Here is a 286,829-nt window from a genome sequence, read left to right on the forward strand (position 1 = left end):
TTCCGTTCACTTGATGTTTTCCCGAGCTCACAAAGTCGATAAATATGTATACACATGTACACACACACACACACACACTTGTGGCCTTATATGTATGTGTATGTATATATGTATAGAGATGGGTGGACTTGGGTCCTGCTTTCCCCCACTTTCCCCCCCCGCCGCAAACTCGCTGCGAATTTGCTTTCCTGCTCCACAGCTGCACATGTCAGAGACTCGAACTTTTAGCAAAAGACTGTTTCGTCTGCTTCCGCTGTGGGTCCCTCCTCTCTCCTCTCACCGCCCTCCTCCCTCGTCCTTTACCCCGCGAAATATTCAAGGGGTCCTCAGGTTTTCAGTCACTATCCGCTGTTTCGCCTAACGACCCATTCCCATACCCATTTCCATACCCATTCCCATTCCCATTCCCATTGCCGTAGCAAACCATCTACCTCCAACTCGCAGGTCCTTTAACAGTCACCGATTTCTCTGCTACCAATAACAATGTGTTCTCGTTTCTCTCCCCGCCAGTTTCCTCTGCTGATTCCACATCTACTACTTCTATGGTCGAGTTAACATCTATGCAGCACATCCAAAGGATAGCAGCGATTTCTGTAATATCACATTATTCACCATCAAAAAGTATTCAAATTATTCAATTTACAATTTTTTAAAGCGCAATAAAGTGCACTTAATTGAATCAAAAAAGAAAAAAAGTATACTTAATATAATCAAAATGCCAAAATATACTTAATAAAATCAAAATACCAAAAACCTGGCTTGACACACATTCAAATGATATTGCCAAAACGAAAGTACAGTAAAACGTATAAGTAATTAACTTGAAAGCGTAATACCAACGCATACCAAGAGCCTTTTGAAATAATTCCCAATAAATTGGGACTTGGGCTTTCCATTTAAGCATCAGTTTGATGGATGATAACCTATCTACTAAAAACCAAATGAAAACGGCTAAAAAGCGCTAAAAACAAAGGACACAAAACGCTTTGAGCAAATACGATGCAATGGGAAAGTCATCAAAGAAGCACAAAAACAGAGAAACAGAGAAACTCAAAGGCATAATAAGACATTTTGGAAATTGTGGAAATTTACAAGTTAGTTAGAAATCTCCTCCGACTTCCGTTTCTTCACTCAGCAGCACACAATTTGAATGTATGCAAAGCAGTTACTACAACATACATACATACGAGTGGAAAAGTGGGAGTTGAATGGGTGTGATGAGGTGGGCTCGAAAAGGATTTTAGATCCTATTTTCCCATGGAGTGTAAGAACGTCAGTCAGTCGGTTTGCCACCGCACAAATTTCGAAACTTTTCCCAGACACACGCAAAAAACACACACACACAATCGCAGAAATTTTCATTTGTGTGTGCGCATGTGTGTGTCTTTGTGATTTGAATTAAACTTTGCAACTCACTCACTGACACACACACACACACATGCACCACGCGCAGAAACACATCCTGTGTGTACACACACGTATGGAGAATTTTCCTGCAGACAACAAAAGGTTCCAAAAAAGGGGGGGAAAGCAGCAGATGATGAGGAAGTGGGTGGCTGGCGGTGGTAAAGGACATAGACTTGGATGGACGGCGCAATGGAACTTTTCTGGTGGCTCCTTTATATATGCGGTCGTGGGGTTTTTTAGCGGGCTGCGGGGTAACATTTTCCACTTATGTCCCATGTCCTTTGTGCCACTCCCCCTTCCCCCTTCCCACTCCGCGTTCAACCCTTTTTTTTTTTTTGGGAAGTTTTGCTTCAAAGCTTTGTTGTCTTCGAGAAAAGCAAAGTACATACAATCACACACATATGTATGTTCGTATGTATGTATGTACGAGTATGTATTTGGGCATGCAAGTAAAACTCGAAGATATCCTGGAAAAGAGCCCTGTGACAGCTCTTGTGGTCTGCCAGCGACATTTGAACATTCATTTTATTTATTTGGGCACATGCTTCACTGTACTGCAAGTCGAGCAAGCTAACGATGGCCCAACCCCACAAAACAGCCCTAAATACCAGTAGCACAGCCCTCCATTTCAATGTTTTCCACTTTACAGTTTCCCCAATAAAATTTAAAAGGTTCCTAGATTATATCCACCTATTTATCTACCTTTATAGCACTAAAATCTGTGGTCAACTGCAGTCATTACTTTGAAAAAAGTTCACTACAAACAGGGAACAACATTTTTAAATAACTACAAAAATCCTTTTAAACAACTGACTGCCTTTTCTTGTTATATTTAGAAAAGCTTTTTAAGCAACCTTAAAATCGAGCGAATTATTGCTAAGACCCCAGCTGTTTGTACACATAGCATCCAAGACATCGCCATCGCCATCGCCATCGCCCTTTTGATGAAATCAATAATCCAGACGCACCTGACTCCCGGCGGCCAACAAAAGCCCGGCGATGGTCATTTTGGCCATAACTGTACATTAACCCCCATCAGCAGAGGGTTTCATTGGGGGTAGCACCGAGCTGGAGTCCGGAAACGAAGCGAACCAGGGACCAAACCAGACGCATAAACAACTTTAGACTCTAGAGCAGGAAATCAGTGGACTATTTTGGAGGTTTTTGGAAACAGTGAAAGGATACTTGCCGTCCACATTTCACCCTTACCGATTTCAATTGGGGAGTGGCAAGTGGGGAGCATGGGGACATCGATGGACTGTCGACGGGAAAGTGGCGAGCGGGAGATAAGTAATAAATATATTTCACGTCAGTCCGCACGGAAGAAGACCAGGACGAGTTTGTGCCCCCAAGGACCCAAAGTCCTGGCGTCCATTCCACCAACTCTCCTGCTCCCGATAAACAAAGTTCGGCGTGTCCAAGTTTTCGTGTGACGCGACCGCGAAAAGCGGTAACAATAAATACACGCCCTGTCATCCTTTGCCATCCCCCCCCCCTCTATTCCCCCTCTATCGAAACTCTTCCTGTTGTGTCCTTCAGTCCCTTGGTCCTTGGTCCTTGGCCCTTGCTCCTTGGTCCTTGGTCCCTTTTTAGAGGCAATGTCCTGCGCATGGACGGCAGACACTGGCCGCGAGTTAGCCCATGGACTTGCCTCCAAAAATAGCAAGGGAGCTTCATGCAGATTACCAAATACACTGGGGGAAAACCCAAAGCTCCAAAAGACTTCAAATCTTTGAATTTCTTCTTATTATTCAAGTATTATTTGTAATTTCAAACTATAATGAAGGAATGATTGGAAATCTTATGAGTTTATTTGGAAAAACCAAGGCGGCTGTTAGAGGAAATTGCGCTCAGTGTTGGGCAGCCAAGATGAGTCGCCCCATCTCGCGACGCGAACTCGCCCTTGAATCATTTCAATTTGAAGTAAATTGACATTACATTGCCGTGGGTGGCACTGGGCGCCCTGTCGCAGGAATTTCATACCGGGGTGCGTTGAAAAACTCAATAACTATCGGCGTCGGAAGGATGGAACCGAAGGGAAACTGAAGGGAAGCTGAAGGAAAACTGATGGGAAACTGGGAGGCAAATAGAAAGCGAATCGAAGGCGATGACTCTGCTCCCTGGCCACGGGGCAGCCACGCGTTGACTGACAGCCCCCATGGTAACAGTTCAGGGATCTGGGCTCTGGGATCTGTTTTCTAGGATTTGGTCAGGGGAAAATCAAGAGCTTGGGAAGGTGGAAAATGAGGGGGGGAGGGCAGGAGAGGCCAGACAGCGGCAAGCAGCAAACAAAACCAAACACAGACAGCAGCGCCATGCAACTTCAGTCCAGACTTTCGACCACCATTATACATACATCTAAATATATATATATATATATATATATATATATATATATATATACTTATATATATGTACATACATATAAAAGCGGGTGGGAAATCCAAAATGGCCGTTTCGACTAGACCTTTGTCCAGCAGGAAAATCAAATTGAAAGTGAAAACTTTCCACCCACCAAAGCCGGAAAAATGTCGAAAAACTCGCAAGTATTCAACCAAACATATAAAGACAATAAAAATTGAAGTAAAATGTTGTGCCCCAAGGTCTTATAAGTACTTTTTTAGCGAGAAATATACCCAAAACCGAATTATGTAAATTCAAATTCCACATTATTTGATTGGTGTTTAGCATCTGGTTATTGACCTTTGGGAAATACAAGCCACAAAAGAGGGGAACTATAACTACAAATATTGGCATGGTCTCCATAATTATAGCTTGGCAAATATTTTCTAATGGTCTCTATAATTATAGCTTAGCAAATTAGAGAGCAACAATGATTAGCAATGGGCTATTTATACTTTGAATAGCCAATAAATCCCCATTGGAATCGAAATCCAGTTAATAATGTTGCCCAAACAAAGTAATTAATATATCTTATTTATAGTTGAGCCCATTCTTAGGTTCTCTCCAGTTAGTCACAATGCCCCAGTGGGCTAACAAAGTGGTTACAGTAATACGAAATCCTTGTTCCGTTGTTAGTCAGGACATCCCCCCCGTACCCCCTGATCCCCCGAATCACCGAAGCCCCCATGATATTTCCCTTCTGTGAAAATTTCAAAAAGGGTTGCCAGCACACAGCGGCAATCTTTGGTTTCTTGATTAAAAAAGTAATTAGAAAACTAAATGAAAGTTTTACGCAATGAGCAAGGAGCGTGTGCGCGCGGGGGAGTGTGAAATGGGGGGGGAGGGGGCAGGAAAGAAAGTTTTTCGGGTAAAATGGGTAAATAATGTAAACCGAAATGACTGTACATGCGAGCAGTAGTTATTCACACCCCCACATCCACACACGCATGCCTTTTGTTCTCGAGGATGTGGCAAAGGATGCGAGTGGCATGGATGCGCTCACCCCTTTGGGTGACGCCGTTTTGGGTGAGGAATGAGTCCTGTTGGGTTCACTACATAGCCAAATGAACACATACGAGCACATATGTATGCACGTATGTATGTATGTATGCCGAGGGAGGGGGTGGTGGTTGGTTGGTCACATGGTGGGTGGTTGGGCGGTTGGGCGGTTGGGTGGTTGTGTGGTTGAGTGTTTTTTGGGTAGTTGGGTGTTTTTTGGGTGGTTCTTGCCCCGGCACATACGCTCGCGCAATAAATGTTTTCGAATGTCATTTGCTGCAAAGATGGCGACCATTAATATGGAACGAAAGGATTTGTTTTAATTTTGTTGCCCGTAGCAAAGTTGCGCTATATGTGTGGCGTTTTTCAAGGGGGGGAGGCGGGGGGCGGCGTACTCCCCACCGTCGCCACACATGCGAAAATTACGAAACTCACAACAATATACACACACACATAGAGATCTATGTATGTGTGCGTGTGTGTGGAGCTTACATATGTAAGTAGGTGGAGTCGCTGCGCCTTAGATTGAGTAATTAAATGGCAAAAATGTTGAATTGCATTCACTTTATGGGGATTGGTAATAGGTCCCTTCTCCTGCTGAATGCTGCTGCGGAATTCTGGTACATTAGGCGTGGCTTATTTTAATCTAAGCTATTACCAAATTGAAAGCATAGAATTAATCATGAATTAAACACATAGCAAATGCTTTGCAGCATATTATGAAAATCGTATGCTTCTGCGCAAAACGCTCTTCACGATTTTTCGATTATAATTTGCTTATTTTCCGCGTAGCAAGGACCAATGACCAATTAATTTCAGGATACTCCGCAGTAGATATCATGTGTAATATATATGTACATACATATGTATGAAATATAGTATATGTACATATGTATGAATGTATGAATCCACTCATTAATTTCCCCGTCAGCGGTGGGGATGTTTGCTTTTCCGTCAAGGATAAGGACGCATTATGTATGGCTATGTGGACGTTACCCCGGCAACATTTAAGCACCCACCACCCCTGCCCCCCGCCCCCCTTCCGGCGCTATAAAGACGGTGCGTGCCTGTTGTTGTCCCATAACGGATATTTGCGTTGTCATATCAAACGTCCCATATGGCCCGTAAACGGCGGCGCAAAGTGTCATCAAAGCCTAGAGGCGAATCGCATACAAGCAGCGGTCCAAATACACACACACAGATGTATGTACATATACACATACATATATAGTACATACATATATATGTACATATGTATTGAAAGGCGAATGGACATATGGAGTGCTGGGGTACAAGCGAGATGTGATAATAAAATACAAAACCAATAAAGGAAAAAGCTCTTTACACTTCACTTGCTCACCAAGAGTCGTTTGGGTTACCGATTTTCCGAGTTCCCTGGGATCCTGAGATCCTGATGGTGAGGATGGAGGATGAGGGTGGAGTTTTCCCCCGGCCATATAATACCATGCTTTGGATGGGTGCCGCGACTTCCGCCGCACGTCAAAAAACGAGAAAGGCCTACGGTTATTCCAATGAATTCGCAGGCCTGGCCAAAAAGAAGTAACCCCCTTCTCTTATAGCCAACGGTGCGTTACTTTCCTCTTTGCTGGGCGGCTGCGGGGGCGGGGGGTTTATTGCCAGGGGACGGGGAAGGCGAGGGGAGTTGACTCATCTGGATCATCATTTTTTATTTTCCGCCTGAGCCCCGGCAGGCGAATGTGGAAAAGTACCCAACTCGACCAAATGCCAATGATGGCTGGCCCTTGCCGCCAAACATCCTTAAAAAGTGTATGCGTGTATGCGTGTGTATGTGCCACTTTTATATTCGCCATCAGCCATTTAGCCGCACTCACACTCGCACACAGCAAATAAAATGCACTGAGAGAATGGAGCAATCCAAATTGAACGCATTGTAAAAGTGACTTATACATTCTAACGAATTTAAAAATAATAAAACTTATAAATTGGAATAATATGAAATAGATTAAGGTGTATGTTTCAATACCAACATATTTCTCGCAGTGCACCCACCCACAGCCGGCTTCCTACCCCGCTTCCCCCCTCATCGCTGACAGTACACATTCATATGTCACCTCCGAACGAAACTCCACCGCCTCCGTCCGTTTTTTACGGCCGTACTTTCGTCCTTTGGCTCGTCCGCCCACATCACTCCACCCCGCCCCTCACCGCCCAGCCCCGCCATCAACTGTCAAGTTTAGTGATGCCTGGCTGGCTGTCAAGGATATACACACACACACACACATACATATACGCTTCAGGATAATATAATGCACGGCATCTGTTTTGGAAAAGGGGGAATGGGTAATGGGGGCAACCATGCCCAACCCGCCCCCCGCCTTCCGCCCTTTTCGGATGGCCTGCCAACCGATAACAATAGAATATATCGAAAATCAATACCAACCAACAGCGATCAGTTTATCTCGTGGCGCAAAACTTTTTCCCCCAACAACAACAATGGCAGCCCACGAAATGCAAGCAAGCGATGAGAAAAAGGGAGACAGCAAACAAGTTGTATTTTTGTGTGTATACTTGTGTATTTAGCGAAGAAGCGATCACTTGCGATATTCGCGGCGCACTAATTGCCGCCATTTATTGAGAAACTGCAGCAAGCTTAAATCGTAATGCTCTCTCTTGAGTACAGAGAGAAGAAGAATGTGAAGAAGTAGGAGAAGGAGAGCGAACAAGTTGATAACGGTAAACTCGCTCTGAAAGAGATCATTTTATGCTATTCTCTTTTCTTAATCTCATTTGCTCTCGAAACAGCGCAAAGTTATGCAAAAATATATTTACAGCGCAATTTATTAAAATATCGATGGATTAATATTAAATTTAACGATTATCCTCACTATTAAAGTCGTAATATTCTTACATATGTATAAGATGTTCCTCTTTTTTGTTTTATATACTTACATATATGTTTGTGTGTACACAGAAACTTGATTACCTGAAAAGTACTTACCAACCTGCTTACCCCACTTACCGCCACCCATCTAGCCAACCAGCCACCCCCCTGTCCCCCCTCGCAAAAGAAACCCCGTAAGCGTTTGTCAGTTGCCATTTGACCTGCGTTTTTGCACCGCCTCTTCACCTCCCCACAACACCCCCCACCGCCCACGAATCCGAAAAGGAAACCACTCACCTCTGCAACCCCCTGTAAAATTTTATCTGAAAGGGTGTTTACCTTTAACGCGTGGTATGCGCGATATGGTCGCTTGTGGGTGGATTCGATGAATGGCGGAGTGGTGAGGAGGGAGGGGGAAGGGTCCTGGACAGCTACTGGGTGAATTTTTGAATATATTATATATGCAAAGTATTCGTGAATTGGTTTTTTCGCTTATCCAACTGCCAATTTTCTATATAGAATGTGAGAGTGAGCCGCCTGTCGCAGTTATCTTATGGCAATTTCGCAAAGAGGGCTCACGGCCCATTTTGCACACAGAGAACCAAAAAAAAAAAAAAAAAAACGAAAACAACAACAACACACAAAATAAAACACCCACCCACCCAGCACACCACCCATCAACTCTTAACCCCCCCAAGGTCTCAGCTTTTGACGTCAATATCGCCTGTTATTTAAAATGGGTTTCGTTGCTGTTGCTGCTGTTGTTGTTGTTGCTGTTGTTTGGGCTGTTATTGTTACGCTTACGCTTTGCAAAAAAAAAGAAAAGAAAAAAATTTAAACGACAAAGGGGAGGGGCTGTAAATCCCAAAAAAAAAAAAACTGACTGAACTGAAGAAGACTTGGTGCGGAAGCCAAAGATAACATTTTTGCACAATTCTCTGGTGTCATTTCCATGCACATGCCAATTGATGTGTTTTTACTTTCACCGTTTTCCACACCCCCCCCTAAAGTACAACCCCCCCGCAAATTGTCACCCTTGGCAACTGCCAAACGGAAGAAGAAGCAGCAGCAATTCGGAAGCTTAAGCTATTGCTCAATGTATTTATGGAATAACAAATGCCCTGAGGTACAAGCAGATATTTTTAAAATACTTTCCTCTTCACAAGATGTCAAAATAATATTAAGGCTTTTAGCAGCAGAAAAAGGGTCAGTGCTTAAGGGAATCAAATAACTACTTTCGTATTTAATTAATTAACTACAGATATGTTGGAAAATATGTACATACATAACTATAGATATGTTAGATTATACGTATATAACTATAAATATATTAGATCATATGTATATATGTAACTATAGATATATTAGATCTTATGTATATAACTATAGATATATTAGATCTTATGTATATAACTATAAATATATTAGATCTTATGTATATAATTACCTTATGAATCTGCCACCCTAAAAATGTGTATCTTTGCTCTTTACCAAATCTCTGCAATAAACTTTATCACGTCGAAATGCCCGCGTAACTGAAACTCCCAATCGCAATCACAATTACCAATCCAAATCACATTTGAGCGTCCATTGCGGATTGCTTAAGTTCGATAAGAAGGTGTGACGGGGCAGGAAAATGCATAAGCCAAGCACTTGATAAGCCATGGATGATGGGGTCAAAGGTTGCGGCAAATAACGCAGTTCCAATTGGTTCATAGGCGCCAAGTGGCACTCCACATGTCCCACGAACTCAGCGCGTAAAGTAAATGAAAACTCAATTGATTTATGATACATTTTCCAACAACTCACTTCTTCTTGTTTATTTTCCCCCTTTCCTTTCTTTTCTTTTATTTTCTTTTCTTTTCTTTGGTTTTCTTTTCTTTTGTTTTCTTTGGTTTTCTTTTCTTTGGTTTTATTTTTTTTGGCCACTTGCGAGTCACGTTTAGATTTATTACCTTTAACGTTGCTCGGCGCTAACAAGTTTATCCCGCCGATGAGGGGTTAAGGAAAGGGGTGGGTGGGTTGGGTGTTGGGGCTTGGGGATTGGGGGTGGTGTGCATACAAAGCGAGTGCATAAATGCTAACGAACTAACTAACCCACGACGACTCTCCATGACTGACTATCCATGTATCCATGTATCTGGGGGATTCATGTGTGTGCCGGTCCTCAAAGGTGGACCCAGTTGCTCAGGAAAACTAAGCTTACTTTAAAGGATGTACAAATAAGTGGATTTTATTACTAAACAAAATGTATAACGATTATGTTTAAGCAAGTAATTAATAATGGAAAATATTGCCATTAATGCAGGTATTAAATGTAAAACGAACTTTAAGTTCTTTATCTTATTCAAAATCAATTGTAGATTGATTCACTTGGAAATGCTTAAGAATTAAAAGAATATTCAAATGGAAAAAATATGATTGCAGGTCCACCCTAGCGTAGATTTGCGCGAGTGTGTGTGTGTGTGTATCCACTATAAACGTCGTCCTCAATCACATGTCAGGCAACACGCTTTGCGGTGTTTCATTTTTGTGCGAGGACCTCGACGGGCAGAGGCGTGCTGAGAGGGGGGTGAGTGGGTGGGGAGGGGGTGGGGCGACCTCAGGGGATACTGTCGTGGGGACAGTCAAATACATATGAGATAGAGATAGAGACAGAGACAGAGAGTGAAGAGTAAAGAGGGAGAGCGAGCACCAACGCGAGCGAGAGGGAGCGAGGAAAGGAGTAGTATGCATGTATATGTATGTATGTATATGTATGTATGTATGTGATGGCAATCCTTATGTGCCGCGCCTGCTATGTATGCCCCATGTGTGTGTGCGCGTGTGTGTGTCTGTGTGAGTGTGTGTCGGAATAGTATTGCTCTTTTGTCCTAGTTGGGTCCTTGCTAACCGCAACCACCTCCCACCTCCACCGAGCACCCGACCTCCAGACCACCAGACCACCGCCCATGTCCTGTTCTAGCCAGGACTTTCGAACTGAGGACAGCGCTGAGCATTCCTGTCGCTTCCACTCATGTAAGCAAAATAAGTGAAGGAGCAGAAACAACAAAAACAAAAAAAGCAAATGAAAAACGAGCAAAAACAAAGCAAAAATGTAAAGGTAAAAGGTAAAAAAAAGAAAGCAGTGAAAGAAAGGGAAAAAGGCGAATGGAGACCGCGGGCAAGGACCAGACACAGATGCCAGGCACCTGGACGGACTAACTGCCATTTCTTGCAAATAACCGAAGGATCCCCGCTCCTTCCACTTCGATGTGCACTGCAAGGAAATGCATGCTTTTCAACTGAAGCGGAATAGTTGTATATACTTTTAATTTAGCGAATAGTTCATTACCAAACAGCAAATGACGCTGGAAAGTGGGCAATGATTTTTTGAAAACTGCATTTTCTTTTTCTTTTCTTCGAGTGTGGCGAGTTTCGTGCCCTGGCCATCGAACACGAGCTCTGTCCTCTAACTGTCCTACCAGCGTACACCCCCCCACCCCCTTTCCTTTATATATATATATATATATATGTACATATATGTATGGGTATATGTATATGCAGATGGAGTCGCCTGCATGTGGGGACAACTTTTGAGTGCCAGACAGCGACCGGCAGAGCAACAATAAATGGAGGAGGTCCTGGTGCGGATTGGGAGCGGGGGGGGTTGGGATCGGTGGTTGGGGGTTGGGGGGAGGGTGAGCAAATTGAGTGGGCGAGGAATTAAAATTTCAACATGACTGCCGCCATGATGCTTCGCTGGCCACACACATACACACACACACATGGGCGAAAAGAAAAGGGATGGAGAAAGCAGCAGCACACATGTGCGCCTGGATTTAGCTTATACTATACGTATGTATGTATGTATGTGTATTTGTGGGGGTGGACAGGACATTTGCAGGAGGCGGAGGTTTGACAGTTGCTGGCGGGTGGGTTTTGGCATTTGCTGTCACACACACACACACTAACGCACATAATCCCCACGTATGACGGTGTGTGTGTGGGTGAGCTTGAATGGGTCTACTTTCACAGTAAGTATCCAGTGAAGCGTTAGGACTCGGCAGCCATGATGTCTTTTGTGGCCATCCGGCAGCGACATCCGCAACGGGGATGTTTCATGCGGGTGTGTGCCTGTGTGTGTGTGTGTGCTTGTGTGTTTGTGTGAGAGGGCTCCACATCACCCACACTCACACTCACACACACTGCCTGCTGGCTGCTGGCCGTGCTCCTTTGGGGAAGCTGCTACCAATGATGCTACCCACGTCAATAGGTGGCTGAATCTGGAGAACACGGCGCGAAATACTTGAGATTTGTTTACTTTTACTTATATATTTATTCATATTTATTTATTCATTTGTATGCATTTTAAAATTAACACTACGAAATTATTAATAAAGATTAACAAAATTATTTCTTTTTCACATTTTTTGCAATTTTTTATTATTATTTTTGAATTTATGCCGAAAATTGTTTTTCTGTTTTTTGTGACTATAAATATCAGTGTTTTGATCAGAACTTTCGAAATATTGGTCCGAATATGGAATGTGATACCTCGTTGAGTTCGTAATTAAATTTAGAATCAAACTGTGTTTTCAGAAAAAAATTAAATTTTTTTCACATTTTTTGCAATTTTTGATGATGATTTTTGCCGAAAATCGTTTTTCTGTTTTTTGCGACTATAAATATCAGTATTTTGATCAGAACTTTTGAAATATTGGTCCGAATATGGAATGTGATACCTCGTTGAGTTTGTAATTAAATTTCGAATCAAACTGTGTTTTCAGAAAAAATAAAATTTTTTTTCACATTTTTTGCAATTTTTGTTGATGATTTTTGAATTTTTGGCGAAAATCGTTAAAAACTGAAAGTTGAATTTAAAAATTTCTTGCAATCACGTATATTAATGTATGTATTATATTTTCTCTCAGTGTTTGTATGTGTTGGCCTACCCATCGTTGCCATTTTACTAACTCTCCCGTGGGTAAAGTGGTATGCGAGTGTGCGAGTGTGTGTGTGTGTAAGCCTCGATATGCCAAAAATGTAACTTTAAATTGATTGCATTTCTTTGTAGCTACTGCTCGTGGTGGGCTTCATCTTCGCATCTGACGAATCCAAAGATAATGCTGACGATGACGATGACGATGATGATGATGATGATGATGATGATGATGCGTGGCCAAGTTCATTTTATTTATTACCGCCGGGCCTCAACTGAGCCAAACATTTTCCGAATGCCTCCCCAAAGGATAGCAACATCCACATTTTCACATTGCAACCATGTATCCTTATGAAAACCAAACTATTCGCACGCTTTGTGTTGGATCAAACACATTCCAAATTCAAGAATTTTCCACTCCTCTGATGTGTTAAACTATGGAACTTTACTTTTAGGGTAGCAAGTTATGCCTTCTTTGGTCCAAAATCTATTTAAACTAAAGCTTACCTCTTGCTGTTAAAAATGTGAACAGGTTTCTGATAAATAAATGCATTATCAGCCATATGTAATTCCAAGTTTACTCGATAGGCAAATTAAGCAGAGACACCTTTTTCGCCCGGCTCTTCACTTCAATATCCATGCCATATTATATCTGAAATCTGTTTTGCCAGACAGGCAAATCAATCATTAGCAGGCAGAAAGCAACAAAAATAAAAAAAAATAGAAGGGTTGGCCAATCCACCGCAAATGAAGAGGATCTCGCTCGTTAGGATGCACCGTATGGAAAGTGCAGCCTGTGACCCTCGACCCTCGAGCATCCTGCGTAACCCCGATGCACGAAATCCTCCCTCCAACCATACAACCATCCAACTATCCATCCAGATGAACCACAACCGAGTGATGAGACCCTCAGCGCGTTGTGTTTGTTGTTTGCATATTAATGTTGGCTTTTGTATCTGTTCCACGGCAACCGGCAGCTCTCGAATTTTGATTGCGAATCTGCGGATTAAGGTATTTGCGCACGTATAATTAATTGGATGGCACGGATGCCACGGATGGCTACCGGTGCACGTGTCACAGCCATAGGCAGTTACATCCGGCGACATGCAGATATACGAGTACATGTACTATGCCAAACTATATAGATGTATAGATGCATCGTGGATGGTGGATGGGCGGGGGGGTCCTTTGTGGCATCGCAGCGGGATATGCGGCCGCAAATGCAAACGGAATTTGCATTGCGACCGAATCCTTATCGGATTACTCGGCGGTCCTTTGGCAAGGATATCCTGCTGGATTTCTTGCTGGGCCTCCAACAAATGAATGTCCTGTTTCAAAGAGTTTGTGTAGGAATAAATGAATGTCCTGTTTGCAAGAGATTGTGCAGGAATAACTGAATGTCCTGTTTGCAAGAGATTGTGCAGGAATAACTGAATGTCCTGTTTGCCAAAAATTGTGTAGAAATAAATGAATGTCCTGTTTGCAAAATATTGTGTAGGAATCAATGAATGTCCTGTTTTAATAAGTTTGTGTAGGAATCAATGAATGTCCTGTTTTAAAAAGTTTGTGTAGGAATCAATGAATGTCCTGTTTTAAAAAGATTGTGTAGGAATCAATGAATGTCCTGTTTGCAATAGATTGTGTAGGAAATCAACTGAGTGAATTTGCATATTTCTAGGCATCTTTCTACCCATATGCAACATACAATTCCAAACTATATTATTATAATATTTATTTTAATATATACTGTATTATCATAACTATAATATTATAATATTTATAATATATAATATATATATTATTATATTTCTTCGCCCAACAATTCTGCACGCTTTCAGATTTTCAGAATGTAAATTGCGCGCAGAGACAGTGACATATTTGCAAATGCAGAAACAGAAAGGGATTCCAGATATGCCGATATTCGGATACACATATATACAGATACACAGATATACAGATACACAGATATACAGATATACAGATATACAGATACACAGATATACAGATATACAGATACATGTGCGGATAACAAAGTGTGCAGAGCCAATTTCGATACGCAATCAATAATTCTAATCAAGTGCGATTGGCAATAGAGGCGGCTGGCTGATGCATAAAAATCGCTTGCCAGCTTCCTTTTGTTGCCGCTGACTTTTTTGTCTATGCTCCGTTTTTAGTTTTTTAGGTGCCCATAAATATCTATCACCTAACTCGAACTCGCGGCAATTTTTATCTCAGGCGAGGCGACATGACCGTAAAAACACGATAGCAGCTCGTTTGTCCATGGGGGTGCCCCCTTTAGTGCACTGAAAAAAAATGTATAATATTTAAAACTTCAATCATGTTTACAAATGGAAATAATGCTGCTTTAAAAATGTCTCATTCTGTGTCTAGATTCTGTTAACTGCTAAAGTTGCGCCTCTTTATTAAACTTCCTGCACTTTAGTGGGCCACTTTTCTCGCAGTGCAGCGCTCACTATCTCTGCGTGTCACACGGCGGAAAAAAAGGGTACGAACAACATTGAACTGCCATCGTTTCGGTATGTAAATCAACTTTCATTGTTCGACAGCCAGCCGCGACAGAATCACATTTGAATGCTTACAAAATAATAAATTATCGAACACAAAAAAAAAAAACGAAAAGGAAAACAAAAAATTCGCAGCATAAGGGCAGCGAAATTGCACTGGCAAAAAGGGATATTGTATTACCCCCGTAACCCTATAGGGTTATACAGCCCATGGGTGGTGCAGGCACCCCAAAACCTTAACCCATTGCCATCCAAAATTTCATCTTCATTTTTTTTGCATTCACCCGGTGGCAATCAGCATTTGCATGCTGCGGCAAGGAAAGGGGTGGTGAGGTGAGGTGAGGTGGGGTGAGGTGAGGGGAGGGGAGGAAAGGGGTGGCTAATGGAAATTTGACACACAAATCTCATATAAAACAAAAAAAGATGCAAAATGCGCATTTGTATCTATTGTGCTCTATTGTATCTCCATGCATCTGCGAGTCCCTCCATCCATTCATCCATCCATCTATCCATCTATCTATCTATCTATGTATCTATGTATCTATAGGATTGCTGTGCGATCCGCCCGTTTGACGTTGTGCGCAAATTTTCTCGGTGCGAGCATTGAGCATAAATCGCAGTGTTGCCAAAATGGGATAACAACCTCGGATAAACATGACACCCAACTGTCAATAGATATTTCGCGGTTGTTTCCATTATGTTGCACACGACTCTTTCACTCTTTCACTCTTTCGCTCATTCATTCGCTTACTCTTTCACTCTGTGGCAGACTCAAAGGATAAATTCAAATGTGAATGAATGGATGAGCATGCAGCTATTTGATTTATGTCAAAATTCAAACGACCCAACGCACTCCAACCCTTTTACGACTTTTATTTTTATCTCTAATTTTTTTTTTTTTGGTTCTTTTTTTTTTTTTTGTTGGTTTCGATTGGATTTCAGCTTCTTGGTCTGGCTGGCAAGATTCTTATCATTAATCAGGGGCCTCGTCAATAAATGTCAGCATTGTGAAATTTCAATTTCACACCGAAACAACCTCGACATTGGCAATTGTCAGTGTTATCGTTATCACTTGGCTTCCATCGCCGTACTGACATCTTTATTAGGCCAAAGGAGCAGTCGCTTTGCATACGAAATGCAAGTCAATTTCAAGGGGCTCTTAACTCTTTTTTTATTTATATACTACTGCCGCTTAAAGCTAACTACCATCTTAACACTTTATAGTGCATTTTCTTCTTTTTTTTATTCATTTCTATGCCATAAATCATATGTAATGTATTATTTATTTTAATATTTAATCAATTATGGCTTCTCAACTTAGCCGTTGATAATCGCGTGGTAATTAATCATGGTAAAAAGGCTGCAAATTGACGAGAAACCAGTTGAAAACGGGCCACACCCTTTTGGCCAATACCAATGCACTTGCACACATACATACGTATACATACATACATATGTACATATACGCCACACTTGAAGCTCACATTATTGAACACACGCGAGACAAGGCGAAGCCAACAATTGCCCACCCACCGCCCCCCAAAAACCCCACAACACCCACCTCCCCCCCCCCCCCCCCCCCTTCCATTCGTTGTTAGCCACAATTGCGAAACTGGCGAAACGGGCTGAGGCTTTGCAATTAGGAGGAGCCACGAAGTCCTCGTCGAGCCATCGTCCTCGTCATCGGTCGTCGTCTAAACAGAGAAAAGAGAACAGCATCGAGAATACACTGACAGAAATTGCCAATCAAAAGTGCTGAAATATGCATGCGTAGATAGCTTGCAAAGTGAACTAACTAACTAACTTATTACAGTGAAATTGTTATAGTTTATGTGTGCAAATATTTGTAATTTTAAAATATAGTTCTGCACTAGTTCTGCACTAGTTTTTTGTTGCAGTGTATGTGGGGCAGTGAGTTTGGGGAATCTGAAAAGTGGGAACATGGCCATCGCCGGCGCTATATACTCGTACTTAGCCATAAACTTTGCTTGCTTGCAGTTAAATTACCACACATGCCACGCCCACCACTCACACACACACAGCCGCCCACCAATATACGTAAATACATACGTGCACGTGCTGGTATCTATGTATGTGTGTGTGTGTGTGTGTGAGTGTGTGTGTGGGGCCGCCAATTAAAAGCGGCATTAGAGCAGCGGCAGGCGTAGCAGGAAAATGCCCAAGAAGATTTGCCGAAAATTCACATCAAAAGTGGGCTGGGCAATGGAAAAGGGTTTGCAGCTATGGTGTTATGGTGTTATGGTGCATATGCGAAATCTTCTAACCATAAATTGCCGAACCGAAAACTTGAACAACACAAAAGTTGGGCAAAGCCACAGGAGGCGACGTGAGGAGCAGGAGCACATGGATTTGGGTGGCAATCCACATCCGGCACAGCCACAAGATGCGACATGCGCTAATGAATCCCAAGACCAGGAGCAGGAGCATGGGGAGGGGGGTAAGGGGGGTGGTGGAGCCAGGTGGTCTGCCTAAACTAGTATTTGAAGCCATAACCCCACTTGGCAGCCATAACAATGCGTCCAATCGAAGGCGAGTTGTGAGCACGCCCCCAAAAATTATGGGTAACAAAGGGTTAAGGATATACTCGCATGCTAGAAAGCAAGAAAGTTATGGCAGAATGTACACATAACTGGGCTAATTTAGAAAGAAACATGTAATTTCATTTCACATATCTAAAAGCAAAGATCTAATGATTAGATCTAATGTTTAGATCTAATGGTTAGATCTAATGTTTAGATCAAATGTTTAGATCTAATGTTTAGATTAAATGTTTAGATCAAATGCTTAGATCAAATGTTTAGATCTAATGTTTAGATCTAATGTTTAGATCTAATGTTTAGATCTAATGTTTAGATCAAATGTTTAGATCTAATGTTTAGATCAAATGTTTAGATCTAATGTTTAGATCTAATGTTTAGATCAAATGCTTAGATCTAATGTTTAGATATTTAAAATGTAATAGATTTCAATGTTTTCACCCAAAAAATAAATGCCATTAATTTAATGGAAAAACCGCGAAGTGTAAATCTTGGGGGGCTATTCGTTACCGTTTTCAAATCCCCAGTGATTTTGGCTGTCAAAGGCAGCATTCCACATTCAACAATGAATTATTTATAAGCATGTGTGTGTGTGGTATACACATATATGTTATATATGTATATGTATAATGTTAGCTGTATATGTACAACGTGATTGATATGGCCAGTGTCCGATTCGCGGAGCAGCGAAACAGAAGCCAGTAGATAAATAACCTGCAGGAGCAGCAGGACCAACCCTAATCCAACTGCACACACATACATTAGCCCACATACACACACAAACACACACAGACACACACACACACACACGTATATGAGGGGGGGAGGCACACACATGTGGCACTCCAACCCCAAAAAGCACGAAATTGAAAAGATAAACTTTTGCAGCCCAAAAACAACTGAGAGAACCCCAAAAAAGGGGAGCTCACCTGCCACACACCACCCCCTCACTCTCCTCACTCCCCTCACTTGTATATATGTATGTATACATATGTGTGTGTGTTTGTGTATTGGCAATCGGTTCGAGTTGCGCGTGTGTTCCACTTGGTTTTGCAATGCCACTGATAACAATTCCCACCCACGCACACAGCTACAATCACGTATGCAAGCATGTGTGTATGTATATATGTATGTGTGCATGTACAGCGCATGATAAATGACAATGTGAGGGGGGGTGGCTTTGGAAGGACGAAGGATATGTCGGCCCCAACTACGAGTTAGCTAAAGCAACAGCGATGCGAGAGCAACCCCAGCCAGCAGAGCCAAAAGCATTAATAAAACTTTGGCTGCCAGCGTCCAAGTTTTGCTACTGCCGTACGTACTCTACACTGCGAGAAAAGTCAGCACATCACGGAGTAATTCAAAGATGCAGCAATTACCCATTGCTTGTCCATAAATAAAAATGTTTTAAATAATACAGCTTGAATATATTTAAATTGGTATATATATTGTAAACGAACTTGCATCTAATTTTGGCCAGTGTAGGGCAGACACTAAACTGATACTCAATTATCCACACCCACACATGCAAACAGAGCGAGCGAGCGAGATGGCAAGCGCACGTCATATGTACTTACGTATGTATGTATTGTCTCCTCCCCTGCATGTTCTCCAGTGTATGTGTGTGTGTGTGTGGGTGTGTGTGTGTGCGAGGGTGTTTTGCGGGTGTGCGTGTGTATCCTGGCAGCCATTGCCATTGCCATCGGTTGTCCTTAGGCTTCGTTGCCCGCTGCTCAGTGGCCAAAACCGCCGTGCTAAACAATCTGAGCCACGTTCGGCGCTGATTTTTGAGCGTTGGCCCACTTAAAAGTCCACCCACCCACACACACACTCACACACACACACACACACACACACACACACACACACACACACACACATATGAGAATCCTTCGAATCCTGTGAATGCCTGCGCATGTTCGCCGCCTTTGAAGACACGTGACCAATGGAGTTATTCGCTCCCAGGACATCCGCCCAAGTAGCCAAGTTTATTTGAGTCCTAGTGAAATTGATTAAGTGCTCTGGATGCCTTTGAAGCGATTTTATCACAAGGCTTGCTTGCTCGGCAAACTTGGCTAAAAGGGGGAAAAATAAAGGCTAATGGAAACACCGCTTTGTGCAGCCTATGACCTTAGCAAACTTTTTTGTTTGATGTTTTGGCGAACTAATTTGTTTTGCTAATTTTGCATATTTTTTGTAAGAAATTACATGATTTTTTTTAAAGAGTTTTTAGCTGTAAATATCGCTTAATAGGAAATTTATAGAAAGCTATGGCATTTAAATATTAATTTAATTTAAACGTTAATTAACATTATTTTATGACTAAAATACTTTTATTTATTTTAGCAAAAATCGGTATAAAATCTTCTAAAATGTTGCCGTTGATTTTTGTAGGTTTTTGTTTGTAATTTTATTAAATTAAGACGCGCATTTAAAATTGCTACTGTTTGGAGCATTTAAACATTATTTAAACATCATCATTTAGGTGATTTTATTTGAATTTTATTTATTTTTAATTTTTTATGTCATAATGTAATATATAACAAGCTGCAAATTAAGCTTTTCAAGTTGGAAAAATGCCTTGTGATTGGGAATTCAACTACTTAATGCAATGAATTCAACGAGTTAAGACAACTCAAATTCAAAGCGGCATTTGCAATATTTAAAAAAAACAATATCTGAATTTTTATGAAAGAAGTATCAAGGAGTATTTTAAGCCTAGGATCTGAAAATACTTTCTTTGAAATGTATTATAGCTAAGGATATGCGAATGAATGCGTTATATCTGCTCCTTGTTCTTAGTTCTTAACTCTTAACCCTTGCCTCGTTGCCAATTATGCAATGCAGACAAACACACACACACACACACTGGCAGGCTGTCCGTTTTGGCTCGAAAAGGACCTCGGCATTAGATGTCCTGGGGTCGCCTAAACCCGAGGTCCTTCGGTCTGGGGGTTATGGGTTTGCCGCCTTTGCCGGGTTAACGCCGCTCGCGGCGTGAGCGAAAACATCTGCCCCGGTTTTTCCTGCTGCTGTTGCTGTTTCAATTTTTGGTTTCGGTTGCCTGCCCGCTACAGAAAATAAAAATAAAAAAAAAAAATGAGAAAAAAAAAAGAAACGAACAGGAGCGTTTTATAGAGTGGGAAAATCGGTGCGCTCGTCGCTGGCTATATGCAAATGAGATGGGCGCGCTTATATTTATGAAAAGTAAAATATGATGCGTACAATCAGTTGTGTTTCGTACGTATACAAAATATATACATACATATATATATATGTATATGTATGTAGCCCTCGTAATTGCGGCCAAAAATTGTATGTAGAGCGAAGCTAGAGCGACTTGAGCTTAAGGAGCTGCAGGATATGCCAAGGATACCGGCACAAGGAGGCACATGAGCCGCTTTCGGATCAACTCACAAGCCGAGAAACGTTATTCCACGCAAACTGCAAACAATAACAATCATGCATAAAATATAAAATATGCAAAACAAAAAATGTATAGCCATGGCAAAGGCAAGGACTTCAATTTTTGGGGGGGGGGGGACTAAAAGGACCCAGAGAGACGAACAGATTGCCATCGCGCATACGCTGCGTTGCCTGGAAATTGAAAAGTGCTCGCTGATAGACTGAGGCACGCACCTGCTTACCAACGTATAGAAAGATAGCTTGACTGGATATATTTATTTATTTATTTTCTCTTCTTTCTTTTTTTTTTGCAGCGATGAGTGCGTGACACGTTCGGCAAAAGGAGAAGTAACTCAGCAAGGACCTCTCACGCAGGACTTAAGGCAAAAAGCCATGTGCAACATTATTTGCTCTTCAAATGTAAACACTTTCATCCTGATTTGGCAAACTTTTTTCATACACAACTAAAGTAATTATGAGAGTGCACTTTTTTTAGCAGTCACGATGCTCAGCTACTTTCCATCGCTAGATGCTTGAGTATATATAAACATAAATATAAATATATATATGTATGTATTGGCACACAAACAAACACTATTATCTGGAGCCATTATGCCCAGATTGATGTGCCATCGAAGGGAATCGCAGATTGGATGCCCAAAAACCCCGTTTTTGGTTTTGTATCTTTGGTGGAAAATATGAAGTACACTGCATGCTTCGCTGACCCGATAAAGCAGAAAAAATACAAAGAAAGCCCTTTTTGCCATACCTTTGATTGGATTCACCATCCAGCTGGAACAACAACAACAGCAACAACAGCAACAACAGCAACAAATAACAAGCCGGTAATAAATGCAAATCATAATCAAGAAGCAATCCGCCAGAAGAAGAAATGCCTCCGCAGGCCATGCAAATCCCGTTTTGGCCAAATTAATTAACCAAAGTATTGACCTGTGTCTGCCGACTTCAGAAACGCCACAGTTCACACAGTTCAACCCTTCTTCATTTGTTCCATCTTCAACCCAAAAAACGCCTCAATGAAAAGTGCTGGGCGTGACAACAACGTTCTGTCCTGTCCCAAAACCCGATTTCGAAACGATTTCCAAACTTTATATCCGCGCAGATCTGTAAATTTGTATATAAATCAAGCTGGAAATTGCGCAGCGCGAGCGGCGACCCTCTTCAAAATATTTAATACCGCAAGTGACCCCTGTCCACCATTTCATCAAAGTCCAATTCTCTGATTATATTTTTTCCTCTTCGGGGAGGAATGTCCATGCCCAGCACATGGGCGTAGATTTAAGGGGTTTCGGGATATTATTATTGCCAGAATTATACATACAAAGTAGTAGCTTTCCTATGTATGCAGAGTTTAATTTACAACATTTTCTAAATCGCTTTATAATAATTACAATTTTAACCTTAATGTTTTGTGATCTTTAGTTTGCATTGAAGCACCCTGCAAATACTTTCCGCCGCCGCCACTGCTGCGAAATAAGCCGGAAAATCGGGTTGACAGCGTTTCCGGATGTCGACAAACGAATTTACATACCCTATTTCGAGTTTCGCCAGTGACCAGTGACCAGTGACCAGTGGCCATTCGGAGACCTTTTGGGCGGGGTGCAAAGGTTACGCGTGCGCTGCGTTCGTGCCCATTCGAATACAAATCCACATCCAGGACACACTAACACACTCACACAGACAGACAGATCCATGGTGAAACCACAGGATCGGAGTGGTGCAAACCACTCGCCGTGGCTCAAAGCTGTCGGCGCGCCCAAAATCTCACAATTTGCCCATGATTTATGAACTAATGGCCAGTGGTCAGTGGTCAGTGGTCAGCTGGAAATGATTAATCGGTGCCAACAAGTATTTATTTACGAGGGCTGGGCCACAAAATCAACACATTTGCGGAATTGAGGGAACTATTAAATGGGGAAATATCAATTAGAAAAAATCATTATAAAGTAAGTTAATCCATTAAAATGGGGAAATACCAATGAAAAAATATTAATCATAAAAAGTAAATTAACCCAATAAAATGGATAAATGCCAATGAAAATATAATCATTATAAAGTCAGTTAACGCAATAAAATAGAGAAATACTAATGAAAAAATAATAATCATCATAAAGTAAGTTAATCCAATAAAATGGAGAAATACCAATGAAAAAAATCTTTATAAAGTAAGTTAACCCAATAAAATTGGAAAATACTAATTTTAAAAAAATCATTATAAACTAAGTTAACACAACAAAATGGGGAAATACCAATGAAAAGAAAATCATTATAAAGTAAATTAACCCAATAAAATGGGGAAATACTAATGAAAAAATAATAATTATTATAAAGTAAGTAAGCCCAATAAAATGGCGAAGTACTAATGAAAAAACTAATAATCATTATAAAGTAAGTTAACCCAACAAATGGAATATTCTTATGAATGCTTGAGATACATATGTAGCTATAAACTACCGACGGCAATTAATAATATGCCAAAATTGCAGCAAAAGTGCTTCATTAAACTTGTAACATAGTAAAGAAATATATATGTAAATAAATTTATAAATATATAATTTTGCAAATTAAGCACCATAAATCCTTACCAAATGTGCGAGGTAAAGGCGCAAAATCAGGAGTAAAATCTTAAAGCGATTAAAAAACACAGAAGGCCGTGAAATGCAGTAATGCAGTTGGGTTTTCTCGGTTTTCCCGCTGTTGTTTTGCCCACACCTTGAATGAAAAGCCAGATGAAAAGCGCGAAAAAAGGGAAAACAGATGTGACAAGTGCAAGGCAAAAGTGTAAGCATGTACAGCGGGTATACATATATGCTATACATACACTTTGTACATACATACATATATCTGCTGTATGTGCGGGTATATGTATATTTAATATATGTATATGGCGACCTGGTAGCAACGACCTTTGCACAAAAACCCACACAGGACTTTTTTGGTCGTGTCCTTTGCAAGGATATTCACACATCTACATGTATATGTACATATGTATCTAGTTTTGTTTCATTGTTATATGATTCGATTGTAATGCAATGCATACATACGAGTGTATATGAATGTACATTCCAATTGTTGTGACCGGTTTTTCGGGGCAATTTCATTAACGAGTTGATTGAAATTTCCATTGTCCATTGCCCATTTCCAAACCGAAATGAACCCGTTTTCACATAATCCTTGGGAAAATGCTTCCCATCTTGGGAAAAACTGCATGCAACAGTTAGCGAAGGCTTTATGTAAAAATCCGGCTTTTATGTATCCTTGGCAGGTGCAAAATGCAGCGGCGGCAAGTGCAAATGAGGCAAATTTCAAAGTCAAGTTTACACGCAGCAAATGCTTTTGTGCATCAACGCGCTCCTAGTTTTTCCCACCGACTTTTCCTCGCCAGCCACCGCTTTTCCGCTGACTTTTCCTCTGGCTGAGGTCCTCGGCCAGGGTTTTTCGCACACCTACCTTTCCACGGTGTTCCCCTCCCCATTTTCCATTCCCCCCCCTCCCCAACCACTGGCAGCAGTTGCAAGTGCATAAGGAATGCCACACTTTTGCCACACCAAAAGGCAATTCTATATGTAAATGAAATGTATGCAAGTTCATTTAAGGCTAAAGTTACTTTAAGTTTCTTTAAAGTTAGTTTCTGCAGCTTTTAATTGCTTAAATACTTTTTACAATCCAGAGATCAACTTTTGCGTAGGGAAACCTCTTTTGTTGAACAACCTTTTTTATAGAGAAACCTTCTTTTCCTAGAGAAACCTTTTTCATAGAGAAACCTTTTTTGTAGAGCCATCTTTTTCATAGAGAAACCTTTTTTGTAGAGCAACCTCTTTCATAGATAAACCTTTTTTTTTCGCAGAGAAACCCTTTTCTTTGAATTTTAGTCAGCGCAATAAAATTTTAAAAATCTTATAGATAATAAATAGTTTTGTAGTTTTTCAAGCCGGCCAGTTATCTTTAGCTACATAATTACACCGCTGCTATTAAGCTGGCCAGCACTGTGCTGGATGCGCCTTGATTCTTTTTTCGACTGCGACTTCTCTGGGGCCTTTTATTACACCTCCCGCTGCAGGCGTTGTATATACATATATATGTAGCTGAATACATACATATGTATATAAAGTACATGGATGCTGGAGTAGGAAAATGCACTTTATTTAAGAACGAGCCGCAGTGAAAAGAAGCGTGAAATAAAAATGCACGAATTGTTCTAAATCCGCGAAGGAAAAGTGAAAGTGCCGCCCTGTTAAAAGAAAAAAGTTGGAGATTGTTAGGAGAAAGGTAAGTGGGAATACTTCAGCGCATCGGATTGCGAGTATTTTGTTTGAGGACTTGAGGACATATGATACTTGAATGGCATGCCGGGATTTCGCATATCCTTTGATCATCCTTTGGGCTAGCTGCTAAATTGATGTAAAGTTGAAAACTTTCATTTGGCTTTCGTAATTAGTTGGCAGTGGGAAAAAAAGTCACCAGCTACATATACGTTCATACATACATACATATGTACATTCATATGTGCATGCATACATACATACATACGTGCATATCCTTTCCACATATGTGTATGTGTTTCTACATCTGCGCGTGTGCGTGAAGCAACAACAAATTCGCACTAACACACACACACACACTCACACAGCATAGGAGTCGTGCAAAACACATAAACGTTCAGCCGCTGTCTCTTTCTCGCCAGCTCGCTGCATCTCTTTCGCACACATGTGCGTATTTGTCACGTCCCATACATAAAAGTGGCATGTTACGTGTTTTTGCCAAAGGGGGTTGAAATACATGGGCGTGGCCTCTGCTCGCCATGTGTGTGCGAAAGAGAGGCTAAGCGGTAGTTAAAGCGAGACGGCAAAACGGACGAAAGACCAAAATGCAGAAATAGCAATCCGCTGTTCGTCCCACAATTGCTATTAATTTTGTTTCGAAATATTAAGCTGCAGCTACTTTTGGGTGTAAAATATAATTAATTTAGTGTTATCGCGCTATTGTTTTATATTATTTATAATTGTTAGTAAATTGCTTTAGTTTTTTTCCGGCATATTTCGTTTTGTTTTTATATCTCAAAAAAAGTGTAGCATTTGAAAAAAGCTCACATACTTGGAAAGCGCGCCCCCTAAAGCTCTTTTCTTCAAAAGCACTTTTAGAACTTGTAAAATATATTATTGTAACAATTGTAAGCAGAAATTCTAAATCTTAAACGTAATATACCACAATTTTGCAAAATTCCCTACTTGTAAAACTCTGATAGCCAAACACACACTTTAACTACATTTCTAGCATTTTTGTTCATTTTTGTATAATTATGTTGTTATTACACTTACCGTTTTTATTATTTAGACAAATTTATTTTTAAAAAGTGCGCCTTGCAAAACTACAATGGTGCTTACACAAAATTCCGCCAGAGGGCGCTATTTGATCTGAAAGTATTTAGTGACTTGTTGATATCGATAGCAGATCCGCTGAGGAAATGCAATCGATACGAGGTAACGTGAGTAAGAGCCATCTCCAGCGCAGAGTGACCAGTTGACGTTGAATTTTACCTAAAAAAAAAACAAAATAAAATATATAAACGTTCCATGTTAATACCAATTAGATTAGAATATATTCGCTAAGTTGTCAAACTGACGCCGTCATTCGGTTAAGCACAAGCAATCAAATACACTTTTGGTTCGGTGAGAAGTGTAAAAGTTTCGATGGTTTCCTAGATCGTTTTCGGGTTAATCCCTAAAGAAAAACCCGTTTATCGACATTGATCAGCGGGGGGGAGGCGGTGTGAGGTGGTGAAAGGGGAGTGGTTGGGGTAGGAGAACGAGGTGGGGAAAGAGGAGAAGCGATAACAAGAACGACGCCGAAAAAAAAGGTAGTTAACGAGTTGACAAGCCAAAAGCAACAATAACAAGCTGCAAAGAAGGAGAGCTGGAAATTGCTGGAACGAGTGCGAGGGTGCAAAAGAGAGGGCGAGAGTGAGCGAGTGAGATAGGGCGAGCAGCTGGAACAGGTTACCCCTTCCAGCGTTCCACGGAAGAACGCAGAATCTGCATAAAGTTTGGATTCTTTGGGAAGAAAAGAGGGAACCCTGCGCCAAGAAAACCCCAAGATTGGATCGGATTTTTTTTGTTTCCACCTCTGGATGCCCTGGAGAAACTGGAATAGGAATCCCCAGTGAAGAAACGTATCCAGTTGGGATTCTTCATAACGAGAGCACAGAGAAATCCCCTGAAGACAGTAACCCAGCCGAAATGAAGCCACCCAGCATATTAGGTCTCCTAGTGGTGATGATCCTGCATCCACGCATCGCCAAATCCTCAACGAGTGGTAACCCCAGCGCCATCGCCAGTGCCAGTTCCAGTTCTCCGCCCGAGATCCCCGCATTCCGGCAATGCGAAACGATTCGCATCGAGATGTGCCGCAAGATCGGCTACAATGAGACCTCCATGCCCAACCTGGTGGGCCATGAAATGCAAGCGGATGTGGAGTACACTCTGCAGACATTTGCTCCACTCATCGAGTACGATTGCAGTTCGCAGTTGAAACTGTTCCTGTGCGCCGCCTATGTGCCCATGTGCACGCCCAAAGCGCCCGTCCATGCCATCGGTCCCTGCCGGAGTCTTTGTGAGTCCGTGCGGATACGCTGTCATCCGGTTTTGCAGGGATTCGGTTTCCCATGGCCCACGGCGCTCGATTGCAATAAGTTTCCGCGTGAGAACAACCACGAGACCATGTGCATGGAGGGACCGGGTGAAATGCATCAGCCGCAGCACGATCAGGATCTGTATGGGCTACCCGGGCAGGGCATGTCCGGTGGATTGGGCGATAAACTGCCAATGGATTGCTCCGGACTGGCCAAATCGCATCTATATGTGAGGCTACCGCGATCTGGACGCTGTGCACCACTTTGCGAGGCGGACATACTATTCACGCCGGCGGAAAAGCATCTCGCGGAGATCTGGGTATCCACGTGGGCCTACGCGGCTTTGGGTTTGGCCCTGGTGGCCACCGTCTGCCTTTTGGCCAGCGATGGCAGTCGCTTGGCCAGCGCCAAGTGGTCCAGATTGTTGTCACCGCTGATTTGGTGCCACAACATGGTCACCTTGGGTTGGGCAGTGCGCTTTATGGTGGGACGAACGGGCACAGCGTGCGGTACGGATCCCCAGGCGCCAAATGAATCACTACTCACCGTGGACGGACTGTCCAATGCCTCCTGCGCCAGTGTCTTCCTTATGCGCTACTACTTTGGAATGGCCGCCTGCGCTTGGTATAACACTATAACTATACTAAATATTATCGAAATTAATTCAATTTCTTTGCTGTTTGTAGGTGGGCTGTGCTCTGTTTGGGCTGGCACCGCGACATACGTCGGCACAGTCCGGATTCAAAGGGCCATGTGGCCATTCCCTCGAATTTTGGCGGCAGTCCGGCGAAGAGGAGCAGTGCCAAGACGGCACAGCAGGATCTTACACAGAACAACTTTGTGTGCTTCGTGGCGTGGGGATTGCCCGCCTTCCAAACGGCAGCAGTGATCGTGGCCCGTTTCGTGGATGCTGACGAGTTGCTAGGTGAGATGTGCTATAAAAACACCAGAGAACTTGACGAGTAACGCAATCAATTACGCGCTTCTAGGCGCCTGTTTCGTAGGCAATCAGTCGGATAAGGCGCTGCAGATATTGGTGGCCACACCGGTCTTTTGCTACTGGATCTTTGGCTCCATGAATCTGATATCCGGCTATCTGGTGCACTGTCGCACCAAGGAGATCCTGCGGAACAGCAATGCCCTCAGCTTGCAACAGCAACTGCAACAGCTAAGCGCTCACAGCAGTTCCGGCATTGGCATATTCCTATTCATCTATGGACTCGCATGTGCTCTGCTTCTATTGGCTGTCATCTACGAGTTTGCCAACATCGATGTCTGGCTGGGATCGGGTGATACCAATACCCCGCTGTGGCCGTTTTTGCTGCGCGCCTTCATGGAACTAATGTTGGGCATATGCTGTTTTGCCTGGGTGCTTGGACCGAGCATTTCCACGCTCTACAAGCGACAAGTTAGCAATGGCAAGATGGTAAAGCACACAGCCGCTGGAGCAGCAGCTGGACATCTGGACGGTCATAGTAGCTCGCGTGGATCGCATGCGGCTTGCAATAGCACGGTGGTCTCCTATCATTCGGTGCGCCCCTCCATGGCCAGTGCTCCATTGCCGCCGAGTCCGTACAAACTGAAGACTTCACCTGGTGCCGGTTCCATTTCGCTCAATCAAATGTCCAACTATTCGCTGGGCAGAAGCGTGCATCACCAGCAGCGTCATTCGCCGCATCATCATCATCACCAGCAGCATCAGCAGCACCACCATCACCACTCCCAACACCATCAGCATCATCACTCCACATCCTCGCATCGCCTGTATTATCCGCCAGGTAGCTATGTCTCGCAAAAGTACAGCCAGCACGGCAGCTACTATCCCCATTTGCAGCACTACGGCGATGAGACGCTGCTTTAGTGTTCTCGTGCTCTAGGCGGGATTAGGTCCAATTTGAGGGCAATGTTTGCCCTGCTTCCAGTCAATGTTCCTGCGGCAGCTGCTGTGCCAAAGTCAGTACTGTACTATAACTTAATGCGGTGGAGTTTGCTTAGGTTAAGGTTTATCTTAAAGGCAAAGCAACTCGAATTCCGATTTTAGTTGCTTTGCCTGCCTGCCCATGGAACACGATGGCAACCTATCTATGTACTGTGTATATAACCCAGGAAATGTGCTCTTATTTAGTTTAGGCCTTAATCACGAGGTCATAGGTCATCTAGCCAACCCCCCCCCACAATGTATTGTAATTGCCCTAGATGGGCTTCATATCCTATTTTACGTGTGTACTTAATGTTGCTCCTAATTAGTTGCCCTTTTGCCGTTTTGGTGTAACCGAATTCAATAATCGCTCTTGCCTTTTAGACATTAAGACTTAATGTCGCCTTTGCGTACATATATACATAGCATATATAGCATTTTTATATAACTTTTTTTTTTTTGAGATAGAGAGAGAGAAAAGCGCAGCAACCAAATACTGTGATACGCATGTTCATGTCTTCAAAAAAAATATATAAATGGCCCAAAAACCGAGGTGCCAACTATGCTGTCTTCTCCCGATGCCGAAACAAGTGTACTTAACAATCGAAAAACGCAATTGCAATCCTAGCCGTAATGCCTAATTGTATTCAGTGTGCCATTAGCTTTAGGAACTAGACCGACACACAAGTCAGCCACACAAAATCGCCTTAAGCTCTTAAGCCCTCTTCCAAAACGAACTTTGTGCGGAATTTGCTGAGCGATTTTCCTGAACGCCTGCAGAATTTCCCAAAGATTTACTTGGTTTGGTTTTGGAAACAGGGCCTCTTCCTAAATGTCCAACTAACGAACTAACTTAACCTGTTTACATTTAGGGGCTATACGACGTTTCGTATGGATGCCAACTAACAGTATATGTATTGTATTTTGTATTTTATATGTGTATTTTTTTTATTATTATCATATATAACTTATTTGCTAGCGAATAAAGTGTCGAAAAGTTAAGATCTGCTTTGATTTGATTTGATTCGTTTTGTAGGGGTTTTACCACGTAAAAAGAGTCTCCAAGTGTCGCCATTACTCCATGAGCATTTCGTTTCGTCTTCCTGCCAAGAAAGTCGCCACCTCTCCAGCCACCTCTATTGCCGAGTGGGTGGCAAGGTCGCCTCGCTGCGTGTTGGTCCGCAGAGAACGATGGTCTCGTTTCGATTGTTGTTGCCACTGCTGTTGTTGTTGCTGCTCGACATGGCGCGCGGCTGCCAATTGTCAAGGTCCTCGTCGCCGTTTTCCTTGGCCCTCTGGTAGTTCTCCATTTCGCTGGCATACTTGCTGCTGGTGATTCCCAGCAGATGGGCCAGCCCACCGCCCACATAGTCGATTCCGGCCAGGAATTTATTGCCCATCCTGCTGGCCTTGTAACGCAGGCGTGGTCCCAGCGGCATTTCGCTCTAGAAAACGAAAAGTGCAAAGAGTTAAATGAGTCACAATGAGTAATGGTCAGTGGAGGAAGCTTCTTATCGCCTAATGCCCAGGGTCCTAGTTGTTTACATTGCAAGCTCACAGCCATGCACTATAATTGCAAGATATACATTATCATAATTCGCTTAAAAGCACTAGCTACGTTTATAGCCCAAAATGAATAGTTATTAGCGGGAAAACTGAGGAATCGGGCTAATCTTCGGCAAATTTATGTATAATAATCATATAAATGCTCTTATCATGATACTTCTTCTATCAAAACAATGGAGCTACATGGAAAGCCGGAAATACATCACTCCACGGGCACAGAAGTTACCCTTTTTTAGTAGTCTATGGTGGATGTACCTCGTTCAAATGGACGTCGTAGCACTTGTCACCGATTTCCGCGTCCGCTTCGTCCTCGCTGCCGGAGGACAACTCCTCCATGACGCCGTCGCTGAAGTACAGCACGCGCTTGTTGGACTGCAGCTCAAGGGCGGTCACATTGTCCGTCTCGGATGCACTTGCTCCAGTTGCAGACGCCAGCTCCGATCCTCCAGCTGCGCCTTGTGTGCCGCCGCCGCTGCCGCCGCTCATGTTCCTCGCCACCGACATGGCAATGTTGCATCAACAGTTGATGAAGTGTACCGCCTCGATTGATTGACGCTGCGCGAATGTTTTTTGCGGTTGAGCTTCGTTTGAATCGCAGCCGCCGTTTTGGTCATGAAAACGCGGGCGCGGGTCAAACGCCAAATACAAAATACAAATGCGACCGGCGAGGGGGGGCCAAAATGTCCTTGGGTTGGGGGCCACCGGCGAAACCGAGTCACAATCGCCGCGAATCGCGTGCCATGGGGCGCTTTGCGCAGTCAGGTGCAAATCAAATCGATAAACGAAAAGCCGCCTTCAAACTGGAAAAAAAAAACAGACAAACAAAACAAAGGTGCGGCAGTGTGACCAGCTGCTGCGGGGTTTCACAAGCTAGCCAGGCGATAGTATCGTTTGTGATTACTGCACTTATTTTAAAATATATACAAACTAAAATCCAGTCGTTTATATCTTAAAGGTTTTTGTTTTTAAATAAAATTAAAATATAATACAAATTAAACCAATTTGTGCATAAGTTTTATGTGCCAATGATATAAATGCACTTCTTTTATTTTAATAATATAACTAAGATGCATGGTACAAGTGTTAACAGCCATTAGCAATTGACAAAACAATATATTAAAAACTTAAACCATTATTTATTCACCTAATCCCATAACTATCTATCGCTTGCAATGCATCGTCTGATTTAGCTCTGGTCACACCAAACAGCTGTTCCATTTGCGTCGTTTAAATTGTTTTTTTGTTTTACAACAAATTGCATCCGAATCTTCCAAACCGGGGTGCCAAAAATGGAGTCGCCCACCTCGCACCTGGTGGCCAAAGGTGAGTCGACAACGCGGCAGCTTTTGGCGCCATCGGGGTCATCAATTCCCGATTAGATTTCCAGGTGACGGGCGTTTCGCGCAGTGGACGCGTACGCAAAAAGTCGTCGAAACTGTTGGATTTTGAATCGCCGGAGGAGATCGAGAAGCGCACAAGGCGCCAAAGTGGCGGCAGGCAGCCAGCCAGATACTCGGGTCGCGGCAGGCCATCGAATGCACTGCGTGATTTGGATCTCGACCAGGAGATGCTCGTGGATGATCCAAATATCTCGGATAGCGAGGAATTTCATCCGGAAACGGCGACTACGGCCGTGACCATTCTGAATTCCGACGATGAACTGGACAATCTGGTGCAGGATCTTGTCGATGGCGTGCAAGCGGAGGCCACCAGCCAGGAGTCATCCGTGCGCCAGAGTCTCTACATGCGCGAGAAGGCCAACAAGCGTCAGGTGCTCAAGGACGGCAAGGTGGTGAATGCCAAGGTGCAGCGCAAGGACAAGGGCAAGCAGCGCTACACCGCCTACAGCCTGTGGGCCAGGGAGGCGCGCAAGAAAGATCTCCAGGATCTGGGTAGGATTTCTTACCATATCCTTCTTATTAATATTCCATCGGTTATTTGTGTGCTATCCTTCTCTTATTGACCAATTCGAATGCTTGCAGACTTCACCAGCGCCACCAGACGCCTCAGCGAGATGTGGGCGAACGTTTCCAATCGGGACAAGAACGCCTGGCGGCGCAAGGCCAAAATCCAGGCGTCCAGGGCCAGAACACGCGACAAAACCGGCCCGAATGGTGCGCCCCAACTGGCCAGCAATGGCAGCACGGCACTGGCCGATCCTGCGCAGCATGAGACCATCTTTCAAAACCGAGCGACGACCAGTCGCACTCGCAAACTGGCCGCCGATCGACAGCAATCCTCGATAGAAGCGGCGGCTGCGGCAGCAGCGGCGGGCAGCTCCACGCAGCGGCGCAGCATCAACACACGCAGTGCCAGGTCGCAGGCCACAACGAGCATGTCAAAACAGCATACGCTGTCGCACACGGATGCGGATGTGGGCGGCCGGACGAGCGGCGGTCAGCAGAAACATGAGGAGCTGCAGAAGACCAGCATCGAGGTGATCGATGCGGCGGCGCACCTGAAGCTGCTGGGCGAGAGCCTGACGGTGATTGGCGAGCGCCTCAAGAAGCACAATGGATACGTGGCGCTGTCGGGCAGTTTGTCCGTGCTCCTGGACAGCTTGCTCTGCGCCATGGGTCCGCTGCTGTGCATGACCACGCAGATACCCGGCATGGAGAACAAAGTGCAACTGAGCAAAAACCTAGCCGACACGCTCGATAATATTGCGTACGTAATGCCCGGCCTATGAACGCAATTTCCGGATATCCCAATGATATATATATATATAGTATACCATACCAGGCAGCTGAGCTTCCGGCGGGGGCTAGAGTCGCCATTGGAGATGTATCTGTATGCTAGTTAGGAGTTGGCGTGAGTCAACACCTGAACACAAATAACCACTTAGATATCCCTAGTTAATAAGCAGAAGCATCTCGATCTTCGTTAAGTGAAACTATCTAAAGGTCTCCCTCGAACTTTTGTGTTTCATATTTTTTTTTAGATTGAAAGCTAAGTAGTATTGCTTTTATTTATTCCCTTTTATTGTGCTAAATAAATTATAAATAAGCGAAAACGTACTAGAAATTATGAAGAATTATGAAACATGGAATATCCTATAATACATAAGTCCAATAAATGTGCAGCACACAATCACTTAGTTGCTTATTTCAATTTTAAATGGTAGCCTATTAAGCAAGCGCAATATAAATTCCTTTTTATAACAAACTAAATAATAAATAAACATCTAGACTAGTTTATAAACTTGAAATGATTTCCTTCTCACACCAAAAATCTTTATACAAATGAAATAGCTTAAAAAGTCTTAGAATTGCTCTGAAATAAGCGATAAACTCATGCACTACCAGCAATGCTAACAATTTTAAATATTTATAAATACGTTAATTATTTCCTCACTTGCTAGAGATGGCACATCGCTGGTGCGCCATCGATGCCTTGGGCCCAGCATTACAACGGCAAGGTATCGATGTTACATCGCCGCGCTGCCACCACTATCGAGTCCGCGGAAAGTAAATAAAAAAAACGGACGCCAAATCGAATCTCCCCAGTTCCCCGGATGCAGTGCAGCGAGCTCTGGGTCCCTGAGAATCCGGCGTGGGCCTGGGATTCCGAATCCGCTTCCGCCCAGGATCCTGGGCACCTGACCTCCACAAGCGCTTCCAACTTCTGCCGCGCACAGCATCCGCATCCGCATCCGCGGCACCAAATTAACGGTGAGTTTCCCTTCGCAAGTTTGGGCTTTTCCAGCCATTTCCAGGGTGGGGAAGGGGGGTGGCAGAAGATGTGATCGGGACAGGTGGACAGGTGGAAAGGGCGAATTGCGTGACGGCAGCGCTACAAATTGGATTAGTACGGCGATTGATTCTGAATGGCAGATGTAAACAATCTTCCTGTGCACTGAGCAAAATACCCTAGGATATTAGGAAAATGGCAAAATTATACATAAAAAATTAAATCAAATTAGTTTAATTCTAAACTGAACAATTTGTTTAGGAAATATATTCGCACCAGAAAAATGTAAATTTCCAAATTTCGCTTGGTGCGCAAGGCATTTTCTCGCAGTGCACTGGCTCCCCCGCCCGCTGCTATGTAATTGGCAATATAAGGAATGCCCGAGGCATCTATTTTTATAACGATTAGCATAGTCGTTATGGTGATAGATGCCGAATGGTGAGGGGGGAGGAGGGGCGAGTATTATGTATTTGTTATGCTTTTCCACCCCCCGACCGCCCACTGCGCCCAATGGGGCATACTTTTGGGGGCGCCACGGGCACCACCCACCCACCCAGCCAGTCAGCCAGCCACCCAACATCGTTGGTTCACCTGAAAAGTTGTCATAATTCAAGGAGAAGCACCGCGGCAGACAAGCCACCAAAAGTTTCAAGTCCTCGCAGGTGCGTTTAAATATAGGCATATTTCCAAAAGTTATAATGTTTATAATTTACGGTTGATTAGCTCCTATTACCGCGTCATTGAATCGAAAATCGTGATTTCTTAGTGCTAACCATCTGGATATATACATAAATTGAAAGAAAACTCAAGGTTTGCATGTAAATTGAGCGCGTGGTTTTTCTAGCAGCGCATATTATCATTCGAATTTGACTTTGAGATGGCTTTAGCACTAGACTTTCGCATTCATTTGCCAAATAATTGCCAGACATTGGATTCATTTCCTTGTGTACGAACAAAGTGCTTTGAATATAAGCATATTACTACTTGGGCACTTTACCACATTGAAGACCACTTTCGACTGCAAATGCAATCGGATTGCGTGAGCTTCATAATCGTCGTGGGTCCGCGGATGGGCATGTTCGTATCTCATCCGAAACGGACTTTGAGCCATGTTCTCGGCACGCGAGATAAGCGGCCGCCAATCGGAGAACTGGTTTCAATTGCGGATCGGGTCAAAATCGCCAACCTTGGGCCATTGTATGCAAGTTGTCTGTGCGCAACTAAATGAGCATAAATTAGCTCAATGCAGGAATGTCTCAAGTAGCCATTGTCCATCCATTGCCAGTGGCCAGTGCTTATCACTCGCGGCCCAAAAGCCGCAGCTAAAGATAAAGATAAAGACGGGTGATAATCAATTGGCCATAAAAAGGGGAAGTGTGGGTGGATGGCTGGGTTAGCCGGGTTAGTCGGCAATCAATCAATTTGGCGAGTCGGACAACCAATTCACAATCTAATCCACAGTCTATACACGATGAGCACCAGCGAAGCAAGCGGCCACGGAAGTGGAATCCGGAATCTGAATCGCAATGGGAATGGAAACGCTACTGGAAATGGGAATGGAAATCTCAGTCTGATGCAGGACCTGCAGCAGAAGTACGCCTTCCTCGAGAATCTATTCAGCAAGTTCTGGAAGTCCATCATCCAGACGAATTCCAATCTCAAGCTGCAGCTGCGCAATGTCAAGTGGAAGAATGCCAAGGCGAAGCCCGGTTGTGCCTACCAGCCAACTGAGGTGAGTTCTATCTATAATATATACACATATGCACACCTGTCCACTAAAACGCACACTAATTTGTTTGTTTTGCACCCAAAAAAAACAGATCGAGCAGGTGGCCAATGTGATTACCCACGGCATTTGGATACTGCCCGCCGTGTTTGCGGCCATCAAGCTGTTCGAGCGCTCATCCAGCGCCGGGCAGTATCTGGTTTCCTGGGTCTACGGCGGCGCCCTGTGCATGCTCTTCACGGTGTCCACCTTCTTCCACTGCTCCTGCTACTGCGCCGAGCACAAGTGAGTAGTGCGCTAGTGCTGAAGTGACACTACGCAGGCTGATTTATTCACTGATTCTACCTCCCTTCCCAGACCACCGAGGAATGTGAAGGCGTGGCCCTGTCTCGGCTGGCAGACGTACCAGGGTCTGAAGAACGTGCTGCATCGCTGCGATAGGGCCATGATCTATGTGTTCATTGCCGGGTCATATTTTCCCTGGCTAACGCTGGAGAACACCGACCACTCGGCCATACTCTTCTGCATGGAATGGGTCATCTGGCTGATGGCAGGCATAGGAATTGCCTACCAGCAGGTTGGTTCATACAAAGCACTCTAGTGGTTTTCCTTTAATGTGATTTTTATATGATCTTCCACGATTTTTAGGTCTTCCACGAGCGCTACAAGTGTCTGGAGACATTCTTCTACCTGGTGATGGGCTTGGGACCCGCTCTAGTTGTTGTATTCACTGGCCACCACTTCCATGGGATGATGCAGCTAAAGTTCGGCGGCGGCTTCTACATACTGGGCATTGTGTTCTTCAAGGCGGACGGTACGATACCCATGGCCCATGCCATTTGGCATCTGTTTGTGGTGCTGGCCGCCGGATGTCACTACTATGCCATCCTGGTTAACCTTTATCCCAGCGATGTTGTCACAGCACCGTGAGCGAATGCGATAAAGCAAATGTTGGGGAAAAAGCAGCGAATTTAGAGCTTAGAGTACTTAACGACAGGGATTCGATGTTGTCAGCCATGTGTAACGTATTCCTATGATGTACCCAATGTACCCGAGTCTCTGCTCCACAATTAGCCAAATTTTATTCGAGCGAGGACGCCTAGCCTAGTTGTAGCCATTAGCATTACGAACTAAAACTAAATCGAAACGATTCTTGTGATCAGTATCTGCGGTCTTGCCAAAGATTCAAATTGTGCGAGTGCTCATGTCTCTCCCTCCCTCTCTCTCTCTCCCACCCTTCGATTTTACTTGATATTATTAGCTATATTCAAATATTTACTAACCATAACAGCTCCCGTTGTGGCCATGTGTTGCTCAAAAGACTTTGATACGTACTCAAAAGGCAAAGGTCACGAATAATATTGAACTTGTACAAATATCCGACAGAGTTTTGCGATCTGAATTTCCTCGCGCCTTTTGAACACTAGAAGCCCGCCTAGCCCCGCATAACATTATACATGTTTATACAGATTATACAGATTATACTATATACGATATATATATACCATATACCATATACACATCTAGATAGAATTAAGAGGGCGTGCCGATCCGCGAGCCCAGCCCCTTTGGCCAGTTTCATTGGCGAGCTCAGGGACAAAATCGATGTGTTCGCAGATGCTGAAGAAGGTGATTTACAAATTTACACATACGCTTGATATTTTGGGGCCTGGCTCGCTCGATCGGCGGATATTGCTTGTGTGTACTACTCGTATTTATGGTGCAGATCTATTAGTTGTAATGGCGTTAATTCTAGAGCTGATGGCCTCTAATAAATTGTTTATTTCCAAATGGTGGCAAAATACTTGGATGTTTGTGGGGTGCTCAAAAATAATTGTTTACTTTCAAATGTTGTTCATGTACATCTTGTTTAGCTTTAAATATATATACATTTACTTTTGTTTGGTTGCAAATACATATATAATTTTATTGACATTTTACTTTGTTTGTGTTAAATAACATTTTAATAATTTAAATAAAGGAAACCTAACGAAAAAATCAGGCTAAGCACATTTCCGCTTTTTCATTTTTAATTCAATTTCCAATTGTTTAACTGAAACTTTGATTTGAATTCTCACATTTGAAATTGATTTGACCGTTACGACTGCAGCAAAGGTGTGCAACTTCGCTGAATTGATTGGTGTACACACTAATTGGTTGGTGTCCTAGCTAAATTGCAGTGTGTGAATGACCACTGTGACCAGACCAGTGAGCAGTAAAATTACCAAAAACGCGTTAGGCACACCCTAACGCCAACCAAAACCGATATCATAAATGGGTCGACACACGCGAAACGTGCACACTGCTTTGTTGTTGCCCAAGGAGGAAAGTCGCGCAGTGAATTTTTTTCTGGTAATTTTTCTTTGCTCCTCCTGTCACTCGCCACGTAAATCAGCCACACGAACCAAGTGAATAAGTTTAAATGTTTTAATAAACACGACAAAGACGATGTTTTGTGTGCGTGTATGTGCAATGTGCAAAGTGTAGCTACAGAATAAGTGTGAGAAGACAAACGCTCAGCGAAAAAACAATACACACACAGAAACACTGCAGCATGTACATATGTATATACATACATGCATACATACACTGGGTTTCTAGCGTGACGTGAAGTGTATATAACGAAGCGAAATGAAATGAACAAACGCAAAAAAGAGAAAAGTGGAGAGAAAATTATAGTGGAAAACACGCAGACATTGTGAAAATGCGCATAGATCATAACGCAATTGTAGTAGTACAATTACCAAAAAGCAAGCATTTTTGGAGTTTTTCTTTTCTTTTTTCAAGTTATACATGTTATTTTTTTTTGTTGGCCTCGAATACATACATATGTACATCTGAGTAGAGCGAGTACAGAGCAGTATACAGATACTCGCTGTTTTTGTTACTTATTTTTTTGCTGTATATGATTTTTTTTCGAAGTTATTGAGCTGAAAGTAGAGTGCAAAAACGATTAACGAGCCGAAAACATGTTGTAAAATTCCATTCAGCATTTCCCACCACTAGCAACAACAGCAAAAGCAAAAACAAAGCCGTTTTCGCTCGCTCTCTCTCTCCCATCCACTCGTTGCTGTTGTTGTTACTTCATGTACTATTTTTTTTCCTGTGTTTGCGGCTTCGTCATTCGCATGTATATATATGTGTGTGTGTGCGTTGCGCCTACGTGAGAGAGCGTGCGTGTATATACCCGCAACGCACAAAAACACACACACAGACGCAAGGCGATTCATGCGCTTGGCTTACACTTTGTTTTTTCTTTTTTTTTTTCGGTTTCCGTTACAGTTGTGTAGTACATAGCAACATAGAAACATCGCCCAAAAATCATATACATACATTGTATAAACAGTAAGTTGTTGGGATATGTACATATGTTTGTGTACATACAGCAGCGTGTGTGTGAGTGTTTAATTCTTTTGTTTCCCCTGCTAGTCTCTAACTAAATAATAATAACTAAGACTCTGGGTAAGTTTTTTGTTCGCATACAAACAGCTTTTTGACCAAAGAAACAACAAGAGAAACGCAAGGGCAGTTAAAGATATAACGAAAAGTGGGCGAAAAAGACAACAATACACATGCATACAGTCGCGTCCAGTTGAAGAGGACCGAAAATACAGGAATATATTTCGCTTTACCTGAGTTTTATTGCGTCTCCTTTTTCCACTTCCTTTAGTTCCGCTGCAACTCGGCTACCTACATTTATGCGTATCCTGTATACATATTACTTCCTGTTTCGCCAAATGTGCCATGTGTTTTCTGCTGCGCATTTAGTGGAGTTTTTCAATTTTAACTAGAAACATTTATAACGTCATTTAACGAAAATCCAATAGATGTATAAGGGGAAAAAACAAATTATATTTAACAGCGTTAAATTATCTGAATTCAATGTTATTTAATATGTTTTCAGCTTGAATCGCTTCTTAGAAACAATTTAAAATGTCGCATTTTATGATTCACTAGAGAGCTTTGGAATTACTTTTCAATTACTTTACTATTTTCGATAAATAGACCTATTTTTTGGTGGTCGACTGTAGCGACTGGCCCTACGTAGACGGCATTGCCAGCTGTTACCGTTGAAGACAACGTGTTCTTTGAGTTTCTCGTGTTTTGGCTTACAAGATAAGATATGGCATATTTTGGAGTTCCCCAGAGCATCTGCAATTAAAATAATTGTTGATAGTTCGTTCAGTGTTTATATAGCTTTAGTTAACGGCACATTATTTGAAAGATCCTCATTAGCGACACGCGCCTTTTAGTTTTATGGCTCTCCTTGTTCCATTGAAGATCAGGGATCCAGGACATTTCCAGGCAGGTAGAGAGCGCAAGGGATAGACATTCGCTTTGCTGACTGCTTTGGTCTCTCTCGCACGCTCAGCTGCTGTAGTTTTTGTTTCCCAAGTTGCAGCTGGCTAATGGGAGAGGAGTGGTGCGGAGAGGAGAGGGCAGCTGCATTTATCTTCTCCTCATCTCAGCCTCTCCGTGGGTCATTCCCCTTCTTGCTGTTGGCAATGACGTCGCGTCGCAACGATCGTTCGATTAAAACGTATTGGAATACTGGAATGGTGGTAGCAAGTACCCCAACTTCCCCCCAACACTCTTAATTCACCTTTCTGCATTCCACTGAGGTCATTCCCTTGCGCAAATTGCACGTTACACAATTAACATGATCATTGCACCCCCGTTTTAAGCCTTATTTGGTATTGAATCAATAAAAGCTTCCCTACAGTTGTCTCTAGATAATGCAGCTGCTGAGTATCACATTAAAAGAGTGTATTTTGATATGTAAGTTGTCTTTTTTTTTTATATCAGAAGGGCAAATCTGTAGCTTTGTATATTCGTATTTCAATGTATTTAAATAAAATAATATAATTATGAGCAGAAGTCCATAAAAATTATGTTTTCGTTCCTCAATATCAAGTGTCCACTGTACTTGTTAAGCTCGCTCAATGTTTTGAAAAACACACACATACTTACGCTTTTGGATACACTTGAAGTAGCAATAACAACAATATATGTATATAACAACAATCCAAGCTGACGATCAGCTGGAATGTTCGATGGATCGTTGATTGTGGCTGGCAATGCCGTTGTGATTTTGTTTCCAGACCGAGATCCATTCATGCATGCGGGTACATGACTCACTTTCCCAGCTGAGCGAATGTTAGACGCGGAGATGTGTACATGCATATATCTTTAGATATATGTATGTGTGTATGTATAAAAACAAGCTAATGTACTTAAATGGCCTTTTATCAGCTGTTTCGCACACACGCTCACGCGAGCAGTGCATAATAGTGCTGCTCTATTTACACAACTGTGCTCCAAATTAGCCTAGCCGACTACTGTTATCAAACTGTAAAGTTTTTCTGGCATTTTGTTATTGCTTTACAATTCGCTGGCGCTTTCCCCATCTCTTTCCCTCGTACACTGGTGAAAAATGCCTGCTAAATGGTGTCAATGAAAGGCTACATTTTTTGTTTATTACTATAAGTACACTATTGTTTGTTTAATTATTCACTGAACTTGTGTGTCATTGCGTTATTATTTGCTGTTTCGAATCACTTAACAGTTGCAAAACTCATATGTTTAAATTGTTTTGAAACTAGTTATTTTTTAGTTTTAATATGATACCACCCTTGGATATGATATTACCAAAAAGTTTTGTGCGTTCGTGCTGGACTTTCTTTTATTTTGGTTTTCGATTTCATAGTGATTTAGCTTTCACCCATCTGCATATGGAAAGTCTATGGGATTGTGGTACTCGATTACTTCTGTTTGGATTTTCTTTCATTTCTGGGCTCTCCCATTTTATTTTGGAGAGACCGACCTTCAGGTTACCCTGTTGTATTTTCCCCCCAACCTTTTGCTTTTTCCAAATTCACAGCCTGTGACGCTTTTCGTTTCTCTATTTCCGCATTTTCCGTTTTCACGCTGGAAAGGCGAGGTACACACTCTGTTTTATATATTTCTGTACATATTTTCATTTTCCTTCCCTGGGCTTCTGTTTTTCTTTCCTCTTTTTTTTCGGCATTTGCTGCTGTATGTTGTACATGGGAAAAGAGCAGCCCTCGAATTTGGTGACCATACCACCACCCCATTCCACCCGGCTTTTATTCTGGTTTTTGTGTTTCTGAGCCACCCAATGTGATTTAGGCCGCCCCACCCACTTTTGCGCCTTCGTTTGGCTGCCCTCGTTTTCTCTGGCTCCTCTTCTCCCCCTTCTCTTCTCTCCGTTGCTCGTTCTCTTTGCAGCTTCGTATTTTCCATTCTCCTTTTCCTCTGTTTGCCCAAAGTTTTGGCTTCCCATTCGCTTCCTTGAAATAAGAAAAGTTGCCCCTTCTTTCTTTATTTTCATCTGGGGGATCCCAAAGTGTAGGCGAAATACATATGTATATAGATATAGTATCCAATGGATTTGCTTCCTGCTAGAGCTTATTGGAAAGGTTATTTGATAAGTTTCGCTTCCAGTGAATTCAGAGACATTCTGCCTAGCTGGATTTAATGTAATTATTTGGTGCACTCACTTGTAAGGCATGATTATTAAAATATAAATTTCTAAAAAATTTATAGTACAACTGAATGACCACATTTACTTACTTACTTTACCTTCACCGAGTTAGCAATCAATTAAACATTGTTTTTCTTGCACTATATTCCGTATTTTGTTCGATTAGAGTAAAGCAAACGTTCGATTAGAGTGAACCAAACACCTTGACTGCCTTAAAGTTTCTGATGAAAATCGGCAAAGAATTTTCCTGCTCAGCAATCTCTGTTCTTGGTATTTTGTTCTTTGGGCAGCACGATTTTTTCCACCCGGCATTTTTATAAGCGGGAGGTAAATCTGCATTTTCACCTGCCCCTGTCACAAAATCCTAGCAAAGAGGCAGCTGCAATTGGCCTGCTGGAAAATAGGATCTATAATGGGTTATTTATGGTGGGGATTATGTTTATGTTAATATGGACTTAAAGTTAATAGCGATATGACACTTCTCACGATTTATATTAAATAAATCAAATGCTTGATTCGAATTTGAGTAGAGTGCAAAAACAGAATTTTAATTAATGACATATTAAGATAACGAAGAGGCAATAGACATCTAATGATGATTGATAAGATATGGAAATAGTATTGTGTTGGAATGGGTTCAGAATCGTTTTGATTGCTCATTAGTGATTAATTTAATTTGATTTGCCGTCATGAAGTGTAAGTTTAATACTTTCTAGGAATCTCTGTACCTAAGAACTAAAAGAATTTTTAAGTCGGGTAGCGATACAAAATGCAGCTTGCTTCCAAGTAATTAACTTGCAGCTTGCCGCTTGCAGTTTGCAGCTTGCCACGTTCCACCTTTCGGCGTTTTCCACCCAACGGCCCAAAAATAAAAAGTAGGGCTATCACCTTGCCGGCATCCAGCTTCCGAGAATGCGGAACATCTGCCTGCCTGCTAAGATCCGCGATCCGGGAATCGGGAATCGGGGATCCGCGAGATGCAGCCGGCCACCCAAGAAAGTACGCCTGGCACACTTCCTAGCGGGATCAATTCGCGGGATCTTAGGTAGCCCACGCGACTGGCACGCGCACCTTGCCTCCTTCGATCTTCTACCTGCCGCCCAACCACCCAGCCACCGCCCACTCGTACGGAACCCCTCCGCCGATCCTTAAATAGATCGTTGGCCCGCAGGACCTCTTCAGTCGAGTTCCACTCGTGACAAGTCCAACTTGTGTCCTGATCTAGTGATCTTGTGATTTCTTGTGTGTCTTACATTCAATTTGTTGAAAAACGTAACTTTGTGATTATCCCATTATGGATTTCAATTTCGATACTGTGACTCCCTGTTCGACCATGTCGTCTTACTATAACTTTAAGATGGCCAGGTATGTGGTGTTCTATTTAGTCACTTTGATTGCTAGTCAAAATATTGTATAAATGCGCAGCTTATTTACTAGTGACTTGTATTAAGAAATCGTTTGCTTTAACTTGTGGTATGGCAACCCTGGATCAGCGACTGTATGCAAAGTGTTAAGAATTTAAGTCTTTGTTAAGTGTATTTTTAAGTTATACAAAGTTTTACAAACTTATTATATTCTTTGGGGATCTGCTTGTAAACAATAGCTACAAGAAGGGTATTCAAATGAATACCTTGATTTTAACTTAACGCCTGACAACTCTAGTTTTAAACACTCACACACACACATAAATTCAGCTCAATGCGTGATACTATTAACGGAGATTCTCTCTACTTATTTGTTAGTTATTCATTGTATTTCGTTCATTAAATCGCGCAGCACACAACTCACGTCTTTGTCATGTTTTTATTGCCATCGTGTATAAGTAGAACCGCCCACCCATTCCACCCCCTCCCAACCCCAAGATAAGGGAAATTCAATTGAATCTAAACTAAATCGAATCAATCAACTCCTAGTACCAACAACAACAACAACTCTATCAACTCTTCAACTACTACAACAACTACAACAGCGCGCCTACAAGAACAGCAATAATAAGCACACACAAAGAGAAAACCCCATAGGACTTAAGAGAGGAAAGCACAGTGTGCGTGCACACATGTAAAAAGAGAAAGAGAGCAACAGCAATATTAGTACAACACAAGAAAGTTGAACAGAGGCAGAAGAGAAGCAGCAGGAAAACAACAACAACGACAGCAGCAGGCCAGCTGAGAGCGCTGAGCGCCAAAACAATTGAAAGTCGAGGAAGAGATCGATCGAATCGATCATTGTTCTTAGCCTCAACTCAATTCAACTGAAACTCCAATTCACCTCATCATCCTTTTCCCTTAAAACCGAAACTCACCTTCGATCGAGGGTGTAACTTTTGTTGATTCGAAAAACACACACTCGCAACTCTCAGGATATGTACGGCAACAATAATCCGGGTAGTAACAATAATAACGGTGGTTATCCCCCATATGGCTACAACAACAAGTCGAGGTAAATTTTTAAAACTTGAGTTCTTACGTTTCGTCGCCAGCCACATCCATAACTTTTGTGTTTGATCTTCCCATTCGATTCCCATTCGAATTTCAAACTCAAACATTCAGTCGAACTTCTCTTGAAAGTTTTGAAACAATACTATTTATCGGTTTTTTATTTTTGATTAACTGTGACCAATGTAGTAAATATGTAATAATCGTTTTGATAACTAATAATTGTAGGCTAGAGAATTTCGACTGTAGTACCCTAGTCCCTATCCCCATCCCCTCTTCCCTTCCGCCCATTCTTTACCACACATAAAACACACAAAACGTAAAGATGATACAGTGTTTACCTAATTTTTTTGCTACCCAGATCTATTTGGCGAACGAACAAAAGACCAACCCAACCTTTTTTTGAATAGTTTGTACGAAGAAGAAAATTCCCTGTTGCTGGAAAATAGTTTACAGTCAACGTTAATATTTGGTTTAGATTTAGATTTATTGGTTATGAAAGATCAATTTTTTTTACTTGTTCGAAAATCTCTTTTACTAGCAAAACTTGTCGGCATATGTGCATTGGTATTTGTGCAGGGAAGGATGTCGATTGCCAGTCGATAAGATCTTGAGATTGTTATCGATTTGCTGTCGATGTCGCTGGCAAAGACAACAAAAACCAGAAGAAAAGGAAATCATATTGAGTGGTGTTATAACCCCCTATTCATTTCACATTCACACACCCACACATTGTTTGGTTTTTAGTTCACTTGATTCTTTGTTTTATTTTTGCACTCTGATATTATCAGAGAATGAAAAGAAAAACAACGAGAACAGCCACAGGAATGGATAACAATAACCGCAGCAACAACAAGGAGCATTCATATAAGTATAATTAAATGTTACATGTGCTAGATGGTGCAATCAATGATAACAGAAAACCAATAATCGATTAAATGCAAAGGGCAATCAACACAAACGAACACACAAACACATTGATAGCGAAACAGTGCAGCAAAAAACAGTCAATCGTTTTAAGAGGGGGTGGTGAACCCCCTTATGAGTAACAAGCCCGCCCCTGAAAAGCTCCGCTCCCAATTGCAAATTAATTGTATGTTTTTTTTTCCTAGAAAATGTTCATTTCGTTCCAAGCAAACCCCTATGAAAAGATCTTACTTTTTTCCATTGCATAGGAATCCCCTCATTAGCTGTATCTACCATATAAATCGTTCGATCTAGTTGTTACGTTTGCGTTGTGCCATTTTTCATAGCATACATTCATGCGCTCGCATTTATCCCACACTCGCACACACTTTCACTTTGAATCAGATGATCGTCGTCTGCGTGTTTTCGTAATCGCGACATGCTTTATTTTTGTCCTATATTTACAGTTGTATGTGATAAAAGATAAGCAATATGCTAAAATGTTAACCGATCAACGTGAAACAACGTATAGTAACGCAATCTTCCATATTTATATATAAATATATATATATATTTACACATGAACCATTTATGAGATCGAACTGCATTTACAAAGACCGAACGCGCGCCATGTTTGGGCCAACAGAAGCGTTTTGATTCCGCTGGGAATCGAAACTTGATATATCTCTTACATATACATATACACGCGTAGAACAAGGCAGATACATGTATCCGTATCTGGGCAATTCGTTTGTGGCAAGAGGATTATAGAAACGGCCTAAAAACGTTCTCATCGTGCGGATTGTGCAACCTAAACAGTCTCACAATGTACCGGTAAATGTTCTTAAAACTGTTCCTCTCTCTTTTATCTCTTGTTTTTTTTTGTTTTTTGTCTCTGTTTCACACTTACTGCTTGGCGTAACTGTACCAAAAAATAATTACTTTGTTGCCTTAAATGCCTTTTATTTCGTTTTTGTGTTTTTTTTTTTTTGTCAATTTTTCTTTACTCGCCTCGCATTGTCCATATATCTTTCATCGCCAGATCTTCATTAGAACGTAAGCCTTAAGTTTTGCCTAAGAAATGACAAATTGACTGTTTTTTGCTGCCAAAAAAAAATGAATATATAAATGAAAAGCGGGGTCAAGAAGTGGTCTGATTTCTATAATGATATTCCTAGGGCATAAACTAAATGGAGAAAATGCAGAAGCAGCGTCATTCGTGACATTTTTATGAGCTACTTCTTCTTTCCCCCCTTTCTTTTTTTTTTTTGGGGTCGTATAATTTATGGCACATTATTCAGCAGTCGATGAAATGTAAACAGAGGCAGCCACAGAGGGCGCCCTCTCCAAATTTAGTGCATCACGTGCTGTGCGAAAATTGTGTCAGGACCTTGACATGCAGTAGCCTTAGGTTATGTACGGTTATGTATGGTTGTCCCTTTTCCACGCATGTGTTGGGAGATTCTACAGTTTATAACTAGCCTTAAGCACCGGTTGTTGTTGTGGTTATTGCGTCGCCATCTGACTCTCACTCACACTCTCACTCTCAGCCCCCAAAACCAAAGCCAAATCAAAACCCTAAGGCCCCAACATATCCCAATGCATATAGCCGACAAATTGCCTTTGCCCCCAAAGTTCTCTCACTCTCTGAATCCCTGTGCTGACCATCTCACTTCCTCTTGCGAGAGTAGTATCAGCAGCAAATGAATAAAAGCCAAAAGGCAAATGCAAATGCAAATGCAACATTTGCTCAAGGTCATAAAATGCCGAGCACACAACAACAAATACTAAAACATCAAACCGCAAGCAGAGCAGCAGCAGCAGCAGCATCAGTATCGCATCAATCAACAATGTCAACAATCAACACCAGCGCAGAGTGACCTTGCCAACGCATATTTCAGATATTTTTTTGCCTTTTTTTTTACTGTGCAATATTCATTAAAAACGAAAGCAAAATGCCAAAAAAGAAAAACCAACAGCGTGACTTTTCCAAGGAGTAATTGAGACTTATCTGTCTCACCTTTTTTTTTTTTTGCATATTTTTTTATTGTGCAAAATGAAAACAAGCTCATGAATATAGTGTGACCTTGCCAGCGAGTATTTGAGATTTCTGAGTCTCACTTTTTTTTTTTTTCGTACATATAGTGAAATTAAAAACTTCCTGCCCACACAAACACACACACACATATACCCCAGAAACAAAAAAAACACCCAACTCATAAACAAGAACCAAAAAAAAAAAACCCCTTCCAGCAAAAATTATGTAACGCCCATCATCGACGTTGTACCGCAGCTGAATTTAATCGTGTGTAGACATTTTTTTCCACAGCCCAGAAAGAAGCAGCCACCATTATCACCGAAAAGACAAGCGAAAGACACTCACTGACTCTTTAGATAGTATGTAGTTTTAATTTGCACGGGGGGGCAAACGCGCCAGCTCCGCCCCCCATGGTCTCCTCGCCAACGAAACGCAATGTTTTTGAATCGAGGACACCTCCAAAGCCCTGTAAGTAACAAGACTCTAAGACTATACTAAAGCCAAAGGCAAAAACCAAATATATAATAATACTATCGCGAATTATTGGGGAAACACAGCTTGTTAAATACTATAAACATCAATATATGTAAGCCCTAACTTAGATGTAAATGTATGATCTAAACTGATCTGCAGCCAAAATTCGACGTGGGAAGAAATCCGAGTTCCTAATCATTTTTTTTTGTTAATGTGATAAAAAGAAGTGCAAAAAGTGATTATTTTTTTAAATTTTTTTCAAGTGAAAATGTGCTCCAACACAAAGTGTCCGATATTGGAAATAAACAATGGGTGACTAGCCTAGTCCCATGATTATTTTTTTTCTTTTTTTTCGGTGATTCGAAAGTACAAAAAAAATACATCATGCTTTTCTTAAGTGCCAAAAAATAAAGTGAAAACTATTGGTTTTCATCTTATGGCAAATGGGGGTTTTGCAGTATTTGCGGTTGAATATAACTGAGGGATCGTTTAAAGGGTCAGGCTGTGTTATATTCTCCAAGAAACTGCAAAATCTTTACATTCATATTTCTCCTTTTTTTTTTTACAAACCAATAATGGTTTTCTCCTTAAAATTAAACCTAAGTCTTATGATAATTTGCAAACGAGACAGTTTACTGTACTCTGCAGCAAGTTCTCAGAACACATTAGTCGTAAGCCTAAGTTAGTGGTAAGAAAAGAATCGTCAAATCATCCAGCGCCAAAACATTTCTTAATCATTTTTAAGATATTTTCAAAATAGCTTAATAATCTATAGTAAATTGCGCTTTATACATATAATTTTGATAATTTTAAATGGTATTTTACCTAAACCAATAACAACATCATCATTTCTGTGAATGCTAATCGATATTTTCTCTTCCCCAACGAAATGGAATCGATTCATCGAACAGCGGAGGGCGTGGATTTGGCATGTCCCATTCTCTGCCATCCGGAATGGTTAGTATTCAACACATTTATATACACATTCTAACGCCTGAAATTTATAATTATTGTTAGCGATAAATTTCCATTTTCAATTGCATGAAAGCAATTAAGTAAAGTACGATGAGACAAAAGCTATTCATTTGAAACCAAATTCAAGGCAATGCATTTGATATTGACTGACTTTTGTATTTTGTTTTTTGTTCGGTTTCGTTTTTGTTTTCGTTTTTTTGATAATCATAACAATAATAATAATAATATAAATTTTATGCCTTTTACTATTTAATAGTTGTATGTTATTGAGTTTGTCTCATGAACGCTCTGGGGACACACGCTTTTGAATAACAAACAAATACTAAAAATAACATAACTGAATTATTTTATGGATGCTGAACAATTTCATTTTGGTTTATTGATAATGATGCAAATCAACTTAACAACTTAAAGTTTGCAAATTAAACTAAACAACAAAACCTAAACAAACAGAAACAAAATAAACAAGCAACGACAACACAAACAACTTATAAATATATGTATACAAAACCCTTTAAATAGAATAATCTAAACAATGAACACACAGAAATACAAATGCCAAGCAAAAATACCCAACTCACCTGCATGAGCCATGAAAAGCTAAGACAGTTTTTAATAGAAAAACCTTTAGGTATCGCCCTGCCACATTGTCCGTTTCCGTTTCCCTTTCCGTGTTCATTTCCGTTTCCGCCTCGGCTTTGGCTTCCGTTTACCGTTCTGCGCAGTCTGTACCACACTGACTAGCAAAAATATTGGACACACCTTGATGCCATCGCATTAGATGACACCAAAAAGTGCAAATTGATACGAAAAGAACCCATTACCATTACCACTACCATTATATGCATAAAAAATGCACTTCATGTTCATTCTAACTGTATTGAAAGCATAAATATCAAGGGAAAAGAAAACTAACTTGATTGACTTCTGACTCATTGTCATTATATTTTTGCCTCGCACTGTATTTCGCCTACCTCAATGACACAGACCCTCAGCAAGAAAAAAACACACCTTCAGTGAAATACTTAAACAGACTTAACACAACACACTAAAGAAAAAGCTCAAGAAAACTAAGAAAAGGGAAAAAACATTTTATGCATTTCTTGAAATTCCATGTTATTTTCTTTGGTTTTTGCAACCCTGTGAATGCCGTTTAGCTCACACAAAACAAATACACACACACAGTACGGATACAGTACAGTGAAGCAAGAGAATGTTTCGATTTAATGCTTAAATCAAATATCAACAATCAAATACAATTCAAAATCGCTGCACTCGAGTTTCAAGCACGCCCTTAAATCTAACCAATGAAATTCAAAGAATTAACGATTTTTCGGGAGATTTGCATTTGGAATATTGTTACCGTTAGCGTTTTTGTCGTAGATTTCTACGTTTTAAGCCACTCCGAACCTTCGTCACCTCATCCACTAACCAAGTTGTGTGTTGTTGTTGTTGCTGACCCGAAAGCAACGATCGATATATGCAATATATATCGATCTCGAGAACTTGAGAGCTCGTCAAAATAAAACAACCAAGCAGCAGCAAGTCAAACCGAACCCAACCGAAACGAACCACCATCCAATCCAATCAATCAATCAATCTATCTACTAATAATCAACCCCAAGACAAGCGATATGAGGCCTTCTCACAACACTAGAATATCTTTGTATGGTTAATCTGATTACAGTCACGTTATGCGTTCTCGCCACAGGATACAGAATTTTCATTTCCAAGTTCCTCGTCGCGTCGCGGTTACAATGATTTCCCCGGCTGCGGCGGCAGCGGCGGAAATGGTGGGAGTGCCAACAATCTGGGGGGCGGCAACATGTGCCACCTGCCGCCGATGGCCAGCAACAATTCGCTGAATAACCTCTGCGGACTGTCGCTGGGCAGCGGCGGTAGCGATGATCTCATGAACGATCCCCGGGCAAGCAACACCAACCTGATTGTCAACTACTTGCCCCAGGACATGACCGATCGCGAGCTGTACGCCCTATTCAGAGCCATTGGACCCATCAACACGTGCCGAATCATGCGAGACTATAAGGTAAGTGTCCTCCACCAAATATATATAAATCAGTTAACTAAAATATTCCCAATTAAATACAAACCCAATTAAATAACAATTTTCACCAACATCATCCAACAGACTGGCTACAGTTTTGGTTATGCTTTCGTGGACTTCACATCGGAAATGGACTCGCAGCGTGCGATTAAAGTACTGAATGGCATCACAGTGCGCAACAAGCGGCTCAAGGTAAGCTCTTTGATAACATCTCAAGTCGGCTAAAAGAGTGTGATAACTAATTCATTTTTATGTATAATTCAAACAGGTTTCCTACGCTCGTCCCGGCGGAGAATCGATCAAGGACACCAATCTGTATGTGACCAATCTGCCGCGTACCATAACCGACGATCAGCTGGACACGATCTTCGGCAAGTACGGTTCCATTGTGCAGAAGAACATCTTGCGTGACAAGCTCACAGGTCGTCCTCGTGGTGTGGCCTTTGTACGGTAAGTGCCCGATAAAGTTTATTATGCTTAAGATGTGCACTAAATCAGCAGACTTAAAGGTTCGAGGTTCTCTGAGTCCAATGTTTTATTTTGGTGATTATAACTCAAAGTTAGAGGTTGGAAGTATAGAATTTATCGACTCGAAGAACCTTTGAATGTAATGTATATAACCTTTGGCCAATTGTATTATTAGGTTTTCCGCTTATTATTTCAACACCCGGCTCATTATGTGTTTTCTTTCTTTTCTTTCATTTTTATAAACCATCGCTCATTTGCCATCATCCACGGTGTGTGTTATTTCGATCGATAAATCAAACTATACAGGTACAACAAGCGTGAGGAGGCCCAGGAGGCCATATCGGCGCTGAACAACGTAATACCCGAGGGCGGATCGCAGCCGCTGTCCGTCCGGTTGGCCGAGGAGCACGGCAAGGCGAAGGCTGCCCACTTTATGTCGCAGATGGGCGTGGCTGCGCCGAATGTCCCACCGCCGCCACCACCACCGCCACCACATATGGCCGCTGGATTCAACAACATGGTGCACAGAGGTAGATCAATAAAATCACAGCAACGCTTCCAAAACTCGCATCCCTATTTCGATGCCAAAAAGTTTATCTGAAATACAAAAGCCCAAAAACGAATACAAGATGAAACACACAAGCAAGCCACACACACAGATATAATCAAGAGCTATCTGCTGGGTATATAGTACATATATACCACTTAATCTTGAGGGTGTTTTCATCTGAACCTCTTGATTCATTTTGTTTTCATTTTTTTTTGGTATTACAAACAACAACAACAAAACAGCAGGCTACGAAAAACAATCCAACCAACAACAACAAACAAAACACTAACCAACAACCAACAACAAAATGAATGCATAATTAGTTATATTATTTGCTCTTAACTCGGTAATTCGTAATTGATTCAATTTATTGTTGCAATTTCGCAGTGCATATATATTATACTAATATATATGTCGTATATTTGGATAAAAAAAAAACAAACAAAAATTGAATTGTATTTTAATTTATTAGTGTAATTGGAAAATAATACAAAACTCTTAAAAAAAAATTAAAAATAATTATTTGGAAATCTTAAAAAAAAAGTAATTTTTAGATACTAACCTACAACTAAATAGAAAAACGGAAACTCAACGTTTTTTGTTTAGGCTTAAATCTTAAGCTTTTCTTTCACAACTTTGATAACAGAACACACAAATACACACACGTACACACACACACACACACAACCAGGCAAAAAACGGTAAAGTAGCACTTGAAGAAAAGTTCGCGTAGAAGTGTTCGTCAAAAAAACATTTTTTAAAACATTTTTTTTATGTGTGTGTGTTCCGAAGTGGAAAAAAAAACGTTTTTTTTTCCCCAGAAACAGCACAATAATAAAACAAAAAGCTGCAATTTTTTTTTAATAACAATAATACACCGAAATGCACATAATGAAAAATATATATTAACAACAAAGAGATAAACCAACCAAGGACTGAATCGATACCTAATTAAAAAAGCAAGAGAAGCATAACCCACTAAAAATATGATATATATTCTTACTTAAACGAAGAAAAGAGTGTGCAATTTTTTTTTTGGATCCTGAAGTTTTTTTTTGGTAAATTTTTTTCCTGTTTACACAAAAGACTGGTGCGAGACAACAGATGATGAAATAAATATTGCAATCAAGCAATCAGAACTGAATTATAAAAGTAAAACAAATCACGATATAAAATACAAATCTAAAGGAGTAAAAATTACTAAAGCGTTGCCGAGCATTAACCTGTAACCCCTTTTAGATCCACTTACCTCTTCAGCATCTTCAGATCGCATCAATAATATTGAAATCGAATCACGCCCTTTTTTTTTTGGTTTTAATTTGCCCATCTCTACCAGCGACAACAACAACTACAATCTACTGCAAGATAAACAACATGAAAAAAAAAAACAAGAAAACTCTAGTATTTCTGTTTTTCCAACTGCTATCTTCTATCATCAAGTTTATCCCATATATCGACAAAAATGAAAAACACAAATAATTAACAAAACAAACAAAAAAAAGAAAGAAAGAAACCTATTTAGATATACTTATAATATACATATATATTTCACTATATGAAACCTATTCTATAAAATAGCGTTAAATTTTAATAATTATTTAGTTTGTAGTGCGTTAAAAGCATTTCAAAACAAAAATCAAGTATATAAAACAAGATCCCGAAAGTGTGACCAGAGAAACTGAATATAATAAAAGGCGAAAAGCAAAACAAACGTAAAACCAAAAACCAAAATTGCAAATTTTTTTTATTTTTTTTCAAGTTCAAGCTAATTTGAAAAAATGCAGTGTTGGAAAATGCCAGTTGCATCTGGATGTCATATACTTTACAACGGGAAGTTTTTCTCCCAGACTCCTTTCACAATTGTTTTTTTTGTTTTTTGTTTTTCTTTTTTATTTTTGATCTTGCTTATCTGCCTTGTGTGAGTGCGTGTGTATGTGTGTGCGAGTGTGCGTGTGTTGTGGGAGCGAGAGAATGAGACGGCAAGTGAGTGTTGGCAGGATATATCACCATTCCCCATCAACCACGCGTCCGTGCAAGAGGGTACGAACGAGAGCGCGAGTGCAGATTTCCCGTTACAGTTACAGTACCCAGGCACAAGAGACAGAGAGAGGCGGACGACTGTGTGACAGACAGAGACACAGAGAGAGACACTGTGAAAGTGATTAGAAAGAAGTGAAAGGCGCATGGTAAGTATGCGCGCACTCAACCGAAACGATAACGGGGTGCTGCCAAAAGTCACACAACCACCCCCCTCAAAAAGAGAACCTCTCAGAACCCCCCTCTCATAAACCCCCATCTTTTTTTTCTATTTTTTTAATGTGATTTTTTTTTATGAATGGATCGAAATATCAACGATAAAATAGACACGAAACCATCAACATATTGTTGTCTCTCTCTATGAACCCATACACCCCTTTATCGGTTCCAGTGCAAAAATAAAAGAAAACACTTTTTTTTAAACTTTTTTTGCCAGTGTAATTCATAATAACATTTTCTTCAAGTGAAAACTGTGTGCTAAGCTATGTTTTTTTTTTTTTTTGTTACTCATCTCTGCCTAGTGCTCTAAAAAAAAAAAAACAAAATCAAAAAAATCGCATAACCAAATTTATTTTGTATATTTTTTTCCGTGTCAGTGTTTTCAGTGTGGATATTTAAGGAAACAATTTTATATATTTACATAATTGCATTTACAATAATTTCTACCAAAACCAAGCAACAAATGTGCAAAACTATCCGAACTTATTTGTAGTTATAGCTTAATCCTCCATTTATTTTAGTTGGATCCTTAGCTTATATTTTTTAATGGCTTTTTGTTGTTGTTGTTTTCCATTTTATCAAAATATCATTTGCATTGTTTTACTTTGAGTGATTTATGAAATAGCTAAAAAACGATTTCATTTTATCTTGACCTTTATACAAAAATTCAGTTTTTGGGAAAAAAATCGCATTTAATTAAAACCAAAAAAAGGGAAAAGGTTGAAAAAGATTTATAAGTTGTTCACAAAACCAATCATGTGCCGAAATTATTTTATTTATTTATATCAGACAGAACGCTACCTTTTGTGTTAAGCTTGTGAAAGTATAATACGATATCCTTGCAATACAATGGTCATCGTGAGAAATATGTAAACGATTCCCCTGATCAATGGCAAGAATATCTTCGAGCTTCGGAAATGTTCGCCGAAGACAGTTTGGATTACAAGTACTCACTTTTAGTTTGGTTTAATTTTTTTTTTAGCTTGACTTTAGTTACTGGACTCCCGTTTTCTAGTTCAACCCGTAGTTTGTGTTTCTTATTGTATTTCGCATTTGTTGTTTCCAAGCCGTAGATACTCTATTGTAATTTTATCTACTCACAGCACTAACCCAGTACCGATCGCTTTTCCTTTTCTCAGACGAAGGAAAATCGATCGACTCATCTCATTTTCATTGATTGTTGTTGACAAAAGATGTGTTAAAAAAAAAAGAAAAACAAAGAAAAGACAAGATCTTAATAATTGAATAATCTCTATAAACCATAAAAAAAAAACAATCTTTTTATTCCCCCATTTCATCCAAAAACCAAGCAACCCCACAAAAAACTCAATATGCGCCGCAACTAATCCAAGTTGTACAATTTTTTTTTCGTTTTGTTCCTTTTTTTTCATTATAGACGGAGCTATGGAAAAATTACGCTCATTATTCGATGCTATATGCGATGCTATCTTTGGTCTCGATAGTAATTATTCCTTTTTTATATACTTATATTTCTAATTAAAACTACTCCTAGTCGTAAACTAGCATAGTTTCTTGCTTTCCTATCGCAGAAAAGCAAATAATTATAGAGCTTTTTTTTTTATTTGTTGAGAGCCCTTAAGACAGATCTAGCCGAGAGATCAAAATCAAAAATCAAATAACCGAGTCTATAATTTATATAAGTAGAGTCTATCAAGAAGAGAGCACACCCCACACAGACACACACGCACACAACACACGCACACTCATGCGCTCCCACATAATTGAGAAGACAGAAAATAAATGTTGAATTTCAGTTTTTAAATTTCTCATCAATCTATATAAAATATATATATTTATAACGAAAAAAAATACTTGAAAAAGAAGCCGAATTTTCTTTTTAAAGCGTGCCATGTTTTTCGTTATTACTTTCTCTCATGTCATCATCCAGCTACTAAAACCATCTCTCTCTCTAAAAAATGGATTTAGTTACAAGGCTAAACTTTTGGCTCCTTGGCATTTGCTCTAACGCTTTTTTTTTCTTTTCGAGCATCTTCCCGGGACGTAGAGCGCTATTTGGAAAAGTTCCAATTGAAAAACTGCCAAAAAAAAAATTGTACTTCTAGATGAAACCCAATTCGAACTTAAATTGAAACGAAAAAAAAGAAGATATAAACTAAAATTGTATTTAAAATTCTAATGCTGGCCTTCCCAAAAGAGTTAAATTGCTAACAAAACCTGTGTTTGCTTGTGCTTAATATTCTTCACCCCTTATGAAAACTAAAACCGAGATCTCTTAGAGCCCCTCGTTTTGAAAGTTTTGTTTAGTGTTTTTCATTAGATTATCGTTTAATCCAAAATCCCCTTAATGGTCTGCTTTGTCTGCTCTGCGAACTCCTTCACCTACTTCATCAAAGTTATCCAGTTCGTAAATGTTTCTCGCTAAAACAAAAAAATTAAACTAAACTAAACCAAATACCTGTTTAAATCTCCAACTAGATATTAATTAACAACTATATAAGACATGTTTTGCTTGCTAATGTTCTTTGAACGCACTTGAATATTTGTATGTGAGTGTTTGACATACGCCCACAGATCAGTCATAACATAAAACACACATAAATAAATAGACCCATCACCAGATCAGTCATCAATTTATTTTGATAACACCAATCCAATTCCCGTCCCATCCCAATAGTTCCACGTAACTGAAATGGATACAGAACAGAAAACATGGCACGTTTGATGAAAATTACGAAAACCCTTTAATCGTGTGTCTTATCGAGTGGGAAAACCTTTGTAATCACAAAAAGAAAAAAACAAATAAATATAACGCAATTACAAAACTTCAGCTTGAATTAAAACTACATGAAAATCCCTAAAGTAAATCAAAAGTAACAAAAATACAAGAAACCAAACAACAATAAACACTAACCAACCCAACACCATCTAAAAACAAGAAGGCAAACAAAACTCTCTAAAAAAAATACTAAACCTAATTAATCTCTCTCACCTAGGCTAGTTAAGTCAGGGCTCTACCAGAATGAAGGGATAAGTTATATATTAAGTTTTTTTTTTTTTAATGTACTTATTTATATAGAGCATGATACCTTAAAACACTATTGAAACATTATACTAATAATTTTTGTTTCTTTTTTTTAACCTTTTCTTCGCTTTTGCACCTTTTATCAATCTAGGCGATAACTTTGCCGATTTGCTTGACGGATTGTACCGCAGGAAGTACCATTATCCTTACTTATAATTGACACCGCAACAGCAGCAGCAACTACTTCAACATCAGCAGCAGGCGTTGGGCTTCACCAGTGGCTCCAATAATAGTATTGGCAATGGTAATGGCAACGAGAACAACATGCTACTTTACCACCAGCAATACCATCAACAACAATCACAACAACAGCGCCTGGGCAATGTTGCTGCTCACAATATAAGTCCGAATGGAAGCAATAATAACATTAACACGACGAACACCAATAACATTAACTTCAATACAATACGTCAGAATGGAGTTGCTGCTCTTCACTATCTGCAGGAGCAATTGCAATTGCAACAGCCGCAGGATCAACAATCACAGCAACAGCAGCCATTGACTATGCCATCTTCGCCGCCGTTTCAACAACAATCACGCCACTCACAGCACAATGGCAGCAGTAGCAGTCTTGGCAATCAGTTGCTTGCCATAAGCAACAACAATAGTTTCAATAATAATTCCAATCACTCCAATAGTTTTACTGGCAATTACACCAACGGTAGCGCTTTCACCAGTAACGGTGCCATTAGCAGTAGCAACTTTACCAACAACCCCACAGGCAGTGGCAACTTCACCAACAACCCCACAAGCAGTGGGAACTTCACCAACAACCCCACAAGCAGTGGAAACTTCAACAATAACCCCACAAGCAGTGGGCACTTCACCAACAATCCCACAAGCAGTGGGCACTTTGCCAATAATTCGGCCGGCAGCAGCAACTTCACCAACCATCTTTCTGGCAGCGGTAATTACACCAACAGCAACGGAAACTTCACCAATAATGCAACTAGCAGCAGCAACTTTGCCAGCAATGCAGCTAGCAGCAGCCATTACAACAAGAACTGCAGCAGCAACGTCGTTGGAAACAGCAATACGGACAGCTGCAGCAAACACACCAACAACACTAATAATCACCACACTTCGCCGCAGCACGACTTCAGTTTTAATATGTCGACGACTGAACAAGAACTGCATCAGCAGACACTTAAGCTGCAACAGCTGCATCTTAGCAACAACTTCAACAACACCACAGCAGCATCAACAACATCAGCGGCAGCATCAACTTCCACATCAACAACGGCAACGGCATCATCCACAAACTCCGCAAATGTCGGATTCTTATGGCGTACATAACCAGAGAGTTGAGAAGCGTATGATGAAGGCAATCTTCAAATTATAAATAATATATAAAAGAAATTTATATATACATAACTATGAATACCTTATATTGATCATCGTAGTATCAGCATCCATCGAAACCATATACAACAACCCAAATTTTTATGTTCTCAAACCACAAGAATTAATTTACTATTTTTTTTTTGTATGTTCCTCACTTTAACCCTTATGTTGTAGTTGGTTTTTTTTGTGCTTTTTTTTGCGAGGAATCTTTTTTTTCTTTTTGTAACTAGCTCTAAGGCAAGACACGTATATGTATACAAATCATAAATAATTATATATATATATATATACATAGAATGAGAAATCGACGAAGAAGGAGATCTTTTTTTGCTTAAACTTAGAGAAAAAAACCTATGAGAAATACATTTTTTTGTCACATATTTATAACGTATAATCATAAAGAAAAACGTCAAAATATATTATACAAACACACACATATATATCTATACTATAAAACATACTTATAGGCGTGATGACATAAGCTCCGATTGTTTTTTTTTTTCTCTGTCTGAAACTGATTTTTTTGGCGCGAACTATGCCGCAACAACGTACACGGCCATCGTGTATGTTTATAGCTGAAGTTAATCCAGATATATGAATACATATAATTTTTTTTTCATAATTTATAAATCCAATTTTTTTGTCTATATTATACGTAACGAAATGGCTAAAATGACTGGACATGCTCAAGTTTTCAGGCTGTTTATTCATACATACATATTAAACGAAAACAAACAACTTAGCTAGAAGTACGCTTGAGTAGGAAAAGGAGAAGGAGAAAGAGAATCAGACAAAATTACAATACAAACCCAATTTTTTTCATAGCTATAATGAATATGTTTTTTTTTTAATACGTATAAATACTTTTTTTGAAATCCATTTTTTTTATTAGTTTATTTTACGAAACAACTTGAGCATGTGACAGCAAGAAAAACAAAAAGTAACATTCAAAAAGCGACTAACAAAGAAACGTGATAAATAGCCCGTCAAAACGAAAATCAGAGGAAACCGAATGGGAAAGATGAAAGAAAGAATAGAGACACAATCGAAAGTAACAAAAAAAAAACACGTAAAATCAATGGAGTGACTTGGTTTGATTGCTTAAACTTAACTTAATTCGAAAAAACGCATGGATAACGTTTTAACTTTGTATTTTATTTTACGTTTATGTTTTCTTTTATTTGTTCGACACAGTTTTCGAAATTCTCAATTGGCCAGTCACTCCATCTGCAGGCAACAAATATTTTTTCGGTGTAGGCACATAAGTCAATGAAAAAGAAACACAATTTGTAAACTACAAACTATGCGATGATCCTTTTTGCAAAATTCTATCAATACTTTTATTAATTACTTATAAACAAACAAAAAATTTGTGGAAAAATTTTAATTTGTTAACAAAAAAAAAAAACGGAAAAAACACAGAATTTCAATTTTATTTTATTATTTTACTACCATGTCTCTGGCTTAAAACAAATTTTACAAGAAACTAAGAAAAACCATTATTTAAGGCAACTTAATAAACATTTTCGACACAAACAACATTACCCCTGAGTTTTCTTTTTATTTATACATATGCTTAAGCCTATAAAATCTCTGTTCCCGAGGATTTTGTATTCCCCCGAGTTAGTGTGACCTATAAGTCAACGAATTAAGAGTAATAAACAATGATTAGATTTAAGCGAAACATGCAGATGGAAAAGTTAAGAGGCAGACTCACAGTAAACACTTACAGCTTGGTTGTGCTGATTACTAAATGTAACGATTCAAAAACAAAGCAAAAATAAATACAAATAAATCCGACAGTGCGTATTAGCGAATGCAAACAATTATACACAAAATCGAAAGCGAATATTGAATCACTATGTAAGCGACATTCATTCTAAAGCCAGCCCCTCCAGTCGGGAAGGCGGCGTCGAACTCACTTAAATCGAATGCAAATAGTCTCAACCACAGTAGCCTTAGTGCGTAAGCGGATATATAGATAACGAATATCGGATATATCGGATATATCGAATTAATCGGAAGCAGAACTCATACATGCATATGCATGCACCTTAGCGTGCATCGATTAGCGTCGATTGTCTCGTGTAATTAGATTAAGCCACGGCAAACCAAAAGTAAATATTAATATTCATTTTTTTCTTGGATAGCGAAATGAGCGAATACTTTTTTTTGTGACTATTTTTTGAGCATGTGACGAAAGGCAAATCATAAACGAACTTGATTTTTTTTTTGATGAAACAAGTTTTTTTTCCTCGTAATTCTTTAGAGAATTTTTTTCTTTACTCATAAGGAGCCAAGCTAATTTTGTTGTAATACCGAGACCGAAATGTAGGCGCAGCAACTGAATAGAATTTTTTTTTTGGTAATTTTAATAACTAACGTTGTAGAACAAGGTAACCTCACTGAAAACCTAATCGCAAATACATTTAAAATGTTGTTCAATAATAACTTAAAGCATGAAACGTGTTAAGTAACGGAATATACATTATACATTTTTTTATATCAAAGTAAATGTGTCTAGAAGGTAATAATCTTTTTTATAAAGAAACAACCAAAATACCAGAAATATGCATACAATTTTTTTTCTAGCATAAGACAAAGCGTTTTTTATATAAACATATATTATACAAGAAAATCCAAAAAAAAAAGAATACAAAACAAAAAAAAAACTAACAAACGACTTGAAAAGAACCTCAACCAAGCGGAGATTATGGAGACAGACCCCAGATATAGGTTCAGATTCAGATAGATATATTCTTTTTCTGCTTCCGTTGAAGAAGTGATCGAAGTTAGGCAGATATAGGCGCTTTATCCTATGAAACTTTTTGGTATTATTTCGTGGTTTCAATTTCGACCATCTATCTGCTCTATTTCCTCTTAGCCTTTAACCCAAACGTAGTGCCCCTTGTAGCGCTCATCTTTCATCTAAAAAATAAGATAAAATATTAACAAAAAAAAAACAAACAAAAAATACAAAAAACGAGAAAATATATACAATTCAAAGAATACAAAAATGAGACATACTTAGATCTAAACAAATGGCAACTACCAGAAGGAGGAGATACGACCGCCCGCAGAGGTGAAGTCATTTTTTTTTTGCATAGTGAGGTTAACACTAGATCGGATGGCGATGATTGTATTTGAAACGTGAACTGCCCTATGAAAGATTTTTTAAATACCGAACACCAACTTAAGCGACAGAAGAAACAACAAAAAAAAAATATATATAAATAAAGAAAACGAAATAAAATACAGATTAGGTAAAGAAGAAAATCGAGAAGAAGGAATACTATAAAATGCCTACAAATAAATGCATACCTAAAAGCAATATACATACATACATTCATACATAGAACAAAAGTTTAGTGGAACAAAACAACAGTTTAAATAGCAAGCAACAAACAAAGGGAATATATTCGACAAAACAATTATATTAACTATACCGTATACAAAACGTACATACATAAATATATATATATATATATATATTATAAATATTAAGCCCCGAGCGGAAATTTTTTTGAAATAACTAAATATTTAAAAGTAATAAACGTAATGTAACGTAATATACCGATTAAACGACACACACACACACACACAGACAGACAAAAGACAGCCGACAGACTCGTAAATGTTCGTAGTCCGTAAAACTACACGAGAAAATGGGAAAACCAATATGAAAAACTTGAATTTTAACTCGTTTATACAACAACACATATATACATATATTAAACTAGCAGCTAATTGTTGTACTTAAGAATGTCACATTACAAGAAGAGCAAATAAACGAAAGAACATTTAAAATTCAAACAGAACGCAAAAGTAACGGCCGTTTTCATAGAGATGGGATCTTTTTCGAGGTAACAGTACGCCTAACAGCATGTGGCAGCTTAACAGCATGTGACAGCTTAACAGCATGTGGCAGCTTAACAGCATGTGACAGCTTAACAGCACTGTGGATTCAATAACAGCGATCGGTTAAGTTTTTCAAATCTTGTTTTTAATTCATTGAGTTTTGTGAAAAATATTTAAAAATTAAATTCCCGACGTCAATCGATTGAGCATTCTGTTTCGTGATCGACAAGGTACGACTTTTGACTAAATCGCATATTTCTGAATGGCTTTTTTCCCATAAATAAATTTCAAACTAAATTACGAGCCTAACGAGGTATTACATATAATTTTTGGCTAATTTTTTGCTTTAAAAAATATGTATTTAATCGTCCTCCAGCCAAAATAAGCCGCATTCTTGAGCAAATCGAACGCCCAGTTCAACTTGGTTGGTACTATCTACGTTTTTGACAAATTGAAGGCTGACACTTGAGAAGTCAGAAGGCGCAACGAAGATGTTTGATTAGAGTTTGACCCCTGCTATAACATTGAAATTGGAATTAAGTGTAATGGCACAGAACTCCTTATCGGTCACACGTAATTGAATGCAACACACTTATCACTCTTGAGTGGCTTGCTGTAACCAGTCACTCGTTTTGTGCCCACCCAAGGAGTTATATCATCGCCGATCTTTATATCTCTCTAGTGGCGAGAGCAAATAAATCAAAAATCCCGCAAAGTGCCAGAGTAATAAGTACAATTTGCTACGAATTACGAAGTGTATCGAACATGCCATAGTATACAAGGTACATATATGTATGTATTTTGATATCATTCCAAGTGGTAAACAAACCGCTCGATGTGATTTCTTTTCCTTTTCCCGGATCGTTGGCTGCTGATAGCCACTACACGTTTGCGCAGCGCCTTCAATTAGTGTTCTGCAATTACGTCAGAGCCCCACTATCTGCTCTTCATATAGTATATATTGTATAAGGTCTACACACTCTCGATCCTTCGCCTCGTGATCCGTCACGAACGTGTCATGATCGTGTCACGAGCGCACACCCACCAGAGATTCGCGTTTAACAATCGATCTATATAGTACTTGTGTGCATATAGTGCTTCAATCGAGTGCCGATAAGCATTAGCATTAACCGACTTGTGGGCCAGTCATTGTTTGGATTCCCATACCCATACCCATACCCATACCCATACCCATACCCATACCCATACCCATACCCATACCCATACCCATACCCATACCCATACCCATACCCATACCCATACCCATACCCATACCCATACCCATACCCATACCCATACCCATACCCATACCCATACCCATACCCATACCCATACCCATACCCATACCATACCCATACCCATACCCATACCCATACCCATACCCATACCCATACCCATACCCATACCCATACCCATACCCATACCCATACCCATACCCATACCCATACCCATACCCATACCCATACCCATACCCATACCCATACCCATACCCATACCCATACCCATACCCATACCTATACCCATTTCCAAACCGAAGGCTGAATCTCTTGAGGGTTGGGCTCTGGACTGCATTGGTAATTGGTAATTGAGGTGCATGATTCGCACCTGGAAAGTGGGCACGTGTCAACTGCTCCGAGGGAATCCACAGTTTGTGTTGGATAAGGGGCAATGAAGTCACCTTGGAAGTGTACTCTTTTCCAAGGTTATTTGTACATTTGTAGCCTTGATCTCATTTGAAGTTTTTAAGTCTTTAAAGTGATTTATTAAACAGTTTTCATTCAAAACAGACGTTTTCAATGTACATGCATTTCAAATGCGTTATCTCTTTCAGACGCTTCAATTGCAAATTCATTTTGCTGATTTATTTTCCCCCTATCAGCATCACAATTTCCGATCATTCGAGGCTTTTCCGAGTGAAAAACAATTACCGCTACAGACCGGAATTAATAGGAAGTATTTCATTTAAGTTCTTATGCATTTCGTAGTTACTCTCCTTTTTATTAATAATAATACAAGGCGTTGAGTTAAAAATCAATCTCAAAAAAACAAAAAAAAAATACAATAAAAATATGTGTATATAGTTGACAGAATACAATACGCACTGCACTTGAATTGAGTTTTGTTTACTTGGTAAAATGGTTTTTATTGATTATCAAATTGCCGCATTCCATGGCTGCCAAGGCTAAGTACTTAACACATCACAGATTGAAAAACCCGACACGATTTCTAAATGGAAATGCGTGTTCCACATGCACATTTCTATTATTTTCATAACATATAACATTTCATTTGCATTGAATGTCATGTCAATTGGAACTGATTACTTTACTTTCTCGTATCTTTTAGCTTAACTTAGAAAATTCCTGATGCCTTCCTACTTCTTGAGGAACACTTCGTGCAGCTCCACATCCTTCAGATTGACGATGGTGAGGCGGCGTGTGAACTTGCCCGTCTGCCAACGCTCCTCCAGCTCCTCGAGTGTCCTGCCCCTCGTCTCCGGGACAAAGGTGCCGATGAAGGCCGCCGCCAGGAAGGATATGCCCGCATAGAAGGCAAACAGATTGGCTGTGCCCAATACGGCCTCCATATTCGGATATATCTTCAGCATTATGAAGGCCAGTATCATGCCGAAAAAGATGGCTATGCCGGACGCACTGCCTCTCGCCCGCTGCGGGAATACCTCGGAGATCATGAAGAAGGGCAGCGTCAGCATGCCCATCGTGGAGAACACAATGTGGGCGACAATACAAGCCACCGGTAGCCAGTGCCAGGTGCCCAGTGTCTCTGGAAACCAATTGCCTCCAGCCAGGAGCAGCATGCATACGCCCATTCCGGTGGCCGAGAATATTCCCGACGGCTTGCGGCCCCACTTCTCAAAGATGCCGCCCATGAAGAGGGTGGTGATTATCCGGGCCACGCCCAGCATTACGGCCACCAGAACGGGATCGATGGTAACGCCCGCCTGCTGGGCAATCTGCACCGCATAGACGATGATCACCACCACGCCGCACGCCTGCTGGAAGCCAAAGAAGGTGGTCATCATCAGGACGGGCTTGTACACCTCCGGACGATGGATCATCTGGCTGAGGGACTCGGCGGCGGCGGTGGTGTTGCTCAGCTCCGCCAGCTCCTTCATGTGCGCCAGCTCCGCCTCGAACTCCGGCACGTAGTCCACCTCTGAAATGTGATTGGAAGTGTATTCAAAATGTGAGTAAAAAGAGTACAAAAAGCAAGGCAATGCTTAAGGTAGGCATAAGGAACTTAATATAGAACATAATTGATCGAATTTCAAATTAAACAGCATTTAGAAACTTAAGTGATATAATCTCAAATTAAACAGCATTTAGAAACATTAAAGATCGTATCTCAAAAAATCAGCATTTAGAAACATAATTGTTAGAATCTCAAATGAATCAGCATTTAGAAACATAATTGTTAGAACCTCGAATTAATCTGCATATTGAAACATAATAGATAAAATCTTAAATTTATCAGCAATAGACCCATAATTGATAAAATCCCAAAATATTCAGAATTTAGAAACATAATTGATCAATTCTCAAATGAAGCAGCAAATATATCAAAAAAGTTATCACATATCAAATTAATCTGCATATAGAAACTTAAGTTATTGAATCTCAAATTAAACAGCATTTAGAAACATAATTGTTAGAATCTCGAATTAATCTGCATATAAAAACATAATAGATTAAATTTCAAATAAATCAGCAGTGTAAACCAAGGCTTTGATTGCTACTCAGATAATTACGTTGAAGCCAATTTCATTTTTGAATATAATTACCATCATTGCCTGGCTGACTATCATTTTGCTGATAGAACCCAAAGGTCCCATTAAAACATTTCGCATGAAATGCTAGCAACTCATTTTTCACTTGGCATGTCATAAAGGTCAATGTTGACATTAGCTCTATAAAGTCGAACTATTCAGCCACCCACTCACTTCATTTAACTCACTAATAGTCGCAAATTGCTGTCCAGATTGTGTGATTATTTTGTATTGTATGAGTCAGCGATTAAGTGTATTCAATTAGATCTTCCATAGCAAACGATATTTCCTGCTAACTCTCTAGTAACGCTTATCTAGTTATCTATCTATTTATTAAGGACTCACCTTTTTTGGGCAGTCCACGGAAGTATCGAAGTGACTTCCTGGCCCGCTCCTCCTGGCCGCGGGTGAGCAGCCAGCTGGGTGACTCCGGCATGGGGAAGACGAGCAGCGTGGCCGCCAGTTGGTAGCAGCAGCTGATGGCGAAGATCAGCTGGATGTTGTGACGTATGAAGTAGCCGAGGCAGTACATCAGCAGTATGCCACTGGCCAGGCCCAGTGAGGTGCCCAGGATGAGGCGACCACGTATCTTGGGTAAACTAATCTCCGCCGAGTAGACGCCCACTGGCGAGACGAACATGCCGATCATGATGCCGCCAAAGCAACGACCCACCAGCATCTGATAGTAGATCATATCGCGTTCGGAGTGCATGAAACTGGTCACCAACAGGATCCAGCCAATCAGTCCTATCACATTCGTCAGCAGTATGGTGTGCTTGCGGCCAATCCTGTCCAGAAAGTAGCTGACCAGCAGTCCGCCCAAGGGACACGCCATGTTCTGGATGGAGGCTGAGCACGTGGACAAATGAATGAAAGGTTAGTGCATTTGTTGTCTAAGTATTCCAGGATCCTAGAGTGTTTTGATGGCTAACTAATTTGATGGGTGACATTTTATGTAGATCATTTCTTTATCTTAGGGAGATTGCTTTTGAATGGTTTGAACAAGTAAGTTTGTTAACTACTTACCAAACCAACTCGATTCGTCCTTGTTGAGCCAAAAGGGCTGCGTCTCGTCGTGCAGCTGGTTGAGAGTGACCGCCGGCATGCTGACCACCATTCCGGAGCCGAGGACACCGCTGTTGCCCAGGAAGACCATCAGCTCCTGTCGCAGCACCGCCAGGCGTCCCTCGCCAAGCGGTTTGGCGTCCTTCGCCTTGGCGTCCTTCGGAGCTCCGTTGTCCTTGGCGACGACTGTGGGTCTGTAGGCTGGCGGCGGCACCAGCTGCTCCTCCTGCTGGCCCTTCATTTTGCGTGTGAGTTTAGCTGCTCTCTCTCTCTCTCTTTTTATATAGTTTTATTGCCCTTTTGTAGGAGGGGGGGAATGGGGGATGCCTTTTTGGAGAATAGACACAGAAAAAAAAAAAAGAAAAGGGGGCGTGTCTGGTCGACGGCGGCGGTGGAGCCGATGGTGCCCGGTTCGCTGGCAATCAATTAATGGCTCACAATTAGCTGCGGTGGCGACGTCGTCGACTAGTGGGGCACCTGTGGGTTTGGCTGGGCCTGTGGCTCTGATAGCTCCGACTGTTCGACAAGTGGAAACTTCCGCGCATTTCAATCAAGGGCTCACGCTCCAGTATCAATTTCACAAGTTGCACTTATCAGTTTCGAATGGCCGAGAGTTTTGTGCTGTCCATGCTCGCCGCACAACGTTTACCAAATTCGCCAAAAATCCATTCCTTAATATTTGCCACATTCGTTTTATATTCGTTTTGTTTTTGTTTTTGTCTTAGTTTTTTGGTGGCAACAGCAAATAAATATAAAACACGTCCGCTGCGTTCGACGTTCGCTGGGCGACTGAAATGGATGCTATGCTGTTGGCTGTTGACTGTTGGCTTTCAGAGCTTTCTGTGCCCCATAATTTGCAAATTAAAAAATTATTGTTTGCATTTAATACGCGAGCACGCGGCGTATACGCGATTAGGCGAATTCGGTGATTACGTATACGCCACCACCACCGCTGTGAGCGGCGTTTTGAACGCAATTAGCTGTCTAATCGATCCGGCGACACCCTCGCTGACCCCTCCTCACACCACCGCCTCATCGCACCCCACTGATGCCCCCCGCACCCCGGCGGAATTCCCACTATCTATGTCTCTGTATCTCTCTCTCGCGTTTTGCTCTCCGAATCAAACGACATTGGCAACGAACTTGACATTGGCACAACGCAAGAAAAGGTTAACGGGGAGCGGGGTAATATATATATATATATGGTGATATAGAAAAAAATCCGAAATGAAGAGCCAAAATTTGTCATTAGTTAGCCAGCGAAATACCCTGTTTTTGAGAATTCCCCGCAGCATGCGAGGGATTTAAAGCGTAAACAATTCCATTTGCTCATTTATGACTCCACTAATCCGATCAAAATAGCCAATCACGTTTCGCACTTTTGCGGAATCGGGGGACTTTTGATATCAACTCGTTGTTCCCTTAGATAAGACTAAGGAAGACTAAGTATTACGTTGCCAAATCAGCACTGCAGATGATCGGTTATGGAATGTACTTTCAATTTATATTCAGTTATTGAATTTACTTTAAATTTATGTTCAGTTATTGAATGTACTCTTAATGAATGTCCTTTCAATTTATGTTCAGTTATTGAATGTACTTTCCATTTATGTTCGGTTATTGAATGTACTTTCAATTTTTGTTCAGTTATTGAATCTACTTTCAATTGATGTTCAGTTATTGAATGTACTTTCAATTTATGTTCAGTTATTGTATGCACTTTAAATTTTTGTCCACTTACTGTATATACTTTAAATTGATGTTCTATATACTTTATATACTTTCTACTCTATATACTTTAAATTAATGTTCAGCTACTGTATTTACTCTAAATTATTGCTCGCTTACTGTATGCACTTTAAATTTACTTAGGTTCCAAAACTATTAAAATTGTTTGATATCCAATTTGTTTTGCCTAACGATATCCTATGCATCATGCTTATTTACGTAAGCGTATTACATTACAAACTTCTTTCTGACTAAGGGCACATTGTTATGAAAACAAAGTATTATATTATATTAAGAAAAAACAAGTTGCATGCACATTAAGGTGGACTCTTTGCTGCGTTAGGGTATGTTAATAAGGTAAACACAAATGTTTCGTTAATGAAATTTCTGTTTTCTTGTTTTGCTCCGTTTACGAAGCACATCGCACTCGTAATCATCGCAATCGCTGCGAATACTGCGGCTGCAGTTGGCCAAAAGCCAAAAGCCAATGGCCAAAACGACACACAGAGAGAGAGAGAGAGAGAGAGAGAGCGCAAGAGAGAGAGAGAGAGAGAGAGCAGCTTATCAGCACTCTCCATTCATTCAGCTGTACACCTGTCTCTGGTTTCCTTGCCACCTTTGCTGCGGAAGAGGTGCATAAATTATGCGATATCGAGCGGAATGTTAATACCTAATACCCGGCGCTCTTGCTACCTTCTACCTTCTACCTTCTAAAATAGCTTCCAACTTTTTGCGGTCGCTTTTTGGACCCCCGGACTTATCAATAGTTCGATGCACGCCGCTGCCACGCGGCCAGATCGTTTTGAATAATGAATAATGAATAATGCCCAGCTACTCGACTACTCGGCTATTTTAATTAACAAAATCGCAGGCCCACAAAATGTGGCAACTGTTTTTATGGCCACAACAAAGCAGGTGAAATCATTATCGCGATAATGTCGGCAAATATTTAAATGCTGATTGCGGGCCAATTGGACAAGTTCAAATATTTATGGCTTAATATTTAGGTAAATCAAGCAATTTAGCCAAAGGCCCTGGGTTTTGGGAACACAAACAATAAAAAAAACTGTTGCCTGTTGACTGTTGCCTGGCCAAGTGAAACGATTTGGTTATTTATGGCCGGCAGGCAGTGAGCAGATAATTTAAATTAAATCTGATTTATGATGGCCGTAGGCAAATTTCTGGTTTCCTGCTAAGTGCCACCTTTCACCGAGGGCATTCCCCATTTTGTGGTTTTTTTTTTTTTGCTCCCTGCCCAACTCAATCAATCAGTTTCAGCTTGTAATTCTGCATCAATTACTCGCCGATGTCTCGGCAAAAGTCGAAATAAAAAAAAAAGAAACAAAAATAACGAAAACAAGACGCAAACACACTAAATCGTTCGATTGTATATATGTATATGTAAATGCCTTGCCAGACGGCTGATAAAACAGTAACAACGAAAACGTGAGATTGCCTGCCCCAAAAACACCTTTAAAGAAACATATACAGTGTGCATCAGATAAGAGTCCCAGACCAGATAATACATATATGTATATATGTATATTCCTAAATCGGATAATGGCGCTACGTAGAGGGGAAATACCCATTTGACCGATAGCCTCCAGCAACGAAATTCTCAAGGTAATTCTGCGTACTTTGTACTTCAATACCCGAGAAACTGATTTACTGTGTGCTTGGAACTTTATTAAACTATTTATTTATTAAACTATATTTGTTTAATGCAATATTTGCTTACGCATGTAAGCACTTACATATAGCACACACAACCAAATGACTAATGATTGTAGTCATATTTCCGCTGAGTAGTTGTTCAGGAATCAATCAACGAAATACCACTGTATACTGATCAAAACTGGTTATCTGAGGACTGTTTCTACGTCAGCATAACTCTAAAGTCGCCGTGCCCGCCTGGCAACTGAAATTTACTTTAGCCAACGTCTTTATTCTTAGCTACAGAACTTAATTTAATATTTATGTATATGGCTGCAATCAACATATTTCGAATATACAGCATATTAGAAAAATTCCTACAAACTTTGTGTAATAAATTATATCTGAAATGAATAAAATATGTCTAACTGCTTAAAAGAATAACATTACTTATGAAACAATAAGCACATTCAAACGAAATTTTATCAGTAGCATTTTTGAATTCTGTTAACAGCATTCGAGCGCGCCAAACTTGAAGATATCGATTACTGCTATCGTTTGGTGCTGCCAACGGACTATTAACAGTGCTGTTATCAGTTGAAAAATCAGTGCTGCCACACTGCTAAAAATAGTTTTATAAAATTTGAAGTACGTTACGCTTAAACTAATCGTTAATGGTTCAATCATCAGCATAAACAAAAAATACAAATGATCTCTTTATGGTTTCAGTGAAATTCAAAGTTTTCATATATTTATGTTAACAATATTATTTTAATATGTTATGTGACATTTCGTTTTCCTTACGCATTTGAAACGAATGAATTTTGGCTCATTGAACGAATTAGCAGGAAACAGAGGCATTAAAAGCTTAACATTATCCGCTCGCTGCACATTTCTCTGTTACGTTGGGTTAACAGTCAAATGTTGCTGTTCTGACCTTTTAATAAATCAAAACCAATAAGAATGAGAAAATAAATTGTAGTGGCTTATAGAACTATATGCACGAAGTAATAACCTGGTCACTATGCAAAGATATTTGACTTAATTATGGACATAATTATTAATGGCAGCATTAAAATATTTATTTTTTGTAATGCGTCACAATGAGTTCGATTTAACGGTTAAGGCCATAATACGAAATGCTAACAGCCGCTGTTGCTGTTATCTGCTGTTGGCCAATTCAAACGGGACTTTTCCCAGCATTGCGAGTTTGGTTCAGTTGGTTTCTGACGCTTGACGAAAGCGCACGTGCGACTGCCCCGCCCCCATTTAGCTGCTCCCCCCAAAAGCGCGAGCGAATTTTTTGGCGCGCATTTTTGTCAACGTTAAATTGCATCAATTATTTGACATTTTTTTTTTTTCAAGTGTCTGTTAGAAGGCTTCTTTGTAGAGGGTACTTTAGTGTGTGTGCGTGCGTGTGTGTGTGTGTGTGCTTACCGAAATAATTATAGTCGTCGATGTAACTTTGCCTGCGAGTGTGTGGCTAATTGTAGGGCGCACTTGCAATATTCATGGGACAAGTGCAGCGGCATCGGGCTGAATAATTCACCAGAAGTAGCAGTTCTTACTTTGCGACCAGGCCGGCAAAACAAAAAGAAGGAAACAAAGGAATCGAAGGGAAAACAAGGAAAAACAAGGAAAAACAAGGAAAAGCGAGGAAAAACAAAGAGGTGCAAGAGAAAAAGCCGGCGATCCGACGAACATGTAAATCGAAGCTCAAATGGCAGCGAGCAACAAGCGCCAATACAGGCACAAATCCCACGGCGCCGCCCTGGAGTGCCTCCTGCACCTCATCCTGTTCAGCAGAGGTGAGTCCTAAGTCCCCAATGTCCTTAGTCCTTAGTACCAATGCCCCAATGTCCCCAGTGCCCCCAGTGCCCCCAGTGCCACAATGCCACTGTGCCCCATTCTACTGCCAAAAAGAGGCATGTTTTTCAACTTAAATTACCGCTGGCAGAAAAACACGCTTAGTGCTGAAATTATTATTTCATTGCTCGAAAATATCTCACAGAGTTCGTGGCAATTATTTTGGGGGGGAAAATCCATCTGCGTTTCTGCATTTGATCTCTGCATCTGCATTTGTTTACACGATGCAAGTCCCATAAACCGTGGATACAATACAAGTTCTCGGAAATAGAATACAAAATGGAAAGCCCATTCAAAACTTATCACTATTCGCAGCCACAAAATGTGAATGTTATTGCTTAAACGCTTTGTAATTAACACAGCTAAAGTAGCCCATTAGCTGTGAGCCGCCACTTCTTGTTCGTGCAATTGCATTTCCCCTGAGGGGGCGCCACAAAAAAAAAACCAAAAAAAAAAAGGGAAAAAAATAAAATGCTGGCCAACGCGGCGTATGCGTAATTTATGGACCTGCTCCCATTGCATTCCACTTGCGGCACGGGCCATAACGGTACTTAATGAAATTAAAACGCGAGCTGCTCTCCATCTCAGGGGCGTACTTGCCACGCCCTTTTTTTGCCGCCCCACCCAGCGCACAGTGGTACAAAGATCTATAAAAAACTATTAATACCATGAAAGGTACATTTTAATCACATTTTCGATGATTTTTCCATAGGTATTTTAACATTTTTGTTATTTTTCTATTTGTGTTTTTTCCCTAAGTTTCTAATGTCATTTTCTTTTTATAATAATATGCATCTTGCTCACCAATTTTATTTCGACCTGTATTTATATGCATTTTGCTCACTGTGCAGCGTTTGCGTTAATGTGCAAAGTGAACATCAAGCAGCAGCAGCCAAAGGAAAACTTTATTATTATCACAGAATACTTGGAAAACTGTTGCCACAGCATTTTTCCCCACCTTCCCATCTCACCATCTTGCCACCGAGTTGCAGCCATGAAAAAGTGCAACACGAAAAGAATGTGGCCAACTAAACTAATCCCAGCAGATTGAAAAGAGAAGAAAATCCAGAATGCAACTTTGTCCAGCCTCGCAGGCAATTTCAATTATCCCACGTTCAAATTATAAGTTGACTTTTGATTGCCCAAAAGTCTGTGATGCCACTTTGGTCAAGAGGAATGCACATCGAAATATGTATATTATTAAAGACTAAAGTGCCTGAAAAGTGGCCCTTAATTGTTGCCCAACTAAAGCCATAAAACTGTTTAGGCCGATTACAACACTTGATGGCCAAACAATCTAAACAACATTATGAGCCATGAGCCTTTGGAACTTTCAATTAGCAAAGCACTTAATAATTGCCGCTTATTGCTTTTTAATAGCGGAAATTGCCGAGCGCTAAAATTTTTGTCTATTTTGTGTGGGAAATTCTCGCATTGATTATCCACAAAATCTAATCAGTTTGCCATATAATTCTCTGGAGGCTCAAGGCGTTCTGTCCGAAAAGGTTTCCCATTTCACTGCCAGCCAGCTGATTCCCCCAGTCGCAACTTCAGTCGGGTCTATCCGGGATGGGATTTAACCCGGGGACAGGTTCACCCCATCCTCATCCTCATCAGCATCAGCAGTAGCAGCATCTACATCAGCATCCCTTGTCTTGGCAGTCCAAAAATAGGCTAAAATCGCAGTTAAGAAATCTCATCACTCTGGCCTAAGCGTGCCACAATGAAAATTAAGGCATCTGAACCCAAAACCGATACTAGACAACAGGCAGACTTCGCTTCAGGCGTTTTGGGGCAGCACTGTGAGAAAATTTCGGGGTCTATGTGTAATATATATAAATTGTTTCAGCTTGGGTGGCTATATAAGCAGATTATGGGTTTTATATCGTTTCCTGGGATTGCAAGAGTTTTCAGCATCGAATTAACCCTTTTGTTTTGTCTTTTTTTCTTTGAGTGCATTGACGGATTGGTTACAGCCCACCTGGCGCGCTTACTGCGGCTATGAACTGCCCCATGGGCTCGGTACCTGTCTTAACTGGCTTACGGACGTGCCACTGCCACTGCCACAGGATACAGATACAGCTACAGATACAGATACAGACACAGACATAGACATAGACACACCGCAAATTCAGTTCGACGCAATATGGCGACACTAATCTGCCCATTTCTACCCCCTCCTAAACTCACCTCATGTTTGCGTTTGCAGCTGATTAGACGGCGGCGGTGACACTCCATTTAACTGTCAGCGGCAGTGCCTGAACCTGCAACAAAAAGGGGCAACACGAACGCCAGTAGGCACCAGTAACCAGTTACTAGCTTAGCTGCAAACAATGATTCATCAATATGACATAGCACTCGAAAGGCTAATGCTAACATTCTTTCAAAGCCAAAGAAACTCTAGAACACTATTTTATTTAAAACAGCAGGCACTTGTCGTGAACAGATCAATATAGCTATCAAAGAAACTCATAACTCATAATGCAGTAATTGTTGCACATACTTTCGCTTTCGAAATCTGTGTGGTAACGCTTGCAATGTGCAGCTCAAGTAAAAAGGGTTAAAAAGGTCCTGCGTCCTTATTGCGTCAGCGAAAGCTCTCAACCTTGCAACAATTACTCCATCCATCCATGCTCCCCCTCTCTTTTTGCCAACAATTATATAAGCTGCCTTTGGCTTTACACATTAAAAGGAATATTTTTAGCTGCACTTGAGGATGGGCTAAAGTGGGCGGGAGAAAGTTCTCCGACTGGGCGTGGCCTAATGAAGGGTGTCAACGGCAAAGTGAGTAATTCGAAGACATTCATAAAGGACTCGCCGTGTGCTTTGCTGCAAATCGTAATCCTGGCAAATGTTCTGCGGTTTTCATGGCCAACAAGAAAAATGACATAAAAACGTTTTCACGCAGGTGGAACTGAGATAACGCCTGTCACGACTTAATGATGGAAAAAAAAAACTAAAGGAAAGTGGGCGTGGCAGAACTCGTAGTGATCCTTGATCATTAAAGTGCAATGAGTTGTGATGAGAATGGCGGAATGTGCTCAGTTTGGAAGTTTTCACAATGCAGATATCCTGGGGCATCTAAAAGTGCATCAACTTTGGATAACTCATTAAAATTCGATGCTTTTTTGGGTTTTGTGTTTTAAAAACTTGTTTTAGTTTTCAAACATTAACTAAAGATCATAAAAGAGCAATTCGTTTTTGCACAACTTGAAGTCGAAAACTAAATAATGTTCTCGTGCACTTTTAGCCCCTAAAAACTTTTCCACTCGTATTGCTTAAAGTATTCAGAGTTGGCATTCCCTAACCGCAATACGAATTAATTTTCAGCTGGCGAGGAAAAATGAAAAATTAGAAATGAAAAATTATCTGTGAAAGAGGGGGAAAAGTGCGATTGATGGGAGAAAAGGCGGAAAATGTTTACAAACATTGGACGGCGCACAATAACTTTGTTGTGGGAATAAACAATGCGAAAAAAAAGAGAAATGTGAGGTGAATATTGAATACCCTTAAAAGGGGCTTAATCAGACAGCTGGGCTTGAAAATTATATGTGTTGGAAAACAAAAAGTGGTAGGGAAAAAGAGAGTATGTAAATTTCTGTTTAATTTGTTTATAGCTAGTTACATGAAAATTCGTTTATTTTTATAAAATGCTTTATTTCTTCCTGCTTTGCTCTATTTTGCACAATTTTCCCTATTTTTATAGCACTTATATTTGACAATTTTCCTCGACCAAGGCAGCTTATAAAAGAGAATCGTGCGCGGAGGCATCTTCATCAGCAGCGTCAACAATTTGCCACATTATTACTTGCACATATATAAATTTATACACATATATATATATATATTCAATTGTGTGTTGTTCTCTTTTTTTTTTTGTATATATTTTTTTGTTTTGCCTTAAGGCAGCAGCATCTGGCTGCTGTCGCTGTTGCAATTTTTCCAAATTTGTCAACTGCTGTGGTCGACATGTCCCAACCACCGAACCACCCAACCACCGAACCACCCAACCACCGAACCACCCAACCACCGAACCACCCAACCACCAAACCACCCAACCACCCAAACCACCCAACCAACCAGTGAAACGCTTCCATTTTTCCTTTTAACCAAGGACGCGCATATGAAATGTGTCGTCTTTATTTTGTAATCTTTATTTTGTAATCTTTATTTTGTTTAAGGACCGCCGTTTCCCAGCCAGCAGAATATCACAATAGATTTATATATTATGTATACTTTATAGTTCTAACTGAAATACTCACTTAAAAACTTCTCATATGAAATGATGGCTAAAAGTGTGATTGAATGTTTGCAGTTCAAGTGACTTCTGGCTTAATACATTATTCGAATTGATCATTTTGGCTATACGCTGCCTCGAATATGTGTAGACATGACATTTTGTATTTATTTGAATTTACCTAACAAATCTGGCGACATTTCCAAGACGGCTTAACTTCTCGCAAAGAGCTTCCACTTTGTTTGTCGTTTTGGGGCATTTCAAATGTAATACCAGCTTATCCCCTTGCGAGTGACAGACTTGGGCGACTCGCTGATACCCTGTAGATAGCGTTATAGCGATATTCAAGTCCTTTGAGCTTTGGCCAAGTGCTCTTTCCATTTTAGATACAGATACAAATAAGTTGAAAAGTTAACGCGAAAATTCCACCTTTTCCACCAGCTCACAATTATTCTGTACTCTGCGTACAATTTCATCATATCTTTTATATCTTTTGTGTTTGTTTTTTCTCGATTTTTTTTTCTGTTTTGCCGCGAGCGAGGAAATAACAATTTATGTGCCGCCACGCCCACAAACTGCGACTGAGTTTTTTATTTATTTTTGTTGCGTTGCCATTTGTGACAGTTTACAAGCAGTAAATGAAATAAAACGCGTATTAAAACAATTTCCGATGCGATCCCTTTGGTCCTTTGCCATTTGCGTGTGCAACCAGCGGGCGGCGTTCCTCCTTAACCCATTGCATCCGCACCTCAGGCGGGGGAGGGGGGCGCAACCTTAACCCCTAGAAAGCCAGCTCGTGGCCATCAATCGGGTTAAAGGCCACACATGAATAGAAGCACGCAATCGAGTTGGGAATTGCTGTTGCCGCGTTGTAATGACGACGACGACGATGATGATGCCCCAAAAGGTCTCGCCACTCAACGTGCAACATGCAATTACAGTTCGACTCGCCTAAGTGCAACTTGTGCTGATAGTTTCGGCTTACAGTAGTTTAAAGCTCTAGTTCTAAATACCTATACATTTATTATCACTTGAGTTGCTTGCAATACACATTTATTATCACTTGAGTTGGTTGGGATATCCATTTATTATCACTTGAGTTGTTTGGAATATCCTTTGCCTGCCAGTGTCCACTGTAGGTCTTTGGGTTTCATGCTCTCTACTTAGGCAAACATTAACACCCTTTGATTAAAATGAAACATATAATATATACACATTTCATGGAACGTGTGTATTTTGGCAGTAATTTATACGTGGCAACGCGAGTTGATGGTTTCCAATTCATCTTTTTCATCATCAAATATTGCCAAAAACTGGGCGAAATAATCGCTATAAAGCAGATGTTGCTGCTGTGCTGAAGCGAATTTAAGTGAGTTGTTGTGTAATTAGGCTACTCAAATTTCCCAACTTAAATCTCTGTAGCTGCTGTAAATTAAATTAAGCACTGAAAGATCTGCTTGCAGATTTGTGATAATTTAAGAATCCGCTTTGAGTGCTTAATTATTTAAAGTGTTGTCGCTGTGTTTCAGTGCTCGACTCCTTTATGTTTTATTTTTTTGCTGCCACCAATCTCCTGTCGTGTCCTTTTGTAATTTCATTAGTGTTGACAACAATCTTGTTGCTGTTGTTGCTGGCTTTGCTGTTTCTATTATCCTTTATCCTGGCGAAAAATTGAAAGTCAACTTGAGCACTCTCCACCTTGATGGGAATTGTATAGAATGCAAAATGACAGCCACGCCCCCGTCGACCCCACGACCCCACGCCCCCAAAAATCCCCATGGAGCCCGGCATATGTGATGGGTTCAGAAGGTGACGCAGAGAAGAAGGCGGGCAATCAAATACACTGTGCGCAAAGTGCCTGAATTCATTATAGAATTTATAAAATAATATGTGATTAGGCATTTTGCTGATTCACAAGGTATTGTATTAAAGTTAGCTTATTACTTCAGATAATACAGATGATCTATATATATTACAGGATTTATTATGTTACAGGATTCAATTTAGAAGTATGTTAAACTTCTCGCTTTTATTAGTAAAATGTAAAATGTTGTTCACCCTGTTTTTTAAATCGTAATCATATCTTTCACTATTAAAATGTGGCATACATAGTTGATATGATTTTTGAATTATATGCAAAATGAAGTACACTTTATCTCGCCGTGTAGTTGAAGAAGAACAGCAGAAGGCAGCACTTCTGGCAGTTGAGTTTTTGCTTTGAAAGTTAATTAAAAACCCATTGAGCGAAGATGCGCATGTTGGGAAAGTGTGAACTATAAAGTAGGGATTTGCCACGCCCCTCGGGACGCCCCCAGCCCAAACACATCACTCACTCACTCACTCACTCACTTTCCATTTGCATTACCCTTTTCCTTTTCATTTTCCTTACCCTTTTTCCATATCCAACGCCTTTTTGCTCTGATTTTCCCCTTTTTGTAGAACGCCCACTGTGCCAAAGGAAAAGTGCTAAGGAAAATGCATTGCATTTCGCTAATGACCAAAATGCGGTCATGTCCACGGGTCACGGGTCAGCAGTCACAGGTTCTACTGTTCGGTAGCAGATTGCCCACCAGGTAGCCAACTGGCCACCGTAACTAATCACCTGTGTGTGTGTGTGTGTGTGTGTGTGCTCAGTAGTGTGTGTACATGTGTGTACAGGTAAAGAAGTTGCAGTCTAATTGAAAGTGTCCTCGTCGAGGGAGTTTCGCTTGTCGTCTTGGCGACTTTGTCTTGTAAGCGGCTCACTGGGTAATTAGCCAAATGACCGTACTCCAGCCTCTAGTGCCTCCCCAGCACCCAGCATCCATCGCCCATCTCCTCCAATCTCTGAAAGCTTCCAATGGCTGCCATGTGGTGACGCCCCTCAAGTTCTGCCCTCCAGCAGTTGGCATTGTGCTCCTGGAGCTTCGTTTCCTGTCAGCTGGCGGCTGCAGTGCAATGGATATATTTGCATTCCAGCTTTATGACGAGTGTGTGTGTGTGTGCTGTCAGCAGAAACCAAAAACAGGAGGCACAACATACACCACCATGCAACTATAGGTCAACACTGAAATCTGCCAGAGATGCCAGCATTTGTAGTGGCAGGAAAATTACACTGTTTAATTGAAGTCATCAACCTATTCGCTTTATATAATATTATAGTTCTGTTTGCAGAACCCTAACACAAATGGGATTTCTTAATGTTTAATAAAGCAATAACGGCGAGAGGGCTTCTAGACATGACATTGAATGCAGCAAAATTGGCAAACAGCATATGGAAAGCCCCCACCTGTAACTGCCTTCTGCCTTCTGCACCTGTCCAAATCCAATCCTTTCACCTCGCCTAAGCTCTGTGATTTGCAAAAAAAAAGGCTTGCACATTTTCCATCGCTGTGGCTGCAACAGCAAAAAAACAACAAGGGGCAAAAACACACAGCCAACTTGTTCATAGATTTTCCCAAATGAAAAACGCACAATGCAACAGCAAACCAACATATGTACATGTGTGTACAGTAAAAGGGGGGGGAGTGATTTGGGGCAGTGTAGCAACTGAACCAACAAGAGATGCAGATGCAGCACACAGATACACCGATGCAATGCTGCGTATCCAGATACATAGATACATAGATATATAGATACATAGATACATAGATATATAGATACATAGATACATTTTGGCCATCAGCTCCTGTCGACTCTGTTTAATATGAGATAAATTCCAGGCGAATTTGCATTCGTTTTTGTTTTCGTTATTTTGGCCTACAAATTTTGGTTCGCTGACTTCCCCCGTTGCGAAAAGCCCAAAAAAGCATTTGTTGTTGCTGCAGCGGATTTGATTTATAATTAAAATCGCCCCTAGAATATTTTCATTTTGAGTTCGATTTTCTGCCAAAATGTTTATTTGCTCCACTGCTCGACGAATTGAAATTGAAATGTTTGGAAAATTTATTTCCACACGCCGCAAAAAAACAGTGTGCGCAAAATAAATGCGTCCTGATTATCACTGCTATTCACATAATAAATGTCTATTTAAATTGAAGTTCTAGAGGCTGAAATTCTAGAGGCTGAAATTTTAAAGGCTGAAATTTTAAAGGCTGAAATTTTAGAGGCTGAAATTCTAGAGGCTGAAATTTTAGAGGCTGGAATTTTAGAGGCTGCAATTTTGGAGGCTGCAACTTTAGAGGCTGTATTATTTGATGTGTTTAAATTTCGCATTTAATTGTGTGTAAACAAACACCTTTTAATTAAACAGCAATCACTTTGCCTTGGAAAGTCGTGAAATATGGCTTTTAAAAATAATAAAACACGGTGTGTTTAGTCTGATAAATTGAGTTCTCGATAGCCTGTGTGCTCTGGATAAACCAGTAATTAAGTCATAACGAGCAGCTTATTAATATCTTAATTTGTTTATGAAAATCTCAATGGCCGCTTCAAGTTATGGCCGCATTAAATTCCTATACACGCGAAGATAAGTCGTTTTGCACAAGGTAAACAAACAGTTGGCCATCATCATCAATCAGCTGGCAGTTAACTTATGCCCCGCACTGTACTATTGGCCCCATCAATTTGCCTTTAGACAAATCCGAAGGTAGCAAATCAGAGGCAAAGATAGCAGATAGCAGATAGCAGAGTGGGTGGCTGGTTGTTTATTTGAGTTATGCATATCAAGTTGAAAGGTAAACATGCGAAATATGCCGGCCTCAACCCCGCGGACATCTGCTAAACTTGGCCTCTAATTTGCATATTCAAGCCAATTACAAGGCGAAACGCACAAGTTTTTGGGGCCATAATTATGAGGGGGGCTGCCTGTGTGTTTTATTTACATATTTACATGCTTCGAAATCAATTTGGCGGCGCAGATAAGCGGCCAAACAATAAACAATCGCACACAAGCACGCGGGCTAAAAGGTTTGGGGTCAGAGTTGATATTGGGGGTTGTGGTTGGGTCAAGGGGGAGGGAGAGCGAAGGGAAGAGGGAGACAGACAGTCGGAAGCAAAACAAACAGGACCAAACAGGCCAACAAGCCAGACAAAAGAAACCGGGCCAAAAGGATGGCCAACAAAGGTCAGAAAGCAGGCAAGGCCCACCGAACAATATCCAAAACCCAAAACCCAATTTCAAGCCGAGTCCTTTGGAATTTCCCCCCAACAACACGTAAACTCTATTCAAGTTTTGAGGTTTGAATGCCTTTGTCTACGATTTAATTTACTACGATTTGAAGTGGGCCGCATATCTGGCCATCGCTTGTGTTTACTTAATTATTAAGTTGAATACCCAATTGATTCAATCAAGCAAATGGCAGTTAAGTAAATCGAAACACCTTACTTCGTAAGTCATACCTATGCCATCTACAGGGTAGCTGAAATTCGTTGTTTCAGCGGCTGAAAGGCTGACGAGCATAGCTGATGTCCTTGATAAGTTTATCCTGAATTTTGCCCTAATGCTTGTCATCGAAAGTTTGATGTGGCTGGTCCGCAAATCGTTTGACAAAGTTGCTGTGGCCCAAACTGGATTCGCTCAAAGGAAACTGCGGAAACTGTGGAATGTGCGGCTTGTGGCATGGTTGTATCAATCATATGGGGTCTGAATGTGTCACTTGGCCAATCAGGATAATTGGCAACATTCGAAGGACGCGGCACAATCGCTGTTTAATAGTTGCTTTCCTCTCAAATAACCTTTTTTTTTTTGCCAGCCCTTTTTTCCCGAAATTTCTTTTCAGGGGCCTGAAATCGTAAAATTAAATATGCATATTAGGCGGCGTTGAGGAAAATTCCGCTTTTATTCCCTTTTTTGTTTTTTCTTTTTGGGGGCAAGAGAAGCTGTGCAATTGACTTAATATCCTTTGGGCAAACAATCAAAACAAGGCAAGAACTGATGTTGCACGGAAAATGTTTGCTGAGGGGGCGGAAAATGGGGGTGGAAAAAAGAAGGCGGATTTAACCGCTGCAAAAAAAAAAGAAAAAATGGAAAGAAAACGCGGAAAATCGCACCCAGACGCAGAATGGTCGATTTGCAACGCTTTGTTGCACGCAGCCATTGAAATTGTTTCCGCTTCTTTTCCACAATTGTTTTTCTTACGATTTTATGCTCGTCCTTCGTCCTTGCTCCTTCGTTCTTGGTCCTTCGTCCTTGGTCCTTGCTCAAGGGGCTTGCTCTTCTCCATTCGTCTTGCTGCTTGATTTGATGTGTGCAATTATGGCGTCATTTACATTCTTGCCTTCCAAATGGCCAATCCATGACACCCAGCCCCCTTTTCTCTGGACCAAATCTCCTTCCACAAATATTCCCCGAGTGATATTGGGTGCACTGAGAATAAACAATGGCTTCATTTCAAGTGATACATTGTAATTTCTGAAGATGACTTCCTTTCAAATAATACAATGCGATGTAATGTTTGAAGATGGATTCATTTCAAAAAATAGAGTGTAATGTCTGAAGATGGCTTCCTTTCAAATAAAAGAGTGTAATGTTTTAAGATGGCTTCCTTTCAAATAAAAGAGTGTAATGTTTTAAGATGACTTCATTTCAAATATAAGAGTGTAATGTTTTAAGATGACTTCATTTCAAATAATACAATGTAAAGTCTTTAGATTTCTTTTTTTTATAATACAATGTAATGTCTTTAAATTTCTTTAATTCAAATAATACAATGTAAAGTTTGAAGCTAAAGGTAATAAATATCTACATATATATACGAATGCTGCTTAAATAACTAAGAACATTATGTGCTTCCTATTTTTTCTCCACACTGTGGACTTTACTAACTATTGTTTCAATGCCACTACACTCGCTAAGTATGCTATAGAATTTTCCTTAGCTCTTCTTGGACTTTTCCATTTCCATTTTCCCGCACTCAACGTTTTTCTTGCTTTTTAAGGATGTGCTACCATAAATGTGGAGGGTCTATATAGAGATGGATGAGGCTAAATGATGAAAGGAATGGGAGTGCCGGCATTGTTGCGGCCGTTATTGTTGTGAATTTACTCGGAAATAGTGGAGGGGTTACTAAAACAAAAGTTACCAGCAAAAGTTACTTCTTCTTAATAATATTTTTGCCCAAAAAAACGCGCGTTTTGCACACTTTGTTTTTTTGGCAAACGTTTTGCGAAGGTAAACAAGCCGCAAACTTGAAGCGAAGCAAGTGCAAAGTGAAAGTAAATATGAAAGACAAACAGAAGGCGGAAAATAAATATACGTGCTGCAAAAAATCAAGGTAAATATATATGTATTCCTTCAAAAGGCGGCTCAATGCCGAAACTTGAGAACTTTACAACTTGAGCCACAAGATGTATCGAAATTGAGATGATTTCGAGCCAAAATGGGCGGTCAATTAAAATCGAAATGAAGCCAAATTGAAGTGAAGATGTCGAAAAAGTAAATTAATGATGTGAAGGAATCAAATTTCGCCAGAGGAAATGCTGTAACAAATTGAAAAGCAAGCGGAAACTTAATTAAATGTATTTGCAAAAAGTTATTGAGCTTAGAAATTAAAACCAAATGGGAATTTTAAATCATGGAATAAATGGAATAAAATAAACATTGCAAATTTAATTAAAGCTGCAGTGAAAAGAAGAAAAATGAATTAAATATCATAATGCATAGAGCTACAAATAATAAATTAATTACAATTACATGAGAGCTTATTACAAAATGAATTGAACAAATGCCAAACCAACAAACATGCGTATAAACAATAAATGTATAAATATATGTAATGCGTTTATTAAAACAATCAAAGCAAACATAATGCGAAGCAATTAAAAAAGGTTGCGAATATGAAATCCCACATAATTATAAAAAAATACAAATAAACAGAATGATATTCATTCAAACTGGCATATATATATAATGAATATAATTCCAAAAAAGCTGTGCAAATCAGTGTAGATGGAAAATTCGAGCGATGCTGAAGCGGAAATTAGGGGAAATTAAGTGAAAGTGAGGCGGGCATAAATCAAGGCGCAAAGTGAAGGGCGGAAAGCGGGAAAATGGGAAAACGGGAAAGGGAAAAAAGCCCTTGTGAAACTTCATTTTTTCATTGACTTTCTTGCCGCTCTTTTTTTTTGTTGCTTAATTTTCTCGTTCGGCGGCAGTGGTGGTGTCTTTTGCTGGCTTTTTAATTGCCACTTACGCGTTCTGGCTTAAACCAAAAGCCCTTGATGCTGGCTCCTTAGTCCTGCGTCCTGTTTTTCCGCCTAATTTATATATATATATATCTATTTTTTTGTTTGCCTCTTGCCAAACGCTTTTTATCCCTTTGTCATTTCGGTGGGGCGCAGAGGCGGCAGGCGACATAAATTAAACTCAACTAATTGCGTATACGCCGCGTGTGCCTTAAGTGGGCTTTGCCAAGGACAGCGGCAAGGACATCGCTTTCGGCGCTTTCGCCGCTTAGTACTCCATGTTGATCCTGCAGCAGCAATCGCTTTTTATTAGTCCGAAATTCGCGCGTATCCTTTGGGGGATTTGTGACCGTGATTTACTAGTGTGCAGTGTCATTAAAATTTAATTAAACGCGCAGAAAACGCACATGACCTCGAATCCTGGAAAACTAGGAAAAGCAGGAATACCAGGAGAACCAGGAGAACCAGGAGAACCAGGCGAACCAGGAGAACCAGGAACAGCACTCCGATGACGCCACATAGCCAGCAGCCGCGTCCTTATTATTAACATTCCTCGGCAGCCGCATTATTACTATCATTATCACCATTGCCAACATATCCGGCCGAGCGCAGCGACATCAAATGAAATTGGTTTTGTCTCCGAGCTTGTTATAATTTATAACACGATGAACTTGTCGTCCTCTCCACGATTGTGTCCTGCACACACACCCACACCCACTCACACACACAGCGACAAACACTCGCAGACAGTCACGCATATATGCAAATGAACTGTGTGCTACCTTAAACATGTACTGTACTAGGCCATGTACACCATGGCATACAGAGATAGGCTCCATGAAATTTGTAGTCCTTTTGTGTGTTTATAATGCCAAGGCAAGCCTGGAATTTATTAGAAGTTTTGGGGACTGAAAAAAATGCAAAATTATGCTGGCAAAGCGAGCCAACTGCATGCCAAATGAGGTATTTTTAAACTAGGTTCGAAAAATGCTCATTAACTTGTAGCAGCGGAAAAACTGAAATTGAAGTAACATCTCAATCTGAATCTGACTCGAATGTCTTGCTTTCAATTAGGCAACTAACCAAGTGCTGTTTGTCCTCACAGTATGCCCTAGATAAATTGCCTTGTGCCCAGTGGAGGAAAAAAAGAAGTCGTCACATCCAAATCATCATGATTGTCATCGTCATCAGCGAAGCATGATAATGATAACAATAACAATAACAAACAAGCGCAGCGACAACTCTGGCACGCAAAGTGGGTTTTTTTGGGAGGCAAGTGGGTGGTTGGATGGTTGGGTGGTTGGGTGGATGGTTGGGTGGATGGTGTGATATAAAGATTGTTGCCATATTGCTATCATTTGCACACAATCAGCGTCAACGTCAACGGGATGCGAAATGAGTGAATAAAGGCAAAGCGGGGCTGAGGTCAAAGGGCAACGGGCAACGGGCTGGTGGGTGGGTGGGTAATGTATGCAAAAGGCTGAAAGAACCTCCCAAGAAGCACCCAACCACCCAACCAGCCAACCACCCAACCACCTAACCACCCAACCACCCAACCTGCCAGCAATCCGCCTCGAAAGGAAGTGAAACCAGTCGACAGGATGAGTCGAGGATGAGGATGAGGAGATTGCTCGTCGTTCGCCTGCGTTGGCTACGTTTGCGACCAAATTGCAGATAAAGTATAAATAAATTTAAATAAATAGCGTAAAATCAAATTTCCCAGAAGCAAATGCACGAGGGGTATTCAAGGCCTTCAAGTGGCGTTCGCATCTCCATGTGGCTGACAAGGGAGGCAAATTTCCATTTGGTGGCCAAAAGGAATTGACTGGCAATAAAATCATTAGTAGACGAGTGAGCGGCATAGCAAACGAGTGAGCTTCAAATTTACACATAAGGTGTGGTTTATTAAGCTGAAAGTTAGCTAAAAGGTTGTTTAGCTTTATACTAAGATGGCTAACAATGTTTTGAAGTTCTTTTAAGTTCTTGAAGTTGGCTAACAGTGTTTTTAATCTATTTTAAACTAAGCTTACAATGTTTTGAATTTATTATTTATTTTTTTCAAGTTAGCTAACAATGTTTTGCATTTTTTTAAAGGTTTTTAAGCTAGCTAACAATGTTTTGCATTTATTATGCTTGCACTCCTCGCAGTGCCAACAAAGGCAATTTCCAATTCTGTTTGCTCCTTTGGCACACATTTAACCACAAATTTAACGCGTTCTGTAACCGCGACCTTGACTGTCGGTCTACCAAACCCCACCACCCCACCACCAACCAACCACCCAGCACTTTTGTCCAACATTTGCCTATAATTGCCTATTAGTTTTCATTTGTTGATTTGCCTTTGCCCGCACGTGAACTTCTAGGTTCCACTTCTGATTTTCGGTTTCGTTTTAGTTTGGTTCTCGATTCTCGGTTTCTGGTATTGATTTGGTGCAACATATGTACAAACTCGTATATACAAGTCCATAAGTCCATAATGGTCACAATGTTGCCATCCGATCAATGAGGGTTAATGGTCTGGCCTCCAAGTGGGGGTCAGAGTTCATTGGGGAAAGTGTTCCGATAACTTGCGCCACACAAATATGAATTACTTAAATATACATATATTCATTTTAAGTGTTTGCATTTAATTGAACACATTTTCAAGATTCTTTCGCATTCGCATTCGCATTCCCTTCTGCTCTCATTATTTAATGCCAACTCTTTGGCTGCTTTTGGCCTAAAGGCCAGAGGGCAGTGGCCAAATTGAGGCATTAGCATTTGGATGTTGCTGACTTTATGTCGTCTTTGCCCCATTTTTGCTTGCAAAACCATCCATTTCGATTTCTTCATGTCGGCCATTCTGAATTATTTTGGTTTTGTTTTGTTGTTTTGCCAGTTCGTTCAACTTGGCGACGACAGCGCCACAAATATTTCACATATTTTTTGGGGCGCATTGTTAAGGGTTCTTAACTCCCCTTTTCTACTCACTCTCTGCCACATTAATTTGCCGCGAAAATGGTGAAATGGTGAAAGTGCATGGCTGGGAAATCGCAATCAAGTGCGGCATCATTATTCATATGCCGGCAATCTGCAGCGTAGCAAATTGCCTGGCTGAAGATGAAAGTGAGCTGCCAAAAATCACGAAAAATATTTATATATCACGGCTGGCAAAAGTACACAGATAGCACATACACCGAGAGAAACGCAAGAGGCTGTTACGATTTAACTGGTTAATATTTTATATTTTACTATACAATTACTTACAATCAATTTGATCTGAACGTAAATTGGGAATTAAGATTTGATTTTAATTTCATTATTAATTATTTTCGCTCAGTGCAGCCGAGTGGCAAATAAGCGAGAAAATCGGACAAGGCCTCGAAGAGCTTCCCTTGGCACCAGCGCTTTTCCCGCCCCCTCCCCTCTCAGAATCTTCCCACTCTCTCCCCTCTCACAATTTTCCCACCCCCTTCTCCTCCTCAAGTACTTGCACATTTCTCATTTCTGTCTGCTTTTGTCTGTTTTTGCTGCACTTTTTTCATATTTTTGCTTATTTCGGTAGATGGCTTTTGTTATGTGTTAGTTGGCAACTGATTAATTGACCACCCCCCCCTTCTGTGCCACACCCCTGCCGACCCTGCACCCGATTTTGTTTCAGATCGAGAGTTATAACATTATGCGTTCAATATTCGTGCAACTATTTAATTCGCTAAAAATAGTAGGAAAAAATAACGAGCGGCGTTGAAAACTATGCCGCCACTAATTGGCATGGGGAAAAGTGAAAAACCGAAAAACGGAAAATAAGAAAATTGGAAAATATGCCAAGTGGCAAGTGGCAAAATGTTTGCGGTGGCCATCGAAGCACGTTTGCCATTAAAAGTGCACTTTTTTTTCAGATTTAACCTGTTGGTTTTTCTTGTTGGCAAATGAATAATTCGCTAAATTCCGGCACTTAATTGCTGCTTTTTTATTTGGGTTTCACTTAAAGTGCTGCGATTTATCACTGCTTGTGTGGCAACACAATAAACACTTGACTAATTAATATGAAACAAACAATCAATAATAAAGTAGACAACATTTTTGTTCAGTTTGATTTTAATTTCGAATTTTATTCAGGACTTTAGGGCTTACGAGCTATCACAATATTTGCTATCAAAATTATTAAAAATGTCTTATTATTATTTATATACTTTTTTGCAAAACTAAACCTTGACCAAACGCTCGCGACGCTGGGCAAAGTGGAAGCCGCCATAGTAATCCTCCAGATCGCGAAGATCCCGCTGCAGCTGGGCATCCAACTTGGATGCTTCTGCCTTCTGCCGTGCGGATGGGCGGCGCACGGGGGCGTGGCTGCGCAAACTGAGGCGACGGCGAAGTTTCTGGCCACCGCCCACCAAATCGTACAGCGGCGACTCCGGCGAACTGGCGTCCTCCATCGTACTGGCCACCACCAGGCAGCGCTTGGCATCCGTGTGGGAGGGAAAGCCAGGGGGCGTGGTCTGTCCAGTCATGGCCTCGCTGATGTCATGAAGACGCGGCGGCGACTGCATCCTGGCCAGGTGCTCGAAGCTGCACTTCCACTGGGCATAGCGGCGATCCGCCAAGCTGCAGGACTTCTTGGTGGGCGTCAGTAGAGTGCCGCTGGATCCGAAGGACGAGCAGCGGGGCATGGGTCGCAGCAGTTGCTTGGAGTGCTTGCTCAGTCGCCTTTGTTTCCTCGCCGAGATGCTCAGCTTGCGGAGCACCAGTCGCTGGATATTGCTAATGAAGTTGGGCAGTGAGGCCGCCGTGCAGAAGATGCCCGGATTGCCGGGACTGGTTGTGTCCTCCACACTCTTTACCTGCTCCTCAGCGGAATGTGTGCTGCCCATCTTGAGTTTTTGTGAGATATTTTGGTATATAGTATAGTGGCTTCACTGTACGGTGTACGATGTTAGCGGTGTAACTGTTGTTGGACAACTGATGCTGATTGCCACCAAATGGCGGGCATATATACCCTAGTACTTGGCTCCAGGTATATAGATATGCTACAGGTACACACCCTAATAGGGATCAGGTCTTATTCGCTAACCGGCACCTAACCTGCGACCTAAGCTGCGACCTAAACTGCGAGCTAACCTGCGACCTAAACTGCGACCTAACCTGCGACCTTCATAAAGTCCTAACCCTGCTAACCCCTAACCCCTAACCCCTGACCATAATCCCCTTGTTGTGCATCGTTTTATGAGGCATCATTTGGCCACGATTTCGGGGTTTTGCAAGAGTCGCGATTCCGTTTTATTGCCCCTGCAATCCTTGCACGTGCAAGTTAGCTTGGCTTAACTTGGTGCTCATCCTCATCCCTAACCTCATCCTCATCCTCATCCTGGTCGAACAGGCAACGGGCATTTAATGGCCTGTCATTTGCTGTCGCCTGCTGCTCGCTGGCCAGGATATCCAACATCCTCATCCTCGAGACATAATTGCCCGCCGTAAGGAGCTGCTGCACTTTGCTGGACGAGAAGTGGCCATGGAGCAGTGGAGAAGGAGGTGGAGATGCTAGTGGTGGTGCTGCTTGTGGAACAGCCACTTAAGACTTGGCTGTCAGCGCAGGAGGAAATTCGTAATGAATTGCAGCAAAGCCATAAGGGGAGCACAGTGCACAGAGAAAAAAAAACAGACAGTTAATTATGCAACTTGTGGTGTGAGTGATGTTTTTTAACTAATTTCAGAGTGTAAAGCTTGTATTTACATAATAATAAGGTAAATTTCAAGGTAACGAAAACTACTGCAAATTTGGTTACAGCATAGAGCTGCCCTATGATTTCTCCCGGTGCATTTGGAATGGGGGCGTGTCAGATGGCAAAGGGTCGAGGTTCGAGGGCCATGGTTAAGCATCCCAGCAGAATGCTCGCTTTGTGTGTCAATCAGCCTTTGCATGTCGACAGTGCCTTCGTCAATTCTCCCCCCCTTTTTGTTCAAGTGTATATATGTGTGTGTGTATGTAGGTGAGTGTGTGTCTGGTGTGTGTGTGTGTGTGTGCCTGTGTATAAGTAATTGCGTGGGCGAGGACATAAGCGGCTTTGCCTTCATTATAAGTGGACATATGTACCGCGTGCTCTGCAGAAAGCCAGTCGGCGAAAATAATTAAGCCCAATTACAATGCACAGCTACACTGCAAGAAAACCACACTGCTGATATCAATTGATTGATATTGTTACGGGGCCGAACAAGGGATTGCACTTAATATATTCTTGGAGTGCACAAAATCGCCTTTGTAATCGCCGCGCACTCTTGTATTTCCCATTAATTAGGTTTATTGGGGAAACTCCCAAGTTGCAAGGCCCTGAATTCCCACTGAGCTGCCGCTTATTTTGCAGCATCGATGCAACCTCTAATTGTATTCAAATTGAAACGGAAAATACCTTCTGTTGTTCGCTGTTTTTCTCTGGAAAATACGAGGCCAAATGGAGAAAGGTCAATGTTGGGGGGGAAATGGTGAATGGAAAATGGGGAATGGAAAATGGGGAATGGAAAATGGGGAATGGAAAATGGAGAATGCGGCTTGTGGCCAGCAGTGTCTATTTTCCGCTTTTCGGAGGAACAAAGAGCGCTGCAAACGAAACACTGAAAATTCATTTGCAAATTCCCGCTAGTAGTTTAAATAGAATTCGCTTCTTTTTTTGCAGCCAAAATAAACGAATTTGAATATGCTCTACCTTTATTTTTACAACTAGACTTCTATGTATTTTGAATGTGCTGCAACTAGCTTATTTCAAAATTGCTTTAAGTTCAATAATATTTAATTGCATTTCGAATTTTTAGAGTAAAGCAGAGCATATCCAAGTTGTTGTAGCACTAAAAAATCGGAATTCATTTCAGAGCATTTCATTGTCAACTGCAGTCGAAATGGAAATCCATGGGGGTTTCAGGTGGACTGAAAATTGCGGCTTGTGTGGTGCCAAGTGCCCAGGACAGGATTCAGCTTTCCAGAGTAGAATTCCAGAGGAGCATTCGATGCCTCTGGCGCTACAGAAAATGCAATTTATTTGCAGTCATTTGTTAAGTGTCAAATAAAAATGGGAAACGAATTACAACTGCAACACATACACACATTACATTTGTTTATTTTTATATTTTTGAGTAACTGCCACCACAGTGCATTTAATTGCACATTTTGCGGCGTGCAATTAATTAATGTCCTTCGCGCAAATTACATATTTTTAAATATATTATTGATGCGCCATTTTCGGTGTCAATGTCAAAGGCCAGTGACAAATTCAATTTGCATTTTTCAATAAAACGAAGTAATCCCCTTTTTTTTTTGGATTTCGATGGCTCACGCAATTCAATTGATTTCAATTCATTTCAATTCATTTCAATTCCTACCTGGCTGCACTTGGAAATCGCTTTTACGACCTGACCAACACGTTTGCATGCCACCAAAAAAAATCAACAAAAATGGCAGCAAACAATATGAGTAAATGGAAAAAAATGGCATAAAAAACGCTTTTCTATTTAAACCCTTCGAGGGCATAAAAATGCATTTGGGAATATTTCGCTAGCCCTTTCTATTTTCCCATGTTCCCCGCATGCAAATCAGCCGTTTTTCCAAAGGACAATGGCGGTGTGTGTCCTGCAACAACATTTTGCTGTGTGTCACGCACTGAGGTGTCATCGAATTCCCGCAGGGATAGCAAGGAATATACAACACAGGGTTGGGCCAAATGTAAAAAGGGAATGGAAAATGGCAATAAAGGTTGGTCCCCAAGCTGACACAGCGAATTTGGCCAAAGTTTGCCACTCGAAATTGAGATAAAGTAGCGCGAATCAAAGTTCAACTCGCTTCAGGTGTTCAACTTTTTTGGTTCTTTATCTATCGCAAAAGGGCAGCCATTGTGTTGATATATTCTGTAATTAAACTAGTAATACATCCTTCGAATTAGTTGTCTTTAACCGTTTAGTGATGCATTTGCCCATTCAAATAGGTGTCCACACAACTAAGCTCCTCATCTGGCCACAAAATCAATCTTATTCGATCATTCAGAGCACTGGGTGGATTACAAAGTTTACACAAGGCAAGTGTAGGCCAAAGTTAATAAGATTTATACACTCCATCACCCACACACACACACACACTCCCACACACACACACTCATACGATAGACACCATCAACCAGTTAACTTGGTCGGCTGTAATTTAGTGGGCCACAGAAAACCCATTTGGGATGACCACAAATCTCAGTCGAGCGCAGCGCGAAAAAGCAGGACAAAAATGTATAGAGTCAAAAGGATAAGGATAGGGATAGGGATATGGACAAGGACATGGTGCGTGAGGGTTAAGGACAAATCAGGCATCAATAGCAATCAATCAATTTGCGGGCCAACAAACAAATTGACCAAAAAAAAAAAAAGCGAGAAAAAAAAAAGATTGCGAGCCAAACAAACACAGTCACTGACAAAAGTTAACAGCATCTAATGTGATTTTGACACACTCCCCACATGAAAACGTTGGTGGACACTGTTTTGACATTCTTTTGTTTACAATTTTTGCGTTGGCCCTCCCAATTTCCACCCAAACTCATCAGTTATTACAGCACAAGATACCCTGTAGTTAAGCGAAAATGTTTTAGTACTTAAATAGATTGGATGCATGTACTGCGAAGGTTATAGTTTTCTTAATCGACTCTGTGAAATGGGTTTATATTTCTATGCACTATAGCATCATTTTACAATGCTGACAAGTGGAATGCCATCAATCTTTTAATGGGTAACTTGATGGTCACCCAAATTGTAAACATAATTGAGTTTGTTTAAGCGCCAAAATGTAAGGCAAACGAGAAATGTATTTTGTTGTTTGTTTTACTTGGCTTTCAATTTCGTTGGTGGCAACTCGGCTGCCAGCTCCAATCAAGACAACTATCCATCAGCGAACGATGGCCATGTCCATGCCCCCAATTTCCCCAATCTCCAAAGTTCCTCACTTGGAGTTTTGATGCTGGCAGAGTGGCACGCATCAAATTCCCTGCTCCAGTTCCCGAACCTTCGCTGATTTTCCTTACACAACATACACACACACACACACACATGGTGGAAAATCAATAAAAAAAAAATAAAGGAAAGGAAAGCTTGGTTTCGTAGGTCGAATTTGAACTTACTCTAAGGTGAGTCCTTAAAATGAATGTCCTGCATTTTGGCTGCCTCTTAAAAGTAGGCAATGAATTTGCACACATCCTTCCGCTGAACAAAACGCGTTCATTTTTATGCTGCATACTTTTGGGTGTTGCTGCTTAATGAAGCATATTAAATATTGAGTATCCCGTATGCCTTAATAAATAAAATTATTATTATTAAAAAAAAATATTGAGTTGCTGAAAACATCGTTTTGTTATAAGTTAAATGTGCTTAAACTATGATGGTGCTATTTTTTGGAAGCCCTGCAAACTTATTAAACTAAATACCAAAGTCGTACATTTTGGGTACTTTTCACATGCCGCTGGCATCGAAATTATAATACCCCGTGATAAAGTGTATGCTGTGAGCCTAAAAACCGGAGCTCCGAATGTGACACACTCACCGAGTTGGACGGTCCATAAATTCATCAGCGTCGCTAAATGGCTTAAATGTGGCTTAGATGGTCACAGCTGTTTTTGGTGGCTAGCTAGCTGGCTGGTTGGTTGGTTGGTTGGCTGTCTGGCATTAAAACCGCAAGATGTCCTAATCCTGCCGATGGATTTACAAGGACTTAACCACGCCCACCGCCCACTGCCCACTCTCCATCTTCCCCTCCTCCGCGGCATCTCTAATCTGGCCACTTGATCCCTACACACACATATGCACATACGAGTATAGTAAGTATATGCCGTAGACCAAAGAGCAATGATTTTTAGTACTATCTATGTATGTACGAGTATATATATATCCGCGCAGATCCGCGGTAATCTTCGGCCAGATTTCACACCGCAGAGCACGCGACTTGCCGGAATGAGAGGTTGCTTAAGGGGCCGCCGATTAGGCAAATCTTGGGAGGATTTCAATTCCATGGATTCAATGGATTGAATGGATTCAATGGACTAAAGCAGACTAGTAACACAAAACGCGAGCCATCCTCAATTGTGGCCAGTTTGTAATTAGAGCGGCTTCGGATGGCCGATTCTCGGTGGCTTACCCATGTAAAAGGGCCTTAAGATCACAAATCTGGGCCAACGGATCGTGCAGCATTGTGGTCCTTTCACAGGACCAAAAACCACTTCAGTTTCAGCATCGCGCCTTTTGTTTTTTTTTTTTTTGTTTTTGCCACGGACCACTTTGCTTTGTCCGCCACTCGAGGCTCAAGTGCCGCGTTGGAGTCAGCCAAACACTTGCGGCTGTCAAACGGCAGCAAAGTCCCTTGGCTTCCTCGGCACCTCCTTCACATCCTTGCCAGGCACAGGACACACGTAAATGGCTGAACTGCATACATTTTCACTGATAAGTTTCAAAATGCATAGGCAGCTTCCAGATATTCAATTTAATATAATAATAACGTAGACTTCTTTGTTTAGATAATAGTTCTTAACAAATTGCCACTTTATGTATTTAAAAGAAAACTCCCATATGGCTGATTGAAGTAGCAGCCTAAAGTTTTACGGGGAAAACTTTGTGTACCAATATTGACGTGTTTTCCTTCTGCGCCAGTCCATAGTGGCTCTTCAATTATGTATACGCCTGGTCCGGCCCTGAATAGTTTGAATTAACCCGGATAGCCGGATACCCGTATACTTGGATATTTTGCTGGCATGCTAACAGTTTGACACTTTAAAGTTTTTGCCCCCCGGAGTTGGAGAAGTTCAGGGGTGCTGGGGGAGGGGGGATTCCTCAGGAATTGTGCCAGGTTCCAGGGTCAATGTCAGCTTGAATATTTCATGGACTTGGCCAGGACAAAGGTTAAGTCACAATGGCTACGATTTAATGGGTGGTAAAAGGTGTGCACCAGTGACTGCCAAATGGTGACTGGTGGCATGGAGTAGTGCATATTCTGATCAGAACTTTTGAAATATTGGTCCGAATATGGAATGGCATACCTCGTTGAGTTCGTAATTAAATTTAGAATCGAACTGTGTTCAAAAATGGAAGTTGTATTTTTAAAAGTTTTTTTTTCCAATTTTTGACCATGATTTTTGAATGTTTGTCGAAAATCGTGTTTCTGCGACTATTAATATGAGTATTTTGATCAGAACTATTGAAATATTGGTCCAAATATGGAATGTGATACCTCGTTGAGTTCGTAATTTAATTTAGAATCGAACTGTGTTCAAAAATAAAAGTTGAATTTTAAAAAATTATTTTTTCAATTTTTGACTATGATTTTTGAATGTTTGTCAAAAATCGAGTTTCTGCCACTATAAATATCAGTATTTTGATCAGAACTTTCAAAATATTGGTCCAATCATGGAATGTCATACCTCGTTGAGTTCGTAATTAAATTTCCTATTGAACTGTGTTTTCAACAAAAAAATTAAATTATTTTCACTTTTCTTCCAATTTTTGGTGATGATTTTTGCCGAAAATCGCTTTTCTGTTATTTTGCGACTATAATTATCAGTATTTTGATCAGAACTTTCAAAATATTGGTCCAATCATGGAATGTCATACCTCGTTAAATTCGTAATTAAATTTCCTATCAAACTGTGTTTTCAAAAAAAAAAAAATATTTTTTTCCCTTTTCTTCCAATTTTTGGTGATGATTTTTGACGAAAATGGCTTTTCTGTTATTTTGCGACTATAATTATCAGTATTTTGATCATAACTTTCGAAATATTGGTCCAATCATGGAATGGCATACCTCGTTGAGTTCGTAATTAAATTTAGAATCGAACTGTGTTAAAAAATGGAAATTGTATTTTTAAAAATTTATTTTTCAATTTTTGACCATGATTTTTGGATGTTTGTGTATGTATAAATGCATGTATTTAGCCATTGTATATTTTCATTTAACATACTTATTGCCTTTTGTTGAGTCATTTACTTATGATAGTCTCGCTTCAGAGAATTCATAGCAGGGCAAGAATATAATACATTATTTCAATTTCCCGCACTAAAGAACGGCGCTCTCATCTTTATTTGATTTCTTTGCAGTTTCCCGGCGCATAAATTCCCTATAAAATATCGCCATTTACTATTTATTATTCCGCCAGATGGGCGGAGCACCAGAAATCCAGAAATGGGCAAGGGAACAGCCTTTGGGGCAAGGTTCTGTTTCATTTTTTGTTATTTTTTTTTTTTTGGCTTCACTTGTTCTTTATGGCAGCCAGCAGGCGAAGAGGAAAAACTTAATAATTCTACATCATTTTTATGTGCAGCTCATGAAAGTCATGAAAGGCGGCGCAAAAGTTGCTGCATTAAATCAAGAAAATTCCGACACTTCAACGCGACTTTAATTTCGATTCCCGCAACCTGCAGAGCTTTTCCCCATTTTCCCACTCATGTGTGTGAGAATGAGTAAGTGAGTGAGTGAGTGAGTGAGTGATTGAAGAAGTGTTGCAATAATCAACGTGGCACTTTTATTGGCCCACACCCCTTTCACCTTGCAATTAGGTGCAACACCAGTGTGTATACCCCTCTCTTTCCACTGCCCCATATGCCCATCTCTCTCTCTCTCTCTTTGTCGACGCGTAAAATTATTTAGTGCACAGTGGTCGAAGTCATTGATTGATTGAATGATTGAGTGATTGACTGATTGCTGCAACAATTGAGCGTCCACACCAATTATGGCAACTCACCGTTGGCGAAGCCAACTACTTGGGTAACTTGGGTAGACAGCAGTCCGTCTCTCTCACACGCCACTTTGCACATTGCTGCCGTCTCTTTCCAGTGTCAAGGGGCCAAAGGAGCGGGAAAAATGTCAGGAAAATGCGAGGAGCTCAGGTGCGGCGAGCGGAGAGGGGCACTTAAGTGGGCTGCCAGACACTTGACAAGCCACTAAAATCGATACTGCCCACCAATACCCTGTAAACCGGGCAGGGTAGTCGCATTCGCAAGAAATTAACCCAGAAATGTCAATTTAGCGCTTTAATTACGAGCACTTTCAATTGAAATAGATTTCGCAATAGTTGGCATTTATAATTGAATGGCATACATGCTGTACTAAATGAAATAATATATATGTATATATAAATATGGAAACAGTTAAATATTCCCAAAGCCGCATTTTGTAATCCATATTCGCTTATCATTTTCCATTTCAATTTAGATTGGCTTTAGTTTGGATTGGTACATTGGGCTGTACTAATTAATGCACATTTATCCGCGTAATTACGCGCAGCAGGCTGCTAATTCTTTCCATCGATTTGAATATGAAATGAGCCCCAAAACTCCGGCTTTTCGCCATTCTGCGGTTTGTGGCGGCTCTTAAATTTTCAATCATGAAAGCCCAATTAAAACATTTTGTGGCCGGCAATCAGTTAATGGACTGGGATGAAACACAAGTCTTGGGTTAAGAAATATAACTTAAATCCATAATTTTTAGAAATCAAAATGAAACTGTGTGCTGATTTGTGGTATCAAAATATCTGTAATTTACGCTTTTGCTCTCTTTGTGGAATATTGTTTAAACAATGTAAAACTGCCAACCAGCAGTTGAATTGACCCATAACCTTTGACCCGCATTTAATTAGTTTGATTGAAAAGTCAATAGCTTGTAGATTGATTGTAAAATATATTTGCGAGTATAATTTGATTATCCAACAATGTACACATCGTTGATTGTCCTGTCCTTACATCTACGTTGTATATGATATACAGTCGAAAAAAAAAAGTAGTGCATTTTTGTAAAATCATATCAGCCGAATTGCCATTGCTGGGCAATGCAATCGTACAAATTTTTGCCCAACTGTTTGACAGCTGGCACACCTGTTGCCAGTCCTCGCCGGGAATTAGGTTTACGTCCAATCGCCAAACCACTCCGAACCAGGCGGAGATTGGTGCGATTGGATGGGTCGTCGTCGTTCTTCGCTCTTTGCTCTTCGCTCACAGATCTGTGGATATGGTGTGCGTGTGCCCGGCCAGCAGTTGGTAGGTGGTGTACAGTGGCTCCTCCAGTGGTTCCCTCTCGAAATCCACCTTGAACCGCTTGGCCGCGCTCTCCATCTCCTCCAGATCGCTGTAGCCGGGAAAGCTGGTCGGGCAAAAGTGACCGGCAATGGCCTCCGGTATGTGGGTGACATTGTGCAGCATGTGCGCCGGCGTGGATTGCAGATAGTTCCTCCACTTCTGATACGATGAGGCGGGCATGTGGGCATTGTCCCTTCGCTGGCATATCGGCGATGAGGTCTTGGGCATTATGCGCTGCGCCTGCTGCATCATGTACATCTCCCACTCCAGATTGCCTGCCATTTGAGCGGATTGTGTGGACTGTGTGGTGGCGTCTCGGGATGACGCACTCATGTCCTGCGTGCGCATAAGCACTCCCTCCTCCTCATCCTCCTGCTCATCCTCCTGCTCATACTCATCCTTCTGGTGACCCTTTCGCGGCGACGAATTGGCACTGCTGCAGGTGTAGTAGCCGCAGGATCTGTCCAGTTGCGGCTGTTCGGCAAAGTCATCGCAAATGGGCTGGCTGGAACGGCTCCAGATGCTGCGACTGCATGATGATGCGGAGCTGCTATTGGTGCCCACTCCGCTGCTGTTGCGACTGCTGTACAAACGCTTCTGGGAGCGACGTGCTGCTCCTCCGGCTGCCAGATAGATGCTGCTGTTGAGGCCGCTCAGCTCCTTGAGCTTCAGATTGCTCGCACAACAACCCATTGGAATGGAGAATAGTGAATAGTGGACTTAAACTCAACTGAGATGTTGCTCGCTTGACAATTCCTTGTCGACTGCTCTGCATGGCCATAAACCGGCGAACTTTTATACGTCCAGCAGGTAGAGTTGTCCAGCGGGAGGACAGCATGGAGTTCCTGGAATTGCCCGTACTGCATGCGGCTACCTGATTAGTTTTTCAGTTATTTTTCAGATTTCTGGCCTAATCCGCGAACGGGATTTCATGAAAATACGCGATCATTTATGGCCCGGCAATTTGGCCAAAAACACGACGATCGAAAGAGAGAGAGAGAGGGAGAGAGGGAGAAAGTACCTGCGTTGAAACGACCTTGATTCGCGCACTTTCGATCTGGCCAACGAGTTAAGGTTGTGTTGTCGTAATGCAAACTCTTACTATTCCGTATCCCCGTACCTTTCTATTTGAGTTATTTTCCTTGGCCATAACCCTTTTCGGTTTTATCAGCCTTTTTATTGGTGGCTATGACTATGAGTTATGGCTGCAGATATGTTGCGACCATGATGTCAGTCATTTTGGTCGGTGTCCTTGGGCCATTGTGTTGGCCGGATCCTTGGTCCTTGGTCCTTGGTCCTTGGCATGGCCAATTGTTGTGTAAACGCCGTGGCGCAGTCCTCGGAACGCCGTTGACGCCGGCCACAAGTCTCGCATCAGCGGGTCAGGATGGCAGGATGTCCTGGGACAGGACCTTTTCCCAACCGAATCAAAAACCAGAGACCAATAACCAAAAACGTCGTAACCTCGATTATACCACGCAGCTGCACCGACTTCGATCTATTTCGGCAGAAAACTCCTCAATGGAACGGCTCTCCCATTCTTGGACTCTACATAGTATACTGAACTCAAGGCCAAGAGAAATCGAATTTGGCATCTGGATGTAAATGAAAATTAATATGGGCAAAATGGAGAATGAAACTACTTCGCACTTCAATGAAGCGTTGCTGAAGCAATGATGAATGACGATTGCCATTCGAAGTGGAGCTTAACTAAGAGTTTAAAACATTCTCATTTATACAAAGGAATCCCAAAAAAGGTTCTCAAATAAACAAGCTACTTTAGCGTGTTAAAAGTTTATAACCTTTACTATTCATAAACTAGAATGAATAGCAATCCTTGCACTCAAGGCATCAACTTATTGTATTTGTGTTAACTACAGAGATTTGTTCTTAATATAATTTACAATTAAAGACATTTAATGCTGCTTTCTTATGTTTGTGATATTTGTGTAAATTTGAACCCATACAAATGTCCTTAAGACGCTGAACACGTGGGATCTGCAACTGAGATACCCTATCTGATAGCTCGTGCCCCTATGTTGTATCCTTATGTCCTTATATCCTAATGTCCTTGCAACGGAATGCAACTGCAGTGGCACGTGATAATCACTGCCTCCTTTGGGGTCCGCATACCCATGTTACTTTCCACAACCTCCGGGTTCTCCTCTCGGTTTTTAAGGGGAAACAAACTTGGCTTTTGTTTCTGACCAACTGACCAAATGAACAACTGGCCAACCTCAGGCCTCATTTGACTATCGCACATTTGGTGTTTGCTGTTTTGGTTTCTTGTTGCATTTTCACACGCAATCGCTGAAATTCCCGCATTTTTCGGCTGGGAAAACGCTCGGCGGAATTTCCACGCCTTTCCCTTATTTTCCTTAACGGAGTTTCCCGCTCTCCATGTCTGTCCATGGCTTCCACTCGCACCGCTTGTTTGTGATCCGAATGTGATCCGTATTCCTGCATCGAAATATGCATTTGCATTCACAACCATATCCACACTAGCATCCGCATCCGCACTAGTATTCGCACTAGTATTCGCACTCGCATCCGCACTAGCATCCGCACTTGGCAGTCACGTAATTCGGGTATTTGTTCGCTGCACGTGACGGTTCTCCATTTTGGGAGGTCTCCCTGTTCGATGCGAGAGCGGAAACGGAAGTCGAAGAGCTGCAAGTGACCCCCAGCATACAGTGAGCGAAATAATGCTATAAAATGAGGAAGAATATAAATATTTCATACTATTTTATACATATTTCATATATATTTCATACTATTTCGTACATATTTCATATAAATTTCATACATATTTCATACTATTTTATACATATTTCATACTATTTCATACAAATTTCATACTATTTCATACTATTTTATACATATTTCATACTATTTCATACAAATTTCATACTATTTCATACTATTTCATACAAATTTCATACTATTTCTTACTATTTCATACTATTTTATACAAATTTCATACTATTTCTTACTATTTCATACTATTTCATACAAATTTCATACTATTTCACGTAACATACACTCTAAAAATAACATAGACTCTCTCTGCTTGAAGTCACTTCTACTCACCAACTATATTCACCAAATAAGGCTACACTTTTGTCTCAGTGTGTGGCATGTGACTTGCCCTTAGCTTCGACTCAGTGGAGCTTGTGAAAATGGCATCTGTGGAGTTGCTTGTAGCGCCAGGAAGCAGCTGGAGGAGCAAGGAGTTGCTGAAGGATATATGAACCTCGATTGATACAGAGTAACTCGAAATGGGCAAAAGGCACGTATGGGAAATGACCCTTGGCAACTTAGCTAAGTAAGATGCAAAACTAACTTGCGACTTCCTCATTGCTTTTGCATGTGTAGTTAACTCAAGTGCCAACTTTCATTTCTGGTGATGTATTTTCTTTGGACAAAGTATCTGCCTTTAAATGAAATTATAGACTGCCTTGAAATAGACTTTCTTTCAGCACCTCCTTGAGGCAATCGTATGTAAAACTTTAGAGCTCTTTGCCCAAATCTTTTCCAACTGCTTTGGCATTACAATCAAGTCCCGAGGACTTAACCCATCCAATAAAGTGCATCAATCGTGCATGCAGCGTGCGCAGTTTATTTGCTTCAAAGGAGCAATCGTATCGAGGATGGGATTCCAAGCATTTGGACAAAATCGCAAGTTTGTTGCTAATAGCAGAAGCAAAAGGGCCAAGGCAATCCATGTCCTGTCGTCCGCAGGCCCCAGACCCCAAAGTGCAGCTCCATTGAAATCTAGTTCGACTGAATCCAGTTGACTTGCCAACCGAATGCCAACTGACTGGATGCACAGGATTCCGCACGAAGCCCCAAGGAAATGTCCACGAAATTGAAATGCCATTGGCACACAGATTTCGAGAGGGTCGAACCAAAAAAAAAAGTGGGAAAATAACATGGAACAAAGTTAAAGTTTAATCAAGTGCTTTTCCATTTGCTGCTTTATCCACTGCAACGGCAGTTTTCCATTCAAAACATACCGCTGCTCATCTATTTGTTGTTATTCTCCAGGCATCACGGTCCATTTAATTGGCTGTGAAAGTGCCTCAAGGATCCACTTCATTGTTCAGCAGTGCAGCGACGTACCTGTTGCTATAAAATGCAATGTGGCCCCGATTTTTTCCGGCGTACTCGACGCTGTTGAATGCAACGCTTTTGGGACAAGTGCAAGCCAAGCAATTGTCTTGGAAACCGACGCGTATATTTTTTATTGAGCCAGCTGGGCAAAAAGACAAAAAGAAAAAAAAAACGAGAAAAACAACGAAGGATGAGGACCAGGACAATGGCAAGGACATGACCGTTTGCAGGACGCTCGCGGTCGCAGGACATCTGTGATGAGGAGCATCAATGCAATTTCCGTTGTTTTTTTTTTTCAAGCAAACAGCTAAAAAGAAAAACACAACAAATCATGAACGGTTGGTGGGAGGGAGGAAGGGAGGGAGGGAGGTAGGCAGGAAAATTGGGAGGAAAGTGCTGGAATGTGAAAGTGGAAATGCGAATGCGAATGCGAATGGAGGCCGCATTTTGTTTACGAAACGCATTTTCCGTGTATCGGCGGCAACTCCTTGGCCATGGCCATAAAACCATAAACCGTACCGCGTGCTGAGGTCCAGATCGGTCAGGTAGCTAGCACTAAGTTATAGATGCAGATGCAGATACAGATACATATACAGATGCAGCTACAGATAGAGATACAGCTACAGATGCAGCTACAGATAGAGATACAGCTACAGATGCAGATACATATTCAGATGCAGCTACAGATGCAGTTACATATACAGATACAGATATACAGCTCGATGATGATGATGATTCGAGCAGCGCACTTGTTGATGCCGCTTGACGACAGAGGGTCAAGTTAAGTCGCTTTGTACGCAAAAAATTAGAAATGTGGCATCGTCCTGTGTCCTGGTTGGTATTTCCGCATCCTGTTTGGGAATTTCGCGACGCACTGAGCCGGGGGAAATACGGTGCAGAGATCGCACTGCACTCATCCACATCCATCGCAACACCACATCCACCATGTGTGCCGCAAATGGGCGAGGCTACTTAGGCTCTAATTTCGACAATCACCGATCTCACCTGATGCCAACCAACCCAGCTGGGGTGTCCTGGATTTGCCCAGGATAATTTAGCCCAAGGACCAGACCAGGTGCTCGCTCGCTCGCTTGCGAGTCCTTGACCACGCGAAAGTCGACAAGTTCAGAAAGTCGGCGGTGCAGGTGAATTGTACAAGTGAAAATGTACAGTACCGCAACTCAAAGTCATGGTTCACTTACTTGTAGTCACTGCACTTACTTGTAGTTACAAGCTTAAATCTTTGCCATTTCAAAGGCATAGTTACAAACTGAAATCTTTGCCATTTCAAAAGCATAGTTACAAACTAAAAATCTTTACCATTTCCAAGGCATAGTTACAAACTAAAAATCTTTACCATTTCAAAAGCATAGTTACAAACTGAAATCTTTGCCATTTCCAAGGCCAAGTCATAGTTAATCATGAACTTAAATCTCTTTTTTTTTTTTAATAATATATGTACTATATATTCTTGTTCAATTTGAAAGGCATATTTTCCTTATTCTTATTCCCAACTCACAAAGTTCCAAGCAGCTACAAAAACTCTGTATGTAACCACACTCAGCAAAATGATATAGTGCGTTTTATGGGTTCGCAAGTGTTTGCTGTAAGACTCTCCGCTAAAGCATCACTTAAGTACAGTTGTGCTCGAATGGCCAAATGCTTCTCTGACAGAAGAGAGTGCCCCCAACAATTAGGCATTCCCCATTTATCTGCCACGCCCCCTCCTTTTAGCCCCTCGTTTTACGATGGCCACTTTACGTGCCCATCGCAGTTTTGCTTTCTTCTTTGGTTTTTGGCCAGCTTTAAAGTGATTTTGGTGGCAAAGGAAGAAGGACACTCCATTACACTACGAAATCCTGGCCAGTTTGCTCCTGAAATTATTTCTACATTGCGGTTCCCTCAACCCGGTTCGCTTTTGTGGCATGCAACATATTTTCTTCTTAATTTTGAATGGCATTAAAAAAATTATTATTATTGCTAAAAATGCTATAGCTATTGTCTGATTAAGTACTAACTTACAGGAAAGGATTCACTGAATGTCCTGCAAGTTGCAAGCCCATTCCTGGTGAATTGTTTCAACTTGAGCTTGGAAAATGTCCCTGCATGCGTCACATTCAGTTGAGTTTTGTGGCATATTGGTAAGCGGCTTTGGCTGCCACACCTCCTTCTACACTGACGCCCCTTTGATTTCCTTTGATTTGCCGAGAACTGGGGAAAATCGGCAAAACGGTGAACAGGGAAATTCGTTGAATGGGAAAATCGGAAACACGGTAACTTTCGGTGGCGTAGGGTCGTCATCTTGTGTCGCCCGTAATCGTAGAAAATCAATAGCAATCCCCCATTTGTTATTGTGTGTTTGTGTGTGTTATCAACTGTCGTCCTGCGTCATCATAGCCCCCCGTTTCTCGCCGTGCATCCCAGCCATTGTGTCCCTGTCTCTGTGTTTTCTTATGAATTATTGAATGGCTTACGGAGTTTTTCTCCCCATCATGTTTATTTACATTTGTAATCCCGGCTTCGCTTCCGTTTTTCTTGCGCCGCTTTTCACAAAGTTTGTGTGCAAAACTTTGGCTGTCCTGGCTGCGTTTTGCATGTGGAAAAGTCTACGATTTCCATTTAATTTTCCTCGCAATATTTACGTTTTACTTAACACACAGATCAAATGCGCCCTCAAAGGCTGGTCTATAGAATTAAACCCATTTTTCTGTCTGGCTTAAATACATATATATGTACATATATGCAAATGATGTTTTTCTTTGTCTCGTTGGGTTTCATATTTAATTTGGCTGCAGACACATTGCTCATTTGCAACTAAAACCCCACTGAGTTGTGAGTGGTGAGTCACAAATTGCGCAAAAAAAATGCTCTTGTTAATTGCCGGCTGAGTGCCTTCGTTCGTCCTTTTATTGCACATCCTTGATCCTTGTCCCTTGGCTACTGATTATTAAAATTGCATTGCTCCGTTGTCGTTTTTCTGGCTTGTTTGTTTACTCTAATGAGCATTTAATGGCCAATTCCAAACTGCTAACACACACAGAGGAAAAGCGAAAGAAAATCGAGAGAGAGTGAGTGTGAGTGTGAGGAGCATTGATGAAACTGAGAGGAAGAAAAATTCAGATTGGGCTTACCTGCAGCGATTTTCCCTTCCGGTATTGCACTTCACCCTTTTCCCTAATTTGATTTTTATTACACTTTTCCCAGTTCATCACAATGTCCGTTGTTTTTTTCCTTTCCCTCCCTTTTGCGTCTCGCTTTTCATTCATAAATTACGGGGAAATTTGGCAGAAGATAGTAGGGCGGAAAATCCCCTCCTTTTATGGCACATCCTTGCACATCCTTTGTACCTATTCCTGTGGGAATTGCGTATAGTTTGCGCATGTTAATTAGCTCATTTCGTGCATGGATTTGGGCCCATCGGCGAACATGTAACACATGTAATTAAGCAAATTAGGCAAATGAAGCAACTAAATAAATAGTTCATGGGTGGACCAGCTCCTGGCTGCCAGGAGCGGAGGTGGTTGCTCCAAGGGGATTGGCCATTCAAGGTCATTTGCCATTGCTCTGAATTCTTGGATACACTGACAAATAATGTGGCAACTAATTACACTCTCAATGAATTTCATGCAGCTTGCAAAGAGAAATTTCTTTCTTCTTGTAGAAAACTTCCTTGTACTAGCAACTCATGTAATAATTATCTTTGAAAGCCCAACTGTGGAGCATATTTTCCCACGTGTCATTAGCACTTTGACGTGGATTTCGAGTGGTGTTTGCGGCTCCCACCTGTTCGCCAACCAAGTGATGGTCTCTGCGGTTCTTGTGGTCCATGGTCCATGTGGTTTTTGGGCTGCTTCTGGCTTTCATTTCGAGCACAGGCTTCACTTGAAGCATTTATCATTTGGCAAAGCCGAGAACACACGCATCCACGGCAAGGTCCTTCGCATCCAGTCCACTGTTTCCACTGTTGTACGCCAGCTTGCAAGGCAGCAAATAACTGGAGAAAGTTGGGATGTGGATGGGAAACTATAGACCATAGACCCACCTCCTAACCCCACACACATTTGCATATGCTGCCGAGTGCCAAGAAATGCAGTCGCAGCACTTTAGTCAAACTTTCACCGACGTCAGCGTCTGGGCAAACTTTCCATCCTTGACACCACTCACCATCCACTCGGCCCCCAAACCCCCGAACCACGCCCCCTGCTGCCCATGGGGATAAGCAATCAACTGGGGATAAGCATGGCCATATAGGATCCTTTAAGTGCTGCACAATTGCATTATGGAGGGAATGGTGAAGTGCACGACTTGGCATAATTCTCTGGCCATCAAATCAGTTTGCACAGTGTTTATTGCATTTTCTTTGCCGTTGTTGGTTGTGTGTGTCCGCTTTTCCGAGCGTGGCATAATATTTTCCCAGTTGCCACTTGCCACAAGCTCAAGTTGAGCTTATCAAGTTTCTTCGTCTGCGAAGATTTGTGCTTTCAAGTTTGCGAATGGCGAAATCTGTGCAAATGGGAATACTTTTATGGCTCTATTAACGATAATTGAATTAAATCCAAAAAGTTCTGTCATTTATGGGCACCATTTGCTTTCCAATTGCAGTTGTGCGTCTGGAGGTTTTCGCCGAAGAGTTAACCACAGCAGCGGCTCTTTCAGAAGGTGAGTGGACCAGTTTCGATACGGATTTAATGAATAGCTATTGAATCCCCACAGAATGGGGCTCCGGCTGGCGGGGCACCAATTTCCTCGTGGAGGTCGAGCAAACGGCACCCATTTCGCCGCCTTCCTCGTCCTCGGCGTCCTCGAATGGCAGCGAGGATTATTTGGGCGAGCTGGGCAGCCAGGAGGTGGACGATGGATTCACAACAGGTGCCACAACAGGAGCCGCCAATGCCACCACCACCAGCACAGCGGAAACAGGTGCGTCTCACTCATGCACCTTGCCACATTGCCACCTTGCCACCTTGCCACCTTTCCACTTCGCCACTTCGCCACTTCGCCACCTTACCCATTTAAAGCACTCGATTGGACGAGAAGCATTTTTATGCATTAAAATTTAAAGCCTACTCCACATGCGCTCATATGTATATTCAACCCAATAAAAAGTTGTATTAAAGTTGCTTTAAAGTTGTATTAAAGTTGTATTAAAGTTGTATTAAAGTTGCATTAAAGTTGTATTAAAGTTGCATTAAAGTTGTATTAAAGTTGTATTAAAGTTGTATTAAAGTTGTATTAAAGTTGTATTAAAGTTGCATTAAAGTTGTATTAAAGTTGCATTAAAGTTGTATTAAAGTTGTATTAAAGTTGCATTAAAGTTGTATTAAAGTTGTATTAAAGTTGTATTAAAGTTGTATTAAAGTTGTATTAAAGTTGTATTTTGAAAGTTTGAGCAGCCAAAACCAATGCCAAACTTTCATTAACCAAACTTTGATTGAAAAAATAGTTTGGTTTTGCTACCACGTTTTTTTTTGTTTGGCTATCCAGCAATTTGGAGTATTGTATCCTGGCTTCACAGTCATGTGTTATTAGCTAATATGGAGAATCCCAATTTGGTTGCAACCAGTTTCAAATGAGCATAGATTAGGCGCGACTTAGAGGTGTTTCCAGTTGCGGCATAATCATTTTCGCAGGATATGCGACACATGCCACGGATTTATTTTCCCCTCTTAAATGTTGAATTTTTCATGGCACTCATGGCGCAACTTCAAACACCTGGAAATAAATCCCCGTTGCTGGGATTTAGCCAGACTAAAAACGCCGATTTGGTTGCTTAATAAATCCCAATGCCAGTCGCAGTCTCAGTCTCAGTCGCAATCCATTTGTTTATCGCGGTGATTTCACGTCGACGATAATTGAATTCGAGTCCGACTCTTGAGTTATTTACGTGTTACGTGTGCGGTACGTGCGACCAGTTTGCAATTCCCACAAATCCATAATATTTATGGCGAACATACCGCTTACTTTCAAAGTATACAAATCAACAAATATACTTTGTATATATACCAATACAAATGTATACAAATCTACAAATAAACAATAAGCAAAATATGTATGTGCTCTTTCGCAGGACCCAAGATCATCGTGCGCACCGAGGAGGTACTGATTGTGGGCCTGGTCCTGGTGCTCTGGGTGGGCGCCATCATGCTCTTCTTCAATCGTTGGGGCAAGATCCGCATGCTGGAGCCGTATCAGCCGAAGTTCCAGCAGCAGCATCGCAGCTCCTGTCCGCTGGTCGATTTGGATGCAGTTACCACGCACCAGGTGAGTTTCAATGCAAGTAAGCTTGGATTTATACAAAGTGTGCACTGTAGTTAGAGGCCAAAGTAACGCCTTGAGCACACTTTAAATGTATCTGAAAATGTATCTGAAACTTTAGCGCATTAAATGCATTTCATTTTGGACACATCTCTCTTGCAGCGCTCCTCCGTGTCGCGCATGTCGATGGGCATGGTGCACAATCTCAATATGCCGACGTGTCAATTTGCGGCCTATAATCCCAACATTTATGCCAAGGGTATGTACGTCATTTGCTTGCCTTTCATTTGGCATCGCCACCCACCAACCACCCACCAACCACCCATCAACCACCCACAAACCACCCACAAACCACCCACAAACCACCCACCAAGCTCCGTTCAGACCAAGTTGAATGCAATTAAAATCGAACATCCATCCATTGAGTATCCGAGTATCCGCCACTTGTGCTGCATACTTTTGTGCGTCGCACAGTGGTTCAAAATGCGTGCAATTTGTAGAGATTTTAGATAGAAATCTGATAGAAATCTGATAGAAATCTGATAGAAATCTGATAGAAATCTGATAGAAATCTGATAGAAATCTGATAGAAATCTGATAGAAATCTGATAGAAATCTGATAGAAATCTGATAGAAATCTGATAGAAATCTGATAGAAATCTGATAGAAATCTGATGGAAATCTGATAGAAATCTGATAGAAATCTGATAGAAATATGATAGAAATCTGATAGAAATCTGATAGAAATCTGATAGAAATATGATAGAAATCTGATAGAAATCTGATAGAAATCTAATAGAAATCTGATAGAAATTCAAGGGTAAATTACAGAGAATTTTAAACAACTATTAGAGTGTTTTATATATGCAGGAAATCAGCAGCATTTTAAAGTTATTCCCCTGCCATTTCGACTTAAGTCACGACATTAGTCACTAATTTGTACTGTAGCAATGCTCGAGTGCGCCGCTTAGTCGCAGTTTAGTTAAATGAACTGGCTAACATGCCCAATCCCCTCCAGCTTTCCCAGTTGTAATCCATCCAGCGAAGTCAGTGGGAATCGAAATACTTATGCGTAATGTGGCGCACATTCGAGGCGTTCGTTAATGGCAACGCCCCTCGAGGGCCACGCCCCCAATAGCACTAGTAAATACAGCATTTAGTTGTAGTCACTTTCCCGCCCTCTTATCTTGATCCTGGCACTTCTTTTTTTCTCCTTTTTTCTCCTTTTTTTTGCGTTTTTAATGAGTTGCCAGACAATTAAGTTGCGCGTTGGGCGAAGGCAGCGGAGCGCATGTGAAAGCAAATAACAATACAATTTTAATGCCGCTGCTGGTTGGGGATTCTTTTTGAGCTCCACCATCGAGATCCACAACCGCAATTGCTCCACATTCACACATCTACACATCCACGTATCCTGCAGAGCTGAGCAATTAAATCTCGTGGAAATGCAGGAAGGACACGGACAGGAGCACAAGCGGCCCATGATAAGGATACGCACATAAAACATGCCAGATAAAAGTGGAAAATAAGCACACACAGAAAGTTCATTACTCACGTTGATTACTGAAAGTTGATTGCTGAACGTTTATTACTGAACGTTGATTCATGAAAAATGCCCTGGAAATATTGCATAGTGCTGCAATAAAGATCGTGCATTTCTCAGCAGAAGTTTGAATTTATTTCACTTCTCTTGCAGATGTACTAGTAAATTGTTTGCAGTGCACGAAAATGGCTGATAATGTGGGCAAATCTGCGGGGGGCGGGGGTGATGAAAACGCTGAGTTGAGACCTCGATGCCGCGGCGGAAAGTCTATTAAGTTGAGGCGGGACGAGGTGGGTGGGGAAAGGGGAATCCCCCCAATCGCAGAGGGAAAAAAGTAAAGGGCATTGGGGACAAAATATGATAAATAAAACACTTGTTTTCTGGCAATGAAGTTAAAGGGTATACTATATGCTATATAAAAAGGGTATACTAAAGGGTATGTATATTAGATCAGAACTTGATCAGAATCAATAGCCAAGTAGAACAGTTTGTCCGTCCGTTTGACTGTCCGTATAAACGTAGAGATCTCAGGAACTATAAAAGCTAGGAAGTTCCGATTAACTTAATTTTCTAAACATAAACATGTTGCTTAAAGCACCAGGAGCAGGACACTAATTGATCAATTATTCCATGTCCTTGCAGGTTACGCCTCGCATGTTTCGGCGTCGCGTCCCCGCCAGAATTCGGTGTTTGTGGGGGCCAGTACCAGTCACTATCTGATGCCGAGGCCGCCGAGGAAGACCAGATCGGCGATGGACCTGCACTCGATGGTGCTGGACGAGAGTGCCGAACAGGTGTAGGATGCCTAGTTACGGGATGGCGAGTCCTGTGGCCAAGGATCCTTGTGCTAAGCGTGTGCTAAGTCAGTCTGTGAGGTTTTCTTTTACATACTTGTATATTGAGGTGCCTACAATCGAGAGAGAGAGAGAAAGTTCGGTGTGATTAGTTCGCTGGAATAGCACTGTCCAATACTTGCAACTACATATATAGTCATAGTACTTGCCACACACAACTAAACTCTATTCCATTTCCAATTCCCAACTATCTCTGTCGCACACACCTTCATTTCTGTGCTGGCACAGAGTCAATTTGAGTCAATTTTTTTTCGGACCACTTAACACACTAAATTATCGAAATAAAAAATTAAAAAAAGATATGTAGATGTATCTATCTTAGCGTATTCTATTCTATTCTATTCTATTCTATCCCGTGTTACTCAACGTAGTCTGTCAGCTAATACCCGATTTTCCTAGCGTGTTTCTACAACTTGAATTCAAATTATTGGCTAACAGAGCAAATTGTTAAAGTAATAAACATAAACATAAACCCAAAACATATGTATACATACATACAAGTTAAGTAAATAAATGTATAACTGCGAAACTGTTTAGTTCGTAAGCCCAAAGCTCAAAAAATGGATCAGCATACAACTGCAAACTTGACCAAAAACAAAGTACTCGTGTTAATATATTTTCCCAGCACCTCTGTATTGCACCTTAAAATGTATCGTAACTTAAGACAATTTCGACCAAGAAAACCCGGAAAAGTAAGCAGATAGCGAAGAAAACTGAGGCAAGAAAATATATAGAGAGGGGAAACAAAGGAACAACTAACTAACTAACGAAAGCTTTAAATTCCTTGGGTCTCCTGGGGAGCTGCTAAACCAAGAACCCATCCAGATCGAAGTAAACTAAAGAGAAAAAACCAAAAACCAAAAACCAAAAACCAAAGCTGCGAATTATATGTAAGGCCTAAGCTAAACTACTACCAAAAAGTCTAGTGGAAAATATGCGGATCAATGTACACTTTACCAAAACTAAAGCATTAACCTCAACTTACCATTATCAGTTATAACTATAACTATAACTCAACTCAACTCACAACAGTTTTTCCTCACGAATCTGAAAAGTAAACGCATACATACATACATACATTGTTGAATATTAATGTTTAATTAACTTGTTTATAATGCGAGTATTTACAAGGGCCTGAGCAAAACCAATTATATATATACACTCGTGTAATATATCAAAAACTAAACTATGTATACATTAAATATATAGACACGTGTATGTGTTAAACCAAAGAACAATTATATACATTTTGATGAATTCGATTAAAAATTATATTTGAAACGAAGTCGAATTTCTTTTGGCTGCCCACGAATATGTTATATATATATTAACCACTAGTTTAAGCCATTCAATGCGACTAATTCCCATGAAAATGGAGACGAAACTCGACGGGCAGATGTCCTTGTTAATGGGTTGGCTTAAGTGTTTATGGTTTGGTATGGTATGGTATGGTATGGTATGGTATGGTATGGAGTATGTGGGCGTGCAATAAAGTATAAAGCTATTTGCCTTCGACTCCCAATAATCCATAAACGGGCAACATTTCACAGATGTCGTCCTGTCGACTTGGCGGTTCGATTCGATTCCAGCAAGGGCTCTTGGCCATAAACACATTTGACAAGGCGGCCAATACCAAGCGCGTAAATGGCAAAAGGGGGCGTGGCAATGGGGCCAATAAACGGAAGCCATTCAATGTCTGGCCATCTCGGCCATCGCAGCCATCCGGTTCAAGTACAGCTATTTATGATGGCTCAGAGCTGTGCTTTTAGCCATTTGACGGCCACTCTTGGCCAAAGTGAAAGCATTATTTAACGGAAATCAAAAAGCAAGGCAAATGCACTGAATCGCTTGAATCTGCATGGAGCAGCAAAAGAGCACTTTATTTTAATTCAAGTCAAGCAAATTATTGGCTTGGCCATGTTTTATGTGGTCCATTTTTGGCAACACTCTCTGGAACTTTGAGTGCAGCCGCATAGAGGGGGGAAAAGGGGGTAAGGGGGGTAGAGGGGGACGATGGGAAAGAGGGGGGAGCAGAACGACCTTGTCGCCGCCGCGGGCCACAAATCAAACAACCACCCCGCTATTCCTTCATCCACAAAGTTCGCCGCTTGCGAGAGAAGCAAGTGACGCACTTTGCGAGGAGTTTTCCAGATGGGTGGCTGTGGTGGCATGTGGTTCGTGGTACCGAAACATGGGCATCTCCATCCAGCTGCCTAGATGCCAAAAAAATAGGAGAAGAACAGCAAACGACTTCATTGAGCTGCAACAATAGGAAATTGGAGGAGTTATTGCTTTCGAGAATGAACTGAAAGCTGGAGGCTGCATACTGGATACTTTATATTAACGAGATTATCTCGGATAAAATCAATTCAATGTTAGTATAATATTAAAATCGTTAACCTGACCAGCTGCAGATATAGCTTACTTAACGTAGATATTGAAATTCAGCACAGTCAGCTCGTAAAATTAGTAAATAAAGAAATTACTAGAAGAGGAAAATATGCACACATAAAAGTGCCACAAACATTGTGAGCACACTGAAAATTTGGCCAAAAGCATAAATACACTCGGCTCGAGCGTAATGTGCAAAACGTTTAACGATGACAAAGGCGCAGTGGGGAAATGGGAAATCTGCATAACAATGTGAATTAATTTCAGGCACACGACCAGCTCCACTTGGGAGATCCACTTGGGAGATCCCATTTTTGGGGGTCAGCAAACAGGCTGACATGCAAATCTCGGCCAATTGTGTGTCAAAGATTGATTGACATGGCCGTGGAGTGGAGGCCTACAAATTCAGCACAAGTGGCTAATCAAAAACGCTTCGCATAATGGTAATTTTTACGACGGGTTGGGGTTCACTTTAGATTTATGGCACGTAATTGCCTTTGGTATTTTGTAACTTTCAGCTTAAAACATTTACTTACTTTGCAGCCTAGAAACATGGTACATAATTTACAGCTGCTGGATAATAATTTAATTCCATGGCTGGCATTCAATTTTGTCCATTCAGCTGAAAGTTAATAATATTTCGTGGAAAACAGTCTTCTCAGATTTTCTCTGCACTTTTCAATTTGCTCGTTGGCGCTTTTTCGTCGTTATCTTTGATTTGTCCACTGAGGGACATTTAAATGGAATTCCATTCCCAGCATATCCACACACGTCAGCAATTGTTGTTGTTGATATTGTTGTTGTGTGCCCACAGACGCCGGAAGCCATCAACGCCCCCAACTCTTGGCAGCATCTTCGTTTTTGTTGCAAGGACACAGACACACACACACACACACACACACACACACACACACACACACACATACAAAAACAGGACGCACAGCTATTGCGCACTTGCAATTCCTTTCTCCGTTTCCACTGCCAGTGCCACTGCCATTTCCTCACTTTTCCTCTTTCCCTCGGCAGACGCATCAAATTTTCAGCGCAGCACTCGCTTTTCCGACTTTTCCCGCTTTTCCTGCTACTCCCACATGAGCGATCACTTTAATTGCTGCAGCTTTATTCAGCTGCCGGTGGTCGTAAACGTAAATAGGAATTTTAGATGCTCCAAAAAAGTGACGAACGCAGAATATTTGTACTCTGTTGCAGAAAGATATTGTTTCTTTTCCTGCCAAACATTTCTGCAATTTCAATCGAAAACTTCACCCCCATTATTTAGAGTGCATGGCTTGTTCTTTTTTGGGGGCTGCAGCTTAGCTAATCGCTGTCATCAAGATGGCGAATGTAGTTTAGATTTAGCACAGTGGTTGCCCCACTAATAGTGGACCAAGTGCTGTGATGGATGGCCCCCCTCCACCTTCCATGAGTGATGGCCCAGAAGGACGCCAACTAGCTGCCCTGCAAGTGCAAGTAAATAGGAAACTTGATTGCCAAAACACGAGCGTTCGCTTTTCAGCCAGCCAATTTCCTGCGTGGCATGCAACATAATGGATGCCCCCATTTGATTAATCGCTGCTGCATTGCTGCATTTGGCTCGAAAGCCACTAGTTAATCATTTACGTTACTTTGCGTAGATCCTTTACGTAGATCCTAGTTCTTCTAATTATGTAGGCTGTGACTGCGACTGGACATCGCCCACTTCGCCAGCACAATGTGTGTGCTTTCTCACCACTTCGAGCTGTTTTGTTTGCACAGCGAGAAAACTTGAACTCATGGCAGCCCCAAGTTATGTGTATAGTTGAAGCCATAGCATTTTTTCGCCCTGTGCATCTGTGCTGTGGTGACAAATGCAATAAAGAGCAAAAGCGAGAAGCTCTCCTTGACGAGGGTTGCGAAGTGTGGGGGCCTACTGTAGCCAGTTTGATTAATGACGACGATTGCCGCCACTGATGGCCGAGAGGGGGGATTTCCGAGTGGAGTGGAGAGGGATTCCTTTGACAGTGAACCCCGTGCGGACACTTTCATGGTCATGCCACTTGATTATGGCCAGGGAAACTTGGCTGGCTGGCTGCCCAGGCGGCCATAAAGCATCTTCGCAGAGTCATTTTAAATCGGAGAAAACAATGCCACAGGCGCCGGGAATCAATCAGGAAAGGGGGCGGATATGGGGGCGGATAAGGGGGCGTAACCCGAGTGCAGCCAGACCGACCCACTGTCATCAATGTTTACGACTGGCCATAATGACGGAGCACAGCGAAAAGGAGGAGATTGTCATGGCATAATCAAAAGGACACGCAGCCTCATCAAGTTCTTCGCATGTCGCATTTTCGGGGGGCATCCCATTGTTCCCTTTTTTTCGAACGCCATTGTTGTTGCGAACAATGCGTGAAAATAAAATGCCCGATAATGAGTGCGTTACCGAGCCGAAAGCGAGTGGCGCCCGCTGACCCAAGATTTGCCATTCATTTCCATGTGCTGACAGCAAATTGTCCAGAAACTCAGAAAGGCAACAAGCCGTTGAAGCCATAAAACGGTCAGCAAACAGCAGCACCCCAAAAACCCCCCTCTATTAACACTCATAAAGATGGGCAAGAAAATATCAACTAAGAGCCCAAGAAAGGAAAGGCTTACGCTGCAGATGCTGGCCATGCCCATCAAATTGTGGGAAACGTGCCAGATGACAGCGCGAATTGTTTTCAGCACAATCAAATGGATTTAAGCCAATTTGGAATATTTACATTTTTTGGCGGGCAATTTTCAAATATATTGCTGGAGCTGCCAGACTGCGCGTTACTCCTAATGTTAGCTAGCCTCGGATGTTAAGTTTACAGACATGTAAATAACACTAATGTGCAGTTTTACAGTTTCCTATCGATAACACAATTTCAAGCTTATGCTTAACGCGCCACCTGTGATAATGTAAACGTACTATCAAGTAGTTCATATATGTAAATTTGTTAAATTTAAAATTAAAATTGAGATGATTGATATTTAAAGTCTATATTTTTTTTCTCACACTCCAATTCTTTGGCAATGCCTTCCGCACATTTTCTAAAGAACCAAAAATGTGACATTTACAAAACGATTTGCGGTTGTTAGAGTAAGAAACGTATAGGATGGCGATAGATGTTTTGGGTAAATGCGTGGGTGCACATGGACTTGGTCCTGCCCCCGGGGACTACATGAAGTCATCCGACTCGTTACCGGCATCGTAGTTGGTGCGCATGTTCTCCGACTTCTGGAGGGACGCATAGCTGCGTAGCTCCGCCTCCAGCTCCCGCTGCTTGGCGGCCTCCTTCTCCTGCTCGCGGCGCTCGCGCTGCAACTTCTTTTGATCCTGACGCTCGGCGGCATCCCGCGCCTCGCGCAGTCCCCGAAAATCGGGGTGCTCCTCCTCCGTCTTGGTTCTGTTTAGGCGATTGACAATCTCATTGATGCGCTTCTCCAGGCGGATGCGACGCACCGCCTTCTCGTTGTGGTACGCCACCTGGCCGGGCTCCATGTCCGGCGTCTTCTTCAGGTTCTCCCACATGGTGTACACCACCTCCAGGTTGTTCACCTTGTTGCCCTGAATGCTGTTCGCCTTGCACAGCTGAGCGGCGTCCACCAGCACATCGGTGGGTATGTCATCGATTGTCTGGCCCTTCCGGAGCCGCAGGTACACGTGGGCCGAGGACAGATCGTGGACATGGAACCACACGTCCTCCGGCCATCCCCATCTGATCAACTCTTCATTTTCGTGTTTGTCGCGACCCATGTAAAGCATCGCCGGCGGCTGGATCACATTGCTCTTGAAGTAGAACACCATTGCGCCAGATTCCAAAGCACGAACTGCAAATAAAAGGGTTCAACTGGCTGCCACCTTCACCTTTTCCTCTTAATTTCAGCAAGAGCTGTTTGTTTTACCTGATTGCTGGGAACAAAATATGATTTGTTAAAAAGCTTGATTCAAGTCCATCTCTAGTTCAGTGTGACCAGAGCATGCCATGCCCGAAATTGCAAATGCAAATAAACACAGTGGAATTCGCTTAGTAGAGATTTCTGCATAACTTAATATATATTGTACATTCTCCGTATTTAAATTGGCTTTATTAGCTCTTTTTCTTAAAGAATCAGTTATTAGAAATTCTTGTTTTTATACTAAATTATTATTATATCAAAACATAGGAGGTTAGCTTTAAGTAGAGAGCACTGTAGTTGATGTTCTTCTTCTTCCACGAAGCCACTAGCTGTTAGTACTCCGCACAATAAACCTTTTGAATTGCATTTTGTTAACCAGCCGCAAAATGCCCCTAACCCTTACCCGGGAATCCGCTCGAGAACTCTGTCGCACTTGCCTGGTCCAATTGGACAAGGAACCCATCAAGACGGAGCTCCAATCAGAGGAGATTCCAATTAGCCAGGAGCTGCAGCAGCTGCTCAACATAAATCTATCGCAGGATGTGGAGAACCACGACGTGGACCAGCAGTGGCTGCCCAATGAACTGTGCCTGGAATGCCGGAGCGCGGTCCAGAATTTCGAGAGGTTTCGCCGAAAAGCCGAGGAGTGCAGGAAGCAGCTGCTGGAAATGCTGAAGAAAGAGCCACAGGAACCCACTTTTGAAGTGGTCTACGACGGCAGGGAGGATGACCAAGAGTCCCTGCATAGTCTGGAACCACCTGAACCCGCACCCGACCCTGATCCCATCGATGAGCCGGCTATAAAGAGGGAAAAATCCACCCGAAAGTCCTTCAGGGGATCAAGGAACACTCTGAAGTGTTCACTGTGCCGGCACAGCTTTGCCCACCAGATCACCCTAGCAGCGCACATCCGCAAGGTCCACGAGGGCAGCAAACGGCCCTTCCAATGCGATCAGTGCGAGAAGGCCTACAGTTTCATGGGCGGTCTGTATACCCACATTCGAGAGGTGCACGCGCCTAAGGAGCGGCGCCATCCCTGCGACCAACCAGGATGCGAGAGGATCTACACCAGCCGAATAGCCATGCAGAAGCACAAAAGGCTGAAGCACTGTCCGCGTGAACGTGATGCGTTGAAGAAATTCATCTGCGAGCAGTGCGGCGCCAGCTTTAACCAGTCGGCGAATCTTAAGTACCACCTTAAGACAAAGCATCCCACGGAGGACGAGGTGGCCGCCAGGGAAGGCGGCGCCGGCGAGCGCCATTTCTGCGACATTTGTCAAAAGGAGTTCCATTCACGATACACCCTGAAATACCACACTTTGCAGCAGCACGAGGTGCAGGAAGAGCTGCCCCACGAATGCCAGGTCTGTGGCCGCCGGATGGCCAAGAAGTTCATGCTGCTGCAGCACATGCTGATGCACTCGAGCGACAAGTTGCCTTGCGAGCACTGCGGCAGAAGATTTGCCCGGCGATTCGAACTCGAAGCCCACGTGAGAGCGGTCCATTTGAAGCTGAAACCCTTTCCCTGTCGCCACTGTCCGGAGAGCTTTGCGTCGAGGAAAACCCTGCGGCACCATGAGTACATACACACGGGAGAGAAGCCCTACGTTTGCAACACCTGCGGGCAGGCCTTCCGGCAACAGACGTGTCTTAAAAACCACCGAAAGGTGCACGAGAAATAGTCTTAGGTAGCCTTAGTTGAAACGTTTCTTAAATAGACTGATTAAGTGGAAACGTAGTGTCTTTTGAAATTTCTGGAACAGATGGCGCTCATCATAGGACATGAATGTGCTATACCCAACAACCCCTTACTCAACAAACAGCAGAGATTGACTTAAATAGCTTTAGTGGCCAGTAACTTGTCAAGTACACGGTTTTAGGCAGATTCCGGTGGCTTTGCGGTGGGATCCACCTGTGTGCTGTGCTGCTCCCGTTCGATGTAGGTGGGCAAGTCCTCCAGTGGCTTATAGTAGAGGTGTACAGCCTGCGATCCGGCCATCATGGATGCCAGGGCGCAGCCCAGGAACTTCATGTACTGGCCCCAGGACACTCCGGCGGGCATTTTGTTCACTGAGTGCTGTGCGTGGCTTGCGCCTGCAGATGCTGCTGCTCTTCCACGTAATTCTTCGCCTGGCGGCGCTTAAAAGTGCGGTCTGCAAGGAAAAGATTCCGTATTAGTAAGTAAAAGTGAGCCATTTTACGCGTTGCATTCTCACAGAAATTGGTCTCGCCCACTGTCCAATTGATCATGGAGAACTCCAGGCCGGCGCCCAGGAAGAAGAAGAGCGGCAGGAAGCGGTAGACACCGAAGCGCTTCTTTCCTGGCCAACTGTCCAGCAGACGACGCACAGATCCGCTGTACGGACTCATGTGTTTTCAGCCGGCGATTATATAACTCCGTGTTTGTTTCGCCAATTTGAAGGCGAAATTCAAAGGTGTCGTGTTTGCGTATTGCCTCGTCACATGTGTGCGTTAGTTCTGTAAATAGTTTGATTCAAAATGTTTATATTTGTTACTTTGTTTATTTATTATTTGTCAAAAGTAAAGGGAAACTTCACTTGCCACACGTTCAATTTCCATTCGTTCCGTTTCGCAGCAATCAGCTGTTCAATTAGAGATGTGCAAGTGAGCTAGTGATGGGTTTGCGTGATAGTAAGTACTACAATACGACACCAGTGAAGAAATTCTAGTTTACTGTGTCATGTAATTTTTAAGCTTACAAGTTATTCATTATTCATTTATTTTAGCCTGTCTTAATTCCAATTTAATTAAATGATTAAACAGCTTATAAGGCAGCGCCTCGTGAGCGTCGTAATTTAAAACCTTCACGCTGCCATCGCTAATGATTCATCCCTGAAAAAAACAGAGCTTAAATAGTAAACAATTTAGGCCGAATTATGATACACAGTCTGTTTATAGTGAACAGCGGCGGGTAAGCTAAACGCATAAATGCCATGTAATAACGATGTAATACCCATATGCATCCGCACTTTAGCGAGGTCTTCCTGGAAAAGCATTGGCGCTCGGTTGTCTCGAGATCTGTGTGCGAATACTTCCTTGACGCCCAGCGCGCCGCTCCATATGTAAGTCGCCCCTGCCACGTATGGGCTGTATACTAACCATATCTTTCCGTTGCAGGATGTGCCGCCGGTGATAGCCACGCCCCACTACTACCTGATCACGGTGCAGAGGGACACGGTGTCCTTGGTGGCCGCCTGCAAGCAGGAGGTGCCGCCGCTCTTCGTCATCGAGTTCCTGCATCGCGTGGTGGACACCTTCCAGGACTATTTCGGCGACTGTTCCGAGTCCGTGATCAAAGACAACTATGTGGTCGTTTACGAGCTGCTGGACGAGATGCTCGATAATGGCTTCCCGCTGGCCACCGAGAGCAACATCCTCAAGGAGCTGATCAAGCCGCCCAATATCCTGCGCACCATTGCCAACACGGTGACGGGCAAGAGCAAGTATGTTTAATGATGCCTTTGTCTTTGCCTTTCATTTATCTCAATACTCCGATTGTGTCTTTTCCACAGTGTAAGCACCACCTTGCCGTCGGGTCAGCTGTCGGCTGTTCGCTGGCGCAGAGCCGGCGTGAGGTACACCAACAACGAGGCGTACTTCGATGTCATCGAGGAGGTGGACGCCATCATTGATAAATCGGGATCCACGGTCTTTGCTGAGATCCAGGGACACGTAAGTCTAACTTAAGTCCACAAAAAAGCACTTGACTGCATCTGCTATATTCTCTATCAGATCGACTGCTGCATCAAGTTATCCGGCATGCCAGATCTGACGTTATCTTTCATGAATCCTCGCCTCTTCGACGACGTTTCCTTCCATCCTTGCGTGCGCTACAAGCGCTGGGAGGCGGAGCGCCTGCTCTCCTTCATCCCGCCCGACGGCAACTTCCGTCTGATGTCGTATCACATTAGCTCCCAGTCCGTGGTGGCCATACCCATCTACATTCGCCACAACTTCTCGATCAAAACGGGCGAGCAGGGACGTCTGGATCTGACGATTGGCCCAAGGAACACCCTGGGTCGCACCGTGGACAAGGTGAAGCTGGAGCTGACCATGCCGCGGTGTGTGCTCAATTGTCTATTGACGCCGAATCAGGGAAAGTACACCTTCGATTCGGTGACCAAGACGCTGTCCTGGGATGTGGGACGGATCGATGTATCCAAGCTGCCAAATATTAGGGGATCGGTAAGAATATATATTGAGACCTATCATGTATCTAATATCAAACATTTATATTTGTATCCCAATAATTATATGCTGTCCCTAGGTTTCCATTACGCCCGGGACGACCAACATCGATGCCAATCCATCCGTGAATGTCCAGTTCCAGATCTCGCAGCTGGCCGTCTCTGGGCTAAAGGTAAATCGCCTGGACATGTACGGTGAGAAGTACAAGCCATTCAAGGGCGTCAAATACCTGACCAAGGCGGGCAAGTTCCAGGTGCGGATGTAGACGAAATCATAATCCAGATTCCAATTCCAGCTTTAATTAAGTGCTAACGTTAAGTGTATTCCGCTGTATTTTGTCATTCGATGTTTGAGCCCTCGCCTCTCTCCCACTCTATCTCAATTATGTATCTATATCTACCCATAAAAGTTTAACTTCAAGTGTAGTCGCCGTGTCGTTGTTCTTGGACGTCGTCGCCATATTCAAAGAGTTAAGAATGCGAGAATCGATTGGGAATGGAGTCGCAAGTCTTCGAGTGGCGTGGCATGGCAAGGCAATGGCTTCTTTGACTCCACTGCACTCCAAGTCACTCCACTCGAGCGCAGTGCGCCTGGCAACAGCCAACAGCCAGCGAGGAAACCAATAAATTCAAATGAAAATGCAAAACTTGATTTTGCAGCCAGGCCAACGCATTTAGCATACGAATTGTATGTATACATCTTGTTTATAAATGTGTGTGTGAACAATGTGCAACAGTAGAGACTCGCTAATGTACATTTCTAGGCAATTTAAAAGCTATAACATTGCGCTTCACTCAAAAAGTTTCAATTTTTGAAATTCCTATTTAAATGATTATTTAATGCATTTAAGAAGCACACGAGGTTTCACTGTGTTGGCTCGTTATCTCCTTATACAAGCTTAGCTGCATTTTCGCCTCTGGCCGAGACCGGTAACCGGTTTGCCCTGCCACGCCCCCGATGCCTTGGACCGCCCCCCCTTAACCCATTACAGCCACAAGCAGCAACAGCTTCTAGGCTTTTGGGCGCGGCGTGCAACGGTAGCCAACAAGCGCCACTGAAAAGGCGACGTCGACCATGGCTAGACATGTTATACACACACACACACACACACACACACACACAGGGAGTCAGCTCTTGAACGGGCCCAAAATGTTTGGGGCTTGGAGCCCGAAACGGGTCGAGAAAATAACTCAGATTTCTCGAGTCCAGTTCGCGGCGAGTCATTTTTCAAGCGTGGGAAACAATCGTTAAAAGCCAAGCAAGTTCCTTAAGACCGGAATAAAAAGAGAAAAGTGGAAAAGTGGGAAAAGGGGAAAGGGGCAGCACAATTCGCCACACAGCATGCACCAAAATCCAGGGGGGCCAGCAGCTCTATCCCTTATTTACAGCGGGCGACACGAGTTCGTTGCCTCAGTCTTTCGTTTGGCCCTCCTAGGGCTTCCCTATCGCCATCTCTGTCTTCCTCGCCTCAGAATGAAAATCCGCTGGCATTTAGCCGCCGTAATTGATAGCGCATTTCATACGGCTCGATTGTAAATGTTTCCCATCCCATTTGCATTTTCCAACGCCGGCGGCGAACAATTTAAAATCAAGAATTTAAGGGCAGCGTCAGGGAGTCGAACCCATTAATACCCAGTTATATGCTAAATGCAATAGATTCTGTGCTAAGAATAATCAAATCTCATACTTTAGTAAGGTATGTACATATGTAAGTTTACTACGTTTAAAAATAAAAGGCACCTATTTTTCATTTATAAATGCAATACTATTTAAATGTTGAACTGAAACTTAAGTAGAACAAATCAGCGAGGGTATCATAAGTAGCACTTAAGATTCCGTGTTGAAAATGTTAATTGCGCTCGGAACTGTTGCAGTTCATGAACAGATTGTGAATCTGAATGTGATTTCTAATGGGCCGCTTGAGGTGTCGATGAAGCCTCATAAGTTTTCCATTTAATCGAGAATGCACGTGATGTCGTGCCCCCACATTCCAGTTCAATTCGATACGAAGTCCTGTGCACTCAAAAAGCATTAGATGTTTTTTAGCTACTGTTTGGTGGACGTGTTTGCTGCAGTGATGTTTAACCATTAGCGTCTTGCTAAGTGGTTTCTAAATGGCTGCAAGTGCAGAACTGCATTTGATCTACTTTCAAATGGAGGAGCTGTTTGTACAGCTTGAGGTTTAATTTTTAAGTAAATTTGACAATGCTCTTTCATGCTTTACCTTTTAAGTAGTGTGTTTGTATATCGTGCGTTTGCAATAAAATGTTGTGTACTCGCAGTTGCATTTACATAAATCGCAGACCGATTTCTCTTTTGGACAACTATTTAATGAGACTTTCATGGAATATGCATAAGTTTAGGAATATTTATTTCATAAATGTTATGCTGTAGTTCTATGCACAAGTTATGCATAATGTAAGCTATACTTTCTATGTGCACTACGAAACCTCGAAAAGTTCACTAAGGCTAATGGGGCCTTTGGCCCCAAACAAATTCGAGTGAAAGACAAACAACAAGCATTTGTCATTAGCGCAACGAGGTTGCACCCCAACTTCCCCCCCACAAAATAGTCAGTGGAGAAGGGGGAAAGGGGGTTACTGTAGCAGTTCGTGCAATTGCATTCGCCGTTCGATAATAATTTATGCAACTTGTCGCCGGTGCACTAAGCAAATGTTTAAACTCTGCTTGTTCGCAGTGTTTGCCTTGCTTTGTGCTTTTCGCCTTTGTTTGTTTGTTTGTTTGTTTGTCTGCTTTGATTGCTGTTTGCCCAACTTTGCGAAAGGTGTTGAATCGGCCGTGCCAATTGAATCGTCCCACATGGTTTCAAAACTATGGGTAATATACATATATAAACCAGAGCACAAACCACCGCCTCCCCCACAGATTGTCTAATAAGCATTCGCCCGTCTGGCCGGCTAATTAGAAACGCTGATTGTCTCCGCAAGAAAATGCGGGGCAAGTGGCTGGAAAATGGGTGGAAAATGGGGGGTAAATGGTAAACAGATCCAGCGAATGATGCTCACTCCAATGGGCATTGGAATATGGATGTACCTATCAGTAGTTTATTTGAAACAGATTTACTCATAAATGGCATTAAATGTCTTGTCCTATACTTTTATTTTAAATTCAAATTGTTGAAATTTGGGTAAAGAAATGGGTATTATGTGAAAAGCCAGCATAGCCGATGTATTCGAGGGCATTTGCGACATGAAGACGCCTCCACAAACTAGAATTTCTGTGTCAGTGCGATGAGGCTCATTAAAAACGATTGAAACTTCCGCCATTCGATGGCCCTAGTAGAACTGAATCCAGAAACTGAACAGAAACAGAAACAGCAACAGCACCAGAACCATTATCCATATCACAATCACAATCACCACATGAATCGGAAACACATATGCCACAAAGTGTGTTTATGGAACGCAGTGTGAGTATTTTTGAGTGGAGTGCAGATTTAATCACTTCTCTGGCTTTGCAGATAAACAAAAGGAGAAATGACTAACATTTCGATCCCCTGTCCGTTCACACACAATCCTCAATTTGCGATAAACAAAATATACGAAGTACGAATATAAACTGCTTACGCATACTGAAGCAAGGGTATTTTCTTATTCCACCGATATCTGTGATATGCTAATGCCAAAAGTCTTGGCACTCACATTCATTTCATTCGTCGTTTCATTCGAGTTTCTCGTGTGCGGCAACTAATTAGCCAGTGTCACAAATTGTTTTTAATTAATCGATTTATAAGAGGTTAGAGGTCGCTTAGATAATGGAAGATATTACTTTTGCTACTACTACTTGTATGCTTAGTTCATATATGCATCTTGGTTTTGAAGCATTCAATACAATTCCTATAAATAACAGCTTTAGAATGGAGAAATTATTGAAACAGGCCAAACTGGAAGTCTGTTTTCGCCCTGTTCAAGTTAATTTATCGCATTGAGTAAGAAGCACAAGGAATTAAAACAAAAACCAGACACAATTGCCACAAAATAAAGGCAAATAAACAAAATAACAACAAAAGAAAGAAAAACCAGTCATTACAATAAATCAGAGACGACAAAACCGTCAACGATTCACAGACTCGCAGCGAAAGGCGGTCTTTTTATAAATAAATAAATTGTGTCTAAAGCGAAATTTAGGGGTTTGCGTGAAATGGGGCTTACGTAAGCAGTTGTCGCCACCGCCGCCAGAGGCCGCCACTTCGCCACTAAAATTGATAGTATGGGGTGCAAGCACATACATTGTAGGTGTACTTGGTGCCGTAAATCTACGAGCGCGAAATTAATTTGACAATTGCAAGTGCAAGGTCATCAAAAAGGTGTGTGTGGGTGTGTGGCACACCACGGAAATGAACTCAGATACCTGGGGGATGTGCAGCACGAGCTTTGACCAGGAAATACTGGATTATCTCTGAATCGCTTGTGGGGCTGAAATTGGTATTCTTACATATCCAACTAAATATGCATAAAGAAACTCAGTTTTAAAATGTATTGCAAGTGCACTCAATTCACAGCAAAGAACTTTGACACTTTTGCGAAAGAGGGAGTTCCTTGAACCCTGTTTACATTCTTATTAGCATTTGCATTCGCATTCCCATAACGATTTCGCTTTCCGCGGCTCCATGCCGTAATATTTATTTACGTATTTATTGAGGCCAATTGCAGCGTTTAACTCAATTTGATATGCTAATTTGCTCAACATCTCCCCAGCCTTCTTCTATTGCCACACTTTCCACGTAAATTGCTCAAGAGACATGTAGACTTTACTGAGTTACTTGATTACAGAACTACCCGATTCCCCGCGATTGCATCACTTTAGAGTTAGTGACCCACTAATTGTAGCCTGCGGCAAACAATTATAAGCAAAACCTATTAAAAATATTAACAATAAATATACAAAGTTATGATGCGTCTAATATGTAATGTTCAAGACTCAACAGGAACTGCACTTGAGTTCTTTTATTGCATTAGGACCTTTGAACAAGCGGAAAAGTACGTGAGTTCAAAAGTGTAGAAAGCCAATGAATTTGCGGTGATTCTAGACAAATGCCCTGTGTAAAGTCGATTTGGCACGTGCGTAAGTGCGATAGGTGGAATTCCATGTAAACAGGATGGTGAGACACCTGTTGTGCGACAGTCTGGAAAAACTTTGAGTCAGCTTTATTTATTATTTTGTAGAAAAAATAGTGGTAGAACCCTGTCTGATATCGTTATCACAGCCAGTTATTTATCTCTCCTAAAATAATTTAAATTTACGAGTGAGTGATATAATATAATATAATAAGAGTGAGTAAATATTATGCAATCACTTGTCTTCAAAAACTGCACTCCGCTGCAAAGTTGATTTCATCCGAAAGGGAAAATCCAGTGTTAAGCTGCATTTCTCGGGAAAAAACATTCGGAAAAGCGGTTTGGGGTCAAAGAGCAACAGAACTCAACTTAACTCAAAGTTTGCGTTGCGTAAACACGATTTGGAAAAACTCGTCGTAAAAAGACAAATTCACAAGGCGGGTAAACGTAAACACACCCAGAACCTTTCAAGTGTCCACAGAATTTTCCTTGTAATTGTTCTGGACAAACACACAAACATACACATACATAGAGAGTACGATCCCCCGTGAAACTCCCCCGATAAGATAGATTTTCCATGTTTGCTTCGATTTTCCTTGTTTTATTTTCTTGTTTATTTTCGCATGAAATGAAGTTGTTGTTCGGCTCGAGTACAAACAATAAATCATATTAAAGATCATCATGTTTTGGGTGTTTTTATTCTCGTTTAATGTAAGTATTTATAAGTATATGGAATTGAAATTGAAACTTATTTTAGGCTTGGCTCGTTTATCGCTTCGAGGATAAACACACACAGTTTACAAACACTTTTATTTGATTTTCGATTGCTTTTTTTAAATATTGCTTTTGAGTCTTTCATTTTTGTTTGTCTTTTCAATTTTTACGCTTAAAAGCTAAATGTATACTTCTTGCAGTTTCATTTACAAAAATATATACGTCTAGAAATATATATATTTATATATATATATATTATGCATATATATTATGCATATATATATATATATAAATTTAATTGCTCTTCTTTTATGATGAGTTCGGGTGTGTGTGTAAAAAAAAATTGCGCTAAACTAAATAAATGCTACCAAAGATATGCAAAAAAAAAAGGGGCATTACATAATTATAATTATTATTTGCTGGCGAAAATTGCTAAATTAGAAGAGTAAAAATTGAAATAAAATGTGTATTATTATGCTGGCGTTTTTTCTTTACTAAGTGTAAATTATTGTTTTATTTTGTCTTCTTTTTTTTTGTATTTTCGCATTTTTTTTTTTTTAGATGTCTTAATCAATGATCACAACTCTTAGCATAAATGTTACTCGCATGTGGCATTCATAAATATATATATTTTTTGTTTCTGTCCGTCTGTATATTTATATATAAATATATATGTAATTGCTTATTAAAAATATATATGGATGTATATAGATCTATCATATCTCAATTTGTTTGCTGCTCCACAAAAAATGTATATATGTGTATGTAGTTGGAAAATGTCTTTTCTCCTGTCTTTCAAAGGTTTCCAGAATGCTTTTCCGAATGGATTGGCTGTGGGATTTTCGGTCCAGTCGTTAAATTCTTGGTTTTGGCAAATGGGAAATCTGATTGTCTTGGAATCCGGAACCAATCCACTCGTTTAGCTTCCGTTTCTGGCAGCGGCTAGTATCTGTTATTTGTTATATTATTGTTGTTTGTTGCTTTATTGTAATTGTACGTGTATTGTTGTTTTTGTTGTTGCTGCTGATGCAAAACAGTAAACACAAATCGGCTATTGCTTGCGATCTTGTCTTTTACCATGGAATTCGTTGATATGTGTTCATTAGCTCGTCATTAGCTCGAAAGGCCTCATCTACATTGTCGGCTTCCTTTATTCTTATCCTCCCGTCTCCCTCTGTTTTCCGCACTTCGCTTTCCGATTAGTGATTTCCCCATTTTCCGACATCGTCTTATCATCGTCTTAACCCAATTCGGCTGCGTGAAACTGCAAAGAAATGATGAAATCATTTTATCTAATTATACTTTTGTGTTTAATAATACAGGAATGACTGATGTCGTCTTTATATTGCTTAAGATTAAGGTGAGTTTTAGTCGCGATAAGATTTCGGCGAAATTGATGTCTTTAAATAACTTATTACAGCTTATGAATCAGAAATTTGTACTTAGTGCCAAAATGATAATTTAATAACTTTGAATTTAACACGTTTAACCTGACAAATTCCAAGTATCTGTGCTGAATTAATTTCCTGTCGCTACACTAGTTTTTGACCACAAAAACCCATGCCAGCACCTGTCAGAACTTCAAGACTAATCACCTGAGAATTTCCAATCGCTGAGGAAACAATAAATCATCCCTTCATCGCCATTGTCTAACTTCAAACGATGCATTTTCATTTCAATTTCCATTTCAATTTCAATTTCGGAAATGAGTGCGCTCTTCCATTGTGAGTTTTACTTTTGGCCCGATTCGAGTTTGACACTCTCGCTCGCTCTGCGCTAATTGAAAGCAATTAATGCAATTAAAAGCCTGGGAAATGAGTTGCCGACTTAACAAATTAAGTGCGTGTATACGAAAAAAAAAAAAAATAACAAAACAAACAAAATACAAAACCATCATACAGAAAAGGCACATTCAATAGAGAGCAAAAGTTTTCGCGTGTCTGTTTCGCGTTTCATTCAACTTGGCGGCCAAGTGGGCTGCTGGGTTGGTGGGTTGGTGGGTTGGGTTGATGGGTGGTGGGTGGTTTTGGGTGTGACAGAGCGGTCCATTCATTAATTCATTGATACCTCAAATTGGCGGTCAGACAACCACAAGCCACATACAAGCTCAAAATACACATGGATATAGAACAGAGAATAGAGAACAGCGTACAGCGTACAGCGAACTGTGAACTGCGAGCAGCAGGAGCATTTTCAGTGCTTATTTGTTGATTATGATCATCATCAAAAGCTGTGGAGGCCGCTTAAATTGTGTGCCAGCCATTAATTGAAACTACGGATCTACAGGGGCCTGGATCTTGTGATCTCTGATCTTGAGGTGGGGTAAAAAAATGGAAATGAAAACGTGTGCTAATTGCAACACTTTGTCACCAATCAGCGGCAACAGCATCTGTATCTGTATCTGTATCTGTTTCTGTATCGTATCTGTATCTCGCACCGCACCTTATCAAATGGTTCTTTCTGTTCCCCGAGTTTCCCGCCTTCGATTAGATAAGTGCCCATGCCCGAAACTCTTACCGTCACGTATGTACATACATACTAAGAGGTTGCCCAACTTCTAATTGGCATTGCATGTCCCAAGTAAAGTCAAGTTCCCCACAAGAAATGGAAATGTCTGCACATTGGGCAACGCAGCCCCAAGTGAAACTCAACTCTGCGCTGATTACGAGTCGAGTCCGACGAGCGGAGACCCGAATGTCGAGAGCTCTTCTCTTATCGCCGCCACCCGACGAGGTCTCTGTCCCCAAAAAAATGTCCACACCGCGAAAAACTATTGGATGAAAAACAAATACCAAGTATCTATATGAATGAGTGGAAAGGAATCATAAGGAATCAGCCAGATCAGTACCATAACTAAAGTGAAAGAATCCCAAGATATTATTATTATTTGATATCTGTATTATTTTCTTGCAGTGTGGAGATGGCAACTTGGGTCGCCAGAGAGTCAAAATCTTGAGACCCTGGCAATCTAAGAAAATCTGAAGCCATGGAAACGACTTATAAATAATGGGCTTGTTAGCTCGACTGTTCGACCATCAGTAGTGTGATTGAGCTTAAACTATGCGATACCCTATACGCATGCCATACAAATATTTTTGAAGAAAACAAATATTTGTATAGAGCATGTTGTATCAGGAATCTGATGTGATAATTTCTGCGACTTCCTGGTAATATGGCTTACTATAACATTGAATTGATTTGCACAAATGAATAGCTCTAAAGCGTAACGAAACCAGTGTTGCAAAGGGCCGAAATCAGTGTGTTCAAAATGAGAAGAAAAAAGATCCGTCTCTTAATAAAAACTGGAAAGTCTATGCAAAGTGGGTATGAAGGTAAAACTACCCTATCTTCTGGAATTTCAGAGGGCATCGAGTAGAGAAATGCCAAGCCATAAGAAGACAGAAAGAATCTTTTGCCCTGCTGGCAACAATCTTCAACTAACTGGTGGTCAAACTGGTTTGCCCCCTACTTCCCCCTCTCTACCTCTACCTCTCCCGTTCTCTTCCCTTTCCAGTTGACTGTATATATGTGTGTGTGTGAGGGGGATCGAACTATGGGTGGCTGTTGCGCATGCGCAGCTATCCTGCTTGCACCGAAGCCGCTTACGCTTCAAATGAGCGTAAGACCAGAAGAACTCTCTTCTCTCTCACTCCGTGAAAAGTGTGTCTTTGTTGTGTTGGAAAAAAACATCATTTTTATTGTCATTAGTTAGGTCTTCTCTAATAAAGTAGCGTCGAAAAAAATGTAAGTTAACTACCAAAACAAAAATGGTATATCGTATGTATAGTCTTAAGATCTAATCGAGGTTTACATCGAGTGGAAGTGTGTGTGGCTTGGGCTAGAAGCTAACTAAAACTAGTGTCTGAATGATAATGGGGAAGTGTTTGGGATAGTGTGGGATAGTGTGGGATTGGGTTGGTGATATACGAGACTTACTGGCACTCTGGCACACGGCCACGCCCACTGATTAGGCGTCGAAGGGCCGCTTGTGGGCGCTATGCTCATCGCCGCCCATTTCGCGGGACAAGTCCGAGATCACCTCCTTGTAGATGAGCGGATCGATGTTCTTGCCCAGCTGGTAGAGCAGGAACCAATCACCAATGTTGCACTTGTTGGCCACCAGTTCGACCTCCTCGCTTTCGGCCAGACGGGAACGGGCTCGGAGCAGGAGATGGCGCAGCTTGGGACCCGCAACCACGGCGATTCTGTAGATCAGCGATATTCCCGACATGATGCTCAGGATGATGAACCAGAACCACAGGAACACGTAGATCTTCTCGTTGACAATATTCAGGGGCAGCACGCACAGACCATCGTGGGTCTGCACACTGCCGGATGGACCGTATTTGTGGAACGTGCATTTGGTGACCTTCGGAAAGACCCGCGCCATGGGATCCACACGCTCATCGGGCTCCAGCTCGGTGAACTTGAGCACATCGCTGCCGTAGGTGCTGAACTCGCCGTCGAGGAAGAAGTCCACGAAGTAGATCTGTCCAATCACATTCACAAAGTTCAGGGCTTCGCACACGAAGAAGCGGAAGGCGTAGAAATTGTGGCGGTTCAGGTTGCCAATGAAGTAGTCGACAAGGATTTTCTTGCGATCGTTCTTGCACTCATCGTTCACAATGGGGCTGTTGAGGTCCATGACCAGCATCTTGAGGCGTCCGCCCTCCCAGGACTTCCACAGATAGCGCGGCACGTAGAACAGGATGGCCTGGAAGAAGAGGACGAAGCACACCCACTGGTAGTACTTGTGGTACTTCACATCGTCCTCGCCCTCCACATGGGAGCCCACGCCGGGCTGCACCACATCGCGTCCGGTGATGCCCGTCAGCCTCTCCGGCACGGTGAACGTCGAGTAGATCCAGCAGTAGGTGTCCATCACGCCCAGTGGGATCTCGTCCACAATGCAATCGATGGGGTCACCGATGTATTGGCGCGAGGTCACCAGCAATGAGAAGGCGATCAGTATGATCACCGTGGCCTTGTAGTGCATGCGAAAGACATTATTGTCGATGCACACCTGGTCGATCTTCAGCAGGCCCTTGACGGACCCAAAGACATCAAACATCTTGTCGGTTTGCTACTCTATAAATATTTGCGATTTGCGAGGATTCTTTGATCCGGAGGATACTTCTACTCCTTGACACTAACGCTGACTGTGGCGGTTCGTATCGGTTGCCTGGTGACTTTTGCTATGGGGCTTTCGGGTTCCTCACACGTTGGCCACCATTACTCTTCAGTTTCTGTTTCAAGAATGCACACGAAAAAAAAAGATAGTAGTAACTATCGGGGAGAGCAGCGTTACGTGGGATTTGGTTTGGCACTGGATCTTCGGCTTGGATCCCCCAGAGAGCTTCGTTTCTGTTCGGTTCGAGTTCGTTTCGAGTTCGTTTCGCGCTCTCAACACCAACGCGACAACAAAAACAAAACAACTTGAGTTTCGAGGGGGGCGGCGGGGGCGACGGTTACCCAGGTGGAAGTCTAAACGCCGTCGCAGCAGCGGCACAAAGCGCACTCTTCGGATAGAAAATTCAAACTGTTCGGCTTTCCGCTGGGCCAAGTCGCTTGGCTGTGCTAAACGCCGTCGCCGGAGCGGTGAGATTCAGAGAGCGAGAGAGCGTTCTCTTTTTGGGGTGGATCTTGTTAAACAATGGAGTGCTTGCTTGCTTTACTTTTATTTTTGTTTCGTTTTTCAATCCTCTCCCGTGCTCTCTCGCGACTTGGACTTGGAATGGCTGAATCTGGACTGGACTGGCATGGACCAAAAGGGTAACATTTCCCAAAACCCGGAGTGAGGGAGAGGGGGCGAGAGTGACTCAGTGATGCTGCTCGAAACTGAATTGAAACACAAAGAATCGCCTTAATAATTTACCTTAATTTTAAATATGCTTAAAACATGCATAGTATCCCGTTGCACTTTGCGCCTGGGTTGAGCAAAGTGCGGTTTCATCGAACATCTGGCAGCCTTATCCGCTATTAACCCTAGATTAGTTTTATTTCGGCCCTGCACGACTTTTAAAGATAAGACAGAAATGTCTACTATAAAGTTTCATATCAGCAGAATAGCTTAGCACCTTCCACCGCGTGATAAAATTATTTTTAAATAAAATTTAAACTCCCAAAATATTACATTACAAATGCTATTAACTTAATTTTTTTACGTACCATTTTTTTAGCGTCTCGTAACCTATTTTACTTTAATTTTATTAATGGCAATTTAAAATATTTTCGAATTTTTGAACCATCTGTAATGTGTGGCATACCTTCTGGGGTTAAGCTTGTGGATTTTTCACCAGCATAACCGAGATTTATGTTTAAATTTTAATGTCATCTGGCAACGCTGACGCTTACGAGTCTGCCGATGCATTTAACCCCCCGTTGGGGCACCAACCCCCTGCTACCGCGCACTCTCCGCCAACTTTCAACTCTGACTCTGCCATATTGGAGCTGCATCTGCGTTGGTGTTTGTTTGTATGTGTGTAGGCGACAAGTTCTTGGAACCCGTTGTGTTGTTGCTTGTGTACATCGCGATGCTGGAGTGGATTTCATTTTCGAGATGGGAGCTGCTGCACCACCGACAAAAGAACAAGCAAAGCCAAAGGCACAGAGCGGTGAATGAGTGAAAGAGAGAACACAAATGGAGATGGAGTTGGAGATGTGGGAAAACACACTGGAAGTCTCTGCTTTCACTGCATTTGTATACCTGCAGAACTCTTCGTATACCTGCCGATTTCCAACAATTACCGGCGTATGTACAAGAATTTACCCGTGTCTCAGGTATAGCCGAGGAATATTTAGCGGGATTTTTCATGCCCTTTTTTCGTGGAGAGAACAGAGAGCCATGGAAATGGAAACAAAACGAAAACGCGACTACCTGTTACACCACTCTTCTTCTTGAAAGCGCTCTCCCTCTCCGTCTTTCTTCGTTCTTTTTTTTAGGCCCATTCTTCAGGTTGGACATTCTTCTTCTACCTGTTCTCCTTCCGTCAATTCGGAGCTATAGCTATACATACATACAGCTCATACATATAGCTCTCAAGTCCCTCGAAACTATCTCAATTGTAAATTAAACGTTTCAATCCGGACACACGCTGGCTTATCTGGGCTATATACATATGAACATACATAGGTATGTATATAAGGCAATACATAACAGCGAGCCTATGTAACATAGCACCTTGTACTGCTCTCAAGTGCGTGTACTCGATTGTACAAAATAATTAAAGCGGTCTAGATGTGGCAATACACGGCTAGTTCCAGTAGCCCGATAAGAGCTAGAGCATTTGACATGGGAACCGAACTGCCTGCCGTGGGTGTTATAACACCAGATCGTAGATCTGGATGATATGGTCGGACATTGGGGACCTTCAGACGTCCCACTTGCCAGACTTCGCATTTCGAGGCTAAATGAGGGCTCCTCCCATAACACATAAGACTACTGTATTTGGAGGAGTAGGATGTATAAAGTTATAAACTGGAAGGAAATACAACTTTTAGGAACGACAACTTAAGTGTATTCATGAAATACACCTCCCAAGTTGATCGATTATGTGAGTGGGCAACTGAAAATACAGCCGCAGGAGGGATGTAAATTATCTTCGCAAAAAACTCGTAAAAATTGCACCAATGGCATGTCTCAATCAGTAATGATTTGCTACTGACGGGTAAGCAACCTGAGAAGCGGGTGAACGGCAATAAAAATCAGTTATAAAACCATTAAGCCCATATGTCCGAATGTCCGTATGTCCGTATAGCGATCTAAAAGAGTGTACATATGTATAGCGTATATATATCCCTAAATGAGACGACTACTGTCTGGGTTATAAATAGCAGCAGAAAACCGCAGAGAACCACGCCGAGTCCAATAAATCAGATAGGATCAGTTCGGATCGATTGCCATTCCCCTCGGACATATGTATGTATGTATATCTCAAATTTCACAAGCTGGCCAGTTTTGATCGAAATGAAATCTGCGGACACGATAAGACTCCTTGGAGCATAAACATTTGGAAAATGTTTGTTGATCGCTGATTGTTTACAGCTTGTGTTCCTTTCTCACAACTTTCATATTTCTGCCACACTAAAAACAATATTGGATCTTATGCCATTTATGCTCTTTGTATAGTTCAAGGAGTCTATATGAGTGATATAAACATTTATATCACCGATTGTTCTCTGTGCATTCAGGCCGTGGCACACGCTTAAGTGTTTCGCCTTAGTCATCGGCTTCATGCGAAATCGAACATCAACATATCTGAAAATTCCACGAAAATCGTCTGCGTCACGTAAAACCATCTGGCGAAAAGCAGATACATCTCTCGAACTTGTATTCGTCTTACTTATGATTAAACTATTTGGCTTTGTCAAGTATCCTGTGGCTAATTGTATCCCCAGTACATCATAGGTGTTATAGCCATAAGGTCAGAGATTGCAACTGGGTGAACTCTAATGTTCGACGAACAAGTCTTCTAAATCAATCACGTGCGATGTGTTCTGATGTGTTTGGAATTATAATTAACGTGGACAACAACTTTTCACTGTCAACAGACAGACAGCATTTACATGAATATCGCATTGCAATCGGGTTAATTAAAGAAACGCAGAAACTTCTGTAGATTTCAAAACACTTGTCAGACAGTAATTAAGATTTGAATTCGGCGAGACTTGACCCAAAAAGATATATATTTTCATTTTTGGAGGAAAACAACTTTTCACCAATTGAACATTGAACGGACATTAAGCTTGGGTATTTAACGATTAAGAGATCAGCGCGTTCGGCTTAGATACTAACTGGTTTTGGCAATATATTCAAAGTATTTGTACTTTGCAAATAAAAATGGGGAATATAAGAGCGAGAGATACCTAAAATTGCATCATTCGGCGTATGGAATATCACATTTTCAGAGCGCCCATCCATCAACGATTTCATTTGCATTGCGCAACTTTGCAAATTTGTACCGAAAACACTTTCACTTTTCAGCAGAATTTTGTTGCAACGAATGCGAATATATAGTATATCAATATATCGATGTCTGCATTGCACATATAGTATGAAGAGATATATGTATACTGGTATATCGGTATACTGGTATTGCTTATGACTGGTAATTGAATCTGTGGCCGAGGCTAAAACGTGTGGAGCGCCTTGCTTGAATGGTTCGAATTTCGTTTTCATTGCGGTTTGCTTTATTTAAATTTCAATGCAAAATGGCTTAAAATCAACAGACAACAGAACGTGTATGGCCTATCAGTTTATATCGAAATCTGGGCTATGCCAATAAAGCAATGCTTACTGATATTCGAATATGAATCAATGAACTTTCGTCAACTAAAAGTTGAGCAAGAGAAAAAGTTGCAAATAAATACAAAAAATAATGCCCGTAATCAAAGCAATTTCCAGGGAAACCCAAGTAGAGGTAAATTCGAGCAGTCAACCGGCTAAAAATGTTGCAACTACTAATATAGTCAACTGGTCTCCGGTTACGCACGACTTCTATGTACTGTGTACTATATGTACTATATGTACTATACAATATGTACTATGCAAAGGGGCCTTTTTGTCTATCTTATCCGGCAAAGTTTTGTAGCGGCCACTTGGGCGCTTAAGTAATAAGCAGCGAATATTAAATGCCCAGGCGAGCTATTTAGATAAGCAACAGATACAGATACTTATGGGCTGATAGTGCGGATCTCTGATGGCATTCCGTATACGACAAAAAAAAGGTAAATGAAAACAAGCCAGTCAGTCAGTCAGTCAGTCAGTGACTAAAAAATAAATAACTTCTCGTTGTCTTTTCAGGGGATTGAGTGGAAGATAAGATTGTCGGGGCCAAAGAATGAAATACGATAATGCTGCAGGTTGAATATATCCAACTGATTGCCTTGCGTGGAACCTTGCACCGATATCGCCAAAAGGCAAACAGCCGCGCACTAATCCATCCAAAGACGAGTCTATATACAAATGTATATATACATATATATAGCTACCCGTCTGGCACTGATCTGGGTCAATAAGATACCGCCCCACGTCCAAGCAAGCCCCCCATTGCCAAGCTGTCCCAAGTCGGTGCTATCCATCAGAATAGGCAGTATTGGATCACTATTGGGCTGATAGCGGCGCGCTTTAAGACCCGGAGAGCTGCAGATTACGGCGGAATTTCCAATTCCTAATTCCCCATTCAACGATTTCACTGCAAGTCTATGTTTATTCTTAGAACGAAGTTTTTATCACTATTTTGCATCACCAAGGGCTATTTGCTATGTGGCTATCTGGAATTGCAACTACTGTTTGCTGATATCCTGAATCTCTTGAGTCATATATATTTTCCCCCACTGATTCATATTTCTTGTGATTGTTTGCCTGCGTATCTGGGTCTCTATACGCTGGGATCTTTCATTTCGATTGCTGGCAAGTTACTCACCCACCCACAAACCTACGCACCATTGCGAGATTTTGGCCAGCTTATCGATGAGGTAAGCCCTGAGAAAATGGCTTTTATAACTTTCGCTCTTTTGAGAACCCTGGAGAACCTTAGGGGTTCGACCCATTCGGGTTCTTGTGAAGCCACGAGCCGAATTCATGCCGAAGCTCTCAAGTTAGGGCGAAAAGTGAAAAATGACCGAAAAACTGGGAGTTTTCTTGGCTTTCAAGAGAGCTTGTGCACTGCAAGAATTCAATTGCTAACTTTTCACACTGAAACCCAAATGCCAAGAAGTGTGCCCTTTCATCGAGTCAAAAACTAAACATGTATATCTACATATATATGTATTTAGAGCTAAAAGGTAAGTTGGCTATTAGTTTATTAGTGCAATAGTTTGCCCAAATCTTGCGCAGTGTAGCGCACTCTGATAGGTTCTCATATTGCCCTTACTCTTTTCTTGGACAACTGTGAACTAAACTCAATTCAGTTCAATTGCTGATTCGGCATTTCCGTGCATTTCTGCCCGACGAAGTTATCTTATCGGGCCCGGACGGCTCTCCTGGCCAAAAGTGAGCGGTTGATAAGGCGCCAGAAAGCCCTCTCCAACCGAACGCAGAATGGTGATGAAGATCGGAGAACGGAGAACCGGAGACCGAAGGTTCTGAGACCCGGAGACCAGGTGCAGAGTCGCGAGCCTTGCAGTTACGAGGAGCTAGCCGCGGCAAGCGGAGCGCACAAATCCATCCGACTCCAGAAGTTTCCAGCCCGTTTGTAAACGCCACCCAGCCATAGTAATATCGTAATCTTCGTAAGAAAGCCGACGAAGTAGTAGTGGGATCGGAACGCGGGGACAGAACCTAAACCAAAACCAAAACCGAAGATAAGGAAGGCGTTACAATGCTGAACACCTTCAGTTCGGTGAGGCAGTACCTCAAGTTCGATCTCACGCGTGTGGTCATCGATAATATAGTGTTCAAGCTGCACTATCGATGGACCTTCGTGATACTCCTGGTGGCCACGCTCCTCATCACGTCCCGCCAGTACATTGGGGAGCACATCCAGTGCCTGTCCGATGGCGTCGTGTCTCCGGTCATCAACACCTTCTGCTTCTTCACGCCCACCTTCACAGTGGTAAGTGGGCGGGGTCACCAAGGACAAGCTAGTTGGGGTCACCAGGCAATAATCATAGCTATGTTCGGGCAACTGTTATCAATGCTCCATTTGATTGTTGGTGAAACTTAAGTTAAAGTACACGATCATTTCCATTTGTGGCATGATCAATAGATTTCTTTTAAGAACCTTGCTAGTAGAAGATACTAGATCATATTAGATAGTTCATTAACATACCCTGCACCCCACATAGGTACGTGACCAGAACCAGACAGCCTACAAGCCGGGAAGTGAGCCACCGGGCATAGGGGCGTTTGATCCCGAAACGGACAAGATCAAGCGGCATGCCTACTACCAGTGGGTGCCCTTCGTCCTGTTCTTCCAGGCGCTCTGCTTCTACATTCCCCACTTCCTGTGGAAGAGCTGGGAGGGCGGCCGGATCAAGGCCCTGGTCTTTGGCCTACGAATGGTGGGTCTGACCAGGTACCTGAAGAACGACAGTCTGCGCATCGGTAAGCTGAACATACCCTCGATGGCGGAGGCGGAGGAGCGTGTCAAGGACATTCGGCGCACAATGATCGACAGGATGCGGCTGAATCAATCGTGGGGTGCTCACTTGGTCTTCGCGGAGGTGCTTAATCTGGTGAATCTTCTGGTGCAGATTACATGGACCAATCGATTTTTGGGCGGTCAATTCCTTACTCTAGGACCACATGCCCTAAAGAATCGTTGGTCCAATGAGATGAGCGTGCTGGATCTGGTCTTCCCGAAGGTTACCAAGTGCAAGTTCCACAAATTTGGTGACTCTGGCTCCATTCAGGTGCACGATGCCCTCTGTGTGATGGCGCTGAACATCATGAACGAGAAGATCTACACCATTCTGTGGTTCTGGTACGCCTTCCTCTTGGTTGTCACAGTTCTGGGACTCCTCTGGCGAATTTTCACCCTGTGCTTCTACAGAAAGTAAGTGGATCAAACTTAGACGATGTGGTAATCCAATTTAACACCTCTTTATCTAGTGTCACCTTTACCCGCTGGTCTCTCTACTGGGCAAAGCCAGGCCAACTGGATGAGAAGGAAATATCGGCGGTGATTGACAAGTGCAACTTCTCCAACTGGATGTTCCTGTTCTTCCTGCGCACCAACCTCTCGGAGTTCCTGTTCAAGAAGGTCATCTATCATCTGGCCAGTGAGTTCCCCAATCCCGATCACGATAACGATATCAATGCCTATCGCGAGGCACCGCCCACGCCGCCCAAGAACCGTTATCCGGACATCAGTAGCCTGGACACGGTGGACTCGCCCCTCCTGCACCTGCGACACAATGCCACGCCCTCTGCCAGCGGCACAGCGCCGCCCCCTGGAGCCCAAGGGCCAACGACTTCGGATATGGCCAAGTTGCCTGTATAATTTATGCATTTCAATTAACGCTAGGCAATTAATTATTGAAGCTTTGTCTTGTTTACACCTGTTTTTTTTTTTATTGTTTATATATGATCATTTCATTTTAAATATATTTATTATTAAGAGACTCGGCTTTCAGCGCAAAGCAACAGGTTTTTTTCGGGGCACACATAAAGCACAAAGCCGCTCAAAATGGCCGACAGTAAAACAGTTATTTTGTGTGTGGTATTTTGTAAAAAAAAAAAAACTGGGTAAAAAGCAAAAAAAAAAGCTAAAAAAACACAAACCCGACCAGACACCTTTTGAGGGGCGCGGGCGTGGGCGTGGCCGACTGCGGTTGGGTGACCCAGTTCGAGTGATCCGTTGTGGTTTCGAAAGCGTTTGTTTCGGAGCTGCCAGGCCGGACGCAGTACATCCATTTGGCTGCCACCGTTCTGGATGGGTTACACTTGGTGCCCTCTGACTGGGAAGTTTCTATAGATGTGCATGAGATTCAATTCCACAAGGTGAGTGATAGCTACTTAAAGTTTACTATATTTACTATATTTGCTATTTGGTAAGCTTCACTGATCTGCAGTTGAAGATCCTGAGATGGGAGCAACATAACTTCTAAAGTCAAAACTCACAGTTACAGAAGCTACAAAGCATTAAGACATTTACACATGCCGCTCCGTCATAGCCAAGTCCATATCTGGGCCCATTTTCCATTTGACAGATTTTGGCCATTTGACGGCTTCGGTTTCGACTGTCTTTAGCAATCAATTAGTACGAGAAGTTTTTGCACTTACTTTTGGCAAGTGTTGCCAAATCGAAGCCGCAATCTTGCGCCACTTCGCGGCGAGGTGTAATGGCAAGCTAGTTATGACACCTGTGTGCCACCAAAAGCGGCAGTCGCCAGTCGTATGGAGGAATCCACAACCAAATCCGACTCCGACTTCGAATCAGAATCCCCCATTGATTAGCGCTGACAAGATTTCGCTTTGATAGTTTGCGGTCAATGCCAACCGGCTTGGATTGCCTGACAAAAGTTCAACTTTCGAAGCGATATCTTCGAGTAGATTATATGTATTTGCCGGCAGAGGAAGAAGGGGCGATCAGGTTTTTTTTTTTTTTTTTTTTTATTCTTGCGCGTGAGATCTCCGCTTTTATTCTAGTTTTTTTGTGAGACAAACTCGATTTGGGATTGTTCTGTTTTATTTTCGTTGGCTGTGTTCTTTTCAATTCGATTCGATCGCCGCCTGCATATCAAGTGATTTCGTTCGTTTCGTAAAAGCCCCAACAAAGCAGAAAAAGCCCACTCTCGTATATAGAAAAAAAAATAATAAATAATGTGCTAAGCTCGCACCGTGAATGCTCTATACTTTTGAAAGTCTTTCGCTTGTCTGATACTGTTTGATATACACATATATTATATGTATCACATGCATTTTACGTGCAACAATCGGGCATTTGGTTGCTATAGAAACGTTGGCATGTTTAAGCACCATTCTTACCCTCGAAATCAGTATACTCAAGCATTCGACTTGATCACCAAGACATATACAAATATATCTCCCCCATTTTGGGGCTTTGTTTTCATTTGCTAGTGATTGTTGCTGTTGCCATTGTTGTTTTGAGCCCCCCGCCTTGGTGAATGACCGTTAACATTTATGAGATCGAAGTGGACTTTTGGTCATGCCCGTTTCTCGTTTGGGGTTGTCAAGTATACTTGCCCTATTGAGTTGTCCATGCTCCAGAGATTCGGAGATCACTTCAGAGATACAATGGAAAAGGTGTGCATCAAAATGCGTTGAGATTTGTTATGGGGCGATAAATAATCTCAGTTTCCATTTAGGTAACTCTTCTATGTTAACCTAGACTTTGCTGGCATTTAGTAAGTTTGAATTGCAGTCTAGACTGCCGGGCGAATACCTTCAATTAGCCAAATTGATGCGACAATTAACACGTTTGAACTTTTGCAGCTGCCTGCGAATTGCTGACCTGTCGTATGTGGGGTTGATGCTTTGTGCTGCCCATTGGCTTGCCTGGAATTTGTTGCCAATAAATTATATGCAATTGGGACACTTGTTGCATACATTTATTCGCCCATCTCTTGGCATGCAAATTTATTTCAATTGCATTTAATTTGTGTGGATTAGCAGACACCGTCGTAAGCTTTAAGCCGTACAGGAAAGGGGTACCATTCTTGGGGAGATGCTACTGCATCCCCCAATTAAATCAGACAAGTCACAATTTATGGCGATTTATTGGCAATTTAGAGAAGTTAAGCCGTGTATCATTAGCTATTCGAATTTCATAATGCTATTTATCCTTATGGCATCTAAAACAAAAAACAAAAGCCAAACTCCTTTTAAATAGCACGCAAAACCTCAAAACGATGTCCTGTTTGGCTGAAGGAATCCACCCCCGAAAATGAAGTTCACAAGTGAACGACCTTCGTCGTTGGAAAATTCGCTTTCCGCAAAAAGGAAAACTTCCGCCCTTTGTGTCCTTTGTGTCGTCATCTTTTGGAATCCTTTGGCTTCCGCGAATGACGCAAAAAAGTATCAAACGTAGGTCAGTTCGAGTTGAGTTGCGATTTTGAGTGCGGATTCTGAGTCAAAGTTCCTTTGTTGGGCATCAGGAACAGGAACCAGGAAGCAGGAACAAAGGACCTCGCTCTCTCAGACTCTCTATTTACACTGCACTCTCTCCCGCTCGGCTCTCTCTCACTCTCTTGCTCTCTCTCTCTTTGGGTGGGAGAGATCCACCCCCAAAGGATAATGACGCAGCAGCCTGGCGAGAGCGGATTTCCCAGGAAGCAGTTTAAAATTTCAGGGTTGACCAGATTGTTTTGTTACGGGGGTTGTTCCACATTATCCACATTATTCTCTCGTTCTTCTTCGTTCCTTCTTTTCTGTCTGTTCCTCTGCCATTCCTGCTTCCTCCTTCCCTTCCGCTTTTGGGTGCAGCATGTGGCACACGTTTCGAAATTGTTGGGAATTTGCGAGAATTTTCCAAGTGCGTCTGCCTCGTTCACCACTCATTTCGGATTTCGTTTTTTGTTTGGTCTTGCCAATGACCTTGTACATCTAGTATGCAGAGCCATGTAAGATTTTAATCTATATAATTTCAAATCAAATCCCAAAAGAAATCCCAATAAATTACATTGAAAATAGTTTACAGCAATTAAAGTCTCGATCTCAAGGCTAAATAGAAATACGTTTCAATAGGAAATACACAAAACACATTTCACATTTTACATTGCGCAATCGTATTCGAAAGATAACAGTTTGTTTTAAGATTTACTTCCAAAATAAAGAAAACATAAGGTGCAGGTTGATGACTTAAATCAGCCATCACTTTGAATACGCTTTTGATGTCACTCACGTTATTCTATCCCCTTTAACACCATAACACCTCTCAATCAACCTTCGTTCCTATCTATGTTTAAGAAAAAATAGAAAAAAATTACAATTTTTGTGTTCTTTTTTTTCAATCTTTAAATAATGACGGCAGCGACGTAATGAGAGGGGCAAACAAGTGATAGGGACAGGCCAAATGTGACAGTTGAAATGCTGATAAAGAATCGACACGATGCGATTAAGTGCGTTGGATTCAGGCACTAGACACTCTCACTTTGTAAATTAGAAAATTATTTAAAGTGATCACTTCTTGCTTCTGATAATAATGCAAGTAAAGTAATCTCACCTCATTTATTATAACTATTTTCGGCCTCTTTTAAGGGCGTGGTTGTCACCGAGATCGTGGTGGCCAGCTTGAATTAGTGTCGCATGCCCAATGATAGCGCCTCAAGGCGCTTTCAATTTAAGCAATTACGCAACTGTCCGCCTGTCCGTCCGTTTGTCCGTTGAGCTGTCCGTCCGTCTTTTAGCGGGAGTAGTGGTTGTTGTTTCTGCCTCAGGTTGCGCTCTCTTTGAGCTTAATCAATCAGCCGCAAATTGAGCTGGCTTAAATGATCTCGTTCAATTGCCAAATGGAGGAATGTCAAATCCAATTCCGATTGATTGCGTTCGCCGTTCGATCGGAGGTCACCAGATCATCGTCGGCTTTCAAAAAGGCGATCTCCACATCGCCCTGGGAATTCTGCTTAAACCAAACTGTGTCACCGCTCGGACTACTCAAGGTGTTCTTTGTGGGCCTGGTGGAAGAGCACAGGGGGCAGTACCACTTTAGGCGTGTGACCAATTAAAATTTTTACGCATATACTTCGTTTATGGTGTTTTGTTAAATGGCTTCCAAATATTTTAATGGCGCTTTATTTTTTATTGCTACTTCCAGAAATTACAGTCTATATATTATAAAATTAAGAGTGTTATCATTTGCCCTTAAAGTGAAACCTTTTTATTAAGTGTTTTTCAAATTGGATTAAATCAAGCTTTTTTGTAGGGTATGCATGGATTCTTTCTTTAAAATTAAAACCATTTAGGTTCACTCTCTCAAATTGCGCAAGCGTGGCTCAAAGAGAGAAATCGAGAGAGCGAATTTCATCGGTATTCGATTTACCTGCTGTTCCACTGCCAACCGTTCCTCGCTCAGTTGCCGATCCGTTGCCAGCAAATAGAAAAACAAAATATTGGTGATTTTCTCGGTTTTTGTTGATATATTTTTGGTTTTGGTTTTGTTTTTGTGTTTTTACCTATACTACAGTGTCTGTTTTGTGTGTCAGTTACTTTGTTACAACTTATAATTAACGACAAAAAAAATTAAAGTAGTGATGCAGCTCTCTCTCTATCCGCCCGATGCCAATGCTGTCAGTGCCGTAAGAGCCAAGTGAGAGTGAGGAGTGCCGCTGCCACGCCCCATTCCAGTTCCAGCCGTCCAGCCGCATTGCAACCGTCCGTATCACAAGTGTAAATGCAGCTGCGATAGTCCATGCGATCGCCCTTGTTTCGCACATAGTCACAATAGTTGCCCATGTCCTTCGAGCTGCAGAACCTCTTCGCCCCAATTCCACCCTCAAAACGGCCCACGTGCTTCACACAGAACTGGGCGCCATGTACACTGGAGCAATTTTGGGGCTGGATGTCCGGTATGTCGTATCGCTCGAACCACTCTCCGCACTGGAACGGATGCTCCGTATCGCTCGTGTCGCACACATAGCACTCGATCCCCGATACCGTTACCATTTGCAGGCTCATCAGGAGAACGACGAGAGCCAGGCTTAAAAGCCAGCCAAAGTGGGCGTGGATGGGCGGCCACATGATTGATTACGTCACAGCTGCAAGTTTTGAGATTCTCTACTCTAGGTAAATCAAACAGTCAGCGTCGTCAGCAAATGCCAAGTTTATACTGGAACTGAAACGCCGCAGCGACTCCGTTCCCGTTCGTTTCGCTGGCCAACAAGAAAAAGAGCGAGGGAGAGCGAGAGAGGAGGCTTGAGCGGCGAAATATTTTCGGCTATTTTCAAGCCAGGTTTAGCTTCAACAAGATATAGCCAGTTGCAGAGGTCAGCATAGGTCAGCCAATCAATGTTTGGTTATTTTTAAACGTAGGGTAGACCCAAGCAATCAAGCTTAACTATGAAACACTATCAGTCTATCAAACCTAAAATCATTAACACAAATTACAATTTAACTAGATTTCGGTATTTCTAGAGGTCAATATAGGACGTATAGGATGATCGTTAAATATTTGTTAGTTATTGTGAGACTATTTTTGTAAGGTCTTAATTTTCGAATTCCAAATATGTTAGGCTCTGAAATAATGTAAGGCTAGTAAATCCCAAAGGTCTGTACTCAACGGTTGGGCGCCAAGTAATGCTAAGTATATTATTGGGCTTTTCACAAAACAGCTGATAAAGAAAGAACCTATTCAGATATGAGTTAATATATTAAGCACATGGCTTACAGTTTTGTCTGCTTAAAACCTCATTAAAATACTTTTGCCATCACTGACGCTGACTCCGCTCTCTCACCTCGATTGTTTGCTGTTGGCGAAACCGGTTGCCAGGTAACAGGGCTAGAGCCTCTAGGGCTAGATATGTACGTATATATATATCATATATCCTTTTCTGGCGCCCTGGCAATCGCTAATCGGCAATCGCTATCGCCGGGCCCATCGGTTATCGGCATTGAACCCACCTGAAACTTGTTGTGCAGCGAGCAACAGGTAAAAGGCACTTAGTACGTGACGCGCAGAGCATAAAAAGCAAACAAACGGGCTCGCACAGAGTCGCAGTGCTCAGATACAGATACAAAGATACTTTGCCTTTGTTCCTCTGCGCTCTGTCTCCCAAGTTGATGGCTTGTGTTGGCATTTTTGGTATGCTTTCTTAGGTGGTTTCACCATACCCTCACCCAAACGGATACTGCGTTTTTTGTATTAAGCTCGCAGTTTTAAAAGATTAATTACTACAACATTAGTTTGACTGATTTAAAGTAAAGCCTGGGGATTGTACCACTTACAATGTGTTTGCTGAAGCTAAATTTTTTTTTTATCAAACTCCCTAGGGTATTGTAAGCGTCGAGTTCCCTAAGTTCCTCTGCATACTTGTTTCTCTTTCGTGGAGTGGGCAACTCCAAACCAAAACGAGGGCATTCAACTTCTTTCTGCGTTTCTTCCCCTGATTCTTTGGCTCGAGAATCTTCGGGAAGAAAGAGAGCGCGGGGAGCACACTGTCAACCGATCAAGTATACCAGTACCGCCAACCAATTGGCCAGCACAAAAAGCCCAAGACTTGGTAATTGAAAGCCAAGCGGGTTTTCTCATTTTGGACTGATATATTGCTACACCCGTAACTTCATCGAAGAAGCCAAGATTGGAATGTTGCCAGAAGGGAAGCTATTTCACAATATGAACGACCATTCGACATTGAGTCATTCCAAACCGCACTTGTACCCATGTTTCCACCTCATTATAAGTACTCCCTAGTCGAGACTCCGAACATGATCTTCATTGGGCATTAACCACCAGAAAAATACTCGTTCTTACAACGATTTTTACAGAGACACGGAGGCGGGGGAAAAGTCAAGTGCTAGATGAATATGAATATTCTGAAAGATCGCTTAAACACTTGAATGTTTCCCTAGATCGTTTTTTTGGTCGTTACAATAGCTTTATCTTGAGTTTTTTTTGGTTAGAATGCGAGGGAAGGTCACTTGAAAATAAGTCAATGGTCTTATATGTTTGTCAAATTGATCATTTAATGATCATTTTGAATGCAATATAAGGAATACAAAAATGAAGAGGCCGAAAGAAGTATGATCTATGTATAACTAAACACAGGATATTAAACTAATTACACAATCTTTAAGTTATGTTCACAAAGCTTGGGTATAGTTTTCTTGACTACGTACTTCCCAGAATGCTGGTTTATGGCTGTCTTTGAAGGCCTTGTTCTTCGTGCTAATTTTCCACCGAAAGGAGCTCTATTTTTAGCACCTCTATATGATTGTTCTCCAGTCTGCCTGATGAATTCCAGTACCAAAGTACCACGGACATTGACGATCTTCGCTTACTCGAAAACATATGCGCGGTCTCACTCTATATATAGAACCCTTGGGATGTTCCACGGACTCTGGTATTTTCCATACGATTCCTTTTGATCGTCGAGCGTTCTGCAAATTGTTTTTTACTTGCTCGATAATGCACACGAACATATTGCTTACACAACTGCAAAATAAGTATTTAATTCTAGTTATAGATATGTTTTTATAAAAAAGTAACTATATTTATTCAAAAAGGCGAATATGTTGTTCAAGAACACATTATTAATTTGGAGGTGATCCCAAGTATAATACATTTTTACAACCTGATCGTATTTTTCACTGTGTAGTAAAAGCCAGACATAAAAGGAAGCTGCAACCCCCCTCTATCAACCCCCTTTTTCACTCTTTTCTTTCTCTCTCTCACTCTATCCCATCCCCTTTTAAGGAAGCAGACGAAAAAGGAAGTTGCAAAAACAGGAGCAGCTGCTGCAACAAATGAGATTTGCACATTTGAGTGAGCGAATTTCTCTGAGAGGAGCGCTTTTTACCATGAAGCAGAAGAACACACTGAGATAAATATAAATACGATTCCATGCTCGTGCTCCTGCTCACGTACATGAGTCTCCCGATATCGATACCACCGATACCTGGTTCGAGTACTTTTGCGGCTTATGCGGCTGGGAGAGGGGGTGGCGGGGAGTGTGTGGTTAATGGACCGATTGCGACAGACGTGACACTTGGCCAAGTGAAAGGTACCACCAGTGATACCTTTGTCCGCATGTTTTCGGCATTTCGTGTGGGTACAGTATGTGTAAAGAGAATATATATATCTGTTTGCTGGCATTTGATTGCACATGTGCGAGTCGATTTTAACGTAAATATCAAATTGAAGTAATCAAGACATTTAAATAAATGGTTAAATTATGTGACATCTCTCTCTTGAGCGGACAACGGTTTTATCGAGTATTTCGAGTTGTGGGTTTACAGTCGTGTTACAAATATCGCAGGCTTTGGTCGACCCAAAACTTCAAACTTCAATTCGAGTTCAATTTACTCGCTTCTCATGTCCGTGGCAATGACAGCGCACTTAACATTTTTTCCTACCTCTACAATTTTTGTTTCTTTTTTTGGAAAGGGGGTTTTGGGTTTAAGGTTTGATTTCGTTTTTGTATGCCCGAAAGTGCGCAGTTTATTGTGGACCCATAAAAAGGCCATGTCAAGACAAGCGAGCTCGAAAAAAAAAAACCTTAATTTTAAATTAAAAGCAACACGAACTCGCCGCATGATACCATGGAGATGGGAATCGGGGGAGATGGGAACACGACCGATTTCTTTAGGGCCGGAACGTAAGACAAAACCATTAAAAGGGCGGGGGAATCCAGGCCGAAATGCGGTTGCAATGCCAAAAGCACTCCCCACCACACAAACACACACATACACACCCACAGCTGCATATGTGTATCGCATATAGACATAACTGTAACTTGAGATCGGGCCATATATTGAGGGGCACAATGGTAGGGGTAGGGTTTGGCCAATTGACTAACTGACTGACTGACAGGCAGCCCGAAAGTGTGCGCACACGCCGAAAGATTTAGCAAACAATCGGATCCGATATCACTCGCTTTTCGACGCGAAACACGTTCTTATCGAGATCCATCCATCGGCGTCCCGAGAAACCCGTGCTGAGACAGGGAAAATGCCAACTGTAACCTAGGATTATGTAAACAAAACAATTAAAATGGGAGATCGGCGAATATGAATCAAATAGAACACTTGGCATGTTGAGGCAGTGACAGTATCTGTAAATGTTTCATGCCATGTTAAAAAAAAAATTGTTGACAATCAAAGAGATGCTGGCTTATATAGTCAAAATCATTACCAAATGGATGGAATATTGTATATGAATGCCTATCCATCAATCAGTTATAATTGTTCAATGATAACTCATGGGTTATAATCTCGGACGTTTTGGAACGTTTTTACACCCGTTGCTCACGAAGATTTCTCTTTGATTCACAAATGCTTTGTTTAAGCATAATTTGTATTGAAAATCAGGTAACCATAGTTTGTATTCGAAATCAGGTTTATTGGGAACAGTGCATCTATAATTTTTGGGTGAGCTTATCTTTCCAAAAAGCCAGAAATGCTCAATCATTTTCTGGCGCAGGCTAAAATTTCTCGCAGTGCAGATATTAAGAATTTCACGTTTTTCCATACCTTTTCGTAAGCCAAAACAAAAGAAACGCGAAAATAAGTGAACAAAAACGAAATTGGAGTTAGCCAAGCAGGAAAAGAAGCCTAGCAATCAGAAAAAAAGCTACGGGGGCTCAAAGACTTATCGAGGGGGTGGGGGTTGAAAAAAAAAAATATATCTCCTGGACAATTGCTGCTCCAATTTTAGTTCATTGCAAGCGATCAGTTTAATTTAAGGCTTAATTCGTTTAAATAAACAAATGTGGAGAGCGGGAGAGCGGAAGAGCGCAAGAGAGAGTTGAACAAAGAGCGAATTAAAAACAGAAACTCTCTCGGCTCGGCTCTCACCGTTCGCCAGCTGTTTCGCTGCGAGCGTAGCGAGAGAGAGAGAACGGCTTGGAAACGGAGAGCGGAATGGCGCGGAATGGGAAATGGAATGAGAATGGGAATGGGTTTTGAGTTTTGCTGTGAAATTTGAAAACCAAGCGGCAGTCGACGGCGACGGCGACAGCGTGCTACAAAAGCCATTGCGAGCGTCTACGCGGCGCTCGAAAACACAGGAAAATTACAAGAAAAATTCGAAACACAGCGAAAATCGAGGAAAGCCCTCCTTACACGACACACGAAACACGACCGGATTGTTAACAGAAACTAAAGAACACAACTATATATATATTTTTTTTGGAAAATTTCCATTTTGCGTTCGTATTTTTTGCAGTGAGTGTGTGTGCGCGGTTTTTTTCTTTGGACAGTCATATTTCAAAAATATATTGTTTAGCTGCATTCAAGAACCTGTTTCATGCAAATTCTACGGCCACCTGGCAGCTGATTCAAAAAAAAATAAGACACGAAAAAAAATTAACAGAAAAGGAAGCAGTGCCAAAACAAACACACACACGCGCCATGCTGTGACAAAAACTCAAAATTATAAAGAAGAGCAGCAAAACAAAAACCAAGAAGAAGAGCCTGACAAGACAACGGAATTCTGCGTAAGTCTATCCCCACAAACGTAATCAAAAATATGCAAACAGAAATGTGGGGAAAAGAAATGAAATGCGGGGGGCGGGGGGAATGCATTCTTCATCTTGCCAACGAAAGCTGCCAGCCAAATCGAGACAAGAAGCTTTTGAGCCGAGCTTTCGAATAACACCGATGACTTCTGAAGAACGAGAAAGCCCACCTGGGCGACAGGGACAGAGATAGAGACGTTGGGATTAGTTGTATAACTATTTAAAAGACGATCCCCCGAGATTAGACGAAATGAGATGTCAGCCGCGAGGCATCATTTTGATTAAAGCTTATTGGAGCCAATTGGAATTGATCGACAGTCGTCGTGTAATATCAAGGACTTTTGGGGGCTCTCGATGATAAAGTCCGTTCTACCAAAAACCAAAACTATTATGCTATTTTTCGTAATCAGCATTGTTAGTAATAGCTTTACTTAAAGCTGAAACTACTCTCCACGAGCAGATAGATGGGCAAACAATCGTGGGCATTGTCTTAGGAAACTATGTACGTCAGTATTAGTAAGCAATAATTCATCTTGATACAAAGATTTGTTTGCAAATGTAATTTTGCTCAACTGGAAGTTTGCCAGAGTTTGTTGTGATATTTCATATATGAGTTTCTATTGTCATGATTTACGATTGCGTCTACAATGTTTTATCACTTCAACAATGGTCTTGACTCCAAGTTTTTCCCAAATCTCATGAATCTTTTCTTGTCCCCCATCCCTCTCATTTCCTCTTTTGAGGTTTCTCCTATTAGCGTTCCCCTTTTCCACCTTCCCCCCTCACCTGTATCGCCACGCTTCTTTCCTTTTCTTATAATTTCCCATGAATCTTACCGACTTTGGAAGTCCACTTTAGAAGTTCGCCGTCTGACGGGTTCGGCGACATCTATGGCATCTCTGCCATCTCCCAAAGATGCTCCCTACCGACGTTGCCCTTCTCCCCCACCCCTTCACCAACAAATTCCTGCCCCCTGCAAACGGAAATGGTCAATTTAAGTGACGCAGAACAGTGGCGACTCATTGTTTCCAGGCATGTGTCTCCAATCAGGGCATCAAATAGGGGGAGGAGCACGTAGTGTGGGCACTAGTATACCTAAGCCACCTACCTTCGCTCTTTCCCATTCTTGGTATCCCTATTATGAGCACGCTACGTTGCGGTTTCTGCATTCTAACGATCCGAAACCATAGCATACCATACTATACCATACTATACCATAACTATCCCATCCCATCGAAACCCATGCGATACGATACGATCCTAACCGAGCTGCATGCAAGTTACTAGCCACAGAAGTGGATGGCCGAAAAGGTTCGTTCTGGACCAGCTGCCGCGTAAATAGATCGCTAGCGATGGCAGCGTGAGTCGATAGCTATTCGTTAGATACATATTCCGAAAAACCAACCATCCATCATCAAATATAACCAGTTAAAGCCATATTAAATTGCACAACAAATATAGAGTTTTGTGAAACAGCTTGTTTAGCTTTTGCCACTTTCTACAAAGTATTGAATATTGTAATGACTGGCTGTCATTTAAAAGTCTTTTAAAGTATTGTAATACTTTACCTACTTCAGATATGCGGCTGCATTTAGGCACCATACTTTAGAAATATCATAAGGTTAAGCTACATGTAGTTATGTGCGTGAGTAGAGTGTGTGTTTTTTGATGTCACCCCTAGTATCTCTCACACACGCACACCCGAAGGGCAACTTCCGCTCTGGAGACCAGCTGCTAACCAAAGCCGAGCAACAAAAACAACAAAGCCCAGTAAAACAGCAACCAAACCCTAATGAAAATGATTCAACTCCGCTCAACTCAAAAAAAATACAAACTCGCTGTACAGTCGAATGCATTTGAGTTGACGTCACAACTTCAAGAGACAGACTCTCGCAAAAAAAAAAAAAATAGAAAATTAAAACACAAAAAGCGCAGATTCCAAATGCAATTGCCATTGCAGTTCTCGTGTTTGTATTCATGTTAAGGTTAAGCATGTTAAAGCTTTCAAAAGACCCGACAACAAAGTGTGCGGACACTAGAAAAATTAACAATGACAATTGCTAAATAAATTTGCTAAGTGAAATAGTCACTGAAAATGTGAAAAGTGAAACAACGTGTTAGGTACAAGTTTTCCCTTTTTTAATTTGAATTCAAAGTGTTTATATATTACAGGGTATAGGGTATAGCTTCAAGAGCAGATGATTAAGTCAGCATTCCCCTGTTTTTTAATGGGTATTTGGGGGTATCTCAAAACAGATGATTGCCCAGCGACAGCACGTAAATGACATTATTGCAATTGCGACGACGACCTTTTCGCAAAACAATTTGTGGGGCTGACACCTAAAACTAGCGCCCAGCTTTCGTTATTTCCCCCCTTTTTAGAATTTTTAAAAACCGAAACAAATTGCAATTTGCACTGCGAAAATTCCACAATAACCGCGACTATCAACTTCTGGCTGGCAAACACACTTGCAGTCCATGGGCCCCACGGCCTTGGCAATGAAAATGCCGCCTAGGAAAACCAAGGAAAATCAACAACAAGTGGCAGTTGCATGTGTGTGCGAGTGTGGAAACGGGAGGTGATGGGTGGTGGTGGGTTGGTGGGTGGGAGGATGTTGGCCATTGTTTATGTGGCTGCAACTTCAAAAGCTAAATGGCAAAGTCAGCGAAGCGTTGCGGGGGGCAAAAAGGGGGGACGGGCTTTTGGGCCTGAAAAAAGGCATTTTATGTGGGAAATGGCTTAGCACATATGGTTTTTGGGAGCCTACAGCCCATGGAGTTACTTTTGTGCTTACAATGTGGCGGTAAAATGATAAAGAACTAAGCTGAGCTGTACTAAAAAGTAAAATATACTACTTAAATAATGTAGCAAAAGTTTTATAGCAGTGATCAAGAACCAAGCCAAGTGCCGTGCCGCATGACAAAGAAACCGAAACGATTTAACATAATTGAGACGGGGTCTTCCAGTGGCGCTTGGGTCAAATGCGTTGCGCAAAGATCGCGAGAGGAGCCAGAGCCACTGGAGGTGCATTGCCCCCAGTGGGATGCCTTCCCAGGCGGAGAGACACCAAGAGTAGTTACCCAGAGTAACCAAAGCCGATCCGTCTCAGATGGCAGCGGATAGGCCACACAGGCAAGTGGAGCAAATGGCAATTGGTTACTTAAATGGCGCATCAATTTTCCCAGCTGACAAGGGATCTGACTGGCTGCGAAATGTATCTTTAATTGAAATTGAAACCGTCTCAAGATTCTATTAGTTGATGTTGATTTATGCCAAAATACTCACGCTCTGCGCATTTATCAATCAGAAGCTCACAGTTCACCACGAAATTGTACATTGTACACATTTCGGTGAACTTCAATTGCTTGGTGGAGCGCTTGTAGTCTTCCAATCAGCGATATGTACTTCACAGATAGCGAGATAGCAGCATTCTATTTGCTAAGTTCACCTACACAGAAATTAAATCAAGTCTAATGGCATCAATTTGGTTTCATTCAATGTGATGAAGGTGATAGGTAAACCTATATGTATACTACTGCACACTTTTAGGCGCATTTTCAAGATATTTTGTTTTTTCATAGATTTGTATGAATTATTTCTTTGCAGTTGATATGCATCGCAAGCTGAAGGCCAAGAGAATTCGAAACAAGACAAGAACCGGCAAAAGAAAGTTAAGGTCGCGTCTAGCCTAACCACCGTTTTTCGTTCGAAAAGACCAGCTCCACTGCCCGGAAACGGAAAAGGAGAAGCCACCGAGAAGCCAACACCTGACTAGCCCACTGAGATCGAAACTGTGCCAAGATGTATAAGTTGTTGGGTAGCCTGAAGAGCTACCTCAAGTGGCAGGACATTCAGACGGACAACGCCGTCTTCCGGCTGCACAACTCCTTCACCACGGTGCTCCTGCTCACCTGCAGCCTGATCATCACCGCCACCCAGTATGTGGGCCAGCCGATCAGCTGCATCGTCAATGGCGTTCCGCCGCACGTGGTCAACACGTTCTGCTGGATCCACAGCACCTTCACCATGCCGGACGCCTTTCGCAGACAGGTGAGTTTGGATAAGGGGATTCTAAAGGGGAATTGAGGGTTTTCAGATCTCTTGCTATCCTAGCATACTTTTGGACAGCTCTTTAAGTATCTTTTACCCCATGCATACGTTCGTTTTGGAGTGCTTAGTGCTCCATTTCCGCTTCATCCAAGATCCAAGTTCCCATCTACTGCAGATCGCTTTCAATGCCATTCGCTTGTCTCTCTTGGTTTTTATTTTTTTTTCTGGACGCCTGTCAAGTTTTCAGTACGCCGGACACGTCCGACCCTTTGGACTTCATCCAAGGTATTCGTATATACACATGTGATATGTGTAGTACAACGCTCATAATTCATGCCCGGCCTATAAAGCAATTATAAACTGGGCGTTGTCCGCTGCTGCCTCCTTTCTGCTGCGGGCATACGATTTGTACCATCGTTGGTAGTCACAAAAAAAAAAGAGCTAAATCAAGAAGACCAAAAAAAAAACCGAAATTGAATTCCCCACGATTGGAACTCCAATGTCCCCCTAGCACTGAGAAAAATAGAGTGCATTAAAGATCAATTCAATTTATGCGACTTAAAATGCAGTCTTGGTATAGAGGTTAGTAATCTTGTAGTAATATACCCAGAAAACAAGGAATGAAGAATTAGAGAAAGGAAGGCTCGTAGTAATACCAATCATTTTCTTGCTGTGCACAGCTCCTCTGGGGAATGGGCTCATATTTCATACACGGCAAGGCAGGAAACTGTTTTATAACTCTCTAAGCCACGATTTCGTGGAAATATGTTTGGTTTTTGGCAGTTTAGCCGATCAAATTACCAGCCAAGTCGCACTAACTAGTTGAACAGAGCATGTTTTTTGGAGTTTGTGGGCGGATTAAATCAGGAAAACCACGAGGAGAACTCAAGTCTCTTCTTTGTGTGTTTAATTGAGGCTCTGATCTGATGGAGGTGACAGATTGAGTGTAGATAACAAGCGACACGTTGGTACTTTAAATGCTATTTTACCACTTATTAATATAACATTTTCCGCTCTTTTCCCGTTTTCAGGTTGGTCGAGAGGTGGCTCATCCTGGAGTGGCCAATGATTTTGGCGATGAGGATGCCAAGAAGTACTACACCTACTACCAGTGGGTCTGCTTCGTGCTTTTCTTCCAGGTGAGTTTCCTATCTTAAGGCACTTCTGATTCATAAAGACATCACTAGATATCTATTGCATATACAATTATCACATCTCTTTGGTGTGAGTAATCACAAATTTACACCTATCGTTTATTTACCAAGATTAAGATCTCTTGCTATGTCATAGGAAGATTCTAAGTAAACATCTGGTTTTTTTCTGTGCACTATTGTGTTCTCGTGGTCTCGATTCTTTGACGCAGTGGCAATCGCTCCAATTAAGTTCAATTGAGTGCGTGGCATGTGTGGATATATATGGAGATATAGGGGAGTGCTATGCACTGGCAAAAATGTTTGTAGCTTTACTTAGGTTAAAATAAGTAGTAGGCCAGTTTCGAAACACTTTCGATTGACGATTGTCATTGGCAGCCAACTAACTTCTATACTTTTGTTCCGCTTCTAAAAGAAACCTTTGAAGGATGCATATTTTTTTTCCGTGCACTTGGGATGGGTTTGGGTTTGGAATGGGCGGCTATGGGTCAACGTATTGCTCAAGCGATATAAACAAATGAGGAAAGCGCAACAAGTGTGCTCCGAACTTGTGAAATACCAAATATAATTAATGACTTGCTAAATAGTTTGGGAAACATGAAAAACAGCAGCAACATCAGCTGGAACGTGTCAATTGCTTGGACAGAGTTTCATAAAAAACAATTGCTATATGATTTCCCAGTTAAATATGTATGTAAATAAGGTTGAAAAAAATAAAACAGTAAACAATTAGTATACGCAATGTTTTTAATACTACTTCCTTATGCATTTTAGGCCATGGCCTGCTATACGCCCAAATTCCTGTGGAATAAATTCGAGGGCGGCCTGATGCGCATGATTGTGATGGGTCTGAACATCACGATCTGCACTCCCGAGGAGAAGGAGGCCAAACGCGATGCCCTGCTGGACTATCTGATCAAGCACGTGAAGGTGGGTTGGATGACCAGAGCTAACACTTTCGATCCTCAAACTGATTGTATTTCTATTTCTATTTATATTTATATTGTATATTAGCGCCACAAGCTGTACGCCATTCGGTATTGGGCCTGCGAAGCTCTCTGCTGCATCAACATTATCGTGCAGATGTATCTGATGAATCGCTTCTTCGACGGCGAGTTCCTTTCGTATGGAACCAACATCATGAGGCTGTCGGATGTGCCGCAGGAACAGAGGGTGGATCCCATGGTCTATGTGTTCCCCCGTGTGACCAAGTGCACCTTCCACAAGTATGGTCCATCTGGTTCGCTACAAAAGCACGACTCCCTCTGCATCCTGCCGCTGAACATTGTGAACGAGAAGACGTACGTGTTCATCTGGTTCTGGTTCTGGATTTTGCTCGTCCTGCTCATCGGACTGTTAGTGTTCCGGTAAGTTTTGAAATGTTTTACAAATTTCGTATACCTAATTGATTTTTACATTTGCATTGTTTGCAGTGCCTGCATTATCTTTATGCCGAAATTCCGGCCCCGCCTTCTGAACGCCCGCAATCGCATGATTCCGATGGAGATATGTGGCAGGCTGTCCCGCAGACTGGACATTGGGGACTGGTGGCTCATCTATATGCTGGGTCGCAATCTCGATCCGGTCATCTACAAGGACGTGATGAGCGAGTTTGCCAAGCAGGTGGAGCCCTCCAAGAACGATCGTGCCAAGTAGACCACATATATAGATCGTATATGAGATGATGCCCCGATATGCCGTTCGATATATCAATCACCCTGCCTAATTAGTCCCCATCATTTTGTCCGAAACCCGAAATTCCGAATTCTGTTTTGGATTTTTACTTTAATTTTTATTTAGCACAAATCACTACAAATACTACTTAGTTGAAACTCAAGACCAGGACAGGGCCACGCCCCCAACGCCCAACGTTGGTAGTTCTGTGATTAAGCCCTGACCTTTGATCCCCTCCCCAATTGAACCCACTTCCCGTCCCCTGCCCCAAAAGCTATCATAAACATGGATTAATCAATGATCACAACTCGAATCGCTTGGCAGAAAAGACAATCCTTTTATTTTAATTTTTTTTTAATTTTTGATTTTCCATCAATTATAACAAGACAAACAAACAAAAAAAAAACAAAAAAATATTATGAGATTTTCCTTGTTTTTTTCTGCAAACAAAATCTTTTTTTTTCCTAATTGTAAAATCTAATTTAATACTTAGTTCTTATCTATAAATAGGAGACATCGCTAAAAAAAAAGAAAGTGAAACCCCCTGAAAAAATATGAAGAGATACTATTTTTGCATGATATGGAGTAATGTTTAAACGATTCGGAACCAACCGAAAATATAATAACAAATAAATATTGCTTTGAGTCTTTCATAATATAATACTGCTTGCATTACACATAACGTTATTTTTGGGGATAAAACTGAGAATTAAATGCGCTATGTTAAGTTTATTGTGTAGTTTTAGGCGAGAATTGCTAAGGTTTTATATGAAACTAAAATATAATATGAAATAAAAAACTTTTTACAACTGGCAAAAATATGACATGTTTATGTTCGATTTTTCAATATGCTTTGTTCTGCGCATAATGTAATGTACCTATGTATCTTAACAATCTAAACAAAGAGTACGAAAATATTTTCAGTGTTTGAGATAGTTGTCTCCGCTAAATCTGTAGGCTTGTGTCAACACTAATTATCTAGTAGAGTTCCAATCCATCTCGCTGTCGAAGCTGTGACATTTTTTAGGCACATATTCTGCACTTTGGTATGCATCTGGTATATTTCACAGGAGAGAAATAAATAAATAAAAACTTAATTGGCTGGTTAAAGTGTTTTGTTTGCCGCAAAACGCAAGCCCAACGAGGATAGCGGAACACAGATACCGAAAGGAACGAGTGTTGACTCTAAATTAATCATCAGTAGACCCACCCACCTATTAATCAGCCGAAAAACCTTGAATTCCCTAGAGAGAGACGCCTGGCACAATGGGCAATAAACAGATAAAACAACATTTGGAGACGGCCCAGAAGACGGGAATCCTGAAGATATCCTTGCAGCGGCTGCAGGAGTTCCCGCCGCAGCTCAAGGCCTACCCGAATGTCCTGAAAACGCTGGATCTCTCCGAGAATCGCTTCGAACGTATGCCCGACGAACTGGGCAAGTTGACGCTACTCAAGCACCTAAATCTCAGCGGGAATCGATTGGTGGAACTGAACGAGGTGGTGGGCGAACTGACCAAGCTGGAGGTGCTGCTGCTGATGGACAATATGCTGACCAAGCTGCCCAAGACTCTGGCCAATTGCACTCACCTGAAGACCGTGAACCTGAGCAACAACCAGCTGAAGGAGTTCCCCTCCATGCTGTGCGGCCTGAAGCAGCTGGATGTCCTGGATCTGTCCAGGAACAAGATCACCAATGTGCCCGCCGATGTGGGCGGACTGTATGTGACCGAACTGAACCTCAATCAGAACCAAATATCCTCGCTGGCGGAGGACGTGGCCGATTGTCCCAAGCTGAAGACGCTGCGGCTCGAGGAGAACTGCCTGCAGGCAGCGGCCTTCACACCCAAGATCCTCAAGGACTCGAAGATCTGCAACCTGGCCGTCGACGGCAATCTGTTCAACTCGAAACAGTTCACCGATCTCGATGGCTACGATGTCTACATGGAGCGCTATACGGCGGTCAGAAAGAAGATGTTCTAAATTTGATTCCGATCAATTCCCCATTTTTTTTGTGTGTATCCCAGCCTTTATTTATCAGCGTAAACTAATTTAATAGCTTAATTCAATATGCGTAAAGTGTAAAACGTTACGAATAAAACGAAAAAAGACAACTTAAACAAGAGAAAGCTAGTAAGTTCGGAAATGGTAAGTGCAAAAAGATGCAACAATTTGAAAATCTTATTTTCTTTATTAAAAAAAAGTTACGATAGTGTAATCATAAGTGTATAACATGTAGGTAAATAGAAAACAAACTGCCAGCAATAAGATTCCAGATGCTGCTCACAGCTTTCCCCGCATCATGGGCAACAGGTGGTTGTGGAAGGACGAGTTGACGGGCTCCTGGTTGACCGGATTCCTGCGTGCCTCCTCCATTAGCCGCTCGTACACCCGGCCATCGTGACAGCCCAGCGTGGAGCCCAAGACACGATCGTGAAAATCGAAGCCGTCCACCAGAGCCACCGCATTGGGTCGCAGCTTGGCCAGCAGCTCCTCAAAGCGACGCTCCACGAAGCGCAGTTGGGTGCCAGTGATGCCGTTGTTCCATCGCAGCACGCATCCCGACTGGCGCAGGAACGTATCGATCACAAATAGCTCCACCAGTTGGCCCAAGACGAGGGAAACATTTGGGCTAAGATCGTCCTTCTTTCGAAGTGCTTCCAGCTGCTGCAGCGCATTGCGTGTGAAGAATGCGTGAGCATGGGCAATGGCAGCCGAGGTGAGCTGCCTGCCAGCCAGATTGCTGGCCATCTCGGCACTCACCTTGCTGGATTGATGCATCTTCTGGGTCTGCCATGCCTGACGCACCTGCTCCAAGGCGGAAATTTCCAAGGCTCGTGCACAATTCGCAGCCAGATTCTTGCCCCAAACCAAGCGGGCAGTATCCCTCAAATAGGAGACACTGGTGGGCAGCACCTTGCGTTTCAGACTATCCACATACTGGCCGACCAGGAAACGAGCTGTCTGCAGCAGGAGTACCGTGTACTCCCCCTCGTAGGTGTATGCGGCAGTGGCCAGACCATAGATGCTATCGAAATTCGCCGAGGAGAGGAAACCGTGGCCGCCGCAACTCTTTCGCAGCAGATCAACGCCCTCGCTGGCCTCGTCGGTGGCCACCGCCTTGAGGCAGCAGCTCAGGGCGTGCAGCTCCGGCAGCGAGTTGCGTCCTGCCATGCTCTCATCCTCCAGTTGGCGCAGAACCTCCGCGTAGAAGCGCCACAGCCAATCGGCCACCAGGCGATAGGACACACCTCGTGCAATTTGCGGCAGAATCTTTGCCTGCTGTGTGACGTGATCCAAAATGGAGACCTCCGGCTCATCGCTGTTAATCCGGCTCTGGCGACGCACCACGGAATACCTGTGGCGATGATAAAGATATGTGTGTCAACGTAATGATAATGATAAACAGATTGTTATCTTAAGAACCCTGGATGTACTGAATGTGTTTATGGGGTTAAAAACATGTATGATAATCATAGTCTGCAGAAACCATGATCATAATCACCTGGTGGCAATGGTGGCACCCTGCAGCAGTCCAAAGAGCACATCCTTCAGGGTAATGACCCGCACATAGACCATTGTGCCGTAGAGCAGCAGCGGCGGTCTGCCCTGGACGAAGGTGCCATCGGCCAGGACTTGGGCGTTCTTCATCAGCATTTGATTGCGCGGTATTCGCACATCGTGAAGTCCCAGGAAGCCGTTGTTCACGCCATTGCCACCCAAACGAGGTCCTATGTCGCCCACATCGACTCCAGTCAACGGTTCGTGGGTTCTCTCGTCCCTGATCCTCACCACAAATGATTGCAAACCGTAGTGCTTGCCCTTGACATATAACTGGGCCAGCACAATGGCCATATTGGCGGTGTTACCGAGTCCGCCCGGCCACCACTTGTATGAGCTTTGCGTGGGTGTGTTCAGGATGAATTCCTGCGTGAGGGCATCGTAGTCGGCACGGGTTTCCAGGCCGCGGAGGAAGGTGCCGTGGCCCAGCTCCGTTTGGGCATAGGTGCCCAGGACGCCGTCCATGTGCCAGGCTCGATTGAGCCACTGGGCCTGCTGCTCCGCGGTGCCCTGGCTCAATATGGTGGTCATGAACATGGTGAAGTGCATCCGTAGGGGAAAACTCTGCTGGAAGAGACCCGTGCCCAGGGATCCGGAGAGTAGCAGCCGAAAGTCCCTCAGCATATTCACACTAAGCTGGAGTTGTGGCTGCTTCTCCCGCTGCCATTGGCGCAGTTTGGCCAGGAAACGTGTGGTTCGGGCCACGGTCTGCTCGTAGCGCTCCTTGTACGACAAACAGCTTGGATGCACTGTATCCGCGAAGGCGGGATCCTCAAAGAAACGCCTCTCCAGCGAGCGACGCTCCTCCAACTGCCAAGCACCACCCGCCCACCAGCGGGCAAAGTCCTCGCTGTCCAAGGTGGCCGCCGCCCGCTCCCTCTGCAGATCCGCATTCACAGACATGCTCGCTATATCTCTCGATCTCTATCGCCAGAGTTCTCTATTCCCCAGAGTTTTCGCCGCGATCTTCGGGAGCTCGCAACTTCTCGGATCGAGCAACTCGATTACACTGCGCACTTGTGGTGGCTGCAAGAAACATTTCTGCAGCGCGAAACATGGCAGCCAGGTCACCAAAGGCGGAGATACGAGGGGGGCATGCCATTATCAGTAATCCGAAATGCCAGATAAATGACAAACTATAAAGTGATGCAGGATACAGCATATAAGCCATTGCTTTATCAATAAGTATTGTATACTAGCCCCTTTCCCCGTTCCCCCTTTGAATGCTCCATCCTGGCTACGCCTTTGGAGTGCCTCTCTCTCGCACTCTGCTCGTCGTTGCTGTTTTTGCTGTTTTTGCTGCTGCATTGGAGTCACTGAACTGAGAACTGAGCCACTCTCAAAGTGCGTGCGCCTTAGGGTGGACCATATTCCGTTTGCAAAGCAGTGCTATATTGAAAGTTGCTCAAACTGCTTACTTTCTACGAGTTGCACTAATTATATTTTGCTATTTTATTTATTTTTTTATATAATATAAGCGTAAGTAGTTATTTGTGTTGGTCCACCCTAAGCCAAGATGGGACAAAGTGCGTAAAGATCTGATAAGATGTACTAGTTCTTCAGATCAAGTTTTATTTTTAGCACTGATAAGCGATTATAAACATTTCTTGTTTTTGTTTTCCAAAAACGGATTTTTTGTTATCATCATAATATTTCTCACTTGCGTATACAAAATCCAAGATAACCCAATGGGCCATTGTCAAATTGCTTTAAAATGGAAACAAATATCTTCCAAACAGCGGTTAAAATTAGATTTTGCTAAATTAAAGGTATGTACCTATTATATTTATATATTTAAATATATTATTATTATACATATGCATAAAAACAGAACTTATGAAACTAGGACTTTACAACTTCTCAATTTAAATTTCGCGCTCTTCAAAGATGCCGCATAAATTTAAATTAAATAATTATTTATTACCATATAATAATTTGTATTACCATACAACAATTCTTATTACAAAAATATTGCTGTGCTAGTTTTTAAGAAATCGTTACATTTATAATAAAATAAAAGCTTAAGAATACCCTTGTTAAATATGTTTAAGCACAAAAGCTCGTTGGCTGTGTGACCAGCTGGCTGAGTATTTTCGTGGCGCCCGACGAATGGTCACACTGCCGGCCAGCTGATCGCCCGCGTGCAGATTTCTTGGACTTTATTTTCCTTATTTGGCTGTTGTTGTATTGGGCCGCCGGTACCGCTTAGCTTTCTGTCTCCCTCTCTTTCTGTCTTTCTCTCTCGCTCCCACCAACGGCAACGCCATGGGCAAAAACACCAAGCGCAACAAGAAGACAAAACAGCAGCTGCAGCAGCAACAGTCGCCGCCACAACAAAACGGAGTAACTGCATCCGCATCGGGCACAGCCAGCGAAGATTTCGAGGACCAGCAGGCGGCCAGTTCCCTGCCCAGTTTGAACGCCAAAAAGAGAAGCCAACTGAACAAGCTAATTGATGAACTACTGGATTTAGTGGAAAAGCAGCCGGCGAATCCCAACGAGGAATGGAAGCAGTACGAGCAGCTGCAGCAGCTGCTGAAACAAATCATGATCGTGGAAGAGCCACTCAGCCAGGCTGTGTGTCCACAGATCACCGATCACCCCGACGATCAGTCCCGTCTGGCCAAAGTGGAGGCGTTCAGTGCGTGGGCCAAAGATGGCGGCGTCCACAGCGAGGGTCTGGAGATAGCCATCTTTCCGGGCTACCAGCTGGGTCTGCGGGCCAATCGGCCGCTGGCCAAGGAAGAACTGGTGCTGAGCGTGCCCCGCAAGCTCATCTTCTCCGAGGAAAACAACTCCGATTGCCGTCTATTTGGCAAAATGACGCAGGCCACCCACTTGAACCTGGCCTACGATCTGCTCATCGAGAAGATACGCGGCGAGTTCAGCGAATGGCGGCCGTACATTGATGTTCTGCCCGCCAAATACAGCACCGTGCTCTACTTCACCACCAAGCAGATGGAGCGACTCCGCGGCACAGCCGCCTGCTCCCTGGCACTGCGTCAGTGCCGCGTCATTGCCAAGCAGTACGCCTTCCTCTACAGGTACGCCCACACCCTGGCCGAGTCGAGCACCGGGAACAGGAGCCATCCGGGCGAGAGAGGCCTCTTCTTCACGCAGCGCGGACTTTGCTACAAGCTCTACAGGTGAGTTTCATGAATGGGATTGGAATCGCTTAAGATACTGGAAGATAATGGAATGCCGAAGTAAGGTCAGCGGTTTCCGAAGATGTATGCCATAAATTGGTTTCCATAAGCGAAAGAAATATGATTCTGTGCGGTAAATATGGCTTATGGCCAAGTTTCTTCAGTTGGCCTAGAAATAGATTTGATACCTTTCCGGAATTCCATTTTTAAATCCGCTCCCGTGTGTTGTTCTTTCCTTAAGTGTGTGGGTTTTTTTTGTTTGGTTCAGATTGCGGCTACCTTTTGCTCCGAAACTGCCAGTTGTCCCATTGGCCATAAATTACATGTAGACTTACAGCTGGCGCTGTTTGTTTTCGGGCGAGAGTAGATGCACATGGCCAGATTGGCCGACCATTGTTGACCTTCCCGTCTGGCATTGTGATCGTCGAAGATCTATTTGCGGATCCGCTTCCACTTGGGACGGGCGGGTCATGGTGCACTGGGATGTGTCTGGTTCGGGTTCGGGTTCTGGTTGTGGTTCTCCACTCGCTTCTGTATTTATAGTGCCGCGATTTCGACACCAATCTTTGATTGTGGTCAAAAAGTCGAATGAATGCTTTCGAAATGCTTGAAATCTTTGCCACAATTTGTTCTACATTTTATTTCTCAAAAAAATCAAATTGAAACTTATTTACATACATATATTTGAGCGTGCTTAAATATATAATTATATTTATATATATAAATATATATATGTATATATATTTGTATATATATTTGTATATACTGTCGCCAGATGTTCTACTGCCTAGTGAGAGGGGGGGGGGGGGGGGGTGGTAACAGAAATCAAATCAAATATAAAGTGCCTGCACTACGAAAAAATACAGGTGTTTCTTCTATTTTCTCCTTATTGATTCTTGCAGTAAGTTATTAGCGTTTAAACTATTAGTGTTGTTGTTGTGCTAAAGACCACACCCACTTAGCGCCCATTTATGTCTTCCCTCGATTTATTTTCGATTTAATTTTGGTTTTGGTTTTGGTTTTTTTGTTCAGTGCCAGAAAGAAGTTTGCTGCGGTTAAATCGTATCGAACACAGTTTTCCTCGTAATTTTCATTTATTTCTTTTTTCGTTTCGTAATTTCCTCGTTAATATTTATTGTCCTCATAAATGGTTTTATTTCGCTCTCCCGAATTTCAATATTCATTCGATTTGGGGCTTTTCTCTTTTTTTTTTTTGGGAAAGTGGAAAAGTGCCTGAACACAACTGTACTTTATTTGGCTAAGATCCTGTTCTGCTCACCGTATTTAGGTTAGTTTTCGTTTTCGCTTTCATTTTCGTCATCATCTTGTGCTTAAGAAACCCATTTGAATGCCGTGTCCTATGATTTAGTTGATAGAGTCGCTTTTGGTTGATGGATCATACTCTAGGTCTAGATAGTTGGAAACGATAGTTTGCCGGGCTTAGAGACTAGCAACAGTGCGCGCCATAAACGTAGGGCGGATTGAGTTAGGTTTTTGCGGCCTACAACTAAAACAAATTAAGCAGAAAATAAATAAAGTAAAAATAGCTCATAACAAAAATGGAATATACAGTTTAGTTTCCAATCTGGTATGCAAATCACGTAGACAAATTTCGAAAATATTCAAATATTTCAAAAATAAACACAATTTGTTGTAAATCGTTTTCAACCTTGCCTTACAAAGCGCCTTATGGCCATGCCACGCACTGTCTAAATGTGTTTTCTAGGTTTGTTTTTGTTAGTTTTACTTTCTCTCACAGAATGTTCCTCTAATCGAGTTCAAAAAAATTCCACCTCCTACCTGCTTAAACTAATTAATCGACTAACTTTTGCTCCTTCGCGTTAAGTGTGTGTGTGTGTGGTGTGTGTGTGTGTGGTGTGTGTATGTGTGGTGTGTGTGTGTGTGTTAAGTGTACATTTATATAAAACTTGGCCTAAACAACGGTCTATTGTTACTAGAGGAGCCTACTGCCTAATGCCTAATTGTCGAAGGATTTGCGCAGCGTATCGAATAGATATTCCTGCACCTCCGGCGAACTGGGATCCATGGTGTTCAGCTTCTGTTGGGCGCTTCTCAGCGAGATGGCCAGGCCACGCCCACCCATCGAATCCGGTGGAGCAGGTGGCTGCGCCCCCGTTGTAATGTTCGTGTTCGTGGTGCTATTCGTGGTCAGCGACGTGGCGGTGCTCAGCGTGGCGGAACCATCGCGGGCAAAGAGCAGGGAACTCTGACGCTGCAGCTGATGGACGGGCGTGCAACAGGCCACCGATGTGGAGATGCTGGTTATGCCCGTCTTTGAGCCCGAACCTGATCCACTTCCTGATCCTGAACCGGAACCGGAGCCCGAACCGGATCCAATTACCAGCTCTTCCATGTGCTGGCGCATCGAGGGACGACGCGATGGCTGCACCATCTGCGGCAGCTTGCTCTTCATCGCATTGTAGGTGCGCAGGTAGCTGCTCTTCCTTCTGCGCTGCTGTTTCCAACGGCACACGACGAAGATGACCAGGAAGGTGGCCAAGGCGGTGACCACTATCGCCGTGCTGGCCACAATCGCTGACTTGATACCGGATGGCATGCTGGCGTACAAGCTGCTCAAATGTTGCTGCGATACGGCGGATGTGGCTGCCGCTGCAGCCGGACTGCGATGGAATCCCGGTCCGGATAGCTCCAAATCCAAAAGATCGTGCGCACGCGCCACCTCATTCTCGATCTCATCGATCACATCGTTATTCGGCGGCAGGCGGCTGTTGTCCGCCAGCGAGGAGAAGTTGCCGCCATACGGACTCACGCCCAGATCGATGTCAATGCTAGTGGGTTCCGAGTCTGCTGCATTGGAGTCCACCTCCTGGGAACTTCCATCAAGCAGCAGGCGTGGCGGCGGCAGAAAATAGGGATTTCTCTCCTCGGTGGCGGTGGCCAAGGAGGCGAGTGCCAGTGTCTTCCACGATGGGAAGAAACCCAGCGACTTCTCGCCCCGCGAATTGATCGAAATGGTGCCGGTGCCCGCTCCAATGGTCGCCGATGCGGAGGATGTCTGTGCGTAGGCGGGACCTGAAAGGAAAGCATTTGAGCGACAGGAAGCTGAACGAGATTAGGGCAGCGCACACGCGGCGAGAAACGGAGGAAACGGAGGAGCTATTCAGTTCGCTCGTTGGCTAGGTTTGTTAGGGTATAGGGCAGCTGGCAGGCAGGGATCTTACGGGCTATTTAAAACCATTTAACCAACAATTATTTATGCCATACAATAGTATTAAGTTTTTAAAATTGAACTTACGCAAGGTGATTACTTATATTTGATTGCTTTTCAGGCGTTTAAGCCAACTAATTGCAAAATTCGAGGGGTTTTAAGATCTTATTAGCTGCTGTTTCTCTATGTGGAAGCCCGCGAAGGAGCAAAAGACCTCATTATCCTGAACTCTCACCCCTCCTGCCACTGCCCCCTTTCCCGCCCCCTCTTCCTGCCACGCCCCTGGCCTCCGCCATTCGCTGACGTTGCTGGCGCAACCTTGCAGCCGTAATACCTCGACTTCCCATCGGTTTGACCTCGTCATTCGGCTCGATGTCGATGATGGAGGTGAAGTAGCTGGAACCCTGCGAGTCCGTCTTGATCTCATCGGGCTTCACGCTCTTCAGATCCATTAGATTGAAGTGCGGAAAGTTCTCAAAGGCCGTGACAATGTCCATGTTGTCCTGCAGCAGGACCTTTTGGCCGGGATAAAGACGGGAGTGCTCATCGCCGCCGTTCACAATGGTGGCCAGATGCAGTTGGCTGGAGCCGCGTTTCCGATGCTCGATCAGCTCCTCCAGTGTCATGTTGCGCTGCTCCAGTACCTTAAACAGTCGGTTGCCCGATCGCCGATCCTCAATGAGCTCCAGCAGATCGGTGCGATCGTCCACATCGTCGATGACATTCAATTGCGCTGGCTTTGCCGCCGACAAAGAAGGTGGTGGTGCATAGGACGGTGGTGCTGATGGTGCTGCTTCATAGGAGGGAGAAGGAGGTGCTGGTGGTGGTGGTGGTGGTGCTGCTGCAGGAGTGGGTGGCCTTGCTGGTGGTGCAGGTGCAAGTGCTGGTGGTGCTGGCACGCGAGTGTGGTGCGTGTGACTCTCCACTTCGTCGAAGAAGTTCTCCAGCTCATCCTCGCCGTAATTAAGTTCTTCGCTGTTTCTGTTGGAGGGTGTGGCGGATGTGGTTGAACTGGGTGCAGCCTCCACCAGATCCAACTCCTCACTGCTGTCTCCGTTGGTGCCGCCTATAAAGTTGTCCTTCAATCGCTTCTGATTCTCCTTGATGCTCGAGTTTCGCAGACGATAGCGGGGATTTCCGGGTGCAGCGGAGGGACCTGCTGGTGGCTCTGGTGTCTCGGTGGGCGGAAAGCCTTCTCCAGACTCTGCCTCACTGGAATCGGGTTCCACTACCTCCTGGTTCTCCTGATGCTTCTGATTCTCCTGATGCTTCTGATTCTCCTGATGCTCCTGCTTCTCCTGATGCTCCTGATTCTCCTGATGCTCCTGATTCTCCTGATTCTCCTGACTCTGCTTCTGATCCTGCTCATCTTCCCTTTCCTCCGAGTTTTCCCTTTCCTCTTCTCGACTGTCCTCCACATTGCTCACCACCGTGGTGCTGGTGGAGTAAGCGGTGCTGGTCTCCATTTCCTGAGTGGTGGTCACCGCCGTTGCTGTGGTGGTGGTGCTGCTGGCGATCGCCTTGAAGAGTCCCGGTGGCTTTAGGGTGGAGCGCAGATGCTGCCGCTTCTTGTAGAGTGGCAACCGTGTGGTGGTGCTTGGCGTGCTTGCACTTGCACTGGTGCTGGTGGCCATGGTGGTGCTACTGTGCCCATTGATGCCACCCAAAATGCGTCTTGTGGTGCTGCTCTCCCGCGAAGAGCTGCCAAAGAGCTTCAGGCGCTGCAGGGCGTTGGGGAATTTGGCCTTGCTTTTGGCTACCACAGATTCATCCTCATCGTTGCCAGCGCTGCTGGTGGTGGTATACGCAGCTGGCAATCGCCTTACACCCTGTTTATTCTGTTGGTTCGACGACTTCTTTGGTGGATCCACTCGAGTGCCGGCAGACGAGTACGTGGGTGGTGCTGGTGGTGCAACGGCTGTTGTTTGCAACGCCAACAGAGCATTCTGTTTACCCTTGAGCAGATCATCCAACGACAGATTCTTCTGCTGCAGAATTTCACTGAGACTCAGGCCACCAGAATTCTTCAGTATGTTCTTCAAATCCACGGATGTCTTGCTAGGCGCCACAGCGCCAGCCTCGACCATGGGCATGGGCTCCTTCTTGGCCTGTCCATAGGGACGACGATATGCCTTGCTGGGATTACTGCCCTGCGAAGTGGCATCGGTGGGCTCCACCCGCTTGCGCTGGTTCTCCCGTTCGCGATCTCTTTCAAGGGCAGCCATGGGCTCCCTTACCAGCGGTTGATTCCTTCTGCGCAACGCATCTGCATCGTCCTCCACATGACCGCGCCAGTAGGCAGATGTCGGCTCTGGGCCAGAGTCCTCTTCCGTGGCACCCATCGTGGCCAGCGGCAGTTGGGGGCGTCGTTTCCGCTTGCGAGTGGCCAACTGAGCGGTGCGACGACGACTGGATGAGGTACCAATTCCCATTCCACTTCCACTTCCACTGCCGCTGCCATCGCTGGAGCCCTTTGAATCCTCCACAATCAGGGAAACGCCTGTCTGCAGCAGCTGCAAGTGAAGAGAATTTATTTATTAAACAATTTGCTCCGAAACGAAAGCGTTGTATTAGGTATAATATACGAGGGTCGTTTGATAAGTCCGTGACTTTTTGTATTTGCCGCGCACCTGCTCTAAATACAACACTGCTCCTGTCAGCAGTTATCGATTAACAGCTGACTGTAAAATTTTGAGAAAGCTGCGTTTTTTGGTTTGCGTTTTATAGGCATTGAAAGCAGACGATCTCGTGAATTTTAACGAAAATGGAAAAAAGTGAATTTCGTGTGCTAATTAAGCATTATTTTTTGCGTAAAAAATCCATCACCGAAACCAAGGAAAGACTTGATAAATATTATGGGGACTCTGCACCATCAATTTCAATGGTTAAGAAATGGTTTACTGAGTTCCGTTGTGGTCGTACCAGTACAAGTGATGCCGAACGTTCAGGTCGCCCAAAAGAGGTCGTCATGCCAGAAATCGTCGACAAAATCCATGGAATGATATTGGATGATCGGAGAATGAAAGTGCGTGAGGTAGCTGAGGCTGTGGGCATCTCAACTGAACGGGTACATCACATTTTACATGAATATTTGGACATGAAAAAGCTTTCCGCGCGATGGGTGCCGCGATTGCTCACACACGACCATAAGCGCAACCGTGTGACCATTTCAAAGGAGTGTTTGGCGATGTTCAACCGCAATCCAAACGAATTTTTGCGCCGTTTCGTTACCGTAGACGAAACATGGATCCACCACACCACACCAGAGACCAAAGAACAATCAAGACAGTGGGTTTCTCCGGGTGAACGTGCACCAAAGAAGGCCAAGGTGGGTCTGTCGGCCAACAAGGTCATGGCCACAGTTTTTTGGGATGCACAAGGTATCATTCACATCGATTACCTTGAAAAGGGTAAAACGATCACCGGCGAATATTATTCAGAGCTTTTGGACAGATTCGATATTGATTTGAAGCAGAAACGACCGCATTTGGCGAAAAAAAAAGTGCTGTTCCATCAGGACAATGCACGGGTGCACACGTGTGTAGTCAGCATGGCAAAATTTCATAAATTGGGCTACGAACTGCTACCCCATCCAGCATATTCTCCAGATTTAGCCCCCTGTGACTATTTTTTGTTTCCAAACATGAAGAAATGGCTCGGCGGTAAGAGATTCGGGTCAAATGAAGAGGTCATCACAGAAACAAACGACTATTTTGAGGGCCTTGAGAAAACCTATTATTTGGAAGGAATAAAAAAATTGGAAAAACGCTGGACTAAATGTATAGAGCTAAAAGGAGATTATGTTGAGAAATAAAACGCTTCTTTGACGAAAAAAATATATTTTATTCAAAAAGTCACGGACTTATCAAACGACCCTCGTATCTGCAAGTACCCGTATTAGTTCTCTAAGTGTACAAAAACACATTCCCACATTCCGCATAAATGGCGGTGTGATGGATGAGCCCGTGTCATCTGCTTGATGGAATGTATAAATATTTGGATCGCTCTTCATTGACTTCCCACCATAATCAGTTTCCCGAGTTTTTTTTTGGCACGTGAAAACCTACGCTTATTTTGGATTATTGACATTTAATCAAATGTCTGTTGTTTATGGGGAAAAACCAGCTGCTGCGCTCCATTGCCAACTCCATTAGAAAATAAGATACATTTTTCGCAAAAGAAAGTTGTCAATATAAAGGCCTTAACTTGATGTTATACTATAGCTAATAATTATACTATAGCTAATAATTATACTATAGCTAATAATTATACTATAGCTAATTCTGACGTTCCAAAGTCTACATATGTGTGTCATTTAACAAATTCAATTACCAAAATTGTATTCAGTAAATTTGTCGATGAGACATTGTGGCATGTAATTGAATATCAAATAGTTTGATTCAAAAACCTTTGCCCATAATTATGAAAGCGTCTTGAGAAACAGAAGCCTCTAGCCCCTAGGAGATGTCTATGTAATTAATTTTCAATTTTCGACTGGCCAGAGGAGCGGAAGGAAGGCCATGAAAAGATGCATAGCGGATACTGGATTGATTATGAACAGCCGTAATGCATGCATACAAGTATATGTACATATGCTGAGCCATGAATAATATATGTATGTGTTTGTGTGCTTGGTATGTTTGCCTTTGATTAACTGCCGGCAAAGTCGATGGACATCCATGTCATTTAATCAGACTAATGTATTATGGCATGCCCTCCTATGCGGTTTCACCTTTTCGACCCCCTTCAATTGGCCAGACAGACAGACAGACAGATGCCGAAATAATTGACCCAAATGCCAGGAGGCAAACTATTTATGGAAAACTTGTGCGGCAACAACTCATTACAATGCCCAATGCCAAGGAAAATACAAGAAATCCTGCTGGCAAAAGCATGCAAACAATGCACAATGTAAGGGGAAAACTGGGGACACTTTGTTGCATAAGCCCCGGAAAATCGAATCGATGGCATCGATGGCCATGGCATCCAGACTGCAGCCCCCGACCATCACACGCATTTCTCTCACGTCATTTGCTGTGACATCTCTATCGAGTCAGCTTTCTTTGCCATTCTTTTTTTTGTTGTGCCATCCTTGCTGCTCCATTTTCAATTTGCTCCAAGTTTCTGGAAAGAGGAACAGCCGAAAAGGAGTATGCATGCATAATGAAGACACACGAAGGCTGGGAAATGAGAAGACCTCACGTATCGCAAGAGTCTCAACTTGTCCGGCAAACCAATACGTTTGCCAGAATCATAAATCAACATTTTTTTGTGGTTGCCAGCAGATGGAGGGATTATGCAGGAAATTAGGTATTGGAATCTAGGGAATTAAGAGCTGAGTTTCACACGAATCCCAATTACTGGATAAGAATGAATGCAACCTGTCTGCATTTAGCATTTACAATTGGAGAGCGGCATTCAAAGGCTTGTTTTTGACACATATTATTGTGAGACGTAATGGCTGGCCAAAGTTCGAGGACCACAAAAGACGTCGACAATTCGAGTCACTTGAAAATGTCACTGAAAATGCTCGCAGAGTTTATTAAATCCGGATGGCAGGATGCCTGACTGGATGCCTGACTCACTTCCCCTTTTGCAAATGACAGGTGAGAAGCGCACCTGACATCCCTCATTCTTGGTTCTTACCTCCAGACTACTCGTCAGTCGATGAGCGTAGGAAAAAAACGGATGCTGCTCTTGTGAGTCGATTTTCATCGATAAATGTCAGGATACGTTAACAAAGCTCAGAGTTTTCCCTACAAAGCATATACTTACGACTCTAGCAAACAAGTCAATCATAACTAGCTCCGAACATAAATTATACTTCGCCCGTCGTTAGTTGGACACAAATAAATGTTTCGTTGCCACTCCAAGTCGTAATCCTCTTTCCGATACAACATAGCAAACTATTCAATTGCCTTTCCTGCAAATGTACATATGTATGTATGTACGTATGTCGACAAAGGAATAGCTTGCTATGTTAAATAAAATAACTTAATGGCGCATTCAAGTTCAGTTATCCGATTAACTGCAGTAGAGAAGTGGGAAAGTGGCAAAGCAGCAGACTCTTGAATGCTGATTAACTTTTTCCAAGGTACAGTCGCCACAAAGGGCCGCACTCGCTGGGACCTTACCAACACTGGCAGCACTGGCAGCACTGCCACCTGATAACTTATTACTTTTAATAAAAATACTCGGCAGCCTCTGTGCAAACTGGCTAGCTGGCTGGCAAGACATAACAGCCAATACAAAGGCTTCGAGAAAAAGTTTACAACTTCTCCGCTTCTTCTTCTGCTTTTCACTGCCGCCCAGAAATAAATATGGCCAAGAGTGGAGGGGGCGGAAAAAAAAGGTGAAAAACTTACTGCAATGGCTTTTCTAGCTCTTGTCCATGGTGATTTCTAACAAAGTGAGTGGCGACTACCACCCCAAAACCACTTCAAACAAGTTGCTGCTTTTCATAATTAAATTGAAAAATTTATGCACAATTAAATGAAAAACTTTTCTTTGTGGCCGAAGCAGCAGAAACCGCAGCAAAGCGAAAAAAAAACGAAGCTAAAAATAGCCGAAAAACGGGGCAACATAATGTTCTTTAAACCAAGTCGACTTTGCTCTTTAGTTTGATGGATAAACAAATTACACAACCTTTATTATAATATTTTTTTATAACGTCTTTGATTGTATCTTGCAGATGGGCTGTTTCCACGGTGATGACCCGTCAGAATTTGGTGCCCAGCGAAAAGCAAGAGGCGCAGGACAGTCCAAAGTTCATCTCCGCCTTGATTCCCTACTGGGATATGGCGAACCATAGGCCGGGCAAGATCACCTCCTTCTATGCCGCCGTGTCCAGGCAACTGGAGTGCACCGCCCAGGAAGCTGTTGCCGCCGGAGAGCAGTTTTTCATCTACTACGGCGATCGGTCGAATACCGATCTGCTAGTGCACAATGGGTAAGCTTTTTGAAACAGATGGGGAATGTATGATAGAATATTATGTTTATGTTCTTTATTTACTTTATAGTTTCGTGGACGTTAACAACCTCAAGGACTATGTGAATATTCGCGTGGGCCTGAGTCCCACGGACGCTCTGGCTGCGAAGAGGGCCAGCATTCTGGACAAGCTGAATATACGGCACACCGCCGAGCTGCGTGTGCTGCCCGCGCCGGACTTCATCTCCAAGGAGCTGCTGGCATTCGTACGGGTGTTCAAGATGAGTGCCGAGCAGCTGGATCACTGGTGCAGCGACTTGGAGCGGGCTGGTGATCTGTTGCACATCGATTGCGCGCTGGAGACGGATCATGAGACGCGAACCTGGCAGTTCTTGGAGGACAGGTTGAAGCTGCTCCTGGCCGTCTTCGATAAGGAAATGCGTGAGGCCGACGAGGTGAAGGAGCTGTCTCAGCTGCAGCTCAAGGATGGCGCCAGTTTGGGGCAGGAGATCGAGCTCATGCTGCTCCTCTATCGCCGTTTGGAGCGGAGCATTCTCGCCGGAGCTCTACAGTACGCCCAGGAGCATCGCAAGGTCTAGGAATATCGGCAAACCACCAACAAAATTCGAGTGGCCATCGAAAGCGACATCAATAACTCAGTCTAGCATTAGCAAGTAGCTATCTATTTTTTTTTTTTTTTAATTGTACCATTACTTAACTTATTTGAACTGAAAGTTTTAGTCGACTGTTTTTGAAGTTGGATACCAAACTAATTTGTAATTCTACAACGATCGATTTGTTGTACACTGAATATTCTGCACAACAGAATATTGTGCTCGATTTTAAAGTCGTGTTCGTCTAGTGTTGTCCGCGCATTCTAGTTTATAGCGTTTTATTGTTTTATGTTTGTTTATTTTATTAATTATACACATAACAGTGTTAGTATTTTGAAATTAAAACTGAAGTCAAACAGCACAGCGCGCAGTTTTATAATATTTTCAGGAGTTTTTGCGATGACTAAATGCAAGTAAAGTGGAAAAAGGCATTTCAAGTTGCGGTTGCATCTCTTCCGGGCCAACGAAGGTTGGGTAAAATTCCACTTCAATTCATTTAATTGCCCATAACTAATTGACTGCCAGACGTCCATCTGTGACAGCCTCAAAAACCAATCAATTTGCAAAACGAATCCCCCGCGCACCTGCAAACCTGCAAACCTGCAAACCTGCAAACCTCCAAACCATCACGCCCCATCCACACCGGCTACCCTGGACATGAACATGTGTGCTGGATACTGGATACTGGATGCTGTATCCTGGATGCTGTTTTCTGGTTGCTGAATGCCTTCTGGCGTTGTCTGTAGGAGCGAAGTATTTGATTGCGCCCAATGTGCCAACGTGTCTTTTCGGGGGTCAGAGGTCAGTGGTCAGTGGTCAGCGGCCAGTTTCAGAACGCGCGGGGGTATGGAAATTAAATTGTACATTTAAATTTGACAACGTCAAAATGATTAAACGAAATTCCTTTTTATCTTCCCATGAAAACTAAGATTTTGCACAAAAAACCCCGGTTTTATATGCCGAAAATCGCTTTTCTGTTATTCTGCGACTATAAATATCAGTATTTCGATCATAACTTTCGAAATATTGGTCCAATCATGGAATGTCATACCTCGTTGAGCTCGTAATTAAATTTCTAATCGAACTGTGTTTTCAAAAAAATATATATATTTTTTTCACTTTTCTTCCAATTTTTGATGATGATTTTTGCCGAAAATCGCTTTTCTGTTATTTTGCGACTATAAATATCAGTATTTTGATCAGAACTTTTGAAATATTGGTCCGAATATCGAATGCCGTACCTCGTTGAGTTTGTAATTAAATTTCTAATCGAACTGTGTTCAAAAATGAAAGTTGAAATAAAAAAATTTTTTTTTCCAATTTTTGACCATGATTTTTGGATGTTTGTCGAAAATTGTGTTTCTCCGACTATAAATATCAGTATTTTGATCATAACTTTTGAAATATTGGTCCAATCATGGAATGGCATACCTCGTTGAGTTTGTAATTAAATTTCTAATCGAACTGTGTTCAAAAATGAAAGTTGAAATAAAAAAATTTTTTTTTCCAATTTTTGACCATGATTTTTGGATGTTTGTCGAAAATTGTGTTTCTCCGACTATAAATATCAGTCTTTTGATCAGAACTTTTGAAATATTGGTCCAATCATGGAATGTCATACCTCGTTGAGCTCGTAATTAAATTTCTAATCGAACTGTGTTCAAAAATGAAAGTTGAAATAAAAAAATTTTTTTTTCCAATTTTTGACCATGATTTTTGGATGTTTGTCGAAAATTGTGTTTCTCCGACTATAAATATCAGTATTTTGATCATAACTTTTGAAATATTGGTCCAATCATGGAATGGCATACCTCGTTGAGCTCGTAATTAAATTTCTAATCGAACTGTGTTTTCAAAAAAAAAAATATTTTTTTTTCACTTTTCTTCCAATTTTTGATGATGATTTTTGCCGAAAATCGCTTTTCTGTTATTCTGCGACTATAATTATCAGTATTTTGATCATAACTTTTGAAATATTGTTCCGAATATGGAATGGCATACCTCGTTGAGTTTGTAATTAAATTTCTAATCGAACTGTGTTCAAAAATGAAAGTTGAAATAAAAAATTTTTTTTTTCCAATTTTTGACCATGATTTTTGGATGTTTGTCGAAAATTGTGTTTCTCCGACTATAAATATCAGTATTTTGATCATAACTTTTGAAATATTGGTCCAATCATGGAATGGCATACCTCGTTGAGCTCGTAATTAAATTTCTAATCGAACTGTGTTTTCAAAAAAAAAAATATTTTTTTTTTCACTTTTCTTCCAATTTTTGATGATGATTTTTGCCGAAAATCGCTTTTCTGTTATTCTGCGACTATAATTATCAGTATTTTGATCATAACTTTTGAAATATTGTTCCGAATATGGAATGGCATACCTCGTTGAGTTTGTAATTAAATTTCTAATCGAACTGTGTTCAAAAATGAAAGTTGAAATAAAAAAATTTTTTTTTCCAATTTTTGACCATGATTTTTGGATGTTTGTCGAAAATTGTGTTTCTCCGACTATAAATATCAGTATTTTGATCATAACTTTTGAAATATTGGTCCAATCATGGAATGGCATACCTCGTTGAGTTTGTAATTAAATTTCTAATCGAACTGTGTTCAAAAATGAAAGTTGAAATAAAAAAATTTTTTTTTCCAATTTTTGACCATGATTTTTGGATGTTTGTCGAAAATTGTGTTTCTCCGACTATAAATATCAGTCTTTTGATCAGAACTTTTGAAATATTGGTCCAATCATGGAATGTCATACCTCGTTGAGCTCGTAATTAAATTTCTAATCGAACTGTGTTCAAAAATGAAAGTTGAAATAAAAAAATTTTTTTTTCCAATTTTTGACCATGATTTTTGGATGTTTGTCGAAAATTGTGTTTCTCCGACTATAAATATCAGTATTTTGATCATAACTTTTGAAATATTGGTCCAATCATGGAATGGCATACCTCGCTGAGTTTGTAATTAAATTTCTAATCGAACTGTGTTCAAAAATGAAAGTTGAAATAAAAAAATTTTTTTTTCCAATTTTTGACCATGATTTTTGGATGTTTATCGAAAATTGTGTTTCTCCGACTATAAATATCAGTATTTTGATCATAACTTTTGAAATATTGGTCCAATCATGGAATGGCATACCTCGTTGAGCTCGTAATTAAATTTCTAATCGAACTGTGTTTTCAAAAAAAAAAATATTTTTTTTCACTTTTCTTCCAATTTTTGATGATGATTTTTGCCGAAAATCGCTTTTCTGTTATTCTGCGACTATAATTATCAGTATTTTGATCATAACTTTTGAAATATTGTTCCGAATATGGAATGGCATACCTCGTTGAGTTTGTAATTAAATTTCTAATCGAACTGTGTTCAAAAATGAAAGTTGAAATAAAAAAATTTTTTTTTCCAATTTTTGACCATGATTTTTGGATGTTTGTCGAAAATTGTGTTTCTCCGACTATAAATATCAGTATTTTGATCATAACTTTTGAAATATTGGTCCAATCATGGAATGGCATACCTCGTTGAGTTTGTAATTAAATTTCTAATCGAACTGTGTTCAAAAATGAAAGTTGAAATAAAAAAATTTTTTTTTCCAATTTTTGACCATGATTTTTGGATGTTTGTCGAAAATTGTGTTTCTCCGACTATAAATATCAGTCTTTTGATCAGAACTTTTGAAATATTGGTCCAATCATGGAATGTCATACCTCGTTGAGCTCGTAATTAAATTTCTAATCGAACTGTGTTCAAAAATGAAAGTTGAAATAAAAAAATTTTTTTTTCCAATTTTTGACCATGATTTTTGGATGTTTGTCGAAAATTGTGTTTCTCCGACTATAAATATCAGTATTTTGATCATAACTTTTGAAATATTGGTCCAATCATGGAATGGCATACCTCGTTGAGCTCGTAATTAAATTTCTAATCGAACTGTGTTTTCAAAAAAAAAAATATTTTTTTTTCACTTTTCTTCCAATTTTTGATGATGATTTTTGCCGAAAATCGCTTTTCTGTTATTCTGCGACTATAATTATCAGTATTTTGATCATAACTTTTGAAATATTGTTCCGAATATGGAATGGCATACCTCGTTGAGTTTGTAATTAAATTTCTAATCGAACTGTGTTCAAAAATGAAAGTTGAAATAAAAAAATTTTTTTTTCCAATTTTTGACCATGATTTTTGGATGTTTGTCGAAAATTGTGTTTCCCCGACTATAAATATCAGTATTTTGATCATAACTTTTGAAATATTGGTCCAATCATGGAATGGCATACCTCGTTGAGCTCGTAATTAAATTTCTAATCGAACTGTGTTTTCAAAAAAAAAAAATATTTTTTTTTCACTTTTCTTCCAATTTTTGATGATGATTTTTGCCGAAAATCGCTTTTCTGTTATTCTGCGACTATAATTATCAGTATTTTGATCAGAACTTTTGAAATATTGGTCCGAATATCGAATGCCGTACCTCGTTGAGTTTGTAATTAAATTTCTAATCGAACTGTGTTCAAAAATGAAAGTTGAAATAAAAAAATTTTTTTTTCCAATTTTTGACCATGATTTTTGGATGTTTGTCGAAAATTGTGTTTCTCCGACTATAAATATCAGTATTTTGATCATAACTTTTGAAATATTGGTCCAATCATGGAATGGCATACCTCGTTGAGTTTGTAATTAAATTTCTAATCGAACTGTGTTCAAAAATGAAAGTTGAAATAAAAAAATTTTTTTTTCCAATTTTTGACCATGATTTTTGGATGTTTGTCGAAAATTGTGTTTCTCCGACTATAAATATCAGTATTTTGATCATAACTTTTGAAATATTGGTCCGAATATGGAATGGCATACCTCGTTGAGTTTGTAATTAAATTTCTAATCGAACTGTGTTCAAAAATGAAAGTTGAAATAAAAAAATTTTTTTTTCCAATTTTTGACCATGATTTTTGGATGTTTGTCGAAAATTGTGTTTCTCCGACTATAAATATCAGTATTTTGATCATAACTTTTGAAATATTGGTCCAATCATGGAATGGCATACCTCGTTGAGCTCGTAATTAAATTTCTAATCGAACTGTGTTTTCAAAAAAAAAAATATTTTTTTTTCACTTTTCTTCCAATTTTTGATGATGATTTTTGCCGAAAATCGCTTTTCTGTTATTCTGCGACTATAATTATCAGTATTTTGATCATAACTTTTGAAATATTGTTCCGAATATGGAATGGCATACCTCGTTGAGTTTGTAATTAAATTTCTAATCGAACTGTGTTCAAAAATGAAAGTTGAAATAAAAAAATTTTTTTTTCCAATTTTTGACCATGATTTTTGGATGTTTGTCGAAAATTGTGTTTCTCCGACTATAAATATCAGTATTTTGATCATAACTTTTGAAATATTGGTCCAATCATGGAATGGCATACCTCGTTGAGTTTGTAATAAAATTTCTAATCGAACTGTGTTCAAAAATGAAAGTTGAAATAAAAAAATTTTTTTTTCCAATTTTTGACCATGATTTTTGGATGTTTGTCGAAAATTGTGTTTCTCCGACTATAAATATCAGTCTTTTGATCAGAACTTTTGAAATATTGGTCCAATCATGGAATGTCATACCTCGTTGAGCTCGTAATTAAATTTCTAATCGAACTGTGTTCAAAAATGAAAGTTGAAATAAAAAAATTTTTTTTTCCAATTTTTGACCATGATTTTTGGATGTTTGTCGAAAATTGTGTTTCTCCGACTATAAATATCAGTATTTTGATCATAACTTTTGAAATATTGGTCCAATCATGGAATGGCATACCTCGTTGAGCTCGTAATTAAATTTCTAATCGAACTGTGTTTTCAAAAAAAAAAATATTTTTTTTTCACTTTTCTTCCAATTTTTGATGATGATTTTTGCCGAAAATCGCTTTTCTGTTATTCTGCGACTATAATTATCAGTATTTTGATCATAACTTTTGAAATATTGTTCCGAATATGGAATGGCATACCTCGTTGAGTTTGTAATTAAATTTCTAATCGAACTGTGTTCAAAAATGAAAGTTGAAATAAAAAAATTTTTTTTTCCAATTTTTGACCATGATTTTTGGATGTTTGTCGAAAATTGTGTTTCTCCGACTATAAATATCAGTATTTTGATCATAACTTTTGAAATATTGGTCCAATCATGGAATGGCATACCTCGTTGAGTTTGTAATTAAATTTCTAATCGAACTGTGTTCAAAAATGAAAGTTGAAATAAAAAAATTTTTTTTTCCAATTTTTGACCATGATTTTTGGATGTTTGTCGAAAATTGTGTTTCTCCGACTATAAATATCAGTATTTTGATCATAACTTTTGAAATATTGGTCCGAATATGGAATGGCATACCTCGTTGAGTTTGTAATTAAATTTCTAATCGAACTGTGTTCAAAAATGAAAGTTGAAATAAAAAAATTTTTTTTTCCAATTTTTGACCATGATTTTTGGATGTTTGTCGAAAATTGTGTTTCTCCGACTATAAATATCAGTATTTTGATCATAACTTTTGAAATATTGGTCCGAATATGGAATGGCATACCTCGTTGAGTTTGTAATTAAATTTCTAATCGAACTGTGTTCAAAAATGAAAGTTGAAATAAAAAAAAATTTTTTTCCAATTTTTGACCATGATTTTTGGATGTTTGTCGAAAATTGTGTTTCTCCGACTATAAATATCAGTATTTTGATCATAACTTTTGAAATATTGGTCCAATCATGGAATGGCATACCTCGTTGAGCTCATAATTAAATTTCTAATCGAACTGTGTTTTCAAAAAAAAAAATATTTTTTTTTCACTTTTCTTCCAATTTTAGATGATGATTTTTGCCGAAAATCGCTTTTCTGTTATTCTGCGACTATAATTATCAGTATTTTGATCATAACTTTTGAAATATTGTTCCGAATATGGAATGGCATACCTCGTTGAGTTTGTAATCAAATTTCTAATCGAACTGTGTTCAAAAATGAAAGTTGAAATAAAAAAATTTTTTTTTCCAATTTTTGACCATGATTTTTGGATGTTTGTCGAAAATTGTGTTTCTCCGACTATAAATATCAGTATTTTGATCATAACTTTTGAAATATTGGTCCAATCATGGAATGGCATACCTCGTTGAGCTCGTAATTAAATTTCTAATCGAACTGTGTTTTCAAAAAAAAAAATTTTTTTTTTTCACTTTTCTTCCAATTTTTGATGATGATTTTTGCCGAAAATCGCTTTTCTGTTATTCTGCGACTATAATTATCAGTATTTTGATCATAACTTTTGAAATATTGTTCCGAATATGGAATGGCATACCTCGTTGAGTTTGTAATTAAATTTCTAATCGAACTGTGTTCAAAAATGAAAGTTGAAATAAAAAAATTTTTTTTTCCAATTTTTGACCATGATTTTTAGATGTTTGTCGAAAATTGTGTTTCTCCGACTATAAATATCAGTATTTTGATTATAACTTTTGAAATATTGGTCCAATCATGGAATGGCATACCTCGTTGAGTTTGTAATTAAATTTCTAATCGAACTGTGTTCAAAAATGAAAGTTGAAATAAAAAAATGTTTTTTTCCAATTTTTGACCATGATTTTTGGATGTTTGTCGAAAATTGTGTTTCTCCGACTATAAATATCAGTATTTTGATCATAACTTTTGAAATATTGGTCCAATCATGGAATGGCATACCTCGTTGAGCTCGTAATTAAATTTCTAATCGAACTGTGTTTTCAAAAAAAAAAATTTTTTTTTTTCACTTTTCTTCCAATTTTTGATGATGATTTTTGCCGAAAATCGCTTTTCTGTTATTCTGCGACTATAATTATCAGTATTTTGATCATAACTTGGCATGGCATACCTCGTTGAGCTCGTAATTAAATTTCTAATCGAACTGTGTTTTCAAAAAAAAAAATTTTTTTTTTTCACTTTTCTTCCAATTTTTGATGATGATTTTTGCCGAAAATCGCTTTTCTGTTATTCTGCGACTATAATTATCAGTATTTTGATCATAACTTTTGAAATATTGTTCCGAATATGGAATGGCATACCTCGTTGAGTTTGTAATTAAATTTCTAATCGAACTGTGTTCAAAAATGAAAGTTGAAATAAAAAAATTTTTTTTTCCAATTTTTGACCATGATTTTTGGATGTTTGTCGAAAATTGTGTTTCTCCGACTATAAATATCAGTATTTTGATCATAACTTTTGAAATATTGGTCCAATCATGGAATGGCATACCTCGTTGAGTTTGTAATTAAATTTCTAATCGAACTGTGTTTTCAAAAAAAAATATTTTTTTTTTTCACTTTTCTTCCAATTTTTGATGATGATTTTTGCCGAAAATCGCTTTTCTGTTATTCTGCGACTATAATTATCAGTATTTTGATCATAACTTTTGAAATATTGTTCCGAATATGGAATGGCATACCTCGTTGAGTTTGTAATTAAATTTCTAATCGAACTGTGTTCAAAAATGAAAGTTGAAATAAAAAAATTTTTTTTTCCAATTTTTGACCATGATTTTTGGATGTTTGTCGAAAATTGTGTTTCTCCGACTATAAATATCAGTATTTTGATCATAACTTTTGAAATATTGGTCCAATCATGGAATGGCATACCTCGTTGAGCTCGTAATTAAATTTCCTATCAAACTGTGTTTTCAAAAAAGAAATTATATTTTTTTCACTTTTCTTCCAATTTGGAATGAATGATTTATCGAAGAGCCGAACAGAAATTCCAAAACCTGCCACTGATCGCCTGGTAGCAAAAATGCAGAAATTTGTGAGCGAATTGCATACATTTTCAGTGTAGTATTCGGTGAGAAATTCGTAGATTAATTTCGAACTGATCACGCAGTCATCCCAGAATAGAATTGAGCCGTGTTTTGGGGATTGGGAGTTGACGGGCTCATCGAAACTCGGCGAACGACAACAATGCACTGCAAATTGCAATTCCTGGTGGTGTTAATTATGGACCCAATGAGGATGAAGCTCCGATTCCGGCTGCCGATGGCGATGATTACGTGGATGGATGCAGTGACGTTGTTGTGCCACAGGCATATATTCAAAGTGAAAATGGGGGAAATGGGTGGAAATTGATGGAAATGGGGGCGGTGGGGGGAAAACTATGGGCTTTGGGCCAAATTGCACTGGCAAACACTTTGAAAGATGTCATTAAAATGGCTCGACTACCCACAAAAGCCTCGATATTCTTCCGTAACGCGCCCACTCCGCCGCCCACTTACCATTGACATTTGATTTGACACTCGAATAGCTGTTTTCCGTACTCACATTTTGCGACACGCCCCCACCTTCATCACACCGCCGCCCTTTTGCGCCACCCAAACTTGCCACAGTGTTGGCACTCAATTTTCACGCTCGCTGGCAAAGTGATTGAAGAGGGGCGGGCTAAAGGGGGCGGGAATGTTTGGCCAGTTGATTGAAATATTTGAAATATTTGAAATATTCGAATGAGACGACACCGGAAACTGGGTCGCATCGCTGCCATTTATCGTTATCGATTCGCGCCGCTTTTCTGAGCCATTTTCTTCTCTCTCCCTCTCTCTTTTCCTCTTTTTGTTTTCCGTTCGATGCACTTGCTAATTGCTTTGCAACAATTTGGTTTTGTCAGCCAAGCAATTAGCAAATGACAAATGCCACATGCCCCAGCCTCCAACATCCAACATCCAAAATCCAAAATACACAATCCCAATTATGGCCCCCACACTTTCGGTCGCCTGCGATTCAAACTTAAGCTGCTTAAAACGTATGCGCAACATGACCCATGGGTCATAAAAATAATGACCGACCCACCGACCGAAAAAAAAGCGTACCGAATTGTTTACCTTGCCTCTGCCACACACATAAAATACAGGATAACTTTCAAAAAAAAGAAAGAAACAGGGTATTTTAGAACTATTTCTAATTTCATATGACATCGATACCAACAATCGATAAAAACGTTCAGCTAACAAAAATCTTTACTTAATATAATCTTATGGCATTTGAAACATTTAAAAATTTTTATTGAAATTTCGTTTTAGCGAGAACACCCTGTTGCTGCATAAACAAATGCCAGAGTGTGGCTTTGTCTGCCATGTGTCCGCTTTATTTGCCCGGAAACGGTTGCCAACTGTGGGAAATGTTTTTCTTTTTTTGTTGTGCTTGTTGTTGTTTCTGTTGCATTTTGTAGCCATTTTTTGTTGGCCTATAGTCCTGAAATAAATCCACGCATGTTGTCACACACACACGCACACATACACCATCGCAGACGATTGTGCAGACACAGACACATAGACAGACACGCACACAGACAGGGGAAAACAAGGATACGCGCCACACGGACACGTGGTTAGAGCTATGTTTGTTTTAATCCATGCTTTGTTTCAAACCCCCATTACCCCCCTTACCCCCCGCACTTTGTGTGTATGTGTGGGTGTTTAAATGCCCCTCTGTGTGTGTGTGAGTGTGTGTGTGCATGACGCTTAAGCACTTAACCACATTTCCATAGATTTTAAGGCGATTTCATTTTCAACGCCCATTTGCATGGCGACCAATTGGCATCGCATCATTTTATCATTTCATCAGTGTATACATATATGTACGTATATGTATGTATGCAAGTATGTTGCCCATTCAAACACGCATAAATACATGGTGGTATTATTAAGTTGTGCTCTCTGTTGCCGCTTGTCAATTGATTGCGTTTATTTGCTCAACTTAAGCGTTCCACAATTGGCTTAGTTAGCATTTTGACATTTGCGTAAGTCACAACGCCAACCGGAAATGCGAGTTCATCAGGTTGATTTCACTTGTGAACTAACGTAAAAAGGACATACTGTCTATTTCAAATGTAAGCACTTACTTTCTTACTTACTGCTTATTTACTTTATTATTAGCACATCAGTTCTCGTACTCAAAGGTAGTATGCACTGCTAAATATATTACTTAAAGTTCTATATTCTTTTTTGCACAACTCCATGCTGTGCTCTTGAAATGGGATGCTGCACAGTGTTCAAAAGGACCCTGGAAAAGGGGGCGTGGCTGCAGCGCCCAGCAATATGATTAACTGTCGGCAATGGAGCGAAAATTGTTCCGCAGCTGCTGCTTCGTCTGAGTTGTTGCATGTGTTGCATATGTCTTGCTGTTGCAGTTGTTGCACACTATTATTGCCTTGCGGGGGAGGCTGAGGCATGAAGTGGGCGTGGCCATAAAAACAGATGGTAATCTGCGTAAGTGGAAGTGCAAGCAGGTGCGGCACCTTGCGCGCGGAAATGGAAAATCTTAAATTGTTGCCTAGATATTCTGCATTTTCGCTAAATAATTTCCGGCCTAAAAAATCATAGATTCATAAAAATATTTTCAAATTCTCTTACCCTTGAAAGCAATCTAAATATTTGGCAGCTAGCAAAGCTTTAAGTTAACTTACCTAAGAGTGTCTAATATTAGTAGCAGTGTTGCTATTCAGAGCTATTCACTTGCCTCATGCCTCATGCCTCATGCATATTCTCGGAAGAGAGAGTGGGATCCTGGTAGCCTGTCAGTCGCTGCTAACAAGGTTAAGTTGAATGGAAACTAATTTGCATGGCGCGTGACTGTACCCCAGAGCCGTCGCCAGAGTTGCCAGCGTCGTGTTTGTTTGCAATTAACTCGGCCATTGTTGTCAACATTGTTGCAATGCCCACGCAGCGAGCGCTACTTATTTTATTTGCTAATTGCAACACTCAGGACGACAAGACGAAAGTGCTTGACAAGTTTAAGTTTGTTGCAACAGACAACGGCAGCAATTCACAAATATATACATATATACTATATATATATATATACCTGTTACTATTTCTATACACACAGATACATACATAGGGCAAGATAGAAGGCCGAGCTGCCAGCAGAACGGCAAACAAATTAAAAGTGACGCATTCTGCCCACTTCCACTTCACTCAAGTGCTTTCTTCGTCTTATTTTCTCCGCTGCCCAGTAATTCTGTGCCTAATCAAGACGGATTCCTTTGATGCACCTGAATTTTCCAGCAGCTGTGGGAAAATTCACATCTGCTAATCGCTGTAATTGAGTGGGAATGCCCGTGCAAGAAAGATATTTAAATGATTATTGTTGGCCTTGCAATGAATAAAAATATATTAAAAATCTATAATATATACATGTTGCTTGGTTAGCAACCAGTTAATACATTTTGTTTAGAGCTCGGCTAGAAACTTAAGAACAATCGCAACTTTGTAGTCATAAAGGGTAGTTCGTTTTCCACACTTTCCAGCGCACTTGCCCACTTACTCACTTACTTTGTGCCTCTCAGCGCTTTTTACACTTTGCACTTGCTGCAATGCTACCATTGCAGTGGCATCCACATCGGCGTGGCATCATTGGGGATCCAGCTGCATAAGCTGAAAACAAGAGGTCGCCGCCGTGGGCGTGGCATTAACCCAAAAAGCCAGCAAAGCTGACGACGTTTGTTTTCCCACGACCCACGACCCTCGAGTTGAGTTGAGTTGAGTTGCGTTGCGAAAGGAAAAGCGAGGAAAAGCCGCGCGGCTTAAGTGCAGCCAAGAAAGGCGAAGGAAAACTCATTGCTGTGCTTATTATTTTTTTGTATTTTCGCCGGGCTGACGAAAAACTGAAGTTTACTGCTCGAGAATATTATCGTAAGCATTGGCTTACAGATCAAACTTTTGGCTTTCGTAGATCGCCAGAACTGCTGGCATTTGAGTGTTTTAATATCAAATATCAATATCAAAATTTAATTTCGAATTTATTGCAATTGCCCGGCAGCTAGTATGTCAGCGTTTAAGCCAAAGTCGAGACTGATTTATGGCCATCAACTTGAAGTTTTGCAATCCGCTCCGCAGGCCAATTATGCTTGCCAGCAGGCTGTCAAAACTTTCATATTTATCAACACTTTGCGACGTCACTCAGTCGATTTAGTTTGGCAAGCGCTGGCTGCCATCGCTGTTAACCAGGACAACCAGGACTATCAGGACTATCAGGACATGCAGCACTGCCAGGACTTTAAAGGAGCAAAGCATATCCTGCGGCTTGGCATTACGCATTCATGCGCCGTTCGACATATCGATAACAGGCATTTAAGTGCAGGACTTAACGTCATGCATAATAAACTTTTGGCATGGGTGGCAAAAGAATGCGTATACGCATAGGCAACCCTACACACATACTTCTATATACATATATACATATGTATGTATTGTATTTGCCCTCATTTGGGCCCTCAATTAATAATGTCTTAAAGGCCAGATGGCCGTGTGCATAAACACGTCCATAAATTGTTCAGCGCAATTACGTTTGCTGGGCTTTTGCTGGGCGGCCCCCGAGGAGAATTGTGTTTCATTTGCTGTTAAATCTATAATGGGCACATTACGCAATCAAGCGGCAAAGCGGCTACATCCTTTGGGATCCTTACTGGGATCCACTGTAACCACTGTAGCCAAGGAGGCAGAAAAGTGACAGATCTATGGGCCAGTCTTTGGGGAACTTTGTCTGCCAACTCAAACTCATTTGTTCGCCCAGCAGTGCCACTCATGCTGATAAATGAACGAGATTGCCATACGCTTTTTATGCCATGCGACAGGGTCATAAATATGAAATTTTCATTAATTGAATGCCATTATGGAGTTAGCTTTTCGCTGGCGCATGAATCACGCACGAGATTCATTCACTAAGCTCACTTGATTTGAGAGTGTATCAAAGCGTTTCAAAGTTACGTTTTGTGGATTTAATTAGAGCGTAATTATGTGACTAATTGATTAGTTGCTCACTCGACAAATTGTGTGCTTGGTAAATATAATTATATATTATTCCATTTCCTGCTCACGCTTTCATATCTCTCGCAATTGGCCATTGCAAATAATCGTAAATAATCGTAGATAATCGTAGATAATCGTAAATAATCGTAAATAATCGTAGATAATCGTAAATAATCGTAAATAAACATAAATAATTGTAAATAATCGTAGGTAATCGTAAATAATCGTAGATAATCGTAGATAATCGTAAATAATCGTAGATAATCGTAAATAATCGTAAATAATCGTAAATAATCGTAGATAATCGTAAATAATCGTAGATTATCGTAGATAATCGTAAATAATCGTAGATAATCGTAAATAATCAATTGTAAATAATTGTAAATAATCGTGAATAATCGCGAATAAGTGTTGAATGCAAAATGGCGTCAACTGTCATTTCCGCTTGTCAAAGCAGAAAAACCAATATGGCGTCACTCTCATCCGCTGGCATCGAAAAAGCGATGGCAAAAAGGACCTTTGATTAACTGCTGCCAGCCGAAACGCATGCAAAAAGCCACCACACACATACACACACACACGCACATATACACTTACACTTACACGCACTTGCACCCACACCAACACATGCAATGCGTTGTGTGTGTTTGCGGCATTTTAATTCGCTTGCCGCACATTAAATCAATTAATTTATGCGCATAACTTGATAGATTCTATTAAATACGATTAAATGCTTAAACAAAATGCATAATTGATTAATTGCATTTGCCGCCAACGAATGAAATATCTTTCAATATTCCAAATATTTCCGCAGTGCGACAATTTATGGCCACTATTAAAATGAGCGAGTGTCGCACTTGCGATGGATTGAAATTGATACGCTGATGCGGGCTTACTGTGTGCCATCTCGAGGGAATCCTTTTTTTCCCCTCCCCCCCCCCCGTTCTTTTTTTCACCACCACACAAAAGTTGCGGAGCTTAAAGTTTCCTCGGAAATTAAAACAAATGAAACGTTGGCCTACTTTTCGGCGCTTCGCATTTGAATTGCATATGAATGTGAGTGTAAATGTGAATGTGAATGTGAATGTGAATGTGGCGGGGAGGTCAAGCTACATAATTCATATTCATAAGCAGGTCCAAGGATCTCTACTTTCAGTTCGGTGGTGACATAATTTAAAGGCTTTTCAAGTAAAGGAAAATCCACTTTCCAAATTTCTTTAAGTTCCAAGCGCACTTTCAATGAAATGTAAAGCTCTTTCTTTCTTGTATACAACTTTACTGAAATATAAATTCACATTAGGCACGGCGATTGTGAAGTGGCGCAGAAAAAAGTGCTTGGAACGTACATAAATTATAATTTAGAACTGCATTTTGGCCTGTCTGAATTTTGAAAGTCGCATTTGCCTGACCCCAGGTAAATGTCACATTATAAATATTTAATATTTCAATTATGCAGCCGCAAATGATAAATTTCAAATATATTCCACCCCCCGTTTCCGTTTCCGCTGCAGCGAACACAACATCCGCTCACACACACACACACACACACACACACAAACACACGCACACTAAGGGCGAGGGAAGTGCGTACAATGTGGGTCACACGAATATGTCTCAAGCTGCTCGAGCTGTTGACGTTCTCAGCTGGCCCTGAATAATTTAAGCTCAATGGGGCAGCATAAAAACTCAAAATTGACCGCACTTAAAACGGGCGGCACACTAACACTACTGCCACTCAAAAACGCGCACACACACACACACACTCACGTACTTACTGGGGTATATAAAATACAATTTAAATATTTAATTGCGTGCACAATTTAAAATCGTGTTAAAGCAAGAGGCGAAGTAAAAAGCCATAAAAAACGTGCCATAGAGCAAATTGTTACCACAACCATGTTATTATGCTGCCCTACACAGCGCGGGGTATATGCGACTTCTTGTGCATTATAGAATATTATCTAAAGTGTCTAAAGTAACCCCAAATAAATTTTATAAGCAAGTGCCACACTGCGTATGCGTAATAGTCACTATATTCATATTGCTAATACATTAAGCTTAAAAGTTTAATATTTGCTTGAGCAACATTTGCATTTACTACTGCTAAATTTGTAAATTAAAAATTAAAGTTACATTATCAAAATTTAAGTTAAAATTAAGTTAAAATTTAAATAATCAACGGAATATAATGAGCAAACGTTGTAATTAAACAAATAAATATATAAACTAACTAATAAGTCAATGTGTAATTGAAATAAATGGCAAGTTTCAGGCACAATGACCACACAACGTATTAATCTCACTTTCGAGCCGCCCGTATTTTTTGTTTCCCCCTTTTTTCTCTCTGTGTGTTTTCAGTGTTTTGCTTTGTGAGCTGCTGCATGGCCTGCGGGCAAAAAAGAAATTGCATAACAACTGGGGTCGAGTTAATGAGCATTTTTAATGCAAATCATTTCCCGGGGGCCACACACTTTACGGTGACCAGGGGGGGGGGGGAGGGGAGGGGGTGTAGGGTGTGTTAATTGTCTCCTCCAGCTCCACAAAATCCTTTGGGGCGACACAACATAGAACCAGGAAACATGCAGTCAAGCCAAGCCACGTACACAAAACCCAAAACACATAATCAAATGATTGCCAGCTGTTGCTGTTAAAGCGTTCTCACGACAAAAAAGAAAAAAAATGAAAATGTGAAATATGAAATATAAAAGTCTATGGACTCGACTGCTTTGCGTTCCCCTTTTGCCAGCGCATATTCATTTCAATTTCAATTTATACTTGACTCGCGTTATGGAGCAGCCAAGTGTTGGCAGGAGTCGCCGCCATTCCACATCCTTTCAGGACATGCCATGAATGTCTGTAATAAGATATGATAATGCCGCTGCATCTCTTGCCAGTTAATGTTGTGTGCATTTCAGTTGGTTAAGCTAAGTACCGCTCACTCTACTACTATATATATATACTATATATACTATATAGTATGTGTGTGCATAGTATGCTGCCAAGTGAAATGAGATAACTGCTGTCGTTACTGGAGAAGCAGAACATGTTTGCTGGCATTTAAACACACAGCAGTTATACGTAGAAGCAATTAGGGAATCCATAAGATACTTACGTTTATCAAGTGCAGAAAAAGCTACCTATTAAAATGGGATAATCACTGGCAAAACAAAATTCAATTCATTCGTATGCCAGCTAAAGAGAGCATCAAGTTGGCCAAGCAATCTGGCAAATTGTCAGCCAATCGAAGTATACAAGTATATAAAACCCTTTTCACGTTTTCATGGCCGGCAGGTGCTCGATTATGATTCCCACAGCTCCCAGGCAATTATCGTTTGTCGTTTGTCGTTTATCGATAGCCATTTGCCATTTAACAGGATTACAATTTGAAACATTTGTAATGGACAATAAAAACTAATTTCGTTTGACTTTCATCTATTGAATGGATTGTGGGCATTGGAACCACTTCTGATGACCAAACAATATGAAGTCAACAGAATTACCTATCTGTATCTATATATGTATATATACCTATCATGTATACAGGCCCATGCATGTGCTATGCATTTTTCACAGCACAAAGAAAAATCAGTTGGATTTCATCCAGTTTTTTGTGCAGTTTCCATGCCCAAGTCGAAATCCAATTAGTAGACAAAACAAAGTAAACAAATGCAAAAACAGGAACAAAAACAAGAACAAAAACAAGAACAAAAACAAGAACAAGAACAAGAACAAGGACAAGAAGCAGGACAACAGGAGAACAGGACAAGGAGACGAGTGCAAACAGAAACGGATGGACACTTATGGGCCATGATAATAATATTAATTCTCCGGTTCGGGGCACCACAGTGCGTATGAGCAACGTACACAGTGCGTATGAGCAACGTACACAGTGCGTATGAGCAACGTACACAGTGCGTATGAGCAATGCGTTGCGATGTGCTGGAAAACGGAGAGCAGGTGGAAAATAGAAACGACAGAGACAAATTTCAATTAAAGTGTTGCAATAACAACAGTTTTGTGGCAAAGCAAATTAAAGGACAAACACGTGTGCCCGACACATATCCCCAACCCCCTTCCCCCTCTCGCTCGCTGCTCACCCATTCCGTCATGTGTGAGTTAGAGTGAGTGAGTGAGTGAGAGAGTGAGTGTGTGAGTGAGTGTATGAGTGAGTGTGTGAGTGAGTGTGAGTGAGTGAGGGCAACAACAATTGACAGCAACACACATAAAAGCTTTTAAATCTTAATAAATCTTGCATACAATTTAAAAAACACCAAATAAAAACGAAAGCCAAAGGAAATAAAGCAACAGTCGAGGTGGAACTTTTCATGGGGGACTTCTTGTGTCTGCATCTGTATCTGTATCTGTGTATCAGTGTATCAGTGTATCTGTATCTGTGTAGCTGTAGCTGTATCTGTATCTGTATCACTGTATCTGTGTATCTGTGTATCTGTGTATCTGTGTATCTGTGTATCTGTGTACCTGTATCTGCATCTGTGTGTGCGTTTCCGCTCTGCAGGCATTCTTTTTGGCAACTGCCATGGCAGCTGAAGTTGACACGACACCGTGAGGATGGGCATGGAGATGGGGAATGGGAAATGGGAATGGGGATCCTTGCGAGGCTCCTCCGTGTCGTGGCCCGAAAATAGCAGGCAACTCAAAGACATCGCGGTTGCATTCTCGTTCTGTCACAGCTCGGATTGGGATTGTTTGCCGGCACACTGAGCGAAAAACATCCAAGCGCTAACTTCAAGATCTAAACTAAGCTTAAGCCAGCAAACTGCAATGCAAATATGCCATATGGAATACTAAGTATAATAAATAAATAAATTGAAAGTAACTATTTCTGCCACACACACACACTCACATTTTCGCACAGTGCACGTGTATAGAGGCCCCCGGTCATGTGTGTTTGCGTATCGCTCACCTTGGCAACATCTCGTAAATGTTGAACTGTATCTTGGGTATTTTCAGTCGTGACTTTTATCCCCCCCCCCCCCCTACACCCACTACCCCCTCCCCTCCCCGCATCCAGCGAATATTGTGCGCTTGGACTCATCACCGCGAACATAAATATTTGAAATTTTTTGCAATATTTTAAGGTTGAAATCTCAATGAAGAATATTTGTGGGTAATCCCTCGTCATGGGTAAACAACAACTCTTCTTATTTTTGGGGCTGAACTTTCATGGATGGTATGATTGTGTGCGTCTCACTTTGTGTATAAATTTTCCAAACTAACTGCGTCACATTTTGCATAAGTGATGAGATCGATTTCCGTCGATGTGCGTGATGGAGAAGAAGCAGAGCTTCACAAGCAAGTAAGCCCCATGAAAAAGGGGAGCTCTTTCCATCCCATGAAAGCAGCAGACCCCAAAAACTTGCGAAGAGAAGAATCTGAGGCTAACGAAAGTTGCCAAAGATTGTCAACAGTTATTGCACACAAAAAGTGGGGTATTGAGGGTGGGGGTTAATATAGAGGGGAGGGGGGGTTCAGGGGTAAGGGGTAAGGGCTCCCTGAAAAGCGGGATCCCCACAACATTGTCGTCGTGTGTGCAGCAGAAAATAAGCCAAAAGTGCCATAAAATGTTTGCACAGACTTTTCGGGAGTGGAGTTGGTTTTTCCTACCTCCCTTTCCCCCTTCCCCCTTCCTCCCGTTCGCTTTCAGTTTTCCAACGCTTTTCCGCTTTTCCTTTGGCCCGAACGCCCTGCTTATTTACGTTTTCACCGTTTTTATACACGTCTTTTATTTGGTTCTTGGCGGGTCCAAAAACCAAACTAAACCGTAATTTTTCTTCATCTTTTCGTCGTCCTGTTGACTTTTCCCCGACATTGTTTTCCTTGCCGAAAAAGCGAGAAAAAGTGAGAGAAAGAATGCAATTCGAGTGTCTAAAGGGTGCCACAAATATTGGGTAAAAGCCACAAAAAGAAAACTCAATACGTTTCGCAGTGAGCATATAACTTTGACAAGATTTGTGGCATTGATTCGGAAAATAGTCAGTGAAATAGTCAGCCAACCCATTACAATGCGCATTCAAGATGAAGCTTTAAATTAAATTGGGAATATTATATTGAGAGCACACACCACCCAAAACATGACAGCAAAACTCATTAAAAATATAAATAACCACAAAAAAACAAAAAAAAAAACACGGAAAATCAATGTACAACATCAAAAGGTTAACTATTTAAATTGGATTTAAATCATAGCGATATAGACACAAATCGCAGCTTAAGCCGAAATTAAATGTTAATTGAATGCGGAACGAGCATTTTGCATTTTCCCTAACTTCATTACAATGCATAAATGTTTTAATGCCTTAAAACATAACTTACTTCGGAGCAAAGGGAAAGCCAAAAACTTGAGTAATTGAAAAGCATATATTAGCGCTGATTTAAAGTCGAATAACTCAAAACCTCAGTGCTTCTGCACTGAGAAAAAGCTGAGAGTGTTAAGTGTTATTGAAACCGACACGGCGATAATTCATCGCAAGAGTGGGTGGCGAGGGGGGAAAGGGGGGAAGGGGGGGGGGGGGCAAGTTCCTGTGGGGCAAACTGTTGCTCTTGTTTGTTCGGTTTATTGTTTAATTTCAAGTGCGACACTAACAGAAGCTTCCACTTGCGACGCATTCGCTATGTGCTCATAGCCACTGAACCACTGAATCTTGTATGATTAGAGCACTAAACTGCAGCCACAGTGGGGTTAAGGGTGTTGCAGGGCGGCTTCAGCGGGTTAAGGTTGGCTGGGGAGCAGCACACATGACACATAAAAAGCAGCATGGAACTGCCCTTAACGAGCGCATAAATCTTTAACTGCCCCACCCACCATTATCCACCCACAAACACAATCACACACAAAAACACACACAGACGTACACACACACAGAGACACATACACACAAAGACACACACACACAGGGACACAAGTGCATGTGCGCTGTTTGTTTGTCTTGTGCAGTTTACCGCTGTTGTTGGGCGGTGCGGTGGCCCAGTGTTTCGGTGGGCGGTGGTTGGTGGTTGGTTGGAAGGTGGGTGGTTGGAAGGTCGGTGGTTGGAAGGTGGGTGGTGTTAAGGGGGTGGTGCCCCTGGAATTCCGCTACTCAACCAACTCAACTAGAACTTTGCTTTATTTGTATTCTAATGCCAGCGAAACTGGCATTTGATAGAGCAACTAGAACAAAGCAGTTCAGTTCAATTATTTAAAATCATATTCCAAAACATATAACTTTTGCACAAAGAAGCCCAACTAATCCGTAAGATGGTTTCACAATCATCCCAAAGGGAAAATCCAAGGGGGCAGACTAAGTAAAATATGATCCCCTTTTCTTTGAGTATTTTCCAAGTCGTCTACTTGTCTGCAGTGCACAACTTATTTACTTTTTGCAGTAGCACACTTTTTGGCACACCATTAATTTAATATGCAGCGCAGTAATGCATGCCTACCCACACATACACACATGTGTGTGTGTGTGTGTAATTGCGAGTGTGGGAGTGTGCGAATGTGGGAGTGTGCGAGTGTGTGAGTGTGAGCATGCAACTTTAAATGCTTATTTAATTGTGTTAAGTGTCATTTACACTCGTTTTTGCTCCCCTTCGCCAAAGTTTCGCTCCTTTGCTGCGCCATTTTAGCGGCAAAAACTTTTAGCTAACATTTTAATTTATGTTCTACCACGCCACGCCCCCTCGCCGCGCACAATAGAGGGGCGGACGTTGCCTCGGTGTTCAGTTCTCAGAAATTAGTTTTAGTGCCGAAAGTTGGGGAATGTCTTCATTACGCGAAGATAAACGCCGTCATTCATACGCACATATACACAGATATATCTCTGTGAATACATGTACATATGGAATTGTGTGGCTGCGTGTGTCTGTGTGTGTGGTTGAGTGCTTGTATTGGTGTTTTTCCTTTTGCGATTTCCTTGGGTTTTCAGCTTTGGCTTTTAGCTGGCTCATATTTCCCTATGCGATCCTTTTATTGTTTATAATACTTCCACACTCGCTTTTTGTTCTTGCTCATCTTGAATGCTTTTTCTGCACAGAAAGAAACAATTATCAAGAAACAATTGGTTTATATTCAGAAATGAAAGACATTTATTGGAATACCAAATGTTTGAATGTTTGCCGAAAATCGTGTTTCTGCGACTATATCAGTATTTTGATCAGAACTTTTGAAATATTGCTCCAATCCTGGAATGTAATACCTCGTTGAGTTCGTAATTAAATTTCTAATTTATAAATATCAGTATTTTTACTGTTTCCTGTGTCGCTTATCTCGTTAGCCTTTCACACCCAGTTAATGAACTCCCACAGATAGCATATAGATTTCCAAAGTAACTGCTTAGTTTTCGTATTTATCGCATTTCAAACAATGCCAACTTTTCGTATTTAAATCCCCTCGCCCTTCTCTTGCCACCACTTTTGTTTGGATTTTCACCGCCTTTTTGCGATTATCTTGGCAAATGTTTGTGCAGATTTGTTGCGAAGACTGTGCCGTTGTAAATAACAAATAACAAACAGCATTGGGCCAGAACTCTTGGCCCTCTAATTTGTTTCGCACATAAATTAAAAGGGCTAGGTAATAAATAGGGGCTCATTAAACACGCACACACACACACACACACACGCACACACACACAGACACACACACACAGACACACATACATAGGCAAACTTAAACAAACCGGAAGTGACAGCGGCAGAGAGATGGCCATAAAATGAACTTCCGCTGGCGAAACTTTTACGTCGCCACGCCCCCTTGCGGCCACGCCCACTGGCCAATCGCTTATTTGCCTATGCAAATTGTTGTGCATAAAGCACACACACACTCGCACAAGCAAACACACAAACAAACACACACAGACAAAGCTGCCTAATTCGCAAACGCTAATTACAAATCCAGACTTGTTTCATCCTTTTCTCTTTCGCACTTGCACGTTTCTTTTGTGGGTTTTGCATTAATTAGCAATTAAAATGCATAAATTACTAATGCAATTAATTAGAAATGCAGCAATAATATATTTTAAACTTGTTATTCAATGCCCACTTTGCTGGAACTTTCAAACGTAACCCAGGAAACTGAGTTGTATGCTCAAGTTAATCAAGGGTATTATATACTTTGCAAGTTAGTAAAAAGCTTAACTAGTACGCGTATGAAAACGCATTTATTTATAATACCAATTAGGAACTAGTTGTAATGGCACTTTTTCTACATTTATGCTACATTCTTGGATGTTTGTTTATTATTTATTTGTATATATATTCTTTAGTCAGCGAACCTATTAAAAGTTAAGCATTCTTTAAGACATTTTCCACGACACTTTATGAGCACACATTGTGTGCTGAGCAAACTTCAATTTGTACTTCTTAGTTGGCCCAACAATTTGTTGACTGGGTTAAGCCGAAACAATTGTTGACATATGCCGATGACTGTGTCCATGTGTGCTCTTTATTTTCACCTGTATGTGTGTGCGCTCTATGTGTGTGTGTTGGTTGAGGCAAACACCGACTAATGTACACATCACCTGTCAGTGTGTGTGTGTGTGCGCACACACAACACACAATCCATAGATGCTAGCGCACACACACAAACACAAACACACAAATATGCGTTTATATAAATTACAATTAATTGAGTAGATTTCAGTGAGCAGAAGCAAGTCAAACAAGTGAAATGGTGCGAACTAATTTGCTGCAACCAACCGATGCCAAGGAGCTCGAGCTGCTGCTGGATATATCCGCAAGTTGATGATAAGCAAAAACTAATTAAATGTTGTTTATGCAAAATTAAATGCGAAAGCGAATATTGCGCATACGCCCGGTGGGACCGAGTCAAGTCGAGTAGAAGCGAGGAGTGCCAGGCGAATGGCAGAATGCCAGAAGCAGAATGGAAATATACTTTTGTCACGTTCATAATTACATAATGTATTATGCAGATTTTGCATAACAATTTGGCCAGAAGCAGCAGCAGCAACAGCAGCAGCAAAAGCAAGAGCCATTCCAAGGAATTCCCGGAGGTCCTTTCCCCTTTCCCCTTTCCCCTCCCCTTTCCAACTTCCCTTTTGCTCCTTACTCACCATCGCAGATGCAGAGCAAGGGGCAACTGTCGACAGCAACACAGTGCAAAAAAGTGCAAAAGTACGGTGCTAATGGCTGAAGCACTTCCTACTCCATTTTTGTCCTGGTTTTCGCCTTATCTGTGGGCGGAGTTGACTTCAGTGGGGCCAGCAGTGTGCACTGCCACAAAAAGCGGCAACTTAATTAGTGGAAATACAAATTAATATGCCATCTATACGCATATTTATCATACACAGTTTTAGTTAGTTTTGTATCACTTTAAACATGAAACTGAAGTGCCACAACGCGTAATGCCCCAAAATGTATGCTACAGTTTTGAAGCCTTTGCATATTAGTGTATAACTTGAATGTGCGTAAGGATACAACCACTTTAATGCACTGCAGTGCTTTTCAGTGTGAGTTCGCAGTGTAGGGCTGCTCGTAATGGCAGGTCAAGTGGGTTTGGGCCAGAGGGCTGAAAGTCTAAACGAAGTTGCAGCCATCATCGTCATAAGGCGCAACTTAAGGGGGGCTTACGTCACGTAAGGCGATACTCCTGCTGCTCCGTCTTTTAATGCGACTGCAAGTTATGAGTAGTTACGAGTACTGAGTAGTGAGTACTGCGTACTGAGTAGTGAGTGCTGAGTAGTGAGTGCTGCGTACTGAGTAGTGAGTACTGCGTACTGAGTAGTGAGTGCTGAGTGCTGAGTGGAGACACCAGAGTTCTAGGGGAGTTAATAAAGAACCAAAGTACCTTAGTCTGCAATTCAACGCGAAGATGAGCGCGTAAAGTGCGTGGCATTAAGTTGCAGATGGAGTCAAACGAATTGCATACAACCATATTAAATGTACTAGTTTCTCATGATTCGAAACGTACAGGATTGAAATGGACAGCTACTGCATATTTGAAATAGTTTTGCATATGCATAGCAGCGCTAACAATTACATTTGAATACATTTTTAAGGCGTATTTGGCATTTCAAAAAGATGGAAAGTTGTTTGCATGAATAAAAGAAAAGAGGCGGGGAAAACGTAGAGAGCCAAAGGTGTTGCAATTTTAATGCCGGGTAAATGCACAGCTTAAAAATTTCGCATGCTCATTTTCGGAACCCATTTCGTTAACGGCATGCCCTCACGTAAGGGATCAGGGCCAGCGTGACGTAAAGGCAAAACGTGGGCGTGAGCGAAAGGGAGAGCTAGAGAGAGAGGGAAAGAGAGGGAAGAATAGGGGGAATAAAAACGGCAGATTTTCATGCAATTTGCATATTTTTGCAGCCAGCAACTGCAACTGAAACCGAAACTGAAACTGAAACTGCAGCGAGAAAAAACACAGGGCAAATCGAGGCTGCGGCAAGTGTAACGAAAGCAAAGCAACTCACGGCAATTTTGTCGCGTTGCCCAACACTGGTCGAAAAGGCGAAAGGGAGCCCAAAAAATATGCATAAGATATGAGGGGGCGTGGCCGGAAAAAGTGGGCGTTGCATGCATATGCAAAAAGTGCAGCAACAGCAACTGGAATTGCTAGGAAAAAAAAAAAATAAAAAAAAATTGGAACTACAACTACAAGTATGATGATGACGATGCCGCCCACGTCGTGTCTTTGTTTTATTAAGTAGTTCTATTATTTTTCCCTTTTCGCCAACGTTGCCAAGAAGCAAACTTTGTGTTTCGCTGAAATATTTTAGGCGGCAGCAATTTCTTGTTTTTCGTACCCAGCAATCGTTGCATTTAGCGGGTATATACTGCTCCCACTGCTCTTTCAACCAGCTTTTTCAAGATGGATCTATAAAAGATAGATCTATAGATAGATCTAGATAGATCTAGATAGATCTAGATAGATCTAGATAGATATAGACAGATATATAGAACTTATTATGAAACATGTGTGGAGTTACTATAGCTGTGGGTTGAGGTACTTTCAAATCGGCACGCCTACTATTTCTCGCTTTCTGGCTGTTTGTTTTGCTGTTGTTAACACAAAAGACAAAGTAGCACAAATTTCCAGCCAGGGGATTGGGTGGTTAGTGGTGTCAGGGGAACGTCCTTTTCAGGGGGGGGGGGTGTTGCTCGGCTGCATCTTAGACATGCATGCCACTAGGCTGCAAAGTGGAATGGCGCCAAATGAAAGGGTTTTTTGGGGGCGAAGACACAGAGTCAAGAACAAAAGAATCAACGCTTAACACAATTTTTGCCCACCCATTCCCCTTTCTCCCCTTTTCGAGTCTCCGAGCTTTCCATTTTTCCATTTTCTTCGCTGTGTGTGTGTGTGTGTGTGTGTGTGTGTGTGTTGGTGTGTGTTTTTTTGTTTCTCCTTTTCGTGTCACCGCCAGAAATAGTGTTTGTCCCACTTGGGAGGCCTGTTCCACATGTTGGCTAAGGACGAAAAAGGAGGCGACACGAGGATGTCGCTGCTGCCTCTGCTGCTTCTGCTGCTGCTGCTGCTGCTGTTGATAGAATTTATTTAGTTATGCACACCTTCATTTTAAGTCCTTTTACGTGTTACACGAATACACTTTTAAGTGCATGTGTGCCACCATTCCCCTGCATTTTCCCGCGAAGTTTTGCCGCAACTGCTTTTGGTTTCACTGAAATCAGAGCTAAAAACAAGGCGAACAAAACCTTTCGAGGAAACCCCCAAAGTTTATTGACATCTTGGCTGGCAGACGAGACGCAAAAAAAGCAGCTGCATGCAAGTAGAATCCCAGATATGTTACTCCATTTTTAGGTAGCTACTTTAATGGAGTTTGTACCACTACTAACGAACTATAAAATTATAAAATTATAAAAAGAAGAAAATTCAAACAGCACAGCAATCCTACATACATATGTACTTTTGTATATATTACTATATTATATACATTTTTAGGGAGCTACTTTAATGGAGTTTATACCACTACTACGAACTATAAAATTATAAAATTATAAAAAGAAGAAAATTCAAACAGCACAGCTATCCTATTATATACATATGTACTTTTGTATATATTACTATAAATACGAGTATGCACTGGTTTATACTGGCGAAAATACGTGAAAACGAGGAGCTCAGATGAGCGTTCATAATGTGTGCTTAATTATCGCACAGATATAAACATATACCACCCACCAACACACACACACACAATCACACACACACATACTCATACACACATGTATACCACTGACCATGAAGGGGGCGCAGGGGGGCGTGGCTGCAACCTGTGTTCAACTTTGTTTAATGTAAGCAAGTGTTGCATGCAAATATTTGCTCCAGGGGCGACTTTCCACACCCACCCCCACCCCCCCTTCTCCCGCTCCCTGCCACAGCAAATGTTTAATAATTTAGTAGGCCATCTAGCAGCCCGCATGAGATTCGCATTTTCAGTTTTCTTAATTGCTAAAAATCACATATGTGGCATTGCGGTTGAGGTGACATTGCTGTGGCACGTTGTTGGCTGCTCTTTTTCCCTTTGACTTTGATTTTTGCCGGTCACTTTTGGGGCAACCACACACAGACACACTCCATACACACACACACACAGCTACCGTTTGAAAGTTTTCAAAGAAGTTTGTTCAGCTAATATTTGGGAATTAGTTCAAGTGGTGTTCGGGAATTTAAGAAATTGCGGTGGGTGGTGGTGCTGCGTGGTGGATCTTATGAATAATTTATGCCAGAAATGCTTCAATCTGCTTATTGTTTACGGAATCGAGGGTATGAGGCAGAAGGCAGAAGGCAGAAGGCACTGTTTCCTCTTCGGTTCAATGTTTGGCTCAAATATTTGCTCATTAAACATTCAGTGGCCTGTCGGGCAAAAGTTTTTGCCTCCTGACTGCTGCAAAATCAGGGAAAAAGGGGTCAAATGGATGCGGCCTAGCAATAAGGAAATTGCATTCAAGATTTATGGCTTTAAAAGCGTTCAACTAAATGCCACCAGCATTCCCTTACACTACACTTTTTGAAAACCTTAAATATTTTCTAATTTTCTAATTGCATTTAATTAGCTGTGTGCGTAGGAACATACAACCATGTAACAGCAGCCAAAAAACCCAATCAACTGCCTAAACAATCTTGGCCAGATGCTGTCGTTCCGGTTACTAATGTACTGGAAATAATTCTGACATCGAGACGAACTGAAAAGCGAAAAACACAAAAACGAGAAACGAGAAATGAGAAATGAGAAATGCTTATTTATGAGCCAAACTCAGGCGCAGTGTGAGCAGAAAACAATGACAACAACGATTGCATAAGCCGAGGCGATTTTCCACTGACATCCCACTGCTTTTGTAGGCGGTAGGCGGTACAACTGGCTGGCTCAACTTGTGGAAAATGCTGAAAATTCTCTGCTCTTGCTGGCCCCAAAAATTCCACGTGTGTGTGTGTGTGTGCGACATAAACAACAACAATAGCAGAAACAAGAAAGACAGCGGCAAAAACAAGTGACGTCTCTAACCGAACAGAAAATACGATACTGTGGATGCCAAATGCATTATTACCAAAGTTAATAGCCTCATGAGTCTGAATTCAATATAAATATATATATTTCAATATAAATGTAAATATATGTACAGGCTTTCAACTAACTCATATCACTAGGGTTTTGAAAGCTGGCATTAAACTGACTTAAAGTATGCTTGTTTCCATTACTTATTCACTGCATAAATGTATGAGTTTCATTCATTTGATTCACTTGAATGTGGCTTCAAGTACACTGCTGCAGTTGCTTAAGCTTGAAAGAATTAAGAGGCAAATCCTCGATGAATTTTGCGAGTGCTGGCGATGGCGATGGTACCCACTGTACAGTGAAGCAACGAGCGGGTAAACCGCATGCCAAAAGCGGAAGTGGCATTGTTAAGCGGTTTATGTGCCACATGTGCGTCTCTGTCTGCGTCTGTGTGAGGTGTGCATTGGTAGTGGTAATGCTGCACAGCCTCCATGTGTGTGTGTGTCTGTTTCCATGTGTGTTTCCATGTGTGTTTCTCTATGTGTGTGTGTGTCTGTTTCTCTATGGTTGTGTCTGCTCATCCGTCACCCGTTGTTGTTGCTGTGCGTTTTCATGCTAAGCACGTATTTCCGGCATAGTTTTTGCACTCGTTCTAGCCGCTTTTCTCCTTTAGGCCCGGTTTGTGTCTCCATTTGCGTGCGTTATGCCCTCGACCGCACTGATTCGGTATAACCTTTACCAGTTCTCCCAGTTCTCCCAGTTTTCCCAGTTTCGCCACACAGCTTCCTTGGCTGCCATTAGCTTATCCAGTTTGGCCACTTGGCATCGGTGTTGCCATGATTCCAAGTTGTGCCACAACTCTCGCATCAACTCGCATCAACTCGCATCAAGCGTGCATCTATGATGGATGCGGGCATTTTGCCATCGCCAAGTGCATCGAGCTGCTAAATTGCGCAATGATTCCCACTGACTTGGCATGAGTTCATCTCCCATTGCACATAAAACCGACGAAGACATGCACAGCGCTAAGAATTTACCAAAAATGAAATATGCAGTTAAATAAAAGCAGCTAAATTAAATAAGAAGTTAAATAAAAGCAGCTAAATTAAATAAGCAGCTTAATAAAAGCAGCTAAATTAAATAAGCTGTTAAATAAAAGCAGCTAAATTAAATAAGAAGTTAAATAAAAGCAGCTAAATTAAATAAGCAGCTAAATAAAAGCAGCTAAATTAAATAAGAAGTTAAATAAAAGCAGCTAAATTAAATAAGAAGTTAAATAAAAGCAGCTAAATTAAATAAGCAGCTAAATAAAAGCAGCTAAATTAAATAAGAAGTTAAATAAAAGCAGCTAAATTAAATAAGCAGCTAAATAAAAGCAGCTAAATTAAATAAGCAGCTAAATAAAAGCAGCTAAATTAAATAGGCAGTTAAATAAATTCTAGGAAATTAACCCAATAACTTGCTTAAATGAGTATACAACGTACTTTGCATATGTAACTCCATTTCTAGTACAAAAAAAAACACAACAACTATGTATTTCTCTCTGTGCATAAAGCAGTTCTCGAGGCGAGCGTGTCGAAGAAGAAAAGTCCGTCATCAAAGCAATTCTGGCCATCGAGCAGCTGCAATTCATTGCACACCCGAGTTCAAATATAACGCATACGCCACGTTCGCCCGTTGAGAAGATAGTATGATAGTATAGTTTGAAATTCGTAGCAAAAAGGGCATAAACAGCCGCATAACTGACTGGATGAGTGCCGAATGCCATAACAATAAATCGCAGTTGATTCAATTGATGGAGATAGAGATGAAAACAGAGATGGAGATGGAGAGAGTTGAGAAGAAAGGAAAGGAAGCCAGCTGAAAACCCTTTGCACTAACTAAATTCAAACACTTAACGCCTTCTGGCAGATGCCAGCAGATAGCCCCCTTGACCCTTGACCCCACCACCTCCTAACACCCCCCTGACCCTCGAAACAGCGTCCGTTCACTGCTGACAATCCACTGAAAACGAAACAGAGCGGACGAAAAAACGGAGAGGAAATGAAAAAACGCCGAACCGAAAAGAAAAAAAAAGAAAAAAAAAAGAAAAAAAGAAAAAAAAGAAAAAAAAGAAAAAAAAGAAAAAATAAGAAAAAATAAGAAAAAATAAGAAAAAAAGAAAAAAAAAGGAAAAAAAAGTAAAAACCAGAACAGTACAGAAAACAATAGGGAAAAAATCCACTCAATATTGCTTGCAGCTGAAGCCCTGAAGTAGAAAATAAAAAGAAAAACCCGTCCAGACACAAAAGCCAAAACAGAACCGAACAGAAAAGGCCAAGAAAAAGCACAAGAAGCCAACATGTTCCAGCAGCACTATAATGCGCCATATAATGATACACTTTAAATGATAATGATATACATTTAAGTACTATAGATATAAAGCATTCAGAGCGATCTTTCAGTGAAATGAATCTGTGTGCTTTAAATCGTATAATGTAAGTGATTGATATTACAACTATTAATGAGAAGCTGCCGTAGGATCCTTTAATTATCAAATATAATATTATATATTAGAACTATATTAACCACCGCTGCTGTTTCTTTGACTGTGTGCGTGTGTGTGTGTGAGTGTGTGAGAGGTTAAGAGTTTTCATCGCTTTGGCAGGACTCGAGGGAAATACGCATCGCATATCAGCCGAGAGTGGAGCAAATGTTTTGCCTGCCAGCAGAACTTGAAATGAAGTTGATTTTTGGACTACGACGTAGCTGAATTATTCTAAGCTCCCAAACCTCGTTTAAACTCAGCACTCAGGCCAAGTCATTTAGCAGGAAGCCTTATATGCACGGCATAATTAGTCCAAATCTTGATGCTTAGAGTTTGTTTCAAGTTTTTGTATACAATAGCTTGATTTTTGTTTCCTTGTGCAAGTGCACTTTATCTCATTTTTTTGTAATCGCGCACTTTAAATGTGTCATGGCAAGGGGATTGCTTTCGGGGTCACCAATCCGCTGGCGGTCACCAGGAATAGAGGGGCGTGGCAAGGGGGGGCGTGGGAAAGTGTTTCCATGTGTGCATGTCAGCCAGTCACTCGACCAGTCAATTAGCAACGGACGCTTTTCAATTACCGCCCCGCAAATCGAACAGAGGCAAACTTTCCGGAATGGAATGTGGCAAAAGCAGGGCACAGAGAGAGTGAGAGAGAGAGAGAGAGAGCACAGAGTTGGCCAAAATGCGAAATCCGAAATCCAAATTTACATTTGTCACCAGCTATGTATGTGGGCCAACACACACAATATGTGGGCCAGGCCGTTAAGTAATCGCTGGCTGTTGAGCAGGTCATCGGCTAATGTCCTCCCTTTTGTGTCTCTGTATCTGTGCGAATTATGAATCCTTTTGTCCAAACAGCCCCTTCTTCCCCCCCCTCCCCTTTGCTGTGCCCGGAAAATGCGGGGTCGGAAAAAGAGGCCTCTGAGGGCGTGGCTAATGCTGATTGCACACAGATGGCAGGCATCGCAATCGGACTTTTGTGTGGTGGCAACAACAACAACGAACGTTGTCCAATTTTCGTGGAGAAATCCATTGCGAATCCCCTAATGCAACTGCAGCGATCATCTATTTTTCAGTTCAGTTTCATTCGCTTGGCAACTCTGGTCATTTGCAATCACATCTATTAAATTGCTGCAAGGTTTGTGCTTAAAACGGAATAGTTTTTGTAACTGCATTATGATATGAGGTGCTGATAAAGTTTCTTATATTTATATCATTTTGGCTTGTTAATTCAAAGTGTTTGTAATAAAACTCTCTTTTTACACTCACTTTTCAACTCACTTTGGTTGTTTTTTTTGGTAGCTGGGAATCCCTTCAGCGTAATAAACAAGCAATGGGCTTGGCAATTTACTCATTAACCCATTACGACGGCCAATACTTTGTGCGTCATTTTCGATTGGGTTTTTTATTTTGAAATTCTTTCGGGGTAATTCAATTACGGGCGGGGTAAATCCCTTAATCATATGAATATTCATTATGGCTGACCAGGCGTACAAGTGGGGGGGTAGTGGGGCAAGGTGAGGGGGTGGTGGTGGTGTTGCAAAAGTGGGCGATGCAACGATGCAAATGCATTTACCACACAACTTCCCCGCAATGGCGGACCATCGACAAAAAGACGGAAGTGCAGATTTCTGACAGCTCATATGTATGTGTATGTGTGCGTGTGTCTGTGTGTGTGCGTGTGCCTTACGCATGTGTGCGTGCGTTGGCAGGAGGACAACATCCGACATGAGCGTATCTTTGGCATTGTTTGCTGGTGTCAGTGCAAGATACTCCACTCGACATTTTCCCCATTTTTCGTTTCGTTTCGTTTCGCCTTTGCATCTTGGTCTGCAAATTAATTGAAAATTTTCCTACGTGCAGCTGTGTGCGTGTGCCACTGCGGTTGTCTGTCTCTGTGTGTGTGTGTGTGTGCACACGTAGGCTACATTAATGCATGTTTTACAATCGCACACGCCCCGCAATTTCTTGGTGGCGCAACTTTTGGGGACAACTGTACTTAATGACACTCGCCATAATGCATTTAAAGCATTCGCAATTTTATTACGCACCAAATGGGCAGGATAATGCCAGGATAATGCCCCAATGAGTGTGTGGGTGTGTGTGTGTGTGTCTGCCTTATTGAAGGATCTCAGGGGAGCCATTTTAGGCTGGGAAACTAAGAAGCTCCGCCAGCAATTGCAACTATATTTAATGGAATCATACGAACGTGACTGAAAACTTGTATTTGCCATCTTCGCATTTCAGCCATCTGCTTTTGCCTTCAGATCGGATTTCATTTCATCCTGGGAGTTATTCAATATTAAGTAATTATTGTATACTATCTAAATTACTAGCTTTTAGAGACTGGAAGCAGTTCTATTCGGGTTTAAATACAGCACAAATTAATATAAATGCTATGGTTTCCAAGTACAAATGATTGCTGCTGCTCGTTAGTGTGTTTTTTTTTTTCGAAAACTTTTCAACCATTTCGGGCCATTGCAATTTAATGCGGCATTTAAATGTCAATGCGAGTCCTGTTTACTACTTCCGTTATTGTCCTTGCTTCTGCCTGCGTTTGTTTGGCTCTGGTTTCGTTAGTACTTTTCTCGGCCAGATCGTTTGCATGGGCAATAAAAAAGTTTTCGTCTCAAAGCACGTGTCCAATGGGAAGAGGAAGTTTTTACGGCCTGGCCAAAACAGCAAGAGTTCACACAATCCAACGATGGCCATAAGCATACCAGAAGGATAACGAACAACGAACAACGAACAACGTAGAACGAACAACGAACAACGTAGAACGAACAACGTACAAGGAACAACGTAGAACGTAGAACGGTGCTGCAATTGAATTTAAATGAGAAATCCATTTAATTGCTTTAATTAATGGCGCCTCACTCTTGAAATTGGTTCTGTTCAACGGCTTTTTATCTTGTTGAGGAGCATGAAAACAACGTGTGCCCCGTGTAAAGGAAACCACTGAATTTCAATTGAAAATCGATCAGTCAATGTGTGTGTGTGTGAGTGTGTGTGTGTGTGTGTGTGTTGTTGCTTGCCTTAAACTTCCGTTCGGCGCTGGAAATTATGCTATGCATTTTGCATATCTCTTGCTATCTCTTTTGCTCCCCTCAGCTGCCATCTCTCTCTCTCTCTCTTTCACTCTCTCTGATGGCTATCGCCATCGCTCTCACTCATTTTGAGTGGTTTTTGGGTTTTTGTGGTTTTAATTGAGGCAGTGGGTTAAAGTGTTTCTTCCAGCCTTTTTTTCCTCCTTCGGCAGATAAAAGCAATGCGCTGTCTCCGTCCCTTTCCTTCGACATCTACCTGTCTCGCTCTATGTTTCTATTGCATCTTGCATACTGATATTCTGTCTATGTAAGCAATTGTCGCATTTATAGATGAATAATAAGTTTTTAATAATTAAATTAAGGTATTTATATTTCTCGAACTAAAAAAGAGGAATTATTTCTGTTGATTAATTTGCTACTTTTCGCCTGGAATTTAAAATCGGGAATGCGGCCAATTAGCTGTTGGCACAAGACTTGACTATTAAAAATGAGCAAATGCAAGAACAAAAGTTGAACTGCAGTCTAGACCGCACAAGCGAACAATTATTAAGTAATAAGCGATTCGGGTCAGGGCGATCATGTGGCACTCATGAATCATGCAGACACGCTGGCCGCACCCCTGTTCCATTCAATTCGATTCGATTCAATTCGATACGATTCGATTCGATTCGACTTGAGCAATTATTGACAAATTGCGGGCGGAGACAAAAGCCATCAGATGGAGAAGGGGAAGGGGGAAAGGGGAAAGGGGAGTTGAGAATCGGGAATGGGAATCAGAACGGGAATTACGTATTGATGGCCCTAAATGCTGACGGTAACTACAGCGAGCAATCGCTTCATTACACCTCAAATAGCCCCCACACACACACACACACACACACCCATACAAATACACACACAGAGGCAGGGCGAACACAAAGTCATTTTCCCTGTCAATTGGCCAATCCATTCAATAATTCAGTGCGTGGCCCTAACTCAAATAGTTGCCGTTGCCGTCTCGTCTTTCTGTTGGCTTTATAAATCTTGGCTTAACCCACAAGCTTGAACTTTGGCCGCAGCTTGTTGACCTTCTTCTCTTGGTGCGCGGGTAGCGGGGGGTGGGGTGGAAAACTCGCCCACTTTATTTTTACTCAGTGCCGCCGCAACACCTTAAGTCAAGTGAAATCAAGTGTCATGCAGTTTAAAACAGTTTACGGGGCGCATGAGCGATATTTGCCGATGATGCGTTACTTCTCACCGCCTCACAGGCGCAGCGTGTGTGCTTTTTCCCACTCCCCCTTACCTCATACCCCCCCTTCCAGGTCATAGGTCATGGTTGGGGGCTGCCCACTGCGTGCTCCCATGGGCGTAGCGACAGGAAATTTAATTACAAGACAACATGTCGACGATATCACTATATAAATACGAGCTGCCAGCGGACGCACATCGCACTGCTGCACAGAGAGAAAAGAAGTGTGTGTTTTCAGGCATTTAAAAAGAAATACTTTAGTTTGAATTGCAAGAGCATAACATTCTTTCAAACAAAGTACTGCTAAATGTGAAGTGATCTGTGGTAGTACTTGAATTTAGTTACTCTAGCATTTAATCCCGCAAATGCGTTTATAATTTTTCAATAATTTCGGTGCAGATAATAGCTGCACATTAATGCCACATTTTGTGGCAGTTGCAAGTTCTCCGCGGGGCTTTGGTCTTTTGCGATTAACATGTGTGTGTGGAAAATCGAATGATTCGAGCCACGACTTGAGCTGATGTCTCGCTTTTCCGCCACTTTAGAGTCGGAATATTCTATGTTTCATATGCCAAATAGTTTGTCGGTAAATTGTGTTTAAATTGCAAATTGCTACAATGCTGTTTGTAGTTGCCAGTTGACAAAACCGAAATTCAAACTGGCAGCCGCAATGATAACAAAAGTGGAGTGGAAAATGGGGGGGGGGGGGGTGGAAATAGGGGGGTGGTGGAAATTGGTTGAAAGTCCCCGCCTTTTTGCAATGGCAATTTCTGGTCTCGTTCTCATATTTGTAAATATTTGCATTTTTACGCTTGTCGCCCACTCGAGCGTGTGCAATCGAATTGCATTCGCACACACACTCAGACACACACACTCAAGCACACACACACTCGCAGACACACACACTCAAGCACACACACACACACACAAACACACAGAGAGAGATCTGTAGTGTGTAATGGCGTGCGAACAAGATATCCTTCCGCTTCGCCACCCCATTTTCCGCCCAGAAGGAAAGCTGCAGCGGGGTTTTGACCAACATTTAAATGGACGCCTAGCTCGTTGGAGTGAGAGAGGGGGTTGGGTGACTGCAGGGGGTGAGGAAAATGGGAAAACATTCTGGGAAATCGCAAGAGCGGCGCATCCCGTAGGTTCCATTAAAATCGGATGTGCTGCTGTTGCATAGCGAAAAGATCGCCGCGCATGAATATTTCGATTCAAATGAAATTGATATTAAAACAATGTACAATGTTTGAAAATGAGAAAAATATACAATTTTTATTTTTAAACTATTATTTTGTAACATTTTGCTTTATGCCGATTTGTAACTTACGTGCATTGCAAGTGACTGCAATGAAAAGTGTCTGTAAATTGGCATAAACTATTGGAAATTGCAAATTGCACATAGAAACATTAACATTGCACATTTGGCGTAACCAAACTCTTTTTGGCTTACCAACCATTCACTTGTAATTTAATTCATTTTATTCGCTTTTTTCTTTTTTTTTTTTGTTGTACGCAACCAAAAATGTAATCAATTTTAGCCGAGCTAGATGCAGTGAATTTTCATTTGATTAAATATTTGCATTTCATTTTAATTAGTTGCAATAATGTTGCACTTGCCAGCACGCAAATATTCAAATATTCAAACAAATGTCCGTCTGCCAGGATAGTAATAATTCAAAAGGATTCACAACTAATTTTGCGCTAATGAAGCAGTGCCGGAAATGGTATGTGTTACCTATTATGCAGATTTTTCCTAAACTCATTTGCAAGCTACTTTATTTATTTGGGTGTGTTTTTCCAGAGTTGGGGAAATGTCAGCCGAATACAAAGGACCTGTGATTTTTCCGAGTGGATGGAGCAGGCAAACAAACCGCTCAATTGGCGACCATTTTTCCAAGGATACTCCCTACACACACACACATGCTCTCATGTACGTGATTGTGTCAGTGAAAACAATGCAAATACACACCATCACATTTTGTAACCGAATCGAGGGAAATCCATTCAAATGCATTCGAAATGAGCTAATTATGCGGGGATCGCATTGAAAGGCAAATACACCAGCAAAAAATCGGCAGAAAATCATCTGAAAATCATCTGAAAATCATCTGAAAATCATCAGTAGAAAATCAGCAAAAAAAATCAGCAAAAAAATCAGCAAAAAATCAGCAAAAAATCAGCAGAAAATCAGCAGAAAATCAGCAAACAGGCTATGAACAATAGTAGTAGTAATAGTAGTAGTAAATAGACATTAGGATTTCCATTTGACTACGTGTGTACTTCGCAGGGAAAGCTATATTAAAATATTTCCATTAGCTTGAATAATTTTCCATAGATTTTCGTGCTAATTTTTCAGTTCCTTGCGCGTCCTTAAGCCTGAAAGGATAATTAGCTTTAAAGAGCATTATTTAATACTTGTCAGACAGCCGCATTTTGGAGTTTTCCTATCGCATTAGTCGCATTAGTACTGACATATTTTGGCATTTCATCGCAGCTTTCCCCTTTCCCCGCCCCTCATCATCATTCATCGCTTCGCTTCGCCGAGTTGCACTTAATCCTGCTGCCGCTTCTTGTGTTTGTTGCCTACTTTTTGGGGCAGCAAGTTGCTGCTTGCCCCATTGCCGATGTTGCAAGTTGCTGGCTGCTGGCTGCTGGCTGCTGGTTGCCAGTTGCTGGTTGCCGGCTGCTGATGTTGCTGTAATGGCGTAAGCTTATAGGGCTTTAGTGGCGCTTATCACATGCCACCGGCAGCCGCTGCTTTTTGGCCCGGCCCAGTGTTTTCATATGCGAAACTATAAAACAACAAAATCAACTTTTTATTTTATTTTTGCATATTCGTGCTGGCTTCTACTGCCGTTGTTTGCCCAAAAAAAACAACCGCCCCCGCCCTCGCCGCCCCCTTTCAATGCAACAACTTTGGGCAAACAAAGTCAAAGGATTTTTGTTTGTTGTTTTGTGTGTTTTTCTTTTTTTGGTTTATTTTTCAGCATATTTTTTTTTTGTTTTGGTTGCAACTATTTCGCGGTAAGTTTATAGCGAAAACCGCAAATTGGTATGGTTTTTTCCGAATTTTTTATTTTTTAAAGCATTGTGTCGGAAAGTTGCCCTAATTGCTTAAAAATTTGCGCTTTATTGGCCCAGCAGTGCCCTTTTTTTTAGATATTGATTTAAACGAAAAGCAAAAGAAAACCAAAAATTGTCACAAATCAATTTAAATGCATTAATAATTGAATCGCTTAGCTGCTGCGTTTGTAAATAGATTAACCTTCCTCAAAGTGGGAAAACATCAATGGAAATGCGCGTGTTCCGGATGCTGCCCCCTCTGCACCTCCTTCCCCCCCGTGGCAGTTCATTAATATATCAAAGCTGTAATCTCATCCAGCAGTGAAGCCCATTTCCAACACATTTCCCACACCCATTTTCACTGGTTTCGGTTTGCTTTCCCCCTCCCCCCCCTTTTCCGTTTAGCACGTAAAACGCTTGTAAACGGAAACTTATAAGCACAACGCGCTAATTATTTTTCGGCATGCCCCATTCTATGCTGCCATCTCTTTCTGCGGCTAACAGCTATCTCTTTCTGCGGCTTGCGTAACAAAATATTCGCGTTGCGGTTGCAAGCATAGAGTGGGAAAACTGGAAAACTGGAAAACTTATACACCCACCACCGCAGCCCACTAAGTTGTTGTCTAATGCCTCCAGACAGACATTTTCATTTTGGCTTTAGAATTTCCCAATTTCCTCTCCTTTGCTCGAGGTTAAAAATGCTTTCGGGGGGGAGGGGTGAAAATATCACATTCAGGTCTGCGGGTTCGACAGGTAAAATGGCATATAATTTACCATTTAGGGCCGCTTTAATTATAATCGTTGCGAAACGGGCCATGGAATTTCTGATTAAAATATCAAAAAAAGACAGTGTCGAATAACCTTTAATTCTAATTATAACCTATATTATATTCTAATTATAACCTTAATATATATTAAGCTATATTCTTTTATGGTAATTATTTCTAAACTTATTTACTTGAAAGCTATATTCTTTTATGGCAATAATTTGTAAACTTATTTACTTGAAAGCTATATTCTTTTATGGCACTGATTTCTAAACTTATTTACTTGAAAGTTCGGACAAAACTGAACTGAAATACTTGGTAGCCAAATCGATGGGGCAGATTCCCTCTAGGATGTGTGAAAATTCCGAACTTGTCCGCAGTTTATGAAGTGTTTCATTCGGCCCATGAGCCATAACTGGCCAACTTGTTGTTGTCCTCGTTTCGCTGTCTAAGGGGGGAGGGGGGAGGGGTGGATTTGGGGGGGGGAGGGTGGATTAGGGAACGTTTTAGGGGCATTTTGGCGGTTGTGCAACGGCGCTCAGCGGAGACAACGTGCCACACTGACTCAAGACATTAGCGGGGATTCCCCGGGCGAGCGCCTCCTCTAATGCTTCTGCCCACCAACAGAGGGCGTTTCAGTGACGGCACTTGCCATTTCCGTTTCCGCTGCACGTACGTGGCACTTGGCCTAACTACTTGCTACACAGATAGACCCTCGAGGTCACGCCCACGCACACAGCGAGAAAACTAGAGTGCACTACTCGTTGAAAAGTCGTAAATATAATTACGAGTTATGGCAGCAAAAACCTAGCTCATAATAAATCAATTCAATTAAAATTATGCATTCATTTATGTGGCTGTTATAGAAAATAGTTCATTACTGAGCATATTTTTTAATGAATACAAATATATTGAAAATGAAAGCAAACAAACAATTTTAATGCTGATTGATATCATATACATATATTTATGCTTTTTTTCCGTGGCTGCGAATCTTTGTAGTTGCTGTAGTATTTGATGTTGTTGTTGTCAGCTCGTTTTTGGCTGCTTATTGTAGTTAAGTTTTATGCCGCCATTTTCTTCCGCCTTGCGTGTTGCACGTACTTTGGCCCCATCTCTTTCATGTGTGTGTGTGTGTTTCTTTTTTTTTTTGTAGATTTTTCCACTTCCCTGATGCCTGCATCACCACCTCCCCCCTCGCCGACCCACTTGCTCCATCCTCTTGCTGCTGCACTTAATTCCATTTTCACTTTCTTTAATGATGCTCAATTTTTTGCATCATTAATCTTTAGCGATTTTCAGCTTTGCCACTGACTGACACGGCGTCTCAACGGGGTTTTCCCGCAACCTGCTCTTTTTCCATTTTCCACGCCCATTTTCCACCAGCCACCGCCTCCTTTTAGTGGATGTCTCAGCTGCTGGCCCTAATAAGTATGCTACAAAATTTGTAATTACAATTTCAACATAATTTGCCACGAGTGCTGCGAAAATCTTCATAATTCCACCATCATTGTGTTTATGGCTTTTCCTCTCTCTCTCTTTAATATGTGCATGAATTTAAAAGCAAAATTCGAACTATTTTTATGAATTTGTTCAAGGAATTAAACCAGTATATATACCCCATAAATCAATTGTTACACAGCATTAAAATTGTATTGAATTTAAAGAAATTACCACCCCATCACGTGCACCGGCCACTTGCGATAAATCAATCGCTTAAGAATGTGGCAATTTTATTGAATTTTAAGCTGTTTGCTATTTGTGTCAACTCATTCGAAAACCGAATGAAAAATGAAGCCTAGACAGTGGACCTTGATTGATGAACCCATCGATTATTAAATGCCACACATTCAACTGCTCGCTGGCGATTTTGATGCGGTCATGGATGGACTCGATGGACTGGAGTGCAGAATGAAATTGATTTGATTGCCCCCCCCTTTACACCCTTACCCTGCATCTTGGTTTCCTTTGTGGCAAGTGAGTTTCGGCAGTGAGTTTCAAGGATATTCGTGGCAAGTCGGTGGTCCCCGGATCAGTGTACTTGCATTGTTGATGCTGTTTTTTATTTCATACAATATATATCCACTTTGCTCTCGTGCTGCTTTCCCGTCGCTTTGGTTTTTGGGTTTTTTCTTTGGCTCGCTTCTTTTAACAACTTTTTGCCGCTGTTTTTATTTGAAGTTTGCAATAAAATAAAAGCCACATGGAGCTGGGGGATTAGTGGGGCGGAACAGGAGGGGGTGAGGGCAAGGGGGGCATGGTCAGGGGCAGGAGCAGAGAGCAGAGAGCTTGCCCCAAATGGCCATGGCCCTCGGCCACAGACACGGAACGCGCAACTATAAAGCAAAAAACCTCATTCATATAATTTATGTGTGGCTCCCCAGGGATGGCCACGTGACACGTGTGGCAGGACATCGGCGATGTCCTGTGGCAACGCGATAGCCACAAAAAAAATTATTAATATCATTGATTTTAGTTATTGTCCAAGCAGCTTTCTTGTTTGGTCAAATAATTATCAGTTTTATAGATTAGTTTATATAGTTAAATCACACCTATTTATTGTTAGTTTTTCTTACTTCTAAAAATGCAATTGCATCGATTGTATAACGCTGAGTCGATAACCAAGTTTTCGATAGTCATTCTTGATAGCTGCATGGAATGTGCCATCTCTAGGCCATTCGCAATCCAAGCCAAAACTGCTCCTGCTTTTTCTTCTGCTGGTTGCATTTTATTTTACCATTTCGTTTCGTACACGCTTGAATTTATGAATTTCGACTCGTAGCAATTCCTTGCCCCTCCTTGGCCACGCCCTCCGCCCCGCGACCCCCGCCATGTGGCGCATCCATTGTTGGCCCCGCACATATGCGGTTTTATATATTGACACTTAAAATTTATGGGACTTAAAAATCTACAAAACGCTGCCACGTTTTGTCCTGCAAAGTTGGTTTAGAGCTCTGGCTTTCAGTTTCAGCGGAATGACGGAAAAAGAGAGTGGAAGGGGAGCGGAGGGGGGGGTTGGGGTTTCAGGGTTGCGGTGGGATGAAAAGTCGGTGGTCGTGCCCCTCACAAAAGCTTGGCGCGCCTTTTGTCCAAAAAGGGGGCGGTTGTTTGGGTTTTGGGTGGAGGGGCGGCAGTCAAGGCTGTGAGAAGTGAGTTGACAGGAGTGTGGAAAGTGCAAAAACTAAGCAGCAAATCGTGTGTGAAATTAACAGGCTTGCCGCAGCCAGGGTTGTCACCCCCGCAAGCAGTGGACTTTTGCAAAAAAATAAAAAAAAAAACGAAGCACGACAGACACGCCAATTGAAATAGCTGCAAATGTGTGCATAAGTGTCCAAATATTTTGATATTCTGTTGCTCCTTGAAGCTGAAAACTGCACTAACAGAGCTGCCAGACTGTCGTATGATATGATGGGCTGCCACACTGTCTTATGAGCTGACCAAAGATACTTTTAGGTAAGAAATAAAGCTAGTTAGCATTGTGTGTGCTTATCAATTAACTCTTATCCAATGCTAAACTTAATCTGGCCGGACTGTTACACAATCAACCAACTGGGCTGCCAACTCATTCCAAATGCAAGCTTCCTCTGAGGAAAAGTTTCGTTCCTTTTCCTATTCCATTTGCTTGCTTTCTTTCTTTCCTTCCTTGCGCTGCTAATTAAATATAACTTAAAGTCTATCAAAAACAAATTAATCATTTAACAGCCGCAAATTGCCAGAAGTGGTTACGTCTGGGGTGGCAACTTTGGCAACTTTGGTCGACTAGGGGGTATCAGTTGGTTGGCATTGGTTGCCTTGGTGGTTTGACGCAACAAAAGAGGCGAAGCCAAAAAGCTGAAGGCACTTTCTATTTCATTTTCATTGCTGATTTCATTCAGTTAATCAGCTTATTGAACTTGAGGTTCACTACCCCTGGCTGTGGGCCAATCTGCTGGAAAAGCCGGTCTGGGAAAACGAAAAGTTGGCAATTGGGGATTTGGTTTTTAAGCACTTGCAGCTGCTGCTTTCGAAGAAGAACTCAAATCAAATTCAATTTGCCACCAATGCGAAAGGGAGAGAGAGAGATATAGATAGAGAGAGACAGTCAGATGTGCGGCAGCTGTGGCAACTCTGGCTGGCTGGCACTCGAAATTCAATTAATTACTAAATGAGCTGGATGTCGGCTTTACTTTTGCGATCTTAAAACCAAACTGTGCACTTTTCGCCATAATAATTGTTATAAATTGTGATGGCCAGATTATCACTCACCTGAGTTGGTTGAGTGGACAGCAAGTCCATGTGCTCCACCTGCTGTTGTTGCTGCTGTTGTTGCTGCTGCTGTTGCATCTGCTGTTGTTGCTGTTGTTGCTGCTGCTGTTGCATCTGCTGCTGTTGCATCTGTTGCTGCTGCTGCTGCTGCTGAAACTGCTGCTGGTAGTGCTGCTGCTGCTGGTATTCATATTGCTGCTGCATTTGGTATTGCAATTGCTGGTACTTCAAGTGTTGCTGCTGTTGTGGTTGTTGCTGCTGTTGTTGCTGCTGCTGCTGCTGCTGCTGCTGTTGTCCATGCACCATGCAGCAGCAACAGAGAACGATTGCCAGCATTTGGATTGCTTTATTTATTGCTGACGACGGCATTTTGCCGCTACTCTGCGTCTATGGAGTGTGGCGGATATATATCTGTATCTGTATCTGCGTATCTGTGTATCTGTGTATCTACGTATCTTTGTATCTACGTATCTGTAAATCTACGTATCTGTGTATCTACGTATCTGTAAATCTGCGTATCTGTGTATCTACGTATCTGTGTATCTACGTATCTGTGTATCTACGTATAGTCGTATCCTTATCCGTATCCTCGCGCACGCTATTCTATTTGTGCCAAGTATGCAACACTTTGGTTGTCGCTGTGTTTTGCTGTCTCTGGTTGCTGGATTCTGGTTTCTGGGTACGTCTACTCGCCTCCACACCAGTTGCAAATGTTTTGGTCCTGCACCACTGAAAGAAAAACATTTTTGGTACGAGTGAGTGGAGCGCAAATAAATTCAAGTTGTTCTCAAGTGTCAGGACACATGGGGGAACATCTGTATGTGCTTCGAATATGGGGGGAATTTGGCAAATAAATACATAGTTGCTTTATTGCTTGTCACCAAGTCGTTTAGTTTTTCGCCAAAGTAAAGTAGTAGCTACCATAGCTTTAAACTAAACATTTAATAATCATTATATATATTGCAAGTCCTTCAGCTGCTTGTTTCCACTACAAGAGATTCAACTTCAAGACTTTTGCGCAATTTGGTGTACGAATTTGTTGCTGGTGCAAGTTAATGGAATTTTTAAGCACCGAAATGCTCGGCATGAAAATAAAACAAGAGAAAAGCGTAGCATTTCGAGTTGTAGAGGCATGTATCATTTTAATATTCCATGGAAATAATTGTGGCCACAAATGGAAATGGCCACAGCAAACGCACAGCGAACATGAAAACAACAAAAAGCATAAAAGCAAAAAAAATAAAATAAAATAAAATAATAGGAAAAAATCCGAAAGAAATGCGGCAATTAAAACAAAAGAAAATGGCAAATAATGAGTGCAAAGTGTCTGCGTGCAGAAATCAAAAATATGATTTTTACCATAATTGATGCACAAGTCGAAAACGAGAAACAAAACCATTTTCTTTCGCTATCGCCGAAGAAAGCCAATGAAGAAATCAATTTCACTTTTCAATTAAATGCGGATAGCGATGTTAATGATGGAGATGATCTGCCTTTTTGCGGGACGGGTGGTGGGGGGGGGGGGGGGGGTTATTGCATTTTTTAATATCTATGCAATAAAAGTGGCTGCGAAAATTGCACTTTGCTGTGGCTGCTGCCAAAGGGGCGGCCACTCAGGGGGCGTGGCAATAATGGCTGCAAAAAAGCTGGCGGCACTTACATACATTATACTCTCTCCCTCTCTCGCTCTCTCCCTCTCGCTCTCTCCCTATCGCCCCTTCTCGCTCTGGCGCCTCTTCAGCTGCATAATCATAAATTTTACACACACAAAAAAAAAAAACGAATTTGCTGTGCAAATACAGATATATTTCATTGCAGCAAATGCATAAACATGTACGTAAAGATTTTCTTTATTTTTTCTGTAGAAAAGAACAAACAAACGAGATTGGTGGAGCATTAATTGCTACAAAATGTAGCAAAATACACCGGAATGCACTTGTTTATTACAAGAGCTTCACATTTTTCGAATCGAATGCAATATTTTTGGTCATTTTTATATTGACTTTTTCGCCACAATATTTGTGCATTCGCAAAAGACACAAAAGCATACAAACAAAATGCTCTTGAAACCAAAAATAACAAAAAATAATCAAAAAAAAAAAAAAAAAAATAAGAACAATTTAATGCTGGATATGAGATGTATGAATGAATGCAAACTGCATTGCCCAACTCACTGTGTGCGTAAAATAAAATTTATTTTACTGGTCCACGATGCAAAAATAAAAGGGAATCTCAACATTTCGAATGCCAAACAACTTTTGACTGCGTTAACAAACTTGTTTTTACTGCTGCTCCCGTTGCCACAGTGAAGCCCCCCTGCAATGGCATTTCCCATTGCCCACACCACCCCTCTTGTTTGGTGTCAATGATAGCGTGAATGATACTTTGTGTACACACTTCATTTGCACAAGTGTCCGTTCGCCGCAGAGCAATGATCATTCGAGTTGAATGGCAGACATTGCGTATACGCAACGTGCGCGCAGCCCCTTTTTTTTTTTTTGCCCATCCTGTAAAGTGGGCCAATAATCATCGTCATTACGCCAATCAGCTAGTGGGTTGAGGTCGAACCAAGGTGGGCAATCAAAAAAAAGAGAAAAAAAAAGCAAAAATATGGCCAATACAAAGGGACCAACGGCAGTAAGCCGTGCAACGAATAAAATCCATAAATTGCCTACAGCCAAAAGTTGCCAATGGTTGCGGAAGGCTCAGTGTGCACTCAGACATGCAGTGTTTTTTCATTAAACAGTTTTCATTAAACAAACACAAATCAGTCTGCAGTTTGAGGACTTCAATTGTGGCCACTGAAATCGTACAAGGATTAACTAATATTTGCACAAAAAAAAGTGGCTAAAAAATCAGAAACAAAACGATAACTATACAAAATAACTGCCATTGAATATGTATGACTGCTATATTTGTATGACTTTAAAGACGGCATAACTTTAAAACTAAACTGAATAGACTGCCAAAAGAAGGGCGGCAATCTAAAGTAATGACATTGTATATTGTTAGAGAAAATTGCTTGCGATGTTTCGCTTTAAATCACTACAAACCGTGCCGCGTTTATGGCCACCCTCGTAAAATTGATAAACAATAAATGGCGGGGAGAAGGAGGAGGAGGAGCAGCAGCAGCAGTATTACGTAATGTGCCCATAACCTTACCCGCCCCATAAAGTATTTTAATGGGGCACAGAACTCAACAAGAGCCGTTTGAGTCTCCAAATCCAATGGGGTCGTCTGGCGTTTTATGCGCTTACCAAAAAAAGCAAAAAAAAAAAAAAAGTAAAGATTTCGTTGCTGCTGCCCACAAAAAATTGCAAGCGAAGTGTAAAATTTATGATAAAAACGTGCGACGCTGATAAGAATGTCCTGGACAAGCGGAAGTTGCTGCAGGAGCGAACCGGAAGTGTTGTTGCAAGTGGGTGGAGTGGCGCCGGAAGTGGGCAGAAAGCTGGCATTGCTTTGCAAATGAACGGCACTCAAAGCCAGCCAAAAGGGGCTGGGGCTGTTGGTGGGGGGCGTGGCACCTTGTTGCTCGTTAGGGTAATAGTTGCAAATTCCTCTTCTGCTCATCCGTTTTCACCCCTCCGTTGGCTTTGCGCCTATGATACAGGACACACGGGCGGCAAGCAGTTATCCTTCGTGGCACAGCAATGTAAATACTCTTTTTCCAGCATTTACTATGCCAAAGCTAACGGTATTTACTAATTTAATTTAATTAATATAAGCATATGCTATCCATTTCACTGGCAAAAAAGGAGTGAGCACTAAGTCACTTGGCGGATCACAAATGTTTCCTACTCTGCCGGGCAATTAAGCGCAACCAAAGAGTAAGGGAGATGTTAGGGAAGATATAAAGGACGAAGGACGAGGAACAAAGTCGAGACAAGGAATCCGCGACTTGTGAGCGTCAGGTGGCGCCAATTGGTCTTATCCTTTGGTCAATGCAATCAAGCTCGTCGAGAGCTGAAAGGAGAATGCCGCAGAAAGGCGCTGCACAGAGGGCATGAAAAGCGAAAGAAAAGTGGAAAATGCTGCTGTTGCAACAACCGTGTGTCGATTCCATGGGCCTTAGGCCAGCTGCAGCATATTTTCCACTTGCCGATGGCCGTGGGCCAACTGCATTGCTGTTTTGATTAAAAGCATCCGGCCTTTGAGCTCCGCCAGTCGCAGGAATCGCAGGAGTCGCAGGAGTCCTCTGCTGTGTGTCTAATTTGATTTGCATTCCAGCAAATTTCGATCTCACGCCGTTTCTCGCCATTGGCCATTAGCTATTTGGCACAAAGAGCGCCGAGCTCCAATGATTCCCTGCCGAGCACGTGGCTGCACTGAAAACCATTAACTACAACTTCCTAGAAATGATGACTTCATTTCTAATGAAATTGGCTCATTGATACGTGATGCTTTCACGTCCTACAGTTTCCTCTCAGTGCACTCAGTGGAAAGCTCGCTGTTTGCCATCAACCTTAGGATTTGCCTGGCTTTTCCGGGTTCGGTTACGGATGAGCTGCCAGTGAGCCGGAGTTCACCTCAATCGGCGTGAATTTAGACTTTTGGCCAAGTGCCCGAATTGTGTCATCTTCGCTTTTGTCTAGTCCGTGGGTACTATTCGTATTTTTATGGTGTCAGACATTGCGTATACGCAGTGTGGCATAATTTATGCATGAATGCGACTGCAGTCGGTTCGGTTGGGGAAATATGTGAGTTATGGCAGATGCTGGCCAAAAACGAGGCCAAAGCGAGGCCAAAAGCAGGCCCATACCCCATTCAAAATGTTTGACAGCCAAGGCGATGGGAATTCCCAAAACTAATCAGCGGGAAAAACGTGGCCATCTCTCGCTCTATGCTGCAGACTAAGCGGGTTATATTATTTTTTCAGCTCGAATGGAATAGAATCATAGATAGTTTGAGGACTCTGGCTCACTTGGGCACATCGCTCGCCGGCCGCAGCTCGTCAGCTTTGGGGCATTAAATAATAACACGCATTTCCAATGGATCCTCAGTGCTGTAAACTTGTCCCATAAACGAGGCGGCCGGAATGGAGCAGGAAAAGGCACAAAAAACCATTAATCAAATGAGACCCTCTCTTCGTCAGTGTGTGTGTGTGTGTGTGTGAGAGGCAGGAAACGGAAGTGTTACACTAAGCCATTTTGTCTGTAGGGTTGTCAAGCGAACGAAAGTTCCTGACGAAGCACTGGATGCCCTTAGCCTCCTGGGAGCCAGCAGAGAATTATGGGAATCTCGAAGCGAAGAGAGTGGGGGAAATGGAGTTTGGGAAAACGGAGAAAATGGGTAAAAGCCGAAGAGTAATGAGAAGGCTGAAAGAGATGGATCCTGAAAACAGCTGGCCAAATGTTTGCCCAACTTTCACGTAATTTCTATAATTTGCTGAATGTTAACTGCCTTTTTTATATATTCACATTAATAATGGGCAACACAGTGTTTTAAGTGCAATTATCTGAATGCTTGCTCCTATGGCCCCAAGTTATACTTCACACTTGTGTGCTGGCTTTAACTTTTATCTCGACATCCCCCAAATCAGAAATACCCCCCTCCACAACCCCCTCAACCCGTTCCTATCGGCCATCTCGTTATGGCCATAGGCCAAATCCGAAGCCGAATGCAAAAACTAAAGCCAAAACTTTTTGTTTAGCTATTTGCTGCTGTTGTAGTCGCCTGGCTATCCTGGCTATCCTGGCACGCACACTAATAGATGCAAATACATACATTAGAACATCGACAAGCACACAAGTGCACCGAGAGAAATCAGTGTAGATTCCGAAAAAACAAGCGTAAACTCATTTGCACTGCAGCTCTAATTAGGAAGTATATTACGACATAACCACATCTTTTATATATTATTTCTAAGCTCTTTTGCTCTTTTTCATTTGCTAACATATTGGTGCACTTTTTTTATTCCAGTGCACACTCAAACTCGCAACAGAGCTGCCGTGTCGCAAGTGAATGGGGAACATGTGTTTGCGCATTTAGTTTCCTTCTCCTCTGGCTCAACGCAACTTGATGAAGTGCAAAAAAAAAAAAAGAAAATAATAAGGCAAAAACACAGGTGAGACAGGTAAAAAAAAACAAAAAAAAAAAAAAGAGGGGATTATGGGGGCAAAAGTTGAAGCTGACAGCTGTCAAGTGAGCCAGCCAAAACATATTTGGACGCCTTAAAGAGCTGAGCCCCATCTAAGTAATCCCAATGAGTTTGTCGCCAATTTTGTGGAAAATCAAGGCAACGAAATATAAAATACTCTAATATTTTTACTACGTTTTCATAAGGTGGTTTTCCCCAGCCAAAGACGATCTTGAATTGAACTGCGCAGCGAAATTGTAATCAATCAAATTGTAATATTCAAATCGCAAATTTTTAATCACAAAGATATCCTCTTCATACATTTTCATCATTTTTCTGTTCATGCTTAGGCAATTTATGCATTTATGCAGAGTATGTGTTTGTTTCTTTTTTTTTTTTGTATTTGCAGCTTGTGTATCTTTAGTTCGTGATAATTAAAAGGCAATTTTAATGCTCCGCTGCATTTGCTGGCTGGAAAAAAAATAAACAGAAAACAAAAAACAAAAAGAAGAGTGAGACTTTCGATTTTCGGATTGCAATTTTTCCAACAATTTGGCCGCCGAGTCTTGCAACAAAAACGGTAATTCAATTAAACGAAACCCAATATGGGCGATCGATTATTGCAATATTCATTACAAAATGCGCTTCATCAAATATGCATAAATTAGGCCATCCAATTGGCGTTTATACATGCAGATTTACATATCTGCCAGTTTATGTCAAGTGTCAGATACGTCGGAATGTTTGACAATTTCGTTTGTTCGCCCTGCGATTTGTTACCATATTTGATTATTGTTCAATTGAAATGTTTTGTACTGCGAATTATTGCACAATTTGCCAACGCCCTTCTTCTTCTTCTTCCTCCTTCAATCGGTTTACGTTTTAATTACAAAATTAATATCAATTATGCCACCTGAACCCGATGCAAATCTGTAAATCTATTTTGCATAAATGGCCACATGGCAAACTATGCGAATTGTTGGTGCATTTGACTTAGAGTTTGGCCTTTAAATGGAATTGCTTGATGTTTGCCAGCAAATGAAGTCATTAATTGGGTAAACCATCATCGGTAATTATAATCTAGTTTCTTGGTTTCCTGACAGTGTTAATAAAATATTACTAGTTAGAGATAGATGGATATATAGATAGATAGATGGATGGATGGATAGATAGATAGATAGATAGATAGATAGATTGATAGATAGATAGATAGATAGATAGATAGATAGATTGATAGATAGATAGATAGATAGATAGATAGATAGATAGATAGATAGATAGATAGATAGATAGATAGAAAGATAGATAGATAGATAGATAGATAGATAGGGAGATTGATATATAGATAGATAGATAGATAGATAGATAGATAGATAGATAGATAGGGTGATTGATGTATAGATAGATAGATAGAAAGATTATCAGACAGACAGATAAATATATAGATACATAGATAGTTAGATAGAAAGATAGAAAATGATTCAACATTTTGAACATTTGCATGCCAAGCGGTTCTAGTAAGAATGTTAATTTGAATTGCAAATGATCAATTGTTTATATTGGGCAATCAACTTTTAAGTACCAATAAACTTTTCATAAAAAACGTTATTTAATTGCGCTTTGAAATGCATCAGCTAACTTCTTTTGCCACTTTTAAGTGATTTTCAAATGCTCTCTCACTTTTTTTTGGTGGCACTCGAAATTGACATTTCATTTAATTTGGCAGCAGCAAAATTTTATTGTCATTTCATTTGATTAAAAATTTCATAATGTGAGCCAGAGTCGGTTTTTTATTATTATTTTTCTTGCTGCTGCTGTGGGATATTTTGTTCACACACAAACAAAAAAAAAAAATAATAATAAAACAGCAGTCGCGGCTGGAAAAGTGAAAATCTAAAATATTTGGCCCGCAGGCGACGAAGCTTTGAATGTGTGCGTTTTTCTGTGTGTTGGTGTTGGTGTCCTCCGGAAAAGCAGGCAAAAAACGATGAAAATTAATAAAAAATAAGCAAAAAAGTGAGATAACAAAAAGAAAGGAAAAAAAATGAAAATGTGCCGCAGTATTTGCGTTTGGCGGCATTTTTCCGCTGTTGTCCGTCTCTTTGGCGCGTTTTCACATTTTCCCCGCCCACTTTTCCCCCTCCCATTTTCCGCCCTCAACCACCCGCTGCATGTTGTTTTTGTTGGCGCTCCGCTGATGGCTTCATATTCATTTAGTTGCCCAATTCGTTTTGTTTATCTTTGCTGTCTGTTTCAGCATTTTCACTCGCACAGTTTGATTTTTGTTTTCACAATTAGATGGAGTTTTAATTACGAATTTCCATATTAATTTGATTAGCCACATGAAAACCAAGTTAACTGCTACCTTTGTTTTCTCTGTCAGTAGGCATAATTTACCATAGTTAATCACAACTAATATTCCATATATAATTTCCCCTTAATAGTTATTTTTTGAAGCAATCTTATTGCAACTGCCAACTGTCCAAAAGCTCAGGCGATTTTCAATGTAAACAGCCAGTGGGCTATTGTTTCGATATGTTGATGGTTTATTTGTGCATTTTCACAGATTTTCGCATTTTCGCATTTTCGCATTGCAACAGCTTGTTGACGAGATCGCCCGAGAAAAGCAGCCATCGGCATATCGCTCCGTTTGCCAGATGCCTCGGGCAAACATTTTTTGCATATTTCGCCCATATTTTCATGCTCGCATTCAAACGAAATCCTTTTTGATATTGGCCTAGCCAGCAGCAACTCCTTTCTCCTCCTTCTTTATCCTTTCTCCTCTTTTTTCCCACTCCTCGTCAACGTAATCGTCCTGTGAGCGCCATGGCTACGGGTCCTTCGCAAAGCTTAACGATTTCATTAACAAGGACACACAATGGCAGCTGATTGTTGTCGTGCTGCTGTTGCTGTCACAAATTTCACTGGCAATTAGCAGAAAACCGAAAACCGCACAAAAAAACAAAAAGCAAAAAACAAAAAACAACAAAAAAAACAAAAAGCATAAAACAAAAAAAAAAAAAAACACAGAAGCAGCTAAAATTACTAAACAAAAACGAAACGCTTAACCGGTTTAATTAGGGGCGCCCAAACTGGAGATGAAGAAAAGCGGAGGCCGAGCATCCACTGCAAATTGTTTTCATTTCCCCCCCCGCAACAACACCAATAACCAAACAGCAAACTGGCAACTGGTAAACTCGTCACGCCGCCACAAGAAAATCACAAGAAAATCAAACAAAACAGCACCAGAAACTTTCGCTAAAAATAAATAAAAAACAAAAAAAAAAACTACAAAAAAAAATTGAAATCAAAATGCGAAGAAAAGTAAAGCAACACGAACCAGTCCAGTTGTACAAATGTTACAGGTTTTCGACGGCTGCAATAAATATCACCACTTGTTATTAGAAGAAAAGCAATTGGCTTCAGATTTTTACCCAGAATTATTATTGCAACAAATAATGCAATTCTTGGGCAAAAGTGCTTGCAACACGTGAAGCAGCTTGTTGTTGCACGATGAGCAGCTGAATAAATATTGCCAAATATAACGCAACTTGCTTGGCAAGATCTTTCAACAAGATTTTAGAACAATTGCAACCAGCGCTTAATGTAATCAATGCATCAAAAATATTTAGTAATATGTGGAAACTTACCAATCGCAGTTTATGAAGCTGCAGATGCCTTCGGTTGCATTTAATGTTGCAACTTGATGCAACGCTTTTTTTGCAAGTCCATCTAATGTTGCCGCTTTCAAAACCAAATTCGGTTTTCGATTGCAAAGTTCTTTTGGGCGCTGATTTTGTACGCGACACCACACAACACAGCAACAAAAAACAAATAAACAAATGGGCACGTGACAATGCAACACAATCAATTCAATCGAATCAATCGAATCAATTGCATCAATCAAATCAATCGCATCAATCGCTTCAATCGACAATCAAAACAAAACAAAACACTCAACAGTCGGCCGTCAAGAAATTGATTTGAAAAACGCGCGCGGGAAACTCAAAGTTCGAAACTGCTAAACAAAAAAAAAAAACCGCTTGTGGCCCAAAGTCAAAGTCGAAAAAGCACGCAATTTATGCCTGCTACTTGCTGCTGGCTGTGGCACGTTGCACGTTGCACGTTACTGCTGTTGCAAGTTGCTGTTGCGAATGCTGTTACTATTACTGTTGCTGCTGCTGTTGCCGCCCGAGAGACACGAGACACACACGCTGAGCGCTCGCTTGCAACTGAAGTTGCCGTCTGATAATGCCGCCTGTGTTTTCCGACTTCCCGAGCGGCATTTCCCGAAGCCGAGCGCCGCCGCCGAAGCGCCACACTGCCGAACTGCCACACGAGGCGGCACGGCACACTCGTCTTGCCACTTTTCCTCACCTCACTTCTTGCTTCATGCTCTTCTTCTTCGGCAGCGGCGGTGGCGAGTGCAGCGTCTGCATTTTCCACTTTCGGGCGTGTGGTGAAAACTTGCGCCAAAATATGACCAAGCCGGTACCGCCTACCGCCTACCACTCCACCCCACTCCTTACTTTTCCACCCACCACCCACCACCCACTTGTCAAACAGCCTTGCAGCAAAGTGATGTTTTCGCAGCGGCTCAAATGATTGCCGCCATGGCTGCATGCCGCATCTTCTGGGCCCAAAAGTTTGAACTAAAGCCGGCGCGAAATATGGCCAAAACTCAAGAATAAAGACTTCAAATGCTTATGGTTAACAGTGGCTTTTGACCTCTAATGAAATGGTAAAATGTCAAATAAAAAAGGAAAAACATAGAGGCAAGCCACTTGACAGGGCGACACACTTTGCTGAAAGCCGCCCCAAACGGCAGGGTGTGTCAACTTTGGCCAAGATTGCGGCGAGCTGCCAACCTGTCCGATAGCCGGCCAAATCGCTGACAGGGCTGCCAACCTGCTATTGCCCGCAAAGTGCTGACAGGCCGGGCAACAAGGATGGCAAGTTATTATCGGTGAGCAAAGCTGCTGGGTTTCCGCTGGCAAATTCGACAACTTGATCCTCATCCATTCACGGTCAGCTTAGGACGCGCACCTTTTTCGGGATTTCGCTGTTCTTTCCCCGTTGTCGCCGCTTTGCTGTGTGTCCTTTTTTGGGTTCAGCAGGAGATTGAGACTGAAACTGAAAGATTGGGTGACTGAAGAGATTGGGGAGAGATTGGGGAGATTGGAAGATTGTGCGATTGGGTGAGTGGAAGACCCGAGACGCCGCAAAAGCCCGACACCCCCGAAACTCTAAGCCAATTGAAGGACACGCGGACAGAGGACACAGGACACAGGACACAGGACACAAGACACAGGACACAGGACACAGGGCCAAAAAGCCAAAACAGCCATACAGTTATACAGCCAGATGAGGCCAGACACCCACTAAAAACACACAAGGAGAACGTGAATTCACTGACTGGTGGCAAGGAGTCACAAATCCGTTGGACAGATAAGAGTCTCCGACGGCATTCGGTTTGCCCGATTTTTAGGGGTCACTCCGGGTTACGAATGCTGGGTGCACTCTTATCCGTCCAGCCGCTGGATCCTCTTTATTTTCAACCTCGATTTTCATCCATTTTCCTCGGCTTCCTTGCCACACTCAATGGCGTCCACTTGCCCCGTCTTTATTGCAGCCAGCTCTTGGGTGAAAAGTTCTCCCTTTTTACCTTTTTCTCTCCAACGTTCCAAATCCAAATCTTTGACAAATGTAAACAGTCGTCGTCGTGTAGCCGCTGGTTCAGGCAGTGCACTGAAAAAAAAAAACTAGGCTGCATAGGCAGATACTAATCAAAGTAAGTTAAGTAATATGCCACTTAAAGAAGAGTAAAGTGTTTCTTTAGGGTATTAGAAAATTCTTACCATTTGTTATATTTGAAAGTAAAAATTACATTACATTTGCATACCCCAATTTCCCACAGTGCATTTTCGCAGGCAATGCGGGCTGTGCTTTTCCCTGCTGTTTTCCCACTGGCTCACACTCGCTTTTCCTTGATTGTGCTCGTGTGTTCGCTCGTTGTTTTTTTTTTTTTTTGTTTTCCCCCCGGTTGCAACTTTAGATTAGAGTTAATCAGCTTAGCGTATCAGTTTGACTATTAGGTGCTGGGTTGTGCGTTCGTCAAAGGATCTCGCAGGATGGGTTAACTATGGCGGCAGGTGGTGTTAATTATGATTGGCGCCAAAAACACCAACACCAACACTAAACACCAACACTAAATACCAACACTAAACACCAACACTAAACACCAACACTAAACACCAAACAAACAACAAAACAGCAGGAGTATATGCAAAATGCATTGGCGTTGCATGCCACTAAGATAATTAGTACCATTTAAGTGGTAACGAAAACATGGTGGCGAAATGGTTGGCCAAAATGAAATTTCAATGTTGTCATATACATATGTATGTATGTACGAGTATGATTGATTTGCCACATGTGCTGCTGTCAATTTTGGAGCCAGTTTTGTCGAACTGAACTTGATTTCTACTAGAAAGTGAGCTTACGCCTCCGATGCTCCACTAACCATTTTCACCAGAAAAACTTGGCTTTCCACGAACAGGATTTTCGAGTTGAGTTGAGTTGAGTCGCCGGGAAAGCAAACAACAGCAAACAGCTGTTGCAAGTGCAAGTTGCAAGTGCAAGTTGCCCATGTTGCTCATGTTGCTCATGTTGCCTGCATTGATTGCCATTTTGGCATTAGTTTCAATTCATTTCGCTTTGAGTGTGATGGATGTGATGGATGGCACCGGCAACGGCAACGGCGACAGCAAAACGAACGTGGCCCAAAGTGGGGCCATCAATTGCACATTCCGCCGGTTTTTAATGCCAAAACAATTGTTGCTCAAAATAAATATCATTGCAGGCAGACAATGCTGCTGCAAAAAAGAAAATAAAAAACCAACAAAACTCGAATCGAAACGAAACGAATCGACTCGAATCGAATTGAATCGAGGCGAAATTGAATTGCAGTCAAGACGACGGCGAGTCGAGAGTAGAAAGAAGGCCAGAAAATGCGAGCAACTTGAGCCAAATGCTGCAAAATGGCCAAGCAATCAGTTGGCCATTGTATTTGTTGTGAAGTTTGGGGGTTTTTTTTTGGTAAATCGTAGAAGCCTCTCAGTTTCCCCATGACAAATGTGGCGTTCAAATGCTGTGGACGCTATTTAATTGCCAACATTAATTGGCACACTACGTGGAGCCATTGCTCCTCAAACTCCCACACTTTACCCCCACTTTTCCCCCTACTTTTCCCTTACTTTTCCCCCACATTTCCCCACAGTTTTCCCCAGCATTTTCCCGGCGGCCAGCCAAAGCAAAGTGGTCGAACAGATTTTGATGCTTTTATAAATGGCACGTCAAATTGTTGTTCAATGATTTCCAATTGACTTATTGCCGCAAAATTCAATTGAGTCGTAAGTCTCTGCTTTTCCAGCTCTTCACATTTTTCTTTCTGTTTTTTTTTTTTTTTTCCTGGTATTCTATAGCATTTTCGTCTCGTGTTGCAGTTGCGAATATTTAAGCCACACAAGTCGGCATTTTGGGTTGGCCACTGCTGATTGGAGTCATCAAGAGCAAGTGAAAGTCTAAGTGGAAGTAGGAAAAGTAGGAAAAGCCATGGTGACAACAGGTATTCAAATTGTTAGTTAGTAAATGTAAATGTTTGCCTAGCAAGCCAATTACTACTATTGCTGAAATGCTAAAGAATTTAATTGCTAATACGATTGATTTCTCTGTGCATTTAATGCTAAATTCGAGAACCCTTTACTGGAATTTATGTGAATAAAAAGCATGGCGCATATTCAATTAAATCGCTGCAAAACAGTCAGTGCGCAATTACCGCTAACATGCCAAAGGATTAGGCGTGTCCTTTGTATCCTTTTTCATCACCATTAAGCCATTAAGCCATTAAGCCTGTCTGAGCCAGCCACTACAGCGAAACAAGCTGACCAGCTAACCAGCTGTTATACAAATTAAAATACGTGCGATTTACGCACAGTGAATACTGCCTATGACTTCCATGGCCGAACGCACCAAAAATGCGCAACAATGCGGGCCAGGCTGCTAATTAGGTTGTAGCCACGCTAGTGTTCGTGTGTGTGTGCACCGAGAGAAATACTGGTAACATAGATATCATATTCCAAAACGTCTTTAACTTGGTTAACTACGTTTGGAATACTTGGAGTTAGCCATAAGTTAAGTTGTTACTACTACTAGAAAGTCAAAAGTATGAATGATTTCTTGTGACTCAATTATTTCGCTCAGTGCAGCAGCGAGCACAATAGCCGGAGCTTTGGGAGTTACGGGTTAAAAATAAAATTGAATTGGTTAAACAAGCAAAGGTAGCGAAAGGTATATTTATTAAATTTACACAACATCCGTTGCTGCTGTTAACCATTTCCGTGTCCAAACAAAATGGGAGCAAGCACACACGCACGCACACACACGCACACACACACACACACACACACACACACAAACACACACATGCACACACACACACACACACACACACAAATACACACACACTGGGAAAGGGGGCGTGACCCAGGTTGTAGAAGCCCAAAAATATGCAAGCAATAAATTCATGGGCAAAAAAGTGCACAAGAGCAACAACAATTGGGCGCACAGTGCGGCCATGTAACGTGTGGGCGTGGCAAAATAAAATCAAACAAAAATTGCACACAAATGCACGAGTAGTAGTAAGGCAGGACTTTTTGCATTCTTTATTATTTTTACCCCCCCCATTTTTTTCTTTGTGGGCGAGAGGCAGAGAAGATTGGAGCCCCCGAAAAAGTGCAAACATCTGCAAAAGCATATCAATAGCAATGATGATCGTCCAGCTCCACCAGTTCCAGCAGCTCCAACAGCTCCACAATGACCACTCCATGTGGTGCCACTCGAATTGCGAACTGGGGCTATAATCACCCACATATTTGCTGCCATCAAAAATACAATGCGTATCGCACTTTTATATGAGCTACAATGTGATAAATACGTAGGATTTCGCTTTGATTTATTAAAAAGCTTTTATCATTAACTTGAACCACAACTACTTGCACTGCAATGTAAAATTAAAAAGAAAATCATATCCACATCTTGCTGATTGCAATCGCCTTACAGCACCGAAACGCACTGTACGTGTGGCACACTTTTTAATACAAAATTTGCAGACACTCGTTACACTTGGACGAAAGTGAATTATGGGCAGTTGAGCAACTTTGTTCACGTATATTTCAATTAAAAATAAAGTTGGCACTGCTCAGTTTGAAGTTAAAAGCTAGAATTCAAAAACAAAACAAAAAAAAAGAATATGATAAAGAACCCAGAACCTATTGGAATTTGCATGGCTTAAAGCACCGAATATGATTTCTTTTTTTCAACGATTTTAAGAAGCATTTCCATTCGAATTGTCGGCTGAAAAACTCAGCGATTTTTTTTTTGGCCAAATCCGACAAGAGCAAATAAGCTGGCAGATGGTTTATTTAAACGCTGGGCTTCGCAGAAAAAAAAAGACTATGGCGACAGATAGAATGTCAAATAAAATAACCGAAATCGTGTTTGTTCCTTGTTCGTTTTCCCCTACCCCTTTCCCCCTCCCCCTTCCCTTTCGCAACCATTTCCATTTTCCTTTTCTATTTCTTGTTTTTCGGCCAATGTCAAGTGTGGAAATGGTCAGCCATTGACCGGAAAATGGACGCGGAAAAGTGGAGGTGTGATGGAAAGCGGTGGGCCTGCAATCGAGCCTCAAAACTGTGTCAAGTGAATGAAAGAAACATAAAAAATGCCACAACAACGACAAACAACAAACCCAAAAACCAAAAAAAAAATATATATATAGTATATACATATATATATGGCAAGAAAACTGCAAGCGGCCGACATTAATCTTCGAAATTTGTTTTCTGCAAACAAGAAAACCACACGGAAACAAAAGGAAATAAAACAAAAAACACAGCAATTCGGTTTGCTGTTGAAGTCTCACGAGATTTTACAACAATACTTCCACCGCCTGATAGTATGCAATGAAAATTGCTTTCCTTCAAACGAAGGCGAGAATATTCGTTTGCTTTTATGGCCATTTCTGGTAGGAAATCGGTTATGACGCACTTCGTTTCGTTTCCTTGCCGGGAATTTGAAAAATTTAACTCAATTCGAAGAGCTTCAAGCATAGTAGTGGATATGGAATGGTGTTTATTTAGAACGTGGGTAAACTACGACTACAAAAGGCGCGTTTCGTCACTACGCGGCACTACTAACTAGCTGCGTTTTGATTCTAAGCTTTCTAAATTCAAAATTTAACTCACTTTGAAGACTAGTAATAGACTTGGAATGGAGTTTATTTAGGGCATGGATAAACTGCGACTACAACAGGCGCACTTCGTCACTACGCGGCACTGCCAACCACTAACTAATTGCGTTTTAGCTCTAAGATTTTTAAATTAAAAATTTAACTCAATTTGAAGACCAGTAATAGGCATGGAATGGTGTTTATTTAGAACAAGGATGAACTACGACTACAAAAGACGCTTTTCGTCACTACGCGGCACGTCCAACCACAGTAACTCAATTCGAAGCTCTTACAGCATAGTGATAGGTGTTTATTTGGGCGCACTTCGTCACTACGCGGCACTGCCAACCAGAGTAACTAGCTGCGTTTTGGCTCTAAGCTTTCTAACCTCGATATACCTCGTTTTTTTTCCCAGTGCACTGGCTGCCATTCGCCAGAAAAAGAGAAATGTTTATGGGCCGCGGCCTTTCGGCAAGTGACGCTTGAAATGTGACCAAGGTTAATATGGCTCAAAGGCAAGGGGACGGGGATTGGAGGACGAGGATGGGGGGGCGAGGATGGGGGGACGAGGATGGGGGGACGAGACAGGGGGGATTACGGGATTACGGCTGCGATTACGGTTACGGCCAGGACCTATGGCCACTGGCAATTTAACGCTTGCGATTTTCGCTAAGGGATTTCCAGGGGACTAACCATTGAATGCCAAATGCACACAAATTGCTTCGGTAAAGGCAAAAAACTGCTCTAGCACTACAAGACCAACAAAAAATAAACAAAAAAACAAAAAAAAAAAAAGGAAAAAAATACAAAAAAAAAAAAAAAATGTAACGAAAAGCGCAGCAAATTCAACGCAGCGACGAGCTCCCCAAAGGGGCCGCAATGTTATGCTCCAAGGCGCCCTTTCTTCGCCGCTCTTTGGGAAGCTTTTAAAATTCACACGCTGCGCCTTGCACTCGCCGATGCACTGAGAAAAAAGCATAGCAAAAATAAAAAATATCCCATAGTGGTTGCTATGATTTAAAGTGTTAGTTTTCCCATGTTTTACACTCATTAATTTAATATGTTTATGTGAGTTTATGGTATAAAATTGATAATTGGCTGATTTTGAAAAGAAATCTCGTATTTCTGCCAGTATGCGCACTTATGCCAGACGCCCAACCACGCCCACCTAAGGGGGCGGCCCATCAAATGCAATTTACTTCTGTGCGAGTGTGCGATGGAATTTCCTTTTGCCTTTTCGGTTTTGGCTAATTAAATTTTATGCTCGGTAATTTTAGAAAAAAGCCCCATCAACCGCCGCCAAAGGGGCACAGGGTTTTTTCCTTTTTCTTGGCCGGAATTTAAGTGAAAATGCGGCGAAAATAAGTTTGGAGGCAGGCAGCAGTAGAAAGTGCACATAAAAGCGGCGAACGCAAATTGCAGGCAATAAATAAGGCATCCACGAAAAATCGTTGCACACTTTTTGGCGCCGGCGCGTGCTAAAAGAAAAGCGCCAAATAAAAAAATCAAAAAAAAAAAGAGAGAGGAAAATTGGGGGGGGTGGGAAAAAGAAGGGAAGGAAAACATAGGGCCATAACTAGGGTTTGGCTGAAAAATTCGCCTCCTTCGCATAGTCTGCCATCATAAACAACAGCGCAATTTTAATTGAGCCACGGACAAAAAGTGGCCAAGCAGCGAAGTGGCAAGAAAATGCCCCAAAGGACCTTCGAAAATATTATGCTCAATATCAAGGAGTCGCAGGACAATACGCTTGCACATAAATAACAACATCTGATCGAACGACAACGAAATCGATTTACCAGCTGCACAGCAAAGTGCAGCCATAGTTACAGAGCCCAGCAGAGTTCACGGCAGCGATTATCCACTGTAGCGATGATCAATGCTTGGCTCATTTTATTCAGTTTATTCATTCACTTGTTACTTGAATCGTTTCGATTGCAGCTTTCCTACTTTCCACTCTTTAATAACTAAATTAGAGTAGCAGTTTGTAGTTTCCGAGTTGCAAATTAGCAGCAAAAAACGTGTGTCAAATCACTTTGCTTATATATATAAAAACTTAAGTTGATTAAAGGGTATCCATTTATTTATAACGCGTGGCGTGCATATCTTGAGAACTCCCCTGCTGCTTGATGGGTATAAAGGTTTTTCGATTATGAAGAAAAATGCACAGCTGACGGCTCCAAACATTTATCATTTGCCAACGCCACTGTGGAAAATCTGGAAAATGGGCACGACGGGTTGGCAAGCAGCAGCGGAAAAGCGGAAAATGGAGTCCGACTGCCAGTTCAGTTTCATCTTCAAATGCCCAGTTATACTCAGATATACTCAGATATGGATATATATATATATATTACATGTCTACCTTCTGTGTGGCACTTTTCGTGGCAAATTAAATTATTGCTAATTGAATTCAATAAAAAGTAAGCAGCGGCAGCAGCAGCTCGAATTTTCGGGCCAATTTCATATCAATTAAGTTCACTAGTTGCGCACATATTGCATGCAATTACGCTTAATTTTTGCATAAATTTTCAATCAAAAGCGTACCAGCCAGAAGGCCCAAAAAGGATATGGCATAAGGATAAGGATAAGGATAAGGATAAGGATATAAAGAGCCACCCGCTGGCAAGAACTTCAATTTGAAGCTGGCAAAACTTACACTGACTGCGATAATATGTGAAATATGGAAAAGATGTGAAATATGTGAAAGATGCGGACAATATGTGTCCCGGAAACGGATATTTAAACACTGAGATTGGCAGAAAAAAAAGAAATACTGAAAAAGGAAGCATTCCAGATTTTAAAATTACAACGAATAATTCCTTAAATATTATAATATTTTCTACGAATAATTCCTTAACTATTATATTATTTTCAAAGAATAATTCCTTAACTATTATATTATTTTCAACGAATAATTCCTAAACTATTATATTATTTTCAACGAATAATTTGTAAACTATTATATAATTTTCAACGAATAAACTATGGCTGCATTTTGAAGGAAGTGACCTGCTGTTTCACGCATTTATTCAAGTTGCATTTACATTCATTTACACTTTGCACACTTTGAGGAGTACTCACAGCCTGGACTTCCACTTCCGGTGGCCTGTTTCACCTCCAGTTGTGGTTCCCACTCGCTGCTGATTTGATTTATGGGCGGAAGCAAGTCATGAGCGTAGGTCACTCCTTTTTGTTCGCCGCTTTCCACCTGGCGTGTGCAGATGGCGATAAGACACTTATTGGGCTTTCCGCCCACTTCTTAGCCCACTTTTTAGCCCACTTTTTTTGCCCACTTTTTTTGCCCACTTTTTTTTTGCCCACTTTTGGGCACTTTTGGCCACCACAGTGTGCTGCTCCAATCCTCGGTTGCATCTCCATCTGGCTATGGCAAATGCGATAAGGCTGTTTTATTTTTCTTTTCATTCAACGTTCATGCAACCGGGCGAGACTTCAAAATGCTAAGGTGAATTGAATTTAATGGGAAATTAATGGCATGGACAGCCACTTGGCCTCGGCCAAGTCCTTTTGAGCATTTCCATTGCCTTAACTAAGCTATGCAAAGTTCCCTCAAGTTGGCCCCAAGTATTGGCAATCCGAGCTCAAAGTCGAAATCGAAATCAAAATCAAAACCGAAACCGAACTGTGTGTTCGTCTCTGGTTTAGAAAACTGACCCGGAAAACTGGTAGGAAAACCTGCCAGGAAAACCGGTGGGGAAAACTGATATGTGAAGGGCTGCAATGATGTGTGCTACTACTAGTATCAATGTTGTAATCAGTTCAAATTCTTGGTTATTGGCATTAATGAGCATTGCCTGTGTAATTATACACTAACTTATTAATATCCGTGGCCGTGCAATGTATTCATTTAATGAGCAGTTCATGTTTTGCTATATCAATTTGCTGTCGGGCTGTCTGAACTTCAATTGAATGGACTGCATGATGTTATCAGGCGCCAACTATGCAAATAACAAGCAATAATGATGGAAAACACTCGGATTCCCGGATTTATGGACATATACTGTGTGAAAATCCAGGCCATGCGGAATGCCCACTTTATCTGCCTGCAATTGCCATTCAGTTCACATTCAGTTGAGTGAATCGCAGCCTTTTTTTCCGCTCTTTGCCGCGCAAAACCCGACATAATTCAATTAAATATTGAACATCATTTGAACTCTGCCTTTTTCTCTATTTTATTTACATATATATATATTTTTTTTTTTGTTTCGCCCCATTTTCAGCTGCTAATTGGCTGCCAGTCAAATGCCAAAATCGGTCAGCCTGCAATTTGGATTTGCTTTTATTAACGCGTCTGCGAACCGGCAATTGAATGTGCAGCCAAAAATATAAAATAAAAAAAATGGAAAAAAAATACAAAAAATGGAAACCATTGAGTGAAATTGACGAGGGATCGGTGCAAAGAATTATTTGCTCAAAAAAAGAACCCAAATTCAAATAAAGCCAAAAAAAGAGCACGCCCAAATTCAAGTAAACAAATGGCCGACGGGAAAAACTAAACTTTACAGCAACAGCAAAAACCATGCACAATTTTCGGCAGACACACGTACAGCACAGGTCAGTCAACTAGTTACCTTACACTTGGAAAGTGCTATTAGTACAAAAAATTAGTTACTTTGTTATTTGTTTAAAAATGTAAATATATAACTTCAATTCCGAAATTCATTTCCTTAAAGCGAAGCTGTCATTATTTCTATAACAATTGTAGGAATTATGTAGCTGGAAAATTATGCAATGGCCGCATAAATTGCAACAACTGAAATGACAGGCTGACGCAGCTGATACCCTGTAAATCGCTAGACTCCGCCCCATTCCATTTGGACTAGAGTTTATCGCTTGATTTGACACTGTGACAGTTTTGGTCAGTTTTTAGTCGCAATGTTATGGCCCAGAGTGGCCAAATATAATCCATTTTGTTTGCGCATTATGTGTGGCACACACACACACAGTCTCAAAAAAAAAAAATACAAATGCAAATATATACACATATACCTATACACATGAATAAGCAGGCAAATCTGTGTCACAGTGCCAGAGTCGACTGTCAGTTTATTTAATTGAAATGTTCCTGCAAACCTATAAATTACAAATACAAATGCACACTGCCCATTTGCCCATTTGCCCATTTGCCATCACACCAAAGTGGACACATGGATGCAATGGGCATATACACTGCAAATCGCTACACAAGGGGTATCATTGAGGGGCAGCTGGTGATGGACATGCACATTAGCAGCTGGAACTTTGTGCACTTCGAACGGAGAAGGCCACATATACACTGAACAGATAGAAACTAAAAAATCAGACCAGAGAGTGGCAAAAACACTCATTTATGCCTCAAAAACACCCGGGTGTGGTAACATAATTACTCAAAAACGAAATAGATTATGTCCTTCTTTTTTGCCTTAATTTTACAAAAATTTTAACAAGTCAAAATTGACATTTCTTTCTTATATATTATATTTTTTGCTTTGTTAAAATTTTAAATAATTGCTTGCCATATTTCACTTTATAAATGTATAATTTTTCTTTTTAAAATGATCAAGGTACTCACCCCTTTCCACGTCAGAGCAGACAGCTGGTTGTAGCTTCTGGAAAATAGCCAGCTCAGTCACTTTCTCCAGTAGGTCGAAATCACATTGCTGGTATCCACTGTTGCCACTTAAAATCACTGCACCACTCACTCACATTTAGTATTTTTTTTGTTAAAAACATCTAAAAAGTGGTTTGCTTACGTAGAACTTTTGAGAAGCGCAGAGGAGGGCACTTATATTTTGGTATTATTTAGTATTATCTAGTATTAAGTATTTAGTATTATTTTAGTATTTAGTATTATTTTAGTATTTAGTGTTATTTAGTATTTAGTACTTGGTATTATTTAGTATTTAGTACTTAGTATTTTTTAGTATTTAGTATTATTCATTATTTCCTTTTAATATAATGCAATACTTTCAGCTATCTTACTTATAATTTTATAATTTCACTTTAAATGCCGGGTGGCAAAACACTCTGCTGTTTGTTATCGCCGAAAATAGAGTGTCTACAAACACCCGAGTGGCTTGCTGCAGTTCTCTGGTCCAGACATCAAGGGGGCGGAGGTCAAAGGTTAGCTGGTGTGTGGCAAGGCAACATAAATAGTGCAACAAATGGGGCCATTTCGTATTACTCCATGCAAAATCATGAAAATGCGAGTGCAACTTTGAACTGGAAACTGTCCGACTTTGGAGTGCCATGATGTCTGGCACTCACAGCTAAAAATATGAAAATATTCAAAAATAACAGCTAAACAAAAGAAATAACGTAATTCTGTAGAGCAAAAGGTCAACTGCATCATGGAGCCCATCACTGTGGAGCACTCTAAGTACCCCAAAGTACCAAAGGCCAATGGCCACTCAGCTTTGAAATAATTGACAGTAGTTTTAAATATTTATAGCACATACACACGAGCAAATGGACCAAGAAAGAGGTACGAAGTATTCGAGCAGCACTCACTGAGTTTGCATTGCAAGTGGTACATTTTGCGGCATTTTAAAAGACCGAATCACTCATAATTCAAGTGAGCCACAGTGAATCCTCGAAGGCAGCACAGGCACTTGCAATCGAGTTCTGGCTGGTTAATTTGCGGCACTTGGTTTCGGCTTAACAGGCCTGGGATCGGTTTGTCTGCCAGAAACAGACAAAAACACACAGGACACACAGGATACACAGGACACACAGGACACACAGGATACACAGGACACTCAACCCGGGCGGTGAACACCCGTCGAATCGATATCAACAATTTATCGTTTAGCCGGACAGTTAGGCACGAAAACCGAGTGTTTTGGGGCCAGGGCATTCGGAGGTGTGAATGCTGTGAATGCCGTGAATGCTGTGAATGGCTGTGAATGCTATGAATGCTGTGAATGCCGTCTATGCTGTCCCCCAAAATATCCTCGATTTGGTCCTCGAGTGGCGGCAGGAAATGCATTTGGCAGCGGCACAGCTACAGTTATTTAATGCCCATGAACAGGTACAAGTGGCAAGTACACTGAGCGATATTAAGTATGCCTCCACGGACCAAGATTATGTCACTTTGCAGCCAGTGGTAGGCTTGTAGTTTGAGTGAGTTCTCTGGCATCTGGATATCAATCAAAAGGGCATGGATTACTTGTGTCGCAGACATGCTACCGCTTAATTTGATTCCTAAGGGTATACCCCTTCCTAGATCAATCAAAAATCAATCACATTTCTTCAGCAATTCAACTTGGGAATCTAAGTATCAACTATTAAATGCAACACATTAGAGAACAGCTATTGTGGAACTTTGACTTTCAATTGAGAGGGTATACAACGGTCGAGTATCGGTTTTCGCCAGCCTATTTTTATAGATTCTGTTGGCCTTGGCTTTCCCAATCACTCCCAAGTCAGCCCACCGAATTTCCCTATTCTACCTTTTTCTGCACAAAGAAAACGAGCAGAAATAATCGACTGTGGCTTCGTCTTTGGCACATTTTGCAAACCTGAGACAGACGCAAATTTTCCCCGACACGTGGAAATTTACGGCTGCCAAAGCAAAACAGTAACCGAAACCGAAACCGAATCCGTAACAGAAAAATATACAGATACATTTACAGATATAGATACAGATACGGAAAGAGAAGAAGAAAGAGAAGCGTGGCTAAAATGGGCAACTAATTCAAGCTGACAAGCCGCAAAAAGCCTTTAAGCCACATGGTGGACGCCGGATTGGCTTAGTTTTGGCCATGTCAGTTGGCTGACTTGTTTACCGCAACTTTTTGCTCCACAGGGTCAGTTGAATGGCCAAGAAAAAGTCCTTAAAGTGCGGTAGAATCCAAAGAATCCAAAGAATCCAAAGAATCCGTTAAATCCTATTTGAATATAGATTTATGGTCACTTTAAAGATGCATATTGTCTGTCGCCGTTGGCGCGCATCAATTCAAAATTGTTTATGGCATCACATGGCGTATGCGCAATTTGTTATAATAAACATGTTGCTCGCCAACTTGTCAAACCATTTATTACACTGCTGCCCCCTATGCCCACCCCCTCGCTTTTCTCTCAGTGTAAGCGAGTGTCTTCCTGCTCATGATTTATAGCTGCCAGCCTTTTATAACTTGCTCTTAGCTGTTGCCCCATTTGTGCCTTTTTCATTCACTTTTTTGTTTGGTGGCGCCCCTTTTTTTGTTGTAAATTCAATTTCATTCCTGGATATTGCGTGCTTTTGACATGACCCACTGGTAATTGATTTAAGGACACAGCTGGCCAATATTAGCTTAAATCGGTTGAAGATAAGATGCTGCATGAATACAATTAAGCAATATATATACTCTATACTATACTCTATACTATACTCTATACTATACTCTATACTATACTCTATACTATACTCTATACTATACTCTATACTATACTCTATACTATACTCTATACTATACTCTATACTATACTCTATACTATACTCTATACTATACTCTATACTATACTCTATACTATACTCTATACTAAACTCTATACTATTTGTGTCACATAATCATCATTCTGAGGATTGAAGTGGAACAGATTCAATAAGCTGGCCACTTTCCAGAGCAATGTTCGTCTTAATCCGGGAAGCATTGCTCCTTCCGCACGTCACATTGAATGGCCAACGGATGGGGAAATCCGAGTCTGATCCAATTATAAAGCCCCAAAACCAGAAAATTACGTCTGCCGTCTAATTGACGGTGGCATTGGGGCAACATTGGGGCAACATTGGGGCCACATTGGGTCGCATTGGGTTAGGCACGCTCAGCTGGCCAGGACAAGTGAATGAAGGGGCCAATGAACCCACGATAACCAGGTTGAAGCATCATCATGGAGCATGGCCAGGCTCCACTGAAGGCTCCACTCGCACTTTGATATCTATTACAATCAAATTGCAAATTAAATCACAAAACCAGAGAGCAGGAAAAGCGAAATAAAAGCGGAAGGCGAAGAAAAAAAAAAGGCGAAATAAAAATGCAAAAGAAGCGGGGAAAAGGAGGAAAATCGCTTAAATGCGTTAGTTAAACAAGTCGAGTTATAAGTTCATTTTCCGGCAACCGCACATATCCGTTGGCGGAGCCTCTTAACCCACAAGCTCACCCACTACTCGCTTAACCCCCTGCGTACTCATGGGCAGTGGCGTGCGTCAGAAAACAACAGGATTTGCATAAGTTTTACTATTTATTCAAATGCACAGTAATATACGCAGCTTTATAAAGAAAACTAACTGCTACTAGTTTGCTTATTGAGTGGGGGAAAGAAAAACCCCCCTTGGGGCACGCCTCTGCTTTTGGGTACCTGCTGTCGCCGGCAGCTCAGCTCGGCGAAGCGTGTGATTCTATAAAAATCAGGAGGAACCGGACCAAGTCCGGGGATTCATTGTCGCATTCGCCGGCGGAAACTGGAAACTGGAAACTGGAAAGTGGAAGGTGGTAGGTGAAAAGTGGCAAGTGGAAAAGGAAAACCGTGAATAGGGGTGCGATAAGAGTTGGTTTAAGAGGCAGGATAACCCAGGTCCAAAGGCAAGATTGGTTCGAAAACATGAAGGGTGGCACAAGTCGTCTGCAAAAGAAGAGTTAACGCTCCCCGATGGACGTTTAAAAAAGGTAAAAGAAAATAAGTGAAAAAGCATAAAAAAGAAAATAAGTGAAAAAGCACAAAAAAAAAATAAGTAAAAAAGCATAAAAAAAAATAAGTGAAAAAGAGTAAAAAAAGAAGAAAAAACCATGAAAAACGCATTCAACACCGAGGGAATTGGGGGGCAGGAGCTGCCACTCAAACCGACTGAGCTGACGACAGCTCAGCTGGGAGCAACTGGGAGTCGCGGGTCGGTAGTTGGTAGTTTGGTACTCCGTAGTCCGTAGTCAACTGTCAACTGAGCTCCCAACTCCCAACTCCCAACTCGCAGTTCCCAGTTCACAGTTCACAGTTCCCAGCTCGACCAATGCAATTGAAGAGTGCTGCCGTTGGGGAATTTGCCCAGCAATGGAATGACTCTTCACTGGCGATGATACGCTCAAGGATGCAGCTGCCACTCCGCCACTCTGCCACTCTGCCACTACACTGAGCTAATAAATTGAGCTCATCCTGTTTCAGGATATGAGCAGTAGTAGTTTCCCCCATCCCTAAGGATCTCCTGCATATATGCGCATCTTCTTCACTTTTCATTCGATGCATTTTCCAGTGCACTTGCCACACGGCAAGAAGGCAGCGAACAAAGTGAAAATTAAATGCCGCGTTAGGCCAAGATGCATCAACGGTGGCAGCTGCAACTGCAACCTGCAACCTGCAAGTGCAACTGCAACGCGGATATGTTCGCATCAAAGCTGTCAAACGTTGGATAGTTGGCAAAACAGAAGTCCTATCAGTGGGATTGTCGTTTTAATTAGCGTGAGTAAGTGACACCCACTGCTGCTCCTGATCCCCACCTCCCCCCCCCAGGACTTTAACCCCCCCCCCCCCCCTGAATACCCCTCTTCGATTTCCCCTTGCAACCTTTGAGTGTGAGTGTGTCAAACGAGCTGAGCGCTGAGCAAACAGTTTGGTTTCGGGACTGCAGGACCTTTGTTTTCGAACCGCTGCCTTTTGGAGGTCGCCAGCCTTTTGGCGGTTCAAACTGGCAGCTTGTGTAAACGGTGATACACTTGATGCCAGCACTGCCATTCCATATGGATTACCACAAATGCTTGTGGCTTTAAGCTGTTTAATCAGCAGGTAGCTGAGTTATAAGTATGTTTATAACTAGGAACAGCATTGAATGGGCTGTTTTACAGGATCATAAGTCAAAGTTTTAATTCATTAATTTGGCACTCGGCAAAAAGTGGTGACCCCGACAGCAGCAGTGCAGCCTTTTGGGTTGCCAAAATCGCAGCAGAGAGCAACAGCAGAGAACCTAATTAGAAATGCGAGCAAATGTCGCGGGCTGAAGTTGATGCATTTCGCATTTCGCTGGCTGCCAAGGATTGGCAAGGATTGGCAAGGATGTTATCCAAGCCGAAAAGTTTCCCATCAAGGTGCTGACTATATGTGTGTGTGTGTGACTATGTGTGTGTGTGTGACTATGTGTGTGTGTGTGTGACTATGTGTGTGTGTGTGACTATGTGTGTGTGTGAGTTGGTGTTGCATTGAGCGCGTATGTATGCATGTCCGTAGCTCATTGCATTTTCGGTTTGTTAACGTTTTGCCTGGAAATTGGCTTATGTCGTGCACACACTTTGAGCTTTCGCTTGGTCCACAGCAGCAGCTGTATGTATGTATGTATACCCATGTATATGCATGTACATATGTACGTATACGTATACGTTATTTAAAGTGTAATAAATTTTGGTATGCAGTAGCTGCGTAGCTACATGTGTACGTACAGTACGTACAGTACGTCCTACCATTCGCACCCTTGTGCCGCAACGAGAGTGAGAAACTGAGACGATGGCAATGGCGATGCAAGTTGAGTTGGGTTGAGGCAAGTGGCAAGTGGCACAGCGAACGCCATTTGCCATTAACATGGTGCACAGTTGGACATTTTCCATCCCGAAATTCCAATTCCCCCGACTGGCTGGCTGAATGGCCCCCAAAACTCCAACTGCAAGCCCCCTCTGTCAAGATGGCAAAGTTGGCCCTAGGCCAGTGGCTGTGGCAGTGGCAGTGGCAGTGGCTGTGGCACAACGCTGGGCGAGCATTTTCTAAATGCAACTGGTAAAAGTTTTACGAATTTCATTTTTCGTGCCAACTGTGGCCGTCAATGTCGATTAAGAGATTTAACGGTGCATGCCGCATCCGGGGACCAGCGAATCCGGGCCCAGAGAACCATCCCAACTGACCCAATCCCAATCCCATTCCCAATCCCAAACCCAATCCCATTCCCAATCCCAACACCATTCCCAATCCACAGAGATCTTGACCCAAACGACGGCGTTGGTATTTAAATAAAAGTCGCATTGCCTACAGCGAAGCATAGAGGCCAACATCAAAACATGATTCACACGCATTCAGTTTATTCAGTTTAATCAGTTGATTCAGTTTATTCAATTGATTCAGCTGATTCAGCTGATTCAGTTGATTCAGTTGGATGAATAGCATTGGGCACACTATGAATAATTGTGCCTATGTTAATTAACTTATAACTAGTGCACTTCAGCACCTAAAAGCTAGTGCACCTAATATGAACTTGCAGTGTAGATTAGAGACTCCAGTGGCATAGCTGCACTTGCCACACTTGCCGCACTAGATTAATAGAGCTGGCTGCCCCATTAGACATGGCCTTCGATAGTTCAGTTGCATGTGGCATGTGTGGCCATCTTATGGGCAATTCGCTTTCCAGCTGCCGAGTGACAGAGCTTTTTAATTCTGAAATGAGCCCGACTCAAGTGGCGCCCCAAAAACGAGTGGCATCACATGAATGAAATGCTGCACTAACTTCACCGCACCCCCCTTCCTCCCCCCGCACACATGTTGCAACACTCATGTCGGTGGCACGTGTCTGGTTAGCTTACCGCAGGCTCACTGCACTTGGCTGTGCGGTCTGCTTATCCAGCTGGACGTAGGGTATCCCAAGGTCTGGACTGCTGGCCACTCGAAGTTGCTCTGTTTTAGTGCATTCGGCCTGATGCGTCTGCAGTTGCTGCTGTTGCTGCTGTTGCTGCTATTGCTGCTGCTGCTGTTGCTGCCTCTGCTGCTGTTGCATCTACTTCCACTGATGATGCTGCTCATTCCTTGGCTGCTTTATTATACTCGTCTCTAACTACACATGCCGAGCTTCTTTTATGGCCACTACGTGTGTGCCGGCCATTCCGGCAGAGGAAGTGATGCTGGCTAAGAAAAAGGCGTCGCAGGATCGCTGCAAAGGGGCCACCAAATGCATTCGTCCTTGCCACACGATGCAGATTAAGCTAACTAGGAACTTAACTTGGGCAAATATACTTTAAAATTTCATGGACAGCTTCTAAACTGAGGAATGTTTTACTAACTGAGGAAAGGAACTTTATCCCCTTTGCAACAACGCCGCTGTATGCCCGCATACACACACAGAAACACACACACACACACACACATACGCAGTCTCACCTGAAATTATATATAATTTCATTGGAGCATATTTTTCCTGTTGAGATTTCAGTCCTTTGCTCCATTCCCGCCAGGATGAAGGCGAAGGCGCAGCAAATGGGTTTTATGGCCAGCCTGTCTGTCACCTTCACACACACTTCACTGCCACACTCACGCGGTACTCACTCACACGCACACGTACACACGCACACATAAGCACACACACACACACATACACATGGCTAGTCATAGAGGCATACTTCAATTAGCAGATAATTTACTTTGGACTCATCAGAGTTCATCAGAGCGCTAATTGAAGCGCTTTTAGTAGTTGGAAGCCATAAAAGCGAACCCAAAAGGGAGTTTTGCTTAGTATGCGGGCAAGTGTTAGTGCGTGTGTGCCTGTGAGTGTGTGAGTGTCTGTGAGTGTGTGAGTGTGTGTGGGTGGGCATACCAACAGTGTGCGTGAGTGCGTAGAATTAAGCTTGTGGTTGCATATGTGTGTGTGTGTGTGTGTGGGCGGTTACAGCTTTTGCATGTTGCATTAGCCATTGAAACTGCTGACACAAAGTGTTGCAAGCAGTGGCTTTCGGTCTGGCTCATCTGATTTTAGGGATCAACGCTTTTGCCACTCATTGTCGCACTACCCATCTCCCTCTCTCTCTCTCTTTCTCACCCTCTTTCTCTGTCTCTTTCTCGCCATTGTGTGTGTCTGAAATCTAGCTTTGCTAATTAAGAAACCAAAAAACCAAAGTAAATGCAATTTTCCGTGGTTCGTTTGCACTGTGCAAGTTGCCCAGTTAGAAGCGGTCGAAAGAGGCGTAGATACAGGCGGGCGTGAAAGAGACAGACAGACGCGGCACGAAAGAGATGGCGCTATGTGAGTGAAAGGCTTTGCTTAGCCAAGACCGCAACCGCAAAACAATAAGCAAAGGACAATGCAAATGAAGTACAGGCCACACAAAAACACTCACACAGCGGGTTTTTGCTGCAGGGGGTGGGAGGGGGGATTCCGAATGGGTTCCAAAAAGAACACCCCTCCCCCGCCCAGCCCACCGAAAAACATATTCTCCTCCTCTTTGTGCGGTCAACAAGAGGCAGAAACAATGATAACTACTACAGTTGGTAGATGGAAATGGCTACCAGTGCTGACATTTGGCATCAGTTCAATCCTCTCGCAAAAAAGTTCATTAAACATTATCATCAGCAAAGTAATAGTTAAGATTAAATCATTTTATCTAACTGCAAAATTAATGCTTAAGATTAAATCATTTTATCTTAAACTTAACAAACTTAAGAATCATAATCAAAGAAATGCTTTTAATTAAATCATTTCATCTAACTGCAAACTTAAAAATCATTATCAAAGTAATGCTTATCATTTCATCTATCTGCAAACTTAAGAATCATTGATCATGATGCTTAGTAATGCTTATAATTAAATCAATGCAATCTTAAGAAGTACCCATTTTCGTTTCAAGTGTAATATGTAAGTTTATATGGCAGAGGTGGAATGCAGCTAGTGCCTTCTTCTTTGTTTGCTGACAAGTGTTTTTTTTTTTTTTTGGGGGGGGGGGGGGGGGCTACAACTGCCCCTTGACTATTTTTCCCACCCACTCCCTTTGGTTTTTGGCAGGGGGAGGGGTGGGGTGGGGGGTGTAAACTAATGTCATAGTCACGCCGCATGACGTTGACAACAATAATGTTGACGATGCTGGGTGCCAACCCCCCTCTCGAAACCTCCTCCCCCCCCTCCACCCCCTGCTCTTTGTTTGGTTACACTGTTGCTGATTTCACATTTGCATCCCTTTGTTGGCAAGTTTTCATTGTACTTGGCTCACACCTGCTGCCGAAATGTTTGGCCTACAGTTTTCCCTTTGGGCTTTCCCTTTTTTTGATTTTCACAAGCACAAACAGTTCATTAAATAGGAAAATTCTGCACCTGATTGGTCGAAATCAAAACAAAACAAAAGAATGATATCAGTATCAAAATCAATAAGAGAAGCTTCTAAATGAAAGTAACTTGTATTTTTGTTCAACTTTATGGTCGTTGGAAAATGGGAATGCTGATTGGACTTTTACCTGCTTATAACTTGAAATTTTGCTGTTCAACAACTCGTGCTACTTGATTTTGGAATTCCGAGAAAATCATTAAAGTAAAAATAACTCCAAAGGCTGGTAAGCACATGAAACATAATATTCAGTTTCAATGCACGTGTAAAAAAGCAGAATAAGATATGTAACTCAGCTTGAAGATTATGATTTACGTATGCTCTATGGTACCTGCACATTTCTTTCAGTGCATCGCATAGCCCTGCATGTGGCAGACTTTCTACGCCTGCAACTCGTACACAAATGCACCGAATTTGTGCGGAAAAATGAGAAGGCAATGCATTTGTATCCACTTTTCGGTTCGCTGCGAAAATGCGCACTGAAACTACGGCCAGAAACCAATGATGAACTCTCTGTCAATTGCATGTGGTCGAAAATGGCAGGCAATTTTAAGAGTCCAACCCAATCCCCAGTTCTGTGAATGGCAATAAGAAATGGCTGTCTACTTTTGGGCCATACAATTGTTATTGAAGAGGAGAAGAAGCCGCAGCAAAAGGGAACCACACGGCGTATACGTGATGCTGGATGCTGGCGTATACTTGACAACTGCTGGCCATAGATTATAGATTCCTTCAGTGAAAAATTGGAGCGATCCCACTCATACTCACTTATACACATGGTCGTTACTTTGTGCATAATTATGTAATAAATCTGATTTCCATGGAGAGCAGCACGACGATGATGGAGCAGCAGCAAGGATGCAGGACTCGTAAAAGTTTCACTGCCAAAGTGGCGACAAAATGGCACGGGTCAATGGCAACACGCTCGTCAGACTCCACTCGTTTCACTCACTGCAGCCCCATTATATGTAATTTATTATTAAAAAGGCTTAATGACAAAACTTTTGCATTTTATGCCAACACACGAGCATACTACACATGCCAGCCCAAAAAAAAAACAAGTGTGAGAAAATGTCAGTGGAGGGGGAAAATATCATATCATGATTCAGCCAGCGATTGTCAAAATTCTCACAAATCTGACAAATTCTCAGCTCAGTTGTATGCTAGCAATTATTTGATAGGTTTTTATTTATTATTCCCCTTAAGCTGTTGACTGAAATTCAAGCATTTTCTGATTACTGATTTCCGGTTTAAGGTTTAGCATTTCTTTGCGGCAAAGGAAACTACGAAATCAAATCACTTGAAAGCGATCTGAATAGACAAAATAAACCGCAGCTAAAAAGCAGCGAAATTATGCAAACAAATGCGAAATTTTCAATGAGCTGAGGCGGCAGCCATCAGCGGCAATTTTCATCTGAGTTTCCTGCGCATTCGGCAATTAGCGACAAAACTTGAAGTGCAAATGTTTTTCACTCTGGTTTTCTGGCAAGAAAATCTCAAGAGATTCGCGATTGCCGCGTGGCATGACAATTACGGCTGCTATCTCTGCCGCCATTTGGTTGCGCTTTATGCCCACGATTATGGTTATTTCAGCTGTTTATTTTCAGCGCAGGAAGCGGAAATCGCGCTAATAAAACTGAAAGCCAACCTAATGGGCACAGCCACGCCCACCAGCAAGGATGGGCGCTGCCGAACTTGTTTATAATTATTTAGATGATAACTGTTTCGGCAAGAAAACTTGGTCTTGAAAAATATAAGAACATGAGAGCGCTATGTTTGTTTCTTACGATCTTAGTGTGTTTGGGTTTGCATACTAAAAGTCATTTAAAAACTCGTAGTTTTAAACCTTGAATATCTACAATTCGAAGTTAAGTAGTTATTCATATTTAGTTTATGAGCCTAGTTTGCTAAGGTTTGCATGTTAACAGTCATTAAAATCTTACAGTTTTAAAACCTGAATATCTACAAATTCGAAGTTAACTAACATTTTTAAAGACTCAAGAAGAATAACGTGCTCGGTTTCAACCGAAAGAACTATTTATAATACTGTCACTGTAGGAATTTTTGCTGACTTCTCCATTTGTTTGCCATGCCTGTGCACTTTCCACGAACCTTTTTCCCCGCACCAAAGTCCTGTGTGCTTGGGCAAGCTTTTCTTCAGGTGTCCTGTCATTTCATAGTTCCAGGTATGAATTACTGCAAATTGTAATAATTTATGCAATTATTTGTTAACGAAACTGAGAAAAGTTTCTTGTTGTCGTTGCAGCGATATAAAAAGCAAACTTGCACTTCAAAGTTTCAGCTTTTGTTGCTCTTCAGCTGGCAAAAGTTCTGCCTTCAGAGGGGGGAAATCGGTGGCAAGTGTGGCCCCAAACGATAATGTCACATGGCAGCCGCATATTAACTTGGCAAGCAAAGCCACAGGACCAAGAAAGAAATTTGCAGCTAACTAGTTGCTAACTAATTACCCAAAAAAGCGTTGCCCCTTCCAAAAAAAAAAAACACCTTCGAGAGCAATAAGGCGTTAAAGCCAACAAAAAGAAAAGAAGACAAAAAAAAAAAAACATAAAATATTAGACTAGGGGAGAAGGGAACAACAAACTTTGTGCCAAAATGCGAAAGAAAATAGTTCAAGTTGCAACACAACTCGAGAAAGCAATGAACTGGGAAAACGGCCAACGATCCCCAACTTTGGCCAAGACAAAGTGTAAACATTTTTGGCCACTTCTGCCGAAAACACAACTTCTGCACACTCACCTTCGGACGCAGACAATTGTAAAATGTTTTTTAATTTGACCAAAAATACTTTCGAATAGCCAACGGCTACAACTTGCCCGGCAGACACTTGCAACGCCTCGCCACATATGAGTTCGTGGGTGTTTCATTTGTCCGTTTGTCTGCTTGTCCGTTTTGTCCGTTTGTCCGTTTGTCCGCTTGGTTCGTTTTGTCCACTTGTCCGTTTGTCTGCTTGTCCGTTTTGTCCGTTTGTCCGCTTGGTTCGTTTTGTCCACTTGTCCATTTGTCCGTTTGTCTGTTTGTCCGTTTGGTCCGGTTTGTCCGTTTTGTCCGTTTTGTCCGTTTTGTCCGTATGTCCCATTGCCAAGCGCAGGACGAAACTTCTGCGTTTAAGTTGGAATGCATGAATGCATGAAGAACTGGTGTAATCATCGGTATGGTCTTCTCATATACCCATTCTTCATAGCACCTAAAAACACAAAATATTAAAATCTCGCCACTAATTATTCACACTGCGCAATATTACTGTCAAAATGTTAAGCCTTGGAAGCAGTTTAACTCCAAGTACAAACTCTGCACCTATAATAATAGCAAAACCATTGGCGCATCGTCAAAATCGATGGGAAACATGCTTTTGGGGGGGGGCAGAAGTTAAGAGATTTGGGGGCGTCTGGAATGTGCCCGCATTTGGCGGACAGCAAAAGCTAACAAAAGTGTCTAGGCAGCGCCTGACATGTAGCCAGTTCCTGGCTATAATAATAAAAATTGCACGTTACGCTTGGCTTGGGTGCTTTTTGGGGCCATGTGGGGGCGGAAAAGTGGAGCACAGCTGGACGGGGCATATCAAAAAATATTGTACGCCGCCTAATGTTTATGTATGAAGTAGAGGGCTCTTCGCACACTCCTTTTGGCCGACTTTTCCGGACATCATGAATGGGGGGGGGGGGGAGGAGGAGGAGCTGCTGGAAAAGCCCCATTGTAGCATGAGATCCGGTTTCGGTTGCACAACTTTCGGTTGTTATTTTAAGTTAATGAAAATGTAAGACGCAACAGTGTGAGTATGGGAAAGAGGCGAGTAGAATCCGAGTGGTCATTGTGGTAATGCAATGTTATGCGTACACATCGTAACGAAACAACTATGGTGGTTGGGATGGGAGAAGGGGTAGAAGTGGAGAAAAGGGGTAAAAGTGAGGTGGTAGCTGCACTTAAGGAAACAGTTGGCATAACGAAAGTTTCAGGAATTTTCGGGGGGAAGTACGTTAACTTGAAATCGGAGCCGGATTCCAAAGATACAAGTCGGCGGAGCCAGTGTGGCCAGGCATGAACAAAATAGTGCAACATTGCCAGCGCACACTTGAAAGCATATCTTCCAGCATTGCCATATATATATACATATGTAAAAACGCTACTGCAGTGCAAGCTACATAACTTAACTTAAAGCCAAAACAATGGCGAAGAATCATTTACAAGCAAAACAGCTCTGCAAAACGACTCATTAAACGCAACAAGCAACGCAAAATTCATTGAATCGAATTGCTCGTTTAATCGAAAGCCCCCACCAAAAAAAAAATCGATCCATTCGAGCAGTAAATGTATCCAATAAATTGCCGAGCTTGCCGTCTAAAATTTTTAAATAAATAAATCTGAAAGTTATCTAAGCGTGTACAAATTCGATTTACAGCTACAAAAACTGAGCCACGCACTACAGCGGACTATGGTTGTGAAAAACAAAGGCTAAAATGGACAAAATGTACAAAATAGAGCGAGAGTGAGAAGTTTGAATTGGCAATGGAAGAAAAAAAAATGAGAAAAGGTAAACACGGTCCATGGGCGAGAAACTTTGGCAGCGCCAAATGGAATGAAAACACTTTTGAATGCCAAATTTTTTGAAGCAAATATAGATAAAGGTTTATTTATATGACCGAACCCCACTAATATATGCATGTATAGATTGTTATGGTCGAGGGGACTAGACAAATATGTCATACATAAACAAATTGATTGATGTTTGAAATCTTTGCTGCAGCAAAAACTGTATCGATTTTAATAAAATGCTTCCAGCGCATTAAAGTATTGTTTAAAAATGTAGGATGCAATTTAATGTCATTATGGGCTAGGCAAAAAAAGCTTATATTAGCATAGCATTAAGGTAGAAAATTCCCTTTTATAGATTTAATTTCTTAAATAGAGTATGTGGAATTAAAATATCGACTAATGCGATTACATAGTAAATATCAGTCTTTTGATCAAAACTTTCGAAATATTGGTCCAATCATGGAATGTCATACCTCGTTGAGTTCGTAATTAAATTTAAAATCAAACTGTGTTCAAAAATGAAAGTTGAATTAAAAAAAAAAAAAATTCCCTTTTTTTGACCATGATTTTTGGATATTTGTCGAAAATTGTGTTTCTGCGCCTATAAATATCAGTATTTTGATCAGAACTTTCGAAATATTGGTCCGAATATGGAATGGCATACCTCGTTGAGCTCGTAATTAAATTTAAAATCAAACTGTGTTCAAAAATGAAAGTCGATTTAAAAAAAAAAAAAATTTAAATTTTTAACCATGATTTTTGGATGTTTGTCGAAAATTGTGTTTCTGCGACTATAATTATCAGTATTTTGATCAGAACTTTCAAAATATTGGTCCAATCATGGAATGTCATACCTCGTTGAGTTCGTAATTAAATTTCCTATCGAACTGTGTTCAAAAATGAAAGTTGAATTAAAAAAAAAAAAATTCCCTTTTTTTGACCATGATTTTTGGATATTTGTCGAAAATTGTGTTTCTGCGCCTATAAATATCAGTATTTTGAACAAAACTTTCGAAATATTGGTCCGAATATGGAATGTCATACCTCGTTGAGCTCGTAATTAAATTTAAAATCAAACTGTGTTCAAAAATGAAAGTTGATTTAAAAAAATAAAAAATTCCCTTTTTTTGACCATGATTTTTGGATATTTGTCGAAAATTGTGTTTCTGCGCCTATAAATATCAGTATTTTGATCAGAACTTTCAAAATATTGGTCCAATCATGGAATGTCATACCTCGTTGAGTTCGTAATTAAATTTAAAATCAAACTGTGTTCAAAAATGAAAGTTGATTTAAAAAAAAAAAAAATTTCAATTTTTAACCATGATTTTTGGATGTTTGTCGAAAATCGTGTTTCTGCGCCTATAAATATCAGTATTTTGATCAGAACTTTCGAAATATTGGTCCAATCATGGAATGTCATACCTCGTTGAGTTCGTAATTAAATTTAAAATCAAACTGTGTTCAAAAATGAAAGTTGAATTAAAAAAAAAAAAATTCCCTTTTTTTGACCATGATTTTTGGATATTTGTCGAAAATTGTGTTTCTGCGCCTATAAATATCAGTATTTTGATCAGAACTTTCAAAATATTGGTCCAATCATGGAATGTCATACCTCGTTGAGTTCGTAATTAAATTTAAAATCAAACTGTGTTCAAAAATGAAAGTTGAATTAAAAAAAAAAAAATTCCCTTTTTTTGACCATGATTTTTGGATGTTTGTCGAAAATCGTGTTTCTGCGCCTATAAATATCAGTATTTTGAACAGAACTTTCGAAATATTGGTCCGAATATGGAATGGCATACCTCGTTGAGCTCGTAATTAAATTTAAAATCAAACTGTGTTCAAAAATGAAAGTTGATTTAAAAAAAAAAAAATTTCAATTTTTAACCATGATTTTTGGATGTTTGTCGAAAATCGTGTTTCTGCGCCTATAAATATCAGTATTTTGATCAGAACTTTCAAAATATTGGTCCAATCATGGAATGTCATACCTCGTTGAGTTCGTAATTAAATTTAAAATCAAACTGTGTTCAAAAATGAAAGTTGATTTAAAAAAAAAAAATTTCAATTTTTAACCATGATTTTTGGGTGTTTGTCGAAAATTGTGTTTCTACGCTTATAAATATCAGTATTTTGATCAGAACTTTCAAAATATTTTTGGATATTTGTCGAAAATTGTGTTTCTACGCTTATAAATATCAGTATTTTGATCAGAACTTTCAAAATATTGGTCCAATCATGGAATGTCATACCTCGTTGAGTTCGTAATTAAATTTAAAATCAAACTGTGTTCAAAAATGAAAGTTGAATTAAAAAAAAAAATTTCCTTTTTTTTGACCATGATTTTTGGATATTTGTCGAAAATTGTGTTTCTGCGCCTATAAATATCAGTATTTTGATCAGAACTTTCAAAATATTGGTCCAATCATGGAATGTCATACCTCGTTGAGTTCGTAATTAAATTTAAAATCAAACTGTGTTCAAAAATGAAAGTTGAATTAAAAAAAAAAATTTCCTTTTTTTTGACCATGATTTTTGGATATTTGTCGAAAATTGTGTTTCTGCGCCTATAAATATCAGTATTTTGAACAGAACTTTCGAAATATTGGTCCGAATATGGAATGGCATACCTCGTTGAGCTCGTAATTAAATTTAAAATCAAACTGTGTTCAAAAATGAAAGTTGATTTAAAAAAAAAAAAATTTCAATTTTTAACCATGATTTTTGGATGTTTGTCGAAAATCGTGTTTCTGCGCCTATAAATATCAGTATTTTGATCAGAACTTTCAAAATATTGGTCCAATCATGGAATGTCATACCTCGTTGAGTTCGTAATTAAATTTAAAATCAAACTGTGTTCAAAAATGAAAGTTGAATTAAAAAAAAAAAATTCCCTTTTTTTGACCATGATTTTTGGATGTTTGTCGAAAATCGTGTTTCTGCGCCTATAAATATCAGTATTTTGAACAGAACTTTCGAAATATTGGTCCGAATATGGAATGGCATACCTAGTTGAGCTCGTAATTAAATTTAAAATCAAACTGTGTTCAAAAATGAAAGTTGATTTAAAAAAAAAAAAATTTCAATTTTTAACCATGATTTTTGGATGTTTGTCGAAAATCGTGTTTCTGCGCCTATAAATATCAGTATTTTGATCAGAACTTTCAAAATATTGGTCCAATCATGGAATGTCATACCTCGTTGAGTTCGTAATTAAATTTAAAATCAAACTGTGTTCAAAAATGAAAGTTGAATTAAAAAAAAAAAATCCCTTTTTTTGACCATGATTTTTGGATATTTGTCGAAAATCGTGTTTCTGCGCCTATAAATATCAGTATTTTGATCAGAACTTTCAAAATATTGGTCCAATCATGGAATGTCATACCTCGTTGAGTTCGTAATTAAATTTAAAATCAAACTGTGTTCAAAAATGAAAGTTGAATTAAAAAAAAAAAAATTTCCTTTTTTTGACCATGATTTTTGGATATTTGTCGAAAATTGTGTTTCTACGCTTATAAATATCAGTATTTTGATCAGAACTTTCAAAATATTGGTCCAATCATGGAATGTCATACCTCGTTGAGTTCGTAATTAAATTTAAAATCAAACTGTGTTCAAAAATGAAAGTTGATTTAAAAAAAAAAAAATTTCAATTTTTAACCATGATTTTTGGATGTTTGTCGAAAATTGTGTTTCTACGCTTATAAATATCAGTATTTTGATCAGAACTTTCAAAATATTGGTCCAATCATGGAATGTCATACCTCGTTGAGTTCGTAATTAAATTTAAAATCAAACTGTGTTCAAAAATGAAAGTTGAATTAAAAAAAAAAAAATTTCCTTTTTTTTGACCATGATTTTTGGATATTTGTCGAAAATTGTGTTTCTGCGCTTATAAATATCAGTATTTTGATCAGAACTTTCGAAATATTGGTCCGAATATGGAATGGCATACCTCGTTGAGCTCGTAATTAAATTTAAAATCAAACTGTGTTCAAAAATGAAAGTTGTTTTAAAAAAAAAAAAATTTCAATTTTTAACCATGATTTTTGGATGTTTGTCGAAAATCGTGTTTCTGCGCCTATAAATATCAGTATTTTGATCAGAACTTTCGAAATATTGGTCCAATCATGGAATGTCATACCTCGTTGAGTTCGTAATTAAATTTAAAATCAAACTGGGTTCAAAAATGAAAGTTGAATTAAAAAAAAAAAAATTTCTTTTTTTTGACCATGATTTTTGGATATTTGTCGAAAATTGTGTTTCTACGCTTATAAATATCAGTATTTTGATCAGAACTTTCAAAATATTGGTCCAATCATGGAATGTCATACCTCGTTGAGTTCGTAATTAAATTTAAAATCAAACTGTGTTCAAAAATGAAAGTTGAATTAAAAAAAAAAAAATTCCCTTTTTTTGACCATGATTTTTGGATGTTTGTCGAAAATCGTGTTTCTGCGCCTATAAATATCAGTATTTTGAACAGAACTTTCGAAATATTGGTCCGAATATGGAATGTCATACCTCGTTGAGTTCGTAATTAAATTTAAAATCAAACTGTGTTCAAAAATGAAAGTTGAATTAAAAAAAAAAAAATTCCCTTTTTTTGACCATGATTTTTGGATGTTTGTCGAAAATCGTGTTTCTGCGCCTATAAATATCAGTATTTTGAACAGAACTTTCGAAATATTGGTCCGAATATGGAATGTCATACCTCGTTGAGTTCGTAATTAAATTTAAAATCAAACTGTGTTCAAAAATGAAAGTTGATTTAAAAAAAAAAAATTTCAATTTTTAACCATGATTTTTGGATGTTTGTCGAAAATCGTGTTTCTGCGCCTATAAATATCAGTATTTTGATCAGAACTTTCAAAATATTGGTCCAATCATGGAATGTCATACCTCGTTGAGTTCGTAATTAAATTTAAAATCAAACTGTGTTCAAAAATGAAAGTTGAATTAAAAAAAAAAAATTTCCTTTTTTTTGACCATGATTTTTGGATATTTGTCGAAAATTGTGTTTCTGCGCTTATAAATATCAGTATTTTGATCAGAACTTTCGAAATATTGGTCCGAATATGGAATGGCATACCTCGTTGAGTTCGTAATTAAATTTAAAATCAAACTGTGTTCAAAAATGAAAGTTGAATTAAAAAAAAAAAAATTTTCTTTTTTTGACCATGATTTTTGGATATTTGTCGAAAATCGTGTTTCTGCGCCTATAAATATCAGTATTTTGATCAGAACTTTCAAAATATTGGTCCAATCATGGAATGTCATACCTCGTTGAGTTCGTAATTAAATTTAAAATCAAACTGTGTTCAAAAATGAAAGTTGAATTAAAAAAAAAAAAATTCCCTTTTTTTGACCATGATTTTTGGATATTTGTCGAAAATCGTGTTTCTGCGCCTATAAATATCAGTATTTTGATCAGAACTTTCGAAATATTGGTCCAATCATGGAATGTCATACCTCGTTGAGTTCGTAATTAAATTTAAAATCAAACTGTGTTCAAAAATGAAAGTTGAATTAAAAAAAAAAAAATTTCCTTTTTTTTGACCATGATTTTTGGATATTTGTCGAAAATTGTGTTTCTACGCCTATAAATATCAGTATTTTGATCAGAACTTTCAAAATATTGGTCCAATCATGGAATGTCATACCTCGTTGAGTTCGTAATTAAATTTAAAATCAAACTGTGTTCAAAAATGAAAGTTGATTTAAAAAAAAAAAAATTTCAATTTTTAACCATGATTTTTGGATGTTTGTCGAAAATCGTGTTTCTGCGCCTATAAATATCAGTATTTTGATCAGAACTTTCGAAATATTGGTCCAATCATGGAATGTCATACCTCGTTGAGTTCGTAATTAAATTTAAAATCAAACTGTGTTCAAAAATGAAAGTTGAATTAAAAAAAAAAAAATTCCCTTTTTTTGACCATGATTTTTGGATGTTTGTCGAAAATCGTGTTTCTGCGCCTATAAATATCAGTGTTTTGAACAGAACTTTCGAAATATTGGTCCGAATATGGAATGGCATACCTCGTTGAGCTCGTAATTAAATTTAAAATCAAACTGTGTTCAAAAATGAAAGTTGATTTAAAAAAAAAAAAATTTCAATTTTTAACCATGATTTTTGGATGTTTGTCGAAAATCGTGTTTCTGCGCCTATAAATATCAGTATTTTGATCAGAACTTTCGAAATATTGGTCCAATCATGGAATGTCATACCTCGTTGAGTTCGTAATTAAATTTAAAATCAAACTGTGTTCAAAAATGAAAGTTGAATTAAAAAAAAAAAAATTTCCTTTTTTTTGACCATGATTTTTGGATATTTGTCGAAAATCGTGTTTCTGCGCCTATAAATATCAGTATTTTGATCAGAACTTTCGAAATATTGGTCCAATCATGGAATGTCATACCTCGTTGAGTTCGTAATTAAATTTAAAATCAAACTGTGTTCAAAAATGAAAGTTGAATTAAAAAAAAAAAAATTTCCTTTTTTTTGACCATGATTTTTGGATATTTGTCGAAAATTGTGTTTCTACGCTTATAAATATCAGTATTTTGATCAGAACTTTCAAAATATTGGTCCAATCATGGAATGTCATACCTCGTTGAGTTCGTAATTAAATTTAAAATCAAACTGTGTTCAAAAATGAAAGTTGAATTAAAAAAAAAAAAATCCCTTTTTTTGACCATGATTTTTGGATATTTGTCGAAAATTGTGTTTCTGCGCCTATAAATATCAGTATTTTGATCAGAACTTTCGAAATATTGGTCCAATCATGGAATGTCATACCTCGTTGAGTTCGTAATTAAATTTAAAATCAAACTGTGTTCAAAAATGAAAGTTGAATTAAAAAAAAAAAAATTCCCTTTTTTTTGACCATGATTTTTGGATATTTGTCGAAAATTGTGTTTCTGCGCTTATAAATGTAAGACGGGGTATTGGGACTTCTCAACAAAAGCAGTACTCGAGTAGATTTAAGAAGAGAGCAGTAGCAACAGCAGAGCGACAGAAGCAGGAGAAGCGACAGCAGAGCAGCAGCAGAGCGACAGAAGAGAGCAGTAGAAACAGCAGAGCGACAGAAGAGAATAGCGACAGCGAAGAAGCAGGAGAAGCGACAGCAGAGCAGGAGCAGAGGGAGAGAAAAGGATTCGGGGAGTAGAAGTCAGCAGATACGGACGTCACAGAACGAGTGAAGAAAGCGGAAAAAACCAAAGCAGAAAACTTAAACTAAACTTGTAACATTCATCGTTAATAATAATACTGATATTTAAATACCTATAATAAAAACCAAAGTTGAGTAAATCTCATCTTACATTTGGGGGCTCGTCCTAACCTGAAAATTGCAAGTGACGCCGTCCCGAAAAGTCTCAAAAGAAGAGTTTGACAGACGCCGGTTAGCAACGGGGAATGCGTGTGAGTGAGAAGGAAATTAAGCAAGAGCCGTCGCGGATTCCAATTTCAAAAGGAAAACAGCCATATTACACAAGGTCAGTGGCTGCAGCAGACAAAAAGATTAAAATGAGTACGCCGTTGGAAAGCGATTGCGAAATAAGTGGAAATGAAAATACGAAAGAAATGAAAATCGTGCAAGAACTTGTCGCAACAAGCGGAGAGCAATGTGGGAACGCAAGAAGCAACATGCAGAATCTTGTCGCAACAAGCGGAGAGCAAGGTGGGAATGCAAGAAACAACATGCAGATTCATGTCGGGACAAGTGGAGAGCAACGTGGCGCAGCTGGTTTAATCGAAAGCAGCTCGATTGATGAAAATACAAGAACGCTGAAAGATTTAGTGCAGCTTCTTGCTATTAAGATTGGAGCGGAGGAGCGAAACAACGGTTGCTCGATTACGGCAGAAAGCTTTGCGAAGATCATTCCAGAGTTTGACGGAGAGTCCATGCCGGTTAAAAATTGGTTTGAAAATTTTGAGATGAATGCGGCAGCCTACGATCTGAACATTAAGCAGATGTATGTTCAGGCTCGCGCCAAAATGACGAACACAGCGAAGTTGTTTTTGGACTCTACGTATGTACACCAATACTCAGAGATGCGTATGCTGATGGAGACAGAGTTCAGTCGACAATATGTGTGCAGCGCGGATGTACACGAGCAGCTCCGCGACCGCAAGAAACGCAAGCAGGAATCTTTTCACGAATACCTACTACAGATGAAAAAGATCGCTTCACTTGGCAACATTGATGCACGTTCAGTTATCCGCTATGTTGTTGACGGCTTGAACATGAGAAGTGATTTCAGATACTCTCTCTACAGTTGCAAGTCTTACAAAGAACTACAGGAGCAGTATGAGGTGTTCGACCGTGTGGTCGAGAAGCCATTTAATCCTAACGAGGGAAAGTGGACGTCGAGCCAGAAAAAGCAGCACGAGGGACAGCACGACAGGAAGAGTCACTGCTTTAACTGCGGATCATTAGATCATCATCGTAAGGACTGCAAGTCTGCTGTAAAATGCTTCAGTTGCAACAAAGAGGGTCACATGTCAAGAGATTGCCCTGGGTCAGCTGCTGGCGTCCAAGTCGTACGCAGCTCAAGTCGCATGAAAAATGTCACTATCAACAATGTGGCAGTGGAGTGTCTGGTAGATACGGGAGCCGATGTATCTATACTGCGCAAGTATATCTTTAACAAGATACCAAATGTTACCCTGGAGAGGTGTGCGTCGAAGCTTCGTGGGCTGGGAAGGAAGATTACGTGCACAGTTGGCTACTTTTTGGCGGAGGTTGCGGTGGACAAGGAGATGACTAGACACAAGTTCGTCGTAGTGGAGGATGAAGACATCGAGTATGATGCGCTGCTCGGTTTTGATTTTGTATCGAAGTTTGACTTTTCGCTGTCGGCCGACGGATACAAGTTTTCTTCCCCGCTGGGGGAGAAAGCTTGTGAGGAACCAAATCAGATGAGTATTTACAACATAATAAATTCAGATGATGAAATAGATGTTCCTCCGCAGTTCGCTAAAGAGGTGTCGCTGCTGATCAATAACTACAAGGCAGTGGATTCGGTAGCCGAAGTTCCAGTGAGGCTAAGAATCGTTCCGGATGGTGAAATCATCCCATTTCGTCAATCCCCAAGTAGATTTGCGATTGCCGAAGAGAATGACGTGGAAAAGCAGATCAACGAATGGTTAGATGCTGGAATCATTCGCCCATCTACATCTAACTTTGCTAGCCGTCTTGTACTGGTGAGCAAAAAAGATGGCACACGGCGTATTTGCGTCGATTTTCGAAAGCTGAACTCGATGGTTTTGAGAGACTGTTTTCCCGTTCCTATAATCGACGACGTTCTGCAAAAGCTGCAAAAAGCACGCTTTTTTACTGTAATGGACTTGGAGAATGGTTTCTTCCACGTGGCCATTGAGGAGGATAGCAAAAAATTCACAGCCTTCATCACCAAATCCGGATTGTACGAATTCAATAGAACCCCGTTTGGATTTCGGAACTCGCCAGCTGTTTTTATTCGTTACGTTAATCACGTGTTCCAAGAGCTGATGAGCAGAGATGTACTCGACTTGTACATGGATGATATAATTATCCACGCCGAGACTGCAGAGCAATGTTTGGAAAAGATTAAACTCGTGTTTAACAGAGCTGGAGCGTTTGGCCTGAAGATAAAGTGGCGAAAATGTCACTTCTTGCAAAAGAAGATTTATTTTTTGGGCCACAACATTGAGGACGGAAACATATGGCCTGGACAGGAAAAGACAGCTGCGGTCAGCAAATTTCCGGTGCCCAAAAACGTCAGAGCAGTCCAAGCATTTTTAGGGCTGACTGGATTTTTCAGAAAATTTGTATTGAATTATTCGCAGATTGCACGCCCATTAACTGACCTGCTGCGAAAAGATGTTTGCTTTCAAATGGCCCATCCGCAGATGAATGCATTCCATAGTTTGAAGGATGCGTTGACAAAGGAACCCGTTTTAAAGTTGTATATCAGAGCGGCCAAAACTGAATTACACACGGATGCATCAAAAGATGGATTTGCAGCGGTTTTAATGCAGTGGTTCGATGGCAGACTCCATCCAATACAATACTGGAGTAAGAAGACGTCAGAAGCTGAGTCCCGCCAGCACAGTTATATCCTAGAAGCAAAGGCCGTCTATCTAGCGGTGAAGAAATTTAGACATTATCTGCTGGGATCGCCGTTTAAGCTGGTTACGGATTGCTCTGCTTTTAAACAAACCCTACAGAAAGCGGATGTGCCGAGGGCAGTCACGCAGTGGATTGTTTACCTGCAGGATTTCGAGTTTGCAGTGGAACATCGCCCTGGGGAACGGTTGAAGCATGTGGACTGCCTTAGTCGCTATCCCGATCGTGTGATGCTCGTGGCCTCTGAGATCACAGCTCGAATCAAAGTCGCACAAGGAAAAGATGAGATGCTAAAGGCAATTATGGAAATTCTGGAGAGTCGTCCATATGAGGGCTACAAGATGAAAGCTGGACTTGTCTTCAAGGAGGTGAACGGCAATGACCTCCTTGTGATCCCGAAATCGATGGAGAAAGAAGTAATTGTTGAAGCCCATAGTGCAGGTCATTTTGCACTACAGAAAACTGTTCATGCTGTTCAACAATTGTATTGGATTCCTCACTTAGAACAGAAGGCTCAGCAGGTAGTGAACAACTGTGTGAGATGCATCATTTTCAACAAGAAACTTGGCAAGAAGGAAGGATTCCTAAGCTGTATTGATAAAGGTGATCAACCCCTTCACACGCTGCACGTTGATCATTTGGGCCCCATGGATGCTACGGGAAAACAGTACAAGTACATATTTGCGATGGTGGATTCATTTACAAAGTTTATATGGCTGTTCCCAACGAAAACTACAAGCTGTGAGGAGACACTGAAGAAGTTGAAGATTTGGTCAGAAGTTTTTGGCAACCCCGTGAGGATGGTTTCGGACAGAGGCTCCGCTTTCACAGCCAACTTGTTTGCAGAACATATGAAGGAAAACGGAATCGAGCACGTTTGGAGTACAACAGGGGTTCCACGTGGAAATGGACAAGTTGAAAGGGTGAATCGTACAATTTTGTCGATTATTTCAAAGATGTCGGCGGATGAACCAGCCAAGTGGTTTAAGGCAGTGCCAGACGTGCAGAGAGCGGTCAATTCACACGTACATGCATCAACCAAGAAGTCACCATTTGAGCTGCTATTCGGAGTGCAGATGAACAATAAGCCAATGGATCGTATTCTACAGCTTTTGGAGGAGGAGATGTATTTGAATTTTGACGAGCAACGACAGCAACTGAGAAAGGATGCAAAGATCGAGATTCAACGCGCACAGGAATCTTATAAAAGGAATTTTGACCTTAAGCGGAAACCAGAAGTCGCATATAAAGTAGGAGACCTAGTCGCTATACGCAGGACACAATTTGTTGCGGGAAAGAAGTTGGCTGGAGAATATATGGGACCGTACGAAGTTTCAACTGTCAAGAGGAACGGCAGATACGAAGTTCGAAAGGCAGCAGATTTTGAAGGCCCATGTAAGACTTCCACAAGTTGTGATTACATGAAGTTGTGGAGGTATGTCCAGGACAATGAGGATGATTGGTCATCTGGGACAGATGAATAGTCAGGAATGGCCGAATGTAAGACGGGGTATTGGGACTTCTCAACAAAAGCAGTACTCGAGTAGATTTAAGAAGAGAGCAGTAGCAACAGCAGAGCGACAGAAGCAGGAGAAGCGACAGCAGAGCAGCAGCAGAGCGACAGAAGAGAGCAGTAGAAACAGCAGAGCGACAGAAGAGAATAGCGACAGCGAAGAAGCAGGAGAAGCGACAGCAGAGCAGGAGCAGAGGGAGAGAAAAGGATTCGGGGAGTAGAAGTCAGCAGATACGGACGTCACAGAACGAGTGAAGAAAGCGGAAAAAACCAAAGCAGAAAACTTAAACTAAACTTGTAACATTCATCGTTAATAATAATACTGATATTTAAATACCTATAATAAAAACCAAAGTTGAGTAAATCTCATCTTACATAAATATCAGTATTTTGATCAGAACTTTCAAAATATTGGTCCAATCATGGAATGTCATACCTCGTTGAGTTCGTAATTAAATTTAAAATCAAACTGTGTTCAAAAATGAAAGTTGATTTAAAAAAAAAAAAAATTCAATTTTTAACCATGATTTTTGGATGTTTGTCGAAAATCGTGTTTCTGCGCCTATAAATATCAGTATTTTGATCAGAACTTTCAAAATATTGGTCCAATCATGGAATGTCATACCTCGTTGAGTTCGTAATTAAATTTAAAATCAAACTGTCTTCAAAAATGAAAGTTGATTTAAAAAAAAAAAATTTCAATTTTTAACCATGATTTTTGGGTGTTTGTCGAAAATTGTGTTTCTACGCTTATAAATATCAGTATTTTGATCAGAACTTTCAAAATATTTTTGGATATTTGTCGAAAATTGTGTTTCTACGCTTATAAATATCAGTATTTTGATCAGAACTTTCAAAATATTGGTCCAATCATGGAATGTCATACCTCGTTGAGTTCGTAATTAAATTTAAAATCAAACTGTGTTCAAAAATGAAAGTTGAATTAAAAAAAAAAAAATTCCCTTTTTTTGACCATGATTTTTGGATGTTTGTCGAAAATCGTGTTTCTGCGCCTATAAATATCAGTATTTTGAACAGAACTTTCGAAACATTGGTCCGAATATGGAATGGCATACCTCGTTGAGCTCGTAATTAAATTTAAAATCAAACTGTGTTCAAAAATGAAAGTTTAATTAAAAAAAAAAAAAATCCCTTTTTTTGACCATGATTTTTGGATATTTGTCGAAAATCGTGTTTCTGCGCCTATAAATATCAGTATTTTGATCAGAACTTTCAAAATATTGGTCCAATCATGGAATGTCATACCTCGTTGAGTTCGTAATTAAATTTAAAATCAAACTGTGTTCAAAAATGAAAGTTGAATTAAAAAAAAAAAATTCCCTTTTTTTGACCATGATTTTTGGATATTTGTCGAAAATTGTGTTTCTGCGCCTATAAATATCAGTATTTTGATCAGAACTTTCAAAATATTGGTCCAATCATGGAATGTCATACCTCGTTGAGTTCGTAATTAAATTTAAAATCAAACTGTGTTCAAAAATGAAAGTTGAATTAAAAAAAAAAAAATTCCCTTTTTTTGACCATGATTTTTGGATATTTGTCGAAAATCGTGTTTCTGCGCCTATAAATATCAGTATTTTGATCAGAACTTTCAAAATATTGGTCCAATCATGGAATGTCATACCTCGTTGAGTTCGTAATTAAATTTAAAATCAAACTGTGTTCAAAAATGAAAGTTGAATTAAAAAAAAAAAAATTCCCTTTTTTTGACCATGATTTTTGGATATTTGTCGAAAATTGTGTTTCTGCGCCTATAAATATCAGTATTTTGATCAGAACTTTCAAAATATTGGCCCAATCATGGAATGTCATACCTCGTTGAGTTCGTAATTAAATTTAAAATCAAACTGTGTTCAAAAATGAAAGTTGAATTAAAAAAAAAAAAATTCCCTTTTTTTGACCATGATTTTTGGATATTTGTCGAAAATCGTGTTTCTGCGCCTATAAATATCAGTATTTTGATCAGAACTTTCGAAATATTGGTCCAATCATGGAATGTCATACCTCGTTGAGTTCGTAATTAAATTTAAAATCAAACTGTGTTCAAAAATAAAAGTTGAATTAAAAAAAAACAATTTCCTTTTTTTTGACCATGATTTTTGGATATTTGTCGAAAATTGTGTTTCTGCGCTTATAAATATCAGTATTTTGATCAGAACTTTCAAAATATTGGTCCAATCATGGAATGTCATACCTCGTTGAGTTCGTAATTAAATTTAAAATCAAACTGTGTTCAAAAATGAAAGTTGATTTAAAAAAAAAAAAATTTCAATTTTTAACCATGATTTTTGGATGTTTGTCGAAAATTGTGTTTCTGCGCCTATAAATATCAGTATTTTGATCAGAACTTTCAAAATATTGGCCCAATCATGGAATGTCATACCTCGTTGAGTTCGTAATTAAATTTAAAATCAAACTGTGTTCAAAAATGAAAGTTGAATTAAAAAAAAAAAAATTCCCTTTTTTTGACCATGATTTTTGGATGTTTGTCGAAAATCGTGTTTCTGCGCCTATAAATATCAGTATTTTGAACAGAACTTTCGAAATATTGGTCCGAATATGGAATGGCATACCTCGTTGAGTTCGTAATTAAATTTAATATCAAACTGTGTTCAAAAATAAAAGTTGAATTAAAAAAAAAAAAATTCCCTTTTTTTGACCATGATTTTTGGATATTTGTCGAAAATCGTGTTTCTGCGCCTATAAATATCAGTATTTTGATCAGAACTTTCAAAATATTGGTCCAATCATGGAATGTCATACCTCGTTGAGTTCGTAATCAAATTTAAAATCAAACTGTGTTCAAAAATGAAAGTTGATTTAAAAAAAAAAAAATTTCAATTTTTAACCATGATTTTTGGATGTTTGTCGAAAATCGTGTTTCTGCGCCTATAAATATCAGTATTTTGATCAGAACTTTCAAAATATTGGTCCAATCATGGAATGTCATACCTCGTTGAGTTCGTAATTAAATTTAAAATCAAACTGTGTTCAAAAATGAAAGTTGATTTAAAAAAAAAAAATTTCAATTTTTAACCATGATTTTTGGATGTTTGTCGAAAATCGTGTTTCTGCGCCTATAAATATCAGTATTTTGATCAGAACTTTCGAAATATTGGTCCGAATATGGAATGGCATACCTCGTTGAGTTCGTAATTAAATTTCCTATCGAACTGTGTTCAAAAATGAAAGTTGAATTAAAAAAAAAAAAATTCCCAATTTTTGACCATGATTTTTGGATATTTGTCGAAAATTGTGTTTCTGCGCCTATAAATATCAGTATTTTGATCAGAACTTTCGAAATATTGGTCCAATCATGGAATGTCATACCTCGTTGAGTTCGTAATTAAATTTAAAATCAAACTGTGTTCAAAAATGAAAGTTGAATTAAAAAAAAAAAAATTCCCTTTTTTTGACCATGATTTTTGGATATTCGTCGAAAATTGTGTTTCTGCGCCTATAAATATCAGTATTTTGATCAGAACTTTCAAAATATTGGTCCAATCATGGAATGTCATACCTCGTTGAGTTCGTAATTAAATTTCCTATCGAACTGTGTTTTCAAAAAAATATATATTTTTTTTTCACTTTTCTTCCAATTTTTGGTGATGATTTTTGACGAAAATGGCTTTTCTGTTATTTTGCGCCTATAAATATCAGTATTTTGATCAGAACTTTCGAAATATTGGTCCAATCATGGAATGTCATACCTCGTTGAGTTCGTAATTAAATTTAAAATCAAACTGTGTTCAAAAATGAAAGTTGAATTAAAAAAAAAAAATTTCCTTTTTTTTGACCATGATTTTTGGATATTTGTCGAAAATTGTGTTTCTGCGCTTATAAATATCAGTATTTTGATCAGAACTTTCAAAATATTGGTCCAATCATGGAATGTCATACCTCGTTGAGTTCGTAATTAAATTTAAAATCAAACTGTGTTCAAAAATGAAAGTTGAATTAAAAAAAAAAAATTTCCTTTTTTTTGACCATGATTTTTGGATATTTGTCGAAAATTGTGTTTCTGCGCTTATAAATATCAGTATTTTGATCAGAACTTTCAAAATATTGGTCCAATCATGGAATGGCATACCTCGTTGAGTTCGTAATTAAATTTCCTATCGAACTGTGTTCAAAAATGAAAGTTGAATTAAAAAAAAAAAAATTCCCAATTTTTGACCATGATTTTTGGATATTTGTCGAAAATTGTGTTTCTGCGCCTATAAATATCAGTATTTTGATCAGAACTTTCGAAATATTGGTCCAATCATGGAATGTCATACCTCGTTGAGTTCGTAACTAAATTTAAAATCAAACTGTGTTCAAAAATGAAAGTTGAATTAAAAAAAAAAAAATTCCCTTTTTTTGACCATGATTTTTGGATATTTGTCGAAAATTGTGTTTCTGCGCCTATAAATATCAGTATTTTGATCAGAACTTTCAAAATATTGGTCCAATCATGGAATGTCATACCTCGTTGAGTTCGTAATTAAATTTCCTATCGAACTGTGTTTTCAAAAAAATATATATTTTTTTTTCACTTTTCTTCCAATTTTTGGTGATGATTTTTGACGAAAATGGCTTTTCTGTTATTTTGCGCCTATAAATATCAGTATTTTGATCAGAACTTTCGAAATATTGGTCCAATCATGGAATGTCATACCTCGTTGAGTTCGTAATTAAATTTAAAATCAAACTGTGTTCAAAAATGAAAGTTGAATTAAAAAAAAAAAATTTCCTTTTTTTTGACCATGATTTTTGGATATTTGTCGAAAATTGTGTTTCTGCGCTTATAAATATCAGTATTTTGATCAGAACTTTCAAAATATTGGTCCAATCATGGAATGTCATACCTCGTTGAGTTCGTAATTAAATTTAAAATCAAACTGTGTTCAAAAATGAAAGTTGAATTAAAAAAAAAAAATTTCCTTTTTTTTGACCATGATTTTTGGATATTTGTCGAAAATTGTGTTTCTGCGCTTATAAATATCAGTATTTTGATCAGAACTTTCAAAATATTGGTCCAATCATGGAATGTCATACCTCGTTGAGTTCGTAATTAAATTTCCTATCGAACTGTGTTTTCAAAAAAAAAAATATATTTTTTTTTTCACTTTTCTTCCAATTTTTGGTGATGATTTTTGACAAAAATGGCTTTTCTGTTATTTTGCGACTATAATTATCAGTATTTTGATCAGAACTTTCGAAATATTGGTCCAATCATGGAATGTCATACCTCGTTGAGTTAAAATCGAAGTGTGTTCAAAAATGAAATTTGAATTTTAAAATTTTTTTTTCCAATTTTTGACCATGATTTTTGAATGTTTGCCGAACATCGTGTTTCTGCGAATATAAATTCTTTGCCGCGCACGGAACTCACCACGCGTCGTGGTGGATGGTGCGGTGGTGCCCGTGGAGTGGTGCGGTGGTGCTCTGGCTGCTGATTGTTTGTCTATTTATATGCTCATTATGTTTTCGCGCTTGTTTTACCAGCGAGCGAAGCGAAGCGGATCGCATTTGCCGGCGGGTCCTTTGAATAATGCCTGGCCATACATTGTGGTCAGCGGGTGGTTGCTGTGGGTGGTGCGGTGGCTAGTGCGGTGGGCGGTACGCTGTGGGTACGGCGCGGTGGGTGGTGCGCGGTGGTTGAGGGACAAAGGATAGGCGGGCACAAAGTTAGCCGGCAATGCAAAAACAAGGAGCGCAATTTGCTGGCTGCTTTTTTTCTTTGTGAGAACTGTGACTGACTCCGCTGAATGAGAAAGAAGTGTGCGGGCATTGTCCTAACAATGAAACTGCTTGTCAATCACTTGTGTCCTTCGCTTCTTCGTCCTCCAACGGCCCACTCATCAATTAGTCAGCCTCTAATTAGACGGCGAAAAAAGGAGCAAATGCGAAGGGCTCCTCCGGTGACAGCAACTGTGTATTTTTTTTTATTATTATTTCTGCGGGCTTAAAGGATGTCCGAATAAGCCAAAAGGCTTTGCTTATCTAGTAAATTTAGTGTATTTGCTATAAACTGTGTGTAAAGTGCAAACTGGGCTTACATTGCGTATGCGTGATTTATTTGATTGTACATTACGTATACGCACCTTTAGCCCAATGCGTTTCCCATATCCCGAATAAAGTCTTTCAAAAACTTTAAGTTTCGCATAGCAGTTTTAAAAAGATAGCAATGTATATATATATATATATATATGTGCACATGGCACAAAAATCGCAGTTCCTTTTGGCCCAAAATAAGGTGGAGAGATCGGATTTCGGAGTTTCCCAGGCGCCCTGACCTGCCAACGAAATGAAACGTTTGCGGTTTTACTTCATAAACAATTTGTGTATATTTCATAAATATTTTTAAACAAATTTCTGTCCGCCATTTTTTCACATGTTTTTTTTTTCGTTTTGTTCTGCCGTTGCTACTGTTGTTGTTGTTGTTTCTGTTGGGTTGGTTGCTTTGTTTGCATGGTGGTTACCATGTTTTATTTGCGGGAATTACACTTTTCGCTTTTGGCAATGGTGCAGGAAGAGTGGCAGAGCGAGGAGGGGTGGGGGGGATTGCAGCCGAAAGGATCAACTTTTTTCCCCAATGCAATGAATATGGCGGAAAGTCAACAGCACGTGTGTGTGTGTGTGTGTGTGTGTGTTTGTGTAGTAGTAGTAGTGAGGGAACTTCGTATAAATGACATCGAGCGGGGCGTGAAAGTTGCATTTTTATATGCCCTGCATGGCCGTCACATGGATCCATTGATTTAGTTATTGGCAAATAAATCAAAAAGCTAAATTAACAAAAATAAAAACCTAGTAATCACTCTGAGCTACTATTACTTTGCCTACTTATATTGTTGGGTAGCATGTGGAGGTACATAGCTGTTAGAGGTATTCCGCGTTCGAGGCACTCATCAATTATTGCAAAACATCCTGTTCGGGCCTCTGCGTGGCAGCCATGTGCGTTTGTTTGCCCGCACAGGACTCGCAGGACACACGCGGCACAAGCTGGCCACCCAACGAGCAGCAACCCACCAACCCACCGCCCCCCCTTCGCTCCCAAGGGTCATGTTTATCTTGCGCTTACAGTGGAAATTCCCTTAAACTTCATTCGTATCGCCGTTGCTGCCATTGTTTTGGTCTGTTGCAGTTTTTCCGCACAGTTTGGTTCCCAAAGTACTTTATTGCTCATGCACGCGTACACAGTTTTCATGCAATTTGTCCTGAATTTTTTTGTTTTTTTTTTTGGGAAATGGAAAAACCATCCAGCGCCTTTTTATTCCCCCAGAAAATGTTGCACTTCATTTGGCAAGGACACTGCGGTGGGCAGATGGCTCCCGTTTTAATAACACTCGGCATAGCTTTTTTATCGCCCCCATTTCAACCTGATTGAAACATTTTTTTTGCTTGTATTTCGTGTTTTTTTAGAGTTCGGAATTCTAACGGAAATTTGAATTTAAAAAGAGCTTTAAGCTCTTGATTCCATATCCTGGCGAGGGATTCTGTTATGTCCTAGAGTTTTAACAGCTCTGTTAACATATTTTGGTGTGAAACATAATTCGCAGTATATTTTATAAATATTAATTATAAATGGAATGGGCAGGATTTCTTTCCTCGGCGGTTAAATAGCAGCACATGTAGTTAAAAGCTCCGCAAGCGATATTTAGCAGTGGGAAAAAAGCTCAGGATAGAGCTTTCTGCGAAGTTAACAGTGCAAAACATTGGCGCCACATTTGAAGTTTTCCACTTGAACCAAAGAAAAAGACCATTTTTGATATTGTTTCTGTTTAGTTTTGCTTCGTTTCTTTATTTTCCGTTATGCTTTTAGTTTTAGTTTTCTTTGCTGCACTGCCAAAAATGAAAACACACTTTGATAAATACTTTGACGGCTTTTAAACCTAACAATAATAAAGATGATAATCATAATTTTTCTTAGTTTTCTCTCTCTGTCTGTGTGTGTGTGTGTGTATGGTGTGTGTGTGTGTGTATGGTGTGTGTGTGTATGTCTTACAATGTAAATTCCTTTAAACAATTGCCCAAGATAATTAATTAATAACAGCACTGTAATTTTAATGAATTTAAATGATTAATTAAATGAGTAGCGCGAGCAAAGCAAACGGAAATTAATAGTGCAACATCAGGAATACAATATAAATAAATATGTTTGTTTCGCGAAAACAAAAAAAAAAAAAACTACTGCTTAAAAAATTCTTAAATCCATAAAACGGATATTTAAGTATACATACATATATTTTTCGATATACATTCACTGTATATAACATAATCGATTCCTTTTAATTTGTATTTTTGTATTTATATTAAGGTTTTATTTTTTGTATGTTTTAAACATAGTTTTCTGGTTTTTGTTTGTTTGTTTGTTTGTTTTTCCTTCCTCAGCTTATCATTTTGTTTTGTTGTGTTTTTTTTTTTGTTTGTAATTTTTAGTTGTAGCTTTTTATGTTACTTTTAGATTTGGAAATTGTTAAATTTTACAATTGCTTACGACTTATGCTTTGCTGCTCGAATGGGAACTTTTGATGATAATTTTTGACAATGATGAGACGATAATGAATATTGAATGGAATTTCTTAGGATCGATTTGCGGATCTCTTTTCTAGCTTACAAAATTTGACTCAATTTTTGAATAGTTGCTTTCATTTAGTTGCTGTTTTTTTTTTTGTTTTTTGTGTTTCGTTTTGTTTTTAGTTTTTATGGTAGTTGGTAGTTTTTTTTTGCATAGTTTTGAAACGCAAGAAATTTAATTTCTTGCTTACAATATGACGAGTTTATTGGCTCTTTACTTATATATTACATATGTATAGCATATAACATGTATATCTGTTAGTGTATGTAAATATTTCTAGAAAAGACTTTTAAACCACGAAAATGAATTCCGAACGAATCAAGAAACGAAAGCTAATTGTTCTCTCTGTGTGATTTGATAATAAATGTAATCAGTTCTTTGAGTTCTCATTTGAAAATGTTTGTTGGTTTGTTTGTTTGTTTGTTGTTTTGCTGTTTTGCTGTTGTTGTTTGACCAAACGAAATCCCAGCAGCTCTAGTCCATATATCATCGATAAGGTTTCCCTTGGTTATTGTTTAGTTGGCATATAATGCCCAGAAATTGTTTTAGTTAGCCTACTTACAATCTAATCTCCTCCAGACAGGCGTGCAAAAAAAATGTTTGGAGCTCTCCTTGATCTAAATAGGTTTTCTTTTGTTTTGTTTTGTGTTGTTTTTTTTTTTCCTTTCGTCGTTTAATAAATAGCTTAACACACTAGAAACTCGAATGTACAATGTGGGGCTTGAGTTGCTCGCCCCATGGGATCTTCATCTGTCTACGATCTATTCTATCTACGATCTCTCGCTCAGAAGGCCGCATCGCCGGCATACCAAGGATGCACCCAGGGCGCCGATGGCGGCGGTGTGGGTGGATAAATGGTTGGCGATGGCTGGCCATGTGTATGATGGGCCGCCGCTGCTGCCGCCGCTGCCGCAGCTGCTGCTGCCGCATGATGGTGTGCCGCCGCAGCAGCCGCTGCGGCATGATGATGATGATGGTGCTGATATGGTGCCGTAAATGCTGCCGCCGCCGCTGCCGCCGCACTGCCGTAGTAGGATGCTGCGGCCAAGGCCGCTGCTGCCGCCGTTGTGGGCGAGGCCGCCGATGATGAGTGCGTCGAGGAGGCGGGCGACAGGCTGGCCAGTCCAGCGGCACACACGCTATGCCGGCGATGCATTATATGTCGTTGAGGTGGCGCCGCCACCGCCGTCATCGCCGTTTGCTGCTGCTGCGTCTGTTGCTGCTGCTGCTGCTGCTGTTGGTGGGGCGGCGGTGCTGGCGCCTGTGTCCTTCGCTGCCTCTGCTGCTCCCACTCGGGCAGGATATTGCCCAACGGTGGACTTAGCATGCTGGCCGCTGCCTTGCCGTACAAATTGGATAGATAGGCGTGTTCGGCTTCGGCCATTTTCTGTGCAGCTGCCGCAGCAGTGCGCGAATTCTTGGGCGCCGTCTGCTCGGCGTGTTGCCGCTTCTTTAGCAAACGCTGCTGCTCGTGCTGCTGATGGTGGTGCTGGGCTGCTTGGTGGTGCTGGGCTGCTGGATGGTGCGGATGCGGATGCGGATGCGGGTGTGGGTTGTGGGAGTACAACATTTCGTATGTGTTGCTGGTGGTGTGTACAGGTGTGGCTGATAGTGCAGGTGATCCAATGGTTCCTGCTCCTGGTGGTGTCGCAGGAACTGCCGGTGCTGGCGGTGGCGCTAATGCTCTGCGCCTGGCTAGCACATCATCACCACTAACATTCGCTGGCGGTGTGAGGGCCCGTCTGCGCAGCGATGTGGCTGCCACCGATGTTGGTGGTGCTGCTATACCCGCAGACGTCGCTGTTGTTCGTGTGTGAACTGTGGCTGTTGCTGTTGCTGTTGCTGTGTTGCTGCCACTTGTGGTGACTGCTGTGCTCAATGTTGGCGGTGTTGTTGGTCTGCCTGTGGCTGTGGCTATTGTGGCTGTGGCTGTGGCTGTGGCTATTGTGGTTGCTGCTGTTGTGCTTGTTGTTGGTGGCAAATGTTGTGCTCCCCAGCTTAATTCCTAGCTCGTGCGCGTCCTCTTGGCCGGCGGCTGCTCCGACTGGCGCGTCATGAAGGTCAGCTGCGTCATGTACTTGATAATGTCGCGCACCTGCACCAGCGGCATGTTCTCGTTATAGTTGCGATCGTACTCCATCAGGATCTGCACTTGTCGCCTACAAAGTATATCGGAAATAATATATTAGGCATTCCATGTGCAAAACTCATGTGATCAACAAAAACTTACCGATTTGCCTTGTAGAGCTCCACGCCGAGGGCCTCGATCAATCGCTTGCAATGATCCAGCGGCACCGAGGGGAAGAAGTTCTTCTGGAACTCGATGAGCGTCATCAGCTGCTCGGAGTCATTGTAGGCCTTCATGTTGATGCAGGGCACCAGATGCTTGTCCACGCACACCTTCAGCACCTTGTAGGGCGTCAGGTTCATGTTGTTCGTGGGTATCTCGGGTATGACGCACAACCGTTGGGCACTATCCGCCGCATTTGCCGCCGCCGCCGCGTGGGCAAGTGCCGCATGTCGTTGCAGATGCATGGAGGCGCTGTTCGAGGAGGCATTACCATTGCCGTTTGAGCCATTACCCGAGGAACCACTGTTGCTCGTACCGTTGTTGTTGTTACCCGTTGAGTTCGATGAACTGCCGGAATTAGCGGAATTCGAGGAACTGCGTCCATTCTGCTGGGCATGATGGGCTGCGACGGCGGCCAAACGTTGATGCTGGGCCACCGCTGCCGCTGCCACCTGTTGTTGGGCAACCGCCGAGGAGTGTTGCTGCAAATAGGCCGCCGATGCAGCTAGTGACCTTCGGGAGGAGGACAGATCGATTACGTCAGTGGGTGTGCTTGTTTGTTGTTGGGTGCTTGTTTGTGTATTGCTGTGGTTACTACTACTTTGGCTGTGGCTGTGTGTCTGACGTCCATAATTACTACTATTCGTATTATTGTTGTTATTCCGTCGTACGCCTGAATTTGAACTAATCCCACCCGAATTATTGCTAGCTAGCGATAGTATGGCCATTGGTAGATTATTACTTTTGGTCGAACAAATCACGCTCTTTTGCCGCCCACTTGACCCGCTGGATGCCCCGCCAGCACCACCCGCCCCACCCGATAACCCGACGCCGCCGCCGCCACCACCACTGCTCAACGGAGATGGCGCCGTATTCGAGGCACTCGAACTGGAACACGAACTCGATGGCGAGTGCAGAAAGTGTCCGGGCAATTGTGGTGTTATCGTCACATTCGGATTGGAGGCCAAGGTCAGGGTGGCCACATTGCCCATGGCCATGCCCATGTTTAAACCGCCCACGGATGGCGACATTGGTGGCGATATATACGATGGCACCAGGTGATTTTGATTTGCACCATTATTGCTGCCGGAATTCGTTTGTATAAATGTCGAGAGATCCGGATTGGCCAAAACCTTTTGTATAACAGCCCGCATTTCATCCGTCATCACAGTGAACTTCTTTTCGAAATCCTCGAGTGCTTGTGTGGAATTCAGCGGTATGGTAGTGCCACTTCCTGCAATGGCAACTCCTCCGCCGCCATCACTACCAACACCACCACCACAACCACCACCTCCTCCTGCTGCTCCCGCTGCGCCGCCTCTTCTGCTCTTGGTGAGCGTTATTTCAGCACCCGAACCATCTGGTATCAGTGGTGGCACAATGGGTTTGGTAAAGGTAACACCTCCACTTTTCTGACTCTTGTTCGCCTTATTGGGATTGTTATAGTCCAGCATGGTAATCAGATCCGTGTCCAACGGCAGGGATGGCAGCGCGGGAAAGTTCTGTTTACCGGCGACATGACTTGACCCGCTGCCGCTGGTTATATTACCACCAGCAGATCCAGTGGGACTGGCACCTTTCAGCTGCTGGCTGAAGAGCAATCGTTGGGCGGGCGTTAGTTGATTCCACAGCGCCAGATTTGTGTAGTCCGCTCGGGTCGAGGGCAGGTTGTAGTTGAAGGCATTGCTGCCGGCGCCAGCGCCACCAGCCACGCCCCCCGCACCGCCACCGCCGCCGCCGCCGCCCAAAAGAGCTTGCACATAGCCAGCGGCGGCAGCAGCGGCCACTGCGGCCGCCGAACTGGAGTTGTTGCTGCTGTTGCTGCCGTTCATGTTGCTGCTGCTCCTCATGTTGTTGTTGTTGCTGCTGTTGTTGTTGCTGTTGCTGTTGTTGCCGCTGCTGAGAGTTTTGGCTAAGGCATGCTGTGGTTGTTGTTGATGCTGTTGTTGTGGATGATGATGATGGTGGCTACTAGTGGTCTGGTTGTTGGGTGAAGAGTGTTGCTGTGGTGCATGGTTGTTGTTAAATGTGCTGTTCTGGTGTCGTTGTTGTTGTTGCGGTTGTTGTTGTGTCTGTTGCTGTTGTTGTTGTTGTTGTTGTTGTTGCACCAGTGACTGCTCGACATTTGACCTAGAAACATTATATACAATACATAAGTCGAGGTGACCGCCCCTTTTTTGTTCGTTTTTTTTTAAGCTTGATTTTTATTTACAATTGTCTTTTTTGGGTTTGTTGCTTATATAAGTTATTCGCTTAAGGACTGATTATTTATTGCATTTTTCAATCGATTTTGTTGTAATTGTCATTCCTCATCAACTAACTAAGACTCTAGACACTGGGACACTGACTTTCATTATTTGTTATGCATTTTGAATGATTCTTTGATTATTTGACTCTTTGAATTTTTTGGAATTTTTTGAATTTTTCGATTCTCGTTGGCGGGATTCTCGTTTCTCTCTCTTCTTCTTCATCATCTGCATCCGTACACTTGCACTTGCATTGCCGATTAAACATATCGGAGACATCGATATCCCGATTGCCTTGGCCTTTCCGCTCGACTGCTGCCGATGAAAACAAATGAGAGAAAACCAGGTGGCGATAGTCAATTATCGTTGGTTTTTGCATATACCCGATTTGATTTGTATTTTCATTGTATTAATGAAGAAATTAATGAAGTTTTGTTGTGGTTAATCGCTCTGCTCTCTCTCTCTCTCTCTCTCTCAAGCTCTCAAAACAAAAGTTTAATATCTCAACATCATCAAATATATTAAATAGCATTTACAATTTTCTTTCATCATTTCTCAATGCTCTTTTGAACTAATTTCCCTCTCTAAAATGTAGTTTCTAAATTGTTAATTTATAAAAAAAAAACTATTTTGTTGCTTTGTTTATTCATATTTTGCTAATTTGGTAGGCTTTGTGTTTTGTGTATTTATGTAATTGCATGAGATGAGATAGATATAAATTGGTTTTTTAAAAAAAAGCTTTCGAAAAGCTTTTGCCTCATGTTATTTTTATTTTTTCCCATTTAATTATAATCTTCCTGTCTCCCTTTAGTTTGTAAGCCATGTTTTCAAAATCTAAATCGATTGTCAAACAATTTTCAAGTATTCAAGTATTACTTCAACTTTTGTACACGCATCATATATAATGTATCTAGGATCTTTCACTGTACTTTGTATCTTTGTATCTTTGTACTTTGTATCTTTTTGTTTTAGCGCTGTTTCTGTGTGTGTGTGTGTGTGTTTGTGTGAGGTAGGGAAAGGGGTGGGTGGGGCCAAACGGGGTTAAAAAAAACCTGCCACCACCAATAAAAGCTTGTTCTCGTTGTTGTTGTTGTTGTTGCTGCTGCTGCTGCTGCTGATTTATATGTCTCCCCTTTTGTATATATGTGTATATATATACATATATAAACATATATATATTTTAACTTTTTCGTTCGTCACAAGTCGTGAGTCATACCACGTGTGTGTTTGTGTGTGTGTGTGTGTTGTTTCTTATGCATGTGTGAGAGAGTTTGTGGTGTTTGTTGGTTTGTGTGTGTGTGTGTTTGTGTGTGTGTGATAACATTAGGGGTAGTCAGTACACACAGCCATTAAATAAATGTAGACATGTTTTTGTTTTGTTGCTTTTAGATATATTAAATATATATTTAACCAAATCATTTCGGTTTTATCATTTCTCTTTTATTATGCGAATTTATGTTTTTCAAAATATGTTGTAGTTCCGCTTTAAGATTAAGTTACTATTATTATTATCATACAAATAAGAAAAAAAAAAATAGAAGTTTAAAGAGCAAACAAGAAAAAGGTATTATCATAATAATATACAAAGTAAGGTTATAACGAAATCATCATCATTCCATTGAAAAAGAAACAAATACAAGTAGGATTTCACATAAGTACGTATTGTATATATTATGTTTATAAAGTCTTTTATACTACGTTCATTTTTATCTTAATCAAGTCGGAGAGGTCATGCAATCGCTAGGGTTACTTTCGGTTTTATAGGAAAACTCTACAACATGATGTATGTACAGATGCGTGTTTAGGTGGGTGTGAGCGTATTTGTGTGTGTGTATGTGTGTGTGTGTGTGTGTGTGTGTGTGTGTGTGTTTATATGTTTGGGTTTAGTTCTACTAGACTTATTTATGGAGTGAAGTGGAGTGGAGTAGTAGGCGGTAGTGGTGTTAATCGATCGGGTTGTACCGCGTAATCCCAATGCGAGCGATATATTCATTCTCCACCTTAGTCGCGCCTCCGATACCGATTATTATCCGATAGCTTATTTATCTCACTCTACTTTTTTGAGCCTCTCTTGAGCCACCCTAATGCATGCCGTAAGAGGTTAGGAATCTGGAGACCCGAAAATAAAAAAAGAGAGAACAAAAGCTCGTCAAGTATTTGCAAAAAGTAGTCGTTGCGATTCGGTTAGTAAAGTTACAAATTTTGTATTTTTCTTGTCTTTTCGGAATATGTTATGAGGGGTAATTGGGACTTTAGTGGTATATGATTGGTTGGTGTTTTTGGTATTTATTTTGAAAAACATAAAATCAAATTCGTTTTGGACACCGACGTCCCCTGAATCGACTTGAAATCTACAACAACTAATGGGATAAAGTGTACCAATGCCCATTTTAAAATTACCAATTACGTTAACATACGTTAAATAGGAATGAATTTAATTTTAGACTCGAATAAATATATCATTCACGGCAAAAAAAAAAATAAAAGGTGCTTGGATATCGACACAAAAACATTTATTTCGAAACCATGTATATTTATTATTGGCTTTTAGTCAAAAATGAACTATTCTTTTGGTTTTTCAAAAGGAAAATAAAGTTCAATAGAGTAATTGACTTGATGTGTTGCATGACTTTATGTTGCAAGAAAACAAAGAGCAGAGAGAAGTTATGCGAGGAACGAGTATTATTTTGTATATTTATTGAAAGACGGTAAGAGGTAAAAAACACAGATCAAAACTTCAAATAAAATGCGTGCACAAACGCCGATTTGGGTATGGTTCATTATTATATATGTATGTAACATTGAGAATTGAAAAACAATCGGTGCAATATTATTGTATTTTTGGTTTTTGTTTTTTTTTTTTCGTTTAGAAAAGAGCATAATAAAAACAACAAAATTATATCAACTGTCCTGAGATATTCGATAAATCGATAAATCGTGTGACACCCTAATGGCAGAGCAATTTGGACTTAAGCAGCGATTTCTCAATGTCTAGCCTGCGATTCCCCCCACTACACCCAGCATTTTACACAATTACTGACTACTAAGCATTATTATGAAAGATCTATTATACCGCTAATTAAGCTTGCCACGTCCTTCAGCTTATCGATTTTCGGGGGCATCGAAAATCAGGTGCATCAGATGCATTTAAAGCCTAGACATTGAGAACTCAACCCTTAGAGCGACTTAGTAAATGTGTGTATTCTATATGTATAATATAAACAACAACAGCGAAAAAATAGAGTATAAAGTTTTAGGTTTTTGTTTGTTTTGTTTTTTTTTTTTTCTTGATATTGGCAAAAACGAATTACAACAAAATTTGAAAAACACAATTTCTGCGCATTTGTATCCGAGATTTCAAATAAAATCAACGTACTAAATGTAATTAATGTAAATAGTCATAAGGAAAGGCAAAATCAAATATAGAATCAATAAGTTCATATATATTTTTTATAATTCTTATTTTTTGTTAAATTTCTATTTTTTTTTTATGGTTTGAATTTTTAAAAGGAGAGTAGTGGGGGGTGGTGGGGGGGAGGAGGAGAAGATTTAAAACAATCGATAGTAGAAAGCCATGGACTGTCGCTCTACTCACATGTGGTTGGCATTTTGACCCGCCGCCGAGCGGACGAGCGGAGGTGGAGCATTCCCGCCACCCCCACTATGGTTGTTCACCGAGGACATGGAGATCGCGGGATTGTTGTACGAATACGGCTGCCGGCTGCTGCCGCTCATCATCAGGTTGTTCATGTGCTCCCGATAGCTTCCCACGCGATTTGCGTTCGCATGCGATTGCTGCGCCTGCAAAACAACAACAAACAAATGGAAAGTAAGTAAACACTCGCTATAGGAAACACTTAAAGGGTTATCAAAGATAATATTTATAATTCTCAATCAATCATTATTAGCAACTGCAATTTAATTCGATAAAGAGGCGTTCCTCCCCTTTTGCACTTGATTTGTTTATTAAATATAAGCAATTAGTTAATTGTTTTGGTGACCCACTTTGCCGCCATGCGTGCAATTATGGCCAATCGTTGTGCATAATTAACAATTATGAATGCAAAGAAGGCGGAAGTTATTGGAACTGCGAATTGGTTCAGCAACAACAAAAACAACAACAACTATCGATTAATTGCCTCAATTAGCCGCTCAAAGACTTGACTTTTCGTGCTATTTCAACGATTTTCGCAGGCGATTAGAATTACGTTTTCAGGTCTCAGATTTGATAAGATTGCTATTACTCATAGCGCGTATCTAGACGGCTTGTATTTCTTTTTTTTTTTTTTGTTTACGTTTCATAAATTGGAGGTCGATTTTCATGTTGGAGGTCAAAACAAATTGTTCGAGTTCTTGATATTTTCAGAATATTTCGAAAACAAGTTTGAAATTCATTAGAAATTTATGAATAATCTGGTAAAATGTTTGTAAAAACAAACATCTTTTTTCTTTCATGAAAAGGAAGTTTACTTTATAGAAGTTCGACTGTATTGACGACAACAACAACAGCAGCAGCAGCAGCAACGTCAACAGGTTGTGGCCAACACACACACACACACACACACATACACACTCATGCACAACCACTGGGGAAAAGAGAGGGCACTAGTTGAGGGGGGGAAAGAGATGGGGATGGGCATAGAGGGAGATGGAGCCACTCTCCTATGCACACTATACTGATGACCTAGTTTCTGATGCCGTCGAACGCTGCTGCTGCGCTGTTGCCAAACTGTGAAAAAATCTGCTAGAAAAAAAAAAAAAAAACACGCTAACACAAACACGACATACATATGTACAAACATACATAGCAAACATACATACATATGTACATATATACAGCCCAGCATGTAAGTTTGTGTGTCATTACAAGCGAGGCCAACAAAACACGGCCATGCACTCTCTAGAGAAAACCCTCCGTACGCCAGATATACATATTTATACCCCCAATACATTCCATTTCCACTTATCTCCGATTTCGAACTGATCTCCACCAATGCCGGGCCTGGATTCCCAATATCAATGATGGTCAAAAAAAAAACTTGTTTTAAATGCCATTCTAAGCAATGACCTAATTTGAAAAAAAGACTGTGAAATACAGCAGTAGCAAATATCATATCATATTACTTTGTTGCAAAATAATATCAAAGTAAAAGTATTGTAACTTTGGGTGTGACTGCAGTATTATTCCATTATTAATGAAAGGAGTGTTGGAAAGTTACACCACATAGTCGTAGTGTTTGTAAGCACCCAAGTAAGTGCTAAAAAGCAATATTTACTCTGATTTAGAGTAAGTGCTGAAAAGCAATGTTTACTCTGATTTAGAGTTGCCATTCTCTAGCTTTTGATATGTTTTGGTCTGTTTCCTGGACTAATGCCCCATTTTCGACTCTGCCCCCTGACTTTTTCAAAAGCAAATCAAACCAACTTCCACTTGCATGGAATCGAAATCATGCATTTACCATTTTCATCAATAAAATACAATAAAAAAACCAATTGACAGCGGTACTGCATTAATGTTACAACACCATGTATTCAGACCAAATTGAAAAAGGCTTGATATTTTGCTTGAGAACTGGGTGGGTGTAGAAGATCTTGAATCGCTCAAAATTCGAAAAATATCGTTCAGTAGTTGTGATACAAGGATATTGCAACGTTGATATGATATTACGGCTCCTTAGTTTCTCTGCTGAAAGTCTTGCTCGCTCAAAATTTGAAATATATCGTAAATTAGCTGGTAAAAGATTGGCGTCTATATGCAGATATAGATTTAGATTATTAGTCTAGTGCTCCATAGCCTCGTACTACTCACCATCATCTGGGCGTGGAGCTGCAGGTTCGTCTGTCCAGACATCCATCCGCTGCTGGCCAAAGCCTGGACGGTGGCCTGCGACAGCATCCTGTTGTTGCCCTGCGATTGCTGCAGCATTGATGCCGCTGCCGCCGCCTGGGAATTGAAGGCCGCCACCGCGGCTGCCCCAAAACTGTTGG

General features: G+C 41.2%; 23 protein-coding genes and 1 long non-coding RNA gene across 26 annotated transcripts in view; 12 read left to right on the forward strand and 12 right to left on the reverse strand.

Annotated features, from left to right (window-relative positions):
* Nucleotides 1-689, forward strand: part of LOC120321756 — a 5,645-nt gene extending 4,956 nt beyond the window's left edge. The window contains exon 3 of the long non-coding RNA XR_005561483.1: nt 511-689. This is a non-coding gene — a long non-coding RNA (uncharacterized LOC120321756). The remainder of the gene's footprint in view (nt 1-510) is intronic.
* Nucleotides 690-26,610: 25,921 nt separating this feature from the next.
* LOC6525455 (frizzled-4) lies at nt 26,611-30,650 on the forward strand. The gene is made up of 3 exons (XM_002101254.3): nt 26,611-28,354; nt 28,417-28,655; nt 28,720-30,650. The coding sequence occupies exons 1-3, from the start codon at nt 27,339-27,341 to the stop codon at nt 29,589-29,591; spliced, it is 2,127 nt and encodes a 708-aa protein (XP_002101290.1). The 5' UTR covers nt 26,611-27,338; the 3' UTR covers nt 29,592-30,650.
* A 12-nt stretch (nt 30,651-30,662) lies between these two features.
* On the reverse strand, nt 30,663-32,028 carry LOC6525456. Its single transcript, XM_002101255.4, has 2 exons — nt 31,470-32,028; nt 30,663-31,093 (listed from the first exon to the last, which is right to left on the reverse strand). The coding sequence occupies exons 1-2, from the start codon at nt 31,716-31,718 to the stop codon at nt 30,785-30,787; spliced, it is 558 nt and encodes a 185-aa protein (XP_002101291.1). The 5' UTR covers nt 31,719-32,028; the 3' UTR covers nt 30,663-30,784.
* Nucleotides 32,029-32,379: 351 nt separating this feature from the next.
* LOC6525457 (FACT complex subunit SSRP1) lies at nt 32,380-34,304 on the forward strand. 2 transcript variants are annotated; one of them, XM_039377475.2, is made up of 3 exons: nt 32,380-32,537; nt 32,594-33,106; nt 33,182-34,304. In XM_039377475.2, exons 1-3 carry the CDS (start codon nt 32,504-32,506, stop codon nt 33,901-33,903), a joined length of 1,269 nt encoding a protein of 422 aa, XP_039233409.1. In that variant the 5' UTR covers nt 32,380-32,503; the 3' UTR covers nt 33,904-34,304. The 2 variants fall into 2 exon arrangements, with proteins under 2 accessions (XP_039233409.1, XP_002101292.1); XM_002101256.4 differs by having other exon boundaries at nt 33,197-34,304.
* A 436-nt stretch (nt 34,305-34,740) lies between these two features.
* LOC6525458 (monocyte to macrophage differentiation factor) lies at nt 34,741-38,421 on the forward strand. 2 transcript variants are annotated; one of them, XM_015190814.2, is made up of 5 exons: nt 34,741-34,885; nt 36,366-36,636; nt 36,725-36,915; nt 36,988-37,207; nt 37,279-38,421. In XM_015190814.2, the coding sequence occupies exons 2-5, from the start codon at nt 36,376-36,378 to the stop codon at nt 37,558-37,560; spliced, it is 954 nt and encodes a 317-aa protein (XP_015046300.1). In that variant the 5' UTR covers nt 34,741-34,885; nt 36,366-36,375; the 3' UTR covers nt 37,561-38,421. The 2 variants fall into 2 exon arrangements, with proteins under 2 accessions (XP_015046300.1, XP_002101293.2); XM_002101257.3 differs by lacking the exon at nt 34,741-34,885 and adding an exon at nt 36,287-36,305.
* Nucleotides 38,422-38,902: 481 nt separating this feature from the next.
* On the forward strand, nt 38,903-63,535 carry LOC6525459 (uncharacterized protein DDB_G0283357). The gene is given in 9 exon segments (XM_039377474.1): nt 38,903-38,982; nt 45,049-45,574; nt 49,900-49,945; nt 51,675-52,010; nt 52,113-52,220; nt 52,297-52,478; nt 52,803-53,026; nt 56,699-56,764; nt 58,458-63,535. Coding segments are annotated over 8 exon segments (2,244 nt in total). The 5' UTR covers nt 38,903-38,982; nt 45,049-45,497; the 3' UTR covers nt 59,663-63,535.
* Nucleotides 63,536-65,680: 2,145 nt separating this feature from the next.
* Nucleotides 65,681-69,233, reverse strand: LOC6525461 (facilitated trehalose transporter Tret1). The gene is made up of 3 exons (XM_002101260.3): nt 68,382-69,233; nt 67,701-68,204; nt 65,681-66,745 (listed from the first exon to the last, which is right to left on the reverse strand). Exons 1-3 carry the CDS (start codon nt 68,659-68,661, stop codon nt 65,943-65,945), a joined length of 1,587 nt encoding a protein of 528 aa, XP_002101296.1. The 5' UTR covers nt 68,662-69,233; the 3' UTR covers nt 65,681-65,942.
* Nucleotides 69,234-73,010: 3,777 nt separating this feature from the next.
* On the forward strand, nt 73,011-114,056 carry LOC6525466. The gene is made up of 6 exons (XM_039372630.2): nt 73,011-73,609; nt 108,775-108,831; nt 108,886-109,092; nt 110,240-110,433; nt 110,590-110,686; nt 112,613-114,056. Exons 1-6 carry the CDS (start codon nt 73,522-73,524, stop codon nt 112,768-112,770), a joined length of 801 nt encoding a protein of 266 aa, XP_039228564.1. The 5' UTR covers nt 73,011-73,521; the 3' UTR covers nt 112,771-114,056.
* LOC6525463 (protein nullo) lies at nt 90,078-91,262 on the reverse strand. The gene has a single exon (XM_002101262.2). The coding sequence runs from the start codon at nt 90,858-90,860 to the stop codon at nt 90,192-90,194; it is 669 nt and encodes a 222-aa protein (XP_002101298.1). The 5' UTR covers nt 90,861-91,262; the 3' UTR covers nt 90,078-90,191.
* LOC6525465 lies at nt 99,648-100,842 on the reverse strand. Its single transcript, XM_002101264.4, has one exon. It carries the CDS (start codon nt 100,750-100,752, stop codon nt 99,976-99,978), a length of 777 nt encoding a protein of 258 aa, XP_002101300.1. The 5' UTR covers nt 100,753-100,842; the 3' UTR covers nt 99,648-99,975.
* Nucleotides 114,057-118,199: 4,143 nt separating the features above from the next.
* Nucleotides 118,200-119,203, reverse strand: LOC6525467 (coiled-coil domain-containing protein 25). Its single transcript, XM_002101266.3, has 2 exons — nt 119,122-119,203; nt 118,200-119,046 (listed from the first exon to the last, which is right to left on the reverse strand). Exon 2 carries the CDS (start codon nt 119,021-119,023, stop codon nt 118,394-118,396), a length of 630 nt encoding a protein of 209 aa, XP_002101302.1. The 5' UTR covers nt 119,024-119,046; nt 119,122-119,203; the 3' UTR covers nt 118,200-118,393.
* Nucleotides 119,204-119,412: 209 nt separating this feature from the next.
* On the forward strand, nt 119,413-120,849 carry LOC6525468 (gastrula zinc finger protein XlCGF26.1). The gene has a single exon (XM_002101267.3). It carries the CDS (start codon nt 119,502-119,504, stop codon nt 120,795-120,797), a length of 1,296 nt encoding a protein of 431 aa, XP_002101303.1. The 5' UTR covers nt 119,413-119,501; the 3' UTR covers nt 120,798-120,849.
* A 95-nt stretch (nt 120,850-120,944) lies between these two features.
* LOC6525470 (protein brawnin) lies at nt 120,945-121,177 on the reverse strand. The gene has a single exon (XM_039377656.2). It carries the CDS (start codon nt 121,175-121,177, stop codon nt 120,992-120,994), a length of 186 nt encoding a protein of 61 aa, XP_039233590.1. The 3' UTR covers nt 120,945-120,991.
* Nucleotides 120,945-121,769, reverse strand: LOC26536316 (small integral membrane protein 4). Its single transcript, XM_015190815.3, has 3 exons — nt 121,678-121,769; nt 121,332-121,593; nt 120,945-121,268 (listed from the first exon to the last, which is right to left on the reverse strand). Exons 2-3 carry the CDS (start codon nt 121,483-121,485, stop codon nt 121,183-121,185), a joined length of 240 nt encoding a protein of 79 aa, XP_015046301.1. The 5' UTR covers nt 121,486-121,593; nt 121,678-121,769; the 3' UTR covers nt 120,945-121,182.
* Nucleotides 121,770-121,900: 131 nt separating this feature from the next.
* Nucleotides 121,901-123,749, forward strand: LOC6525471 (AP-3 complex subunit mu-2). Its single transcript, XM_002101270.3, has 6 exons — nt 121,901-122,047; nt 122,111-122,198; nt 122,254-122,579; nt 122,649-122,808; nt 122,869-123,321; nt 123,404-123,749. Exons 1-6 carry the CDS (start codon nt 122,013-122,015, stop codon nt 123,587-123,589), a joined length of 1,248 nt encoding a protein of 415 aa, XP_002101306.1. The 5' UTR covers nt 121,901-122,012; the 3' UTR covers nt 123,590-123,749.
* Nucleotides 123,750-129,071: 5,322 nt separating this feature from the next.
* LOC6525472 (innexin inx2) lies at nt 129,072-134,654 on the reverse strand. The gene is made up of 2 exons (XM_002101271.4): nt 133,053-134,654; nt 129,072-130,380 (listed from the first exon to the last, which is right to left on the reverse strand). Exon 1 carries the CDS (start codon nt 134,185-134,187, stop codon nt 133,084-133,086), a length of 1,104 nt encoding a protein of 367 aa, XP_002101307.1. The 5' UTR covers nt 134,188-134,654; the 3' UTR covers nt 129,072-130,380; nt 133,053-133,083.
* A 5,394-nt stretch (nt 134,655-140,048) lies between these two features.
* Nucleotides 140,049-142,262, forward strand: LOC6525473 (innexin inx7). Its single transcript, XM_002101272.4, has 3 exons — nt 140,049-140,671; nt 140,904-141,613; nt 141,670-142,262. The coding sequence occupies exons 1-3, from the start codon at nt 140,438-140,440 to the stop codon at nt 142,058-142,060; spliced, it is 1,335 nt and encodes a 444-aa protein (XP_002101308.1). The 5' UTR covers nt 140,049-140,437; the 3' UTR covers nt 142,061-142,262.
* Nucleotides 142,263-146,630: 4,368 nt separating this feature from the next.
* Nucleotides 146,631-147,355, reverse strand: LOC6525475 (U-scoloptoxin(05)-Er1a). The gene has a single exon (XM_002101274.4). It carries the CDS (start codon nt 147,256-147,258, stop codon nt 146,809-146,811), a length of 450 nt encoding a protein of 149 aa, XP_002101310.1. The 5' UTR covers nt 147,259-147,355; the 3' UTR covers nt 146,631-146,808.
* Nucleotides 147,356-152,162: 4,807 nt separating this feature from the next.
* Nucleotides 152,163-160,227, forward strand: LOC6525476 (innexin inx1). Its single transcript, XM_002101275.4, has 6 exons — nt 152,163-152,669; nt 156,298-156,741; nt 157,773-157,880; nt 158,667-158,822; nt 158,907-159,259; nt 159,326-160,227. Exons 2-6 carry the CDS (start codon nt 156,493-156,495, stop codon nt 159,546-159,548), a joined length of 1,089 nt encoding a protein of 362 aa, XP_002101311.1. The 5' UTR covers nt 152,163-152,669; nt 156,298-156,492; the 3' UTR covers nt 159,549-160,227.
* Nucleotides 160,228-160,617: 390 nt separating this feature from the next.
* On the forward strand, nt 160,618-161,686 carry LOC6525477 (leucine-rich repeat-containing protein 57). The gene has a single exon (XM_002101276.3). The coding sequence runs from the start codon at nt 160,833-160,835 to the stop codon at nt 161,547-161,549; it is 717 nt and encodes a 238-aa protein (XP_002101312.1). The 5' UTR covers nt 160,618-160,832; the 3' UTR covers nt 161,550-161,686.
* Nucleotides 161,687-161,737: 51 nt separating this feature from the next.
* LOC6525478 (probable peroxisomal acyl-coenzyme A oxidase 1) lies at nt 161,738-164,188 on the reverse strand. Its single transcript, XM_002101277.4, has 2 exons — nt 163,072-164,188; nt 161,738-162,924 (listed from the first exon to the last, which is right to left on the reverse strand). The coding sequence occupies exons 1-2, from the start codon at nt 164,028-164,030 to the stop codon at nt 161,850-161,852; spliced, it is 2,034 nt and encodes a 677-aa protein (XP_002101313.1). The 5' UTR covers nt 164,031-164,188; the 3' UTR covers nt 161,738-161,849.
* Nucleotides 164,189-165,232: 1,044 nt separating this feature from the next.
* LOC6525479 (actin-histidine N-methyltransferase) lies at nt 165,233-177,366 on the forward strand. Its single transcript, XM_002101278.4, has 3 exons — nt 165,233-166,273; nt 176,155-176,412; nt 176,483-177,366. Exons 1-3 carry the CDS (start codon nt 165,393-165,395, stop codon nt 176,988-176,990), a joined length of 1,647 nt encoding a protein of 548 aa, XP_002101314.1. The 5' UTR covers nt 165,233-165,392; the 3' UTR covers nt 176,991-177,366.
* Nucleotides 166,887-230,409, reverse strand: LOC6525480 (serine-rich adhesin for platelets). Its single transcript, XM_039370719.2, has 5 exons — nt 230,393-230,409; nt 229,873-230,012; nt 220,144-220,872; nt 169,798-171,976; nt 166,887-169,327 (listed from the first exon to the last, which is right to left on the reverse strand). The coding sequence occupies exons 3-5, from the start codon at nt 220,510-220,512 to the stop codon at nt 168,252-168,254; spliced, it is 3,624 nt and encodes a 1,207-aa protein (XP_039226653.1). The 5' UTR covers nt 220,513-220,872; nt 229,873-230,012; nt 230,393-230,409; the 3' UTR covers nt 166,887-168,251.
* A 45,080-nt stretch (nt 230,410-275,489) lies between these two features.
* LOC6525482 overlaps nt 275,490-286,829 on the reverse strand; it is a 13,737-nt gene continuing 2,397 nt past the window's right edge. Inside the window, 4 exon segments of the mRNA XM_039375831.2 lie at nt 275,490-278,464; nt 278,536-280,725; nt 284,437-284,642; nt 286,651-286,829. The exon segment at nt 286,651-286,829 is cut by the window's right edge and continues 1,555 nt beyond it. Of these exon segments, the coding sequence (XP_039231765.1) occupies nt 277,090-278,464; nt 278,536-280,725; nt 284,437-284,642; nt 286,651-286,829 (3,950 nt within the window). The 3' untranslated portion in view covers nt 275,490-277,089.

The sequence above is a fragment of the Drosophila yakuba genome, chromosome X (assembly GCF_016746365.2).
Source record: "Drosophila yakuba strain Tai18E2 chromosome X, Prin_Dyak_Tai18E2_2.1, whole genome shotgun sequence".
Taxonomy (NCBI): domain Eukaryota; kingdom Metazoa; phylum Arthropoda; class Insecta; order Diptera; family Drosophilidae; genus Drosophila; species Drosophila yakuba.

What these genes read in the sequence shown, in the direction of transcription:
- LOC6525455 (XM_002101254.3), top strand. Translation starts at nt 27,339, where the DNA reads ATGAAGCCACCCAGCATATTAGGTCTCCTAGTGGTGATGATCCTGCAT. An exon ending in GGAATGGCCGCCTGCGCTTG is followed by an intron (nt 28,355 to 28,416) that starts GTATAACACTAT and finishes TGCTGTTTGTAG; the next exon opens with GTGGGCTGTGCTCTGTTTGG. An exon ending in GGATGCTGACGAGTTGCTAG is followed by an intron (nt 28,656 to 28,719) that starts GTGAGATGTGCT and finishes ACGCGCTTCTAG; the next exon opens with GCGCCTGTTTCGTAGGCAAT.
- LOC6525456 (XM_002101255.4), bottom strand. Translation starts at nt 31,718, where the DNA reads ATGTCGGTGGCGAGGAACATGAGCGGCGGCAGCGGCGGCGGCACACAA. An exon ending in ACGACGTCCATTTGAACGAG is followed by an intron (nt 31,094 to 31,469) that starts GTACATCCACCA and finishes TTCGTTTTCTAG; the next exon opens with AGCGAAATGCCGCTGGGACC.
- LOC6525457 (XM_039377475.2), top strand. Translation starts at nt 32,504, where the DNA reads ATGGAGTCGCCCACCTCGCACCTGGTGGCCAAAG. An exon ending in CTCGCACCTGGTGGCCAAAG is followed by an intron (nt 32,538 to 32,593) that starts GTGAGTCGACAA and finishes ATTCCCGATTAG; the next exon opens with ATTTCCAGGTGACGGGCGTT. An exon ending in GAAAGATCTCCAGGATCTGG is followed by an intron (nt 33,107 to 33,181) that starts GTAGGATTTCTT and finishes CTTATTGACCAA; the next exon opens with TTCGAATGCTTGCAGACTTC.
- LOC6525458 (XM_002101257.3), top strand. An exon ending in GTGCCTACCAGCCAACTGAG is followed by an intron (nt 36,637 to 36,724) that starts GTGAGTTCTATC and finishes CAAAAAAAACAG; the next exon opens with ATCGAGCAGGTGGCCAATGT. An exon ending in TAGGAATTGCCTACCAGCAG is followed by an intron (nt 37,208 to 37,278) that starts GTTGGTTCATAC and finishes CACGATTTTTAG; the next exon opens with GTCTTCCACGAGCGCTACAA.
- LOC6525461 (XM_002101260.3), bottom strand. Translation starts at nt 68,661, where the DNA reads ATGAAGGGCCAGCAGGAGGAGCAGCTGGTGCCGCCGCCAGCCTACAGA. An exon ending in GGACGAATCGAGTTGGTTTG is followed by an intron (nt 68,205 to 68,381) that starts GTAAGTAGTTAA and finishes CCACGTGCTCAG; the next exon opens with CCTCCATCCAGAACATGGCG. An exon ending in CCGTGGACTGCCCAAAAAAG is followed by an intron (nt 66,746 to 67,700) that starts GTGAGTCCTTAA and finishes ATCACATTTCAG; the next exon opens with AGGTGGACTACGTGCCGGAG.
- LOC6525466 (XM_039372630.2), top strand. Translation starts at nt 73,522, where the DNA reads ATGGCAGCGAGCAACAAGCGCCAATACAGGCACAAATCCCACGGCGCC. An exon ending in CCTCATCCTGTTCAGCAGAG is followed by an intron (nt 73,610 to 108,774) that starts GTGAGTCCTAAG and finishes TTCCAATTGCAG; the next exon opens with TTGTGCGTCTGGAGGTTTTC. An exon ending in AGCAGCGGCTCTTTCAGAAG is followed by an intron (nt 108,832 to 108,885) that starts GTGAGTGGACCA and finishes GAATCCCCACAG; the next exon opens with AATGGGGCTCCGGCTGGCGG.
- LOC6525463 (XM_002101262.2), bottom strand. Translation starts at nt 90,860, where the DNA reads ATGGGCAGCACACATTCCGCTGAGGAGCAGGTAAAGAGTGTGGAGGAC.
- LOC6525465 (XM_002101264.4), bottom strand. Translation starts at nt 100,752, where the DNA reads ATGGGTTGTTGTGCGAGCAATCTGAAGCTCAAGGAGCTGAGCGGCCTC.
- LOC6525467 (XM_002101266.3), bottom strand. Translation starts at nt 119,023, where the DNA reads ATGGTGTTCTACTTCAAGAGCAATGTGATCCAGCCGCCGGCGATGCTT.
- LOC6525468 (XM_002101267.3), top strand. Translation starts at nt 119,502, where the DNA reads ATGCCCCTAACCCTTACCCGGGAATCCGCTCGAGAACTCTGTCGCACT.
- LOC6525470 (XM_039377656.2), bottom strand. Translation starts at nt 121,177, where the DNA reads ATGCCCGCCGGAGTGTCCTGGGGCCAGTACATGAAGTTCCTGGGCTGC.
- LOC26536316 (XM_015190815.3), bottom strand. Translation starts at nt 121,485, where the DNA reads ATGAGTCCGTACAGCGGATCTGTGCGTCGTCTGCTGGACAGTTGGCCA. An exon ending in AGTGGGCGAGACCAATTTCT is followed by an intron (nt 121,269 to 121,331) that starts GTGAGAATGCAA and finishes TTTTCCTTGCAG; the next exon opens with ACCGCACTTTTAAGCGCCGC.
- LOC6525471 (XM_002101270.3), top strand. Translation starts at nt 122,013, where the DNA reads ATGATACACAGTCTGTTTATAGTGAACAGCGGCGG. An exon ending in TTTATAGTGAACAGCGGCGG is followed by an intron (nt 122,048 to 122,110) that starts GTAAGCTAAACG and finishes TCCGCACTTTAG; the next exon opens with CGAGGTCTTCCTGGAAAAGC. An exon ending in CCCAGCGCGCCGCTCCATAT is followed by an intron (nt 122,199 to 122,253) that starts GTAAGTCGCCCC and finishes TTTCCGTTGCAG; the next exon opens with GATGTGCCGCCGGTGATAGC.
- LOC6525472 (XM_002101271.4), bottom strand. Translation starts at nt 134,187, where the DNA reads ATGTTTGATGTCTTTGGGTCCGTCAAGGGCCTGCTGAAGATCGACCAG.
- LOC6525473 (XM_002101272.4), top strand. Translation starts at nt 140,438, where the DNA reads ATGCTGAACACCTTCAGTTCGGTGAGGCAGTACCTCAAGTTCGATCTC. An exon ending in TCACGCCCACCTTCACAGTG is followed by an intron (nt 140,672 to 140,903) that starts GTAAGTGGGCGG and finishes CACCCCACATAG; the next exon opens with GTACGTGACCAGAACCAGAC. An exon ending in ACCCTGTGCTTCTACAGAAA is followed by an intron (nt 141,614 to 141,669) that starts GTAAGTGGATCA and finishes CTCTTTATCTAG; the next exon opens with TGTCACCTTTACCCGCTGGT.
- LOC6525475 (XM_002101274.4), bottom strand. Translation starts at nt 147,258, where the DNA reads ATGTGGCCGCCCATCCACGCCCACTTTGGCTGGCTTTTAAGCCTGGCT.
- LOC6525476 (XM_002101275.4), top strand. Translation starts at nt 156,493, where the DNA reads ATGTATAAGTTGTTGGGTAGCCTGAAGAGCTACCTCAAGTGGCAGGAC. An exon ending in CGGACGCCTTTCGCAGACAG is followed by an intron (nt 156,742 to 157,772) that starts GTGAGTTTGGAT and finishes TCCCGTTTTCAG; the next exon opens with GTTGGTCGAGAGGTGGCTCA. An exon ending in GCTTCGTGCTTTTCTTCCAG is followed by an intron (nt 157,881 to 158,666) that starts GTGAGTTTCCTA and finishes TATGCATTTTAG; the next exon opens with GCCATGGCCTGCTATACGCC.
- LOC6525477 (XM_002101276.3), top strand. Translation starts at nt 160,833, where the DNA reads ATGGGCAATAAACAGATAAAACAACATTTGGAGACGGCCCAGAAGACG.
- LOC6525478 (XM_002101277.4), bottom strand. Translation starts at nt 164,030, where the DNA reads ATGTCTGTGAATGCGGATCTGCAGAGGGAGCGGGCGGCGGCCACCTTG. An exon ending in GGTGCCACCATTGCCACCAG is followed by an intron (nt 162,925 to 163,071) that starts GTGATTATGATC and finishes TCATCGCCACAG; the next exon opens with GTATTCCGTGGTGCGTCGCC.
- LOC6525479 (XM_002101278.4), top strand. Translation starts at nt 165,393, where the DNA reads ATGGGCAAAAACACCAAGCGCAACAAGAAGACAAAACAGCAGCTGCAG. An exon ending in CTTTGCTACAAGCTCTACAG is followed by an intron (nt 166,274 to 176,154) that starts GTGAGTTTCATG and finishes TGTATCTTGCAG; the next exon opens with ATGGGCTGTTTCCACGGTGA. An exon ending in GATCTGCTAGTGCACAATGG is followed by an intron (nt 176,413 to 176,482) that starts GTAAGCTTTTTG and finishes TTTACTTTATAG; the next exon opens with TTTCGTGGACGTTAACAACC.
- LOC6525480 (XM_039370719.2), bottom strand. Translation starts at nt 220,512, where the DNA reads ATGCCGTCGTCAGCAATAAATAAAGCAATCCAAATGCTGGCAATCGTT. An exon ending in TGTCCACTCAACCAACTCAG is followed by an intron (nt 171,977 to 220,143) that starts GTGAGTGATAAT and finishes CTTCACTTGCAG; the next exon opens with CTGCTGCAGACAGGCGTTTC. An exon ending in CAAACCGATGGGAAGTCGAG is followed by an intron (nt 169,328 to 169,797) that starts GTATTACGGCTG and finishes CTTTCCTTTCAG; the next exon opens with GTCCCGCCTACGCACAGACA.